Source organism: Bubalus kerabau, chromosome 17 (genome assembly GCF_029407905.1).
Source record: "Bubalus kerabau isolate K-KA32 ecotype Philippines breed swamp buffalo chromosome 17, PCC_UOA_SB_1v2, whole genome shotgun sequence".
NCBI classification, from domain to species: domain Eukaryota; kingdom Metazoa; phylum Chordata; class Mammalia; order Artiodactyla; family Bovidae; genus Bubalus; species Bubalus kerabau.
The window spans coordinates 7,696,999-7,985,356 of NC_073640.1; the positions used below are offsets into that span (position 1 = coordinate 7,696,999).

Below are 288,358 nucleotides of genomic sequence, written 5' to 3' on the forward strand. Positions count from 1 at the left end.
GTTTTTTATTTCTCTCTGGTCTGAAGATGTGAAATTTAGAAAATTTGAATAACTTGCTTTTTAATTTATTACTTAGGTTTTTTTTTCCCTTTCCTTGCTCCTTTCCCTCCCCCTTTCTTTCTGCAAGGATTTTCAAGTAGGGGGAAAAAAAAGATAGAAAACCCACTACATTTATGGTTTATCTAACTTGGATGATTTCCATAAATAAATGATTACATGACTAGTAAGAGTAGAAAAAAAATAATTTAGTATTTGCATGAGATGGTAAATGTCGGTTTCTAATTTCCTCAAGCACAAACAAGAAAATGATTAATGTCTTCCCTCCAACCTTTTCTCAGCTTTTCAAGAAATTACTGAGATTCTTAATCAACATTTATACACTTAGATCACCTTGGTAATGACCAGCTTCTTGCTAACTTATTCAAGAACTTAACAAGTTTCAAAGGCAAAGAAACAGAACACTTTATTATAAAACTTATAAAATAATTAAATATTACACATATATTTTGACTTTTCTCTATAACCCATGTTTATTTATTCAACACTTTTCCTCAGAATTAATTCACTTCCTCAAAGAAGCAAGTGAGAACACATAAGAATAGGCTATTAATAAATTAATTTTCCGTAAAATAATAAAAATGATAATTATATAAAGAAACAAGTTGAAATTTTTTTCAGAGGGTAAGAGGGTAGTGATATGGAGGCCTATATTTATTTTTATGATAAAATGGCCACTATTCTAGGCCAAGTCCAGGAGACAGAATATTCTAATCATTATTTCTCTGAGATTTGAGAATGTATGATTTTAATTAGAATGGAATAAAGGAGGCTCTAAATTTAACAAACCACTGTCTGGTTGGTTATGCTGAGCGGGCAAATCCCTGTTTGAATTGGGACTTTTAAAAGCAGTAAAATTGGGTTACATTCATCAAAGACATTGAGGAACAGAGTAGAATTATATAAATATGCCCTTTATAACCACATCTCAAAAAACTGCAGAAGGACACCGGCTTGTAAGTTACTTTGGTTTTGGCAAAATGATGTGGTGTTTTTCCCATGGAGAACAGTTTTAAGCTCATTAGTGCCTACCAACAGCTGGCTTCTGAAGACTGAAAATATCATCTGAAAGATTACGAAACACTCTTGTTTGTTGAAGTGTCCTGGCATATTACAATTTATTAATATTCACATAGCGAGAAGATGGATGGATTTCTCAATTGCCACTGTGACTTTCCCCTTGTTAACCAAATCCTAGGGCAAATTTAAATATGCCAGTTGCTAAGGAAAAACCCACAAGTGGCCTCTAATTTTCTAAGCATCTTTGATAATACACGGGGAGCACCATGAGTGACGTTTTCCTGTCCTTCCAAACAGGACTGTTTTGCTCTTTGTCTCCTCTTAGGTTTCTACCAGAAATGCACATGCTGATTCCCCAAGAGCAGACCTGAGGCTCCCGAGGACTTGTTCGGCTAGCACCAAAAATGACAAGGTTGACAGAGTGTGTAGGGAAACAAGGTTTTGTGGTTATTTTTTTTTCTTTTTTTTTTTTCAGAGTGTGAAGTCCAATTAAGTGGAAATCTTAACTTGTCCACGTTGCCCTGTTTTCAGAATATTCCTCAGAATACTTTTCAAGTTGTGAATTTTAGTCTTGGAGACTCTCTATATAAGCAGAATATACTTTAAACGAAATAAGAAACAACACCACACACACACACACACACACCCACACACACCAGAGAAACAGGACATGAAGCTTGCTAGTCCAGCAGCAAGCACCATCGTGAGCACCATTCGGCGTCTGTACAACTCCTGGTCCAGGGCGTCCACAGTTCCGGTCAAACTCTGAGCTCTGAGCAACAGTTAGGCAGCATGTTCCACCCACATCGGATTACTCCAAGTCTCAGTCTGTGACTTGAAGTCCGAAAGGACATTTCCAAAATCCACCTTCTGAGGTTCCCTGGGGTGGGGTCTGTCCCCAAAGTTCACAAGCATCTCTCTTGGTCAAAATTCAAACCTGTTCTCTCTCATGGCAAGCCATCACCTCCTTCCTGTAACAGTGCAAAGCAAAGCCGGTCTGTTTTTGTTCTATGCTTCTGTGAGTCCGATTTGTCATTGCTTCCCATTTTCAAGTGCTTCTGAGTACCATGTGTGTTAGGGAAATGAACAAGAAGGCTGTTCTTGAGAGCAACCCCTCCAACACGGTGGTCAGCTCACACGGGGTTTGCAGTGTTCAGCTTTCGATGGAAAGGGGGCAGGTCTCTCCGGAGGTTGCGAGGTAAGACCCTGGCCCTGCCAGGAGGGGAAGGCGTTGAGATCAGCTCTTTCTGCTGCATGACTTGCAGCACTGCTTGCCGTAGAATTTGTGGTTGCAGACGCCGTGCTGAGGAACAAGATGACACCAGCCGAAAAAGTCTACACAGGATGGATCCTCTAAGGTGAGAAGAGATTTTGGCACGTTAGGACAGGTTCTTAGCCTTTTCCTTAAGGTGAGGGCCTACAGACAGAGACTTGGGGTCGACTTGCCTATGGCCCCCCGGGGTTCTTACATGAGACATGAGGACTTTGTGGGGGGAAAAGCAGGATGAAGGCACCCAGAGGCACTGTGAAAGTCAAAGTGTTATTCGCTCAGCAGGATCTGACTCTTTGCGAGCCCATGGACTGTGGCCTGCCGGGCTCCTAAGGCACTGTAACCACTAACGAAATATAAACAGGTTAGGGTTACTGGCTTGCAAGTGGATGTTTAAAAAAAAAAGTCATCTCCAGCCTGAGCTTAATGTCTGATCCCCCTAAATAAGCTGGAGACTACCGTTGTGCCTCCAAGGCATGTCCCCTAAAAACAACATCCCCGAGGATATTGTTAAAACACTGGTTCTGTTTCAGAAGGCCTGGGGTAAGGACCCAGATGTTTTTTTTATTTCTAACAAACACCCCAGGGTTGCTGCCACTACTCCAGGCTCATTACTTTGGGGACCAACGAACCTCATATACTGGGGGTTCAAAACCTAGATTGAAGGCCCAACTGTGACATTCTGTGCAGGTTTAAATCAAATCTCATGGCCAATTTGTGAAGACATGAATTGAAGTCAGCACCAGTCTTTTTAAACTTCCTTCCTTGTGTAGGATAACAGGTGTGATTATCTACTGGAAGCAGAACAGGGGCATCAGAGGCTTTTACCCCAGAGGCCCTCAGGAGTTACAGAACACACGTGGAGGTGTACATCCATTTTTCCTTCTGTAAGCATAAATGTGTGTTTTAGGAGTTAGGGCTCAGTCCTTTGACTGGATTTGCAAGGAAATTTTTTTTTAACTTTAGAGCTATTTAGGGTCTACCCCTATACGTGAGTAAATGCTGTCATTCAGAGCTGGAATTTCTTCCTCTATGCAAGTCTTAAAGTCACCCTCAAGTCCCTGCAAACTGCACACCACTCACGGGTACCCAGTCACATCCCCCCTGAGTCCACCCTCACCACTCGCCTCTGAGCCCCGGGACACGGCTCACAAGGCTCTTTTTTTCTGTTGCTTTGCCTGTTGCCCTCAATTTGTATCTGGTCTTCCTATGAACTGCTGACAGCTCCCTCCTTAAGCCTTGGTTCTTCCGCCTAAAGCTCCCTTTCACGCAGACACTTCACTCCTCCCACCCCCAAAAGGATTAGCCTCGTAATCCTTTTGAAACGGGTGCACATCCCTGGCACATCCCTGCCCCTAACCCTCCCCCTGGATCCCGTTCTCCTGGAGTCAGAGGTATAGTCCCTACAGTGACTCACAGGATCTGGTCCCCAGGACGGCAGAGCCACCTCATCCTTTCGTTTCCCTGAAGCCTCTGCTCAGAGGTGCCCGCTTGGTTCTGCCTTCTCTGACATCCCTATGAGAACGGCACGCCCCGTGGCCCCCAGGAAGGACCACCTCTCCCAGCTTTGTTTCCCTACGTCCGATTTACTGGCATTTATCACATCACGCGTGTTTACCTACGGCCGCCTCCTCTCCAGAGCGCAGCAGCCTCGAGCAGACATCTGACTTTCTCTCACTGCTCTGCTCCCAACACCTGCCACAGCGAGGCTGCTCAAGAAGCACTTGTTGAAAAAAATAAATTCCCTCCACCTGACAGCCAAAACAACCAGTTCAAGCCATACTGACTCTCCGCTTGGGTAGAAGGATGAGATGGAGTTGTTCTTTTCTTTCCTACTAGTAAGTCCTGGTTATATCCTGAAGGTGGAGTCTAGAGGATTAGCTGACAGGTGGGTAAAGAGTGTGAGAGAAAAAGAAGAATCAAGAATGACTATGGGATTTTGACCTGGGCATCTAGAAGAATGGGGTCATGTTTACTGAGATGGGGGCAGGGTGGAGGCAGGCCCCAGGAGACTAGTTTAGGATATATCAACAGAGATACAAGCGTGACATGAGAGGAAGACTTTGCCTATGTGTCTATATGTATATAATCTTCAAGTTCAGTTATTTTTTAATACAGTGTCTTATACCCCAGTGCATTAGCATGTACCCTAATCAATCAGAATGTACGTCTGGATCAGCTTCTATTTAGACTGTAGAGATGATCCTGTTGATGCAGTGGAAATACTGGAGGACAAAAAGCACTATCACCACTTGCCCCTCCTGAGATAAGCATGGAATTTCAACATCTAGCTTCTGCTGGAAGCTAGATGCAAGTCAGGAATCAGACGTGAGGTGTCTCACGATGCTGTCAAAGTATTGCATTGGGTTATAGTTGTAATAATGATTACTAATAGCTGATTACTGAGTGTAATAGAGGATGAGGCGGTTGGATGGCATCACCGACTCAATGGACATGAGTCTGAGTAAACTCCGGGAGTTGGTGATGGACAGAGAGGCTGGTGTGCTGCAGTCCGTGGGGTCGCAAAGAGTCGGACACGACTGAGCGACTGAACTGAGCTGATTATTTGCGCCTTTGTTATGAGTCTGGTATTTTGTTTACACTATTAAGGACAACCCCAGAGCGAGCTTCACATCCTACATGCAAACAATTGACAAGTATCATTGGCTGGATCTCACAACACACATCCAGCAACTCCCACCGCTACTATCCTTGTGGGACCTCGTTCCCTCACTGGACGTGGGACCTGCCTCCTGCAGAGAGGAGACAAGTCCTCGTTCTGTTCTAGGCCCCCTCCTCAGTGTAACTTCCAGGGATCCTCCTGTGTGATGGGGATGGGAGAACTGGGAGGAATCCCCACCTGAGGAAAACTAGAGGCCCCGTGTTTGGCCAGGAAGAAATGCCTGGGCTTGTGTCCTGCGTGTCTGCCTTCTCATTTTACTCCTCTTGATACAAGGAGACCTGCCTCAGGCAGGAGGCCTGAGACAAGGCCCTCTCCTGGAAAGCCTTCCCGGGTCTCCCTTGCACCATCCCTGGCACCAGCTAGAGCTCACCACCATCAGGGACTGCCCTGGATGTATGTGCCTTGCACAACTCTCAGGAGGGCTCCTCTAATGTCGACTGTGATGTGAATGGCACCCCCGAGGGTTTGGGCAGGAGCTGCATAACTGAATACAGCAGGTGTTGGACAAATACTGCAGACGGGAGGAAAATCGACTTGTGCGTGGTGGGGTCCTTTACCTCTCTTGGCAGGAGCTGGACAGAAGTTGGTGTTACAGGCCCGCAGGACTGGAGGCTTCTGCCGCAGCAGACAGCTCGAGGAAGGCCGGCCCTGCTGGACGCAGTGGACCGAGCGCGTCTGCACCCCTCCGCCACAGGTAACGGTGCACTGCAGGAGAGGGAGGAAGCGGTCAGGAACGGGCCCTTCCCGATGCCACTCACAGCAGGGAAAGAAACCTCCGTGGCTCGTGACATTGCCAAGGCGCCTGTCGATGAAACAGGGACTGTCCAGAGCTGGGCACATGAATCCACTCTCCTAACACGTTTTGGGAGCCGTTTGATCTGATTAGAAGGCTCTGAAGCAAATGCCATCTGCTTCCCCCGAGACTCTGTGTCTCCCAGTCAAGTAACTCAGGCAGAAGAGAGGTTCCAGGCATACAGAAGCTGCCACAGGAATGCAGAAGCAAATACAGACACATCCAGCCAGTTCATCACAGTATTTAAAGAATTCCAGGCAACCTCTGCAGATACAATAGTGGAGGGGATGGTTCAGAACTTGGACAGCCAAAGAAATATAACGCTCTGAGACAGCTTAGAAATTATGTCCTCCCTGCCCAGCCAAATTCTGAGATAGCGTGGTGGATATTGTGTTTTGAATTCAATTATCTCACTGTCCAACTGAAGGTTAAAAAAAAAAAAAAGACTAAAAAGGACTGTCCAGTAATTTTTTTCCAGGTACACACATAAATATATTTCCTAACAAAAGAACAAATAAGAAAATATTATCAGAGAAAAGATAGCCCTTTAAATTAATGTTTACATGTATTTTGCTTTAAAAAAAGTTCGCTACCAGTTCATTATCCTTATTATTTTTTCCTATTTTATTGTGGACAGGTGAGGACGTCCACTTGGGACAAGCATCACTATGCAGAATGGCTTTTGAGAGGGAAAAATATGTTGTGGTAAAAAGAGTATGAGTTTTGGAATTAGCCCTAAATTCAAAGATAGCTGTATCCCTGTTACCAAATCATCTCAGTCAGAAGATGGCTAACTATTTTTGTGAAGAACAAGACAGTAACTATTTTAATTTGTTAATTGAGGTATAGTTGATGTACAGTATTATGTTAGTCTCAGGTATACAACAGAGTGATTCAAAATTTGTATAGATAATATTCCATTTATGGTTATTATAAAATATTGGCTAATCCCTTGCCTTTGTAGATTATACACACATATACAGATACACACATATATATATCTTATATAGTAGTTTGTACCTCTTAATGCCTCTCTCCCTCCAGTAATCACTGGTTTGTTCGCTACATTTTTTCTATTCCACATAAGTGATAAACAGTATTTGATTTTCTCTATCTGACTAATTTCACTAGGCATAAAACCCTCCTGGTCCATTGATGTTGTTGCAAATGACAACATTTCATTCTTTCTTATGGCTGAGTTCTTCATCCACTCACCTGCTGATGGGCACTTAGTCTGCTTTCGTATCTTGGTTATCGTAAACAATGCTGCTATGAACGCTGGGGTGCGTGTGTCTTTTTTAATTAGTGCTTCCATTTTCTCTGGATACATATGACATAGGAGTTGAACTGCTGGGTCATAAGGCAGTTCTAGTTTTTTGAGGAACGTCCATACAGTTTTCCCCAGTGTACCAGTTCACACTCTCACCAGCAGTACACAGAGGTTGGCTTTCCTCCACATCCTCACCAACATGTGTTGTGTTCTTTGCGATGATAACCATACTGAGCAGTGTCCAGTGATGTTTCCCTGTGGTTGTGATTTCTCTGATGATTAGCAAGGCTGAGCATCTTTTTGTGTACTTTTTGGCCATCTGCATCTCATTGGGAAAAATGTTTATTCAATTCTTCTGCCCGCCTCCTTTTTGATTGGGTTGTTTTGTTTTTTGACACTGAGTTGTTTATATGTTTTGGATATTATCCCTTTATTTTTCACAAACATTTGCAAATATTTTCTCCCAGTCAGTAGGTTGTCATTTCATTTTGTCCATGGATTTCTTTGCTGTGAACAAGACTTTAAGTTTAGTTAGACACCCTTTATTTAGTTTTGCTCTAGTTGCTCTTGCCAGAGGAGGCAGATCCAAAGAAAATATTGCTCCACTTTATATCCACGGATGTTCTATGTTTTCTTCTAGGAGTTTTATGGTTTCTGGTCTGACAGTTCAGTCTTTAATCCATTTCGAGTTTATGTCGTATATGGTATGAGAAAATGCACTCATTTCTTTCCTTTACGGGCTGTGGTAGTTTCCCCAGTGCCACTAACCGCCGATACTATTTTCTCCACTGTATACAACAGCCTCCTCTGTTGTAGATTAATCACCCCTAAGTGCATGGGTTTAATTGCGGTAGGGTCAGGGTCAGGGAGATGCCGCCTCCTGAAGCACTCAGCCAGGTCCTGGAGTGAGTGCCAGCCCGGGATAGGCAAGGCCGGGTCCTGGGGTCCGGCGGCAGAGCCCAGAGAGGGTGGCCGGCCCTGGAGGTGGCGGCCAGGGGGCTGTTTTCTGACACAGCTGCTGCGGGGTCCAGCATGTCTCGGAGCTTGTGTGGGGCTGGATCCCTGGGCGGCAGGAAGCCAAGCTGCCTCCTGGGCCGCTGGTGGGGCCACGGTTGTCCTGAGGCTGGGGTCCGTCTACTGGTGGGCAGGCTGGGTCCCACCGCGGAAGGCTGGGGTCCCTCTGCTGGTGGGAGAGGCTGGGTCTGCAGCTACAGCCGCTCACTGGGAGGCTGGGCTTGGCCTGGGGACTCTGGGCTAATGAGCTGGAGCAGGGATTACAGAATGGTGCTTGCGGCAGGACGGGCCCCCAGAGGGTCTGATGCCACTGTCTCGCCCCAGGGTGTGTTCCAGCTGACATCTTCTCCAGAAGACTCTGCAGGATCGGCGGTAGGTCTGTGCCTTTCTCAGCGTTGCTTTGCCCGAGAGCTCAAAGTACATCCTGTAAGAGCAGTGTGTCTGTTTCCCACAGCGCTCTGGGACGCCTGAACGTGGGCTCCACTGGCCTGCAAGCCCAAACCTTCTGAGGGCTCGTCTTCCTCGTGCAGACCCCCTGCTCCTGGGGGACAAGCTCTGCAACTGTGATTTTGCTATGAAATGTGCCCTGCGGCTTTGTCTCTCCCACCCATTTCATCGTGGTTCCTTCTTACATCTTTAGTTGTAGAAGCTCTTTTCTGGTGAATGTGTTAGTCACTACTCAGTCATGTCTGACTCTTTGCAACCCCACAGACTGTAGCCCACCAGGCTTCTCTGTCCATGGGATTCTCCAGGCAAGAGTACTGGAGTAGGTTGCCATGCCCTCCCCCAGGGGACTTGTGTCTCCTGCATGGCAGGCAGATTCTTTACCATCTGAGCCACCAGGGTAGGTTCTGGTCTTGGTCCTCAATTGCTGTTCTGTAAATAGCCATTATTTCGGCGTGCCCGCGAACCCCTACTCTGCCATGTGGGCAACTCTCGTCTCACAGCGCTAAGTCTTTTATGCTTTATGGGCCGTACGACCTTTGTTGTAGTCACTCACCTCTGCACCAAAGCAGCCACGGACCACACACACAAATGAGGACGGCTGTTGTCTAATGAAAGTTTATCCACAAAAACAGGCTGCAGCGGGTGGGGTTGGGGGGGGGTGGGCGGGTAGACTTGCCACTGGTAATCATTTGCTTATATCTGATCTAAATAATTCTGCACAAATCAATTTCCAAGTCTGTTAAATGAGTAAAATAATGGTAGAAAATTTTTAAAGAAATCCAATTTCATGGTGAGGCTGGCAGCACCTCTCAAGCCAGAGTTGTTTTTTCTGAAGAGCTAGGTAACACCTGTTAGCTATAACAATGCAAGGGCCAACCAAACCATAGCTTTGGATTCCTGAGGACACGCTGTTCTCTCAGACTCAGCATCACAAACCAGTCCCAGCTCATAAGCATCAAACCAACGCATCTCAAGTTTCTTCCAAGTCTTCTGAGGAAAAGGACACCTGTAACATCTGAATTTAGAAGTTGTGTGTCCTTGGCTGATCAACTGCCTAACTCTGAGCTTTACCAGCCTCATCCACAAAACAGGGACAATAATACCCACAAATAAGACCACTTTCCCAATGTCTCAGCTGGTAAAGAATCCACCTGCAGTGAATGAGATACAAGACATGTGTGTTCCATCCCTGGGCCAAAAAGATCCCCTGGAGGAGGAAATGGCAAACACACTCCAGTATTCCTGCCTGAAAAATCTCTTGAACAGAGGAGCCTGGTGGGTTCATGGGGTCACAAAGCACAACTGAGCGACTAAGCTCACAACATCACCTCCAGGATGAAGGGAGGAGATAGATATGTGTACAGGATGTAACACAGTGCATAGAAATGGCTGGACAAATGCTAGCCATCATTGATATTACTCAGAAACACGAGAATCAAGTGAGTCAAGACTCATGAGCAGCATTTCTAAAACACAGAAGACTCTAGTGGTGGTTTTAATAGCAGCAACAACTATGAACATTAGCAGTACCTTGGGACTAACTGCTTTGTATTACTTATTCACTGAAACAAAAAAGAAAAGAAAAAACCTAACTCTGCACAATATTATCATCTCAGTTTTATAGATGTGAAAATGGAGGCTCACCGATGCTGGAACCTGCCCAGGGACTCAGGTTGTTCGGACAGGTCCCTAACAGCAGTTGTAAACGGAATCTTGCTTAACTTTAACCCCCCTCAATCTCTGTGTGCTCACCTGTTGCCATGGCGATGAATACCACCCAGCAGCCAGACTGTACACTGGATGGGCTGGACACGCCCCCCGGTTGCAGGTTTCCTCCAAGTCCAGGTTTGGTTTCTTAATATTGCGGCACCTTCGCTCGGGGAAAGTTATCAGCTTGCCTTGGAAGGCCTTCTCGCTGCATTTCATCTCCCTCTTCCTCACTCCCAGACCACAGCTCACAGAACACTGTGGGGCAAGAAAGGAGGCGTCAGGGTGCGGGCTCCACCATCCACGTGTAATCAGAGGGATGGGACTAGGGCAGGTCAGCCACAGCCCACCAGGCTCCTGAAGGCAGGCCCTCAAGTCCCGCAGGATACAGAAGCCAGAGGACTGGAGTTACTTTCCCAAGGTCACAGCATGGCTCAGCACCACAAAATAAAGGCAGGCGCTGCCATGACACGGCACACAAGGCGAGTGAGACAGAGCCTGAGAGAAAGACGAGACCAGCAGAGGATGAGGTCAGGGTCACTGTGTAGTGGCCGGATGTCCAGGGCAGGAGGCAGGGCGCAGGGACTGGGCTTACAGGCAGTTCAGGGGAAGAACCACAGATAACAAGCAACTGTCCTTCATCTTTACCTGCCTCTCTCTTCAGCGGGGATATACACTGAGGCTGTGTTATGGCAGGAAAAAAACAAAAAGAGGATGGAGGCTGATGAAATAAGTCTGAGAAAACCTGTTTTGTTTTGTTTTTTTTAATGTGACTGACTGCTATTTTATTTAAATATTTCCTTACTTCCACTATACAAATTTTCTTTTTCAAAAACTTTAAATTTTGTATTGGGGTACAGCTGATAAGCAACGTTGTGATAGTTTCAGGTGAATAGCAAAGGGACTCAGCCATATAAATACATGTATCCATATGTATACATGTATCCCAAACTCCCCTCCCACCCAGGCTGCCACGTAACACCGAGCAGAGTTCCCTGTGCTCTACAGTAGGTTCTTGTTGGTCATCCGTTCTCAATATAGCAGCGTGTACAGGTAGGTCCCCAACCCCCTAACTATCACTTCTCCCTAGGCACCCATAAGCTCCTTCTCTAAGTCTGTGAGTCTGTTTCGTAAGTTCATTTGTCTTTAGAGTCCACATAGAAGGGATGTCACAGGATATTCTTCTCTGACTTACTCAGCACTACAGTCTCTAGGTTCATCCATGTGGCTGCAAATGGCATTAGAGAAAACCCGTTTTTAAGTATTTTAAACAGTATTATGGGATACTGTACAGGGCCTTGATGAACTGCATAAAGCAGTAAGAAATGACATCAGCGTAACCATCATCAATCATGAAGGCTAGGCATCAGATCAAGACGGCACAGAGGCAGAATGTGATGCTCCCCTTCTCCCCCGAGACATCAAAACTAGAGTTACGTGGAGAACGAGTCTCACGGAGCATCTAGCAAACGCTGGCAGAAGACCTCAGGCCTCCGAAAGGGTAAGAAAATCTGCACAAAACTAGGTGGGACAAAAGGGGGGAAAAAGAGGAATTGGGCCAGGACCTGCACCTGGGGAGGGCGCTGTGAAAGGGGAAAGCTTTCTGTACCCCGGGACGCCCCCCACCGGCAGGGAGGTCAACCAGGACCCAGGGGAGCTCTGAAGGGGGCCCAGCAAACAGGGTGTAGAGGGCAGAGCGTAGAGAGACCTCCGGTTGCTGCCGGCCTCAGACGCTCCCCCGCGGGGCTGGGCAGGCGCTGAGGCTCGGCTCCCGAGGGCAGACCCGGGGGAGGACCAGGGCTGGTGACGGGCAGCCGGTAAGGGGACCGCGGCCAAGGGAGGATGGAAGAAGTGTGGCTCACCGCCGCCTTACACCAGAGAGCGAGGCACCACCGAGGGCAAGCGCTGAAGGGGGCGGGCTGCCGTCGGAGAGTCCTTCTCCGCCCCTGTGTTCTCAGGCCGCAAAGTCCTAGGATCCTCTACCCCGCAAGGCTACTATTTCAAGTGGAAGGAGATAAAGAATTTCTCAGACAAGCAAAAGCTAAAAGGATACTGCAATACTAACCCTCTCATAAAGGAAATTCTGAAAGGTCGCCTCTAAACAGAAAAGCAGTAAGAAGATACTGGAAGAAAGAAATCACAAACGGAAAGTAAATCCGCCTAAATTAGCCAGTACGCAGATCAAAAGGAAAAACTATCTGTGAGAGCAGCAACACACGCACGGGCAACAAAGGACACACAAGAAAATGGAAACAAAGGAACATCAAAATCATAACATGTGGGGAAGGAGAGAAGAAGATGATTTTTTTTTTGGAATGTGTTGGAGCCTATATGACTACCTGTCTAAAGCAAGCAGATATAGGGAGGGGTTAACATACTTGAAAAACAGGGCAACCACAAATCAAAACCATAGTATAATTCACAGAAACCAAAAAGAACACAAGCATAAACTAAAAGGAAATCATTAAACCACCAGATGGAAAGGAAAGGAACAAAGAATGGATAAAGCAGGTGTGGTCCATCTATATAATGGAATACCACCCAGCCATAAAAAAGAATGAAATCATGCCATTGGTGGCAACATGGATGAACATAGAGATCACCCTACTAAGTGAAGTCAGTCAGAAAGACAGAAGCAACCACCATACAACTTCATTCATGTGTGAAATCTAAAATGTGGCACAAAAGAATATCTACAAACCAGAAACAGACTCATAGACACAGACCTGTGGTTGCAAAAGGAAGGGGGGGAGGAAGAGGGATGGACTGAGAGTTTGGGGTTCACAGATGCAACCTATTACATTTAGAATGGATAAACAAGGGCCTACTGTATACAGCACAGAAAACTAGACCAAATTCCTGGGATAAACATAATGGAAAAGAACATAGAAAAGAGTGTGTGTACGCGTTTATAGCTGAGTCAGTTTGCTGTACAGCAGAACTTAGCGCAACACTGTAAATCAACTATACTTCAATAAGAATAAATAAAGGAGGATAACACTGAGCTTCGCACTTGCAGCAGCTCTGTGAGGGAGTTGCACGTGTGTGCTCCACTGTGCAGACGAGGAAAGGGAGGTTTAGCTCGAGGTCGGATCTGTAGTCATCACTGAAGGCTGCCTGTGAGTGGGCTGCCTCTGACTCAAGCCCAGGCCTTTAGCCATTTGGTTATAACGTCTCTTAAAGAAACTGAGAGAGGAGGGGAGAGACAGGCGCCCTGCTCTGCACTTAGCCACACAGAAGGGAAGGGCACTGATGGGAGAAACCCAAACCTGCCGGGACAGCGGCCCCTCCTCCCTGGACCCCTGCCCCCAGGCCCCACCAGTGACCTTTTCCTTCCTTGGCCACTGTCTTGCTCACTAGGCTGTGGACTCCGTCAGAGCAGAGACCTCGCCTTAGGGGTTACTGATGTGTACTTCTGGTTTGATCTCTGCTCAGGTTTCCTCTGCCTGAGAACTCAAATTAGTATCCCAAGCTGGGAGTCTAGGAGGCATCTTCAAGACTTCCTTCTCCCTGCCCAACAGATGCCTGAAGGTGCCCGCAGGCCTCTTTAAGAACTCTCAGAAAAGACAAACACTGTATATTAACGCATATATACGGAATAGAAAGGTGGCACTGACCATCCTACGTGCAGGGCAGCAGAGGAGACACAGACGTAAAGAACAGACTTCTGGACTCGGTGGGAGGAGGAGAGGGTGGATGATTTGAGAGAACAGCACTGAAACATGAATATTACCATACGTAAAAGATAACCAGTGAGAGTTTGATGGATGACGCAGGGCACCCAAAGCTGGTGCCGTGACAACCTGGAGGGGTTGGGTGGGCAGGGAGGTGGAAAGGGGTTTCAGGATGGAAGTGACACATGTAACCAATGGCAGATTCATATTGATGTATGGCAAAAACCATCACAATACAGTAATTATCCTCCAAAGAAGGAAAGAAAGAAAGAAAGCACTCTCCAGACCCTGCTTTCCTCCATCCCTGAAACATTTCATCTTTCGTTTGCATCCCTGCAGTATCCATGTGGGCACCTTTCCCGGCTCTGGGCTTGAGATCCTCTCTCTCTGAAATGAAACCCTGATTGTTCCACTGCTTTATTTAAACTTTTAATTAGCTCCCCCAACGTTAACAGGATATATTTCTAGTCTGCCACCTCACACTATCATGATCTGTGCTTGATGAAGCTTCCACCTTCTACCCATCCCCATTCATTCCTCCTGTGTCATACTCTCCCAGCTCTGCCCATACAGGGCGTACCCTCTCTCTGAACAGCCCCGACTCCATCTTTGCCGGATTCCTGCTCATCCCTCAGGCTCAGTCTCTCTGGGAAATCTCTTCTGCCAAGCTTAAGCTCTCTGAGGCAATCACAGACCCCATCACAGCACTCCACTCGCCTTACCTGTATTTTTATACACACGCTTTCTGCAGTTTGGTACCTCCACCGTCCATGCATTGCCTCATCACTGAGATGGATGTTTTACAATCGGGATTTCATGGAGAAATCAGTGGGGAAGGATGAACAGTAAGTAGCTACCTGGTGTATATGTGCAAGCCTCCAGATGCTGGTGGATGAGCTGAGCATTTCAGAAACCCCCAGGAGTGCATCTGACCGCCTACCTCACTCCACGAAGAGATGAGCCACTGGAGCCGGCTGTTCTTGGGACAGCGTCCGAGCACGCAGCCCTCCTGCGAGTCCGGTCTCGGGGCGCCGGTGCATGAGCTCTCGGGCACGGCCTCTGCCACGGCAGCGCGTCTACACGTGACTTCACGCTTCCGCACTCCTCGCCCACAGGTCTTCGAACACTCGAGATTAAAAAGGAAAAAGCCATTAAATGCCAGTCTCCAGTGACCGTGTTGCAGGTAAATGCTTGGAAAAGCACTGATGCAGGGTTTACAAAGCTATTTTTAAGCACCAGGAGCAAATGCCCAGTAAAATTCCTTGTAGTCAGCAGGAGAAATCTTTCCTCCATCCAGAGACTCTGAGTCCAGATTAGATCTCCTTCAACAATCTGAACACTCAGGGGCTGCTGTGTTGTCCCAGGTCTGAAGACAGGTTTTAGTCTTCATGGAGAAGAAGAGAGGGTTTCTGTGCATAGCACACATAACAACCTGGAAAACGGTGCAAGGTCTATAACACAGTTGGTTGCTGTAACTGTGTCTCTCTCTGGCACAAAGCAGAGTCAGTTTGGGCATTTGGCTAAAGAGGATTTTCAGTGATTTGGAGGAGAATCATAGAAGTATATGTCTGACAGCAACTGCCACAGACTATGGCACTCATCAAAATGGGTTGGGGGTGTCCAACTCTTGCCCTTCTGTCTGTCTTGTCTATCTGTCTTGTCCTCTGCTATCTCTAGGCTGGGCACTGTGCTAACTCTCAGGGAAAATTAAGTCAACACTCATCAAATGTTTGGGAATAACTTTGCATGGCCAGCTAACGCTCTTCTATTCCTACCATCTTGACCTTCATAAGACCTGTGAAATAAGGAAGGCAGCAAATTATTCCCTGGTTTTCAGATTTGTGGTTCAAAAGTCTTCTAAGTGATCCCAACAGCTTTTGAACCACAGCTCTGAAAGCCAGGACAGAAATTATCTCATGGGGTGGTTAGAGGGTCATGTGATACAGGCTCTGGTATATACTTATGTGTAGCATCACACAGAAGGCATTAAATGACTGTTCTCTGTTGTGGTTGGCTAAGTCTGATAATATCAGTGTCCTGTCTCCATCTCCCTTACAAATACAAAGGATGAGACTTCCCAGTGGTCCTCTTGCTATTACCCCATTTTTAAAGGGGAAGCATCTGAGGGTCACGTGATGAGTCAGCCACCTGTCAAGTTGCGGAGAGGAGCAAATATGTCTGATGTCAGACCATGGCTCTGCACCACGGAACATCATTCATTCATGGTGCTAACATCTAGGTGGTTAATTCTTATTCAATAGAATTCTTATTTATATTTGTGACTTTCTTTTTCCAGAATGGTAAAAATTTTCATCTGCTTGTGAAATGCGTTTCCAGGGCCATGGTCTCTAATGGCAGGTGGGTCCTTTACCACTAGCGCCGCCTATCCGGCTGCATGACCATCACCAAAAAGGCTAAAAATCACAAAAGATGCTAATTAAAATGCCCATTCACATGACTGTGTGATTCCCATGAAGGTATAAACAGCTGAGATCCTCTGGGGGGAAGCAGAGACACCACCTGTATTTTTGTCTCCCTCCTTTTTCCCGGGGACTGGACTCACGACTCCAGTAATTCCCACTTACCTGAGACCAGGGCCCAGGGCTCCATTCCGGAGGGCAGGCATGGCTGTTGCAGGCTTGAACCTGACTGGGTGTGCTCACCGGGCAGAGAGAGTGCAGGACCGCCTCCTCCTTCTGGAAGGGCTTCTTCTGGACGCACTGCACCTTCCGGCTCTGCTGGCCTCCCGCACACGACCTGCTGCAGGCGCTCCACTCGCCCGGCTTCCAGCTTTCAAGGAGAGACGGGATTACTTCCGGGGAAGCTAAGACTCTGCATCATCAATGCCAAAGCAGTTACTGTGAAAGATTAGCCACCTGCTGGAAGCCTTTGCTCCACCGCAGAACCAACAACCAATAACTGATTCTTCTTCTATAGATTTGCAAGCCTACACTGTCTATTACCCCATAGTTCTGGGGAAAAATACATTCCCACCATCAGGCGAAGAAATGTATGCTGTTTGGAACTCTGAGCAATTCAGTCTAATTTACTGGGATCTTAAACCCTGTGCCAGAGACTCTCCCAGGCATTAGGGTTGGAAAAAATGAATGAAGCCAGGCTCTTCCCATGAAGGTACCTGTGGAAGTAGTGGCTGTGTGAACACATCAAGGCAATACTTTCTGATCATTTCTACAACAGAAGTTAATACAAAGTAAAATAATGAGACTATTGACACAAGATCAATGAAGAAGGGAGAGGGGTGTGTGTGCGTTCACACATGCAAAAGAGAGACACATTGAGAGAGGGTCTCAAGAAGAATGTTTCTAAATAGGCCGTTCCCCCAACCTCTTTTTCTGGTTAGCCTTAAACTCTACGGTTGTGTTGGAGGAATAACCTCAAGTTCCTTATTTCAAGATTTTGAGCTCACTTTTTTCACAGCTGTTGTACCTGAGACTTGGTGTACACTAAAGAGTGATCATCTGAAACTGTGAATCCTTTTCAACAACCACCTTGGATTAATTGAAATTGTCTGATTCGAAGGCCTAGCATTAAAAAGATCCACCAGATAAGATGGTGACGCATTTCAAAGCAGCAGAGTCCAAACCCTGCTCACAAATGTTCAAGTTTTATTTGAAAACATAAAACATCACGAAGACCAAATATGTTTTTGATATACCTCTGCGTTACTGCATTTGCCTAGTCCTGCGATTTTTGCTCTGGCTCCCCCACCCTCAAGCCCAAGTTGTGAGGTTAAACACCTTTCTGTTGGTCTAGAGAACTTGCCTGGAGAAGGCAATGGCACCCCACTCCAGTACTCTCGCCTGGAAAATCCCATAGATGGAGGAGCCTGGTGGGCTGCAGTCCATGGGGCCGCTAAGAGTCAGACATGACTGAACGACTTCACTTTCACTTTTCACTTTCATGCATTGGAGAAGGAAAGGGCAACCCACTCCAGTGTTCTTGCCTGGAGAATCCCAGGGACGGGGGAGCCTGGTGGGCTGCCATCTATGGGGTCACACAGAGTCGGACACGACTGAAGTGACTTAGCAGCAGCAGCAGCAGCAGAGAACTTGCCATACAAGTTCTAGGATTACAAGTATTCTAAAACATTGCATAATCCATGTTATCTAATTCAGTGAAAGAAAGGTGATAGCAAATGGTTCCTTATATTTGTACAGCACTTTATCTTCCAGTAAGAGGCAAAGAAAAGATATCTATTATCATGAGAGTATTGGTTTTAACATTTACCTATACGGGTGGCATTTTTGTCTGCCAAATTCAAGTTTCTTTCCTTACGTGGTAAATATGATGAATTTGTAAAAGTACTAGAAAGAGCATAACACACTTTTTTGTGACATGCTTGGTTCTCCACACGCAGGCCCCAGGCTCACTCTCCATTTCAGGATCTTAGTTTCCCCAACCAGGGATCAAACTGTGATGCCTCCTGCCATGGAAGCATGGAGTCCTGACTGCTGGACCACCAGGGGAGCCCCCTTACTGCTTTTTTCATGTGTTGTTCTTACAGCATGTGTCTCACGGCATCTCAGTTATTTGTTTGCACATCTACCTCTTCCCTTAGATGGCAGGTTCACTGATGGCAGCAACTACTAATTACTCATGTCCATCTTCCAGTCCTGAGCTGAGGACTGGCATGCTCTCAGGGCATAGCACATGGTTGTTACAGGGAAAATAATGGGGTTAGATCAGATGAACGCCTCTGTCCTTAGAATTCTAATGGTCTAAGCCCTGATATATCCCTGCTGAAGAACAGTCCCTAAAAGATCCCATTACTTGACAGGAAATACTGCAATAAGTAAGAGGTGGCAAAAAGGGAAACACAGCGAAAGAGCCCATCCACTCCACCACTCCAGCTCTGTAGTCATTGCAGGGGAAGCTTTGCTTTCAAATAGCCAGAGAACTTTGTCACTGCACAGAATACTGTTTTCTGTTAATACATGGGGTCATCACGAAAGTTCTAGGAGTTAAACATTATCAATACTCTCTCTCTCTTCATGGATGTACATACGAACGGGGTCCCTGTCTTTGCTTGGGCTTCCCTTGTGGCTCAACTGATAAAGAATCTGCCTGCAATGCGGGAGACCTGGGTTCGATCCCTGGGTTGGGAAGATCCCCTGGAGAAGGGAACAGCTACCCACTCCAGTATCCTGGCCGGAGAATTCCATGGACTGTATAGTCCATGGGGTTGGTCAACAATGGTGGAAAGGAGGCTTTAAATAGGAAGACAGCAGCTTGCCATTCAAGTGTTTTGACAATCCCTACATGTACATAAACATATACAAACCCATCTAAAGGACAGATTATTCCACAAGGGTCGATAACACTGGTTATTAGGGCCACTGGATATGTTTAAAGCCAGACGTTTCTTGGCAAAAGAGATAAATCCACAGAAGCCCCTCAAATTTCTTTCTTCTTTTTGTGTTCAGGATAGAGTTAGTTCCAAATTCTAAGAGAAAACCCAAGTTGACAGTTGGGCGTAGGGGATCGGTGGGTAGCTGAAGCCCCAAACAATTATGACATACACTCTTTACAAGGAAAAATAGATTACACAATATAATTTCATCACCACAAAGCAAACACTGCTTATTAAGATGATCAGGGAGATCAGGGAGTGCAGCACTGCTTCAGAAGAAACTCTGTCAACTCTATATAAATACATTTGGCAGAAGATAACTCAAACCAGAAGAGACTCCATTTGCCTTGGGAACATTACTTAAAATTAGTGTTCAAACAATAGCGTGGCTAAAATCAATCCTGTCGCAAACCCACTGAGATCCCCACAGAGTGTCCTCATCAAAAACGGGGTTACCACTCGGCTGCAGTCCTGCCTTTTGACTGTATGTCTTGCTACTGTGTAATTTGCATGTGAGGTTTCACGGGTTGCACAGTAATACGATTTTTAAATTCTTGGATGACTCTATAAAAGTTGAGTGCACAACCGCAGGGAAATTTAGCTAATATAGGTTTCTGTGTTATTTAAATATCTGTTTGATTTAGTTCAGAGAAGAGGGGTCTCTAAAGGTTAAAAAAAGATGCCTTTATGCCTTTTTTTTTTTAACCCCAGGATTACACTGGCATAGACAGGGTCTGAACGTCTAAAGTACATTTGTGTTTTTCAAGTTACATATTTTAATGCCAACTACTGTCTCTTTTTTCTATTGACTTTTTAGAGGGTGAGGGTTATTCTTTCTATCTTTGAATCACTTTTGATCAGAGGCATTGACAGTGGCTTCAGTCATCTCATATCAGCAATAAAGCACACAAGTACAAGTGCAACCGGAGAGACAGTCCCAGATGACTTACTAGGCAGGGCAGGAGAAGGCATTGCACATTTTGGGTTCAGTTGCTGGCCTGGCTCTTGCATTGCAGAATGAGGAATTGACTTGAGTGTTCTGATCTCGTAAGCAAACGGCCTTGACACTTATGTAACCTAATAAGACATCAAAAGTTACCAAGTGAAAACTACAGATAACCAATGCCATTTAGTTTCCAAGTTTAGCTTCCCATGTACCAGGGTTCTGATATTTTACTGAAGACAGAATCCAAATAGTGTGTGAAAACACTTTATTTAAAAACATCTACAACACATGTGAATCCCACTTCTATCTCCACCTGCCCCGAGATAACTGCTTTCATAGTTTAATATTTTTAACACGCAGCTTCTTGGTTTTCGAGACCACCATGGATTCTAGAATCATACAGTGATAAAAACGACCTTTTGAAAACAGGGCTGCTGTAAAGAGAAATGTCTCACAAGCTTTAATTTACATTGCACATATCTAATGAAAAATGGTCTTCAAAGAACAGTCACGGGTGAATTTATTGTGGAAACTCTAAGATTCTGCGTTTTCATGAAGCAACTTTTACTTCCATAAGACTGTGGGGCACATATAAACGGAAACTTGCACTCACCGACCATGTATTCAAACCTGTTCATATGACTCTGTTTTTTGTTTCTGTCTGTTCACCCTACTGCCTGGCTTTCATTTTCGGACCTCTCATCGGAGATGTACGGTTTTCTGTGAATAACTGTATTTGATAGCTCCCCATATAGGAAGCCTGCCTCCTTTTTTAATCGTTTTTATTCACATGGACTTTTCCTTAAAATGGAATCTGAACAACAATGAAAAGTCACCCCTGCTAGAATGATTAGGTTGAAGTGGGTTTATATTCAGGAAAAGGAAAGTGAAGTCGCTCATTCATGTCCAACTCTTTGCAATGCTATGGACTGTAACCTACCAGGCTCCTCTGTCCAAGGGATTTTCCAGGCAAGAGCACTGAAGTGGGTTGCCATTTCCTTCTCCATTATGTTCAGGAGGAACTGATCAAAACATCAGGACTCTCTACAGTTAAGAGTTTGCTTCTGGAGAATGTATTCATTTGGATTCCTCTTATGCCTCAGACCCACCATGCTCTGTGAGTCACATGAAGGGGATGCTAATTCAAGGCAAGGCAGAATCCCACAGTGCATCTGTCCAACGTCATCCCTTTGATTGTCTTTACTCCCTGTAAGTGGAAAATGGACTCTCTCTCCTTTCCAAGAAAGTCTGCATTCCCTGGATACCAAAAAATTACTGAAAATGATCTTAAAGACCATTCAATGTATGAACAACTGATTATACTCAAACACTACATGAAAAACAGCATAAAGATATGGCTATAGCATGGTTTCTGTTCCTTATAAAAAGATCAAATGCTATGTGTGGCGTGTGTCTGAGTATGTTAAAACACATGCATTTTTTATGTTTGCTTGAGAAAAAGAATAGAATGATATAGACCAAAGTATTAACGTTGGCTACTGCTGATTAAAGGATTATGGGAGATTATTCTCTTCTTTATAGCATACTGCTTTTAAAATGTGTATTAGTAAAAATATATAATAATTATCAAAATATTAATCATCTGTATTAAACATATTTATATAATATGCATGTGAGATATATATTTATATTAAAATTATTCTATCTTTTTAAAAAAAGAAGTAATCCTACTTTGTTAACTAGCATGGGCAGCCAAAGCCCAGGCCTCAGAGACATAAGGATTTCTTCATTTTCTCTATTTCTGCTGCCTCTGGTCCCAAGATGCCCCGTTTTGCCCAGTGGAAGGACACAGTCAGAAGCCTGCTGTCGCCAGGCACTCTGAGCACGAGGAAGTGAGAGACCGATCTTCACGCTTTGGTTTCATGTCATGGACGTATTTACGGACTTTCAGCCTTCTTCCCAAAGGGGCAAGTGTGACAAAGACTGACTTACCAACAAATATGTGATATTCTTCAGATCAGATCAGATCAGATCAGTCGCTCAGTCGTGTCCAACTCTTTGCAACCCCATGAATCGCAGCACGCCAGGCCTCCCTGTCCATCACCAACTCCCGGAGTTCACCCAGACTCACGTCCATCGAGTCAGTGATGCCATCCAGCCATCTCATCCTCTGTCGTCCCCTTCTCCTCTTGCCCCCAGTCCCTCCCAACATCAGAGTCTTTCCCAATGAGTCAACTCTTCGCATGAGGTGGCCAAAGTACTGGAGTTTCAGCTTTAGCATCATTCTTTCCAAAGAAATCCCAGGGCTGATCTCCTTGCAGTCCAAGGGACTCTCAAGAGTCTTCTCCAACACCACAGTTCAAAAGCATCAATTCTTCATGATATTCTTAGGTCTAAATAAAATGCCTCCCTTCTACTCACTGAGGGGATGGCTGTGACTCTTCCTTCCTTACGAGGGTTATTTCTCAGATTGAATCCACTTGCCTGCAGAGATTCTGCTGACATCACCCCTGGGGGGATAGACTACCCCTCCTCCATGTGTTAGCTCGCGGCCTTAAGCCCGTCTGGTGTGTGTTTTCACTGTCTATCGCCTACCTTCTCTAACTCCCCCTGGAAACTTGACAACAACAGAAAAGCCAGGACAGAAAGAAAGAAAACTCTCGGCAGACATATCAACCCATCAATCCTCATATTTATAATAAAGGGACACGTGTTTTATATTTTTCCCCCCTGGAAGTTTCAGATGCATCACTTTCGAGTCCTGGTTGTAGTTGACTTGAGATTTGCTTGAGTTGGTTCCTTTCTATTAATACATAGGAAAATCCCCAAAGAGTACAAATAATATTTAATTTTTTTCCTCTAAATAGTGACAGTCATAAAGATAGTTCTTTGGTTGCTTATTTCAACCAGACAATTGAAAGAGGTCTGGAGTGGGAGAACCTGTTTTAAGAGAAGATGTGGAAGACAGAATTGGGAAACCTACCTCCCCCACAGGAGACGGAACAATCTGTCTGCACTGTGCTCCAGGCGTAGCTGTGTCTTTTTGAGGCTGGCAGAGTTCCATTCGTGACCTTGGGAAGTGCATACTTCCAAGCTATTCCTGGGTTTTTGCCTTGCATGAGAATCTGGACAGTATAAGATACAAATCAGAGATCAAGATGCAGGTCAGACCCTGGAATTCCAGAAACCTCACTGAACATTTTAAAGCTATTTATACAACATTTTGGAATCAAGATTGCTGGGAGAAATATCAATAATGTCAGACATGCCGATGACACCACCCATAGGGCAGAAAGCGAAGAACTAAAGAGCCTCTTCATGAAAGTGAAATAGGAGAGTGAAAAAGTTGGCTTAAAACTCAACATTCAGAAAACCAAGATCATGACATCTTGTCCCATCACTTCATGGCAAATAGATGGGGAAACAATGGAAACAGTGAGAGACTATTTTCTTGGGCTCCAAAATCACTGCAGATGGTGACTGCAGCCATGAAATTAAAAGATGCTTGCTCCTTGGAAGAAAAGTTATGACCAACCTAGACAGCATATTAAAAAGCAGAGACATTACTTTGCCAACAAAGGTCTGTCTAGTCAAAGCCATGGTTTTTCCAGTAGTCATGTATGGATGTGAGAGTTGGACAATAAAGAAAGCTGAATGCCGAATAATTGATGGTTTTGAACTGTGGTGTTGGAGAAGACTCTTGAGAGTCTCTTGGACTGCAAGGAGATCCAACCAGTCCATCCTATGGGAAATCAGTCCTGAATAGTCATTGGAAGGACTGATGCTGAAGCTGAAACTCTGATGCTTTGACTACCTGATGCAAAGAACTGACGCACTGGAAAAGACCCTGATGCTGGGAATGATTGAAGGTGGGAGGAGAAGGGACGACAGAGGATGAGATGGTTGGATGGCATCACCGCCTTGAATGGACATGAGTTTGAGTAAGCTCCGGGAGTTGGTGATGGACAGGGAGGCCTGGAGTGCTGCAGTCCATGGGGTCACAGAGTTGGACATGACTGAGAGACTAAACTGAATGACATTTTGATCCCAGAGCTGGTTCATGTCATTGTTCCCAAGTACATTTAATGTTGACTGGAAGTCTGCCCATGACACTTTAAATGTGTAGCTCTAGTCAGTCAGAGCTGTGATGTGGAAAGCTAGTAGGGGACCAGGACATTTGCTATAAGCCCATGACTCTCAACTCTGGGTAAAACCAATTAAGAAAGCAAGAAAATAGATCTTTACATTATGTTGAAGGGAGGCCAAACTATAAAGTGTTAACCTTCACATTAAACTTGAAAGCCTAGGGTGGTTCTCACACACACTGGTGCCCCACAGATAATGAAAGTGTTTTTCGTTCAGTCACGTCTGACTCTTTGCAACCCCATGGACTGTAAGCCCACCAGGCTCCTTTGTCCATGGGGTTTTCCAGGCAAGAATACTAGAGTGGGTAACCAACCCTTTCTCCAGGGTATCTTCCCGGCCCAGGGATCAAACCTGGGTTTCCTGCACTGCAGGTAGATTATCATCTGAGCCACCAGGGGTTGAAACTCAATCTACATATATAAGTTTTTAGGATTGATTCTGGCCCATAACTTATAACCCATCTCCAGGATGCCAGCAGGTGTTAGGCACAAAAGAAGCACACATAAAACCTAAGAATAAACACCCACTTAGAATCACCTATCACCAACTCCAGAATCCAGGCAGATGTCCAATAGAACTTCCAAAGAGAATTTGCCCAAGAGTCTATGTCTGTTAACTGTACTGGGATGAGCAGATAAGACAAAAAGAAACATGATCAGAAGTAGGGGTTGGTACTGGAATGGATTTGACCTCAAAGGGGCAAGGACCCTGGATAAATCTGACCCTAACAGGTGTGGCCACTAAAAGAGCCATCATTTATAGGCACTTTGTGGATGTCAGATACTCTGTTGGGCTTTTGCGCTGCATTATTTTAAAAGAGTCCTCTAACAACTCTGCTGCTGCTAAGTCGCTTCAGTCGTGTCCAACTCTGTGTGACCCCATAGACGGCAGCCCACCAGGCTCCCCCATCCCTGGGATTCTCCAGGCAAGAACACTGGAGAGGGTTGCCATTTCCTTCTCCAGTGCATGACTCTTAGCGACCCCATAAGACTGCACCCTACCAGGCTCCTCTGTCCATGGGATTTTCCAGGCAAGAGTACTAGAATGGGGTGCCATTGCCTTCTCCAACTCTAGAATGTAGCTAATTTTTCACAGTGAAAAAAATAAAACCTGAGAAGAAAGAAGTTGTGCAAGATCACACAGGTGACTGGTAAATGAGTTTAAAATAGAACTTAGACACTCCAACAAACTGTGCCTAAAGACTGCAAGATATCATCTTGTTTTGTATTTACTTTTCATTGAAGTATAGTTGAGTTACAATGTTGTATTCATTTCAGATGTACAGCAAAGTGATTTAGCCATACACACACAATACACATACACATATAAATATCTATAACTCTCTCTCTCTTTTTTTCAGATTCTTTTCCATTATAGGTTATTATAAGATAATACAGTTTCTGGTGCCATAAGTAGGTCCTTGTTGTTTATTTTATATATAGTAGTGTGTATGTATTAATCCCAAACTCCCAACTTATCCCTCCCCCCTTTCCCCTTTGGTAACCATAAATTTGTTCTCTGTGTCTGGAGATCACTTTCTTTTTGGTGTGGGCAAACACATTATTGGCCTCCTTTGCTGATCCTCTCTTTTCCTAACTATGTCTCTTTTTTCCTTCAAATTCAAAGCATGGGTAAAAATAGCTGGTTCTCTCCCATCCCATGAGTCTTGCGGAAAATCTGTTACCACCAGAGCTGGGCATTCATGCCCCCAAAGCAAAGCAGATTTCCAGTTAAAAATAGGAACCCCTGGCTCTATCTCTGTCTGGTGGGATCCCACCTCAATTAAAGCTGGGTGGGTGGCAGCGGTTCAGGGACCTCCACTGTGCCAGACCACTCCCTGGGCTGCTACGAAATTGCTTCCACTTTACTATCAGCTTAAATGTCTCCAGAAGTATCATGGCTTACTCTGAAGATTCCATGGTGTAGTCATCCTTTGTCAGCCAACAAAACAAAATCTTGGTGCCTCCCAGAAAAAAACCAAGCTGTTAATAGACGGGTCTTTGTTTCCCTCACCCCCATCCAAAGCAGAAACCAAATAAAACACAACAGGTAGAACCATGAAAATTGACAAATGCCAAATTCCCATTAGTCACCAAGGAAAACCTTCTCAGAATCAAGGTCTTAAGAGGATGCCAGCAGGTGTTAGGCATAAAAGAAGCACACATAAAACCTTAGAATAAATACCCCACTTAGAATCACCTATTACTAACACCAGAATCCAGTACAGTGGAGTTGTGTCACACACGCATCTCACACAGACATTTCAAGTCCAGGTGCTCTGGGTCAAGAAATCCGCTCACTTATGTCCACTTTCTAGGACCACCCATTCCCTGCTGCATTCAAACTGGTTCCTGGCTTCCACTCCCATAGGGAAAAGGATCCCCAATAGAAATGCAAAGAAAATGAAAAATAACAAATGTATCACTATTACAGTTTTACAGCCAATGGCCTATAGGACGTACACTTTATATTTTGTTGGTGGGATGTGTTAATGCATTCATTGAATGCACAAGTGAATATGACTCTCAACTTTAAAAAAAAATCAGGGACTTCCCTGGTGGTCCAGTGGTTAAGAATCTGCCTTGCAATACCAGGAGCACAGGTTCGATTCCTGGTTGGGGAACTAAAATCCCGCATGCCTTGGAGCAACTGGTCCTGGCGCTACAGCTACTAAAGCCCGCACATCACAACTAGAGTCCATGTGCCGCATGAAAGGTTCCGGGTGCCACAGCCAAGACCCGAGGCAGCCAAAAAAACCCGAATCCAGTGGCTCACGGCATCATTATAATGTCTGTGCATCTGGAAGGTCGGGCTTCCCAGGCGTAGTGGTAAAGAATCTGCCTGCCAAGCAGGAGACTCGGGTTCCATCTCTTATTTGGGAAGATCCTCCCCTAGAAAAGGAAATGGCAATCCACTCCATCCCACGGACAGAAGAGCCTGGCGGGCTACAGTCCATAGGGTTGCAAAGTCAGACATGACTGAGCGACTAAACAACAATAATCTGGAAGGTCACAGGAGAATTGTGTGTGTAATCACGTAGGCTAAAAGACAATATTTGTATAAACCAGCAGAAAGCTGACTGTAGAATTTATTTTAACATCAGCTCATAAAGGCTTCTTAAAGTAATTATTTAAACAAATAAATGCCAAGATTAAATACATAAAAGATGAGTATTTGCCAATCACATTATTTGCTTCTCAACGATAGTTAAAGCATTCTCCGCCCTTTTCTTTATCCTGTATGAGGATCAAAGTAACCAAGAACGAAATACACAGCAGTCATCTTATCTTTTACCGTCTTATGCCTGTGCTAGCCAATCCTTTAGAAACAGACTGTCTGGCTAAAACAATCTCTGTGAGTCTGTCCTTCACCCCACTCTAAAAAAAGACTAGACTTTGTTTTTAAAAAGTCAATTCTACCCTCAGGAATGGCTACATAATTTGTGTGTGTGTATGGTGGGGGGCGTGTGCCCAGGGCAAAATGGAAATGAAAGGCCCCTTGTTTAAAAAAGTGATTAAGGATTTCAAGTTGTTGACAACAGAGCATTAAACCAATCACAGGGCACTTCTGAGCCCAAGGTCCCAGTGACTCTGCGGGGTCCACATCCATGAAGCCACCTCAGCCCGACCTTAAGGCCGAGGTTTTCTCACCTGCATCAGTTTAACACACTATTAAAAAGGTTCCAAGTTCTAAATGGCCCCGTGGTCTAATGCCGGCTTTGACCACTCTTCTCCGATAGAGAATGAATTTGGCAGGTCTGTCTACACCTGAGTGACCACGACCATTGCCTTGACCGCAGACAGCCTGTCCCACCCGAAGCTCTGCAGCAAGGGGACCTCAGGACGACGTGCAATAACCACACAGCCCAGATTCTAGGCGCCTCTGAAACAACACGTCATCTGGAATTGCTCATCCGCGTCACTGACATCTATTTTAAAATATTTTCAGCAGTCCTGTCAAGCGCCGTCAGTAACTTTCTTCAGCAGTAGTGGAGAACACGGAGAGCCCCCCAGGTCCTGCGGACGCCACTCCCCAGCACCGCCGCCCGCCCCCCACTGGCGGCCTCACAGCACACCATCCCAACGTGGCCCAGAGAACTGTGTGGCCCGGCTGTGAAGTGCACACATTCGGAAAGATCGCCAGCAATTCAGTCTACTTAACTGGACTCAGGCCACAGAATTTTCCAGCCAACTGGCATTGAGTCTCTTAATTTATAGCTGGCAAGCAACCTCCTTAAATGCTTCCAGGTCCACAGTAGAACTGTTTAATGTCTACCTTGAACACACAAACCACCTGACTTCAGACACAACACTCCAGCAGCTCTGACCACGGGGTGCGGAGTGATAAAATTTACAGCTTAAGCTGAAAAACCACAGATGGGGCTGGACTCGACCAGTTCCCCTCCGAAGGAGGGCATGCAGGTTCTGCTTGGGGTGCACACGGGTTAAACTAAAGGACACACTGAGTAATCACGGGTAAATAGCTTGCTTTCACTCCCACTTTTATTTTTTAACATGCAAACTATAAAATGCCGTCAACCAGCTTCATCTTTGTTTCATAATTGAAGGCCTATGTTTTTCTTTTAAAGAAGTTGTCCTAATCCCATGAAATTAAAAGATGCTTGCTCCTTGGAAGAAAAGTTGTGACAAACCTAGACAGCATATTAAAAAGCAGAGACATCACTTTGCTGACAAAGGTCCATCTAGTCAAAGCTATAGTTTTTCCAGTAGTCATGTATGGATGTGAGAGTTGGACCATAAAGAAGGCTGAGTGCCAAAGAATTGATGCTTTCAAACCATGGTGCTGGAGAAGACTCTTGAGAGTCCCTTGGACTGCAAGGAGATCCAACCAGTCAATTCTAAAGGAGATCAGTGCTGAATATTCATTGCAAGGACTGATGCTGAAGCTGAAGCTCCATTACTTTGGCCACCTGATGGAAAGAGCCGACTCACTGGAAAAGACCCCGACGCTGGGAAAGATCAAGGGCAGGAGGAGAAGGGGACAACAGAGGATGAGATGGTTGGATGGCATCACCAACTTGATGGACATGAGTTTGAGAAAACTCCAGGAGATAGTGAAACTCCTGGTGTGCTACAGTCCATGGGGTCGCAAAGAGTTGGACATGACTTAGTGACTGAACAACAAACCCTCCCGTGGAAACTAAAGAGTTATAATTAGGTTCTAAAGACCAGCTTTTTATTTAGTGCAGGCTTGGAAGCTTCTTTCTCATCTTCAATAATGTAATAATGCACCTGATAGCTTTAAAAAATAATAATAGCCATACTATGGTGTTTATGCCAGGCAAAGCATTGTACAGCATTATCTCTTTTACAGTTAATAATGACACCATGAGGAAGGCACAGTGCTATTTATACCCTAGTCTTGTAGATGAACACAGCTGGTAAGTAGAAACTGGAAAAGGCAATGGCACCCCACTCCAGTACTCTTGCCTGGAAAATCCCATGGATGGAGGAGCCTGGTGGGCTGCAGTCCATGGGGTCACTAGAGGTTGGACGCGACTGAAGCGACTTAGCAGCGTAGCAGCAAGTAGCAACATGAGGAACTCAAGTTTCTGATACTGCATGATTCGCAAACTTGACCTCTTAACTCTCAAGACACTGCACCTCCAGCTCTGAAATGTCATGTCTAGGATTCTAATTTAAAATTCTCAAGACTGGAGGAACACTGAAAAGATATTGTCACTGGGATCCAATAACATGCTCTAACATATACATTGTGCTATCAGGTTCCAACCTGAAAATGTCCCTTCTTGCACATGCTGCTGCTGCTAAGTTGCTTCAGTCGTGTCCGACTCTATGTGACCCCATGACGGCAGCCCATCAGGCTCCCCCGTCCCTGGGATTCTCCAGGCAAGAACACTGGAGTGGGTTGCCATTTCCTTCTCCAACGCATGAAAGTGAAAAGTGAGAGTGAAGTCGCTCTGTCGTGTCTGACTCTTAGCGACCCCATGGACTGCAGCCTACCAGGCTCCTCTTGATTTAAGGATTTGTGATTTTTAATATCCTCAATCCATTTCCCCCTTCATTTACAGAAATGTTTGTTTTAAATACCATTTTAACGGCTGAAATTCAACCCACTTTACAGATGGACCCCTTCTGATAAAGGATGGATTTTACAGTACGTTACATGTTGACTAAGTCAGAGGAGGAATCGTTTTTGTGGTGTGAGTTCATGATTCTGTATGATCCTGTGATTTTCTGGGAAGCCTCCTGATGTGAAAAATCAGCCAGTTGTCCCCAGCTTCTTGTTTGCTTCAAAGCCCGAAGAACATGAGCAGGTATCATCTCTGGGATTAGGTGTGAGTGAGTCGGATTTGACAGGACGCAGCACCACAAAGACCCCGACTGGGGCCTTGGAAGTCCATCTACGAGGCGGCTTAAAAAGTGTGGGCTGACACATTGAACCGAGACTACAACTCTAATTCAACTCATCCACATTCCTAGGAGTTTAGGGGAGAGAAAGAGCGCGCTCCAACCTGTCACAGAAGTATTTGCCGCGAATTAACTGGAGGCCCACACTTCAAACAGCGAATGGCAACCTGGGGAGAAGTGATGCAGCACCTCGGGAGCATGTCTGACTCTTCCTCCAGAGCCTGGGGTTCCCCGTCATCTGGTCTCAATTAGTCGTCCACCGCTTCTCGGCCTCTTTCGTGAGCCATGTCTTCACTCCGTCCCCGCTCCTTGGCTAATCTCTCCCCCCGACACTGATTCTATCCTGAGGCACATCTTTGCTCATCTCGGCCCCTGCCCCGTGGGGGAAGGGGTACAGACAGCAGGGTCATGAGGAAGGAGCTTTATGAAAAGGGACGTCCCTGACCATGACACTCCCACACCGTCAACTCGGTGATCAATGTGTCCGTCCACCTGGTCTCCCCCTCAACCCACCCATCATCGCCTCTGGCCAAAGAGTGGAGGAAGTTGTTTATGATAGTAATTTTCTTGAGATGTCTTTTTCTGCCTTAAATCTGGCCTGTGGCTAACCTATTTCTCACTTGCTGTCGTTACAAACGCTGCTGTAGGGGTCAGCGGCACTCTCCCTTGGTACATGATTAATTGGGAATGGGCTTTCAAAGAGTTAAACACTCCCTTCTGGCCTCTTAACAGAGAGGGGAATAAAAAACCTTTAACGTGAAGGAGAGCTGTTATTTTTAAGACTTTTTTTTCCTCAAAAAAAAAAGGAATGCTGTAAAAACACAGATGATCATATTTCAGTCTTAGACTAGCAACCTGTGTTATCATGTCAGCCTAAATCACTGTTTATCAGACAGGGATGAAGTTACTTTATAATGAAACACTCATGATGAATTTCCTCACCTACCCTCCAACTTCACGACAGTTTGATGGAGAATGTGACTCATTCGTTGTTGTGTGTGCTTGTGTGTGACTGCGTGTGAGAGAGAAGCAGAGACAGAGAAACAGAATAAAGGAGAGGAAGAGGAGAAGGGAGAGGCAGCTGGGAGGGGAGAGAGGGGGCAGAGGAGACGCAGGGGCAGGGTTTGGGGAGAGAGCTAGCATGCAACAGCTAACGAAACAGCTGATCTTCAGTCACTTCTACAGAGCGTTATTATCTCTAAGTAGACACCTTCATTAATCATGAAAACAAAGAGAATTTCTGTTTTAATTCTCATTGCCAAGGCCCTTTAAAATTATGTACTAAATGGGCCTTTTGCATTGTACTTAAACAAAGGACAAAATTACTGACTTTATGTTACCTATATCTCAATCTCGAAGTGGAAAAACATTAAGTTTTCAGCCATACTCCAAATGCCCAGCACACACATATATATATATATATATAAAATATATACATATACACACATATATATATAATATATACATACATACATATACACAGATATATATATATACACACACACACACACACACACACACACACACACATGCTGCTACTGCTGCTGCTAAGTCGCTTCAGTCGTGTCTGACTCTGTGTGACCCCAGAGACGGCAGCCCACCAGGCTCCCCGTCCCTGGGATTCTCCAGGCAAGAACACTGGAGTGGGTTGCCATTGCCTTCTTCAATGCATGAAAGTGAAAACTGAAAGTGAAGTTGCTCAGTTGTCTCCGACTCTTAGTGACCCCATGGACTGCAGCCTACCAGGCTCCTCCATCCATGGGATTTTCTGGGCAAGAGTACTGGAGTGGGGTGCCATTGCCTTCTCCAATATATATATATAATATATACATACATACATATACACACACATACATACAAACATATAAAAATATATATAATTTGTGTACATATGTATATATGGGCTTCCCTAGTGGCTCAGATGGCAAAGAGTCTGCCTGCAATGCAGGAGATCTGGGTTCAATCCCTGAGTCAAGAAGATCCCCTGGAGAAGGGAATGGCAATCCACTCCACTATTCTTGCCTAGAGAATCCCATGGACAGAAGACCCTGGTGGGCTACAGTCTGAGGGGTTGCAAAGAGTCAGACATGGCTGAGCAACTAACATTTTCACTTTTCACTATATATGTATACTATATATTCACTATATATTCACTATATATGTATACACACACACACACACACACACTTCAGATTAAATGATTATTTTTCAACAAAGGGGGGAGTAAATTTCAACTCTGAACTTCGGTTTTCACATTTCTACCATGTCAGAAGTGGTAAGGACCTAATAGAAGCAGAAGATATTAACAAGAGGTGGCAAGAATACACAGAAGAACTATACAAAAAAGATCTTCCTGACCCAGATAATCACAATGGTGTGATCACTCATCTAGAGCCAGACATCCTGGAATGTGAAGTCAAGTGGGCCTTAGGAAGCATCACTACGAACAAAGCTAGTGGAGGTGATGGAATTCCAGTTGAGCTAGCTCAAATCCTAAAAGATGATGCTGTGAAAGTGCTGCACTCAATATGCCAGCAAATTTGGAAACTCAGCTGTGGCCACAGGACTGGAAAAGGTCAGTTTTCCTTCTAATCCCAAAGAAAGGCAATGCCAAAGAATGCTCAAACTACCGCACAATTGCACTCATCTCACATGCTAGCAAAGTAATGCTCAAAATTCTCCAAGCCAGGCTTCAACAGTATGTGAACGGAGAACTCCAGATGTTTAACCTGGATTTAGAAAAGGCAGAGGAGCCTTTGCCAACATCTGTTGGATCATCAAAAAAGCAAGAGACTGTGTGGATCACAACAAATTGTGGAAAATTCTTAAAGAGATGGGAATAGCAGACCATCTGACATGCCTGCTCAGATTACTCCTTTCTCAGATTACTCCTGAGAAATCTGTATACAGGTCAGGAAGCAACAGTTAGAACTGGACATGAACAACAGACTGGTTTCAAATTGAGAAAGGAGTACATCAAGGCTGTATATTGTCACCCTGTTTATTTAACTTATATGTACAGTACATGATGAGAAATGCTGGGCTGGATGAAGCACAAGCTGGAATCAAGATTGCCGGGAGAAATATCAATAACCTCAGATATGCAAATGACACCACCCTTATGGCAGAAGGCAAAATAGCCTCTTCATGAAAGTGAAATAGGAGAGTGAAAAAGTTGGCTTAAAACTCAACATTCAGAAAACGAAGATCATGGCATCTGGTCCTATCACTTCATGGTAAATAGATGGGGAAACAGTGACAGAGTTTATTTTTGGGGGCTCCAAAATCACTGTAGATGGTGACTGCAGCCATGAAATTAAAAGATGCTTGCTCCTTGGAAGAAAAGTTATGACCAACCTAGACAGCATATTAGAAAGCAGAAACATTACTTTGCCAACAAAAGTCCGTCTAGTCAAAGCCATGGTTTTCCCAGTAGTCATGTGGATGTGAAAGTTGGACCATAAAGAAAGCTGAGTGCTGAAGAATTGATGCTTTTGAACTGTGGTGTTGGAGAAGACTCTTGAGAGTCCCTTGGACTGAAAGGAGATCCAACCAGTCCATGCTAAAGGAAATCAGTCCTGAATATTCATTGGAAGGACTCATGCTGAAACTGAAACTCCAATACTTTGGCCACCTGATGTGAAGAACTGACTCACTGGAAAAAACCCTGATGCTGGAAAAGATTGAAGGTGGGAGAAGAAGGGGACGACAGAGGATGAGATGGTTGGATGGTGTCACCGACTCAATGGACATGAGTTTGAGTAAACTCTGGGAGTTTATGAAGGACAGGGAGGCCTGGTGTGCTGCAGTCCATGGGGTCGCAAAGAGTGGGACATGACTGAGCGACTGAACTGAACTGAACCACTTCAAAATTTCATTCCTTATACAAGACACACACACACACAGAATTTAAGATCCAGTTTTCCTTGTGTTCTCAAACCCAGTCAAAAAAATATGGTAGGTCCATATATAATATACTGAAAACTACTGAAATATAAGCTGACTTTTCTATCTTTGAGATGACTAATGAGTGCACTGGTTCAATAAGAAATTCCTTAGACTCTCTGCCAGACTCATGCTGTGGGGGATAAGCCGACATACAGAAAGACGTGGAAATTATCTCGTTTATAATAGCTGTGTCTGTAGTGATCTCAGAAAGTGTGCAGTTGCCAAATCAATATTGATTTCTTTCTGATCTGGGGTGTGCATGTGTATGAGCTGTTTCCCCCTGGCTGAGGCAGAAATAGGATACAGGATCATGAAAATGAACTCCGTTTCTCCAAGTCATTTACATGTAATACATGTATATTTGCACTTTGAAATAAAAATTTGATTGATGGACTTAAATAATGCCTAAAATATTTAAGAACTCAATCATATAAATCCTTAAGTTCCCTTAGGAATTTCCTCTTGGCCACTGAGGAAATCAAGAAGGCCAGCACAGTCTAAACTGACATCCACCTGTTGCAAATGGTGGACCCTGTGGGATCCAGGTTCCAAGGAGAATGAAGATCTTTCCAAGAGACCATCTGAAAACGGGGCAGGCACTTGATTCAATGATAAAAGTGAAAGTCTGTTTTCCATTTAAACTGAGCTTCCCTATGAAAGCATTCCATAAAGTTCTGACATATAAAGATAACCAGAAGCAGAGGACACTTCTATTTGATGTCAGGCCATGCACTTATTTCTTGGGGTTCACTCTTTCCCAGGACTATATTACTCCTGCTGTGTACCAGGTAACACCCAGAAATAAGTAAAAAGATGTGGTTAATCCCCTACCCTGAACGGGCAAGTTGCTGTTCCCCCAGATCAAGGTGAGTCAACTGTGAGCTAACTGGTCAGCAAGTTCTTATGCGTAAATTATTCACTTTGGGAAAGGCAAGCCTTTTAGAAAGCAGATTGATACCTCAAATGCAACTGAGGGGATCACATTTCAATACTTTGAATGCCTTTCACTGTATTTAACTTTTAACGGTACAGTTCTAAGACTAGTCCTAAAAGATAAGGAAATCCAGTGGTTTTAAAATGTGTACTGCAGAAGCATTTCAGAGAACTTCAGATTATGATGGTGGTTTGGGACAGGAATAGGGAAGAGAGGCTGGCCCTGTCACTCTTGACTTGGGTCAGAGAAAGTCACTTGTCACTTGATTTATTTGTTGTCTCCATGGATGGTTTTTCAACTTGGAAAGAAGATTCTACTCTTTAAATGAATGAATGAATTTTCTCATCAGATGTCATTCATTCACTATATTTTTTTTTTTTTTGAGTGCCTATGATGTTCTAGATACTATGCTGACTATGGAAGCTACAACGATCTCTCAGCAATAGAGGGTTTCAGGTGCTTAGAAGTGCTTCAGGATAATGCTACAGGACACAGCAAAGGATATTAGTTTAGCCTGGGGAAGTTATTTCCCGAATTATCATAAACTATCATCAGACAGTTTAAGTGCCTCATGCCGAGTGACACAGTAGTTTTAGAGGGACCTGTATCACCAACAGTTTAAAGAGGTGCTTCCTGTTCAAACTCATGTTGCTTCAAAAAGAATGGGATCCACATACCAAAACTCACTCTACATTCCTTAAAGACCTGCAACTATAATGATTTGGCGACATGTTCCGTTCAGTTTAGTTGCTCGGTCGTGTCCAACTCTTTGCGACCCCATGGACTGCAGCACGCCAGGCCTCCCTGTCCATGACCAACTCCCAGAGTTTACTCAAAGTCATGTCCATTGAGTCGGTGATGTCATCCAACCATCTCATCCTCTGCTGTCCCCTTCTCCTCCTGCCTTCAATCTTTCCCAGCATCAGGGTCTTTTCCAATGAGTCAGCTCTTTGCATCATGTGGCCAAAGTATTGGAGTTTCAGCTTCAGCATCAGTCCTTCCAATGAATATTCAGGACTGATTTCCTTTAGGATGGACTGGTTGGATCTCCTTGCAGTCCAAGGGACTCCTAAGAGTCTTTGTCAACACCACAGTTCAAAAGCATCAATTCTTCAGCGCTCAGCTTTCTTTATGGTCCAACTCTCACATCCACACATGACTACTGGAAAAACCACAGCTTTGACTAGACATGATTTATGTCTTAACCATTTATGTATCTCCAATGTCTATATAGGGCTGGGCAGTGAACGGGCACTCAACAGAAAGTTTAGTGTTTTTTTTTGTTTGTTTGTTTTTAAGTCAGACATTGAGAGGAAATAAACAGAGGAATATTGCTTTGAAGGTAGCTACCTAAATCAATACATGTCAAGGTAGTTGAAGACAGGAGTTAGCTAAGATATTGGGAGGATCTAACATAAATGAATGAGCTATAAAGAGGAACCTTATCCTTATACTGTCATCTTGTTTTTTGGCAAACACACCCTTCTGCTGAATTTTACACTATAGTAAGAGCTTAGTGAACATGCAGTCATTTTAAGAGGCCAAGAGAGAAAGTGCTTTCTTTCACAGACATGTACTTTCTGTGGGTAGAACAGCATTTTCCATTTTGTTAGGTTCCCACACTTCGATTTCAGCATCCCATGGGATTGTAAAACACATTCAACATTTCATATTGGAGTGAACATATTTTTGGCTCCAGAAGTATTCATTTTGATTCAATTCGTAGTTGCATGGAAAGGCATATGAACTTTAACTTCCTTTCTTTAAAGGAGATGGCCGTGGATGGATGACTTGGATACTGATACATAGTCTAGTTTTAGAAAATGTAATTTATCGCTTATTGTGATTTTTCAGTTTTTAGAATCACTATGTTCTATCAATTTTGGAAAGGCATGAGCATGTGATAAAAACTGACCTGAAATTTGACCATATTCTTCTGAGAGCAATAATGTACAATTTAAATATTAAAGTCATTAACCCAAATTCTTTTAAAAGATAAAATAGATATAATACTAGGTTACTGAGTTGGATTTTTAAAAATAGTTGCTAGTTTTGAATGAAACCATGCCCCCTTTAAAAAATACAAGCAAAGCATGACCAATTAATCATACAAGTTTCTCTGTGGATTATTTTCAGACAAGCCACATTCCAAGGACATCAACTGGATCTTTCATTGAATCTATAAGCAGAATGTGTACATAAAGCTGTTGTAAAAACAACAGCTAAGCAAATATGACCTTACTGCATTGTGGTGAAACTACAATTTTGTATTAATAGAGATCTGTAGTTTTAATCACATTTATATAGTAATGAAATTTTAGAAAACCATACATACCCAGTTGAGTCTGGGAAAAGCTTTATGTTTTTATAATTGTATTAGATCTACCCAATTTTTCCCCTTACATTTTGATTTCTGCCCACACCCAAGGATCTGTCTGTATTTGCGAGGACAATCTAGCTGTTTTTGTTGGTTTGTTTTTTAGCCATGCCCTGAGGCTTCTAGGATCTCAGTTCCCCAACCAGGGATTGAACATGGGCTCTCAGCAGTGAGAACATGGAATTCTAACCCCTGGATGACCTGGAATTCTATGTATTTGCAAGGAGATAGATGATTACCTGACTGATTTTGTAGAACTCTATCACCAATGAAGACCATTCTTTTCATTTCTCAAAAATAGCCAGTAATCATTAGGAAAATGTTTAGACCCGGTGAACAGTCCAAAGATTTAGTTTTCATCAGAATTAAATAACATAGATAAATGAGATAAGAAGGGATGCTTAAATTAAGCAAAGCACAAATAAAAATTCTCAGCTTGAGGCTGGCATAGTGTTCAGTGACAATGTGTCCATTATCTGTTTAATTTGATCAAGACAGACAATGACAGGGGACATTCAGGTTCTAAAGATGAAAGTCAGAAGGAGCTCTGTGATTCTGCTTTGCACTTTCCATCACTTCTTGTCTCATTCTTTGTTGTGGTTTTCCTGAAGGTAACTTATGTTTAACAGCAAACCTTAAATTACAGACAGAACTGTGAAAACCTACCGGAAGGGCTTTGTAATTATGAAGAAAATTGGACAGAGAAACAACAACAAAAAATGGTTGCTTGTCATTAAGCAGGAAAACACGTGTTTCTCATGAGGAATCATCTGGACTCGGTTCCGGTCGCCGGTGGCAGAAGCTGTGAGAGGTACCCACCTTCTGATTCAGTAACTTTCTAGCCACAGAACTTGGTTTGTATACATTTGTTTAGAGATGGATCAAAGGCCTCATGGTAAAACTTAGGAAGCCATGTTGCTCCAAAACTGATTCCTTGCAAGCTAAATATATCTTTAAAGAAAATACACCTTTTCTAAAGAAAAGACATTTGCTGCTCAGATGCTTGATAGAAAAGAAAACAAACATATCCATCTAAAAAATTAGGACTGAAAAACAAGTCTCAAATTCTTTAACCAGAAAGTTCAATTCCTATGCCTTCCATGTAATTACAGGCTGATTTCAGGGGCTGGATTCATTGTTGAGCTCCAAACTACCCTAAGATAAAACCAGTTTGATTTGGGGTTCCTAATTTCATCTTCTGAAATAAAAGACCTGAAAGCTCTAAGTCAAAAACACCAAAAAACTCTATCAAAAAATGGAGAGATCTAAAGCGACGTTTCTCCATAGAAAACATACAGATCGTCAAAAGCACAAGAAAAAATGCTCAACATTTAATCATCAGAGAAATGCAAACCAGAAGTACAATGAGGTATCACATTATGCCAGTCAGAAAGGCCATCACCAAAAAAATCTACAAAAAATAAATGCTGGAGAGTGTGTGGAGAAATGAGACTGCCCCTACACTGTTGGTGGGCATGTAAATTGGTACAACCACTATGGAGAACAGCACGGAGTTCACTTTAAACACTAAAAACAGAGCTACCATCTGACGCAGCAGTCCCACCTCTGGGCATTTATCTGGAGAAAACCATTACTTCAAAAAAACACACGCACCCCAGCCTTCTCTAAAGCACTATTTACAATAGCCAAGGCACGAAACAATCTCAATGTCCACTGACAGAGGAATGGTACATATAAACAATGGAACACTAGTCATAAAAAAAGAATGAAATAAAGCCACTCGCAGCAACAGCAACATGGGTTGACCAAGAGATGATCATGTAAGTGAGGTAGGTCAGGCTGAGAAAGGCAAATATCGTATGATATCACTTACATGTGGAACCTTTAAAAAACGATGTGAGTGAACTTATTTACATAACAGGAACAGATTTACAGATTTACAGAATGAACCTACAGTCATCAGGGGGGAATGTGGTGGGGAAGGTTGGTCTGTATGTTTGGGATTAACACGTACATACTGCTATATTTAAAATATTCATAGATAACCAATAAGGACCTACTGTGTAGCACAGGAGCTTCCCTGATAGCTCAGCTGGTAAAGAATCTGCCTGCACTGCAGGAGATCCCAGTTTGATTCCTGGGTCGGGAGGATCCCCTGGAGAAGGGATAGGCTACCCACTTCAGTATTCTTGGGCTTCCCTTGTGGCTCAGCTGGTCAAGAAAATTATAGCACAGGGAACTCTACTCAATACTCTGTAATAACCTAAATGGGAACAGAATCCAAGAAAAACAATAATAGATACATGTATATGTATAACTGAATCACTTTGCTGTACACCTCAAATTAACACATTGATAATCAACTATACTCCAATATAAAGTAAAGAAATTAAAAATGCATCACATAGCAAAAGCAATAAAAATAAGATAAAATAGGTCCTTCGGGGGCTGGGGGGGAGTTACATGTAGTCATACTTTTAAATTCTTTTTTAATTCATCTTTCTTAGTAAATGTTTGATTAGTACCTTAAATAATAATAATAATAATAGTAATAGTTGAATTAGACATGTTTCTTTGATTTGAAAAGAGCAGAGCAATATGACTAGCCTGAGAGCAGATATCATACTCATAGATGGAAAAGATTTGGACTCCAATTCAACTCTGTTTTTTTCCTAGCTTCGTGAGCTAGGCAAATCTTTTAACATTTCTTCATCACACTTCATTGCTTATTTTTCTGGCAAGTCAGTGAGGCACGGTTTCTGTCCCAGTTTTGCAAGTGAGAGACTGAAGCTGAATGTGACTAACGGGAGTGCTTGGTTACCTAAGTCCTCGGTACGCGGTGGCCACAGGGACTTCTAACACCTTAGACATACCACACGCCTCTGAAAGCACATGATTGGCCCCGTTTTATAAACTGGAGGAAGCAAACCCCAAGATGTGACGAGGACCAAAGACAAAGTCTCCGTGACAATTCTGTTACAGAGTCATTCGCAGCTATGGTGGCTGTTTTCACTCTCCTCACCGTTATCCATTTATTTATTTTTTTCTCTTCTCGCCTCTAAAGAAAACGGCAGCCAAAAAAGTGAGTTGGCTTGCTCTAAAACTGTCTTGCTGCAGCTAAGTCGCTTCAGTTGTGTCCAACTGTGTGTGACCCCATAGATGGCAGCCCACCAGGCTCCTCTGTCCACAGGGTTCTCCAGGCAAGAACACTGGAGTGGGTTGCCATTTCCTTCTCCAAAACTGTCTAGCCATTAAGCAAGTGTTCTTTCCACTATGTTGCTCTGCCTCCAAGGCTGGCAGATCTATGTAATGAATAACTATGAACAGACTATCCAAACAGCAGACGCAGACAAACTGGAATCATGTTAAAAATGATCCCTGGGATATTCCTCAGCAAATTGAACAGCCAGGTGGACTGGTGGAAGGCTGGCATCTAAATGTGAAAGTCGGCACATTCTCCTGGGGACCCACTGGATCACTCTTCCCCCAAATCAAGGGGCTGTTTTTGCCCTTCAACCTTTAGCCTGTTAGGACACCGCTGTGAACTAGTGGCTCTTTAAGCTAGCTTAAATGGGGGTCGTCACTAGACACGCAGCAAGAGGCAGTGAGAGCCGAATAAAGAGAAGGGGCTTACTTCAAAGACCAGCGTCTCATTGATGGGGCCCGGGGCAGACAGGTATTCGGGGTGGTTGAAGGCACGCTGGTACTCAAACACGGTCCCCGCAAAGGCAAACTCCCCCGGCCAGTCGACGCTCCAGCCCCCTGTGAGGTAATACTGGTGACTGAGGCTTCGGACCGCGAGGTAGCTGGAGGACATCTGCAGCTCCTGGACCTCGATGCTGCGGGCGCCCGCCGGGACGGTGACCACCGGATAATACTCTAAGTGGAGAGAGCAGAACATTTTTGTCACCCATGTCACACATGGGAGACCCCGTCAGAGAGACGCAGTGGCCCTCCTTACAGAGTGGGGCTCATTTCTACTCTTACACAGTGAAAACACTCAGTTATTCCATTTTTCAAGTGGTAGGAACAGCCGAGAGAGAAAATGATGTACTTTCCCCAAGTACATGCATGTGGACAGAAAACATGCTTCTCTTTTCCTGAACGACAAAGGCCATGAAACTCAAAGATGCTTTTTATTTTTAATCAATCTGGAAAAAAACTTGGAGCCACCTAGTCTCAACTGTGGTGTGCAGAAGACAGGGCTCAAAGCTCAATTCTACTCAAGACAGTGAGATAACTGCTTCAAGTATGCGTCTTACATTTTAAGTGTGGACCATCTAAGTTCCATAATACAGGGACTTCCCTGGTAGTCCAGCGGCTAAGACTCTGCACTCCCAATGCAGGGGGCCCAAGTTTGATCCCTGGTCAGGGAACTAGATCTCATATGCCACAACTAAGACTGGTACAACCAAATAAATAAATACATATATTTTTAAAAAGTTCCATAATACGTACTTTGTTTAACAAATACAGGTGGCATAGCATATTGAAATTGCTCAGCAGAAAGGCGTTTGTTGAACACACCTCTGGATGTTTGTGTTGCTAAAACTACTCATCCTCCTCTGCTCTTGCATAAGTAACAGTAAGTGAACCAACAACTTCCATATGTTCAAGATGGATTTAGAAAAGGCAGAGGAACCAGAGATCAAATTGCCAACATCTACTGGATCATAGAAAAAGCAAGAGAATTCCAGAAAAACATCTGCTTCATTGACTATGCTAAAGCCTCTGACTGTGTGGATCACAACAAACTGTGGAAAATTCTTAGAGAGATGGGAATAGCAGACCACCTGACCTGCCTCCTGAGAAATCTATATGCAGGTCAAGAAGCAACAGTTAGAACTGGACATGGAACAATGGACTGGTTCAAAATTGGGAAAGGAGTACATCAAGGCTGTATATTTCACCCTGCTTATTTAATTTATATGCAGAGTACATAATGTGAAATGCTGGGCTGGATGAAGCACAAGCTGGAATCAAGACTGCTGGGAGAAATATCAATAACCTCAGGTATGCAGATGACACCACCCTTATGGTAGAAAGTGAAGAGGTACTAAAGAGCTTCTTAATGAAGGTGAAAGAGGAGAGTGAAAAAGCTGGCTTAAAACTCAATATTCAAAAAACAAAGATCATGGCATCCGGTCCCATCACTTCATGGCAAATACATGGGAAAAAATGGGAACAGTGACAGACTTTATTTTCTTGGGTTCCAAAATCACTGCAGATGGTGACTGAAGACATGAAATTAAAAGACACTTGCTCCTTGGAAGAAATGTTATGACCAACCTAGACAGCATATTAAAAAGCAGAGACATTGCCAGCAAAGGTCCATCTAGTTAAAGCAATGGTTTTTCCAGTAGTCATGTATGGATGTGAGAGTTGGACTATAAAGAAAGCTGGGAGCTAAAGAATTGATTCTTTTAAACTGTGGTGTTGAAGAAGACTCTTGAGAGTCCCTTGGACTGCAAGGAGATCCAACCAGTCCATCCTAAAGGAAATCAGTCCTGAATATTCATTGGAAGAACTGATGCTGAAGCTGAAGCTCCAATACTTTGGCCACCTGATGTGAAGAACTGACTCATTAGAAAAGACCCTGATGCTGGGAAAGATCAAAGGCCGGAGGAGAAGGGGACGACAGAAGATGAGATGGTTGGATGGCATCATTTACTCAATGGATATGAGTTTGAGCAATTTCCAGGAGATGGTGAAGGGCAGGGAAGATTTCAAGAGTCGGACATGACTGAGTGACTGAACAATAACAAAGTATCAAAAGCCATCATCTTCCACGCCTCATATGAGCTAGTGAAAAGCTGGATCATATTTAGCAAGTCTCAAATTCATTCGGCAGCAAAGGACATGTCCCACCACTCATAGCACCGAATCTGCAGCATTTCTTACCATTTGCTTTGTGCTGGTTGAGGTACAGGCCTTTATAAAACTTGCAAGTTGAGTTATCACCTTTGCAAACACCACAGGCATCTGAAACTGCTTTAGAGCCAAGTTCATGATCACATCCCACTGGCTGTGACCAAAAAAAAAAAAAAAAAAAGAGTGAGAAAACCAAACATTTAAGAAGCCACTGGCTTAGAATAACCAAAAGGTATACATGGTTTTCTGTATTTACTGAATATTAGGAAGGTGGTGCAGCTTTAGGATTAAAAGCAGAGTCTCAAGTTTGACTAGGGATTCAAATCCTTCCTCTGCCATTACTGGACATATGATTAGGGAAGTCACAAAACTTCTCTAAGGCTTACAGCCTTCATCTGTAAAACTGGAATGAAAAGCCACTACTGGTGTTAATGGGAGGGGAATTTATTCAGGCCAGTTCTACCAGTGAAACATAAAAATGCTGGGACCCCCCCACCCCGACACCAACCCAAGGTCACTCACACTCCCTTAAAAGATCACGGAGCTCACAATCAAATTGAAAAGAGAAAGTAGATACCGGAAGAAAAAGAAAAACTAACCCAAAATAAACAGAAATGCTATTTCCAATCACATTTACGAGGTTCTAAGCATGTACTGCATGTACTTGGTGAACACGCAAGAAAAGTCTCCCGCTACTGTTATCTCCATTCTTATTTAATTTTTACAACTTTCATGTAAAGTAGGATACACCAGCACCTCCGTATGTGGAAAGGGAGTGAAAGAGAAACTCAAAACACAGGACAGGGGTCATGAAAGAAAGGGGTCAAGAAAGTGAGCAGGGACTTGGAGATAAAAACTCACGTCCAACTTGAAAATGTTACCCTTTTCCCTTCACCAGCTGCTCTTATCCAGACATAAGAATCTCCCGCAACACTTCTCCTGCTATGCATTTAATAGGAGGCAGCACAAGCATGACCACATGTTCCAAAGCAGAAATGTTCTCTTACTTCACAGATCCCATCAATGCAAACGTCGTTCTTGTTTGGGGAACAAGGAGTCCCGTCTTTCACCTTGCTGGACATGGCGAAAAAGAATTCAAAGTTCTCAGCCTTGCAGTACAGTTTACATCGGTCTTCCTCTAGAAGCAAAGAGATCAAACGAGGTCATGGTCAAGAGGAAATCCTAGGACAATGACGTGATTACTGAAAAGATGAGTTAAATTTATTTAGAAAGCTACTATGATCAAGGTGGAAAATGTTACAGTTTTCCATGTGGGTGTGTGCGCGCATGGATGCCTGAGAGCAGATGGGTGTGGCTTTTAAAAACATGAACTCCTTTTAGTAATCCATATAATACTTTAACATTAATACATGAGAACTTTATTTTCCTAGTCCTAAGAGCCACAATACAAGTGATTGGTGGCTTGTGTCCCTACCCTCCTTGGATAGTAAATATTTAAGACTTCACAGACCCTGAGGTCAGCTATTAATAGCATGTAAATGAAAGAGCATTGCTGTGTCACAATAAAACAACATTTAAAAAGACGGGTCAGGGACTTCCCTGGTGGTCCAGTGGTTGAGACTTTGCCTTCCAGCGCAGGGGCTATGGGTTCCTTCCCTGGTCGGGGAGCTAAGATCACATGTGCCTTGGAGCCAAAACAATCAAGTCATAAAGCAGAAGCAGTAATGTAACAAACTCAGTAAAGACTTTAAAAGTGGTCCACTTGAAAAAAAAATGCTTTAAAAAAGGGTCACATTTGGCCCATAGGTCATAATTTTCTGATTGCGATTTAGGACAGGCACAATGATTTTAGATATTTATTCAGTCTCTTAAGAGGGAATGTTTTAGGCACTTTGGAAAAAAGGCATATGGCCAATAACGTTTACAAAACATATAGAAAAGAGTCAAATCGTGAAAAGGCAGAGGAAGTAAACAAACTAAGCATTAAGACTAAAGCAATGTTAGGTCTCTGAGAAGTTTTTGGTATCACACGCAAAAATAAAGTATTATCTTTATAGAGCTCTTGTTATCAGAAAGGCATTATCGTGCCAATTTCTCCCATAGAAAGAGTCCTTTCCAGCCAGGAATTCCACATGACGCTGCTCACATGAGACTTGATGTGGGTGACGTTGTGTGAAATCCTTGACAACAGTCTCACAACAAACGTGTGAGCAGTTCGCAACTGGACACATTTCCCAAATGACTCCATAAAAGACAGAGTCAAAAACAGGAGCGAAGGGAAGTTACTATGGCCCAAATGTGCAGCCATATGGATGGATTCCATTTTTTTTCCTCACCTAGGAATTTTTTCTAATAACATTTTTATTTCATGAGTCCTACTCAGTACATGTGAGATTAGGGAGTTAGAAAACATATATACCCTCTCTTTTCTCCATCATTCCCAAGAATTAACAAGTTCTAGAAAGTTCAGTGTTTCCACACAGGTTCCTGAGAAAGTTTAGGAACTAGTCTATTAGAAACACAGAAATTAGGGTGGGGGATAAATTAAGATAAATTAATTTAATAAATTAAATTTGGGATTAACAGATATGCACTGCTATATATAAAATAAACAGCAAGGTCCTACTGTATAGCATAGACAGCTATACTCAATATCTTGCAATAACCTATAAGGGGAAACAATCTGAAAAAGAATATATACATATATATAACTGAATCATTTTCCTATACACTTAAAACTAACAGACATTGCAAATCAACTATACTTCAATTTAAAAAAAGGAATACAGAAGAAAAAGCTAATCAGTGTAAGACAAAGACTGTCCAGATTCATGAAAAGTCTTTCCCTGATTCTTCCCAAGCAGCATGAATGTCACAGACCTTCAAACCATGGTCTGTCTTCTATGATTTTAAGTAAGTATTAAAGAGAGAAGAGGAAAGGATGCGAAAGCCTTAACTTTTGTGTCTCCCGCGGTAGGATGTGAGACCCTATACCTGGGGTCTCTGTTTTATTCAATGTACTCGCCTCTGCACGGAGCAGACAGTCTCCCAGGAGGAGGTCCTCAGTCAGTATCTGTTGAATGAATGAATGAAATGGCAAGTTCCCTACCTAGTAAAGCTGCAATAATATTAGTGACAGAAATTTGAAGCCAGAAAATATTTTGTAACATTTGCTGATGTTGAGCAAAGTTGTAGTATCACCTCTGATTTGTAGAAGCTATTTAATACTTATTATAATGAGGTCTGATTACATCAGTTCTTTTTGGTTATTGATAATATAGGTTCATTTTGAGCTTTTGTACAGAAGCAGCCCTCTGTCTTATTTCCAATGAATTATCATTAAATCTGGTCTCTTCCCATTCTGCATATGTCTGACTGGGATTCACATTTATCCTTTTCCAAGGGAGGGTAGATGAGTTTTGATAAAGCGAGTGAATGGAAAAAAATTGATAGGAAACAGAATGGTCTCAGCTTATTTTGCACAGAATTATTCTGTTTCTGTAACAGAAAGTACATTAAATCTGGTACTTATACACATGGTAACTAAATTTTGATGTTGAGCCAAAATCAAAACAAATCAATGTAAAAGTTCAAATACAAGTTATTACTTCGCTATAGTACCAAGAATTTAATATAGAGATATTTCTTATTCATGATGTGTGCATGTGTGTGCATACACTCTGAAAATAGGTCTTCCCATGTCTGTTATCATCTACCATGTCAGTTACTGAGAATGGTGTCTCCATGGGGCAGATATGGTTTCATGAGTTTTTGGTCTGGACAGTTCATACCAATTGCAATTAACATCCCTGGGAGACTTAATCGCTGAAATGTCAAAAGTAAGTTTAGAAACATAAGTACATTCCAAACACATGACCTCTTCAACTTATACATGTGGGAGGCAAGGGATGTCTTGTGAAAAAAAAAAAATGTGGAAAAATAAACAAACGCACAGAACTGAATGAAAACCTGGGCCAGGACGGGCCCGGGGAATGAAAGGTAAACGCTGAAACTCTTTTATTCAGGCAGCAATTTTTTCTGTGCTGTTCATTCACATTACTGTTCACATGGAGATATATTTGTTTGAGGTTCATAGAGACCAAATTACCTTCCACTTTCATATAGGGTTTCCACTGGTAGAACCACCCACGGAAAGGCTTGCTATTATACTCTGCACACTGCTGGGCTCGGAAATCCAAGCTGTTTTTATCACAAGGGTTAATATTGCACAGCTGATAAACACGGCTAGAGCCAGGACAGAACTTGCCGCCATACTGAGGCCTGAAAAGAAAATTAAAGCTCTTTAAATACCAGCAAGCAAAGAGCTCACTATTAGTCACAGGCAATATTATAGGGAGGGGCCATCATTATGGTCATGGTCACAGTGATGGCAGTGGGAACAGTCTATTACAACAGTGGAAATATGTGGCCCACAACCCTTCTTGTACCCATGGCAGACATAACTAATCAACCAACGATTTTTCTTTTTCTCTGATTTCTTTTCTCTACATGGCCCTAGGGTAGATACAACCACTGTTCATCAATTGCCATGTTAGATGAAATGTATTTGCCACCTCTGAATCCAATCTGTACATTCTGGCAACTTCCATAAAGACTGACAGAGGCATATTCTTGACGCTCATCCTATTACCTCGTGTGTTAGGGAAATCTGCAAGCACACCTATATGTTTGTGTTCAGTGTGCGACACATGCAAACACACACGCCCCATTTGTTGGCACCAAAGCCCTTCCAGTGCAGATCCGGCCTCCTCCCCAGCTTGGCTCCCATCTTCAACCCCTCTCCTCTCCCTACAGTTTGCAGAGCACCTCCTGGGATGTACAAGGTCACTGAGCTCCTTTGTAGAAGGTCACCAAAGCTCGTCCAGTGCAGATCCAGCCTCCTCCCAGCTTGGCTCCCATCTCTGACCCCTCTCCTCTCCCTACAGTTTGCAGAGCACCTCCTGGGATGTAGAAGGTCCATTAGGACACTGAGCGTATGACTTGCCATATCTTCCAGTCTAGCTTTGTCAGACTCATATGTGCTTTATTCCCAGGATTCTAAACTCGGGGGTGGGGGGAACATGCCCTTGTTTGTATCTGCATAATTACTTTTTAACATTGCAGGTGGCCTGCTCCTTTCCTGCCAAGCACAATGGGAAATGGGTTTCCAGAGTAGGGAATCCCATTAAAACATAAATAATTATGACCTAATGGCAAGTTCTTTAAGATCTTGCTAGGTAGACTGCAAAAACCAGAAAGCAAAATAAAAAAGGAGTGTCAACCCCACTGAAAAAAGTTACCAATAATGTCTTCTCCGGCATACTCCAGGCACAAAGAAATTACCTCTTTTCATTTCCATGAAATGGACTAAAAACCATCTATAGATCATCTCTTACAAAAGCTCAATGCAAACATGTAACACAGAAGAAGGATCCAAGTTAATAAATATATGTGATTAAAATTCCTTGTCTCTTTAGGAAGCACAGGAATGCTATAAAACACCTCTGGATTTGCTTCAGCACATTTGATCAAATCCTCCTATGCGAAAATGGATTCAACAGAATGGGGAAGTGTCACATCGCCAGAATGAGATTTTTAAGCTATTTCAAAACACTCTGGAACAGCTACTAAAGCATTTAGCAGTTATTGTGCTAGATCGAATCCCCCAAGAATTCTTAAACCATTATCCAAAAAAGCATTTAGAAAAATCTTAAAGTGCCACATGAGAGCCTTCCTCTATTCCTGGTCATCTTTACAAGTCGTGCATAATTAAAATTGCCTCAGTGTAAGCCTTTCTAGTCTGAGATTTTACAAATAAGCTTCATTTAGACTATTCAAATTTAACAAAGTGAAAGAGGACCACCTGTGAATTCTTCAATTCAGAAAGTGGAAAAGACCTCATAACTCATACAGGGACTTCCCTGGTGGTCCAGTGGTTAAGAATCTGCCTGCCAATGCAGGGGTGTGGGTTGGATCCCTGGTCAGGGAACGAAGATCCCACATGCATGGGGCAACCAAGCCCATGTACCACAACTACGACCTCGCGTGCCGCAACTAAGGCCCAGGGCAGTCAAATAAAAAACCAGCAAAAAAACCTCACATAGCCATCCCCTCAGTGTACAGATGAAGTGAAAGATGGCCAACAGCGCTTCTCAGATGTGCTGAGTGGAGGTCACATGGCTAGAAAGAGCCAGAGCAGAGCTCCACCTCATGCCTTTGGGCTCCCCAGGATGCGGGTCCTGCTCAGCTGTGCCTGCACGGAACTGAGGTCAGCAGGCGGGGCCGGGCACAGGAAGACAAAGAGGAAGACGGGGACGCCCAGCGCTTTGGGGGCGGGCTGCGGGCAGCGGAGCAGATCTGAAGGGAAGCACACTCTGCTCCTTGCCAGCTTTTCTGCAGGCAATTTCAGTCAGCCTCCCGATGTGTCGAGTGAGGACGGCTGTGATGATTACCTGAGAGACCGCCGGTAGAGTTTTGGGCAGAGGATAAATCAATTGTAACTGTTTTAAAGTGCTTTCTACTTTTAATGACTGGCAAGAATTTGGACTTTGCCATCAAATCTTCAAATATGTTTTTTTCCTGCAACTTGGAATATGAGTATTAGGATACATTAACAGAAAATTCTACCATGATGTCCCTTGGTACAATGAGTTCTGTATGATTAAAAACAAAAACCCCCCAAATATCTAGGTGCATGATTTTGTCTTTATATGAGACTACTATGAAGTATATCCATATTTGCTTCTGCATAATTTAGTCAGTCCTGACTACAAATGGTTATACTGTTGGTTGATCATTATATTTTGCAATGGCTGAGCATTACAAGCAGTTGGGAAGCTGTTTTTAAGAAGTATTTATATATGTAACTCTCCCTCCATATATACACATACACACATATATATTTATATAACATATATTTACATATGTGTATATATATACACATATACAGAGAAGGCAATGGCACCCCACTCCAGTACTCTTTTGCCTGGAAAATCCCATGGACGGAGGAGCCTTGTAGGCTGCAGTCCATGGGGTCACTAAGAGTCTGGCACAACTGAGTGATTTCACTCTCACTTTTCACTTTCATGCATTGGAGAAGGAAATGGCAACCCACTCCAGTGTTCTTGCCTGGAGAATCCCAGGGACGGGGAAGCCTGGTGGGCTGTCGTCTATGGGATCGCGCAGAGTCGGACACGACTGAAGCGATTTAGCAGCAGCAGCAGCATACACTATATATGTACAAATACATGTTTACATATGTATTATGTGGTTATATATGTATATATAAATATAAAATACATACTTAGTGACTGAACAACAATGTGTGTGTACATATATATGTAAACATATGTATCTATACAATATATTACATGTATATATGTGTATGAGAAGGCAATGGCACCCCACTCCAGTACTCTTTTGCCTGGAAAATCCATGGACGGAGGAGCCTGGTAGGCTGCAGTCCATGGGGTCGCTAAGAGTCAGACACAACTGAGCAACTTCACTTTCACTTTTTACTTTCATGCATTGGAGAAGGAAATGGCAACCCACTCCAGTGTTCTTGCCTGGAGAATCCCAGGGACGGGGGAGCCTGGTGGGCTGCCGCCCATGGGGTCGCAGAGTCAGACATGACTGAAGCGACTTAGCAGCAGCAGCATATGTATATTTATATACAATCAATCACACATGTGTAAATATACACAGACACAGATACACACACACATACATATAAATATTCCTGGACTTCTTCAAAGGCTTTCTCAATAAAAATACATGATGAGGAGTATGAAGAAATCAGTGTTTTTTAAAAGCACAGTTGGTGATTCCGATAATCAGCTGAGTCTGGAATTTACTGGTTGGGAAATGGGCCAGAGATATGATTCAATGATTCTTCTGTTAGTCTTTCTCAAATGGACTCATATTTTAGGAGAGTTCAAGCATGTTCTAGAGAGTTCTAGAATGCCTTCCCTGGTAGCTCAGCTGGTAAAGAATCTGCCTGCAATGCAGGAGACCCAGGTTCGATTCCTGGGTCAGGAAAAGCCCTTGGAGAAGAGATAGGCTACTCACTTCAGTATTCATGGGCTTCCCTGGTGGCTCAGATGGTAAAGAATACACCTGCTATGTAGGATACCTGGATTGGATCCCTGGGTTGGAGAGATCCCCTGGAACAGGGCATGGCAAGCCCCCTCCAGTATTCTGGCATGGAGAACCCCATGGACAGAGGAGCCTGCGGGGCTACAGTCCATGGGGTGCAGTCAGACACAACTGAGCGACTAAGCACACACAGAATGCTTTAGCAAGTTTACTTATCAGGATTTGAATTGTTCCATTTGAATTTTCATTATTCATTTTCTTGAACAGAGTGTATAGGAATTTCACTAGGCTCTCTTTCAGGGAACCAGAAAAAAATGTTCCCAGCAAGGATGAAGACAGTGGGATCTTGGTTCGACTCCCCCACATCCAGCCTGGTGACCTGAGCAAGGGCTGCCATTCTGAATGGGAGCCTCCGTCTCCTCTGGCTACCCATTTGCAAAATCATCAGATGAAACAACAGGTTTCAGCTCATGCATCTGTTCTACCCTGATTGACAGCAAATGCCTGGAAAAGTCTTTTAAGAAGGTTCCCTTGGCAGAGTAGAGATCAGCAAAACACAGGGGCTTTGGTGAATGGGTCTGTCACAGACTTGGGACAAAGACGAAGGGCCACATGTGCTGGGTCTGGCCGTTCCAGAACCAGATAACCTTTCAGTCTTTTTGAAGCTGAAAAGTTTGATAAATCCATGAATCAACCAGAAATAATTCATTTTTTTAATGAAACAAAATATGCTCTGGGAAAACCATCATTATGTGAAATAAAAAGCTCACATTGCTTTTCACATGAAGAAATGAAAGTGCTCATGCTGAGTGAGCTGAACAGACCAAATGTTTCAACTGAATCAAGAAAGAAATCAGTCACTTGAAAGAGGAAAAAACCAGCCTTACGACGACAACATGAACTAAGAATGAAGAACTGATTCAATTGTTTTGAAACAGCCAATCATTTACTTGCTTTATTGGTGACTTTGTGCATAATTAACCAAAATCCTGATTAGCCTCAATCTTGTTTGAGATGATAAAATTGCACCAAACTGAACCACTCGAATGATTAATTCTTGTATTAGGTGTTTCTAAAATTACAGTATGCTATTTCCAAGAACAATGTCTTGTTATAATAAGAGCTCTCAATCCCACAGATATGAGAGAGGCTTTAATTTAAATCTCAGGGGCGTCATTCATGCACTTCACCAGCAGAGCTATTGAATTAGGTAATCTCTTTCGTTCTTGGGAAAATATCGAGATTGTAAAATGTTGCAATGTATGAAAACCAGATCCATGAAATACGCTGCAAAAATGAAAAGTAATAGAATGATTCTAACAATTCTATCCAAGACACGGGCTATACTCAGTGTATGTGGAGGGTGGTTTTAATGATCTGGTCTAAACTGTAAATGCATCACAAGTCTTCCTTTTATTATAGTGAGTTACTGGGTCTGATTAGAGCAGAACGACTTAACAAGGGAATGACTGTGCCCCCTCAGGATGCTGGGCCACGTCTGGAGATATTTTCATTGCCATGACTTGGAAGTTGAATGGGGAGGGGGAGTCATCTTACTGGCATGGAGTGGGTAGAGCTCAGGACTGTTACTAAACACCTTGCCACGTACAGGACAAACCTTCACAACAGAAAAATTTTCAACCTAAAATGTTAAGAGTGCTGAAGCTTAGAGATCCTACATCAGCCGCTGAGATATTCCAAATGCCACCTAACAAACCCTGGTCAAAGAATCTCCAAACCCTCCCTTATATTAGGGAACAACTGGCCTCTTGATCCAGCTCAGATGATGACTCAGGTGACTATTTGTCTTTTCAAAAATTTCCCTTTGCTGTAGTTTCATTATTTATTTACATTCTCAACCTACCAAACATCAGTGCTTACAATGTGCCAGGCATTTTATAAATACCAGCACTTATAAACACCAGCTCATATGAGGTAGATCCTGTCATTATCTCATTTTTTACAAACGAGGGACGTAGGGCAGGGCAGGGAGAGTCAGTTATCCAAGGCCACCCAGCTAGGCGGGGGCGGACTAGGAGGCAAACTCAGGTACTGGGCCCAAGAGCCTCTGATCTCAACATCCATACCAAGTCATGCTGGAAAATTAAATCCACGGTTTTCCAAGGTCCCATCACTTTCTTCTCACTCCATCGCCTTCTCTCATGTCTGATTTCATCAGGAAGCCCTCTCCCCATTGCTTCTGAGGACTGACCCTCTGTTACCCGTATTCCTGGTGAGTTTAGAACATGTGAGTGTTTGTGCCTAATCATGTCCAACTCTTTGCGACCCCATGGACTGTAGCCCACCAGGTTCCTCTGTCCATAGGATTCTCAAGGCAAGAATACTGGAGTGGGTTGCCATTTCCTCCTCCAGGGGATCTTCCCAACCAAGGGATCGAACCCAGGTTTCTCATGTCTCCTGCACGGGCATGTAGATTCTTTTCCACTAGTGCCACCTGGAAAGCCTACAAGTTTAGGATGAAGATAATTAAAAACCACATGGACCTCAGAACTTTTGCTGAATGTCCCCTGGATGCTCCCCAGTGTGCCAGAAACTCTACAGACACAATTTCTAATCTCCTCAAACCATCTGAAGTGGGTGTTCTCATCTCCATCTTATATGTCAACCCAACCTCCAAGTTCAAGTGACCTTCCCAGAGAGACATCATTATTACGTGGCGGACCCAGAATTTTGAGTCACATCTTTCTGTTTCCAAGTCCTGAGCTCTTTTGACATCACGCCGCCCATCAGGAAACATACATCTCACACACGCTGCATGGGGGAATTAGGGCTGATGAAAGTAACATGAAACCACCTTCACTGCACAGAGACAGCTCAAAATCTCAAGGCCACCAGATCAGAGGGTGCCCATGAGCTAGTTTCACCCCAGAGGTATTTGATGAGTCCTCCCAGCCTTTTACTTTTCTAAAGAAAATTGAATGTGTGGTCGATATTTTACAAATTGGGAAATTTCACAACATTTTTTTCAGATTTCTGGTTTCTCTTTAAAAGTCAGGCATATCTGTCAACACGTGCTGATGTACATTCCTGCAGGGCAAAAATCCACATGCTTTCTCCAGGTCATCAGTTTCTCACACACACACGCATGCACTCACACACCGTCCACCAGCCAAGCTTCTATGTTCTACAGTATCCCAGGCACGCAGCTCTAATTTAGATGCCGAAAGTAATCCACCCCATTACTGGAATCTGTGATCAGCAGTCACACAAAGAATAAACTCCTTTGCTCTTTTCAGGTTTCTGCCCAGCACACCTCCCCCAGCACATTTGTTGCCGTTTAGTCGATAAGCTGTGTCCGACTCTTTTACGGCCCCATGGACTATAGCCCCCAGGTGGCTCAGTGGGTAAAGAATCTGCCTACAATGCAGGAGACACAAGAGACATGGGTTCGATCCCTGGGTTGGGATGATCCCCTGGAATAGGAAATGGCAAGCCACTCCAGTATTCTTGCCTGGAGAATCCCATGGACAGGGAAGCCTGGCAGGCTGCAGTCCATGGGGCTGCAAAGAGTTGGACACGACTGAGCGACTAAGCAGCAGGGACTGTAGCCCAGCAGGCTCCTCTGTCCATGGGATTCTCCAGGCAGGAATACTGGAGAGGGTTGCCATTTCCTCCTCTAGGGGATCTCCCCAACCCAGGGATCGAACTTGAGTCTCCTGCATGGGCAGGTGGGTTCTTTACCACTGAGCCACCAGGGAAGTGCATACAGTGTTTATATACAAACAGTAAAACCCTTGTTGATTGCTATTAACCAGACAAAAGAAAACCACCCTTAAAAACAGGCATAAGCAAGATAAACAAATAGGCAAGATGGAGCAGGCTGAAAGTTCGCGTCTTACAAACACGGACTTTCTGTCGGAGCCTTACTTGGGGTTGTTGCAATGTCTCTCCTGATACCTGACGCCTCCGCCACACGTTCGGGAACACTCTGACCACTTCGACCAGGCGGACCACTGGCCGTGGACGGGCCGGGGCCCCAGCTCCCCCAGCTTGACACACTGGCCTTGCCGACACCACTGTGAAAACAATGTGTGACATTCAGAGACCAGCTGGGAAAGCGGGCAGAGGTTAGACACCTGCGGGACAACGGGAAAAACCCATCTGGTGGCAAACAGGAGGCTGCAGATGCTCTCAAGGCATTGCTAGCCACACCTGCCGGTACCCCGTGTTCAGCGCGTGCATTCTGAATGGCTGACATCTACGGGAAAGGGCATCTGTCACCAGCGGTCTGAGTATGGCAGGCTTTGTGAGCCGTCCGGGTGACATGTGCAGATAAGGGTCCACCCAAGAGCCCAGGGAGGCAGCGCAGATGTGACCACGGAGCCTACCTTGACATTTGCAAACAATGGGGTGCAGAGAACCCCAGGCTCATGCCTTCCAAGGGAACCCGTTTTTCAGAAAGGAACACAGAATTTATCATGATGATTATCACATGAGATAGACAGGTATAATTATGCATACATTTTTATTTCAAACCATCCCCATAAGAGCATTTCTGATGAAACCGAGTAGCCTTCAGGCCACACAAACTGTGCCTCTAGGTAACCCTTTGCCCCCGTCTGTATGAAACGTCCGGCTGATGACTTTGGGCAGAGTGTCCCTTCCAAACTAGCTCTGGGTCTCTCCTGGGCTGGTGATCTGCTCAAGTTCAAGAGCTGTTTTCTGTGCCGATCTTTCCATCTGCATTCTCTTTTGTCCTTCAGTCCAGTTATGCGGGTTCCCTCTGTCCCTGGGAGCCCCCAAGGAGTGGTTTTCTTCCCCCTGCGGTGCTTTTATTATGAGCAAGTTCTGCATGACTTAGCATGACTGCACACTTGCCTAAAAGCCGCTGCAATGAGATCCAAAGAGCTGGGGTTTGGATCGTGCCAGGTTCTACCGAGGAGTGGGGGTTCAGTTACAGAATTAAGGGGAGGAGGTTTTCACTTTCAAATCTCCACTTTTCCCCCGTGACACCCTTGGCTTTGTGGCTGTTTGCTGTTTGCAAGGTTTGGTTGTGAGTGTATTGGGACGAGGTCAAAAGAGGACTTCCTCTCAATTCCTTGCCACGTGCTGATGAGCTCCCCCAGTTTTCTTTCCCCAGATTCCTTGCCACTTCAGAGTTTGCACGAAATCATACCGCATGCCTCAGAACTTTGAAGGGGGGACGATGGGTCATTTGAGGATTTTGTCAACCATAAGCATGAATCTGAACCTTCCCCACCAGGAATATGATTTTCCTGGGCTAAGCTCAGTGGTTATGACAAAGTAACAACAGCCAGCAACAATAACAGAAGCAGCTACAGTTTATGAAGTTGCTTATAGGTCCACAAGGATGCCACAGAAGGGTGGGGGAAACGTGATACAGTAACTAATGCAACTCGCACAAAGCATGAAGCAGTGAATAACTGAGTGAGAGAAATTTAGCAAAGAAATACTAACTTGCTCAAACTACCCAACTAGCAACACAATTAGCAGAGACTGGGATTAAACTTAGTCACCTAAGCTCTAATGGCAGAAAGTAAAGAGGAACTAAAGAGCCTCTTGATGAGCGTGAAGGAAGTAAGTGAAAAAGCTGGTTTAAAACTCAACATTCAAAAAACTAAGATCATGGCATCCAGTCCCATCACTTCATGGCAAATAAATACATGGGGAAAAAGTGGAAGCAGTGACAGATTTTATTTTCTTGGGCTCCAAAATCACTGTAGACAGTGACTACAGCCATGAAATTAAAAGACCACTTGCTCCTTGGAAGGAGTTATGACAAACCTAGACAGCATATTAAAAAGCTGAGACATCACCCTGCTGACAAAGGCCCATATAGTGAAAGCTACGGTTTTTCCAGTAGTCATGTACTGATGTGAGAGTTGGACCATTAAGAGGCTGAGTGCCAAAGAATTGATGCTTTTGAATTGTGGTGCTGGAAGAGTCCCTTGGACAGCAAGGAGCTCAAACCAGCCAATCCTAAAGGAAATAAACTCTGAATATTCACCGGAAGGACTGATGCTGAAGCTCCAATACTTTGGTCACTTGATGGAAAGAGCCAGCTCAATGGAAAAGACCCTGATACAGGAAAAGATTGAAGACAGGAAGAGAAGGGGATGACAGAGGATGAGATGGTTGGATGGCATCAACGACTCAATGGACGTGAGTTTGAGCAAGCTCTGGGAGATGGTGAAGGGCAGGAAGGCCTGATGTGCTGCAGTCCATGTGGTCACAAAGAGTTGGACACAACTTAGTGACTGAACAACAACTATTAGAACATTTAGGTATTTCTAATCTAAGAGAATTTACTATAAGGGACAGAATGCTGCTATCGGGCATGTCAGAAGCTCATTGATGGCCCTGGGAGGGGAGTCTCAGATGTGTTGTATGGAGGGACAGTCCTTTCTTTGTTACTAAAGGAAATACCTGCTTCCTGAGACTTGTGTATACTGAATCAAGTTTAAAAAGCAAACAGTCGAGGGACTCCCCCAGTGGTCCAGTGGTTAAGAATCCACCTTGCAATGCAGGGGGGCATGGGTTCAATCCTTGACTGGGGAACTAAGATCCTACACGCTGTGGAGCAACTAAGCCCATGTGTTTCAACTGCGGAGTCTGAGCACCGCCACTAGAGAGTCCACGTGCTGCGAGGAAGAGCCCGCACGGCCCAGAGGTGGTTCTGTGGGCCACAGCGAAGAGCTGACGTAGCCAAATAAATCAATATAAATCGTCAAAACAGCAGACAGACAATGAAACCCTCCAGCTCACTGAAAGAGAAACACTCGAGCCCACGCCTCCATCTAAAAATGGAAAACAAAGGCAGAAAGAAAAAAACCCTTCTTAAAAAAAATGGAGCCAACTCAGTTATATTAGCATTGAGTTTAAGAAGAGCTGCTAAAGAATAGCTAGTTAATTTAAAGCGAAGTCAGAAAATAGATGCAGCCATAGCATTCCATTCTGAGGTCACGGTACACATAGTTTGGGTCCACTGTGTTATTAAGTCTCTAGAACTAAAAACTAGCAAGTATGCAGTTTACCATACTTAAGCCACAAACGGTCCCTTCCGCGGCAGGCATGAACTTGGTCTCACACCTGTGGCCCACTCGGTGGCACCAAAGGGATTTGCAAATGTCCTGAAAGGAAAGAAGGAGCTGGTAAGTGTGAGGATACAATAAAAATGAAAATACCCAAAGCTGTTGTACACCATGTTCTGCTTTGAGGTGGCTGAAATGGGATGTTATCTGGAAAGGAGAGGCAAGTGAAGTTAGTATGGCAAAGTAAGTGGTAAAACGTCCTAGCAAACGTAGAAGCAGGAAATGTCTACATTATCTGTATATTCGTATGTGTTTAGTAATGACTAGGAGGTAACAACAGTTAACTTAGACACTTTTAACTAAGAGATTCAGCATACCACCATCATCACCACTATCGTCGTCAAAGTAGCATAGATCAAGACTGGATTAATGCAACTCTGATTCAAAGCCTTGTCCTGCATTTCCCAGGTTGCATGACCTATGGACAAGCTATAGAAGCCCTTTAAATGGCAGTTTCCTCATCTATGAATAAGTGATAAAATCAGTGCTTGCCTCAGAAGGGTTATTCCCAAGGATAAAAGTGTAATCACCATTGCCTTCTTGACCTTTATAACTTTCAAGCATCTGGACAACTTCATTCTTACACCAGACCAATGACATAAATTAACTCTCAAGCTAATTTATTTGCTTGAGAAGGAAATGGCAGAAGATGGGAGAAGGACATGGCAACCCACTCCAGTATTCTTGGCTGGGAAATCCCATGGACCGAGGAGCCTGGCGGGCTACAGTTCATGGGGTCGCAGAGTTGGACACAACTGAGTGACTAAATAACAACAAGCTGGATTGTACTAGGCAGAATGATGCCCTCCCCCCATGCAAAAACCACATTCTAGCTCTAGGAACCTGTGACTGTCCTAGGTGATATAGCAAAGGAGAATTAAAGTTGCAAATAAAATTGATGGTGTTAATCCATTGCCTTTGAGATGGAGACGGTCTTAGATTTTCCAGATGGACCCCAGGTAATCACAAGGGTCCTTAAACAGAGATGAGGGTGCCAGAAGAGAACCAGAGAGATGGCACTGTGGGGAGGACTCAGGGAGGTGTTGCTGGCTTTTGAAGAGGGAGGAGGAGGCCATGAATCAAGGGATACAAGCAGCTTTGGGAGGCTGGAGAAGGCAAGAAAATGCCTGCTCTTCTAGAGTTTCCAGAAGGAGCACAACCTCACCAACTCTTGACTGTAGACTAGTGTGATGCATTTCAGAGGTCTACCTCCAGAACTGCAAGAAAATACATTTGAGCTGTTTTAACTCAATCAGTTCATGGAAACTGATTCCAGCAGCCACAGGTAATGAATACTGTCATTAACATCATTTAGTGGTGGACACTAGTCCTTTACATTGGGATCCCCAAGCCCCAGGGCATGGACCAGTACAGGCCTGTTAGGAACTGGGATGCACAGCAGGAGGTGAGCTGCGGGTGAGTGAGCGAAGCCTCATCTGTGTTTACAGCTGCTCCCATCGTGCTCATTACAGCTTGATCTCTGCCTCCCGTCAGGTCAGTGGTGACATTAGATTCTCATAGGAGCACAATAAGTGCAATGCGCTTGAAGTATCCTGAAACCACTCCCTTGCCACTGCTCTGCTCCATGGAAAGATTGTCTTCCAAGAAACCAGTCCCTGGTGCCTGAAAGCCTGGGGGCCATTGCCTTATATCAACTCTTTTAGATGAGGGAACTGAGTAAGATGCTGGCACTCTCAAGCTGTCAAGTCACCAAGCTGGTAAGTGGCAAAGGGGCTGGATTCCAGAGTCTGGGTCCTTGACCACCGCACTGGATCTGCTTTTATTACCAACGGTTGTCAAAAAGCTCTCAACTTCTCTAACCCTTGAATGTCTATTTATAAAGTAAAGTGACTGAACCAGATTCCTTCCAGTTCAAAAGGTAAACTTGCTTTTCAGAATGACATCATAAATGGAAGGTCAAAATCACGAATCATCAGTCATTCTGTTTCATTTGCCACATTCTAGTGACCAAGGTCCATTTTGGGGAAAACATTAACAACGAGGGAGGAAACAACATGATTTTTATGGTCACTTGTTGGGGCCCTGAAAATTCAATGAACCAGGCACCCAATTCTCCAAGCATTCCAGTTAACAGAGATTCCATGGTTAGAAACACATGGCAGGAACATACTTAGAAATCTTTCGCAACAAAAGTGTTCCATTAGACAGAAAACATAGGGAAACAGGAGGTGCAGGCAGTGAGTCTTGTCTTGTGGGTTGTATAATGTGTCTCTTAAAAAGAGAAGGGAAGGACCTCTTGATCCCCGGGTTGAGAAGATCTCCTGGAGGAGGACATGGCAAACCATTCCAGTACTCTTGCCTGAAGAATCTCATGGACAGAGGAGCCTGGCGGGCTACAGTCTGTGGGGTCACAAAGAGTCAGACACGACTGAAGTGACTTAGCACGCTTGCACAAAGTATTTCCAAATCTCAACACAGCTCATAGGACACTACATGGAAACATTTCCCATGGAAATGGACCTGTCACTGACATCAGTAGAAAGCATGAGGCAGCCTTCCAACTAGATGAATGAAGTTTACCATCTCTGTGCGTTCCCATCTGGGTCACCCTGGATCCAAGAGGGACCAGTTAAGGTGGAAAAAACCCATCTCTATCAAAACGAAACAGAGGGATGGGAGGTCACCATGGAAACAAAGCTGCAGCGAGAAAGGCTTTCAGAATTAAACTGCTTTCTCTCTTACGGCCCATAACGCACACCCAGAGCCCATGTGGCAGCCACCAAAATGGCCCCAGAGCGGACCAAAGCGACGGAGGCCCCATTCCGTGGCCAACGCCAAGCCACAGGGCCAAAGAAAAGGGGCAGCTGGAGGAGACCAGGAAAATCAAGCAAAACGCAGAAACACAGGGATTCCAGAGTGAAATATGACTGGCTGTGCGAACATGTTATTTCTTTTGTGGTGGAGCACAGAAGTCAAGTGTAATTATAGCCAACGACGTGTTCTGATGACCCCAGAGCCTTCGGAGCAAGCTTTCTTTCCAAAGAAACAGAAATCAGAGTTTGCACTTTTTTCTTTCTTGTTCTTACCTCTTTTTATTTTTCAGCCTATTCATCTAACTTTTCCTTATCTATAATTCCTTAGTCTTAAGTCATAATTTAAGGGAAAAAGAAAATAAGCACGGAGACCCCAAAGGCCTCGTGTTGCCTGGATGTGATTTTTAAGGAGTCTCAGCGCTGTCCGTTGTTCCATCTGGTCCCTGGGTGCCCACCTTCTCCTACTGTTTCTAATGATTGGATGCCCCTTTAAGGGAAGTATGAGATGCACAAAGGTTAAAGGTCTCTGCCAATCCAACTTTATCAAGCATCTCAAATTTAATACAACCAAAACACAATTCCCCAGCTGTCCCCCCAGATCTGTTCCATGTTCCACAGCTCACTTATGACACCCCCATCCTATTAGCTGCACAAGCCCCAAGCCCCAGAGTCATCTTTGGCTCCTCTCTTTCTCCAAGAGAAGCTACTCCTGCTTCCTTTAGGAGTGATGAGAAAGAGATGGAGGCAGAATCGTCCATGTTCTGAAAATGGGAGTGCTAACAATACGTGGGCTTTGATCAGACGTCCTTGGTAGTCCAGGGGTTAAGACTTAGTGCTCCCAATACAGAGGACACAGGTTCGATGCCTGTTCAGGGAACGAAGATCCCACACGCTATGTGGAACAACCACAAGAAATGTGTGGCCTTTGATTATCATTGTAAATCCAATAAGCAGTTACTGAGTATCTGTTAATACATCAGGTACACGCCAGGCATTGCAGACACTCTATCTACTGAGGCAAGAGACATACACAGACAGTTAAAATATTAGTATTACAAGTCTGTGAAGGTGGCATAAAGGGTGAAAATAGAGCTCAGGGAAAGTGGAGTTTAAGTTTCCTTGGGGGAAAAATGGAGGTAATATTTGAGCTGAATCTTTAACAATAGTAATAATAAAAAAGAGAAATACTTGTCCTCATGGCCACGCAGCATTTCAGGATGGAAAGCACACAAAGACCTGTGGACATGGAACCAGGAAATGCCTGAAAAACTTACAAGCTCATCAACACAGCTGGACTCTAAGTCCCTGCGAGAGTTGCTAGAAGTTGAAATGTGATGTAGTAAATTTAGCAGATTACAAAGTAGCTGTTATTTAGATACTAGAAAGTTTCTCTTATTCCTCCCAATGTCAAATTCTTTTTAAAATAATTTTTACTGGGGGTATAACTGACATACCACTTCATGGCAAATAGATGGGGAAACAATGTAAACAGTGACAGATTTTATTTTCTTGGGTCCCCAAATCACTGCAGATGGTGACTGCAGCCATGAAATTAAAAGACACTTGCTTCTTGGAAGAAAAGCTATGATAAACCCAGACTAGCATATTAAAAAGCAGAGACATTACTTTGCCAACAAAGGTCTGCCTAGTCAAATCTATGGCTTTTCCAGTAGTCATGTATGGATGTGAGAGTTGGACTGTGAAGAAGGCTGAGCGCCAAAGAATTGATGCTTTTGAACTGTGGTGTTGGAGAAGACTCTTGAGAGTCCCTTGGACTGCAAGGAGATCAACCCAGTCAATCCTAAGGGAAGTAAATCCTGAATATTCATTAGAAGGACTGATGCTGAAGCTGAAGCTCCAGTACTTTGGCCACCTGATGTGAAGAGTGAACTCACCAGAAAAGACCCTGATGGTAGGAAAGACTGAAAGCAGGAGGAAAAGGGGACGACAGAGGATGAGATGGTTAGATGGCATCACCAACTCAATGGACATGAGTTTGAGCAAACTCCAGGAGATGGTGAAGGACAGGGATGCCTGGCGTGCTGCAGTTCATGAGGTCACAAAGAGTCGGACAGGACTGAGTGACTGAACAACAACAACAAAACAACAGACATATGGGGTTCCCAGGTAGAGCTAGTGATAAGGAATCTGCCTGCCAATGCAGGAGACACAAGAGACGTGGTATTTGATCCCTGGGTTGAGAAGATCCCCTGGAGAAGGCAATGGCACCCCACTCCAGTACTCTTGCCTGGAAAATTCCATGGATGGAGGAGCCTGGTAGGCTGCAGTCCATGGGGTCGTGAAGAGTCGGACATGACTGAGTGACTTCACTTTGACTTTTCACTTTCATGCATTGGAGAAGGAAATGGCAACCCACTCCAGTGTTCTTGCCTAGAGAATCCCAGGGATGGGGGAGCCTGGTGGGCTGCCATCTCTGGGGTCGCACAGAGTCGGACACAACTGAAGCGACTTAGCAGCAGTAGCAGCAATAAAAGTAGTTTTTAAGGACTGAGTGTGAATGCTGAAGTTTAGGAAACACTGGTATTACCTAACGAGGAGGAAGCACCCATGCTCATCAGTATGGGTGAGGAAATTTGTTTAACCTCTACTATTTAGAAGTTGGGTGGCTTTGGGCAAATGGAATTCTCTGAGCCCCAGTTAAAAAGCAGGTGATGATTCTCCCTTCAAAAGGCTTTTGTGAAGGTTGAGGAACAGTGAAATATGTCTCTAAGTGGAACGCCGTCTGTGGAGCAGAGGCTTGCTTAGCAGTTACTACAGGGTGATGGGCGGTGGTGGTGCTGCGATGGTGGGAATGGTGGTAGAGAAAAGGAAGAGAGAGGAGAGAGGAGGGGAGGGAACAGACACAGAGATGGGAAGAGCAGCTACCAATCTCCATAATTTCCAGGTCTCCAGACACCCAGGATTCCCACATTTCTCTTTGGATACCAGGAAGCAACCAGCTTAAAAATGATTCTACTTTTTAGTGACATTGAGATGATCAGTGGCATGGTTGTTGACCAATTAGAAGAATGTTTCTCCCATTTCTACCTCCTGGACTTTTGCTTTTTCCCATGTATCTTTTTCATAAAAATATACGTCTTCCTTTTTTTAAATTTAAATTTTATATTGGTGTATAGTTGATTAACACCCTGATTCAATTCCTGGGTCAGGAAGGGCCCCTGGAGAAGGGATAGGTGACCCACTTAGTATTCTTGGGCTTCCCTGGTGGCTCAGCTGGTAAAGAATCCGCCTGCAACATGGGAGACCTGGGTTCGATCCCTGGGTTGGGAAGATCCCCTGGAGGAGGGAACAGCTACCCACTCCAGTATTCTGGCCTGGAGAACTGAATGGACAGAGGTGCATCCCATGGACTGTATAGTCCATGGGGATGCAAAGAGTCAGACATGACTGAGCGACTTTCACTTTCACAGTTGATTCACAATGTTGTGTTAGTTTCAGGTGTGCAGCAAAGATGAATGGATAAAGAAGATGTGGTATATGGATACATAATGGAATATTACTTATCCATAAAAAAGAATGAAACAGTGCCATTTGCAACAACACAGACTGACCTAGAGATTATCATGTACTGTGCTGTGCTTAGCCACTAAGTCGTGTCTGGCCCTTTGTGATCCCATGGACTGTAGCCTACCAGGCTCCTCTGTCCGTGGGGATTCTCCAGGCAAGAATACTAGAGTGGATTGCCATTTCCTATGCCAGGGGATCTTTCCGACCCAGGGATTGAACGCATGTCTCTTGGGTCTCCTGCATTTGGTAGGCAGATTCTTTAACACTGTACCACCTGGGAAGTTTATCATACTAAGTGAAGTAAGGCAGAGAAAGACAAATATCATATCATATCACTTATATGCAGAATCTAAAAAAAAAGATACAAGCTTATTTACAAAACAGGTAAGTGTTCCTTGAAAGAAAGACTTCACACAAAAATCTTGTTAAAATTACTCAAGAGACACCTTGAAGTTTTACATACCAAAAGAAGTTAGCTGCCAAAGATTGTGTTCATATTACTGTAAAAGGTATATGTATGCATTTTGAAGGGGTGATGGTCTTATATGAATTACATTAAAGGCGAGGGTAGGATGATTTAAGAGAATAACACTGAAACACGTACTTTACCATATGTAAAATACATGACCAGAGCAAGTTCTGTGCATGAAGCAAGGCAGCTAAAGCTGGTGCTCTGGGACACCCCAGAGGGATAGGGTAGGGAGGGAGATGGGAGGAGAGGTTCAGGATGGGGGGACACATATATACCTGTGGCTGATTCATGATGATGTATGGTAAAAACCATCACAATATTGTAAAGTAATTATCCTCCAATTAAATTAATTAATTAAAACAATAAGAGTATGAAACACAATGACATGAACAAAAACAGTTATGAGCATTAGGTGAAAGCCATTGTATCTAGATTTACTACTTGTGATAAAATTGTTGTCTACAGAGGAGGAATTTGGTATTTAAACCAGGCATGGTCTACAGGGGATAAGTCTGGATAATTCATTGACAGTAAAATTGCCACTTAATTATCAGGCCAAACAAATGACATTTCAGAGGCAACCCAGACTCTAACCCTTGGCCTTAGCAAACCAAATGTTTATACTTCTGTTAGGTACACGGACACACGATAGACTCTTAATGTAAGTTTGAAATCGCAAGCAAACATACCTTCACAAAGCCAAGGCTGCATAACTTGGCTTTGGCTCCAAACTGCCACTTGCACTGTGTATCAGCATTGTAAATCTGTCCTGGGAGTTTGTCTGGATATTTATACTGTCCTGTTTGCTTGGGCTCATCCACCAGACACCCAGCCTGAGGTGTGCTGCAAGAACACATCCTTATTAGTCACCATGTTTCTCTGTGATCTCGCCACACAGAACGCTGTACTTCTGAACGCATTCACGCAAAGGAAAATGTAACATGGCAAAGCAATAGGCACGTGCTTAAAATTAAGAGTGAGTCCTGTCCTGTCTAAGAAAATGAAATTTACAGGACCACACAGTGTTTACGTGGGACTGGAAGTTACAGTTATCTGATTGGTTAAGCTTGACCTGTGAGGAGATGGGAAACGTCAGCTTTCCCCAACAGTCTCATTCAACAATATTCAACAAATTTTTACTGCGTGCTGCTCTGTGGTGAGTACTAAAGTCATAAAATAAACTAGAGACAATTACCTGTCTCCACAAAGTTGAAAGTCATGCTGTGTTTGTTTGTTTGTTTTAAACAGATAATGGGGTGTGGTCAAAGATATATTTTACCTCCAGTAATCTCTATGAGCAACAAATGAATAAGGTTTTTGAAAGAAATCAGGAGAAAGGATACAATGGGAACAAAGCAGAACAATCTCCCCGAAGTATACCGAACTGGGATGTGTTGGAAAAAAGCACAGTCCAAATGGGGTGGATTTTCATGCACCTTATCTCCACTTACTTAAATTAATTAAACTAGGGTATCAGTGAGAGATAAAACAGCATGGTCGTTACACATAACTTTGGAGTCAGACAGATGGGGGTCCTAGTCAACCAAGCCAATACAACCAGCTCCTACGTATCTGATTACTAACAGAATCTGACTTCTGTAAGAGTTGTTCACAGATCAAGCAAGACAAAGCAACATGCTCAACACAGCACAGGAAGCATTCAAAGTTAGCTTTTGTTTTTCTTATTGTCATCATCAGCCAAAAGAATTTAACTATATCATATTCAACTTATAGTAAGAAATTCAATTTATTCTAAGTTGACCTTGATTTATCATATTTATTGATTTTATTCTCACATGAGATAGGAAAGGTAATTTTAGGCCCTAGACCGTAAATTGAAAACTAGTAAGAAAATCTCCTATGTGACAAAGTCACATAGCAAAAGCATTGTTACTATTTCACTGTCCTTTGGGGCATCATTTGGTTTGACATCCTTCCACTGAATCATCCTTGCCTGTGTGTATGGCTAATTCTGTAAACATCTGCAAATAATACGCAAAGGTACAGGTTAAAGAAAAAGTATTAAGAGTATTAATTCCCAAAGAAACTTGGTTAGTTTCCCTAATACCCGGTCAAGAGGAGATGCCTTTAGAACCTGAGTGTTCTTGTGTGTCAACATAGATTAACAAGGTATATCTGCACACATATAAAAAATGAGATACATGCATACATGTCTAATGCCTCTAGTGCTGCATAATGTCCAAATGGTTAAATATGTATTATATTTAATAAAATCAAAGGAAACTTCAAAGAGTGTCAAACTGGTGTTCATTATTTAATACAAATCAAACAGTGCTACCTTCCTAACTCCCATTTTACTAATGAAATAAATCTAGGAGTTCTGAGTTACTGAAGGAATTTTACATAGCTATCATGCCCTTTGGATGTCTTTTGGGCACCGAGTTAGCTCCTGGCTATTTCAAACAAAATAGCCAATCGCCACAATGCTCCATTCATTGTAAAACAAACACTCTATTTTAGTACTTTTAATACTCTTATGACTGAGTTGATTGACTAGATTAAAATAATCACAGGCAAGAATACTGGAGCGGGTTGCCATTTCCTTCTCCAGGGGATCTTCCCACTATATATATAAAGAAAAAAAAAAAGTAAAATAATCAATCACAATAGAAAGATAATATACCCAGCAACCTCTGGATGTCTTAGAGGAGACAGTTCTAAGCACAGCTTTCAGAGTCATAACAGATCTAAGTGTGTCTTTTGTCCTCAACTGATCAGCTGTAGAACCTTCAGTAACACTATTAACCACCCGAAGACTCAATTTCCTCAACTCTAAAACGAGGATAATAACAGGATTGACGTGAGGACCGACTGAGGCATTACGTGGAGAACATGTAACACAGTATTAGGCCTTCCGTGTATTTTTTTCAGCCACAGTCATGACAGTATCATCATCATCATCAACCCACCAAGTATTTGTTTTCAGTCTACTGAGCACCATTCACGGTCACTCCTCCAAACCTGGGAATGCCCTTGGCCCCGGCCTGTCTTCTTACCTAAGGAATTTCTTGAGGTACTGCCGGCTGCATGAAGACCATGAAAACACACCATTGTTTCCGGTCAGCGTGGGTGACATGATATTGCCTTCCGTTTTCCTGCAGGGGTTGCCTTCTCCATCATGAACCATGCCAAAACTAAAACAGAAAGGAAACAGAAAGGCTTCTGTGAACCCATTTTCCAAACTATAAGCAGAGGACGAAAAAGATGTACTGAGAATCAGGGAACCCAAGGGAGGGACAGAGTTACTGAATTGTAAGAAAAGAGAAGTGAAGTGAAGTGAAGTTGCTCAGTCGTGTCCGACTCTTTGCAACCCCATGGACTGTAGCCTACCAGGCTCCTCTGTCCATGGAATTTTCCAGGCAATAGTACTGGAGTGGATTGCCATTTCCTTCTCCAAAGAAAAGAGAGCTGGACCATAAAGACTGAGTGCTGAAGAAGTGATGCTTTTAAACTGTGGTGCTGGAGAAGACTCTTGAGAGTCCCTTGGACTGCAAGGAGATCCAATCAGTCCATCCTAAAGGAAATGAACCCTGAATATTCATTGGAAGGACTGATGCTGAAGCTGAAGCTCAAATACTTTTGGCTACCTGAAGCAAAGAGCCTACTCATTGAAAAAGACCCTGATGCTGGGAAAGATTGAAGGCAGGAGGAGAAGCAGGTGACAGAGGATGAGATGGTTGGATGGCATTACTGACTCAATGGACATGGGTTTGAGTAAACTCCAAGAGAGTAGTGAGGGACAGGGAAGCCTGATGTGCTGCAGTCCATGGGGTTGCAAAGAGTTGGATATGACTGAACAACAACAACAACAACGATTCTGTTGTGACTCTCGTCTACAAACCAGCCACTTTCCCATCATTCCTCTCAATTTATCAGGTTAGTAATGGCCGGATGGCTGTATACTGTGAGCTGATCAGTGAGGGCCCCAGGGATTTAAAAAAAAATTTTAATTAATTTTTACTGGTTGCTTCACAATACTGTGTTAGTATTTACTGTATAGCAAAGTGAAACAGCTATATGTATACACATGTCCCTTCTTTTTTAGATTTCCTTCCCTTTTAGGTCACCATAGAGGACTGAGTAGAGGTCCCCTAGTTATCTATTTTATCCACAGTGGTGTGTAAACATCAATTCAGTCTCCCAATTCATCCCACTGCCTCTTCCCCCTTGGTGTCCATACATTTGTTCTCTACATCATCTATGTCTCTATTTCGGCTTTGTAAAAAATAAGATCTATGCTACTTTTCTAGATTCAACATACACGTGTGAATACACGGTATTAGAGGTGATGGATCCACACATAGGTATTTATTAACCTCAACATACACTCAGGGAAAGCATTTTCCCAAGCTCCACTTTGCCCAGTTCAGTTCTTCTTTGTACCTAACCAAGAAGCTAAGGGGTTTGTTTGGGAGACAGTCTTTCTAAATATATTTGTGAAAGTCCAAAGCAGAGGGAAATTTACGTTTAAAGCAATTTATATAAATTTATGTATAAAGAAAGAGTAAGAGTCACAGAAATGGGAATAAGGTGGGGAGAGATCAAAGCCATTCCTCTAAGAGGAAAAGGTCATTAAGCCAGCACCTTAGTGTAGATTTCCGGATATAAAAAATCCAATTGAATTGAATTTTGAACTTAAAATTTTTTTAATATTCTAACTTTGATTTGACAGCCTATCAGAACATAATATGCATTTTCTTTGGTACATGTTAAAGCTTTATTAAAATCTTATGACTTGTCTCCTTTATAATTTAACTATTAGGCCATGTTACTTACAGTCTGAACAACAACAGCAAAGTCCATTTACACACACAATGGAAGAAAAAGGAGCTACCACATGTTGTTCACAAGAGCCTTGACAATGACTGGCCTCTGTTTGGGCCCTTCTTTCAGTCAAGTGTGATCTTCCCTGGTAGCTCAGCGGATAAAGAATCTGCCTGCATTGCAGGAGACCCTGGTTTGATTCCTGGCTTGGCAAGATCCCCTGGAGAAGAGATAGGCTACTCACTCCAGTATTCATGGGCTTCCCTTGTGGCTCAGACGGTAAAGAATCCGCCTGCAAAGTGGGAGACCTGGGTCTGGAAGATCCCAAGGAGAAGGGAATGGCTAGCCACTCCAGTATTCTGGCCTGGAGAACTGCATGGACAGAGGAGCCTGATGGGCTACAGTCCAAGGGGTCTCAAACAGTCAGACACGACTGAGCAACTTCCACAAATGAAAAAAACAGTCAAGTACTATTGTAAACCTTATATAAGATGTGTCCTATTTATTCCACCCAGATCGATAATAATCATTAGAGCAAAGCCAATGAACCACCCAACTGGCTTTCCTATAAAGCGGTGCATGGAGGGGTCACTTACTTGTGGCCTGACTCGTGAGCGATGGTGAAGGCCAGGCCAAGCCCTGTGTCCTCATTGATGGTACAGCTTCGGTACTTGCTGCACATCCCACTGATGGGGGCGAACCCTGTTGAGACAGGAATTTCAAATCCAAAGGAAACACCCCTGATCATTTCTGATGCCCAAATGCTGTGCACACTTTTAGTTTAAAAGATGATTGTATTTTTTTTTTTTTTTTGCAGAAAAACGCTAAAGGTATATGTCTCTCTGTCCCCTCTAAATAGATAAGAGTAGAACTTAACAGTTTCTTTTTAAAGATACTTTCAGCTGAGTCCTTCAAAGTTCAAGTAACTTAAAAAATAAAAATCATGCTTACTTAGGGGCACAGTTGAGTGCCACAGAGACTAGGCAGGCTCTTTTCAGCTATCCAGATCTGCACTCAAGATGCTTAGGGAATAACCTACAACTTGCGTAGTTAAACGATAATTGATCTCATGCCTGCAGGATCATTACAAAGTTTAATAAAGAAACACACAATAGGAATAAAGTAAAGGGGCCCCCATTCCACACTGTTCAGTTCAACAGAACAATATACAATGAGGCTACTCCACAATTTAAAGATTATCTCCTTAATAAGAATCCCAAGAGCCAGTCACCCAACAGAAAGTTTCCAGCCTGTGTTTTTAGCTGACGTGGGTGTGCATGAAGCATGTGTTCATATCATACCTAGAGTGTCACATGGTTCATTCTTCCAGGAACAGATATCAAATCCCGTGAGTAAGATAGCATGGTCATGCCTCTTGCCGTTCTTTCCAACGAGGGCAGACTGCCACTGACAGAAACTATTCAGAGACTGGTCCGCATGATGGTTGATCAGTAATCCTCCCTACGGGAAACCCGCACAAATCAAAGTGTGAATGCGTGACAGACGTGAGAATGTTGCATCACTCCATTTGTACAGCCAAACACAGAAGCATCACATTTCTGGAGGAAGGGTTAACAGGGGAAAACACTTGAGCTAAGGTTGGACATAACTGGTGTTTAAAGCTGTTGCAGGGAAATGTTCACAGTATTGGAAGTAACCACTGAGTTCTGGTAGTGTGCTTTGTGACCAGTTGTATTTCTATAACAAATCAATTGGCGTCAGTTAGAAACACCTTTGTCTGTCTCACACTGGTACCATCTTTATAGAACTGTTACTACTTTTACAATATAATTATTACTTAGTGGGGTAAAGTTCAGTGGATCCTTCAGTTGAGCATGAGGACAGAACTGATCATGGCTTGCCTACTCCTATGTCCAAATTTCCAGGAAAGGGCTCAGCACATCATAGTTACAGTCCATCAATCAATAAACTGAAAGCTCGCTGAATGGATGAAGAAACAAATAATTACAATATTCTAAATGGTAAAGCAAGGACCTACTCTTAAAATAATTTTTTAATCTAATTTTTCCTAAGAACTATTAACTTGGGTCAAGTTGAGAGTTTTTAGACAAAACCCTTAATCATCAGTGAATTAGGATGCTGCTGACTTGGAGTCCTTGGGAACAGTATAAGCGGTAAATTAGAAGTATCTCCCAAACAACATACACCTTTACTTCTTTTCTAAAATTCTAAGAATAATCTGATACATTGTTAACCTCTGGAGCACTAGAGACCTGGCAATTATACTCATTTTTGCCTCATCTCTGAATCTCTGCTTTGTCCATTCATTACTGGGTTTACAGATGAAGAGGAAAAGCCTTAGGGGACTTAAAAAATGGTCAGATTGGTAATTCCCAGCTCAGAAAATACAGTTGTAACATCAAAACACCACAAAGCAGGAGGTGCTGTACAAGTTAACCCTTGATGATATGTTCTGCTTGCATCTCCCTGTAACTAAGTCAAGGCCAGTTAAATATCCCTTGTTTATTTTCTGTAGTGCCTAAGGTGGTGCTGGGAGACAGTAAGCTTTTTACCGGAATTTTCAGATGATATTTTCAGTATATTTTCAAAATAGCCTTTTGTAATAACCCAGAATCTCCGACTTGCCAAATCCAGCTAACATTTAAATCTCCTACCAAATGTACTTTCCTTGTGAAGCCTGCATAATATTTTATAATATCTATATTCTACTTTTTGTATTCATTTTACATTTTTGTAGTCATGTTACATACGTACTTTTAATCATATTTTATATCATTGTGTATCTACACATATATTGTATGTTTATATATAAATTATCATTTTGTGAGGTTTTAGTATTTAAATAGACAACCCTATTGGATTGTACTTTCCTTGAGGGTAATTTGAAATTTTCAAAGTTGAATTTTTAATGACAGTTCCATGGGGTGGCCACACAGCAGGTGTTCGCTAAGTGTCTCCTGAATGGCAGAATGAATGAAGAAAAAAGAAACGCAGTGTGGCACCTACAGGTTCTTGTTCCAGAAGAATGAGGCTAACCACGACAATGTTTATATCGCTTCCAATGGTCCCATCTTTAAAGAGGCTGGAAACCTGTTGAAACAAATTGAAATCAGAGAAAAGCAAAAAAAAAAAAAAAAATTTTTTTTTAATTTCCAAAACTGCAAGGGAAGATCAATAAGACATATTTATGAGCAAGTATGTATTGATTTGGCCAAATATATTTATGTAGGAAGCCAATTTCCTTCCAACTTAATTTTTTTCCATACAGTCACGTGGCTGCATCTGCTGTTTAACTCACGCACGGGAACTCCATGACTCTGAGCTGTCTCAGGGAGGCAGAGGGCTGGGGTCCTGACTGTCTCCGTACCATGTTCATGACCGTGAGAATGTACGTGGTGACATTGGCCTTGCCGTGCTTCTCCACCATCTTCTTGTCTGCTACCACAAGGGTTTCCACATTGAGGCCCTTCTGTGACTTGCCAGCTGACCTTCTGGGCCGTCCCGAGCTCCCATATTCATCAAACCTGAGATAGGTGTCCTCTGTGGGAGGCTTAGGGGCATCTACAGGGAACAGAAGAGCATTTGGAAGGGCCGTCAGCAGAGCTCAGCGGGGAGACAGACACACATCTCAACAAGGGGAGGAGGGAGACCACACAACGAGCACTTCACTCATCTCCTGACAGATGATGCCACTGCACCTGTTCTGGGACTTTGGACCTAATCTGTGGTCAAGAGAGACTCTTTCAGTAGAAGGTACAATGGATGGACAGACAAATGGATTGAATAACTCAAAAGTGCTCTCCAAAGAGTCAAAGAAAAGAAGCTACAATTCTAGCTGGAAGAGTGGGTCAAGAAAAATCAGTATTGTGGGAAGAATCTTTAAAAACATAAAATGCTCATTTTATTTTATTGCTTAGAAACTGCAGACACAGACATTTTCCTTTGCTTCTGAATTCATTATCACACTTTGTATTGCTGTTCTTGTTCAGTCGCTAAGTCTTGTCTGACTCTTGGCAACTCCATAGGTTACAGCAGGCTAGGCTTCCCTGTCCTTCACTATCTCCCAGAATTTGCTCAGTGTCATGCCCATTGAGTTGGTGACGCTATCCAACCATCTCATCCTCTGCTGCCCCCTTCTCCTTTTTTTCTATATACAGGTTGTATATTATTTTCTAACTAAAGTTTACAAATATGTATCCTGTAGAATGCTGCCCACGTTCTTGTTTCATCAACACCAACTTTAATATAGTACAAAATAAGTGGTCAATAGGACTCTTTGACCCAATATTAATTTAGTTGCTGTGGAAACAGAATAGTCAGAAATGATATTTAAAATTATATTAAATGCTTTGTAATAGATAAGGTGCTGGCATGGATATTGGCCAGTGTCTGAGCAGAGACCTCAAAGTACCTGTTAGATTAGGCACCATCCTTTTAGTTAATGGACAGTGACAGATTCAAGGGAAGGAAAAACGCATTTGGAAAGCTCAGGACTGTATGTACTATAGATCCATTTAATACTATAACAACTGGTACAGTCATTATAGTGAAGTCAGCACTCCACAGAGAAAAATGAAATGATCAAATCATTTAGAGCTCAATTTAAAACCTCAACTGGCCATTTTGATAAATGACTCTGAGTTTCAGTTTCCTTATCCATGAAATGAGTATCGTATCTAATCATAAAGCTGCTTTAAAGATTAGCTTTTATATTTCATATCACGTATGTGTCATGGCCACTACGGATATCATCACTATCCTTAATACCACTAGTATTACAAATTCACGCCAAATAGATGTTCCTTAAAAAGGATATTTCAGTAATGCCAAATCCCCGAAACCAATTAAAGTGCTAGACACTGTCTTTCACGACCGCCAGTGATCACCCACTTCCTCTGCTCCTGGGTACCACCCAGCCACCCTGCCCAACTACGTAGTCACACGCTGCTCATGGCTCCGGAGACTGTGAAATGCGGCTGGTGCCACGGAAGGAATGGGATTTTTAATTTTGTTTCATTTTTATTCATTTTATTTTATATTTAAAAGACAGTATTTGATTCAGCTATTTAAAAAACTTCATATAGGGAACAATTTGACTGTGTAAGTCTACTTCTCACCTTTAAGTTTTATAAAATCTAGATACAGATTAAGCATTTCTGGTGTGAATTTACTGTCTGATTTGGAATTGCTCTAAGTGTAAAATAAATGGATTTCTAAAATTTAAAATGAAAAAAGAATATAAAATACATCATTTAAATTGGTACTTCATTGGTTATATTGATGACATACTGAGATGATATTTTGTATATATTGGGTTAAATAAAATATATCATTCATGCTAATTTACCTATTTAAGCATTTTTTAATGTGGCTATTAGAAAATTTTAAATTACATATGCGGCTGATGTTATATTTCTGTCAAACACTGCTGGTATGGAAAATGCAGTATGCCCAGGTCACAAGCCAAGTCCAAGGCTTCCTATGTTCCATCGCCACCTCCAATCAGGTGCCAATATTCTCGTTAACTGGGACGTCTGTTGAGTTAGTTCCTCAGTCATGCCTCACTCTCTGCAACCCCATGGACTGTAGCCCGCCAGGCTCTTCTGTCCATGGAATTCTCCAGGCAAGAATCCTGGAGTGGGTTGCCAATCCCTTCTCCAGGGCATCTTCCCGACCCAGGGATTGAACCTGTGTGTCTTGCATTGCAGGCAGATTCTTCACCATCTGAGCCACCAGGGAAGATTCAAATCTTCAAAAGGAATACCTAACCATACCTGGGAATTCGCCTCTGATCTCTCTCATCATTTGGAAGACTAGGTCCTTTTCTCATACAGAAAAGATACAGAAACTAAAATAATATTGGGACATACAATTAAAAAGATATTAAAAGAGGGGAAAAAATCTTTCCAGTTTAACTGAAAAAAAAAAAAAAAAAAAGGATCACCTAGTTTTTGTCTGACGGGGGTGATTTCTGGCTCATCTCCAAGATTAACTTCAGTGGGGCTGAGCATAGCCCAGTTTTAACCTGCAAAGTCAGCACACCCAGTGATGCTTGGGAAAACCCATTGAGGGCCCAGAGAGGAAGAGAACAAGAAAAGGTTTCCTTACATACATTTCTTGCGTCGTCCACAAAAATGCTGCTTTTGCAACCTTCCATGATGCTGTTCTCTCTCTGGACTCCAAGAGGTGTGGGGAGTGTGACTTGGGGGGTGACCCGCAGGGTTCCGGCCGGAGCTCAGGTAACCGTGGCAACGCTGGACCTTCTCCTCCACCGTCCTTTTGTACAGCACGTGAGGATGGTGGCCTGCGGGGGAGCTGTAGTTGTGTTCCTGGGCCAGGAGTTGAGGTAATGGCGAGATGAGGAATTCATTTTTTTGTGTCCTTATGAGGCCTGACTAAAAAGCCAAACACAAAGGAAACATTAGGGATTCCTTGCACCCCTGTTTTGCGTGTGGAGATTTTCAGCAACTCCTGTGTGCAGGCACCGCCCTAAGTACTGGGCACGGGCAGTATCATTTTATCTGCACCATGAGCAGCTGCCACTGTTATTACCCCCATTTCACAGGTGAGAAAACTGAGGCTAAGGCAGCAAGTAGGAAAGCTAGTATTGGTACCTAGAATTCTCTACTTAGTGGGGCAGCGCTGTTAACTTCTATTCTAGGCGTCTAATCTCGATGTTTGGGACTGAAGGGCTGAGTCATGTGACATTCTGGGATTCTCCATACTTAGGACAGGGCAGATACCATAGTCAACACTGGACATGGTGGTGTATTTAAAAACAGCCCCACCCTCCAAGAGCTTATGGTATAGACAGTAAAAACAAAGACATTCCATCTTGACTTCATAAGTGCTCAATAAAAGAACTAGCAAGGATGGGAGAGAGAGGAGTGAGTGACTCTTGGTTATCTTCAAGTGAAGGTCTGGGGAATCCGAAGGGTTACACCAACATGAGCAGACAGATGAGCTAAATCAGGAAGAAAGAGGAGACCGGGACAAGCCCATCCAATCACAATGTCACGTTCAAGTTCACAGCACAATATGTCTTTGTACCTGAAATTTCCGACACAATACACCCCTGCCTTTCCCCCCACATGCATTGTACTTTCTCTTCTCTGCATTTGTTCAGAATTTCCCTGATCCCCAGGCTCTGCTGCAAAAAGTGTGGTCTATGGACCAGCAGCCTCAGCCTCACCAGCACGCTGGTTAGAAATGTGGACTCTCAGGTCTCTCCCCAGACCTGCTGACTCAGAATGTATGTAGATCCCTGGGTGATTTGTCTGCCCATTAACACTTGAGAAGCACTGACACAGGCCAGCAGGGCTTCCCAGGGGGCACTAGCGGTAAAGAACCCACCTGCCGACGCAGGAGACATAAGAGACGTGGGTTTGATCCCTGGGTCAGGAAGATCCCCTGGAGGAGGGCATGGCAACCCACTCCAGTATTCTTGCCTGGAGAATCCCATGGACAGAGGAGCCTGGCGGGCTGCAGTTCATGGGATTGCAAAGAGTCAGACACGCCTGAAGCGACTTAGCACATATGAACACACGCATAACACAGGCCAGGAACTCTTAAACTCTGTTGAACATAGGAATGCCTGCAGATCTTAAATATGTGCACACACACACACACACAGGCTCACTCACTCCCAGGCGGAATTCCATCCTATCCAAGAGGGACTCTCTTGTGATTCATGCATCAGAATTTTTTAAACTGCCTCAATGGTTATCCCAACGTACAAATGAGTTTATGACCTAGATCCTATCTTCCTCAGGTGCAAAACAGAAATTTTCCTGCCCAGACCACCAAATAAGGGTAGATAAAGTAACCACTGCAGAAACCCTTTACACACTTTCAGTCTCAGTTTAGATGACTGACGATGACGCGTGATTGAATTAACCCACATTCACTGAGTGCCAGCGAGGTGCTACGCACTTGGGTAAGGGCTAACACACACCTGGGCAGGAAACACACACACACACACACGCAGAGCATGCGGCCTACTGGGGAGCCAGACGTAAATACTGAAGAATGGAAGGGGGTGCTGGGGTGAGGGCAGGTTACCAAGGGAATAGAGAGAGGTGTGGGGGCATCACCAGGGGTGTCCCCAGGCCTTACTATAACCCTCTGTTAGGATTCAGCTTCTCCCTCCTAAAAGGAGCCCTGGGATGTATGTGTGATCCTGATTTTCCTTTCAGTTTAGGAGTCTGCTGCCTTCTAAAAGACTGTCTCATGGGGACTTCCCTGGTGGTCCAGTGGCTAAGAGTCTGTACTTCCACTGCAGGGGCACAGGCTCGATCCCCGGTCAGAGACTAAGATCCCACCTGCCATGCAGTGCTGCCAGAAAGAAAAAAACAAATCCCCAAACACAACAAAACAAAAAGCCCCACCAACGAACAAAGAACAAAGACCGCCTTGTGGTCTGTAGTGCCAGCATGACGCTTTCCTTTGTTCAGCAGATACACACTGACTATCTAACTCATAGCCCAGATTCAGGCCTTGGCACAAAGAGAAGAGGCAGAAAGTCAGGAGACAGTCCACATTCACGCTCTCATGGAGATGATGGGACAAGTAATTGGCAACAAAAATTTGAGGAGGTAAAATCTCACGACCCCAGAAATCCTGCCCACCCGCTGTACCCTTCACTCGGGCTGGATCTCAGCGCAGTTCGCCCTCTCTGCCCAGCCCAGTGCCAAGCTGCAGACACGCTCATCCCTCATTTGGGCAAGCTATCACGTCTTCCAAATCCCCCTCGTCTTCTCCACTACAGTCCCCCGACACCGGCCAGCATCCTTGGCCAAGAGCATCAGCTCACACGTGCTGACATCCCTCTCAGACCTGATTCCCTTTCCCCGGGTCACAAACCCCTCCATTATCTGCCCCCTCTGGAGCCTGGCAGCTGGGTCTGCCCTCCTCTACTTCCTACCATTCTGAACAGGACACTTCTGTGACTTCTTGAATCAACAAATTATTTCACCTGAAGGGGTGAAAGCAGCATTTGCCACCCCCAAATGCACCTCCTGGGCAGAAGGATTAGCCTGAGCTGGTTAAACAGCAGACACCAGAGGAGCTCTGGGCAGCCAACAGATGGGAGCCTTTTCTGAAAGCATTTCCCCTCAAAGGGAAATCTCCATGTGTCAGGCCAGGGGTGGGGGCTCCCTGTTCTACCAGGAAGGAGAGTTTGAGTGTGACTCCAGAAACTTTTATCTACTGAGAAGGTTCCACTTTAAATGTGTGTGACAACCATACCCTTACTTACTGGGCTTTGCCTGACAGGCTCACGTAACTGCCACCTACTCAGTTCTTTCTTTGGTTTTTAGGTGTTTAAGGGGGGTGGCTTCGGTCTTCTGGGGGAATTATTCAGCTTTCCTGGGTCTCTCTCATGTACACAGGAGGTAGGTGAAGTGTTGGTCGCTCAGTCGTGTCTGATGCTTTACGACCCCATGGACTGTAGCCCATCAGACTCCTCTGTCCAAGGAATTCTCCAGGCAAATACTGGAGTGGGTTGCCATGCCCTTCTCCAAGGGATCTTCCCAACCCAGGGATTGAACCTGCGTCTCCTGCATTGCACGCAGATTCTTTACTGTCTGAGCCACCAGGGAAGCCTATATACATGTTATTAAACTTCTATCTGCCTGTTTCCTGTTACTCTGTCCTTTATTACAATGAGGGCAGGGTGAGGGTGTTGTTGGTCACAGCCAAGAACCTAGAGGGGTAAAGGGAAAATTCTTTTCATTGTCTACACACTCTTAATCAATTTTGCACATCCTTTTCCTATGCCCGGCCACCTTCTTCCCCCAGAGACTCACTGGTGTGGCCTTCTGGTGCTTTTTGCTTTTGTCTCAGATTAAACAACATCTTCCCAGAGAGACAGGAGTCAGCACCCTATTGAAAACTACCCTTCCCTACTTCCAGCTACGGTTCATGTGCTGTGCATCCATCTTCAATGAAGGAAACAAAGAAGATGCAACCTTCCTACCACCTTTGACAGAGTTTTAACAACCACACTGTATATGGGCATCCCTGGTGTACGCCACATATCATCAGTCAATAAATAAATGGCTATCAGCCCACAGACATGTGTGGAATAAGCAAACAAGTGACCTGAAAAATTTCAGAATGGAGCGGATGCTGAAGCTGAGCATGCCAACATCCTCCTCCCTTTCCAGTCAGGGAAACCAGAGCTAGAAAGTGACATGCTCAAATTCATAAACACCATGAACTCTTTCTCTATTACAGATGTTGTAAGCAGACTGATTATGGGTTTCCCAGAGAAAGAGAAACAGGCGTGGCTTTCTTGACATAAGAGAAGCCATTTTGGCCTAAGGCATTTTGTGATCTAAGCCCAGTCACCCTGCTTGCCCTTGAACAGGTCTTGGGAGTCAATGATCTTACAGGAATAAAGAAATGCAGGCAGTCAAACCATAGTGCAGTGACAACGCAGGGTCTTAGTTCCTCCTCAAGGGGTATGTGTAATTTTTATCTTTAAGGTCTACAGGATTGAAGGCCCCCACCCAGGTGCAGGATGGAATGATGACGTTGACCCTCTTGACTTCAATCATCTAAAGCATGGACCTTGGCCTCAGTTCTATACTGAATTCTTCTCTGCCCAAGCTCCCTCATGAATATGCATGTATTATTAGCTTCAAATTCTCCAGTTTTTGCTGTTCAGGGAAAGATCCCTGCAGAGAAGGCAATGGCACCCCACTCCAGTATTCTTGCCTGGAAAATCCCATGGACAGAGGAGCCTGGTAGGCTGCAGTCCATGGGGTCGCACAGAGTCGGACACAACTGAAGTGACTTAGCAGCAGCAGCAGCAGAAAAATCCCTGATGCTTTGGGAAAGATCCCTAGTGTGCTCCTTACTTGCTGCAAGTAATAATAAATCCTTCCTTCTCCCCATCTTCTCCCAGCGTGGCTGGGACTATTGGCTCGATAGCCACCAAGAGGCAAACCCAGTATTGGGGGAACAGTGTGAAGCCAGGAGCCCCCCTGTAACCCCTATTTAAACCTCAACGCCGCCTATGGGGCTCTCAGCTGGAAGTCCAGGTAGAATTCAGGCCCCCCCCTTCCCGAGCAGGGCCCTCACACCTAAGCCCCGGGGCCCAGTGCCCTCACCTCTCCAAGCTGCGTGAAGACAAAAGACCCCATTTACAGAGTGAACAGTTAAAGAGGAAAAAAAATATAGTGAACTATCCATGAAGGCCCTCCAGCCTTACTAACTTCCTGACTTGGTTCAACTCATATCAAAGGCTTAAGCCACTCAACTGCCTTAACTGGAGGAACCGGTTTGGAAGCTTTCTCTTTACTCCTTATTTCTTGAGAACTGTAGGCATCTCAAATGCAGAGTGACTTCTGTACTAAGAAAGCAATTTTTAAAAATGGCCTCTTATATTGGGACCAACACATGAGGCCCAAACAGCCCTCCATATTTAATCCAGCTTTGGGCAACAAGGACAAAACTCCAGAACGATTCTTTTTAACAAAACGAGGATTTTACAGAGCTGCATGTTAAGGAAGAAAAATGTTCCTTTTTGGGAGTTCAGTCTGATGGAAAATAATGGAGTCTAACCCAAAATACTTTTTATGGTTTAAAACATAAACCTAGCACCTCTAAGAGGAGCCAGCTATTTAACTACAGAATGTGTGAAGCATTTTGAGTGACTGAACACATGCGATGTTTTAGACAAAATGTGGCCTGGAAGACAAGACCCCTGGTCCCAACAGGCTTCCAATTAAATGGGCAGCGCAGGGGTAAAACAAGGGAAGATCATGAGCAAACATTCCGTTGTGTCAAGTGTGGAAGGAAAAAAGCCGGATTCTATGAGTGAAAGTGAAAGTCACTCAGTCGTGTCCGACTCTTTGCAACCACATGGACTCTACAGTCCATGGGATTCTCCAGGCCAGAATACTGGAGTGGGGAGCCTTTCCCTTCTCCAGGGGATCTTCCCAACCCAGGGATCGAGCTCGGGTCTCCTGCATTGCAGGCGGATTCTTTACCAGCTGAGTGACAAGGGAAGCCCATGATTCTATGAGAGAGATAAGATCAAAGAGTGAGAGGAGAGGAGAGACTGATTTTGGAAGTTTTAAAATATTTTTTAAAATTGAAATACAGTTGATGTACAATGCTTTGGGTGCATAGCAAAGTGATTCAGTAATATACATATGCATACACATGTACACACACACATATATATGCACATATGTATGTGTGTGTGTTCAGTTGCTCAGTCATGTCCAACACTTTGTGACCCTATGGACTGTAGCCTGCCAGACTCCTCTGTCTATGGAATTCCCCAGGCAAGAATACTGCAGTGGGTGGGTGTTCAGTCCTTGGACGAGGCATGGCAACCCACTCCAGTACTTTTGCCTGGAGAATCCTGTGGACAGAGGAGCCCGGCGGACTACAGTCCTTGGGTCGCAAAGAGTCGGATAGGACTGAAGTGAAAGCATGCACCCACAGTAAATATAAACATAAAATAATAGAGTCATGGCTTTTAAAAAAGAAAATTAGAGACTTGAGCGCATCTGAGGAATAGAGAGACAGACTCCAGGTGAAAAGCCGTGGAACTATTTCTGGTCCCGTGGCCAGAGATGAGTCGAAGTCTGATGACACTATGCTGAGAGCATATGGGCCCTAATAACTTCCTCAGTTCTCTGTAAAGTGCATCATTCTAAGAAACCGAAATAGAATTTTCTGCCATCTGCATCTACACACGCAGAGCTGGTTTAACAGACAACTGGGACAGGCCCTTACATGTGGACACATTTTGAAAAAAGAATGTGTGTTCAGGATTCCACATTACTGTCAAAGGGGAAAAAAATCTCCTATACTTTGGGACAAAAAAACCCCCAAGATAGTTATGTCAACAATAGTTATCTCATCCATTCATTGATATTAATATAAACATCAGCAGGACTCCAATACAAATACAATGTGGAAGGGGATTTATGCTTTCCAGATTCATATACACAGCAATCTTTCCTCAAAATCTGTGAAGCCCAGTCCACCAACATTTAATCAGATGCCATCAATGCGCTCACACTGCTCACAGCCTGGTGACAGGGGGCATGAAGCTAACAAGAGCCATGACACACAGTATTTTCAACCCGGTGAAGCGCCCTTTCCAGCTTTTATCTCCTGAGGAAGTTTACATACCTCTCAAGAACAAACCTCTCATTTCCCAAGTCCCAGATTTACAGAAGGAGAGTAATAGCATCTCCCTGGGCAGGTTTTTAGAGAATTAAGTGAGTTAACACTTTTAAAGTGCTAAAAGCAGTGCCTGGCACAGAAAACACTCAAAGTGTGTTTACTGTTACGATTATATTTGATCAGATGAGGGACGAGAGCCTTTTTCTAAGTGTGTATTGTAACTGTCCCCTTCAATGGGACCTGCAATCCTGGGAAGTGGTATCAGTGTTCCGTTATTGATAAAAACAACGAAAGGATTAAATGCACACATGCTCAAAAACGCGCTCAGTTTGAGTAAGTAGCCACGATCTGTGTTTCAGCATTTATAAATTAATCCAAGTGGTTTAATCACGATCAGTAGATACTCTCCCCGCCACCCTGTCTTCCTTTCCAGCCCCATCTGGAGGACTGTTTCACCGTTTCCTGCGTACCAGACACTCTGCAGAGCATTCTACCTGCAACAACTCATCAGACTCTCACAACAGTTCTGTCTGATGGGTGCTTTACCTCTCATATTCCAGGGCCCTCTGAGCACTCAACCTTTCCTCAGTCTTAAACACTCTTCCTATTTGTTGTTCTTTAGTCGCTTCCGTCGTGTCCGACTCTTTGCAACTCTATGGACTGTAGGCTGCCAGGCTGCTCTGTTCATGGGGTTTTCCAGGCAAGGGTACTGGACTGGGTTGCCGTGTGCTCCTCCAGGGGATCTTTAGGACCCAGGGATTGAAGCCATGTCTCCTGCATTGGCAGGGGGTTTTATTTACGACAGAGCCACCAAGGAAGCACACACATCCTATTAGGAGTCAGGAAAAGTTCCAGAAACACTGAATTGAAATGTACTAAGAGAGTACAACTTAAATGTTCACACACACACACACACACAGAGGTAAACAGGTAAAGTGACGGACATATAAACTTAATGGGGGGAACAACTACGGCACAGCTGTGGATGTCAGGGTATGTAGTGCTCAACTCTTTGGGAGAGGTAGACACAGATTAATAAGGAAAAGAAACCATATCTTCCCAGCCCTCAGACAGCTAATTATGCTCAGTCGTGTCTGACTCTTTGTGACCCTTTGGACTGTAGCCTGCCAGGCTCCTCCATCGATGGGATTTTCAGGCAAGAATACTGGACTGGGTTGCCACTTCCTCCTCCAGAGGATCTTCCTGACCCAGGAATCAAGCCCACGTCTCCTTCACCTCCTGCACTGCAGGCAGATTCTCTACCCCGAGCCATCGGGCAAGCCTATACGTTGACAACCGACAGGAAGGACGGATGACGAAGCCGCAAAGCCCTTACAAGCAGTGCGATCATGAAGATCAAGGCAGGAGCCATCTGATAGCCTCGCATCATGGGATCCTCTGTTCTGGCCCGCCCTCAAGAATCAGATCATTTCAAAGGAAGCGTAAGGAAGGATGCCATGTGGCAAGCACGTGACTGCTGCAACGGCTGTTGGGTAACTGTGAGGGTCCAAGTGGAGAGAGCTGGCACGTCTCGGTTTCATAGAAACCAGACTTGCAGCAAACTTCACATGGGACCATGCGGCCAGCCTTCCCCCACATCACCAGGGGCTTTGCTGCCGAGTCTGTTAGTAACAGTCCTCCTCCTTCACACATCACGTCCGCATCCTCTGGAAGACGAGGGAGGAGCATAGGCTAAATGTCTGGGAGGAGATGCTCAGAACTAACATCCAAGTTGTGTTTTTAATGGTAATTTCAGAATCCAAATCTGTGTTCCCAAGCTCAATACTCCATCTTCTTCGAACTGCACCCTACTGGCATTCACATTTCGGTTGCATTCACAATTCTCACAACATTGACCTCAGAGCTCCAGCTCAGTCGTGTTTCATCCCAGGTGGAGAGTTAAAGGAGTGGTCTCCTATTTCACCGCTCCGTTGGCAATCCCTATCCTCTGCTGCTCTGAAAACACTTTTCTCAAGCATCAGTTTGAAGAGGTTCACATTCAAGCTGTGTTATCACAAGATAAGTGCTGGAACAAGGAATGTGGGATTCACACCACTTTAGTCCAGCCCACTCTAAAGACCAAAGATGGACGGGTCATGGTGGAAAGCTCTGACAAAGCGTGGTCCACTGGAGAAGGGAACGGCAAACCACTTCAGTATTCTTGCCTGGAGAACCCCATGAACAGGATGAAAAGGCCAAAAGATAGGACACTGAAAGATGAACTCCCCAGGTTGGTAGGTGCCCAATATGCTGCTGGAGATCAGTGGAGAAATAAATCCAGAAAGAATGAAGGGATGGAGCTAAAGCAAAGCAACACCCAGTTATGGATGTGACTGGTGATGGAAGTAAAGTCCAATGCTGTAAAGAGCAATATTGCATAAGAACCTGGAATGTTAGGTCCATGAATCAAGGCAAATTGGAAGTGGTCAAACAGGAGATGGCAAGAGTGAACATTGACATTTTAGGAATCAGCAAACTAAAATGGACTGGAACGGGTGAATTTAACTCAGATGACCATTATATCTACTACTGTGGGCAGGAATCCCTTAGAAGAAATGGAGTAGTCATCATGGTCAACAAAAGAGTTCAAAATGCAGTACTTGGATGCAAACTCAAAAATGACAGAATGATCTCTGTTCATTTCTAAGGCAAACCATTCAATATCATGGTAATCCAAGTCTATGCCCCGACCAGTAATTCTGAAGAAGCTGAAGTTGAACAGTTCTATGAAGACCTAAAGACCTTCTAGAACTAACACCCAAAATATATGTCCTTTTCACTATAGGGGCCTGGAATGCAAAAGTGGGAAGTCAAGAGATACCTGGAGTAACAGGCAAATTTGGCCTTGGAATACGGAACGAAGCAGGGCAAAGGCTAATAGAGTTTTGCAAAGAGAACGGACTGGTCAGAGCAAACATCATCTTCAAACAACACAAGAGAAGACTCTACACATGGACATTACCAGATGGTCAATACCAAAATCAGATTGATTATATTCTTTGCAGCCAAAGATGGAGAAGCTCTATACAGTCAGCAAAAACAAGGCTGGGAGCTGACTGTGGCTCAAATCATGAATTCCTTATTGCCAAATTCAGACTTAAAGAAAAAAGGGAAAAGCACTAGACCATTCAGATATGACCTAAATCAAACAAACACCTTACAATTATACAATGGAAGTGAGAAACAGATTCAAGGGATTAGATCTGATAGACAGAGTGCCTGAAGAACTATGGATGGAGGTTCATGACATTGTACAGGAGACAGGGATTAAGACCATCCCCAAGAAAAAGAAATGCAAAAAGGCAAAATGGCTGTCTGAGGAGGCCTTACAAATAGCTGAGAAAAGAGGAGGAGTGAAAGGCAAAGAAGAAAGGAAAGATATACCCATTTGAATGCAGAGTTCCAAAGAATAGCAAGAAGAGACAAGAAAGCCTTTCTCAGTGATCAGTGCAAAGAAATAGAGGAAAACAATAGAATGGGAAAGACAAGAGATCTCTTCAAGAAAATTAGAGATACCAAGGGAACATTTCATGCAAAGATGTGCACAATAGAGGACAGAAGTGGTATAGAACTAACAGAAGCAGAAGATATTAAGAAGAGGTGGCAAGAATACACAGAAGAACTGTACAAAAAAGATCTTCATGACCCAGATAACCACAATGGTGTGATCACTCATGTAGAGCCAGACATCCTGGAATGGAAAGTCAAGTGGGCCTTATGAACAAAGCTAGTAGAGGTGATGGAATTCCAGTTAAGCTGTTTCAAATAAAAGATGATGCTGTGAAAGTGCTGCACTCAAGATGCCAACAAATTTGGAAAACTCAGCAGTGGCCACAGGACTGGAAAAGGTCCATTTTCATCCCAATCCCAAAGAAAGACAATGCCAGACAATGTTCAAACAATTGCACTCATCTCAAACACTAGAAAGGTAATGCTCAAAATTCTCCAAGCCGGGCTTCAACAGTATGTGAACCAAGAGCTTCCAGATGTTCAAGCTGGATTTAGAAAAGGCAGAGGAACCAGAGATTAAATTGCCAACATCCACTGGATCATCGAAAAAGCGAGAGTTCCAGAAAAACATCTACTTCTGCTTAACTGACTACGCCAAAGCCTTTGACTGTGTGGATCACAAAAAACTGGGGAAAATTCTTGAAGAGATGGGAATACCAGACCACCTGACTTGCCTCCTGAGAAATCTGTATGCAGGTCAAGAAGCAACAGTTAGAACTGGACATGGAACAAAAGACTGGTTCCAAATCAGGAAAGGAGTACGTCAAGGCTGTATATTGTTACCCTGCTTATTTAACTTATATGCACAGTACATCATGAGCAATGCTGGGCTGGATGAAGCACAAGGTGGAATCAAGATTGCCTGGAGAAATATCAATAACCTCAGACACCACACTTATGGCAGAAAGCAAAGAAGAACTAAAGAGCCTCTTGATAAAAGTGAAAGAGGAGAGTGAAAAAGTTGGCTTAAAACTCAACATTCAGAAAACTAAGATGATGGCATCTGGTCCATCACTTCATGGCAAATAGATGGGGAAACAGTGAGAGACTTTATTTTCTTGGGCTCCAAAATCACTGCAGATGGTGACTGAAGACATGAAATTAAAAGAGTGTGCTCCCTGGAAGAAAAATTATGACCAACCTAGACAGAATATTAAACAGCAGAGACATTACTTTGCCAACAAAGGTCCATCTAGTCAAAGCTATGGTTTTTCCAGCAGTCACGTATGGATGTGAGAGTTGGACCATAAAGAAAACTGAGCACTGAAGAATTAATGCTTTTCAACTGTGGTGTCTGAGAGTCCCTTGAACTGCAAGGAGATCCAACCAGTCAATCCTAAAGGAAATCAGTCCTGAATATTCATTGGAAGGACTGATGCTGAAGCTGAAACTCCAATACTTTGGCTACCTGATGCAAAGAACTGACTCATTGGAAAAGACCCTGATGCTGGGAAAGATTGAAGGTGGGAGGAGAAGGGGACGACAGAGGATGAGATGGTTGGATGGCATCACCTACTCAATGGACATGAGTTTGAGTAAGGTCCAGGAGTTGGTGATGGACAGGGAAGCCTGGAGCGCTGCAGTTTACGGGGTTGTGAAGCTCAGTCCATGAGTGAGCAACTAAACTGAACTGAACTCTAAAGCCATCCCTCGGTAGCCTGTCTTTTCATCTGCCACCCTCTTCTACTGAACTGCAGGTATGATTGCTCCGATGCTCGTCCATCAACAAGACAGCCAAGCCTTCCCAGGGCTGCGGTGAGCACTGTCTGGTTTGTTTCAAATGATCTCTTCTCAGTTACTTCACTTTATTTAGTGTTTTTTGCCTAAGGGTGATCTCTTCAAACTATTCCATAAAAACAAAGCCGACCTTGTCATTCATTTAGTTTCATTTTTTTGTACAGTCCTGATCCCTACTTGATGGTCTATCGTGTAGCTGTTTGGGTATCTGTTTATTGTCTGTTATTCTTATTAGCTTCCTAAAGCCTAAGTCTTGTCTCTCTTGCTAATTTTCATGTGACCAGTGTTTACCACACAATTGTAAAAGTGAAAGTGTTAGTCACTCAGTCGTGTCTGACTCTTTGTGACCCCATGAACTGTAGCCCACCAGGCCCCTCTGTCCGTAGGATTCTCCAGGCAAGAACACTGGAGTGGGTTGCCATTTCCTTCTCCCACCTGCCAATGCAGGAGACGTAGAAGACACAGCTTCTACTCCTCGGTCAGGAAAATCCTTGGAGGAGGAAATGGCAACCTGCTCCTCTATTATTGCCTGGAGAATTTCATTGACAGAGGAGCCTGGTGGGCTACAGTCCATGAGACAGCAAAAAGTGGGACAAGACTGAGTACACACACAATATGGAATTGTGGAATTGTGGAATTAAGTAATGAGCTAGAAACAAGGCAACATGCTTGGTACTATGAGAGACAAAAAACAACAAACCAAGCAAGACACTGATGCCTGCACGTCAGGATGCTTCTGTAATAGGAGACAAACATGTCACCAATTAACTAGATGTATCCTTTTCCTTATTTACCTTCTGGCTTGCCTCTCAAGTAGGCTTCTCACCATCCTGCAATGAATGAGATAACATAAAAAATTCTGTGGGAATAGAAAGTCTGGGGACACCACCTCTGAGGATAATATTCCAACTCTTGTATTGGACAGTGAGGGATGGTTGAAGATTCAGAAGGAAAAAGCTCTAAGGACTGATCTGTGGAATAGAAAACTGGTTGGACCCAAGATGTCAGGACTCTTGGCCTCCTGTAACAGTGGATAAACTGACTTGACCCTTTGTATGGCATTATTGTGAAATATCCCAAAAATTTAGACAAGAAAAGAAAATGACATAATGAGCCTACATTAGCTGACATCTATCTAGTTCGTCAATTCTTGTTATACACCATCTTTAGCTTTGGATTTCTTTTTCATTTTTTAAAGAGCCTAAATATTATAGCTAGAGGTATTCCGGTATTGAAACCTAAACTCTCAGGATCAATTAAGATGAATATTTTCATATAAGGTTAGTATCCCAGGCTATCAAAAATCTAATTCCTCACTATTTGAAAATAACAAATATATTATTGGTATCTTTTGCTATTTAAATTATTACTATCCAAATTTATTTGGTTTCTGAGTTTGGAGAGTAATGCATTTATGTGGTGGTGGAGGTGGTTTAGTCACTAAGTCGTGGCCAACTCTTGCGACCCCATGGATTGTAGCTTGCCAGGCTCCTCTGTCCATGGGATTCTCCAGGCAAGAATACTGGAGTGGGTTGCCATTTCCTTTCCCAGGGGATCATCCCGACCCAGGAATCAAACCCAGGTCTCCTGCATGGCAGGCAGATTCTTTACCAACTGGGCTATGAGGCAAGCCCAGTGTATTTATGTAGCTGGTGCTTAATACATGTTTGCTGTAAAACAGTGATTTTCCTACAAGGAACACTTGACAGGGGTCTCATGACTCAGCTGGAGCTGTATAAATAATGTCCACTGTATTGCAAGACAGCAGAGCAATCATTTCTGGAATAAGTGATGCTCCTCCATTCCCAAGGCTGCTGCCTGTTGATGCACAGCATCAGGAAGACACATGTTTTTACTTGTTTCTATAGAGGTGATCGTTACTGTCAAGCTCTCTGCCCCACCTTTCCTTGCCTCCCTTGGAACTGACAGCATCCATTTGTTACAAAGACAGCTGGAGCTGGAAGCCATGCCAGTAACCAGCTGTTAGCCACAGTGATGAAGTCTGCCACGTGGCAGCATCCCATTGGACAGCTGCACGGAGGAACCGGATGATTGACAGGGCTTCCCAAGTTCTCCTGGCGGTGGGGTGTAAGAGCCAGGGATGGACACCATATTGGAAATGCCTGGTCCCAATTTTCCTCCACTATTTATTTTCTCCTTTCCCTCCTCACCCCGTAGCTTAAGGTAAAACCAAGGAAAATAATCACAGGATTACGGGATGTTAGCGATCATGTACTTCATCCCCCTGGATTTACAGGGAAAGGAAATGAGATCGAGGGAGAACAAAGGGAGTACCCCAAATCTCACCACTTAGGAGAAGCATTTTGTTCTGCTTCTCATCACCTTCACGAAGAGATGAGACTTAAGGGCCCTTCCACATCTGAAAGTCTATTCTTTTGATCAGTTGGTATGACACGCAGGGGGCTTCCCTGGTGGCTCAGCAGTAAAGGATGAGCCTGCCAATGCAGGAGATGTGTGTTTGAAACCTGAGTCGGGAAGATCCCCTGGAGAAGGAAATGGCAACCCACTCCAGTACTCTTCCCTGGGAAATCCCATGGACAGAGAAGCCTGGCAGGATACTGTCCACAAGGTCACAAAAGTGTCAGACGTGACTGAGCAACTAAACAACATGAATGGCATGCAGGTAGCTTACGGTCATGCTGAAAACAATTTCTGCGTAAGATCGCATAAGCTGGCTTGAGAGCCTGGCACACACGTGACAATAAACGTGTTTACTGATGGTAGTAATAGTTCAGTCACTAAGTCATGTCCAACTCTTGTGACCCCATGGACTGTAGCCCACCAGGCTCCTCTGTCCATGGGATTCTCCAGGCAAGCATACTGGAGTGGATTGCCATTTCCTTCTCCAGGGGGCCTTCCTGACCCAGGAAGCGAACCCGGGTCTCCTGCACTACAGGCAGATTCTTTACCAGCTGAGCTACGAGGGAAGCCCGTTTACTGATGGTGTTGCCTAATATCAGAGCCCATTCACAGCCCTGAGATCTGATCTTCAACCTGGTTGAACACTCAGCTTAAAGATGCAGACACCTGTACCCAACTTAGCCCTTCTAGAGTATAAATTTCTCGAGTTTGAAAAGCAATCTTCTAGAACACTTTTCCAGTTTATTACAGTCTCCATCATCCCCACTGTCCCATGTCTCTCATGACACCAACAGTCTGGCTCCTGCAGGCATCTGGCTTTGTGACCTCTGCTCTAATTCAATTTACACTCAACGTGCAGCTTATGTAAAGAGTTGTGCCTTGTTTTCCAAGGCGCTTCTTTTTCCTTCTTTCATATCTGCCCAATCCCCTAGGACAATGCTAACTCCCCATACAAGCCTATTAAGGAAAACACCTGCTTATAAAGAGTCTGTGAGTGAAAGTCGGTCAGTCGTGTCCAACTCTTTGAGACCTCATGGTCTATACAGTCCATGGAATTCTCCAGGCCAGAATACTGGAGTGGGTAGCCTTTCCCTTCTCCAGGGGATCTTCCCAACCCAGGGATCGAACCCAGGTCTCCTGCATTTCAGGCGGATTCTTTACCAGCTGAGCCACAAGGGAAACCCGAGACAGAGTCTATATCGAGGAGAAAAGAAAAAGACCTGGGATTCTGAGTCTGGTCTGGTTACAGAGTTCTGAATCTTATCTGGTTACAGATATTTCATCTGTGACCTTGGACCACTTGCATGACTTACCTTAGTCTTAGTCTCCTCATCTGTAAAATGTGAACCACAGAATTCTATTTTTCAGCATTATGAGGGGTGCTGCTAGGAAACGCCTGGAGAGCACACTGCGTGGTGACAGACCTCCGTGAAGAGACCAACGCACAGTCCCTGTTCATTCAAGGCCGGTAGGCAAACACAGCCTTCTTAGAAAACTGGAATAGAAGCCTCGTTTATTTACCCTGTGAGGTCTGGGAGTTTGCAAATACTTGGTGCCTTCATGCAGAAACAAACTACAGAAGCCAGCAACTGGGTAAACATTTCTGCTCTGTGAACCTAACTTGCCTTCCGTAGCATCCAAATTCCTACTCTAAACACATGCTGGGGAATGGAGGATGGACCCTGGGGCAAAAATAGCAAAGGACTGTTTGCCTTCAATTAAACGAATACCCTCCATCCAGATTGAGCTTCAGAGAGACATAAACAAGACAGAATGGAAGGCAAACACATACGCTGTTAGCTCATTAATATAGCCCGGGGATTAACTGAGTGTGTGCCGTGACTCCCAAGCTTTCCTCACACTCTTGCAGATCCCCTTGGCTCATCCAACCATTATGCAACTTCTCTTCCTGTTACAAGCACAAGAGTGGCAGGAAGACAGGAAGTGGTTTTCTTGCCAAAGGTGGGTCACTTCCATCTACTGTCAGGAGTCACAGATTAGTCTGTCATGGGGCAAGGATCAGTTTACAAAGTTATTCAAATTGTCAGGTGGCACAGGCCACCCTTGAACTAAGATAAGCTGTATTTCAATAAACCAAGTATGTACGGGCTTCCAGATACCTGATCAAAACAGGTAACTAGGTTAGCCGATGCAAACTATTATGTATAGAATGGATAACAATGCTATACAGTCCTACTGTATAGCACAGGGAACTATATTCAATATCCTGTGATTAAACCATAGTGGAAAAGAACATGAAAAACAATGTACATGTATGTCTAACTGAATCTCTTCATTGCATGGCAGAAATGAACGCAACAATGTCATTCAACCACGTGTGCGTGCTAAGTCACTTTAGTCGTGTCTGACTCTGTGTGACCCTATGGACTGTAGCCTGCCAGGCTCCTTTGTCTCAGTTTCCCGAGGACAAATGAAGGACACAGACTCGCTCTGAGCATCAAAGATGACAAAATAGGGAAACCATTTAGGACAGTGGCTGACACAGGGAGTGCCTGGCTGGCTCATTTCAGGTGCCGCTTCACTGCCTCAAAGTCCTGGCCTTCCCAATGGCTGGTTGGTTGTCTTTCCCACTAGCATAGGGGGTAGCAAAGTTGAGGGGCCTTGTATGTTCTTGTCCTGGTTTTCATTCCCTAGGCTTCCCAGCACCAAGAGTATCTGATGTATAAAGGCAAGCTAGGTGTCCACCAACAGATGAATGGATTGAGACAATTTGGTGCACATGGATACTCAACAAACCCGTGACTATAACAAAAGAGCAGACTCACAGATATCAAGAACAAATTAGTGCTTACCCGTAGGGAGAGGGCTTCCCTAGTGGCTCGGATAGTAAAGAATCCGCCTGCAATGTGGGAGACCTGGGTTCGATCCCTGGGTTGGGAAGATCCCCTGAAGGGAATGGCTGCCCACTCCAGTATTCTGGCCTGGAGAATTCCAAGGACTGTATAGTCCGTGGGGTTGCAAAGAGTTGGACACAATTGAGCAACTTGCACTTTCACTTTCAGTAGGAGAAGAAAGGAGAGGGGAAATATAGGGATTTAGAGGTACAAACTATGAGGTACAAAATAAGCTACAAGGATATATTGTATAATACAGAGAATATAGCCAACATTTTATAATAACCATAAACAAAATATAACCTTTATACTGTATATCTATAACATAGAATACTGTACAGCAACCATACTTCAATAAACCAAGAGCAGCGTTGGACACATGGCAGATTATAAGTACAAGAGTGGCAGGAATGAATGAATAATGTCCAAACGATGCTTCTGCAGAGTCCACTAATGCAGCTGGCAGCAGTCAGCTGAGCAGGCGCTAGGTGGGGAGCCAGGGCTGTGACGCGGTGATAAATAAAAACAAGCGTATCCCAAACTTTGTATTAGCTAGTTCCACAAAACATATATGAGATTATAGCCTGTATGAGGAGCTGGGCTTTACTGTGCTACTTTTGTTGAGAGGTCGCCGGGTGGGGTCTGGATAACTCCCCACAGGACAGCATGTGACGGTCAGATGAAGTCATTCAACAAATACTGAGTATTTTACAATGGGTGCGATGCTGACCGAGGCCCTGGGGATAAGGAATGAAACAGTTCTGGCCTCTGACTCAGGTGCTCTTCACCAGGGAGACCAACAGCTAAAAAGACATCCCAAGACAGTCTCCTTCTCTTCACCCGCTTTGTCCCCAAGGAGCTTGGAAACCACTGGAGGGGCACCAACAAATTCTTAAGAGAGGCTTCTAAGAAGGGATTTCTTAAGCTTAGCCTTTAATCTTGTCGGAGACCAGATGAACAAGGTGGGGGTGGGGGTGGGGTGGATATCCAGGTGAGGGAGCAAAGGTGAAGAGAGAGAGAGGGGAGAGAGACATTCGTTTGCCTGCAGCTATTTGACAGGTCATGCATAAAATGGTCCTGTGCTTCGGCATGCCTATGCTTTTGGAAGTGGAAAGGGGCAGACTGTTTCAAGTCCCCAAATAGGAAAAAGCTGGCGTATACACACGTGTGATTCCAAACAAAAATAACACGATCAAGAAAACTTACATTCAGCTGACACAGAAAAAGCCAGAACTTTACAACTTTCAAAGGGAAAAATGTCATTCGGCTCATTAAAGCTAAGGTCTGTGAGCTTTATCCTGAGGAAAAAAATGGAGATTAATCGGGGACTTAATCCTGGGGGGAGTTAATGTGGCTGCGATGCGGAGGGTGGATGGAACGAAGATAGGAATGGAGACAAAGAAACCCAGTGGAGAGTACTGTCTGGGGTTCTGCAAGAGAAAATGGCAACAGAAATGAAGTCATGGTGGTAAAGACTGCATAGAGCAGACAAGTTAACAAGAACAAAAAAGAACGTGGACTTGCCAAGGTTTAATAATTGGGAATGGGTAGTTAAGGAAAGTACTGGTATCTCTTTTGCAGGCAACTGGGTATATCAGCGGTATAAGGAGCCTTTGGTCTTGAGTTTTTAAGAGTCATTCAGCCCTGCTAACTTCCTACAGACCACCCCTAAAACCTGTCAAATCTATACTGTTCAATATGGGGACCACAGGCCACATGTGGCTATTTACAAGGTGGCCACCCTTAAAGTCTTTACTGAATTTGTTACAGTATTGTTTCTGCTTTATGTTTTTGGTTTTTTGGCCTCAAGGCATGTGGGATCCTAGCTCCCCAACCAGGGATCGAACCCGCATGCCCCGTGTTAGAAGGGGAAGTCCTAGCCACTGGCCCACCAGGGAAGCCCGAGCTACTTAAATTGAATTCATTAACATGAAATAGAAGCGCAGCTCCTCAGTCCCGCCAGCCACACTCTAAGTGCTCACTGATCACACGCAGAAGCGGCTACCGTCTTGGACAGCACAGGAAGATGTTGGACACACCACGCCACCATCCTCACATTAACATTATCCAGTAAATTTTCCTTAATCCCACACATTGATATTTTGTTTTCCTTTTTAATCTAAAAGATATCAAGCTACTTCTAAAGACAAGAATCTCTATCTACCTACCTGCATAAATTAAATGCCACCGCATAAGTGCATTTGGAAGAGAATGGTGGCAGGATTAGACACCAACCCACAGAGAAGACTAGTACAGGCTTGCCCCAAACAAGCTGGGACCTGTAACATCAAATAGCAAGTCATTCTTTGGGTTTTCCTGATAAAGTCCCAACAGCCAAGGGAAGGGAGAAGAGCAGGATCCAGCAAGAAGATTCTGTCAATATCCCTTTTTATACCTGCAAAGAGCCTTATGGACAACCTACAACCTGCTGGAGTTAGAAATAACATGAGTTACAGCATCTGAAAACAGTAATAAAAACTACGACAACTCTATCTGATTTCAAGTTCAACAGAAAGTAAAGGTACTGTTTTCCCCATGCAGAGGGACAGCCACAGGGACTCAGGACTTCATTTCAGATCAGCTGACAGCTCAACCCTCTTGGGCTTCCTAAGAGCCTCATGAAGAGATCAGTCCACATCGCTGGAGAAAGTGGCTTGGGGAACTGGACAAAGGGGGCTTCACTTTGAAAAATGTAAATTCACACTGCTGTTAACTAAGAAAATAGTTCCATTGACTGCCTACGTTCATAGAGACTTTACTACCAGGAAAGCAGTCCCTTCTCCATGAAGGATACTCAATCATGCTACAGTGCATGCACACGTGCTAAATCACTTGAGTCGTGTCCGACTTTTTGTGACCCTACGGACCATGGCCTGCCATGGGATTCTCCAGGCAAGAATACTGGAGTGGGTTGCATGCCATCCTCCAGGGAATCTTCCTGACCCAGGGATCGAACCCACATCTCTTGCATCTCCTGCACTGGCAGGCAGGCTCTTTACCACTAGAGGTACCTGGGAAGCCCATTGTGGAACAGCAAATCAAACAAAACTAATGAGAAGCATTTAGTCGAATTGCTGATCATATAACAAATGCCAGGAACAACTGGTAATGTTATGGGAAAGGAGACAATCCAGGTCAAAACTCAAACATTTTCTACTCGGAACACTTGGGTGGTTCCTGTTCGGCTCAGGGCAAAGGTCAGGGTACCCATCACAGCCTACATGGGGGTGTCATGTTAATTTCATGATTTTCGTGATCTGAACTCACCCATTCTTCTTTGACTTCATTTCCTAATGCTTGTCCTTCACTAACTGACCACCTGCCACTATACTGGCCTGATGGCTGACCCTGAAATATACAAAGTATAATGTTCCTGTCTAGGGCCTTTGTAAATCCTGTTTATTCTGCCAAAAACACTCTTCCCAACTTGGCGTACACCCTCATTTCCTTCCTGCTCACCTCAATGTCAGCAAGACCTTCCCTGACCCCATGAATGAACTTCCTGCCCCACCTCATCCCTCACCTTTACTTTCCTTCCTAACACTTGACCTGCTGCTCGATTATCAGTGCATTTACTTAGGGTCCATTTCCTCCCACTAGAGTTTAGGCTCCAGCAGCGAGAAATCAGCACTGGGAAAGCCCTTAGGCATATTTAGAACCATTCTAGAGAAATGTCATGGACAGCATTATGATTCCTACCACTGTTACTACAAGTACCAAGGCCAGCAGAAGTTCTTTTTATATGGATGAAGCACTTATCACAATGCGCTAGGCAGGGTGCCAAGCTGTTTAATCTCATTTACTTCTCCTAATAGCACTCTTGGGTGGGAAGAATACCATTAATATTTTGTAGATGAGAAAGCCGAGCCTCAGAAAAAGTTTAGCCACTTGCCCAGGGCCACCCAGCTGGTAGAGGAAGGCAGGCTTTCACTAGCCATTGGACGCCCAAGCTTGAGCACTAAACCACAATAATCTAGAACTTTCCACCACACTCCGTTCAAGTTTTACATGGAATCAATGAGTTTTTAATCTCTAGACATCCCCATCGGGTAAATAAAGCTCCTGCCACTTGACAGCAAGAGAAGCCAAGAGGTTAATCGACATACTGTGTTTGCCATAAAGAGAAATTTGAAATATCAGCAGAAAAAAACCCCCGTATCAATATGGCTTCAAACTGCGGCAAATTAAAAGCAGATCACCGTCTTTCTACAAAAATATGACTGCACTTCAGCATAAAGTCATTTAAAAATAACTATTTCCAGACGCCATATGGATTATGGACCAGTTTCACATTATTAGTGTAATTTTTGAAGGAAGTTGTTATCAGAACCACAGGGTTGAAAAATCATTTTCAACTAAAACCGCAGGAACTCTTCAAAGGGAAAAGTCTTAATGGGAAAACAAATGCTGAAGGTAAGGCAGCAGGTAGAGAGAAAGCCTGCAAAGTGCAAGTTCTAAATTCCAGTGCACAGGGGAAAGCTGGATTCCGAGAAAGCGTGTCAGAAGCGGGGACTGGTTTATTTTGTAAACCAAAGTCAAAGACCAGGTGAATTCCAAAACCATTATTGTGTTCAGAGAGTTCATATTAAAGGACACCCCGGTTTGCTCGCTAAGCCTGTGCTGATCTGCACTGCTTTTAAAATGCTCACATTATGCCAAATCTAATACTACTATTTCCATCAGCAGAGAAAAGAAGAGAAAGCCATTTCAAATCTGTTGGGTGCTTGGGAAAGAAGAAAAGTTATCTGTGTGGAAAGGAGGAACTCGGTGCGCTTATCTATTCTGATACACTGTTGCTGCTTCGTCGCCAAGTCGAGTCCGACTCTTTGTGACCCCGTGGACTGTAGCCCACCAGGCTCCTCCGTCCATGGGATTTCCCAGGCAAGAATACTGGAGCGGGTTGCCATTTCCTTCCCCAGGGAATCTTCCCGACCCAGGGATTGAACACAATTCTCCTGCATTGGCAGGAGGATCCTTTACTGCCGAGTCCCCAGGGAAGACCTATTCCTGCATAAGTGAAATATAAATATATAGATAGATAAAGAGAAAGAGATATAAAGATATATGAAGGATGACAGGATCCACATTTTTCCAACTTACCCTACCTAAGTACAATAATAAAAACACGTCCGAGTTCCCAAATGCTGTAGCTAAAATATTACTGTATCATAGGGTCTCTTCTTCTTTGTCATCATGTTCATCAACACCATCACCCAGCAGATTACATTCACAGAAATGCACAAGTATCTCTATTCCAAAGAGCACCCTTTTGTTTGACAAGCTGAATGAAATCATCATTATGAGACATACAGGCCTTGAAGAATTTGGAGTCATTAGTTTATCGATGCTAACTGAGTCCAAGAAACTCAGTAAGTTTGTGACTGCACAGAATACAAGAAGAAAACAGAGCTCATTTATTTATTTGGCCACACGGTAGGATCTCAGTTCCTCGAACAGGGATTGAACCCATGTCCCCTGCAGAGGAAGCCCAGAGTCCTAACCAGCAGACTGCCAGTGAAGTCCCAACAGAGTTATTAAAAAAAAAAAAAAATCCCCAGGAAATTCTGATATTGAAGGCAGAGGAAGTTACATACTGATAATAGAGAATAAGTCGCCCACACTAAACACAGAAAGATTTCACACTATCCAGATGCATGGGTTGTTTGGGAAACCCAAGGAAGCTAGCAACACTGGGCCACCTTCCTGAGAAGCTAGAGATGACAAGGAGCTGCCTCTTTAACTGAGACCCCAGCCCCCTGTGCCTCAGTCTCCTGTGTGACTCCTCCGTGCACTGGTGCACCGAGCTTGCTTTATTTGTGCCTCCTGCCTGGGTCAGGATTTGCATGGGGGACACCTGATCTACAGAATGATAAGGGTGGGAAACTGGGGAGAAAGGGTCGAAAGAAGAGCAGGGAATCCAGGGGAGGGGTGTTACTAGCATTCAGTGGGAGGAGGCCAGGGATGCAGCTTAATGTCCCACAGCAGCGGCCCCACCCCCCACGACAACATCTCGCCTGGACTAAGATCACGTAGAGGCTGAGAACCCCAGCTCCAATCAGTGCCTTAGAACTATGTCAGAAAAAACCACTATGTCTAAAACACATTTCCCATGTCTCAAGCGGATTTGAAAACTCTTTTTTTCCTTCTTTACTGGTGGAAATAATAGTATTAGATTTGGAATAAAGTACCTTAAAAAGCAACGTATATTGGCACACGTTGAGTCGACAGTCACATACTCCAAGGCAATGGAGGGTTTCCAGATGGTCATGGTCAAAACTGCCAAACATTTTGGAAAGGCTGGATAATCTCAGGGCTGAGAGGGAATGGGCCGGCTTTAGCAACAGGGAGGATGTGATCGCTTTGGTCATAAGTTTTTTGTGTTTTTTTTTTAAAATTTTACTTTAATATAGTTGATTTACAACGTTGTGCCAATTTCCTCTGTACAGCAAGGTGACTCAGTTTTATATACATATATAAATGATAAGTATTTAGTAGTATCATATATATATACACACACGTATATATTCCTTTTCATATCTTTCCCATTATGGTTTGTGGCAGGATATTGAACGTAGTTCCCTATAGCAGGACTTTGCTGTTTCTCCATTCATATGTAATAGTTTGCCTCTGCTAATCCCAAGCCCCCACTCCTTCCCTTCCCTGCCCCTCACCTCCTTGGCAACCACAGGTCTGTTCTCTGTCAGTCTGTCTGTCTTTGTCTTATAGATATGGTGATGTGCATCATATTTTATATTCCACATAGAAATGATATCATTTGGTATTTGTCTTTCTCTCTCTGATCTACTTCACTTAGTAAGATCATCTCTAGTTCTGTCCTTGTTGCCGTAACTGGCATTACGTCACTCTTTGCTACGACTGAGCAGTATTCCATTGTCTATACACACCACGCCTTCTTTACCCGTTCATCTGTCGATGCGCATTTAGGTTGCTTCCGTGTCTTGGCTACTGTAAACAGTGCTGCAATGAACATTGTGCTGCATGTATCTTCAAATTACAGTTTTGCCTGGGTGTTTTTATAAAAATTTAATTTTAGCTCATTTACAATGCTGAGTACAGCCAAGTGAATCACTTATATGTGTACGTATTATATATGTATTATATGTATTATATATGTATTATATACATATTCCTTTTCCTATTCTTTCCCATCATGTGTTTATTACAGGATACTGCACAGAGTTCCCTGTGCTATACAGTAGATCCTTGTTGTTTATCTATTTAATATATAGCAGTGTCACGACAGTTTTAAGGCACTGGCCTAGATCTTAGGTTCTCAGCCCCTGCCTTATTGGTATTTTGGACCAGGTGAAACTTGTTGGGGACTGTGCTGTGCTCTAAGATGCTGAGCCCCACCTAGCCTCAGCCCACTAGATACTAATGGTAACCCCTTCCCCAGATGGGACAACCCAGAATGTCTGGGTGTGTGTGTTAGTTGCTCAGTTGTGTCTGACTTTGCAGCCCCACGGAGTGTAGCCTGCCAGGCTCCTCTGTCCATGAAATCCTCCAGGCAAGAATATTGGAGTGGGTGGCCATTTCCTTCTCCAGAGAAGGTTCCTGACTCAGGGATCGAACTGGGGTCTCCTGCATCTGCAGGCAGATTCTGTACCATCTGAGCCACCAGGGAAGCCCCAAATGTCTCTAGATACTGTCAAATGTCTCCTGGGGGACAATTTTGCCCATGGTTGAAAACAGATGGAAGTGAGTTAAGGAGTAGAAATTCAAGCCTGAAGAGAGGGATGATTGAAAATATGTACCTAGAAGTTTGGATTTGATAAAGAAAAAGCAGGCATAGAGTGACAGCCACAGGGAGACAAGGGGTGCACAGAATGATCGCTTATTCATGTACGGATGCAAAGACAGCAGCGACAGATCCTGAGCACCAGCCGTCAGTGCTCTGACCTGCCTGGTGTCCCTCCATCTGGGCCAGAAGCCACACCTCTTGGGGGGCAAATGCCTTCCAAACCCTGCTATTCCATGTGATTCAGGTGCTAGGTGGCCCCACCACTCTCTTTGGGAGCTGCCACTTTACCTGGGTCCTGAGATGAACCCATCTTGATCCTGGCTGTGGTCAGCCCGGGGTATGGAGCTGGATCTTGCGGGAAAGAGGCTGTCTCTAGTCGGAGATCATTAAACTGGTAGGAAGTGAGACCAGGACTGTTCTGGCCAGACTGAGGGGGGTCCAAGCAAGAAGGCAACGTGGAAGGAAGGAAGTGGAAGGAAGTGGACTCAAGAGATGGAGAGAGACCAAGTCCTGATGACATTCTCTAGCACATGAATCCAGCAGAACCCCAAACCAGACGCTCCTTTGTTCACTCAAATCAGGGCAGTCAAGCTTCTCACTCTTGGAAGCTGCAGGAGAGTTAAGAGTTTTAAATTTTTCAACTTTTTGTTTTCTCTTAAAAAAAAAACACAAACAAACTAAGTGGTATCTGTTGTTTCTTCTCACTCTAAATAAGGTGTTACGACCCTGGAAAGTTAGTTAATTTCTCTGACCTTCGGTTGCTTCATTTATCAAATGGGAAAGCTGACACTGCAGCTTTTTTTTTTACAGAGTTATCCTGGGCTGTAAGTAAGTTAATGCTGCCAGACACCACGCATAGTGCCCAGGTGATACCAATGCTCAGTACGGAATACATGCCGATAGGTACTATGCAGCATTCAACCATGACTTAACTACTACTAACCCTGGATGGGCTTCCCTGATTGCTCAGTTGGTAGAGAATCAGCCTGCAATGCAGAGGACCCCGGTTCGATTCCTGGGTTGGGAAGATCTGCTGGAGAAGGGATAGGCTACCCATTCCAGTATTCTTGGGCTTCCCTCGTGGCTCAGTTGGTAAAGAATTCACCTGAATGTGGGAGACCTGGATTTGATCCCTGGGTTGGGAAGATGCCCTGGAGAAGGGAAAGGCTACCCAATCCAGTATTCTGACCTGGAGAATTCCATGGACTGTATAGTCCATGGGGTTGCAAAGAGATGGACACAACTGAACAACTTTCACTTTCACTTCAACCCTGAATATTCACTGGAAGGACTGATGCTGAAGCACCAATACTTTGGCCACCTGATGCCAAGAGCCTACTCACCAGAAAAGACTCAAAAGCTGAGAAAGATAGGAGGCAGGAGGAGAAGGGGTGACAGACGCTGAGATGGTTGGATGGCATCACCAACTCGATGGACATGAGTTTGAGCAAACTCTGGGAGTTGGTGAAGGACGGGAAGCCTGGCATGCTGCAGTGCATGGGGCCATGAGGAATTGGACACGACTTGGGGATGAACAACAACAAAGGCACAACGATGCAAGATAGTCAGAGCTGCTGTGTTTACTATGTTTCAGGGGCCAATGGCAGGGGCTGAACTTAAATCAATCCACCAGTCCTTCAAAGCAGGTGATAATATTAACTCTGCTTTAGAGACGTGGACACTGAGGCCCACGGCATTTAGGTCATTTGCCAGCACATAGTGGAACTGGAGTTTGTACCTGGTGTGACTCCAGACCCTTAATAACTGTGTTACACTGTTCCCCTCAGACTTTAGAATTCACAAGCTCTGTCTCCTTCCAGAACAGTCAGAAAAAAACAGGTAGAAAAGAACTTTAGTTATTTAATGAGATGTTCAGTTTCTTAAGTTTCCTGTTATAGCACAAAGTATGACCCAACACTTGCTTCCCATCCAAAGAGAAGGCTATTGCATGGGAAGGAGCCTGCCCCTCCTCGTCTGATCACACTGGTCCTTTTCCTGGAGGCAGCCATAGGGACCAGCAGGGTTCATTACTCCGACAGTCCAGAGAAACCCTTTCTAAAGACATATTCTAGCAGAAAGGAGGCCCTTCTAGGTCCTGCAAACCCCTGGGTGTAGCTTGAAGCACTCAAGCATGGGGAGCAGAGAACAGAGCCCACTTTTGAGTGCTGGCTGAGGTTCCTAATGGGGCTTTAAATTCTGAGAGTAAATTTTAAGTTTCAGATTTAAGCAGAATGTAAACAATGTTAAAAAGCAACCTTAAGTGGGAGAGTGCTTACATGCCTTCTTATCTTCTTGATATACGAACCTGCATTTGAGCAACATGGATAATTAAACTAAAGACTGGATAGAAGATAAATTTTTATGAAACAAAAAAATGAAGGCTGGATTAGCACTCTTGGCTCCCCCAAAACAGAGTTTGAGCTTTCCAGTTCATATTCTTACAAAATCATCCCAACTCTCTGTAGTTTTAAGAGATGCCTGGCTCAAGACCAAGGGCTCCAGCCATGGATGAATGCCCCGAATTCTTTACCTCTGCAGCTGGCTTCCTCCTCGGAAATGTCCCAGGATATCATAAAAACATAGTCTCTATCAAAGCACATGAAGCAATCATTGGGCAGGAGTCACATGGTGATATATTATTAGTAATTATTTTTTATCATAATTACTATAAATTATAACAAAGAAATCTAATACCTTAACTGCTTCTTATGTGCCAAGCACTGTTTAAAACTCTCTACAAGCATTAACTCCATCTCACATTCAATATGACTCTGAGATAGATAATAATAATCATCAGCTTTATAGTTAAGACAAATGATGCACAAAGAAGCTAAGCGATTTGGACAAAATCACAGTGCTAAAGAGAGGAAAAGTAGAGGAATTTATCATTAAGAGGTGTTGATACCATTAAGAGGTAGAATGGTAGATACAAGTCTGCTGCTGCTGCTAAGTCGCTTCAGTTGTGTCTGACTCTGTGTGACCCCATGGACTGTAGCCTACCAGGCTTCTCCGTCCATGGGATTCTCCAGGCAAGAACACTGGAGTGGGTTGCCATTTCCTTCTCCAAGATACAAGTCTAGAGAGATTTTATCCCTGGGCTAAAATTTGACATTATTGGGGATAATAATGCAAGCACTTATTGAGTATGCTTTCTTTGACTCAGTTCATTTAACCCACATAATATCTAGATGGAAGGAATATGTTATCCATATTTGAAGGTGGGCTGTGAGGAATTAAAGATTTAAGCCATTCTTCCAATGTCACAATTCTGTTAATGTGCAGAGACAAGATTTGAACTTAAGATTATCTAAAGTCAGAGTCTGTGCTTTAAACCCACTACAGAACACTATGTATGACATATGAGGAAATAGATTGGAGGTCTTGGGGACCCATAGGTGTTAGAAGTCAACATTTCTTTTGCTTCTGGGCATCTGGATACCTCTGCCTGGAACACAGCCTTTTGCCTGTGTTCCAAGCAGGTCCTCTGAACAATGTCTAAATGGTCTTCATGTCTCAGCCAGTTTATTTTCTATTACAGGACACAGTCATTGTTTCATTCAAAATATATGTGTGGGTACTTGTATATGCCAGGTAATATGAGCAAACCAGACAGAGTCCTGCCTCACAGTTCTTGAGGTCAAGTAGAACAGAGAAACAATAACCAAAGGATCACACAAAGAAGAATCTACTAATTACAAATGGAGATCAGAATTTTGGAAGGAAGAGACATGGAGGTGTGAAGGTATAAAACAAAGGGACTTGAACAAATCTAGTTTGGAAAGAAGGCTTTCCTAAGAGTATGTCCTGGAAAAGAGGAGGTCTGGAGGAGAACTGGAGTTAGATTTGCAGCCAGTTCTTCAGATGTTGGTTCTTGTGCCTTGAAAGTCTTGGCCTCTAAGAAGACTGTGCCTTCTTGTGGGACAGAGGAGGAAGTAGTGGACCAAAGAGCTAGGCAGGAATGAATCAAGAGCTTGAATTGAGTTCTGCATCACTGCAAAAGCCATCATAAAGCTCTGTAAGACAACGGATACCTGTGACCAGGGAGAAGGAAGTGCTTCTGAGGGACAAGAAGAGAAATTTGGAGGTTAACATTACCTCCATTAACATCAGGGTCACAAAATATCAGGTTTGAGAGAAAACAGATTTTGAGCGCAAACCTCAATTTCACCTGACTATATTATCAAATGGATCCAGGGCTTCATTAATAACAGAACCAGTTAATAACAGAACCAGTAACAGCAACATAATTATAAGAAGATAAGAAACAAAGCCACAGAAAATGTACAGTAAACTCCAAGGCTAATGATTGTTTAAAAATCAATTTGGGAAACAATAGTAATCATGCTTTGACTCTCAAATACATGTAGATGGGGCAGTTAAGAATGCTGAAGTTTCCTGTTGGTTCTGTTTGTGTAATGAAAAGCTATAAACCCTCAAAGTTCAATTCAGGTCATTCTGTCCACCTACTTTTCTCTATATTTCTTACCCAGTTCATTCTGTGATCCTTTGCAGCTAATGTGACTGATTCTATGCAAAGATTATAATCTGGCCTTTTTCCTCAAAGGGTTACCTATCAGGGAGTAAACAGGTAATTGCCATGCAGCATGGTGACCAAGGTAAGCCCTAAAAGCACAAAGCTTGAGTCCTTAACTCAGCACAGGAGCATCAGAGATTTCGGGATGAAAAGGATGTTTGAACAAAACCTTAATGAAAGACAACACCAGAGCCTCCAGAAAAACAGTTTTAAACACAGCTGTTAATTGCCTGAGCCATGGGTGAGGACAAAATTCCAACTGATTTTGGGCAGATCTGACTAAAACTGACGTTGAAATCCAGACATGGGGAATGCAAAAGAGAGACTTAATATAAGACTTTGTCTTGAAGCAGCATTTGGCCACCCCCATGCTGAGACTGGGAGAGAGAATCTGGGCATTCCAACAGTGTGTTGACAGCTAAGTGGACCAAAATTCATGTCCAGACAAGCAGCTCTTGGAAAAACGTATCCAAAAATTTTCAGTCCTGAATGAAAATCAAACTGAAATAATGGAATTGTTTTCAATATCTTGAGCACCTCTCCAGTCCACTTGGGAGAACATCTTGCAATGCCCAATCCATCATCCAACGCAGCCCCAGTTCCAATCATCAATAGAACAGATTCATTTATTTCAATGCTCTCAATGAGCAGACAGGCTATAATCAGGTTTCAAATTCACTTAACATTGACGTATGAATGAGTGAAGTGACTCAGTCGTGTCCGACTCTTTGCGACCCCATGGACTGTAGCCTATCAGGCTCCTCCATCCATGGAATTTTCCAGGCAAGAGTGCTGGAGTGGATTGCCATTTCCTTCTCCAGGGGATCTTCCCGACCCAGGAATCAAACCCGGGTCTCCTGCATTGCAGATTCTTTACCGTCTGAGCCACTAGGGAAGCCCTAACATTGACATATACTGCTTAGGAAATGAACTCTTCCAGTGTGTTATTAACAAGAAGCCAGTATTATTCCTAGTATGGCTATTCCTCTGCCTCAATAGTTGAGAGGCTTTAAGTGGTTAAGTCCTTAAATTAGGCAACTAATGCTGCCATAACAAAATAACCAACTGAGTTGCTTCGACAACAGAAATTCATCTTTTCACAATTTTGGAGGCTGGAAGTTTCCAGTCAAGATGTCAGCCAGTTCAGGTCCTGGTGAGAGCTCTCCCACTGGCTTGAAGACAACCACTTTCTGCTTGGTCCTCATATGGTAGAGAAAGAGCTCTGATGTCTCTTCCTCTTATAAACGCAACATTTCTATCAGATTAGGGTCCCACTCTTATGACTTCATTCAATTTTCATTACTTCCTTTCTCCAAACATAATCGTTTATAGGGTTAGACCTCCAACATATGGATCCTGGGATGCAGGGAGACACAAACATTCAGTTTCTAATGTCTAATGCTTCATTTCTTCTTCTGTAAGAAACTTAGACCAAGAAAAACACTCTTTAAATTACTAGCTATATATAGAAGTAATTTGGATAAGGAAATGAAATGTCCCACTGTCTTAAGTATAACTCTTCATTAAAAAAAAAAAAACAGCATTACATACCAAATAATTATACCTCTTTACAGTACTTGTGTGGCTTCTTTGTCTCTCAGTTCCTCATAAAACCAGCCACAAAATAGGTATTAGGTAGAAATTTATGTTGGCTAGTCCCATCATACCCAAATTCTACTTCTCTTTCTTTTCTACAGTGTCTTCAATAATTCAATAGAAAAGTAATAAAGACATAAATTGAGTTAATCTTGTAGTAGACCATCCTTTCCATTAAGAACAACTAGAAAAGCATTTTAAGATGTCTTCAGTTCAGTCGCTCAGTTGTGTCCAACTCTTTGCAACCCCATGACTGCAGCACGCCAGGCCTCCCTGTCCATCACCAACTCCCGGAGTTCACTCAAACCCATGTCTATTGAGTCAGTGATGCCATCCAACCATCTCATTCTCTGTTGACCCTTCTCCTCCCACCTTCAATCTTCCCCAGCATCAGGGTCTTTTCAAATGAGTCAGTTCCTCACATCAGCTGGCCAAAGTACTGGGGTTTCAGCTTCAGTATCAGTCCTTCCAATGAACACCCAGGACTGATTTCCTTTGGGATGGACTGGTTGGATCTCCTTGCAGTCCAAGGGACTCTCAAGAGTCTTCTTTTGAACACCACAGTTCAAAAGTATCAATTCTTCAGCACTCAGCTTTCTTTATAGTCCAACTCTCACATCCATCCATGACCACTGAAAAAACCACAGCTTTAACTAGACCGACCTTTGTTGGCAAGGTGATGTCTCTGCTTTTTAATATGCTGTCTAGGTTGGTCATAACTTTTCTTCCAAGGAGCAAGCATCTTAATTTCATGGCTGCAGTCACCATCTGCAGTAATTTTGGAGCCCAAGAAAATAAAGTCTGCCATTGTTTCCATTGTTTTCCCACCTATTTGCCATGAAGTGATATGACCAGATGTCATGATCTTAGTTTCCTGAATGTTGAGTTTTAAGCCAACTTTTTCACTCTCCTCTTTCAATTTCATCAAGAGGCTCTTTAGTTCTTCTGTGCTTTTTGCCATAAGTGTGGTGGCATCTGCATATCTGAGGTTGTTGATATTTCTCCCGGCAATCTTGATTCCAGCTTGTGCTTTACCCAGTCCAGAATTTCTCATGATGTACTCTGCATATAAGTTAAATAAGCAGGGGGACAATATACAACCTTGATGTATTCATTTCCTGATTTAGAACTAGTCTGTTGTTCCATTTCCAGTTCTAACTGTTGCTTCTTGACCTGCATACAGATTTCTCAGGAGGCAAGTCAGGTGGTCTGGTATTCCCATCTCTTTCAGAACTTTCCAGTTTGTTGTGATCCACACAGTCAAAGGCTTTGGCATAGTCAATAAAGCAGAAGTAGATGTTTATCTGGAACTTTCACTTTTTCGATGATCCAATGGATGTTGGCAATTTGATCTCTGGTTCCTCTGCCTTTTCTAAATCCAGCTTGAACATCTGGAAGTTCACAGTTCATGTACTGTTGAACATGAAGTCTGGCTTGCAGAATTTTGAGCATTACTCTGCTAGCGTATGAGATGAATGAAATTGTGTGGTAGTTTGAGCATTCCTTGGCATTGCCTTTCCTTGGGATTGAAATGAAAACTGACCTTTTCCAGTCCTGTGTTTTCCAAATTTGCTAGCATGTTGAATGCAAGCACTTTCACAGCATCATCTTTTAGGATTTGAAAGAGCTCAACTGGAATTCCATCACCTCCACCAGCTTTGTTTGTAGTGATGCTTCCTAAGGCCCACTTGACTTCTCATTCCAGGATGTATGGCTCTAGGTGAGTGATCACACCATTGTGGTTATCTGGGTCATGAAGACCTTTTTTGTACAGTTTTTCTGTGTATTCTTGACACCTCTTCTTAATATCTTCTGCTTCTGTTAGGTCCATGCCACTTCTGTACTTTATTGTGCCCATCTTTGCATGAAATGTTCCCTTGGTATCTCTAATTTTCTTGAAGATATCTCTTGTCTTTCCCATTCTATTGTTTTCCTCTATTTCTTTGCACTGATCATAGAGGAAGGCTTTCTTATCTCTCCTTGCTATTCTTTGTAACTCTGCATTCAAATGGGTATATCTTTCCTTTTCTCCTTTGCCTTTCACTTCTCTTTTTTTCTCAGCTATTTGTAAGGCCTCCTCAGACAATCATTTTGCCTTTTTGCACTTCTTTTTCTTTGGGATGGTCTTGATCCCTGTCTCCTGAACAACGTCATGAACCTCCATCCATAGTTCATCAGGCACTTTGTGTATCAGATATAATTCCTTGAATCTATTTGTCACTTCCACTGTACAATCATAAGGGATTTGACTTAGGTCATACCTGAATAGTCTAGTGGTTTTCCCTACCTTCTTCAATTTAACTCTGAATTTGGCAATAAGTTCATGATCTGAGCCACAGTCAGCTCCCAGTCTTATTCTTGCCAACTGTATAGAGCTTCTCCATCTTTGGCTGCAAAGAATATAATCAGTCTGATTTCGGTGTTGACCATCTGGTAATGTCCATGTGTAGTCTTTTATTGTGTTGTTGGAAGAGGGAGTTTGCTATGACCAGTGTATTCTCTTCACAAAAATCTATTAGCCTTTGCCCTGCTTCATTCTGTACTTCAAGGCCAAATTTGCCTGTTACTCCAGGTGTTTCTTGACTTTCTACTTTTGCATTTCAGTCCACTATAATGAAAAGGACATCTTTTTTGGGTGTTAGTTCTAGAAGGTCTTTTAGGTCTTCATAGAACTGTTCAACTTCAGCTTCTTCAGCATTACTGGTCAGGGTATATACTTGGATTACAGTGATATTGCCTTGGAAATGAACAGAGATCATTCTGTTGTTTTTGAGATTGCATCCAAGTACTGCATTTCAGACTCTTTTGTTGACCACGATGGCCACTCCATTTCTTCTGAGGGATTCCTGCCCGCAGTAGTAGGTGTAATGGTCATCTGAGTTAAATTCACCCGTTCCAGTCCATTTTAGTTCACTGATTCTTAAAATGTCAGTGTTCACTCTTGACATCTCCTGTTTGACCACTTCCAATTTGCCTTGATTCATGGGCCTAACGTTGCAGGTTCCTATGCAATATTGCTCTTTACAGCATCAGACTTTACTTCCATCACCTGTCATATCCACAACTGGTTGTTGTTTTTGCGTTGGCTCTGTCTCTACATTCTTCCTGGAGTTATTTCCCCACTGATCTCCAGTAGCATAGCAGGCACCTACCGACCTGGGGAGTTCATCTTTCTGTGTCCTATCTTTTGGCCTTTTCATACTGTTCATGGGGTTCTCAAAGCAAGAATACTGAAGTGGTTTGCCATTCCCTTCTCCAGTGGACCATGTTTTGTCAGACCTCTCCACCATGACCCATCTGTCTTGGGTGGCCCTACACAGCATGGATCATAGTTTCACTGAGTTAGACGAGGCTGTGGTCCATGTGATCAGATTGGTTAGTTTTCTGTGACTGTGGTTTTCAGTCTGTCTGCCCTCTGATGGAGAAGGATAAGAGGCTTACAGAAGCTTCCTCATGGGAGAGAATGACTGAGGGGGAAACTGGCTACCTCCCCTTAAAATCTATTTGAAGATATTACATAACTATAAAGATACTCAGAATCATAAGGACAAAGATTCCAGAGGAAGGAAAAGGCTGTTAAATGATCTCAGCATACTACATTATTTTCCCCTCTAAACATTCAATGAATAGGCTAAAAACACAAAAGCAACTGGTAAGAGACAAAAACCATAGCCCAGTTTTCTGCTGCTTCAAGAAAGTAGGAGGACTAAAACTTGTGTTTGGAGCTTATAAACATATCTAGGACCTGAAGAGCCAAATCCCATACAGAAGAAGAGCACAAAGAAGAGAGTGCAATGGTCTGAAATGCTTATCTCTTTGAGGGATTCGCTACGTCATAAATGGTGATGATTTAGAGAAACCAAAGAGAAAGTTAACAACTCAAAGTTTGAAGGAGCTAAACCAAGGTCTTGGTAGTTTCATGGGGAGATAAAAAGAAGGCTGAGCTGATTAATCACCGAAGAAGATGAAAACTAGTGAAAATGTCCAGTCTTCAGTGGAGCACCTGGAGGTTTGCCTCCTAGGTATAGAGGAAAACTGGAAGCACAGCTGACTCTAAAAGACCGCAGTTCAGCCTCAAAACAGTTCATTGGATCAAATTAGTATACCCTCACCTAACTGTTTCATGACGTTAAAGGTTCATCTAGCATCATTGCTCATGTATAACATTCACTATTTACTTAAAATCATAAGGCATAAGAAGCAGGACTAAAGAGGGGGAAAACCCCAGAAACTTAGAAAGAGATCCACAAGTGAGGTAAATAGTGCTGTTTTTAGCCACAGACTTTAAAGAACTACGGATAACATGTTCAAAAAAATATGCATCAAGTGAGAAAATTTCACTGGAAAACAAAAATTTATTTTAAAAATCAAATTTGAGAAGTTATGATTCAAATTAAGAACTCAGATGTGTTTTAAAAAGATTCAGACACAGCTGAAAGGAGGATTAACATTTTGGAAAACAGGCAAATGGAAAATGTTTAATATACATGTTATTGGTATATTTTAATGAAAATATATATGTAATATATATGCAACTGAAGCCTCAGAAGAGGAGGTGAGACAATAAGTCAGATGAAACATGTGAAAAGATAATGATCAGAAACTTTTCAAAGCTGAACATGACTTCAAACCACATATCAAGATGCATTATAAGTCCCAAGAGTTTAAACAAAAAAAAGTATCCAGGCACATCACAGTAATACTGCTGCACACTGAAGGTGTAAAAAATATTTTAAACAGCTAAAATTAAGACAGTAAGACATATTACCTTAAAAAAGTAACAGTAAGAAGGACAGTAGTTGATAGGAACAATAGAAGTCAGGAGATAATGGTTTAACATCTTTAAAGAGCTGAAGGAAAATACTGGCCACCCTAGAGTTCTAAATTCACTGGAAACAAACAAAAATCAAACACATTTCCAGACAAATCAACACTGAGAGAATTATTTGTCACCATCAGATGTATACTAAAATAAATATTAATGCAATTTCTTCAAGCATACTATAGAGGAATGAATACACACACTTAGAACACAAATGCACACACACACACATTTATTCCCAGATGGAAGAATGGAAATAAGAGAGAATGAATAATGAAGTGAAATAAGTACACGTGGGTAAATCTAAATGAATATTAATGTTGCAAGCAATAATGATAATACCTTATTGGGTATAAAGTACATATAAAATTAAAATACTTTATAATAACCTAGCAGAGGGCAGATGGATTTCAAGCACTCTAAGTTTACTATAATATAACAGAAGTGCTAAAGGTGTTCATTTATGTTAGGCTCTAACAAATCAAAGATATATGTTGAAATCTCTAGGATAATACTATAAGAATTAAAAATAATCACAACTAATAAGCTGAAAAAGGGAAAATAGAACAGTAGAGATAAAAATAATGATTAATCCAAAATAAGGTGAGAAAGAAGAAAAACCAAAGCAGAGAGAGTGGGACAATCTGAAAACAAATAACTAGTAACAAAATATCAGAATGAATTTTAAAAACTTTACTATGAAATGTTTATAAATGATTCATCTTAGAATAAAAGATACACATTTCTAGTTATAAAATAAATGTCATGTGCAATGAAATGTACAGCATAGAGAATATATTAAAGAACAGTATGGTGACCCATGGTAACTAGATTTATCATAGTGGTCATTTTGTAAAGTATAAAAGTATCAAGTCACTATGTTATATACCTGAAGGCAATATAATATTGTAATCCAATTATACTTCAATTAAAAATTAATTAATAAATTAATACCTCACCTCAAAACTAAGGACAAAAATATGTAGAAAGTGAAAGGATGGGACAAAGTTATACCACAAAAACATCAAACAAAATAAAACTGCTGCTGTACTAATCAAAAATAGACTAAGGCAAGAAGCATTACTTATAGATAAAAAGAGACATTTTATATTTTAAAACAGCTTATCAGGAAAAGATAAAAAATTTACACCTGTATTAGCCCATATCAGAAATTCAAAATAAAGCAAATTTTGTGAAACTAACAAAAAACAGATAACTTCACAGCCACAATGAGAGACTTTAATATACATCTCTCAAAAGCTGACAGGTCAAGTAACCAGGAAAATCAGTAATGACAGAAACGATCTGACCAGCAGGTTACTATGAAAGTGAAAGTGATAGCCACTCAGTCGCGTCCGACTCTTTGCAGCCCCACGGTCTATACAGCCCATGGAATTCTCAGGCCAGAATACTGGAGTGGATACCCTTCCCCTCCTGCAGGGGATCTTCCCAACCCAGGGATAGAGCCCAGGTCTCCCATACTGCAGGCAGATTCTTTACCAGTTGAGCTACAAGGGAAGCCCAAGAATACTAGAGTGGGTAGCCTATCCCTTCTCCAGCAGATCTTCCTGACCCAAGAATCGAACCAGGGTCTCCTGCATTGCAGGTAATTCTTTACCAACTGAGCTATGAGGGAAGCCATGGTTAATACACTTGACAGAATTGGTGTACACATAATAAGTGTACACATAAGTGAACACATAAGTGTACACATAAAAAGTGAATTCACATTCATTCCAAATATAAAGGGATCAGTTATCTTGAACCCAAAAAGTGACCACATCCTAGACCATAAAGCAAGATTCAATAAATTTCAAAGAGTGGACAAGTGGATGGATGTTCTAAAAATCACAGTGAAACTAAACTAGCAATCAAAAGCAAAAAGGACTCAAATACCTTGAAATGTCTGCAATTAATCAATTCATTTCTAAATTATCTTTGAGTTAAAAATGATATACAAAGGGGATTATAAAATATTTTTAATAAATGACAATAAAGATTTAATATATTAAAATTTGTGATGTATAGATAAATTAATATTTATGTTAAATGTGTAGTTTTAAAAGCATATATTAGATTAGTTGTAAAAGCATATATTAGAAAAGGAAAAGGTTACAAAGCAATGACCTAAGATTCCCCATTACAAAAAAAATAGCAAATTAAACCTAAGGAAGGTAGTAGCAAAGTTTTTTTCAATTTGTTTTATGAAAACAGCCTAACTTCATTACCCAAGGATGTAATAGGAAAAGTTACAGACTAATTTTGCTCACAAACATCCATAAGAAAATTAAATACTTCGAGATCCTAGTCAGCAATGATTGAAAGTGATAGTACATCATGGCCAAATATAAGTTTATTTCAGGAAAGCAAGGTTGAAATAATACTTGAAGAAATCAGTATGTTTAATTAAAAAAAGATTCATATGATCTCAACAGATGCTAACATTTTTAAAAAATAAAATTAGCAAACTACAAATAAAAGGGACATTATCAATCTACTGAAGTATATGGACAAAGACACCTACAGTTAACATCATGCTAATGAAAAAGTAGAAATATTACCCCCTCAAGATCAGGACTGAATCACTTATATTCTACATCATTCATAAGGTCCTTGACTTTGCAAAAGGCAAAATAATAATAAAATAATAACAATAATAATAAATTCAAAAAGATAGGGAGAAACTGTCAAAGACATGATTTCATATAAAGAAGTAAAAAAATTATAAGTAAATTTCTAAAATTGAGACGTGAAGGATTTCCAGACAAAACTCTGTAGGCAAAAATCAATTTCACTTCTACTTATCAACAGCAAAAGTTTAGAAAATGAAATAAGTGCAAATATTCCATCTTAGGCAGCATCGAAAACATCAGACAGGAAAAATAATCTAACAACCTCTATAATGAAAATTACAAACCATTACTGAAAGAACTTAAAGAGTTAAACAAAGGAGATACACCATATTTATGCATTGAAAAACAGCATTGTCAAGATTAACCTATAAACTCAACATAATCCAAGTAAATATCCCAGTGGCATTCTAATGGGAATTGGCAAACTGATCCTAAAATGCATATAAAGGTGCAAACAGTCCAAGCCAGTCTTGAAGGATCAAGATGTAGGACTTACACTGCTATCGATAGATATCAAGACAAGTTAGAGAGCTGTAATAACTAACGAAGTGTGGAGAAAAGGGAACCCTCTTACACTGTTGGTGAGAATGCAAACTAGTACAGCCCCTATGGAGAACAGTGTGGAGATTCCTTAAAAAACTGGAAATAGAACTGCCTGATGATCCAGCAATCCCATTGCTGGGCATACACACTGAGGAAACCAGAAGGGAAAGAGACACATGTACCCCAATGTTCATCGCAGCACTGTTTATAATAGCCAGGACATGGAAGCAACCTAGATGTCCATCAGCAGATGAATGGATAAGAAAGCTGTGGTACATATACACAATGGAGTATTACTCAGCCATTAAAAAGAATACATTTGAATCAGTTCTAATGAGGTGGATGAAACTGGAGCCTATTATACAGAGTGAAGTAAGCCAGAAAGAAAAAGACCAATATAGTATACTAACGCATATATATGGATTTTAGAAAGATGGTAACAATAACCCTGTATACGAGACAGCAAAAGAGACACTGATGTATAGAACAGTCTTTTGGACTCTGTGGGAGAGGGAGAGGGTGGGATGATTTGGGAGAACGGCATTGAAATATGTATAATATCTTATACGAAACGAGTCGCCAGTCCAGGTTCGACACACGATACTGGATGCTTGGGGCTGGTGCACTGGGACAACCCAGAGGGATGGTATGGGGAGGGAGGAGGGAGGAGGGTCCAGGATGGGGAACACATGTATACCTGTGGCAGATTCATTTCGATATTTGGCAAAACCAATACAATATTGTAAAGTTTAAAAATAAAATAAAATTTAAAAAAATAGAATAAAATAGAGAAGGAACAGAACAACACGTACACTATCACATTATTCATAAGAAAGATCCCCCTTCCACACAGTACACTTAGAAGAATCATCTTTGAAAGGAATAGTGCTTGCTGATATCTCCAACTGGGAAGAAAAGGTATCTTGTCCCACCCCTCATACCATTCACAAAACAAATTCCAAGTAGAGTAGAGACTAAGTGTGAAGGTAAGTAAAGCTTCTAGAATTTTACATTGGAAAACATCTTGATGATCTTGGGTGTAGGAAAGGGGTCTAATATAGCATGCCAAAGAACAATCAATTGGGAGACATTAAGAATGTTATTTGTCAAAAGAAACCATTAATGGGATGAAAAGATGACCCAGAAAAGGTGGAGGAAATACATTTATCCAAGAGATCCCATCTCCAGATAAACCAATAGAAAAATGGCAAAAAGAAAAAAACCAACCCCAATGGAGATATTTGATAAAAGGATATCTAAAGGTCTAAGGGAAATGCAGAATTGCAGTACGATATACTCCCCACACTCCAGATTTGTTCAAATGAAAAAAGACAGGAAAACAAAAACAAACGCCAAGTGCTGGCAAAGATGAGGATCAAGGGACACATACACAGCTCGCGGGAATAACGTCAATCGGTAGGCTCACTGCAAAAACGGACAGTTCCTAACGACGCTGAATTTGCACCTGCTCTATATTATGACCCAGAAATTCCATTTTTCTAGATGTCCAGCAGAAATGACTACATGTTTAAACCATAACACCTACAAAAGAATTCTGACAGCAGCATTACTTGTATAGCCCCAAACCAGAAACAACCCAAATGTCCATCAACAATAAAGTGCGGCAATTAATATAATGGCATCACATATTGGAGCAAAGCAAGTGAATAATTGACAGCTGTGTACAACCAGATGGGTGGCAATCACAACAGACTGCTGAACAAAAGGCAGCTAGTCAACGAAGAACATTCCATGGAGTGTGTTTAAACAAGGTTCAAAATCAGGCAAAAGGAATCTTCTGTGATAGAAATCATGATAATGATAGTGTTTGAGGAGTGAGGCAATTAGGTACCCAGGGGACAGATAAGGGCTTCAGGGGTGCTGGTGACCCTCTAAATTCCATTTATTTAATAGCTGACAGCTACATGAGTGTCCACTTTGCAAAATTTAACTAAACTACAAATTCATGATTCCTACATCTTTCTAATTTATGCTGTTTCCCGCCACCCCTCCTTTTTTTGTTTTCCATAAAGCAAAAAATGGAAACATTCTCTCAAGGAGAGAAGAGGCATGCAGGATTTCAGAATCACCTTGTAAACTGAATGGCAATATTTTAGTAAAAAGCTACATGGCCTGAAGCCCTGTTGCTACTGACACAGACAACAGCAGAAAGCAGAGATAAGAACCACATTAGAGTCAAAAGGAGCATTTAACGGGGGGCTGGCTTAACTCTGCCGAGAGTAACACAAAACTGTTCACCTAAGCTGATATGACAGGATAAACAGCCCCACAGACACTCTGCCCTCAGTAGCTGACTCAACAGCCGAGGCTGACAGATTTACAATAGACCTGAATCCTCAGATCAAAAACTGTGTGCTCTGTTTGGGGCTTGATGACCTACAGTATGCACTGAAACCCTTAAATCAACACGTTTATGGCATTTACGGCAAGGCACTCCGACGGGTCTTGCTTGGTCAAACAAGCCTTGTCTTGAATCTGAGTTCAGCTAAAAGCTGGGCTATGAAAGGCAAGCTTTTGCTAACAGGAGAAGACGAGTGCTCTATTTCTGTTCAACTGCTTAATGGAAATCTTGCTTGCATGATGGGAGTAAAGAAAAAAAAATTGGCATAAATGTATAGAGATGTACTTAATTTTTCAGACCTATCATATCAGTGCTAGAAAAGACATTTACCCAATGACCCCATAGCTGCTGCTTCTGTGGTGGTGGTGGTGCTTAGTCGTGTCTGACTCTCTTGGAACCCCATGGACTGTAGCCCGCCAAGTTCCTCTATTTATGGGATTTCCCAGGCAAGAATACTAGAGTGGGCTGCCATTTCCTTCTCCAGGGATCTCCCCGACCCAGGGATCGAACCGGCACCTCGTGTGTCTATTGCTTGCCAGGCAGACTTTTACCACCGTGCCACCTGGGCAGCACCTCTGTGAATGTTACCAGAGCACAATTCAGTGTCTGTCTGGGTTGGATCTAAGTGGCACCCACAATACTGCTTTCTTGAGGGACAATGACATACTATATCATAGCCATTAAATATGAATGTTCTGTAACAGTGTTTTTTAAACCATTTTGACTAAAAGCCATGTCTAAAAAATTAGCATACACACCCCATGCATTTTATAACCTGCCTCAGTGTATGCACACGTACATATCCACACTGCAAAATTTTATGAACCACACTTCCTAGATATCAGCAATCTGGTATTGTCTCTTTATGCTAGTTTTATGCTACTCTAATATTTCCTTTCTCACTAGTGTTTGTTATAATAATTAAATTGATTCATGACCCACTAATTGATCACAACTCGGAAGTCTGAAAAAGGTATTTTCTCTAGGAAACCAGAATTTTTTTTCTCAAATTGGTGACCCAGGCAATGTTTTTCTAAACTAACATATATAACTGACATATAACATGATGTTAGTTTCAGGTACACAACATAATGATGTGATATATATGTATATATTGCAAAATGCTCAGCACAATACATCTGGTTAATGTCCATCGCCACACACAGCTACGTTTTCTCTCTTGTGATGAGATCTTTTAAGATTTACTCTGGGATTTCCCTGGTGGTCCAGTGGCTAAGACACTGCGCTCCCAATGCGTGGGGCCTGGGTTTGATCCCTGGTCAGGGAACTGGATCCCACGTACAGCAACTAAGAATACATACGCTGCAAGTGAAGATCCTGCAGCTGCAACCAAATGATCCTACATGCTGCAACTAAGACCTGGCACAGCCAAATAAATGAGTTTTTTTAAAAAAAGATTTACTCTGTTAGCAACATTCAAAGACATGATATATATCATTAACTACAGTCAGCCATGCTGTACAATCCTATCCCAGGCTATCTTTTTTTCTTTTTTTTCCATTTCACTGATTCTGCAAATGTGGTGAGCACGAGAATACTGAAACTGTAGATGTCAAGGATTCCAGTCTCAGAGGTTCTAATTCAGTAGATCTAAAGTGGGGAATTTGGAGTTTTAGCCAACCAGTCAATAAAAAAGGAATCCTTTGGTTTGCTCTCATTGTTAGGAAGCTTCAAGATAGGAGACGAATAGACCTGTCTTGTTCAATACAATAGCTGTTACCGGCACTTGTAAAAGTAGCCGGTCTGAACTGAACATGCAGTAACTGTAAAATGCAAACTTGATTTTGAAGGCTTGTGCATAAAATAAAAATAAAGTATCTCATTAATCATTTTGGTATTGGTTATATTTTGCAATAACATTTTTGATATACTGGATTAAATAAAATAGAATACCAACATAAATCTCACCCATTTCTTTTGCTTTCTTTGCAACATGAGTACTAGAAAATTTGAAATGACACATGTTGACTTGCATTATATTCTACCAAACAGCACTGTGCCAGAGCAGAGATGGAATTCCATGCATCAAAAAAAGAAAGAAACAGAAGATTTCATGGGGGAGAAAAACCCACTTCTGCTGTCATCAACTCAAAATAAAAAATTCACTGCAGACTAAAATTAGATTCATCAAAATAAATATCTTCAAAGACACAAATGAACGGCATATGAACGCGGAACCATATAATCCATCAATAAGCAGGCCTGGTTTACAACATCGTCCCACATGTCATCGTCCCAACAAATCACTGAGAAGTGGTTTCACAGCGTGAAGTCATCCTCTAAGCCAGCTGTGGAGGCTCTGTCTCCCTCCCACTGCTCACTGACAGGCATTTGATGCGCTCATTTGTACTGGCTGCTTGAAAGCCATGCAGTCACGGTTGGCAGACACAGAGAGGTGTGTAGCAACAAGACAGCTGACAGATAAAGTAGTGAGTCAACAAGCTAGATGATGCGCCCAACACGCACTGTAAGGAACACATATTGGCAGCTCCAGAGATAGTCAGACTCTGTGCAGCGGGCACTGCACACAATGAACGCTGACCACGAAGGGTGTAGGGCAAGCTGCCCAGTACCCTGGCCTGTCAGCTACCGCACGCTGAATGCCTGGTTGCCTTACTCTTGTTTTCTCCGGGAGTCTATGAGCTCTTCATAGAAAGTGTCCAGAATTTGTTCATCCCTATCGTAGTTAAGACTTTCAGTTCAAAGTGAGAAGAGTTAAATTAGATTAACTGAAAAAAAGGAAAAAAAGGGGGTGGGGAGTTATGGCTCATGGAAAGGCCAAGATACTTTCATTTCAGGCAAAACTGGACGTCAAGGCTGTGATGACCTTATTCTAGGTGTCAAGACGGCTGCCACTCCAGAGCTAGAGGGCATCTTCTTTTCGCTTTCCCCAGGTGTCCCAGAATTAATTTTATTGGCTCTGATGCTGTTAGATGCCCCTGAGCCAATCATTGCAGTCAAGGACAGCTGATGTTCTGATTGGAAAACAAAGTCACCTCCATCCAGTTCCAAGGTACAGGTAAGGAAGGTTCGTCCCCAAGGAAAACTCCAGTGTTCTTACCAAAAGACTGGGGAAAGGGATGCTGGGCAGACAAAAAGTATAGGTGGCCAGCGCTGTTATCTATATCTCTAATCTGATATATAAAGGATAAAAGATATATGAGTGTTATCAATGAATGCACACATGCATAATATCAAATTCATGATGTATGTCAAACATGGAAATGATGTATGTATTTCTAAATCACCAGGATATTAAGTACACACATTCATGTAATGAGTGGTCATCGAGGGTCTACTATTAGCCAGAGACTATTCCAGCCACTGGAGACACAGCTGTGCAGCAGCAGAGATGAAGCTACAGGCTTATGGAACCCAAATTTAAGAGGGGAAGGCAGAAATGCAAGGTAATAAACAAGTCAGTCGGGTAGTGATAACGAGGAGGAATGAAAATAAAGCAAGGTCACGGGATGGCGCGTGATGGGGTGTCAGGGAGGAGCTTTCTGCAGTAATGGCCTCTGCACAGAGAACCGATGTGCCAGGAAGTGGTAAAAGCAACTGGGTGAGTGTCTGGGCGAAGAACATACAAAGCGCAGGCACAGGAGAGGGGTCCTCTGGGAATGCTGAAAGGGCCTGGACATCAGAAGGGCTGGGGAACAGACAATGGGAGGAGAGACTGGACCTCAGGGCAAGGGTGCCAGACTACACAGGGCCTTGCAGATCATGGTAAGACATTTGGATTACATCCCATGGGTCACGGAAAGCCACTCGCTGGTGGGGAAAAGGAAGGCGAAATCACCTGGCTACTTGAGAAAAACAGCTTCTAGGAATAGCGTTAAAAGAGCATCAGCAGGATGCTGATGACAGCGGCTGAGGTCACAGTGGAGACGACGACGGTGATGAGTGGCTGGAATTGGGCACTGAACTGACCTGTGGGCAATGACGCTTACACGGACATATGTGTAAGATCACTGTTGTGTACATGTCCTCACAAACTAGTGTGTGTGGTAGTCTCTCAGTCGTGTCTGACTCTTTGTGACCCCATGGACTGTTAAATAGCCTGCCCATCACACTAAAAATGAGTCTTATCCCACTCCTGCGAATACACCCGGAGAAAACCATAATTCAAAAAGACACCCCCCCCCCACTTAATGTTCACTGCAGCACTATTTACAATGGCCAGAAACGGAAGCAACCTAAATGGCCATCAACAGAGGAATGGATAAAAAAGATGTGGTACATATATACAATGATATATTACCCAGCCATACAACAGAACAACATTTGGTAGACAAGAATGGACCTAGGGACTGTCATACAGAATGAAGTAAGTCAGGAAGAGAAAAATATGGTATATTAACACATATATGTGGAATCTAGAAAAATGGTATAGATTATCTTATTTGGGAAAGACCCTGATGCTGGGAAAGACTGAGGGCAGGAGGAGAAGGGGACGACGGACGATGACATGGCTGGATGGCATCACTGACTTGAGGGATATGAGTATGAGTAAGCTCCAGAAGTTGGTGATGGATGGGGAAGCCTGGTATGCTGCAGTCCATGGGGTCACAAAGAGTCAGACACAACTGAGTGACTGAACTAAACTGATCTTATTTGCAAAGTGGAAACAGAGACACAGACATAAAAATAACAAATGTATGGTTACCAACGGGGAGAGGGAAAGGGGTGAGATGAATTGGGAGATTGGCACTGATATATATACACTATGATCAGTTCTGTTCAGTTCAGTTGCTCAGTCACACCTGACTCTTTGTGACCCCATGGACTGCAGCACACCAGGCCTCCCTGCCCATCACCAACTCCTGGACTTTACTCAAACTCATGCCCATTGAGTCGGTGATGCCATCCAACCATCTCATCCTCTGTTGCCCCCTTCTCCTCCTGCCATCAATCTTTCCCAGCATCAGGGTCTTTTCAAATGAGTCAGTTCTTCACATCAGGTGGCCAAACTATTAGAATTTCAGCTTCAGCATCAGTCCTTCCAATGAGTATATCAGGATTGATTTCCTTTAGGATGGACTAGTTGGATCTCCTTGCAGTCCAAGGGACTCTCAAGAGTCTTCTCCAATACCACAGTTCAAAAGCATCAATTCTTTGGCACTCAGCCACAGGGCTTCCCTTGTGGCTCAGACGGTAAAGCATCTGCCTACAATGCGAGAGACCTGGGTTCAATCCCTGGGTCAGGAAGATCCTCTGGAGAAGGAAATGGCAACCCACTCCAGTACTCTTGCCTGGAAAATCCCATGGACTGAGGAGCCTGATAGGCTAAAGTCCATGGGGTCACCAAGAGTCAGACATGACTGAGCGACTTCACTTCACTTCACTTTCTTTATATTTCAACTCTCACATCCATAATGTGACTACTGGAAAAATAGCTTTGACTAGACGGACCTTCGTTGGCAAAGTAATGTCTCTGCTTTTTAATATGCTGCCTAGGTTGACATAACTTTTCTTCCAAGGAGCAAGTGTCTTTTAATTTCATGGCTGCAGTCACCATCTGCAGTGATTTTGGAGCCCCCCAAAATAAAGTCAGCCACTGTTTCCCCATGTATTTGCCATGAAGTGATGGGACCGGATGCCATGATCTTCGTTTTCTGAATGTTCAGCTTTAAACCAACTTTTTCACTCTCCTCTCTAACTTTCATCAAGAGGCTCTTTACATTTTCTTTGCTTTCTGCCATAAGGGTGGTATCATCTGCATATCCAAGGTTATTGATATTTCTCCCGGCAATCTTGATTCCAGCTTGTGCTTCTTCCAGTCCAGCGTTTCTCATGATGTACTCTGCATATAAGTTAAATAAGCAGGGTGACAATATACAAACTTGATGTACTCCTTTCCCTATTTGGAACCAGTCTGTTGTTCCATGTCCAGTTCTAACTGTTGCTTCTTGACCTGCATACAGATTTCTCAGGAGGCAGGTCAGGTGGTCTGGTATTCCCATCTCTTTCAGAATTTTCCACAGTTTGTAGTGATCCACACAGTCAAAGGCTTGGTGTAGTCAAGAAAGCAGATATTCTTCTGGAACTCTCGTGCTTTTTCAAAGATCCAGTGGATGTTGGCAATTTGATCTCTGGTTCCTCTGCCTTTTCTAAATCTAGCTTGAACATCTGGAAATTTATGGTTCACAAACTGTTGAAGCCTGGCTTGGAGAATTTTGAGCATTACTTTGCTAGCGTGTGAGATGAATGCAATTGTGGAGTAGTTTGAGCATTCTTTGGCATTGCTTTTCTTTGGGATTGGAATAAAAATTGACCTTTTCCAGTTCTGTGGCCACTGCTGAGTTTTCCAAATTTGCTGGCATATTGAGTGCAGCACTTTCACAGCATCATCTTTTAGGATTTGAAATAGCTCAACTGGAATTCCATCACCTCCACTAGCTTTGTTCGTAGTGATGCTTCCTAAGGCCTACTTGACTTCACATTCCAGGATGTCTGGCTCTAGGTGAGTGATCATACCATCGTGATTGTCTGGGTCATGAAGATCTTTTTTGTACAGTTCTGGGTATTCTTGCCACCTCTTCTTAATATCTTCTGCTTCTATTAGGTCCATACCACTTCTGTCCTTTATTGTGCCCATTTTTGCATGAAATGTTCCCTTGGTATCTCTAATTTTCTTGAAGAGATCTCTAGTCTTTCCCATTCTATTGTTTTCCTCTATTTCTTTGCATTCATCACTGAGGAAGGCTTTCTTATCTCTCCTTGCTATTCTTTGGAACTCTGCATTCAAATGGGTATATCTTTCCTTTTCTCCTTTGCTTTTCACTTCTCTTTTCTCAGCTATTTGTAAGGCTACTCAGACAACCATTTTGCCTTTTTGCATTTCTTTTTCTTGGGGATGGTCTTGATCCCTGCCTCCTGTACAATGTCAGGAACCTCCATCGATAGTTCATCAGGCATTGTGTCTATCAGATCTAATCCCTTGAATCTATTTCTCACTTCCACTGTACAATCATAAGGGATTTGATTTAGGTCATACCTGAATAGTCTAGTGGTTTTCCCTACTTTCTTCATTTAAGTCTGAATTTGGCAATAAGAAGTTCATGATCTGAGCCACAGTCAGCTCCCTGTCTTGTTTTTGCTGACTCTATAGAGCTTCTCCATCTTTGGCTGCAAAGAATATAATCAATCTGATTTCGGTATTGACCATCTGGTGATGTCCATGTGTGGAGTCTTCTCTTGTGGTGTTGGAAGAGGGTGTTTGCTATGACCAGCGCTTTCTCTTGGCAAAACTCTGTTAGCCTTTGCCCTGCTTCATTTTGTACTCCAAAGCCAAATTTGCCTGTTACTCCAGGTATTTCTTGACTTCCTAAGAAGACCTACAAGACCTTCTAGAGCAAACATCCAAAAAAGATGTCCTTTTCATTACAGCAATGAAATTCTAGAATGCAAAAGGGGGAAGTCAAGAGATACACTATGCTACTGTGTATAAAACAGATAAGCAATGAGAACCTAGTGTATGGCAGAGGGAACTCCACTCAATGTTCTGTGCTGATCTAAATGGGAAGGAAATCCAAGGAAGAGGAAATATATGCATATGTGTGGCTCATTCACTTTGCTGTACAGCTGAAACACAGCATTGTAAAGCAACTATTCCCAAATTTTAAAGAAAAATGTCTTACCTTATTTGCACTCTCATGGTTCTTTAAACACACCTTAGCAATTACATTAACTTTGTTACCCTGTCCTTATATGTCTATATATCCCTGCCACCAATCCTCCCCACAAGGACAACAGAATATCCTAGGATTAAAGATCCACATTATCATTTTTGTATTTCTAAAATCTAGGATAGGACTTAGGCACACAAAACATTTATTTGGAATAAATGTTTTGGGTCAGAAGGATGGGTTGATGGGTGGAAAAGAGGAAGGAAGAGAGAGAAAGAAGAAATACTAGAATAGAAAGAGAGAAGAAATACTAGCAATTCATTACTGAGAGCTAAGAATATAGGCCCTGAAGTGACCTTGGCTTTGCTTACCTGGTATATTTATAAAGAGACTGAGTAATTTAAAGAATGTTGCAAATTATATAAGACCATTGTACTATTCACTCTTGGATGAAGGGTCTATTCAAAGAAGGGATGACAGAAATAGATTCAACGATCAGGTAAGCTGGTAAATCTATGTGTATGAGAAACTTAGGGTCCTCACCTAGCATTCCAATTAAAATAAGAGTTCCAGAGCACTGCTTTGAGTGCCCTGCTTCATGCATCAAACTTGCACTGGTCACCTATTTTACATATGGTGATATAGATGTTTCAATGCTCTTCTCTCAAATCATCCCACCCTCACCTTCTCCCACACAGTCCAAAAGTCTGTTCTTTACATCTGTGTCTCTTTCAATATATGGCAATATGGCAAAAATCACCACAACATTGTAAAGCTCTTATCCTCCAATTAAAGTAAATTAAAAAAAAAAAAAACAGAGCTCCAAAGTTCCCTGAGTACCTTGCCTCTCCAAGTACTAAGAAATTAATGCATAATAAATCACCCAATTCCATGCAAGTGATAGAGAGATCTAATATATCTTTACAAGGTTCCTAGGTTGAATGTTATTGCTCAGTCACAAACTCACATTCGGCTCTTTGAACTGCAGCACGCCAGGCTTCCCTATCCTTCACTATCTCCTGGAGCCTGCTCAAACTCCGGTCCACTGAATCAGTGATGCCATCCAACCATCTCATCCTCTGTCGCCCCCTTCTCCTTCTGCCCTCAATCTTTCTCAGCGTAACGGCTGAACACACAATCACCAAACACAGAGAACATTCTCACTTCATCCCCAGAATTGCCCACTGCCCCCAACCTTATAGATCAAGAGAACAGGCAGGATATTTAACTTCTATCCAAGCTCAGCTGCAAATTCAGAAACAGAATTCATATTTCTAACCTACATCCTCCATGGTTAGCTTCCCTCCTGCATAAGAATGCAAGAGTCAATTTTCTTATAAAGATATCTTTGTGCCAACAGAGATCCAGCTATTTTCAGCAGGGTAGGCTAGCATTCTGTGAAATTCAAAACAAATACACATTTTTAAATGTATTTCCAGACAGTTTTTCTGCCTCCAGTCAATTCACTCTCCAGCCCCCATATATCATTCATCTTGGTCTCCCTAGCTAAATTCCTCCAAAGTAGGTGAAGTACTTAACATCGTTATTCTTTATGGCATTGAGATCAACAAGTATATCCTGAAAAATGTTAGACTTACACAAATCCATTCTGTTAAAGAGGCCAGTTCGTGATAGTTTTGTATCACTGGTTCTTCCTGGTTGTCCCCAGGGAATACCTGGCCATGTCTGGAAACAGTTTTGGACACAGCCAGGGGGGTACTACCGACATCTCATGGGTAGAGGCCTGGGATGCTTCTGAGAACCCTACAATGCCCCGGACGGCCCCCTCCCCACCCCTGCAGGGAGCCCCAGGAGTCCATCCACACCGTCAAAGGTGCGCCGAGAAGCCCTGGGCTAAATATCACAATTACTGCACAACTGTGAACAGTGAATATCAAGGACGCTTGCTTCTTCTCCTCAACCCCCTATCCCACCTGCTCCATGAGGAGCTGATGGATAATCTCAGACACCCAGATTCTGCAATGGGAAGGGACACATCAGTTCTTCACACCAGCTGCAGAGGAAGCCCTCTAGACGTTTTCTGCCTTTGTTTTTCTTTCTTTCTTTTTTTACTGCTCTAGAAGAAATTACCACATATTTAGCAGGTTAAAAATAATCCCAATTTATTAGCTCACAGTTCTGCAAGTCAGAAGTCTGGGCACAGTGTGACTGGGTTCTAGGCTAGGGCTTCTGCCTGAGCCAGGCTGCGTTCCTTTCTCTGGGAAAAAGTCCACTTTCAAGTTCATTCAGGTGGTTGGCAGCATTCAGTCCCTTCTATTTGTACAACTGAGGCCTCATTTCCTGGCTGGTCATCAGCTAGACGCCACGTGGTCCCCTCCGCCTCCAAAACCAGCCATGGAGAATTTTTCACATGTCAAATCCCTCTAGCTATGATGCTTTCTGACTTTCCTGACTCTGTGTGATCATAGGATAGCTCACACCTACCTGGACAATATCCCCATTGTAAGGTCAAGTGATTTGATGCCTTCATTACACCTGCAAAATCCCCTCCCAGCAGCACCTAAATTAGCACCAGTGAGCAAATCACTGGAGGGTGTGCACACAGCAGGGGCTGGGAAGCTCGGGAGCCCACTTAGAACTCTCTCTCCCACAGGTTTTACACTTTATCATTATCTCATTTAATTCTGACAGTAACCCTTTTCAAAGGGGAGTAAAGGGGGCAGGGAACAATCTCTACAAGAATGACACAGCCGTTGAGGATACAACATAACCGGTTAGAACCAGTGAGGGCCAAGACGGCGGAAGATTCGACTTCCAGTGGAGCCTGAGCCTCATCCTGGGCTCATTGTAATATACTAGCACGAGCTAAGTAACACACCTACCAGCGCCATGACGGCTCGCAGGCCACCATAAAAGACCAAAAAATGGGCACTGGTCCAGCTGCTTAACGGAAATCTCTGCCCCTTTCTCCAGACAGTTGGAACAGTCCTCCCACTCATTAGCCCATGAACTTACCCAACTCATAAATACTAACCGCTCTGTATCTGGGGCCTCTCGCCTTCTGCGATGGCCCACACGCTGTCTGTGGAGTGTGTCTCCCAGGGCCGCTGGCGCCTTTTGAGATGGTCTACATTTTGTCTATGAGGTATCTCTCTAAATGAATCCACTTCTTACCTATCACTTTGTCTCTCACTGAATTCCTTCTGCGATGAGAGAAAGAACTCAAGCTTCATCAAGTCCTAAGGCCAGGTGCATGACCTCAATGAAAAGACAGTGGGTTCAAGTCCCAGCCCCTGGGTTCAAGTCTGAACCTGAGGTGTACAGTTTCACTTTGAAGCTGCTGTTGTTTTTTTCATCTCTGCTTTACAGACAAAGAAACTAGATTCTCCGATAATTTGATGATGTCCCAAAGCTGGGGGAAGGATACATGGGAACTCTCTATTATCTCTGCAACTGCTTGTGAATCTGAAACTATTTCAAAATAAAGTGTATTTACAAAGGATAATTTCACCAAGATCACATTAACTCTTAAGTGAAAGAGAGAAACTTCTCAAATCCCATGCATTTTAACATACCATCCTGCCTTCTTAAACTACTGCACAAAGCATTTCTAAGGTGATAGCATCTCTAAAGCCTCTGGGGACATTTATCTAGAGCAGGGGTCCTCAAACTTGACTGCACATTAGAATCCACTGGAGAGTCTTTGAAAAACTGGGGAGTATTTTAAAAACATAGGTATCTGGCCCCCATTCACAGCCATTCTGCTTTCAGTTGGATCTAGGCATTTGTATTTTTTAAAGCTCTATATGCTAAGACTCATTGATCTTGATATTATTTTAACACAAATGACGGTGTTAAATATATACCATTAAACAGAAATTAGCATTTGCTTCACACAGGAGTAAAGGGTCTTTTAAAGGGATTGGAATTCGTCTTACTTCAATGCCTTTTACTGGAAAACAATGACTGTAAAACCCCGAGATAAGACTAAGCCTTAGGGAAATACATTAGTGTATTTAAAGAGTGAGAATGCATTTCAGCAATATTTTCTTTTGGCTGCATCTCTGCGCTGCCTAAAATAGACCTAAACTCGACAATCGAGGGGGAAATAAAAACTGTGTGCCTTATTCATCCACGGAGAAATTCATCTGGGGTAACTCTTCATTCTCCTCCCGCAAGTGACAGAGTAAAATACGAAAGGGGGTTGAACTGTGAAGTCGCAGAATGAACCCACAGACGCTGCAGCAGCACGGGCTGTGGGAGAACTCAGTAAATCGTCAGAGATAATCTCCTTTGACGAGCTTATCTCAATCCCTTTCAAGTGCTGGTTCTAAAGAAGGGTGTGCGCATAGCTGACTTCTAGTAAATTAGTGATGTGCACTTTATAATTTATACTGGAAAGCATGCCCCCTTGACTTGCAGTGGTAATAAGGGCAGATAAGATATTCCAAAGCTCAGTGGCATGAATAAGCAATCAAAAGAATTCAGCTGAACTTGAAATCCTCCCATACATCAAAGGCATCCCTTCAGGAGAGGTGAGCATATAGTCCAGACAGAACATGCTCACCAGACTTGCATTATGGTATTTGAGTGAACGCGGCCCTGTAATTGGATAGGAAAACCGTGGGAACTGACGTCCACGGGAACAACTTGATCTAATCGAGGAGGAGCTCCCGGGTTTGTGGACAAAGATGTGTAGGAAGTCCAGGCAAATATTTTGGGTCCTGAAAGCCTTCATGTGCACTGTTAACATTAGTCCTGTTTATACTTGGACTTCAGGAATTAATCAGTACCATTTTCTCTTAAATTGTTTACTGTTGACGGTGGGAAACCATGCAGTTTTACCAGCACACATGCTCTGCTGGAGAGAATTGGTTTCCTAAGTGACTGTCTTAGGCTCGTGGAAGACAAAATGAAATGAGTTCTCAGTAACACTGCATGTTATACAACCAAGGTGAGCGTGGTACTGGGTGGATAATGTCAGTATCAGTAAGTCCATCTCTGGCCATAGCTAATATCCCGCCTGTGTTTGGCATCCCAGCTTTTCACAAGGTGGGTCTTTCTGTCTCTCTCATAAAATATAGAATTGGATATAACTAAGAAGACCCATACACATGCATACTTTTTCAGCAACAGCAAACAAACTAGAAACAAGCATATTAATTATAAGGGTGTGATTAAATATACAGGAATTAAAAGAATAACAAGGAACTTCAAGACACACATTATTTTTAGGCACTCCTCCATCATCATCAAAAAAAAAAAAAAAAGCAATGTCAAAAAAGTATGGACTAACACAATGTATGTGTATTTTAAGGCCACATACAACAGAAAGAATCAACTCTGGTTTCACAAAGAGCTTCAAACTGACACGTAACTGTGAAGCCCTTGGCTTGCTGTGCATCCCAGACCGCCTTCTATCCACTAATTCACATGCCAATATACAATCCAAAATCTGATTTAGTCTTGCTTGGGCACAGAGGGTTTGAGTGGGGCCCTCTGAGGCTTACGGACAGGTGAGAGAGCAAATAAAGCCCAGAGCCCCACGCGATTGTTCCCACGTATGACGTCGGTTCAACCACAGAGTCACTGCAAGTCATGTGTGACACCAGACACCCAGGGCAGCATCTGAATCACATCTGGAATTCGGGGCTCCTGCACGTGGAGGTGCAACCAGCAGGAGGAGAGAGAGCCGAAAGGCTGACAGAAAGAGGACGGTGATGATGGGATTTGGTAGCTTGGGTCCAGCCTTGGTGGAAGCTAGTCATCCCAGTACAGGTGGGGAGGGGAAGAGGCGGGCGGAGGAAGCGGGTCGGCGGTGGGCGGAAGGGGTGAGGGGGGAGAAACAGGGAGGCAGAGAAACAGAGAGACAGACAGGAGGAGGAATGAGAAAGACTGCTCCAGAGCCAAAAATACACATTTTCTTATGCCTAACCGAGTTCAAGATGGAGTTTTTATACTTGCCACTGAAGAGTTCTATGATACAGAAACAAGAACCCTCTGTACATCTGGATTTACCCCAGCGACCCCCGCCTGCCCCCTCGAGAGCACACACACAGGCTCACGCTAGACAGAGCACTTATGAACACACTTGGAAGGTGTGATGTGTTCCAAGAGCAAAAACAATTCCCAGAGGATGTCCCACTAGTTTTCCATTTCCTGCAGGCAAGCTTCTTTGCAGACTCCTTTAGGACAACGATTCACAGCCTCCGGTGCCCCCCCGAACAATCTGTGAAGCTTTTCTTGCCTTTATTTAAGTTGACACCCAGGCTCCACCCAGGACCTACTGAATTTTCAGAGGTGGGGCATAAATATATGTAGGGCTTTTTTTTCTTCCCCCTCCTGAAGTGCCCAGGTCTTTCTGAAGTACATGAAGTAAACTGCTACTTCAGACTTTGAATAGCAATATGCCAACTGATAGTTAAATATCATAAAATGTCTCGGTCTGTGTCTTAGCTGAATCTTCTACTCCATGGCTCCAGTTTTTAAAAATTCGATATGTGCTCAATCAATATAAACTTTTTATTATCTAGGCTAAAACTTACTTTCCTGTGGGTGGTCAGGAGGATTGGCACTAGCCAATTCTGCTGCTAATAATACCAATTACTGCTTGATATGTTATCGCCACTATGTGCCCGCCACTGTTTCTAGCATTGCACACAGAGCATTTTTTCTTTTGATTAAGCATCCATAACCCCCTGAGGAAGGAACTACCATTATCCTCATTTGCCAGTGAAAAATCAAGCCCAGAGAGGGTAAATAGTTTGACCTGGGTCACATAGAAAAGGCCAGCACTGGGGTTTCAAAGTCGGAGCTCAAAGCCATTCCGCACTGCCCTGATTTATCATATGTGCCTTGATCCCAATCTTTATTGATTTCTTGGCTCCTTCCTCTTTGATTCTTTATCTTCCTCTCATTTTCTGATTTTATGTCTTCATCACTGATCAAGTGGTGGCTACCTTCCCCCATAAAATCCCCAGGATTCTCACCAGTATGACTGCCAATATCCAAGGGCTCATTTCCTGTTCTCAGGAGCCTGAAAAGGCCTCAGGCCAGGAGTTTCAATGACCATTTCCTTCCTAGATCCTCTCCTAGACCAAAGTCAAGAATCTTCAAGGAACTACCATGTGACCCAGCAATTCTACTCCTGGGTCTATATCCGAGAGAAACAAAAACACTAGTGGAAAAAGATACATGCACCCCAGTGTTCACAGCAGCAGTATTTACAGCTGCCAAGACGTGGAAGCAACCTAGGTGTCCGTCAGCAGATGACTGGATAAAGAAGATGCGTGTGTATGTACGTGTGTGTATATACATACATATAAACACACAATGGAATGCTTTCCAAAAAGAACGGAAGTCTGCTCCTTGTAGCAACATGGATGAACTTAGAGGGTTTTATGCTTAGTGAAGTAAGACAAAGACAGACAAATGCTATGTGATATCACACAGGGAATCTGAAAAATATAAGAAACTAGTGAATATCAAAAAAGCAGCAGGCTCCCAGACATAGGGAACAAGCTAGTGGTTATCAGTGGTGGGGGGCAATAATAGGGAAGGGGTGCGAGAGGTACAAGTGCTTATGTATAAAAGTAGCTGCAAGGACATACTGCACGACATAGGGGATGGAGCCTAGAGCCTTTTAAAATTGTGAGTCACTGTCTTATACACCTGTAAGTTCATAATACTGTTCACCAGTGTGTGTGTGTCAGTCGCTCCGTTGTGTCTGACTCTTCGAGATCCCACGGACTGTAGCTTGCCAGGCTCCCATGAAGACAAAGGGAGAAGACAGCCATCAACAAGTCAAGGACAGAGGCCTCAAGAAAAATCAACCTTGTTGACACCTTGATCTCAGATTTCCGCCGTCCAAACTTTATTAAGCCCCTCAGTCCTGTGGTTGTTTGTTATGCTAGCCCGTGTTGTTTAGGCTCTAAGTCATGTCTGACTCTTTTGCAGCCCCATGGACTGTAGCCCACCAGGCTCCTCTGTCCATGGGATTCTCAAGCCCAGAATACTGGAGTGGGTTGCCTCTCCCTTCTCCAGGGGATCTTCCCGATCCAGGGATTGAACCCAGATCTCTCACATTGCAGGCATATTCTTCACCATCTGAGCCACAGGGAAGCCCCACTGTATACCAACTACAACTCAATTAAAAAAGCAAGCTACAACTAACAGAAGAGTAACTGAGGAAGGAATTCATCATAGATCACCACAATCCTGAGAGAGAGAGAGAGAGAGAGAGAGAGAGAGAGAGAGAGAGAGAGAGGGAGGGAGGGAGGGAGGGAGACAGACAGACCACTGCCCACTTTACAGATGAGAAAACTGAGGCGCAGCACCCAAGATTCACAGTTCTGGTGCTTGGGAGACTGATCTCAGCAGCCATGCTTTAACAGGCTGAGCACACAGGGAGGAAGGATCAGCATTTTGCCTTCCCATGAGAGCACCCTTCAGATCAGCCTGGGGATCCTGCTCTCTGGCAAGAAGCTTGGCAGTTAAAAAAAAAGGAGACTGGCTGGCATTTTGCAAAAAGTGTTGTTCTGAGCAAATTATCATCTTCACAAACCATGTCTGAAGAGGGCCTATAGAAAAAAGGCCAAAAAAAAAAATCTTTTCGCCATTGATGAAACAAGTCAAAATCTAAGAAAACATCTCTGACTTGGGTCAGCCTGTGTTCAAAAACGTGTAAATAGAATCCAGTCTAATCCTTAATTTCACATGATGCTCTCAAGTGACTGAAAAGTTGCAAGGGGGTGTGTGTCAGGCAGCAAACCTCTGCTGGTTAACGAGGCCTCCCAAAGCAGAAGAGGCTCTGCTTTCTTTCTGCCTGTCTGGACTAAGGTCATTTAACTTCAGCCCTTTGATGAATGGAAATCAGCTTTCTAAAGACTACTGGGCAGCCAGCAACAGCAACTCAATGGCGGAACTTTCTGAGTCATAAAACACTTCTGAAAAAGAGCGAGATCAAAGCGTCCCTACTGAAATCCAACTGCTTCCAAAGCTCCTTGCAGGGACCCAGGCTCTCCAAAGAATGGTCCCTTCAGTCATAGTCCCAAAAGACCACCACCAGGAAGGAGACAATGGGGACAAGAGGGCAGCCAGCCATGGAGGAGAAATGCCACTTATGGTTTAATGGCTGGGGACAAAGCAACAAGAAACGAAAACCAAGTGATGAAATCGCAACAAAGGCTGGAGGGACCTTGTGGTACCCACTCCACTCTGAGCCCCTGATGTGATGCTGAGGCTAGAGCTTAATCCAAGACTGGATAGAAGACGCCAGAGGAACAACACAGCTCTCTACCATTCTTGCCAGCCAGATCTGCTGCGGAGGTGACTAATTAGAGGTAAAGAATAGATCTGGGTGGAAATGCAACACAGGGAGCATCTTTGCATGCCTCTTCCCTGGATCTTCATGTTGTGAATGGAGCTGAGTCTCCAGACTCCTCAATCAAGAGGTACATTTTCCCAACTGGTGGACATAGTAACTGGATTCATCAGGTCTATTAAAGTGCAAATCATCTTAGACCTAACAATTACTCTTCCATGATGAATCCTGGAACCCTGGCAATTTGTTGATGGAAGTGTGGCTTAAAAGGGAGGCAGGCGGGGAAGTCATCAAGTTTGTCAAAATTCGACCTCTTGGAGCAGCACCATGCATGTGAGCATTAAAAGGTGAGAAATGTATGAGAGCAAGGACATTTGCTTAAAGTTTCCCAAACCTTATAGGAATATATGGCCATGAAACCACCCTTTGATGCCTCAACACCTCTTAAGAGTCAGACATCAATACATAATATTACAGTACCTCTTTTAGGAATCATTGCTTTGGTGATTGTCTTGCCTCTGAGTGTTAGTTGTTTAGTCCTGCCCGACTTTTTGTGACCCCATGGACTGTAACCAGCCAGGCTCCTCCATCCATGGACTTCTCCAGGCACGAATACTGGAGTGGGTTGCCATTCCCTTCTCCAGGGGATCTACCTGACCCAGTGTCTCCTGCATTACAGGCACATTCTTTACCATCTGAGTTACCAGAGAAGTCTACTAGACTATGAAGAGAGGTTCCCTGAAAAACAGGTTCCATGATCAAATTAGTTAGGGAAACTTTTAAACAGAGTTAGGCAAAACCTATAACATAGGGCGTTTCTGACTTGTTAACATGCTAATCTAAAACCACCCTCCATGAACCGTTTGTTCCAGGGCTCTGTTGAATAACAGTTTAATTCAAAATCAAATAGTAATTTCTGGGTCTCACATCTCCACTCCATTTCTCCCTTGGAAAGAAATGCTATAAAGCAGAATACAGCATCCACCTTTTCTCCCTCCATGGCATGCAGGATCTTAGTTCCCTGACCAGGGATCAAACCCATGACCCCTGCAGGGGAAGCATGGAGTCTTAACCACTGGACCATCAGGGAAGTTCCTACAGCATTCCTTTTGCTTGCAGCTTTCTCCACCCTGTGCTCCAAACAGTGCCTGACATAACAGAACTTCATCAATATTGAATGACATAATCTTTCCAGTCAGTTCTCCAAATATGACATTTCTACAAAGTTTCAGAAACAGGCTCACTCTGTAAGACCAACAGCAAATTAATTTGCCTACATATTCAATGTCCTAATCCAGTGGTTCTCTCATGTTAGTATGTATTAGAATCATTTGGAAAATTAAAAAACACATATTCCTGGGCCCAGTCTTGTTGACCTTCTGTTGTACATAAAGACATTGAAAATGTCAATACTTCAAGTGAAGCTGGGGCTTCCCTGATGGCTTAATGGTAAAGAATCTGCCTGCAATGCAAGAGAGGCAGAAGACATGAGTTTGAGTCCTGGGTTGGGAAGATCCCCTGGAGGAGGAAATAGCAACTCACTCCAGTATTCTTGCCTGGGAAATTCCATGGACAGAAGAGCCTGGTGGGCTGCAGTCCACGGGGTTGCAAAGAGTCAGACACGACTGAGGACACAGGCATGCAAGTGAAGCCAATGTGGCTGATCACACTCTGAAAATTATTGTCTTCCTGAGAAAAGAGCACGAAAGTTCCACTCTTGGGGACAGATGCATATCTTAGATCTCCTCATATGCAGGAAGAAAGACACAGGTTTCTCCTACCATCCCAGAAAACAAAACTGAGAAATACAGATGAAAGGCATAAGAAGATAGGTTGTATGTAGTTCAACATTAAGATGAAGGGTCTCCTGACAACTCATGGGCTTCCTGAATGTGATAAGCATTTCATCTAAGTGGTACCCAGGGGAAGCTGGGTATAGTGTAAAGTATGCGCATGGCAGAGAGTGATGAGATCCAGTTCATCTGCAACCCTGAGATTCTGGGACACAGTTTTGCAAACTCAGATAATGTTCACAGGCTGTAGGGCCACCAGGTGTAGGGGGTGGTGGTGGGCTGGAGAGAGTTAGATCCTGCTGAAATTCAAAATTTAAAAAACCACCACCTCCAGAAATAATGGTAGGCAGGATTCACAAATAGAAGTTTGCAACTCCTGTTTGATGGGTTATTCCAAATAAATAAGAATTGATACTTCTTGAATTGTGGTGCTGGAAAAGACTCTTGAGAGTCCCTTGGACTGCAAGGAGATTAAATCAGTCAATCCTAAAGGAAGTCAACCCTGAATATTCATTGGAAGGACTGATGCTGAAGCTCCAATACTTTGGCCACTTGATGCGAAGAGCCAACTCATTGGAAAAGACCTTGATGCTGGGAAAGATTGAAGGTGGGAGGGGAAGGGGGCAACAGAGGATGAGATGTTTAGATGGCATCATGGACTCAATGGACATGAGTTTGAGCAAACTCTGGGAGATAGTGAATGACAGGGAGATCTGGTGTGCTGCAGTTCATGAGGTCACAAAGAGTTGGACATGACAGCAACTGAGCAACAACAACAAACCACCTATTTAACTTATGAATAAAATGAGATCTATCATGGGGGGAAATGGCAACCCATTCCAGTAACCTTGCCTGGAAAATTCCATGGATGGAGGAACCTCGTAGGCTGCAATCCATGGGGTCTCAAAGAGTCTGACACAACTGAGTGACCTCACTCACTATCATGGGGGGTAGGTACATTTTAAGAGAATATTTTGAACAGAATTTAATTGTAAATTATTAAATTCCCTGCTTGAGAAATCCTAACTTGAATAGGTGCACATGCATATATATTCATATATATTTCACTGTTAAAACCCTTGGGCTTCCCTGGTGGCTCAGTAGTAAAGAATCCGTCTGCCAATGCAGGCTCAATCCTTGGGTTGGGAAGATCCCCTGGAGGAAATGGCAATCCACTCCAGTATTCTTGCTGGGAAAATTCCATGGACAGAGGAGCCTCGTGGGCTACAGTCCATGGGGTTGCACAAGAGTTGGACAGGACTGAGCGAGTGTGTGTACACGCATGCATGCATGCACACGCACACACACTTTAACCCTTCCACCCTTTCTAAGCCTCTCCCGGGATTCCCTAGCCATCAAGAGAATGGTTAGCTTTCCTGTCGGTATTCTGTTCTCTAAAGGCGACTTCTTACTTTTTAAATACACACTGATGCAGACTAGAAGTTGCCAGCACCTTGAAAGTCATCCTGTTGCCAGTTGTCCAGCCCCACTCTCGGTGAAACTCTGATGTAGACACTTCAGGGGGAAGAGTCATCTCTCTGTCTCCTTAGTGAAGTGATTCCTCAGTTGGAGCCTCAAGTCATCTCCCAGTGCTCACTGTTGCCCCTCAACAGTGTTTCATATGCAGATCAGCACTGTTAGAGGTGTATAGCCATGCTATCAAAGATAAGTTGGCAAAGGTATTTTTGCTCAGAATTCTTGCTTCTATTCACAAAGAAAGGGAAAAGCACCACAATTTGGGCTGAAGACACTTGCAGAAATGCCCCACTTTCAAAAGCTTGCTTTACACCACTTTGCTTTTACAAAAGACGTTAAAAAACAAAAACAAAAACCCCAAAGCAAAAATGGCGATGAGCGTTCATCTATTGGTTTTCCAGTGAGCCCTTACAGAGGCAGCACTCACCCCCAGCAGGGGAAGTGGCACCACCAAGCCCTCTCCAGGAACCGCACTCAGCACCTGTGCATCAAGCTCCTGCAGCTCTGACCTGCGCGTGTGAGCCGCTGTGCTCCAGGCCAGTTTATTCTGTGCACTCACTGCCAAGACGTGTCCTGAGGGAACTGCTTCTTTGCTGTTGTCATTTTGGCTCACAGAAGGCTTCAAAGAAGACTCTACTTTCCGATAACAGAGAAAACGTATATACTATTGCCTGTCCATATATGATCTATTAACAGAGCATAAAAGAGGGTATAGAAGTGGCCAGGAGGCATAAGAAAGGATTCGACTTCATTAACCACCAGAACAATTCAAACGAAACCCATAATGTGGTACTGCTTCACATCCATCAATAGGAGTGTCTAAAATGGAAAAGAGATAATAGCAAGTGTTGATAGGGATCTGAAGCAACTGGAACTCTCACACACTGCTGAAGGCAGTGTCAACTAGTTCAACCTCTGAAAAGCTGTTTGGCAGACTCTAGCAAAGGAGAGCATATATATTTTACCCTATGACCCAGAAACTTCAGTCTTCGGTATGTTTCCAACAGAATGTGTCTGTAAGTTTACCAAAAGGCAGAGACAAGAGTGTTTGGTAGTACTTCTCACAACAGCACCAAACTGGAAACAATTTCAACAGCCATTAACAGTGAGAAACAACATATATCATTCATACAGAGGAATATTGTATGACCCTCCCTCAAGTAAAATTGTTTTAAATAGATGAAATCAAGCTATGTTATAAATTAGGTTAGCGGTTACTTCTGGTGGGCAGTGACTGGAAGGGGATGAGGGATGGGGAGTGGGCTTTCCAGGCACTGGTAATGTCCTACTTGATCTGGCTGTTGGTTACAGGGATGTGAACGTTGTGAAAATTCATTAGGCTGTACACCATGATTTTTGCCCCTTTCTGTATATACACTATACTTCAATAGAAGTTACAAAACTTAATACAGAGCAATATCTCAGCTTTTTCATTTGGGGTTTGATCCTCTTCCCTGTTTTATTTTTCTTTTTGTTTGATTAAGGATGGCTGTATGGGTTTATATTTTGCAGTTCTTGGCAGGACATGGGGAAGTGTGTGATGCAAGAGCTTGATACCTTCCCCACCCCATACCTAGTGGGCCCTGATGGCGTAAACTGACTGATAATTAGACTCAGATGCCTAGAGATGGCAGTAGTCTTAGAAATCATTTCACATGGTTCAGGAGAGGAAACCGAGGCCTAGAGAAATAGTTAATTAAGTATATGTGGCTGGTTTGTTGAAAGAAACAATGTGAATTCCGTGGTTTCAACTTATATTGGCATTATAAAAAAAGAACGAACTAATACCACTTGCAGCAACATGGTTGGACCTAGAGATGATCATATTAAGTGAAGTGAGTTGGAAGGAAAAAGGCAAATATCATATGATATCACTTATATGTGGAATCTAAAATGATACAAACTTATTTCCAAGACTCACAGACTTGGAAAACAACTTTATGATTACCACAGTGGAAAGGTGTGGAGGGGGGCGGGGGTAAATTAGGAGTTGGGATTAACATGTATATACTACTATGTATAAGACAGATAATCAAAAGGACCTACTGTATAACACAGGCAACTCTACTCAATATTCTGTGATAATCTATATGGGAAGAAATCTGAAAAAGAATGGATTATACATATACATATAACCCAATCACTTTTCTGTACACCTGAAATACAACATCGTAAATCAAATTATAGTCCAAGGGGACAACAGAGGATGAGATGGTTGGATGGCATCACTGACTCGATGAACATGAGTCTGAGTAAGCTCAGGGAGTTGATGATGGACAGGGAAGCCTGGCGTGCTGCAGTCCATGGGGTCACAAAGAGTTGGAGATGACTTAGTGACTGAACTGAACACATAAAAATTGAATTACAAAATAAAAACAAACAAAAATCAGATTGGTATGCAAAGGAAAAAATGTATGTGCTTCCCAGCTAGTGCAGTGGTAAAGATTAGGAGTTTGTGATTAACATAAATGCACTTCTATGCATAAAATAGATAATCAAAAAGGACCTACTGTATAGCATAGGCAACTCTACTCAATATTCTGTGATAACCTATATGGGAAAAAATATGAAAAAGAATGTGTGTGTATATGTATATGTGTGTGTGTGTGTGTGTATAAACTCAATCACTTTGCTATATACCTGAAACTGACACAACATTGGTAAATCAGACTATTGTCCAATATAAAATAAAAATCAAATTGAAAACATAAAAACAAAATCAGACTGGCATGAAAAGAAAAAAAATGTATATTGGCCTTATGCACAGGCAGATGTGGTTGCCGACGACTTCTTTCACTTCCATCCCAAAGATGAAACTGTGTAGCCTGCCTCATTTTACATATGAAGTAGCTCTTTGTTCCCTGTTCTAAAGTGAATTTCCTTCTTAGGAGAAACAACCCAACATCTTTGCACATGGGATCAGATGATCAGGGTCCGACTTCCTATCACTCACAGAGAGTGGAATCCTGAGCTCATCCCACGTGAGGCGCCTAAGTGCCTTCCTAGAACTGCTGTGGCTCTTTGCATGTAGGAAGTCACGTCACCCCCACAGCCTGCAGTGGAAACCCTCTTGCTATTCCCACTGCAGAGATGAAGACGCTAAGGGAGGTTCATAGCTTGCTCAAGGCCCTTCTAGTAAGGGCTAGTGTGAAAATGACCTTGGACAGACTGCTCCTAACCACTGGGTTATGTGGAATGGGGTGGTGTAAGCCACTGTGATGGAGGGCCTAACCTTCTTCTGAAGATGTCAGGATACTGAAATAGAAGAGAGGAGGATGCTCCCAAAAGGTCAGGAGACTCATCACCACCCACCCAACCAACACAAGATATATTCACAGGTGTGGGTGCTGCCTGTATGTGTGTAATCAGCTTAGAATATGTAGTCACCAGTAAGCCATATAGTTCATTTAAACAGATGCAGCTTAGTTGAGAACTGTTAAATCTTTGCTTCACTCTATAAAGACCATACCAAAACACTGTAACTCTGATTTGATGAACCATTTTAGTTATGTGTCAAGCCACAACATGGGGGGAAAAAAAAGTTAACGTAATAAAGTTTCACCTAGTCAAGAATAGGGAAGTCGTCATTAACCAGCGCCTAAGCCCCGCCCTCTTGTTCGGTAAGAGTGTATCATGTATATTATTAACTACATGCTCAATTGAGCTTTCCTCCCGTTTTCCTTCTTTTAGCCACACCAGAGCGAGACCACTGTGTGTCTCAACACACACACATACACACACACTGTTCTGTCAGTTACAGACACTTCCCAACTGTAACACAAGATGGCATCAACCCAGATCGCCATTTACTGATGCACAGATGCCTGAATCCTGAGACAAGTATCATTTATACTATATTACGGGTCTCGAGCTCAACAGTGAGGATCACACAGGAGGCAATAAAGCTTGTCCCAAATGCTTTTAAATGCCCTACCTTCCTGGATGTCACACTTCACCCCACCAGCCCCCAAACACACCACATCACATTCTAAAAGGATGTCTCACTTGCAGGACAACACTAACGGATTAGTGGAAAGAAAACAAGAGGCCTCCCTTCCACAGGGAAGGTCAGGCTTCTCAGGGCTGTGAATGTACTCCTGCATTAAATAACAGTTTCCCCGGTGTCAGAGCACTGTAGAGGCACGCAGCTTGCTAGATTTATATAAAGCCTGGTCTCTCAAGACTTTCCAAAGCGAATGGCATCCATCAAATTAATTTCCTCAGGGATTGTCTCAAACATGGAGAATGAAGAGGCCCAGACCAATAAACATCAAAAGAACGTTCTTAAATGGTAACTGAAGTTCTATTAGATTTTCTTTTTCTGGGAGCAGCTTAGATTAATTCAGCTGAAAAGATTCTACATATCAGAGCTGGCAGTGTGAATATGTAGAGCTGGCTGCGAGAGCGCTCGGTATTATAGACATCTGTTCATTCCGGTTACACAAAACGCAGGCGAGAGGGAGTCGGGGTGCTTACCAAGCCGGCGCACGTAGACACAGCGACGGAGGACGAGCTGTCGTTTCTGATAAATCCCTGATAGAAACATCTCGGCACCGCGGGTTCCCGAGTCTCTGAGGCACCATCTTTCCCAAGTACCTGGACAATAAAGTGACTGCTCAAGATCGCCGAGGGCTTAAGTTCTAAGTGTAGTTCCTGTCCAAATGCTGAAAATCGGTAATGCAGGGAGCTGCTGGCACTCTGCGCAGACCGCTTTTTCCTGCCGTTGTGCAAAATGTCGTGGGAAATATATGACCCGCCCGAGTCCACTTCTACTGGCGTGACAAAGACGTAATCTGCAATGGGAAAGGTTTGGCTGTCAGCACCCGAGCCCAGGATGCCCCAGGGGCCCCTTTCCCACAGGCTGGCAGTGAGCAATGCACAGCTGAAAGATATTTGTCTCCACTGCCATGCACCTAGACGATATATCACTCAGAGCAGCTCATGACAGAGAGAATTTTGTGATCTTGACAATTAGCTCCACCACAGTCATTCCTCCAGAAACTAAAAGTCAAGCACCGTCTTGCTGAATGTAAAGAATGTTCGTGGAAAATACCACGACGTTCACGGTCTGCGGAGAGGTGGACTTTTTATATATCCATCATGGAGTCATTCACACATCAAAGTCGACTTGGAGGAGACAATATTATAACCATGGAGCCATAAAGTCAAAGAAAGGAACTTTCCCCCAAGATGATACCTCTGTTTAAACTACATTGGGAGCATTTGTGGGGGGTGGGGGGGAGGGGAGGAAGATGGACAGAGCTTAAATTTCAAATATAACTCATGGCGCTGAGTAACTTGAGATGAAATCTCAGGTAATTAACAAGTAACTGCCGTTTTATGCTTCCAATATTAATTATACGTGATAATAAAAACTCCAGCACTCATATCACCGAATGTTTTACAGCAAGCTTTCCCTGGGACTATTCCATTTAATTGTAAGCATAAAATAAAGTGGATACATAAAAATGCCTCAGAATTGTCAGGACTTCCTTCTACAGTCTGATGTTGAAAACTGCTCAGACATGTTGGTGGGGGCGTGTCAGATCAGGGGACACCTGGAAAGACGTGTTTAAAAATACCTTCCCCATTGCTCCCTAGAGCAGCACTAATTGCTGCTTGTCCTGGAGAGCAGAAGTTAAACAACAATTTGCTGCTTGAAAAAACACGAGGCTAGCACACTGTTTCTATCACAGGACATTGAAACTGAAAAGTATCGTCCACAAAATGACTTGGAATATGCCCTCCGCGCATTAAAAAACACTCTGGGTTTCCACTTTCTAGGCACAGAATGGGAAACTAATTTGGATAGTGTTTAGAAAGATTCCAAATAACTAAGAGGCATGTTTGAGTCACTTGGGTCCTTGGTTACTGGAGGAGGAAAAGCAAGAGGAATTTCCCTTTTCCCAAAATAGTCAACAACTGAAAAAGAAAGAAAGAAAGAAAGAAAGCTAAAGAATGAACAGAAGCCCTGTAGCTAGCAGGAATCAATGAGTGATATTCTATTTGGTCCTACATTTGAATTAAAAAAAAAAATCCCAATACGGCAATTTTCAATGGTGTTCTTCTGTATATGAATCATCTGAGACGCAAACTGCTTGAGAAACTCATTCTTACAATGTTCTTGCCATCCTTCCCATTTTTTCTTCACTTCTTTAACTGGAAATACTATCTAATTGACATGCGTATTAAAAAGCAATTGAAAAAAATGTTTTTCTCTTAACCTTAAAAAGTTGAGCAGCACACATACCACTTCCCTTCAAAACCTCTACTATGGTGTTTTCCGTGTACAAGGCTTTTTGATGAAACACAGCAAGAAAACACCTCCTCCCTCCCCCAGGCTAAAACCTAATTGTCAAAATCACACATGCTCCTGACAGTCTCTATGCTACGTTGATTCTTACCTCCTTGTGCAAAGCCACCTGAAGCTCTGCCTGCTCTTAGCTGGGAGAACACACAGGAGCCTTATCCAGCCAGCCTTCCTCGGATCAGCCTGCAAAGCCCCCTACCAGCAGAGACACCTGCTGCTGGTTTGTTTGCAAAGGGAGGGTGAACCAGTGGGCTGATGGTAATATTCAGTGCCTCGTGGGAAGAGGGGTACTCAGAGCCCCTGCAGTGAGTGATCTGATTAATCAGTCCAGGGGCTACCTAACATGAGGTGCTTACAGGTGGAGACTGGAATGGAGGGGATCTCAAGCCATTTGGCCCTGATGAAACAATGAGGGGTTGTTTTAGAAACTGCAGCCAGCTTTTCTGGTTGGACAAACGGTGAATTTCTCAAGGGCAAATTCTTGGCTCTCCTGGGTCCCCTCACTCACCCACTCCTGGGTGGCATGGCCTTTTCCATGACTCTGCCATCCTCTCCTCCCCAAAAGGATCCCTGATTCCCCGAGAGGAGGAGATAAGGCCGCGGAAGGCTGAAAAAGTGATAGAACCCCAGCTGGACATCAAGGTCTTGCTGTAGAAACCTTGGGTCAGGAATTAGCTGTTCCCCAGCAGCTGATGGGAACAATGGAAACAAGGATTTTCCTTCCAGGTGCCAGGGAGAAGTTAATAAATAACAGAAGTAAAGCGTGTTCTGGATGTTTGCAGCCAGGAAACCTCAGAAGAGGCACCCCCCTCCCCCACCCCTCGCCCCCCAGAGAAGCTACCTGCTTTCCTCTGGTGATCTTTGGGAATCAATGATACAAGAGAAGAGAAAAGGGAGTAAGAAGATGGGAAAAGGATAAAAGGAACAGGAGTGGAGAGGTGAGGGAGGGAAGGTGGGGGAGAGGGGAGTTGGGGGGGATGGTGAAGATGGAGGAAGAAGGGGACGTGTTCTTTCTCGAAAGAAGAAGGAAATGGAGAAAGTGCCTTTTGATATCAGCCACCTGGTCAATGTCCATTCACTTTCTAATTTCTCACCGCAGCACAGATTTTTTTTTTTTTTAAACCACCCGTCTGTGAACGAGGGAAAGGGGGAAAGGACTGTTTTCTCCTTTACGCGACTTGCAGCTTGAGGCCCTGATTCCCATGATAAATTCAAAGTCCTGGCCACATTCCCCCTCTCCAAACAGGACCCGTGTATCCAGGACACGCGCACACCTGCCACGTGGGGGAGAGAAAGGGAGTTGTTCTACCTTGTCTTTCTTTGGAAGGAAAGAAGGGACAAAGTGCCTGGAAAAGCTCTTCTCGGGGCGGGGAGGGGGCGAATACGAACCGTGGTTTAATCCGCTGCCGTCCCCGCCGCGGCTGTCACTGGCTAAGGCTGCGGCGACCGACGCGCAGCAGAGGCAGCACAGCTGGAGCGCCTGCAAAGGAAAAGGTGACCCGGCGCGTGAGGGCGCGGCGGGGCCGGCGTCCCGGGCCCCCCCGCCGGCGGCGCGCCCCTCGCCCGGCACCTGCCTTAGCCACGCGCCCGCGCGCCGCCGGCCCCCACGGCGGGCCCGAGCGGGCGGCGGGGAGGGCGCACGCGAGCAAGAGGGCGCACTCCATGGTCAGGGGCGGGCGCGGCGGCTGCGGGCGGCGCGCATTCTCCCCGCCGCCCCGGAGCGCGGCGCTCCAGGTGCGGCGCCAGGTGGGAGCCGCCGTCGCCGCTCACATCGCGGGCCGGGCGCCTAGGGACTCCCCAGCTCAGGCTCCCGGCGCCCGCCCGCCCGCCGATGCCGGCTAGCGCCGAGCCGCCTGCTCCTCCCTGGGGCGCCCCGGGGCCGGGGCGGGCGCGCGCCTCGAAGCGCAGACGGTTGAGGCGCTGTGTCCGCGCCCGCCCTGCGGTCCGCGCGTCGCTCTGTGTCGGGGTGAGCGTCTGAGGCTCCCGGGTCCAGCAGCGCCAGCTGGCTCCCCCGGCGCGCCGGAGCCGAGCGCCCGCCTCTCCACCGCACGGTGATTGGCGACCAGCGGCTCCCGGGCCCGTCCGAGCCCCCGGGCTGGTGCGAGGGCGTGGGATTCCCCGCTCCCGCTCCGAGGGAGGGGGCGCAGGGGGAGGAGAGGTTGTGGGGCAGGGAGGGGAAGGAGGGACCGGCCGCCCAGGGAGGGAGGGGAGCGCCCTGGGCCAAGCTGGGAAAGCGTCACCGGAGCGCGAGGACTGAAGAGCCGAGCGCGGGGAGGGGGCCGTTCAGGTGAGGGGCGCCACTCCTCCGGCTGCCTGTGCAGACGTTACTTTTGCAAGTCTCCTGGCTAGACAGCGTAGGTACGGAGCGTTCTCAGAGCCTCCAAAGGGCCAGGGACTCTCCCCTGCTTCAACTCGCTTCCCGCGGGCCCTCTCCTTGCACAGGTGAGACTTACTAACCCCTTAATGGGGACGAGGAACTGCCCGGCTAGGGGCACAATGGCCTCGCTCACCCAACGAGTAGTCCCGGTAACTCGCACATCTCCGGCGGCCTGGGGGGCTGCAAGCAAGAGCGTGTGAAAACCCAGGCTGGCCGGCGGTGGCCTCGCCTATACCAGTGACCGCGTTTCCAGCTCCTCAACCTGGCCCCGGACCCCACAGCCTACAAAGTGAGCCGCCGCCTTCACCATGGACGTGAAGCCCGTCTGCGCTGTGCCTGTCGCGTACTCACCACACTTATCTGATCTTTTGATCCCTACTGTTGGCAGGGATAACAAAGTATATCCTCCTCACAGGCTAATGGAAAAAACCCTCAAGGGGTAACTCTCCCATCTGAGAACAAAAATTATCACAGAGACCCTACAGGAAAAGAATGGACCCCTCAATTAGAAAGAAGACTAGCAGAATCTAATGTAGTTAGGGGATGGAAGAGAGCTCAAACTATGTGTGTGACTGTAAGATGTCTGTGAGGAGCTGATATTTCAAGTAAGACCGAAGATCAGTTTTATAAAGAAAGAGACGAGTGCTGTCTTGCGTGTCAACTTAAGAGAAGGTCCCCAAGTAGGAAATGTACCTGCCATGGCTTGCCAGGTGGCGCTAGTGGTAAAGAACTCGCCTGCCAAAGCTGGAGACATAAGAGACCAGGGTTCCATCCCGGGGTCTGGAAGAACCCCTGGAGGCAGAAATGGCAACCCACTCCAGTATTCTTGCCTGGAGAAGCCCCATGGACAGAGGAGACTGGTGTCCTACAGTCCATGGCGTTGCAAAGACTCAGCACGGGAGCAGCTTAGCACATAGCACCTGCCTTGATGGAAGGCTTACAGGCCAGATGCAGGAAAGTAGACTGTCAGATCAATAGGACCTTGTTGGCCTGTGGGTGGCAGGGTGATGCACAGAGGAAACTTAGATTTAAGAGCAGTGTGTGTGTATCTTCGTGTGTGTGTTTTCAGAGTCCTGAAATGCGTCAGTAAAAATCTAAACTTGGGGCTAGAAAAGCAGAGAAAGTGATACACCTTCTGCAGGGGGTGGGGTGGGGACACTTTGGAAAGGGTTTCCTACCTTCCCACCACTGGCTCAGTGGTTAAAAAAAAAAAAAATCCACCTGCCAATGCAGGAGACACAGGTTCGATTCCTGGGTTGGAAAGATCTCCCGGAGGAGGAAATGGCAACCCATTCCAGTATTCTTGCCTGGGAAATCCCATGGACAGAGGAGCCTGGTGGCATACAGTCCATGGGGTTGCAAAGAATCAAACATGACTGAGCACAGTGAGACAAATCCAGGTTAAACAAATCACTTGTGTTTCACAACAATCTGTTAAAGATCTTGGGACCTACATTTTATAATCTGCAAAACAGGAGTAAACATTAATACAGCCAAAGGCTCTCCCAAGGATTCAGTTCAGTTCAGTCCAGTGGCTCAGTCGTATCCAACTCTTTGCGACCCCATGGACTGCAAGACGCCAGGCTTCCCTGTCCATCACCAACTCCTGGAGCTTGCTCAGACTCATGTCCATCGAGTCGGTGATGCCATCCAACCATTTCATCCTCTGTCATCCCCTTCTCCTCCTGCCTTCAATCTTTCCCAGCATCAGGGGTCTTTTCCAGTGAGTCAGTTCTTCACATCAGGTGGCCAAAGTGTGGCCGCATTGGGTGGCCAATGCCAAGGATTAAGTGAATGTTTTTTCCTGAGCCCTTTCTAAGTGAGCTTTAAAAATATGATCAGGGAATTCCCTGGCTGTTCACTGGTTATGGCAACCCACTCCAGTATTCTTGCCTGGAGAATTCCATGGACAGAGGAGCTTGGCAAGCTACAGTCCATGAACTCGCAAAGTGTCGAACATGACTGAGTGACTACACTTTCACTTTCTTTCGTTTCCAGTGATCAAGACTCCACGCTACCCAATCTAAATGTCCATGGACAGAGGAATGGATAGAGAGGATGTGGCACATATACTATGGAATATTACTCAGCCATTTAAAAGAAGGAAATAATACCATTTGCAGCAAAATGGGTGGACCCAGAGAGTGTTATACTGAGTGAAGTTAAGTCAGACCGAGAAGGAGAAATAGTGTATGACATCCCTTATGTGTGGAATCTAAAAAGAAGTGACATAAATGAACTTACCTACCAAACAGAAACAGACTTCAAGAATGAGCTTACGGTTGCTGGGCGAAGGATGGGAGGAAGGGATAGTTAGGGAGCTTGGGATGGACATGTACACCATGTTATATTTAAAATGGATAACCAACAAGGTCCTCCTGTATCGCACACGGAACTGTGCTCAGAGTTATGTGACAGCCTGGATGGGAGGGGAATTTGGGGGAGAATGGATACATGTGCGGCTGAGTCCCTTTGCTGTTCACCTATCACAACGTTGTTTGTTAATCAACTATACCCCCATACAAAATAGAAAGTTCTAAAAAAGACTCCGTGCTTTAACTGCAGGGGGTGCAGCTTCGATCCCTGCTCAGGAAACGAACATCCTACAGCCTGCATAGCACAACTAAAAAAATAAAAATAACAGTTAAAAAAAAATAGATGATACTCTGTATCCCTGTTACTTCATCCATCCTGTGTCAAACTGGAACATGCATGAAATCACCCCTGATGTTGGCTGGAAACACAGATGCCCGGGGCAACCGGCCATGGGCATTCTGATTGGGTAGACTTGGCCTTGGGCATTCTGATTGGGTAGACTTGGCCTTGGGCATTCTGATTGGGTAGACTTGGCCTTGGGCCCACATATGTATTTGCAGCCAGCAGGTGCACGTGATTCTGACAGAGGTGACTTCAGTGCTTCTAAAAGTTGGAGGGGTATGTGGCTTGTCCACACTCGGCCCAATAAAACCGTGTCTCTCATCAGCATTTCTCCAGTGAGACATCTTTGTGCGAAGTCATACACACCCCCATTGGTCTTGCTTCTTTGCAGCCAAGAATATAAGTTCTTTTCCATGGTCAGGGCTTGAGTCTCAGAGAACACTTTTTACCTGTGCTTCTCACCCGTAGCACCTTTGACCCTGGGGGCTGGATAATCTTCTGGGGTGGGGGCTGTCCCACACACTGTAGGACACTGAGCAGCACCTGTGGCCTCTACTCACTGGATGCCAGTAGCACTCCCACACTTACGACAAAGTGTCTGTGCGTTTGCAGAAGACTGGGCCCACTTTCTTCTGCAGGGCCAATACACAGACTGCAAAGCCACCACTTCTGGGATGATTTTCCATGTTCTGGGAACTAGCCCTGCAATATGTATAAATTGCCTCTAGATGGTGACAGAGAGTCAGAAGCGCATGGTCCTTTAGGTTCTGAATAGCAAAGGAGCATTTAACTTCTATGCAGAGTACATCATGGGAAATGCTGGGCTGGATGAAGCTCAAGCTGCAATCAAGATTGCTGGGAGAAATATCAATAACCTCAGATATGCAGATGACTCCACCCTTATGGCAGAAAGTGAAGGGGAACTAAAGAACCTCTTGATGAAGGTGAAAGAGAAGAGTGAAAAAGCTGGCTTATAACCCAATATTCTAAAAACTAATATCCTGGCATCCAGTCCCATAACTTCATGGCAAATAGATGGGAAAAAATGGAAACAGTGAGTGACTTTATTTCCTTGGGCTCCAAAATCACTTAGACAATGATTGCAGCCACGAAATGAAAAGACACTTGCTTCTTAGAAGAAAAGCTATGACCAACCTAGACAGCGTATTAAAAAAGAAAGACATCACTTTGCCAACAAAGGTCCATCTAGTCAAAGCTATGGTTTTTCCAGTAGTGATGTGTGGATGTGAGAGTTGGACCATAAAGAAGGCTGAGTGTCAAAGAATTGATGCTTTTGAACTCTGGTGCTGGAGAAGACTCTTGAGAGTCCCTTGGGCTGCAAGGAGATCTAACCAGTCCATCCTAAAGGAAATCAACCCTGAATATTCCTTGGAAGGACTGATGCTGAAGCTCCAATACTTTGGCCACCTGATGCGAAGAGCCAACTCATTGAAAAAGACCCTGATGCTGGGAAAGATTGAGGGCAGGAGGAGGAGGGTCGACAGAGGATGAGATGGTTGGATGGCATCATTGGCATCATTGGACATGAGTTTAAGCAAGGTCTGGGAGATAGTGAAGGACAGGGAAGCCTGGTGTGTTGTAGTCCATGGAGTCACAAGGAGTCGGACACCACCGAGTGATTGAAAAACAACAATCAGCTTCTGAAATATTCAGATTTATCTGAATTGACTTTAAAACTATAAGAGACCATAAAGAGTGTCTAAAGTTCATACTAATCCATCTCAGTCCATCTGAGCTGTTGTAACAGAATACCACGGCCGCAGTGGCTTAGAAACAACAAAATGTATTTCTTACAGTTCTGGAGTTTAGGGAGTTCAAGATCAAGGTTCCAGCAGGTTTGTTTGGTGTCTGGTGAGATCCTGCTTCATAGACTGCCATTGTTTTGCTGTGTCCTCATGTGGTTGCAGGGGCCAGGGAGCTCTCTGCAGTCTCTTTTCTAAGGGCACTAATCCCTTTCATGGGGGCTCAGCCCTCAAGGCCCAGTCAGCTCCCAAAGTTCTCACTTCCCAGTGCCTTCACGCTGGGTGTTAGATTTCACTATGTGAGTGTGGGGCAGGGGCACAAATGTTGCAGGAACCAATGGGGAAAAGAGAAAGTAATTGCTGTCTTGGTGTATTCTGTCAAACTAAGCCCAGAGCCATGCACATAGCGGGCATTCAGTAAATATTTGTAAGAAGGAGGGGAAGACATGGCAGGGAAGTGGACGTGAAGAGGCACACCTAAGAACATCCCCCCCCTCTTCCATCCTTTAAAATCAACAGCACACTTCTAGGCATTGATTTCTCATCTTTTTACACGGACATCAGTTTAACCTTTTTTCCCCAAAATATGCTTCAATCAAGTACCTCCTTCTGGCCAGAGCAAGAAATAAACAGTGATCCCTGTTGTTGATTCACTTTTCCCTTGATCTCTGCTGTAGAAGGAGGCAAGGGTCTCCCCCACAGAAAGAAAGAAACATGTAGTCTCCAGCACTCCGGCCCCCATCAGCTGACTTCCAAGGAGGAATGCTGTCTCTCCTCCGGAGTTTTACAGCTGCCCTGAATGGCCTGTCAGGTTTTACTGAACAGATTTCTGACAGTTTCCTGTAGAAAGTAAGTTGTCCAAAGCCATGTGTCCAAACCTAGAGCAGGAGAAACTAGAAACAGAGGACAGGACTTTACTTATTTCAACACAGTAGCCAAAAAGAAAAATAAAGAGATGGACGTGGATTTCAAGCCTTGAACCGTGTGAGGCAAGGGGGCCGCCTTCTGGCCAGTGGCCCGGAAAACAAGGTGCAGTTAACCACACTGCCCTCAGAAGCGGGGAGACGGGGAGAAGCCCAGAAAGACGGGCTTCCCTGGGGGCTCAGACGGTAAAGAATCCGCCTGGGTTCAATCCCTGGGTTGGGAAGATCCCCTGGAGAAGGGAATACCCACTCCAGTATTCTTGCCTGAGAAATCCATGGACAAAAGAGCCTGGAGAGCTACGGGTTGCAAAGAGTTGGACACGACTGAGCAAGTAACACACACATCCAGATAGGTAATGTGTTTCCTTTACTGCACGAAATAAAAAGTGAAATTCCAACAAATGACATGCATAAGCTGATTTTTGTTGGCGACAGGAGATTATCCACAACCACAATTTAGGAATTACCAACTGCTCCCTCAGCTCGAATTATGTTCAGTCTTTCATGGCGCTTTCCTGGGACATCAGCACTGATTTCTTCTCTTTGCCATGTGTGCCTGTCCCTCTGATGAGGGTTCCTTTATTCACCTCAGCTTCCCTTGCTCTGCCTACATGAGTTGCTCCCCGGCTCTATTTTCAGCCTTTTCCCAAGCCCTACAATTAAAAGTAGCTTGTCTGCCCCAGGCTGAAGAGGTAGCATTACAACTAGACTCCCTGTTCCCACAGGCGAACTCCAGGCCAAGTTCTGCACTCTCTGCACAGTGAAGGGCGGAACATGTACTTTGCAAAAGCTCTGGAAAAGCTCAGGCTGCATGAGAAAGGGAAATGACTTTGGTCAACATGAAGTATTCGCTCCCATCCGCCATCAGATCTCATCACATGCAGGCTTAGACACCTGCCCCCGTGACTCCCGAACTCATGTCTTTAACACCAGCCCATCTGCCCGAAGCCTGGGACGGCCAAGATGGGGAACGACCCCTGCTAATCAGAATCATCTGGGCAGCTGTTAGAACAGACATTCCCGGGCATTGCCATGCATATTCCAATTACGCGGGTCTGGGACACAGCCCAGACGTCTGTTGTTGAACTAACACCTGGGTGTTTCTGATGTAACTAAATAGATTACAAGCCCGTAGCTGCGGCCCACTGTACTTACACCTCCATGTGGATGCCAGCGCCGCTGCCTAGCCGACAGCACTGAAAGCTTCTGGAATGCCTGTGACTCATTTCTTATTCACGGAGGAAGTAAAGAGTAACAGAAAGAATCAAGGACAGGCTTGAGATTGGATCCTCGACAGAGTGATGAGCCGGAAGGATTTGCTGTTTGATTTGATTTTTGAATTTTGGAGACAGTGCTTTGCCTTCTAAACATCTCCATCTCTTTTCTTCTGGTTTAATCCATGATTTGTTGTTCAGTGGCTGAGTCATGCCTGACACTTTTGCGACTCCAGGGACTATCGCCCGTCAGGCTTCTCTGTCCATGATATTTTCCAGGCAAGAAGACTGGGGTGGGTTGCCATTTCCTTCTCCAGGAGATCTTCCTGACCCTGGGATTGAACTCGTGTCTCTCACACTGGCCGGCAGGTTTTTTACCACCAAATGACCAGGGAACCCCTGATTCATGATTTAGACAGGCCTGAACACTGTAACACTTTCTTTTAGGCAAAAAATCATTGGCCAAAAAGGTAGAGTCTGGACTCATGTGACCTGCTATCACTGCTGCTGATCCCCACAGTGTGGGAGAATGAACCCATCTTCCAGCTGGGGTTGTCACAATATGTGATTAAGCCTGGGTTTGTCAACAACCATCCTCCTGAGCTGTAAAAATGAAATCCATCAAGTAAGAAGAGGAAAATAAACATGCTCCAGTTTAAGATCAGGATTCTTGTACCTGCTCCTTTCATCCCTGAGTTCAGTTCACTTCAGTCTCTCAGCTGTGTCTGACTCTGTGCAACCCCATGGCCCGCAGCACGCCAGGCCTCCCTGTCCATCACCAACTCCCAGAGCTTGCTCAAACTCATGTCCATCGAGTCGGTGATGCCATCCAACCATCTCGTCCTCTGTCATACTCTTTTACTCCCACCTTCAATCTTTCCCATCATCAGGGTCTTTTCTAATGAGTCAGTTCTTCTCATCAGGTAATCAGAATATTGGAGTTTCAGCTTCAGCATCAGTCCTTCCAATGAATATTCAGGACTGATCTCCTTTAGGATGGACTTGAATCTCCTTGCTGTCCAAAGGACTCTCAAGAGTCTTCTCCAACACCACAGTTCAAAAGCATCAATTCTTCGGCACTCAGCTTTCTTTATGGTCCAACTCTCACATCCACACATGACCACTGGAAAAACCAAAGCTTTCACTAGACCAACCTTTGTTGGCAAGGCGATGTCTCTGCTTTTTAATATGCTGTCTAGGTTGGTCAACTTTCCTTCCAAGCAGCAAGCATCTTTTAATTTCATGGCTGCAGTCACCAACTGCAGTGATTTTGGAGCCCAAAAAAATAAAGTCTGTCACTCTTTCTTTTGTTTCTCCATCTATTTGCCATGAAGTGATGGGACCAGATGCCACGATCTTAGTTTTCTCAATGTTGAGTTTTAAGCCAACTTTTTCACTCTCCTCTTGCACTTTCATCAAGAGGCTCTTTAGCTCTTCTTCACTTTCTGCCATAAGGGTGGTGTCATCTGCATATCTGAGGTTATTGATATGTCTCCGGCAATCTTGATTCCAGCTTGTGCTTCATCCAGCCCAGCGTTTCTCATGATATACTCTGCATATAAGTGAAATAAACAGAGTGACAATATACAGCTTTGATGTATTCCTTTCCCAATTTGGAAACAGTCTGTTGTTCCATGTCCAATTCTAAATGTTGCTTCTTGACCTGCATACAGATTTCTTAGGAGGCAGGGTCAGGTGGTCTGATATTCCCATCTCTTGAAGAGTTTTCCACAGTTTGTTGTGATCCATACAATCAAAGTCTTTGGCGTAGTCAAGAAAGCAGAAATAGATGTTTTTCTGGAACTCTCTTGCTTTTTTGATGATCCAATGGATGTGGCAATTTGATCTCTGGTTCCTCTGCCTTTTCCAAATCCAGTTTGAACATCTGGAGTTCTCCATTCACATACTGTTGAAGCCTGGTTTGGAGAATTTTGAGCATTACTTTGCTAGCGTGTGAGATGAATGCAATTGTGCAGTAGTTTGAACATTCTTTGGTATTACCTCTCTTTGGGATTGGAATGAAAACTGACCTTTTCCAGTCCTGTGGCCACTGCTGAGTTTTCCAAGTTTGCTGGCATATTGAGTGCAGCACTTTTGCAGCATCATCTTTTAGGATTTGAAATATCTCACCTGGAATTCCCATCACCTCTACTAGCTTTGTTTGTAGTGATGCTTCCTAAGGCCCACTTGACTTTCCATTCCAGGATGTCTGGCTCTAGGTGAGTAATCACACCATCATGATTATCTGGGACATGAAGATCTTTTCGTACAGTTTTTCTGTGTATTCTTACCACCTCTTCTTAATATCTTCTGCTTCTGTTAGGTCAGTACCACTTCTGTCCTTTATTGAGCCCATCTTTGCATGAAATGTTCCCTTGGTATCTCTAATTTTCTTGAAGAGCTCTCTAGCCTTTCCCATTCTATTGTTTTTCTCTATTTCTTTGCACTGATCACTGAGGAAGGCTTTCTTATCTCTCCTCGCTATTCTTTGGAACTCTGCATTCAAATGGGTATATCTTTCCTTTTCTCCTTTGCTTTTCACTTCTCTTCTTTTCTCAGCTATTTTTAAGGCCTTTTCATTTTGCCTTTTTGCATTTCTTTTTCTTGGGGATGGTCTTTTTTTCAATTAATTATTTTAATCGGAGGCTATTTACTTTACAATATTGTGGTGGTTTTGCCATACATTGACATGAATCAGCCATGGGTGTACATGTGCCCCCATCCTGAACCCCCCTCCCACCTCCCTCCACATCCCATCCCCATGGGTTGTCCCAGAGCACCGGCTTTGAGTGCCTGTTTCATGCATCGAACCTGGACTGGGAATCTATTTCGCATCCATATGTGAAATACATGTTTCAATACTATTCTCTCAAATCATTTCACCCTCACCTTCTCCCACAGAGTCCAAAAGTCTGTTCTATACATCTGTGTCTCTTGTGCTGTCTCGCATATAGAGTCATTGTTATCATTTCTAAATTCCATATATATGTGTTCATATACTGTATTGGTGTTTTTCTTTCTAGGCTCCAGTTTCATCCACCTCATTCATTAGAACTGATTCAAATCCTTTCTTTTTAATAGCTGAGTAATATTCCACTGTGTATATATAGCACAACTTTCTTATCTGTTCGTCTACCGATGGACATCTAGGTTTTTGGGTATGATCTTGATCACTGCCTCCTGTACGTCACAAACCTCCATCCATAGTTCATCAGGCACTCTCTCAGTTCTAATCCCTTGAATCTATTTGTCATGCATGCTCTATAATTGTAAGGGATTTGATTTAGGTCATACCTGAATGGTCTAGTGGTTTTCCCTACTTTCTTCAATTTCAGTCTGAATTTGGCAATAAGGAGTTCATGATCTGAGCCACAGTCAGCTCCTGGTCTTGTTTTTGCTGACTGTATAGAGCTTCTCCATCTTTGGCTACAAAGAATATAATCAATCTGATTTTGGTATTGACCATCTGGTGATGTCCATGTGTAGAGTCTTCTCTTGTGCTGTTGGAAGAGGGTATTTGCTATAATTGTGCATTCTCTTAGCAAAACTCTGTTAGAATTTGCCCTGCTTCATTTTGTACTCCAAGGCCAAATTTGCTTGTTACTCCAAGTATCTCTTGTCTTCCTACTTTTGTATTCCAGGCCGCTATAATGAAAAGGACATCTTTTTGGGGTATTAGTTCTAGAAGGTCTTGTATATCTTCATAGAACTGTTCAACTTCAGCTTCTTCAGTATTACTGGTTGGGGCATAGACTTGGATTACCGAGATATTGAATGGTTTGCCTTGGAAACGAACAGAGATCATTCTGTCGTTTTTGAGATTGCATCCAAGTACTGCATTTTGTACTCTTGTTGACTATGAGGGCTACTCCATTTCTTCTAAGGGATTCTTGCCCACAGTAGTAGATATAATGGTCATCTGAGTTAAACCACCACCATTTCAGCCAAGAAAAGACTTTACAACTTCTTTCCCCTTTACGTTGGTCTGTATTGGGTTTCAAAGTAGTCCTGTATTTTTGTTATGTGACCTTGAATGCAAAGTCTTTACATGCTCTTCTCTCACAAAAGCTGAACTATCCTTATTTTACATCTTTTTTTCTTCATCATGGTCAAAATAAAATGTATAAAATGCCTGAGACAGAACCCCAAACCTCCTGTGCTTGATAAACGATAGCTGTTCTCCCCCACCCCCTTTTTTTTAACTTCTCTGAACTTTATTGCTGTAGCCACTTCACTTCCTGGGCTTCCCTTGTGGCTCAGCTGGTAAAGAATCCACCTGCAATGCGGGAAACCTGGGTTTGATCCCTGGGTTGGGAAGATCCCCTGGAGAAAGGAAAGGCTACCCACTCCAGTATTATGGCCTAGAGAAATCCATGGGCTGTATAGTTCATGGGGTTGCAAAGAGTCGGACACAACTGAGTAACTTTCACTCACTCACATGCCACTTTCTGAGGCTGTGAACTGTGGCTCAGAGACGGATGCCATCTGAATATTCTTTCATCCAAACTCCAGGCTGGATCCCAATATCTTCCATTCAATTTCAGGACTGCAGCTCCCAGACACAGTGCCTGGGTGTGCATTCAAAAAGAGTGCATCCATAGGTTTGTTTTCAAAGTCTGTGTGTCTGTCTCGGTTTTGTAAATTCATTTGTACCATCTTTTCAGATTCTACCATGTAAGCGATATTATATGATCTGTCTTTCTCTGCATATGTACCCTTCTGCACCAGTGTTCAAAGCAGCCAAAAATTGGAAGCTATGCAAATTAGGGCAAGAGTACCCCTCTGGGCTATTGAATCCTTTGGGGACAGGATTAAGAAGTCTATAAGCTACTGGATTTCATTTCAACTCAAGCCCAGACAGGACATGACCATCCACACTGCCAGGCTGGGTTGCAATCTTTTCCTAGGTCTTTTCTTCTCTCAGCTTGGGAAAGTGACTGGGAACAGAAATTGATTCATTCATTCATTCCACTGCTGTGTACTGCATTTCAATTTCTCAATGACTGATTTCATCATCCCCCCGACCCCATCCATTTCCTCAGCATCCTTCCCATGTGTTCCCATCTCTCAAGGTGCTCTGTCAAAAGGCTGGAGCCTGCAGGTGAAGGTACTCGTATTACATCCTTGGTCATTCACCCTTCACTGCTTCTGCCTCCAGTCTCCTGAAACTGTCCCCACCAAGGCCAGCCTCCAAGGGGTCGTCTCAAAATCATGAGATGACAAAAGCTGTTTAAGAATACAGAGACATGAAATGTGTGGGCCCGTTCCTTTCACTCGAAGAGAAAGAGAACCCAGACCCTTGGCAGTGTGTCTTCTTTAAACTGTTGTAGCATCTGAAATTGACGATCACCATCTCCTTCTCAAAAAACTCTCTCACCTGCTCAGCTTCGAGGTTGTTACCTTGTCCTGTTTTTCCCTTTCTTACTTAATTTCCATCAAATAATCCCCCTGCCCTTTTTATGTCCCTTCAGTGTTGACAGCTCAGTTGGTGAAGAATCCTCCTGCAATGCAGGAGACCCTAGTTCGATTCCTGGGTCAGGAAGATCCCCTGGAGAAGGGATAGGCTACCCACTCCAGTATTCTTGGGTTTCCCTGGTAGCTCAGTTGGTAAAGAATCCACCTGCAATGTGGGAGAACTGGGTTCAATCCCTGGGTTGGGAAGATCCCCTGGAGGAGGGCATGGCAACCCACTATACTATTCTTGCCTGGAGAATCCCCATGGACAGAGGAGCCTGGTGGGCTACAGTCTATGGGGTCGCAAAGAGTCTGACACGACTGAGCGACTTTCACTTTTTCACTTTCTCTTCAATGTTGGTGTCCACAGACTTTCATTCCTCCCCTTGTCTTTTCTCTCAAGAGAACCACCTCCATTCCTGGATGTACAAATCCCGCCTGATGTGCTGGTGGCTCCCAGATCTCATTTTCCAGCCCAAATCTCTATTCCTAGCTCTAAATATATGCTCTCAGCCACTTACTGGACATTTTAAAGTGTATGTATCAGAGGCACCTAAACTCAGCAATGTGCCAGGCATAAACCATCAGTCACTCTCCGTGTGAGACCATCTGCCCAGAATCCCAAGTTGGGGAGTTTGGGTGCCTCCCTCAGATGTGGGAGGCAAACTGAGAAGGGGGAGATTTTTTTTTCCCACTGATCAACTTTTTAAACTTTTTAAATACAGTTTTAGAAGCTCACTTTTCATTTATGCTAAGTTGCTTCAGTCGTGTCCGACTCTGTGCGACCCCATAGATGGCAGCCCACCAGGCTCCCCATCCCTGGGATTCTCCAGGCAAGAACACTGGAGTGGGTTGCCATTTCCTTTTCCAATGCATGAAAGTGAAAAGTGAAAGGGAAGTCGCTCAGTCGTGTCTGACTCTTAGCGACCCCATGGACTGTAGCCCGCCAGGCTCCTCCATCCAAAGGATTTTCCAGGCAAGAGCACTGGAGCGGGGTGCCATTGCCTTCTCCGCTTTTCATTTATAGTTATGACAAAATATTGGCTCTGTTCTCCACGTTGTACAATCCACCCTCATAGCCTGCCTCACACCCAGTAGTTTGTGCCTCCCTCTCTCCAACCCCTATACCGCCCTCCTCCCCACTGGAGACCACTAGCTTGTTCTCTGTATCTGTGATTCTGCTTCTGTTTCGTTATGTCCACAGATTTGTCGGGTTTTTCAGATGGGAATGGGGACATACTGGTCACCAAACCTGCTTTAGAAACACCTCTTGGTCAGTCCTTCCTCCTCATCACGACTGCCTTAACTAGGGCCTCAGCGTGTCACCCCAAGACTTGGAGAAGGAGGTGTCTCATCCAGGACACACTCCCCTGATCATCCCAGCTGGGCTGGGCTGGGCTGGGCTGGGCGAGACCCACCTCCCTGTGTTCCCTCAGCCTCTGATTGGTCAGTGAGACAAGTGTGGAGGCTGTGACCCCACCCCGACCCCCACCACCTCTTCTGCTGCTTAGAGCAGAGATGATACTCCTGTAATCTTTGTTTCCAGTACCAAGAACAGGGTAAACTCATGCGGGGTGTGTGTGTGTGTGTGTGTGTTAGTCAACCAGTTGTGTCCAACTCTTTGTGACCCTGTGGACTATAGCCCACCAGGCTCCTCTGTCCAAGGAAATCTCCAGGCAAGAATACTGGAGGTACCAATCGCTTCTCCAGGGGATCTTTCCAACTCAGGGATCTAACCCAGTTCTCCTGCACTGCAGGTGGAATCTATACTGTCCGAGCCACCAGGGAAGCCCAAAACTCACAACAACATTGTTGAATTGAAATCTCCTCTCCTGGAAGGAAAACGACCTGGCCTGCTGAGGCAGGCTCTCTATCCCACCTCCTGGGCCAGCCTGGACCAGGGAACCTTATCAACCCTGCCTCCTGCGAGGAACAAAATCCACCACCCAATAGGTGCCATACCTGCCTGCCAACCAGTGCCAGCTGTTTTGACTGATTTCACCCCCTCCCTTACTCCCCAGCTTGGCCTCATTTTTATTCCTTTCCTCACCCTCCAACACACAGTGGTCTTTCTTTTATCTCCCTCCCTTCCTAATCAGACCTGACGTTTTTGTTGCTGTTTGAGTAAGTCTAAAGGCCTTGAGGCTCACCCTAATCATTTTAACTGTGCTCAACCTGGGTGCACCCTGGCTGCCCCCTGCCCCCCAACCCCTGCCAGAGATTCTGGGTCTGAATGTACATTGGGAGTATTTTTAAAGGTCCCTGGCTCCAGGTGAATCTAAAATGCAGCCAGTTAAGACTGTTGTCTGTTCCCTGCATACTCAGAGTGCAGTCCCCAGACCAGCGGCATCTCAGACCCAGCCTCGGACCTGAATCTCATCCTGAACCAGTCGATAACCTGCATGAGATCAAGGTCCCCAGGTGGCTGTACGCACATGAACTTTTCACAAGAGTCAAATGGATACGACACTGACACCTACTGGGTGAACTTAGGTAGTCCCCTGCCTCTGTTTCCCCATTTACATGATGGCACTAAAAACAGCGCTGTCTCCCAAGGATGGAGGAGGGAGTAAAAGGGGTCACCGTGATCATCAGGGGAGGGGCTGGATGAAGCACTTGATAAGTGGCAGCCTCGTTATCATTCATTTCTCCCGTCTCACTCCATGTCTTTCCCTGCTTCGTGGTTGGAGGAGGCCAAAGCACGTCCACTCTATTTCTAGGATCCTTCTCTGTTATGCCGGGAAGCAGAGCTAACAGAAGGCTGACAGATGACGTAATCACATCCAAATTAAACATTTCCCATCTGAAGCCCACAAAGAGGTCGCGGCCCCCTTGGTTCACCTGCATCACCCAAAACCACCATGACCTGGGCTTCCTGAGGCCCTGCTGCCCGATGACACACTCACCCACCTGCCGAGGGCGCTCCGTGACGCCTGCACCCCGTTACACAGGCGTTCTGTTTCCAGAAGCTGTGTGGTGACTGGGCCCCACCACGCCTGAGGCTGGCGTGTCCACAAGGCTGCCAGGCACCATTTCAAGAGGCAGATCATTTAAAACCAGCAATTGGAACTCCACTGGCTTTTGCAAGGAATTAATTGAACGAATCCAAGATGCCAGAGGGATCGTTGTAAAAAGGATGGGGAGGGGGAGATTTTGAATGTTTAAAGCCGCCTGGGATCTATTTAGGGAGGTTCCAAACATCGGGGTTGTGTCCAGTCTGCAGCCCAGTATTTTCTAGTGCTCTCTTTGGGAGAGGTCAGGCCTCCCCCACGATTGGATGGAGTCTCTTTGAAAAGCTGACATTGAACTGGGACATAATAACAGCCTCGGGACATCAGAGCCCTGGTGCCTGGCCTGCAGTCCTGGACGTTTTTATGTGCATCACATTAAGAGCCTCCATCTCCCTGGACAAAGCAGGGAAGCTCCTCCATGGTGGGTGGCCCCAATTAAACCCTGTGCCTAGTGAGTTTCCGCCGAGGCTGACTGGAAGGCAGCCAGGGCTGATTAGAAAGCAGGCACCTCAAATGGCCCAGCGCGGCCGTAATGAAAAGCCCTGGAAAACTGATAAATGACACAGAGGAAAATCATTACAGTTGAGCCTCCCCCACCCCACCCCCATGCTCCCTCATGCCTTAAAAAAAAAAACAAAAAAACCCCTTCTTCAGAATTGCCTAAATATTGCTTTGCCCAATGAGTTAGCTGTACAGTAAATGAAAGATCTCTCACAAACATACAGCTTTGAACACACTGCTCTCATTAGCAAACAGTTCTCTGGTCTAAAAAGCACAGAAAGGGAATGCAGACAAAAACAAAACAAAAACAAACCCCCTCTTAAAAAAAAAAAAAAGGAGATAAATTGCCACATACACCATAGAGCTGACAAGCAGACTTAGCATGGAATGTTTGCAAATCTTGATTTAATTTAAGAACAGTAATAAGTGTTTTTTTTTGAATAGTGACAAAACCAATACGAACTCTTTTTGAAAACCTTGGAAAAGAAAGTATGATGAGAGAATGAAAGTAATTTATCACCCGCCCCTCAAAGATGACTACAGATAACACAGTATCTTCCTTCTGAAAGCGCATTTTGCGTAGCTGAGATTGCATCCGGTATAGTGAACGGCTTTGTGTAACTACTGTTATATGCGGCATACGCTGCAGGTATTAAAATGCTCTGGACCATCACTGTCAATAGCTGGGACATAATCCATCGGAGGAGTGTGACACAGCACACTTAGCACACTTTGGAAGCTCTCTTGCTGTGGGGCAGCTGAGCTGTAATAATCGTAGCAGTGGTGGGAATACTGACACCATCACGCCCAGAATGGGGAAGGGAGGCAGGGACTCATATTCCTGAGTTACACTGGGCCAAACATTATGCCAGGGAATGTTCTGTAGGGTTCCTCATTTAATCCTCCAACAACACTCCAAGGGGTTATTCCAATCTCCTCTAACATAGAAGGAAACTGGTGTTCATCGATAGGTGAGGTCACTGGCCAAAGTTCCCGAGCTAGTGAGACAGCTAGGAAGACAACGTAAATGCATCGGGTTCTCCCTTCGTCCTCCCCCTTCGTCCACTGGCAGATGAAAAGCAGTATCTCCTCAGAAGAGCATGCGTTTGGAGTCTACTCCTTGCTTGTGAGTACCGTGCAAAAGATAAGCACCCACTGAACACATGTCCCATAGATAGCCTTCATCCTACTTTGAATCTCGTTCACAAGCCTAGTGATTCAACCCACAAAACATGACATTCACGAGGCCATCTCTTTTCCCAATGAAAACTGTAATTTTACAGACGAAAGGTATCATACGCTGTTAATAATGTACAACTAGGAAAACAGAAGAACAAAGGCAGACGTGTGTCTCAGAAAGTTCCACTGCAGTATACAGAGGCTCGAGTTTGGTTGATAAAGAAATAGCAGAGATGACAATGGTAATCAAAGTTACTCTCACTAACTGGTTGCTTACAGTAGGGCAAGCACCATGAACATTTCAAGAACAGAAACATCAGAGTGTTCTGTAGCATAGTTGCCTAATCTAGAAAATGAAAGTGAGAATGTCTAATGCACAAAGAAATAAGTAATTCCCTACTGGTAAGACGGCAACCCACTCCAGTATTCGTGCCTGGGAAATCCCATGGCCAGAGGAGCCTGGCGGGCTACAGTCCATGGGGTCTCAAGAGAGTCAGACAACCACTGCCCCCAGCACTGACAAAATCTGGGCAAATGGCAGTGGCAGAATTTGAAAGTGGGTCTGTTTTCCAGAAACATATATAAGGTCCATCTCAGCATCTTTTACTGGGTAGCATGAAACATGAAGGGCTTCCCTGGGGCCCAAACAGTCAAGAATCTGCCTGCAATGCAGAAGACCTGGGTTTAACCCCTGGGTTGGGAAGATCCTAGAGAAGGAAATGGCAACCCACCCCAGTGTTCTTGCCTGGTGAATTCTGTGAACAGGGGAGTCTGGCAGGCTACAGCCCATGGGGTCGAAAAGAGTCAGACATGACTAAGTGACTAGAAAGGAAGCCTTGGACCAGCGGTACAATATCCCCCCATCCCCATCATGCCAGTAAGAGTTTCAGGTTCCAAGGGGGCCTCATTGGAGGAAAGAACTATATTCCTGGGGTCTAGCAGTAGATGTCTATAGACCCATCCCTGAAGGCTTAGCCAGACAATATCGCAGCTGGGAATGGACAGCATTTCAAATTCATCTTGAACTTTCAGCAGCACATTGTAATACACACTCATAATTCACCCGGATTATCTCTGGGTGCCAGAATACTCACCCAGGCAAGTCATGGGCCCGAGGCAAGATAGCATAGCTATGCTCAAATGAACGGGGATAGCCGTTGAGAGAAGCAAAACTTTGAGGCCTGCTAGAGGATGGAGGAAACTAAGGACAAAAACACAGAGAGCAAAACTGAAGACAATATCTGTTGAATGCACTGTTGGATGCAGTGTAATGTAAAGACAAGGAAACCTGAACAGGTGCAAAGAGAGGAAACGGTTTGTGAAAAGGTAACCTCAGATATTAAAATTAGTAGGTATTAGATTTTTACAGCTCTTTAACTTTGACCCTTACAACAGTTCTGTGAGGATGGTAATATAAATAGCAATTGATAAGCTCTAAGCTAGCACATAGATTATAGTCTTTGTGAATCTTTGTGTTTTTTTGGCTGCACTGCTTAGCATGTGGGATCTTAGTTCCCCGACCAGGGATTGAACCTGTGGCCCCGGATTTGGAATGCAGAGTCTTAACCACCGGACCACCAGGGAATTTTTTAACTCCATCTTTATGTTAAGCCAGATGATTAGACTTACCCTGTCCCCAAGAACGTGACCGCAGTGATGTGACCCGTGAACCCTCTGTATCGAATGCTATTGGAAGTTGAGTGGTCTTGCCAGAACAGGAGAGACGTCTGGACATGTGCTCCGCACGTGTCTTCTGACTGCTCCTGAACTCTCCACACACTCTCCCCTCATCCGCTGTCCTCTCCCCTGCCCTGCATCAACCCAGACGTGGAAGCCAGCGCCTCTGGTTTGCCCAAAACCGCTCAGGGAAGGCATCTGTGTTTGCTGCAGTTGCCCCTGAAGCTTGGAGACCCAGATGCTTTTTGTTTTTGATTGTGGAAGAATGCTGTCTTGGTCAGGGTTCTCCAGAGAAACAGAAGCAATAGGACACAAACAGAAACACAGAAGGAGAGTTAGTTTGAGGGATTGGCTCGCCCAGTTATAGAGGCTGAGAAGCCCCACCGTCTGCCATCTGCAAGCTGGAGGCTCAGGAAACCCGTTGCCACAGTTACAGTTCAAGCCTGAAGGCCTGGGAACCTGCCGGGGGTGGGTGGGCTGGCAGGTCTAAGCCTGGCCCAAAGGCCTGAGAACCAGGAGCGCTGATGTCCAAGTGCAGGGCAAGGTGCGTGTCCCAGCTCAATCACAGAGAAGGAATTTACCCTTCCTCCCACTTGGGGGACTTTTTCTTCTTTTTAGGCCCTTGGTGGCTTGGACAATGGAGAAGGCAATGGCACCCCACTCCAGTACTCTTGCCTGGAAAATCCCATGGACGGAGGAGCCTGGTGGGCTGCAGTCCATGGGGTCGCTAAGAGTTGGACACAACTGAGCAACTTGACTTTTACTTTTCACTTTCATGCATTGGAGAAGGAAGTGGCAACCCACTCCAGTGTTCTTGCCTGGAGAATCCCAGAGACGGGAGAGCCTGGTGGGCTGCCGTCTATGGGGTCGCACAGAGTCGGACACGACTGAAGCGACTTAGCAGCAGCAGCAGCAGCAGGCTTGGACAATGCCTACATGTATTGGTGGGAGCTGATCTCTGAACCCAGGCTACCCAGGCAAATGATAATCACTTCCAGAAACAGCATCACAGACACACCCAGAAATAATGCTTTATGGCTTATCAGGGCATCCTTAGCCCAGTCAAGCTGACACATAAAATTAAGCATCATGAGTCCACACAACATACAATTTGCATTTCAGCCACTTGAAATTGTGCAGTTCAGTGGCATGCAGTGCATCTACAATGTGGTTCAGCTGTCGCCAGCATCACAGGGGTTTATATCATGGAGGCCTAAGCTGATTTAAAGCAGATATTGTTTTCTTACAGTCACCAGGTCACCCACCCGGTGGTATGAGATCTCCCTAAGTCCAAAGACTTCTCTCCTGGCCTCTCCTTTTCTCCCGTCTCTTGTTTGAAATAATTCAGCCTCCACCACAGGCCTGACCTACCCCAGCAGATCAAATAATTCATGAATGGATCCTGTAGAAACAGAAGGTCCTTCATTCCCTGCTTCACTCTTCAGTAGAACAGAATAACCAAAGTGCTGATGATTCAGACACCTTCTCTGCTCAAAAAGAAGCTGGAAAGAGGTGGATTTCCTTGGGGCTCTGAAGGGCGTCATCTCGCTCAGAAGGAAGAAAGATCAATCATCGGTTTGAGCTTAAGATTAAAAAATTATTGTTGTTGTAAACTTTTAAAATATAAAAGCTGGAATCCATTCTCTCAGCCACGGAGCTAGGAGTGAAACCAAGCCATATCTTCTCATTTTTAGTTCAGACTGACCGAAAGGGTCCATTTATAAAGGTTGACCCAAGAGACCATGATTGACAGGAGCCCGAGCTCTCATTTCTCAATGAGCCTGAGCCCATTTCTCAATGGGAAGCCTTCCACGCTATTCCCCACCCTCCACAATGGACTGATGACCCTGCTCATTGATCTTTAAACACTCAAGATTGTTATCAAACCAAACTTGGGTCCACTTGCCCATACACAATGAAGCCAACCTACTGATATTGGATTGTGGCGAAGGAAAGTGCAGAGTTTATTGCAAGGAGAGTTGGACCATAAAGAAAACTGAGCACCAAAGAATTGATGCTTTCAAACTGTGGTGCTGGAGAAGACTCTTGACAGTCCCTTGGACAGTAAGGAGATCAAACCAGTCAATCCTGAATATTCATTGGAAGGGCTGATGCTGAAGCTCCAATACTTTGGCCACCTGATGCAAAGAACTGACTCATTGAAAAAGACCCTAATGCTGGGAAAGACTGAAAGCAGGAGAAGGGGACGACAGAGGATGAGATGGTTGGATGGCATCACCAACTCGATGGACATGAGTTTGCATAAACTCCAGGAGTGGTGATGGACAGGGAGGCCTGGCGTGCTGCAGTCCACGGGGTCACAAAGAGCTGGACATGACTTAGCGACTGAACAACAACAAACAAGGAGAATGGGTAGCCTGTGCTCTAAAGCCCTGAACTCTCTGATGGATTTCAGCAAAAGTGTCTTTAAAGGCCAGGTGAGGGAGGGGTATCCCAAGGTATCTGATCAGCTTGTGCACAATTCTCTGATTGGTTGATGGTGAGAAAACAGGGTGGTGTCCCTGGGGTTAATCTTTAGGTGCCAGTAGGTTTGGGGGCTACTGATCTGATCAGTCTCAGATCGTGATCTGGGTGTTCATGATTATCAAGTACCTAAACCTTCCACTTGGTGGTGGTTTTAGTATCTATAAAACAACTTAGGAAGGCAACATCAGATACTATTGTCTTGGTGCTTCAGAGAGGAGCTAAAGTGGAGGACCTGGGAGAGGGGGCTCCCCAAGGAAGGCCCCAGGGGGTCATGCTGGGTTACAGCATTTCACTCTGTCATGGCACGGAAAATTAAACCAAAAGCTAAAAGAAAATGGGACTGTTAACCTACTGGAGTTCAAGCCTCTGAGATCTAGGGGCTATGCTAATTCTATCTTAAATGGTGGTTTTCAACTGAGGACATTCCCTCTACCTAGGGGACATTTGGCAATGTCTAGAGACATCAGGGGTTGTCATCACTGGGCTAGGGGTTGCTACTGGCATTTATTGTTCAGAGGCCAAGGTGTTGCTAAATGTCCCACAGTGCACAGAACAGAACCTCCACAACAAAGACTCATCCAGTCCAAATGTCAATTGTGCCAAAGTTGAGAAACCTTGATTTCAAAGTTTATTCATCCAGCAAATATTTACTAAGCGCTGTCTATATATCACACCTTGTGCTGAGGGTGAGAAAACCCGTGCCTGTTTTCTTACCATAATTATTTTTGTAATAATAGTCAACACCCAGTGAATGTTAAAGGATATAGGGTCCCATGTTAACTCTTCACATATCTAGTCTTATCTCCTACAATCTCCACGATAGCTCTGTAATGTCATCATCTTCTAATGATAGAGTAGAAGACCATAGAGGTTAGGCCACATAATGTTCCTAAGGCAGCACAGTATCTGGCTCAGGTTTTAGGATTCCTAACAATCACATACAATCGCTACCAGAGAAAAAGCAATTAGGAATCACAGTATATACCTCATAGGGTTGTTGTAAAGATTATTTATGTTACCTTTTTTATTTAGTGACTCCACAAATATCGTAGGTTTTCAAGGCTAGAATCTTTAGAATGACTTTTGCTATGGTGGGTGGTTTGAGAGGTGCTAGACTTGAGGGAAGAGAGAAGACAGGGCGTCTAAAAAGGGACTGTGATTACAGGAAATCCTGAATACCAAATGATTCCCCAGGGATGATAAACCTCTGTTGAAGATCCTTTTTAGGAGAATGAGCGTGTGTGTGTGTGTGTGTGTGTGTGCGTGTGTGCGTGTGTGTGTTGAGGAGGGGAGACTTAGTGGACGGCAGAAGACAAAGAATCCCGACAGACACTATTGATGAGGAGAGTGTGGACCAACCGACAAAAGAAGCATCTCTATTTCTCAGAATCTCAATCCACTCCTTTCCAGTAAATGTTTATTCCTCTCCACATGCGTGAAGAGTTCTCTGCACCCTCTCCTTTCACTGGGATCCTCTGAGAAGGAGGAAGTGTGCAAATATATTAACGGTCATTTTGTAAAAAGAAACGGGGAGGAGCCAGGAAGTCTGGAAAACCCCTCAGCCCCTGATGTGGGTCTGACACCCAGGGAAGGACAGAGGGAAGGATGGTCGGGGGGCAGCAGCTTAGACCTCTGTGCAGTCTAAAGAAAGGAAAGTGAAGTCACTCAGTCGTGTCCGACTCTGCGACCCCATGGACTGTAGCCCATCAGGCTCCTCCATCCATGGAATTTTCCAGGCAAGAGTACTGGAGTGGGTTGCCATTTCCTTCTCTAGGAGATCTTGCCAACCCAGGGATCAAACCTGGGCCTCCCACACTGCAGGCAGACTCTTTACCATCTGAACCACCTGGGAAGCCCACTGTGCAGTCTAAGAAAGCTTCTAAGGAAGTCTCCAAAAGACCCTGGAAGAGGCCTTGGGCCAAAGCCAGCCATCAGAGCTGTGTCTTGTGCTTCCTAGGGATGAGCCTGCTTTAGTGTCATGCTGCACTGGCTGCTGGCTAACGGCAGCCCACCAGAAGTGTGGCCTTGGCAGGAAGGCAGCAAAGGGGTTCAGGGCATGGCAGCTGGGCCCTCGGTTAGCTAGTTCTCTTCCCTGCTGTGCAATGTTTGTGAGAGGTATTCCCATGGCCACCACACTGATGTCTAATAAATGTCTCACGAAACACCCATGGGATGTCCCTAGTGGTCCTGTGGTTAAGAGTCTGCTTTCAAATACAGGGAATGCAGGTTCAAGCCCTGGATGGGGAGTGGAGACCCTACAATCTGTGGGGCAGCTGAGCCCCCACACTCTGTGGGGCAGCTGAGCCCCCAGGCTACGGCTAGATAAGCTCGAGTCCCGCAACCACTGAGCCCACGTGCTCTCAAGCCGTGCTCCACAACAAGAGATGCTCCAGCACAGCCTCCCTCTCCCCACAAAACACCCACAAATGCTCTTTCGATTCAACTAGACATGCGTGTCCTCAAACACATGCCCTTCGGGCAAGCAGTGTACCACCTGCCTGTCCTGGGAACTGAATTGGAGCATCTGTTTACCTTCCCGTCTTGGAACCAGTGAGCTCATCTGCTTGCAGGACGCGTGACACCTGCCCCTCTCCATGCACACACCCTCTCACTCCACCCACCTCGCCCCTGAATGGCCTCGTCTGCGGTTTTGTTTCCTATTAAAATCTGTATCTCCACTTCGATTGTCTGGCCCTTCTGTTTCTTTCTGAAGCCACTAGGCCCAGGATAAGAAGCTATAAACACCATAATCATGTGTAAACAACACCTCTCTCAGACGAGCTCTGAGCAAAGGAGGTGGTCCGGTCGTCACTCCTCTCCTGCGGGCCATGCCCACCCTCCTGGGGCATCAGGTATGATGGGAGGGGTGTGTCTGAGCTGCTGGACCCTGGCCAGCCAGCTGAGAGTCCTTTGGTGGGATCTGAAACGGGGATCAAGCGGGGCAGATGGAGGTTAGGGGCTTTCAGGATCCTCCCTGAGTGCTCTGTAGGTGGCCGCAGGGCACTTGACTCAGATCCAGGAGAGGCACCTGGCTCCAGGCTGGCAGGGAGCCAGAGGCAGAGGGTATAAGCTTGCTGTGAACGATGGTGTCTGGACTCAGAGCATGCTTTATTGTTGTGTGTCTCTTTAAAACTAATTCCTCAGTGAAAGATGTTTGAAACCTAAGCCTTCCCAACCTCCCTCTCCATTTTATTGTCAGTTGCAGACACTTGTCCCTGTTGAGAGTGAGGAGTCCTGCTAACAAGCAAATCCCTGCTGGATGCTGAAGGCCTGAGCAACACCAGGCACAGCTGCTGAAAACTGGGGAAGCTTCTCCCAGGTCTAGGAAAGAGCAAACCTGTGCATCCCCCAGAGCATCCCAGGCTGTGCTGCCTAGAGCAGTAAATGAAGAAAGGGGGTTTGCTCAAAAATGTTTGGACTACGTGCATGTGAAAACTGTCTTCCAAAAATGAATATGGGGTAGCACAGTGGCCCTCAAAGCATGGTCCCCAGACCACCAGCAGCAGCAGCAGAATCACCAGGAAATGCATTAGAAATGCAAGTTCTGGGGCTTCCCTGGTGGTACAGTGGATACGAATCTGCCTCCCAGGGGACACGGCTTCCATCACTGGCCCAGGAAGGTCCTACATGCTGTGGGACAACTAAGCCCATGGGCCACAGCTACTGAGTCCACATGCTGTTAAGTACTGAAGCCCACGGTCTAGAGCCCATGGGCCACAGCTACTGAGTCCACATGCTGTAAGTACCAAAGCCCACGGTCTAGAGCCCGTGAGACACAGCTACTGAGTCCACATGCTTTAACTACCGAGGCCCACGGTCTAGAGCCCGTGAGACACAGCTACTGAGTCCACATGCTTTAACTACTGAAGCCCCCGATCTAGAGCCCGTGAGACACAGCTACTGAGTCCAAATGCTGTACCTACTGAAGCCCACGGTCTAGAGCCCGTGAGACACAGCTACTGAGTCCACATGCTGTAATTACCAAAGCCCCCGATCTAGAGCCCGTGAGACACAGCTACTGAGCCATGTGCCACAGGCACTGGAGACAGGAGCCTTGGAGCCCGTGCTCCACACAAGAGAAGTTACTGCAATGAGAAGCCCGCACTCTGCAATGAAGAGTAGCCCTGCTTGCCGCAGCTAGAGAAAGCCCATGTGCAGCAATGAAGGCCCAGCACAGCCAAAAATAAATAAATAAAACAAATCTTAAAAACAAAAAAGAGAAATGCAAAGTTTGGACACACCCCCACCTACTGAATCCGAAACTCTGGGGATAGGACCCGGCACTCTGTTTTATCAAGATTTGCAGGTGATCCTGATCATTGCTCAAGCGTGAGCATCCCTGCTCTGGAAACGGTGACTGTGTTTTCACCAATAACTAAGACACCAGACAGTTTCGTCTGTAAGAATTGCTTCATCACAGCGTGCTGGTTCAAATATTTATTGAGCTACTACTATGTTCTAGGCTCTGGACTTGCCATGGGAAGATGTCATGGTAATTCAAGACACACAGTCTTGTTCTCACATGTTCATATTCTAGCCAAGAGAGTGGATATCAATCAAATACACAAGTGAGTATATAAGAACCAGTTACTTTATTTCCTATAAATAAAGCTGACACACCTGATTGAGCATGTGAGATGAAGAAAAGCTTCAGGAGGGAGCTCTGCTTAGAAATAAAAAGGAAACACAGATATTAGGCTGGTAAACTTCGAAATGCAGGTGACTTTATGGGCAAAGGAAGCAGCATGAAGGCATTGGGATGAAGGAGGGTCATTTAAGGCACTGACAGAATATCAGGGCAACTGACATGCAGAGGTCAAAGGGCAGAGGATGAGAACACGGGATGCACAGAAGAGGCTTGAAGCTGTGCTGAGAGGCTGGTCTTTATTAGGAGATCCATGGCATCCACCAAAAAGTTTGAAGACGGGCGGCGCAACGTGAGAAGAGCAGCAGTGATCAAGACGCGGAGGATGGGTGGGGAGGGGCTGGGGCGGGGGTCCACTTAGGATGGCAGCGCAGTTGTCAAGGCCCCAGATGAGGTTGGGAGGCCAGGGGGTGACGGTGGAGATTTAGAGACAGGGAAGGAGCTGGAAGGCATTGGGAAGAGCCGATCCCAGGGGCACGGGAGACAAAGGTGTTTACAAAGAGTCCCAGCAATCCCACTACCGGGCATATAGCCAGAGGAAACTGTAATTCCAAAAGACACATGCAGCCCGGTGTTGATCGCAGCACTGTTCACAATAGCCAGGACATGGAAGCAACTTGAATGCCCATCAACAGGCGAATGGATAAAGACGACGTGGTGGAGATTTAAAATAGAATATTACTCAGTCATAGAAAGGAATGAAATTGGGTCCTTTGTAGAGATGTGGATGGACCTAAAGACTGTCACACAGAGTGAAGTAAGTCAGAAAGAGAAAACCAAGTATCGTATATTAATGCACATATGTGGAACCTAGCAAAATGATACAGATGATTATTTGCAAAGCAAATAGACGAAGAGAACAAACTATGGACACCAGGGGAAAGAGGGGAGGTGGGATGAATTGGGAGACTGGAACTGACACATACTCAGTACTGTGTATAAAATAGATAACTGATGAGCGCCCACTGTGTAACACAGGGAACTGTTCCGTGCTCTGTGGTGACCTAAACAGGAACGAAATCCAACACAGAGGGGGCTGGCTCCCTTTGCCGTATAGCAGAAACTAACACAACATTGTAAACAACTCTACTTCAATAAAAATTGATTTAAAAAATAAAGTTTAAAAAAATCCATCAGTGATATGGGTGGGGGTGGGGGAACAGTTCTGTTTCTGGCCTCACAGCTAGAGGAACGGGGATGTCATTCAATGAGGTGACGACCCTGAGGAGCATCGGGTTTCAGACAAGGTGAGCTGAGAGGTGAGACACAAAGAAGGGGGTTTTTCGCATGTTGAGTCTGGGCTGTCCTTGAGACTGACAGGTACGTGCCTGGAGTAGAGTCTCAGAGGAAAGATCCGGGCTGGAGATATCAAAATGTGAAGTGACTCACACGTGTGTGTCCTGGGGGGGAAGCCACGGAGTCTACAGTGAGAAGACAGTAGGTCTTGGGACCCATCATGCAGGAACTCCAAAGGTTTGTATGACAACATGAAGAAGAAAGAAGAGGAGGGGGACTTGGGGGAAGGATGCAGGTAGGGCAGATTGCACCGCTAATAAAGCTCGGGTTCTGCCGTCTGAACCAGCTACTGTTTCCTTTCAAGCCTTAGTTCCTCTATCTGTAAAACGTTGGGGAAAGCAGTCTAAAAATCAGGCACTCTATCACGAGAATTACTGATATAAAGTTTCATACATAGCAAGGAGCAGCAACCACAGTGACCCTTGCCCTGAGCAATGTACAGAAGACTCTTAATATTATTTTTGGAATTATTAACAGGAGTCAATCCATCCCTTTTCTCCAAGGATTATTTTGCTGAGATCCACTTTATAGTCATAGAATCAGGGGTGGGGGCAGGGGATGTGTTTTGAGTTTTTCATTCCGACCAGTAACCTTGGGCATTCATTTTGAGCCTCTAATCCTCTTTGAAGAAATTGGGAGGAAAAAAAAAACAACCACCACCAAGGCTTGATTTCAACATAGCAAGTATTTTTTTAAAGAGAGATTAGACTATCTTCTATGAAACTATTCTCTTAAGGAAGTATTGCTCTGCAATTCGTATGTCAGAAGGGATTATGCCAAGTTCTGTGCACAAGCTCATCACTTGAAAAATCTGTACAGAGAAAGAAATTGAGGCACAGAAAGGTCAAAGAACTACTCAAGGCCACTTGACCAGTGAATGATGAGGCTGGGGTTCAGAAAAAGGCTTATCAGACTCCAGACTAAGCTCTTTTTTTGACATGAACCAGGAGTCAGTTTTGTAGGTCTCTCTCTCTCTCTCCCTCCAGTCAACAAATAATAATTCTTCATCCTTGTTGAAAAAAAAAAAGTCAAGCACGATCATGCGATTACACAGATAGATACTGATAGATATGAAACTTTTTGTGAATTTGAAGGACAATAAAGTGTTAGTTATCATCATGGTTAAGGACTAAGAAAAATGAGCTATTACAATGATCCACTTTAAAGTGATTTCATCTAGTGTGAATATCTTACTAGTTTAAAGCACAAAGCTGTACAATTAAGAAATAATTCTGTGTGTCCCTCAGAACCTTCTGGGGCATGAGTGATGGGGTGCATTCCCCACAATACACTCAGGTAGAATGACGGCGGGTTCGGGGAGAAAGACAAAAGGAAGCAAATAATGGCTTCGAGATGGGGTGGCTCCAGACCCCTCATCTCCAACTTCTTTTTTCAGCTTCCCAAGGAATCCCCATGGGGCTTGACTTGGTTGCCTGGGAAACCCTTGTCTGCATAACCTGATCACATGGCATCCCGTGACATATGGAAGAGCCTGCCAGCCACACCAAGGACCCATCATAGACATGTCATCACAGACATGTCATCCTAAGTCTGAACATTTCATGTGCTGTGAGCTCGGAATTTAAAATTCAACAAGTTATCCATCAGGAAGAGAAGGTATCATAAATAAAACCCACAGTGCTCTCAATTCAACAGTGGATTTAGGAACATGTAACACTGTGGTCTCATGTACACAGGCAAAAAAATGCAGCAAAGCCAAATGTTTAGTTTCAAAAAAAAGGAAACTTCTAGTCAGTTCTGCTCCAGTGTCTTCTCTGTGGTCCAATTAATCAAATCAGAATGGATCTAAATTTGGTAGCCACTTGCCAAGCCCGCAAAATAAAGTCTGATTCTGATTATTAAATAAACAACTCCCAAAAAAGGAGGTGTTATGGAGAAAGACAAATATTTTCTTCCCCTGAATTGCAGTGTTTTGAACCCCTCCCATGAGTTGGTGGTAGGAAAAGACTGAACTAGCTAGAAATTGAGAATCTATCACATCACATTTTATTCCAAACATAGCATATCCAAATATCTAAATCACCCCTTTAAAAACTTTGTGTTATTCTTTGTCTTACACTTTAAAGAAAATAGTTATGACACATTCTTGGATAATATAGCCTTTGGCTATACACTTCTTTACGGAGCTCTATAAATTAGTTGTCTCTTCAATGTAAAAGCTTCAAAGCAAATACTAATGAATTCAATTTTGCTAACAATCTTTTTGATGATTCTTTATGCTATAAGCCAGAAGTCTTGTTTCAACAACCTTAAGGCTGCCTTTGTTGGGATAAGAATCAGCCAATTTAGAGCAGAGTTCCAACCCTAATGGCTACTAACTGTCTTTGGGAGAATAGCCTGCTCTGGTCTTTATAGTCATCATATGTAAAGGGGCAATGCTTTATGACTATTGAACATATAAATGAAATAGGAAATGGGGAACCTTGTGGTTGAACAGGGAAAAAAATTTGGATGGATAACACATCACATTCTCCACCAAACTCTCCTGCTGGAGATGTGCACATGTGTGGAGGTGGGCATTGGGGAATGGGGTGGGTCAGTACACGGAGGACGGGGGGCTCCCACTCTGTATGTTACACACTTCCAAACCAGCTGAGTATGTTAGGATGAACATGCTTCACACGTAAATGTCAGTGATCAAAAAGACACAAGAGCAAAGATAGCAAGAAGATACAAAGTGCCTGTGGAGGGAGATGCTGGTTCTTGACTTCTGTTCTGAAACACAGTGGAATTAAATGTCTGGGTTCATGTCCAGAACTGTTGACCCTCTGCCGGCTGGAGGCTGGCTCGATTCTAAGATAAACTGTGCAGTGGAGTAAGGAAAGCAGGGTCTCAGATATTCTGGCCCATCTGAGCCTCAAACTGCCTCCCTGAGCAGTTTGATATCCTCGCTGGATGAAAGAAAAGATGAAAAAGAGAAAGAAAAGAACAAGAAAATGTAAGCTCTGTTGATCACAGCTACGGTCACCAAGCTGTTACTATCTATCATTAACATTGACTGAGATTTTGCTAGGATCTGGGGGTGGTGGCTTAGCAATTTTTAAAAATAAATGTCTCGCTTGATGGTTGCACAACTGTTTGAAGAAGGCAGTATGCTCCTTCCCAGTTGCATGTGGGGAAAATGATCCTGAAAAGGTTAGGTAACTTGATCTGTAGTCACAGGGCTAGCGAGTTGTAGGGCTGGAAATAAAATGCCAGCAATCTGGAATGTTACATGGGATTAAACAGCAGGAGCTCAAAAGTACTAAAGCAGAGAAGTTGGCAAATTGGTCCTTTCTGAGTATAGCTGCATTTCTTGTGGGCTTGGCTTATTCACTCATTGAATTTTTCGTGCTGGAAAGGATGGTGCAAGACTTTGAGCTCAGAAAGAGAGTCAGGAATCTTTTCCACATATCCATGACAGATGACCTTCTGTTCTTTGCTTCAAGAGCTCCAGTGAAAGGAAATTCAAGTTTTATGTGGATGGGTCTTCGCATGGTGGGATAACTCTTGGTCATACTTCCTTAAAGACAGCAGAAATTAGGGACTTCCCTACTGGTCCAGTGGCTAAGACTCTGAGTCCTCGGTTCGATCCCTAATCAGGGAATTAGATCCCACATGTCACAAGCAAAATATCCCACATGCTGTGACTATGACTCAGCACAGCCAAATAAATAAATATTAAAAAAAAATTATGCAGGAATTAGTGGCTCCACAAAATTGCATCAAATACCTTAGTTCTTATAACTGGAAACCCACATCATTCAGTCTGTTTCCTCTTCCATATGCTGAGGCTTAAAATATAAGTAGACAATGCTGTGTCCTCAATGAATTTGGATGGCTTCTCTGGAGCAGAAAATAGTTTATGGTTAGGCAACTTATTAGCCCTAGATTCAAATCTCAGTTTGGCCCTTTGCTACTCTTTAATCTCTAAATAACTTCCTTAAATTGACCCTCAGTCTCCTCATCTGTAAATTGATGAACACAGAACACTGTAGGGCTTTGGGGGAATAAAATATATAAAGTTTCCAGCATATTACAGAATAGCAAGCTAGTGCTGTCGGCTTCCTGCTCCCTTTCACCTTCCTCTGATTTCTCTCTAGTTTCTTTAATGAACCCCTTGAAATGAGAGGCGCCCAGGGATGATTCTGACACAGAGGTAGAACCATCGGACCCCACAACATAAACATCCCTGACTGTTTTCAATTTAAACTCTCATGTCTCCCATGGTAAACTTACTGATTTGACGAATGGCCCCCAAAGCAAGATGCCCTTTTCTCCCAATCTGCATTCCGTTTTTGAACAGTGTTCCCGCCTGTTGATTTCACCGTGCCTTGCTTCTGTCATCTGTGCTATTAGCAATCCCTCCCTGTTTTGTGGCAGCTGAAAATGTGATAAGCATACTTTCGACCCAAGTAACTGATAAAAAATGACAAACAAGACGGAGCCAAGGGAGTGATCCCGCGTCGCCCTGCTGCAGACCTCCTACCAAGTTGACAAGAAGTCGTTAATCAACCTCCTCAATCATCTGTGATTCTATTCAGAGGTCCCACCATCTAGTTCCCATGTCATAATCCTGCACACACAACCATTAGGGCAACTTTATCAAGTCCTTCTCTGACACCAAGATGCATTTGTCCCCTGAGCCACCAGCCTCATAGGAAAACCACCGATATGTATGTAGAGTTATTTTGGTACAAAAACAGGCTGCTGTAGAATCAACATATATTTGTAAATACTCATCAGTCTAAAGACAGGCACCTGGCTCTTTAGAGATTACTTTCCTTTAAAAAGATTGAGCCACTTCTTCACTTTCAGGACGTGACTTCAATAGATAGAACATATGGATATTTCTAATCTAGTGGCATCTTTCCTAGTTTCTACAAAAATTCAAAGGTTGTAGAAAAGTACACTAATGAATTTTCAGATCTCAGTATTGTTTTCACAAGCCCTGAAGGAAGATACCTGCTTTTTTCTATGTGATCATGATCTTCTTCCCTATCAAGGGAAGTTTCCACTTTTCAAAAATATGTTTGATCTTTTCTTTGCTGTGAGAAGACAGATCCATGAAGCTTCATTTCAGACTAGCATATTTTGTAATCACTGATAGACTTTTACATTTTGCATTTTTAAACTAGTATCAGAATATATCCCTGTTTGTGCTGTTTCATGCCCTAGTGGTAGAATTAAGCAAAGTTGGCTACATCAGCAATTATAATGTTTAAATTCAATTTTTGTATAACTATGAAAAAATCTTATCTGTACTAGTGAAGAATTACCTTATATCTACTTGAATTAATTATTTCCTTGATTTTAATTCCCTTGAGACAGAGAATTGGGTCTAATTCATGAGTATCTTCATTCCTCTTAATGTACTGATGTATTACTGCATGCATGCATGCTAAGTCACTTCAATTATGTCTGATTCTGCGACTCTATTGACCATAGCACTCCAGGCTCCTCTGTCCATGGGATTCTCCAGGCAAGAATACTGGAGTGGGTTGCCATGCCCTTCTCCAGGGAATCCTCCCAATCCAATCAAACCTATGTCTCCTGTGTCTCCTGCACTGGCAGGCAGGTTCCTCACCACTAGCACTACCTGGGAAGCCCTGATGTATTACTATTTATATTTAAAATAACGTATAGTGCTCATGCACAAATATATTTTTGAAAACTACTCTTGCATTATACATACTGTTCATTTTTCAAATGCTTAATTCTAATAGAGACCCTTCTCTTTGTATAATATTTGTCCCATCAAGCCTTAGATTTGTGGCTTGTAGATGGCTAGACAGTAGACATTTCTTACATCAATTCCCCCAGTGGGTAAATTAAAAAAAATTGTTTCACTTAGCTTTGTTCCTCTCATTTTGATATAGGGCAATTAGATTTTCTGATATGGCAACCTTACATCATTTTTTCTATAGTATCCACTTTATACATTTATCAGACAGTTGGTTTATGAGAGTTATGCAGAAACCCACAAAGGCAGCTCTCAATTTTTTAAATGCAAACTGTGAAACAGCTTTAAAATTCACTGAATTTGTCTGCCACTAAAAAAAAACAAAAAACAAAAAAAAAACCCAAAGACAAATTATGGAGAATGCATTTGTTCCTAGCATGATAGATGCAGTGGTAGAGGCAAAGATGAGTAAGACATGGCCCTGATGTTCGGAGACATGTAATTGCAGAGGACAAGGGGGGAAAAACCCACAGAAAAAGGAGGCAGAATATGGAAAAATGTCCTGAGTGTACAAAATGCTATGTGCAAAAGCTGGAGGAATGAATTTGGGATTAAAACACTCTGCATGGGGCAGGAAGGCAAGGTGGTGGAGTTCATGGTGATCAAGATTTAGCAAAAATCCCAAAGAGACATTGTCTCTCCTGCTCAAGTTAGAAAATGGTGCAAATAAGACGGATTGCTAGGGAATCAAAAATAAACTCTCTCTCCCTCCCTCCCTCTCTCTCTTGAAGGATCTACCCCTACTCTTTGTTATTTGCTGATTTTTTAAATCTTTTTAAATTTGATGTTGGAGTGTACTTGATCTAGTGTTGTGTTAGTTTCAGGTGGACAGAAATGTGACTCAGTTATACACATACATAAATGTATTCATTTTCAGATTTTTTTTTTCCCATGTAGGTTATCAGAGAGTACTGAGCAGAGTTCCCTGTGCTCTGCAGTAGGTCCTTGCTGTTTGTCTGTTTTATACACAGCAGTGTGCTGAGACTGTGCTGGGAAGTGCAGTGACTTGGGAGTTGAGCTGTGGGAGAAGGCAGCATGTTGCACAGATCTGCTTTGGGTGGTGCTTTCCCAAGGAGGAGAGTGTGGTCTGGTCTCAGAAGGATGCTGAGAACTGGGCTGGGGTTCTTGCAATCCTGCAAGAGTGCAGTGTGATTTCTACCCTGAGCTGCCGCCATGTTTTGCTGTCAGGCACTGGGGACTAGAAGAGTCCACTTGTCCTTTTGGTATTCATCAGGCGAGTTCACCAAGGACCATGCGTTTGCATCTTCTTGTTTCTCCTCGGCCACCCAGAAATCCCACTGTGGCCAGCCCTCGGTCTGGAGCGTGGAATGTATGCATTGCTTTCCTTTCCAGGATAGCTGATCAGCATGCCTGCCACCTTCCCCAGCAAGGAATGTTGTTTATTGATTTTAAGTCATTCTGGGAACCTACATTCCACGGCAGCTTGTCAAAATACTGTTCAAGTTAATATGTCATTTGATTACCCCCTCATGGCTGCCAAAGATTCCTTAAATTTGATCCATAAATAAATAGAAATCACATCCCTTTTTACCCTTTACCTTTTCTCCTTCTATTGATAAACTACCCAATCGTTCAAACTTGAGTGATTAATCTTGAAATGCATAATACAAGGAAGTTGGGAGATGTGAGTACAAATCTTGCTTCTGCTACTATGGGCAAGTGGCATGGATATGAGTGTGGTTTTCAAGGGAGTAAGACTGAATTTTCTCCTAGGGCTTGCAATCAAGGGTCCTGTCTAATCATTCAGGTGTGTGTGTATGTGTGTGTTTGTGTGTGTGTGTGCATGTGCACTAAGTCACTTCAGTTGCGTCCAACTCTTTTGCGACCCCATGGACCACAGCCCGCCAGGCTCCTCCATCCATGGGATTCTCCAGGCCAGAATACTGGAGTGGGTTGCCATGCAGGTGCCAGAGGCAATATCAACTCCTCAGAGTTGACACCTGATCATTCAGTTTAACTAGCTTCTCTCTTCTCCAGTCACTCTCCATCCTCTTATATTCTGGCATTTAATTTTTTAAAATGTGTGTTTATTTTATTTTCATCATACAACTTGTTGCTGTCTACTGTTATTTATTTCCTGTTTCCTTTAACAGATAAGTAAGCTTCATGTGGGCAGGAGCCTTTCTGTGTATCTAGTATCCGGCACATTATTTCCCATAAGCTAAGCAGCCAATAAATGTCTGTTGAAAGTAAAATTCAACGAATGGGATTCGGCAATGGATTCTTAGTGACGGCTCTGTCATGGGATGGCTTGTATCTACCTCAAATTAAACACTGATGCTCTAACTTCCGATACCTCAAAATCTGACTCGGTTTAGAGACAGAATCTGTAAAGTGGTAACAGAGGCTAAATGAGGTTGTACAGATGGGCCCTCATTCAATATGACTGGCATCTCTCCAAGAGAAGGAAATTTGGGCACACAGAGACATCAGGATGTGTGTGTGCAGAGAAAAGCCAGGTAAAGAGGGTGCAAGTGGGCAGCCATCTGAAAGCCAAAGAGAGAGATCTCAGAGGAAACCAAATGTGTTTTTGCTATGGCAAAACAAAAAGCCAGAGGTGCTTTGTTGCGGCTGCCCTAGCAAACTAATACAGACTCTAAAAGCATGGGCAACACCCACAAATAGATAAATAGGACTTCCTCAGAATTAAGAACTTCTGGGTGCCAAGGATATTGTTAAGAAAGGGAGAAGACAATCTAAAAAATGGGGACTGGGGGACTGCAAATCATATATCTGGTAAAGATTTAACATACAAAATATATAATACATACAATATATTAAATATATATTAAAATAAATATATAAAAATTCCTGGAGGAGGGCATGGCAACCCATTCCAGAATTCTTGCCTGGAGAATCCCATGGATGGAGGAGCCCAGAGGGCTACAGTCTATAGGGTCGCAAAGAGTCAGACATGACTGAAGCGACTCAGCACTCACCATAAAGAATTTCCAAAACTCAGCAACAAGAAGACTGGCCAGGTCATGCTTAGTCACATGTCCAACTCTGCAATCCTATGGACTACAACCCATCACACTCCTCTGTCTGTGGGATTTCCCAGGCAAGAATACTGGGGTGGGTTGCCATTTCCTTCTTCAGGGGATCCCTTCCCGACTCAGGGATTGAACCCGTGTCTCCTGTGTCTCCTGCATTCCAGGCAGATTCTTTACCTGCTGAGCCATCAGGGAAAGGCAAGAAGACTAACAGCCTAATTAAACAGTTGGTGAAATACCTGAGTAGAGGTTTCTCAAAAGAAGATATATACATGGCTAATAAACACATGGAGAGAAGTTCAACAGAGTCACTAGGGAAAAGCACATCAAAAACAAAGATATGACTTCATGTCTACTAGAATGGCTATAATCAAAAAATGGAAAATAGTAAGTGTTGGTGAGGGAATAGAGAAATTAGAACCTGCATACATCATTTATGGGATCATAAAATACTGAGGCTATGTGAAGAACAGTGGTGCTTCCCCAAAAAGCTGAACATAGAATTAAGATTCAGAGGTTCCAGGGAATATATTCAGGGATATATTATGGCTTTGGGACTCACACACACACATACACACACACACGCACACTATATATATATATATATAAAATAATCAACAAAGACCCACTGCACGGCACAGGGAACTCTACTCAATAATCTGTAATAGCCTATATGGGAAAAGAATATGAAAAAGGATGGATGTATGTTTAGAATAACTGAATCACTTTGCTTGTACACTTGAAACTTAACAACATTATGAATCGACTATTCTCAGTCGCTCAGTCATGTTCGACCCTTTGTGACCCCATGGATGTAACCCGCAAAGCTGCTCTGTCCATGGAATTTTCCAAGCAAGAACACTGGAGTGGCTTGCCACTCTAGAGGATCTTCTTGACCCAGGGATCCAACCAGCGTCTCTTGCATCTCCTTCATTGGTAGGCAGATTCTTTACCAATATGCCACCTGGGAAGCCCCAACTCAACTCTAATATAAAATAAAAATTAAATTTAAAGAAGCAACATACCTACAAGAATTGAAAACAAGTTTGTTTCATGGTCTGTGGTTTGGTCTATTTTCATATATGTTCCATAGACACTTGAAAAGAATGTGTATTTTTCTGTTGTTGGGTAAAATACTCTAAAAATGTTGATTAGACTAGGAAAAAAAAGAAAGATCCAGAGATTCCAAAAAGAATTGAAAAGATAGCAGCCACAGTCCTGAAGACCCACATCCTTGCATTCCTGTTCACTTGAAGTTCATTACCCATCAGCAGTATTTCCTGCCGTTATCAACAAAACATTTCACAGTATCATCCTCCTCAAGGGCCCACCAACACACTCTGATATTAAAGCGCACTATTTAGAAAGAATAACAGGGATTTTTCTATCAAACCTCTCTGCCTCTAAGTTTCACAGCTGTGTATAGTATTTTGACAATTTGTGGACCTTCTCACGTATGTTTTGTGTGACTAGGAAGGGCCTGACTTCAGAAGGTATGTAGGAATATAAGCTCTGCCAGTTCCCAAGAAGCTTGAGTTTCCAAAATGACTCAGAGGGATGGCGCGTCCAAAGCTTGGTCCTAGCGACTGAGGCTTCTGTTCTGTCACCCTCCAGGAAGTATTGGACAAGACCAGAATTGTTTGAGAGTAATTAATTTCTATGGAAGACCTGTACAAAAACCAAAGCAAATGGTGATGAGTACAGCATCTGCCCTTTGCAAGGAAATCCTTCTAATGGCCAGGACTGATTTCACCCGGCAAGGCTTAAACTGTTGAACTGGACTTCTGGTTAGGCACGGGGGAACCTGCAGTCTCCATTCCCTAATGTGGAGAATGCTTACCAGCCACCACTGGTAGTGATTTTCAGAATCAGATGATTTTCAGAAGTAGGTGAAGAAAACAACAGTGAAATCTCAAGGACTGCACAGAGCTGAAGAGGGACTCCTTTTCTCTCTTGCTGGTTACATCAATGGGAAGTGTTTTGGCTCAGAACTAGTAGAGTTTAATACCTCTCCATTAAAAAGAGAGATTAGCAAGCATTAAAGAAAGAACAAGCCTGGGGCTAGAGCCCTTGGCAGGCAACACTATCTCATCAGAAGGTAATGGTGGGGGTGGAAAAAAAATACAATGAAAATAATCCAATGTTTAAAATTTTATTATAGCAAATGATATAAGTATTACTTTGTAAGTACTTCTATTGTGGGAAAAAAAAGTGAATTGGCTTACAGACAAATAGTAAGTAAATATTAGGACACAGGGTCTTCTGGACATATCGTGAGGGACTCTCTTGTTTCCCTCACATCTACTTTTTGCTCCTGTACTTCCAACCCGAGGGCAGAGAACAAATGTGGGGAATTTTGAATCTTCAGAACATTCTACACACAATATAACAATGGTGTCTGGCAATTCCTTTCTTTCTTTCTTTCTTTCTTTTTTAGAATCATGGCTTGTTTTAATTAGAGGATCTCAAAGGTTTTTCTTCAGGAGGTACCTGCTCATTTTTCAGATGAGATTCCTGGGGCTCAGAGAGGTCATCAAATTTGTCCAGATTCACATAGTCAGCAGTGGAGCCAAGACAAGGGCTCATGGCTCCCTGTTCACCGTCCGCCCAGTAAAGCTGCCCAAGCAGGTTTGGGGCACTCTGCCACTCTGCTCAGCTCCAAGTGCACTCTCTTCCTGCGAACTCTAGCCTGTAGGTACTGGCCAACTGGGAGAGGAGGAGCCCCAGCTTGCCAGCTCCGAGGCAGAGACCATCTGGTGTGTGAGAAAGACGCGTGATGATGCACTCAGGGAGGAGGGGCACCCGAAGCCACAGGAGACCCTGCAGTTCCGTTCTTCCCAAGTGCCTGGTGATGGGCTCTTCCTCCCTAGGACACGGGAGTCTCCGCTGTGTTTACTGTTCCCACAGCCCAGACCCAGGGTGGGCCTTCTGTGACTGTTCCCAGCCCCACCCCGTCTAAACTCGCAGCCCCTACTGAGTTCTCAGCTGGCCCAGCAAGACTCTTCGGAACCCTAATGCTGATAAAAGCCAAAGCCATTACAAAAAATGCTGGAGGGGTCTGTGTCCTTTTGTTTATTAGATTTGGTCCTACTGACTGTTAAAAGTCCACTTACATTTTCACCTCCCCCCAGTTCCAATTTTTTTTTTTTCAGATGAGAAATGACCCTAAGGAAAATTGCTTCCCAGTCTCACTTGTCCAAACAGGCATCGTTCCACTGAGAGTGACATGTATATGACTGACTCATGGATACTGCGTATGTATTCAGATACGGAACACTGCAAAGATTGCCCTGACCTCAGTGTTTTCCCTCTGGGCTTTTCTTTTCTCAGACGGTAATCAGGGCAACTGAGGATTTTGTAAAAATAAGTGCTTTGGTGTCATTGAAGAAAAAGCACATTGATTTGTTTCCAATTCATTAGATCAGCAGGAATCGCATGTAAAGTCTGCCAGAATGACACCTGAGATGGGATAATGCATCTTTCTGGAAGGGTATGTTATGAATATTCCCTTGTGTACCAGAGCTCGCTCTCAGCCATCTTGACCAGCACTCTCTTACATGTAGCCAACATCAAATGAGGAATCATTTGGCTGAAGAGCTATGAAAAGAGGGGAGCAATCCTGTGTCTCTCTCCTCTTCTGCTCTGATGTGAGACTTCCTCTTTCATTCTTCAAGGAGGCAATCTGGATGAAAGTGCCTGATATGGAAAGAATATTCCTACTAGACTGTTGGCGATGGGCCAGAGATCACTTCCTGACGTCACCTGGTACTCCAGCAGAAGGCTGCGGATACACAGGCTCAGGAACAAGAGAGCGCAGCTCCCAAGAGCAGGGCTGGGAAGTCAGGCTGCCCTCACTCAAGAATCCTGGCTCTGACACCGACCGGCTCTGGACTTGAGGCCCTTCACCTCCTCAAGCCTCTGCTTCTTCATCTTCAAAGGGAGACTATAACAAGATCTTCCCCACAGGTTGTGCAAGGAATCTTCCATGCCCTTAGTATGAGCTGGTACTAAGCTGTTATGGTTCTGACATACACATGCCAACAACAATAAAAACCATCAGTTTGTTTGCATGGGACAGCCTTTGCTCACCCTGTCATTAAAAAAAAGAGGTCCTAAAGTCTCTCTCTTGCCTAGTGTATTTGAAACAGCAGCATTCTCGTCCCAGCTCCCCTACTAATTCACGGTCTTTGAATGGAGTAAATTCTCCTTTGTATGCACAAAGACTCTCTTGGTCATAAGTGAATCCTAGGGATGGGGGAGCCTGGTGGGCTGCCGTCTATGGGGTCGCACAGAGTTGGACACGACTGAAGTGACTTAGCAGCAGCAGCAGCAGCACAAACCAATTTAAAAAGAATAGGATTTATCAGATCATGCAACTGGGAGGTCCAAGTACTGGCTGCAGGCACTGTGGGGCCTGGAGCTGATGAGTGGTTACACTCTGAGGACCTACATTTTCTGATGTCTTGCCCCCAGCCCCGCTGTACTCCAATCCTTGGCAGTGCTTCTCTCGTGTGTCATCAGATCCTCTCTCCTGCACACAAGTTTTCTTCGCATGGTTTAAGAGACGGCTCCCAGATAACTCAGATTCATGTCTTCTAATTCTGTATCCCCAAAGATAAAACCCTTTTCTTCCAGCCCTAGATGAACAAAGTCCTAGGGAGGAACTTGGAATGTCTCAGCTTGGGGCATGGAACTAAAAGCCAGTTGCCACAGTTGGAGAAAGGCGGTTCTCATGCTCAGCTGGGTCTGAAGGATATGCCTGATCATGTCTCAGCTGACCTACAGTGAGGGAAGGGAGCACATCCAAGGAAGAAAAGAGAGTGTTGAAAGTAAAATTAATCGTACACTTTTACTCGTACTCAAGTGTGTTTAGTCGCTCAGTCGTGTCTGACTCTTTGTGACCCTTTGGGCTGTAGTCCACCAGACTTCTCTGTCCATGGGACTGTCCAGGCAAAAATACTGGAGTGGGTTGCCATTTGTTCCCCCAGGAGATCTTTCTGACTCAGAAATCAAACTTGCATCTCTTGTGTCTCCTGCATTGCAGGCGGATTCTTTACCTGCTGAGCCATTCATTGGATAATTTCACTCAAAGTATGAAATTCTCCACTTTGAAGAATTAATTTCTAAATGCTGGTGGTTCTTATTGAGGGCACATGCCAGAATCAAGTATTTTAATTTTCAGTCTTTTCTTTATTTTCTCAATTTTTTCTTTGTAACTCAAGATTTTGCATATTTTCTCCAGTCAAGAGTTCATTTGTTTGTTTGCAACTTTGAGACCCACTGAGCTAGAAGACTTCTCCGAGAAAGGAAGAGATGACAGTCAGTGGTATGGTGCCTGTGTCTGGACCATGTGTTCAAATTTCCATCCTGACTTAATGTCCAGGTCCTAAAGGAGCAGGGAACTGGCCTCTGGGGTTCCAAAGAGTACCCTGGAGCCTATTTTCAAGCCCAATTCCTCTCCTTTCACCCCAGAGCATTTTAAGTGATGGGAATGCACAGCACATGGACTTGTATAAACAACTCTTTCCGAGAGACAAATGGGATGAAATCTGGGCCGTATTGCTTACAAACGGTGTAAGACAGGTTATGCTACCTGTCTGAACCTCGTATTCTTCTGTAAATGGGGGTGGGGTTAGCACTTTCAAACGCTCATTGATAAGATTAAATAAGATCTTGGGAAGCATATCTTTTATTTCCAGACAAGATGGATGAACAAGATTTACCCACCCACCTGGAAAAAAAAAAAAAACACTGACAAACAAAAAGACAAAATACACAGAAAAACTATTTTCAAGGCATTATACACCAAATGACCAAAGAGAGTGATCCCTGAGAAGTGGGAGATAGATGAAGCTCATGCTATTATTGCCCCAGTTTGCTTCTGATGAGGGGGAACCCTGGAGAAACCTTCAACTCTTTAGTTGACCACTGAGCTGAGAGTCCAGGGAGACCAAGGCAGCTGGAGCATGCAGACCACCAGGACTAGTATATGCAGGGCAGAGTTTTGGAGAGGGAAGAGCTGCACTTAGAGAGAACCCCCAAAGAGACAGTCATTCCTGTGTGTTCCGTAGAGTAGAACTCAGTACAAGCCTGTAAGGAAACTGGCAAAGAACAAGGCAAAGAACCACTGAAAGAACTAAAGGGAACATTGCCTGGTACTTACACAGAGCCAGGAATAATGACCTTTTCCCCAGTGAGAACTTGTATTTCATGGGGCGTGGGGGAGAGGAAGATCTTGCTTTAATAGTGGGAAATAATTAGCTCTAGACTGAGCACTGCTCCAGACCTGCCTAGGAAACCATCCACGCCAAGTTCCAAAGTGATCGAGTTGTTCCCAAGTAACTTCACAGCATCCTATAAAACTCTCAAAAACACTTAGAGAAGGACAAAAATATCCATCACCGAAGAAGGTGAAATTCACAATGGCTAGCTTCCAAACATTCCCAGGCCCACAATGAAACCAGAAAATAGGGCCGGAATTGAGACTAATCAATATGCTGAAATGGATCAAGAACCAACATAGATGTTTAACACTGGCAGACACGGACACTAAAGCAGTTATAACTATATTCCAGATGTTCAGAAGTTAGGTTTTAATTGATGATGACTCTGACTGACAAAGACATTTTATATACATAGATAAATGACCCACAGTGAACTTGTAGAGATGCAATCTATAGTATATAAGATGAAATAAACCCTGGATGAGATTGATTTCAGTAATCTGAAATTAGACATAACAGGAGAAAAGATTAGTGATCATGGAACTCTAGCAATACAAACTCTTCAAAATAAAACTCAGAGGGAAAGAAAAGAGAAAAAGAAGAAAAAAAAAAAAAAAAAAAAAAAGAAAAAGAAAAGATTATCAATGAACTGAAGGACAATTTCAAGCAGCCTATTTGATATGTGACTGTATTCTGTAAAATTAACAGGATAGGTGGGAGAAGAAGATATTTGAAGCGATCATGGCCACTTGTGTTTTTATCCCAACTTAATGAAAACTATGTTCCACAGATCTGAGAAACTCAGTGTTGCCCTGGCACAAGAGGGATGAGAATTATACAAGGGCACATCTCAATCAAAACTTGCTTAAACTCATCAAAATCATAAACAAAGTGTGCTTATATCAGAGATAAACAGAAACTCTTAAAAGCAGCCACAGAGGAAATGAGCTCTGTATGGACAGAAAAACTAAGATAAGGATGTAAGCAGATTTCTCATCAGAAATAATACAAGACAATGAGGCTTCCCAGACTGGTAAGTAAGTCATGCTACCATCCTGATGTTCTGCCATCTACAAAGTTCACAAGGTTGGAGATGTTTTCCCATCCACGGGGAGAGTAGAAAAGGAAGCAGAGCTTGCTCTAAGGGGCATGACGTGAAAACGTGTCCACATGACCTCTGTTCACACATCATTGGCCAGAACTGAGTCCCAGGGCCAAAATTGGCTGATGATGAAGCCTGTAAGCCTCTAGCCTCAGGAAGGACCACTGCTCAAAGGAGAGGTACATGTTTATTGTGGGGTGATTTCCAGTAGCTACAGTAGAATCATGGCCCTATTCCCATTTTTTCTTTTAAAAAAATGTATTCTATTGAAGCATAGTTGATTTACACTCATTTATTCTCTATCCAGCCCCCTCTTTATGTGGCCAGTTAGGAAATGTGTGGCTGTTCCTTAAGACGTGATGCTCCATAGGGATAGGAACCAAGCCAATTCGGTATATTCCTGCCCAAAGCTTGTTTTTGGTTGTTTGTTTTGTTCTTGTTTCTTTTAGCTTTATCCTGTTTCTCTACATTGCTTTTGAACATTGTTATTGAGATATGCTCCACATACCATCCTGTGCACCCACTCAAAGTGGTGTACATTTCAGTGTATTTAATTATATTTGGAGGATTATGCAACCCATACCATCACCTAATTTTAGACTTTTTTTGCTACCCTCAAAGAAACCTCCCACCCATTAGTAGTCACCCTCTATTTCCCCCTCCACTGTTTCAACCTAGGAAACAAGTAATTTGCTTCTTATGCTTTATGATGCATGAAATAGCAAGAAATCTTAGTCCCCAGGACCTTATATCTAGTGGAAACTCATTAACTATGTACTTGGTTTATACTTATAATCTTTTTACTGTTATTATACCTTCTAAGGATACCATATGTAAAATAGATAGCCAATGGGAATTTGCTGTATGACTCAGGGAACTCAAACAGGGGCTCTGTGGCAATCGAGAAGGGTGGGATGGGGAGGGGATGGGAGGGAGATTCAGCAGGGAGGGGACATGGGTGTGCCCATGGCTTATTCTTGATGATGTATGACAGAAAACCACAGCATTCTGTAAAGCAATTATTCTTCAATTAAAAAATAAGGAGGCAAAAAAAAGGCCAAATAATAAAAAAAAAGATTCCTTCCAAAGATTTTTTCAAACACATAATGTTACCTAGTGGACTTTATCACTTTTTCTAGAAGCCCTGAATAAACAAAATCCCACTGCCATGTGGCCCAGCAACCCCACTACTAGGCATATACTCAGAGAAAACCATGATTCAAAAAGATGCATGCACCTAATGTTCATAGCAGCACTGTTTACAATAGCCAGAGCGTGGAAGCAGCCTGAATGTCCATCAACAGAGACATGGATAAAGATGCGGTACGTGAATATACAATAGAATATTACTCAGCCACAGAAAGGAACGAACTTGGTTCATTTGCAGAGACATCGATGGGCCTAGAGACTGTCAGATGGAGTGAAGTAAAAAGAGAAAGAGAAAAACAAATGGCGTATGCTAGCACATATATGTGGAATCTAGAGAAATGGTGTAGATGATCTTATGAACAAAGCAGAAATAGAGATACAGATGTAGAGAAAAAACGTATGGATACCAAGGGGGGCGGGGGGAGGGGTAAGAGGAATTGGGAGATCAGGACTGACACGCATACACTATTGGTACTGTGTATAAACAGAAGATACTGCACAGCCACTCTGTTTAGCGCTCCGTGGTGACCTGGATGGGAAGGAAGCCCCAAAGGGAGGGGATACATGTGCACAGAGGGCTGGTTCATTTCATGGCACAGTAGAAACTGATACAACACTGTAAAGCAACTGTGCTCCAATACATTTTTTTAAATCCCACTATTGGGCACAGCTATTTGTAAGGCCTCCCCAGACAGCCATTTTGCTTTTTTGCATTTCTTTTCCATGGGGATGGTCTTGATCCCTGTCTCCTATACAATGTCACAAACCTCATTCCATAGTTCATCAGGCACTCTATCTATCAGATCTAGGCCCTTAAATCTATTTCTCACTTCCACTGTATAATCATAAGGGATTTGATTTAGGTCATACCTGAATGGTCTAGTGGTTTTCCCTACTTTCTTCAATTTCAGTCTGAATTTGGCAATAAGGAGTTCATGGTCTGAGCCACAGTCAGCTCCTGGTCTTGTTTTTGCAGACTGTATAGAGCGTCTCTATCTTTGGCTGCAAAGAATATAATCAATCTGATTTCAGTGTTGACCATCTGGTGATGTCCATGTATAGAGTCTTCTCTTGTGTTGTTGGAAGAGGATGTTTGTTATGACCAGTGCATTTTCTTGGCAAAACTCTATTATATTAGTCTTTGACGTGCTTCATTCCATATTCCAAGGCCAAATTTGCCTGTTACTCCAGGTGTTTCTTGACTTCCTACTTTTGCATTCCAGTGGTTTTTCCTGTGGTCATGTATGGATGTGAGAGTTGGACTGTGAAGAAGGCTGAGCACTGAAAAATTGATGCTTTTGAACTGTGGTGTTGGAGAAGACTCTTGAGAGTCCCTTGGACTGCAAGGAGATCCAACCAGTCCATTCTCAAGGAGATCAGCCCTGGGTGTTCTTTGGAAGGAATGATGCTAAAGCTGAAACTCCAGTACTTTGGCCACCTCATGCGAAGAGTTGACTCATTGGAAAAGACTCTGATGCTGGGAGGGATGGGGGCAGGAGGAGAAGGGGACGACAGAGGATGAGATGGCTGGATCGCATCACTGACTCGATGGACGTGAGTGTGAGTGAACTCCGGTAGTTGGTGATGGACAAGGGAGGCCTGGTGTGCTGCGATTCATGGGGTCACAAAGAGTCGGACACGACTGAGCGACTGATCTGATCTGATCTGATTGGGCAGCTGGTAATTATCTCATTTTGCCTCCACCCCACACCTCTGTGAAGGGAAAAAGGATAGCTCCCATTTGACAGATGAAAACACTTGAGTCTGGCTTTTCTCTAGAGCTGGCTGATTTTGAGAATCATTAACCCAACTCGCTCAACACAGGTCTGTCTGAATCCTCAGCCTGAAAGTGAAAGTCACTCAGTCATGTCTGACTCTTTGCGACCCCATGGGCTATACAGTCCATGGAATTTTCCAGGCCAGAATACTGGAGTGGGTAGCCTTCCCTTCTCCAGGGGATCTTCCCAACCCAGGGATTGAACCCAGGTCTCCCGCATTGCAGGCGTATTCTTTACCAGCTGAGCCCCAAGGGAAGCCCAAGAATACTAGCGAAAAATGCAAAAACTGTTAAAATGTACATCTTAGCAAATGTTGTCCTAACAAGGCTCTTTTGGCCTGGGTGCACGACCTGTTACATAAACAGTGTTTGTTTTTCAATTGAACCATTACAACCTGCTGTCTGATCCACCCGCCAACCACCCTCCTATCAGGGCTTCGATCTGTGCCATCATTTTCCCCAAAGTGACATAAATATCCACACCAACACTCAGAAAAACTGGACATCGTCACAGACAAGAATTTTTCTGTTCCTTAAGCGGTTTCCCAGCTTGCTCTCACAGCTGGCAAGCTGCCTCTGTTCAGTCACTTGATATTCTTCGACTTTTCTTACAGTAAACTCCGCAAACAACCAGAAGCACAGACGCCCTGCCCTTCCTAACTGTGTCCGGCTCTGGGCACATGCAAGCGGGAGGGCATTCAAGGTTCTGCTTCCTCACAGGTCTTCACAGTTCGGACCTATTTGCATTGTTGTACTATAGCCACTTAACATACCAAAATGAAAAGAAAACTTGTTTTCAAGTATCTATTTCGTAGCTTCTGGTTCTCTCCCTGAGCCACAGAATTGCCAAATGCTGATGTCTGCACCTCGTCTCCTTTCCAGCTCCTCCCTTTTCCGGGGGGAACAATGGTCTTTCTTTCCAGACACCTTGTGGAAAGGATGGGTGAAGCGAAGCTGTGGCTGGTGACGGCAGAAGCTGCCTCAGAGGTTTGGGATGAGTGACAGACAGGATGGTGAGAAGGTCTGGGAGGAGGGCCCTGCAGACCTGCTCCTGGAGACTTTGAAGTTTGGAAGGCACGTGGAAGGCAGCCAGGGAAAACTCAGATCCACTCACCCAGTAATTGATTATTCAGCTGCATCTCAGAAACACACAGCTTGGTGGGGCTGACAGCTATTGTTTCCTTTTGCTGCCTTTGGGGGCGGGGTGGTGGAAGTGAAGGAAATTCGGGGCAAAGATGCGGTCTCAGGGGACTGGAGGTAAGAAGCCATCCAGCTCACAAAGCCTGTTGTTTAGGTATTTGCAAGCCTCCTTTTTTTTTTTTTTTAATCCAGTCTGAGATGGGCAGTGGTGTAAAGTAGATCCTGATAAGAAGGAAAAGATGCAGCCATTGATGAATGGGTGGAGAAGAAGGAAAAATGAGTGCAGACATTACGGACAAATGGAATTTTTGTGGGCTAATGATTTTTCAATTCTGTGTGGGGTGGATGATATGAATACACCATAATATGGTGTGTGCACAGGCTCTGTAAGATAATGAGTATTGATCGTGACCCACCATGCTTTTATTCCACTGTTAGCTGACTTTCACTTATTTGTAAATATACTACAAAAACAGCTTATGAAATTTTGCACCACTGTTCCCACCAATGTAATTGTCTTGTAATTTTTTTAAACAGAGGAACACATGTCCACAATAATTTTTGAATAACAACTTCCATTGGTTGTTTTTCATGAGCATAATGGGGTGAACCTTTCTAGCCTGGAAAAGAAAATTCAGAGCTTCTAGGACAGTGATTTTTTATTTTAACTGGAGGATAAGAGGTATTACTTTGCCAACAAAGGTCTGTCTAGTCAAGGCTATGGTTTTTCCAGTAGTCATGTATGGATGTGAGAGTTGGACTATAAAGAAAACTGAGGGCCAAAGAACTGATGCTTTTGAACTGTGGTGTTGGAGAAGACTCTTGAGGTCCCTTGGACTGCAAGGAGATCCAACCAGTCCATCCTAAAGGAGACCAGTCCTGGGTGTTCATTGGAAGGACTGATGCTGAAGCTGAAACTCCAGTACTTTGGCCACCTCATGTGAACAGCTGACTCATTGGAAAAGACCCTGATGCTGGGAAAGATGGAAGGTGGGAGGAGACGGGGACGAGAGAGGATGAGATGGTTGGATGGCATCACCGACCTGATGCACATGAGTCTGAGAAAGCTCCGGGAGTTGGTCAAGGACACGGAAGCCTGGTGTGCTGTACGGGTCACAAAGATTCAGACATGACTGAGCGACTGAACTGATAAGTGCTCTACAATGGTGTGCTGAGTCATGCCATACAACAACATGAATCAGCCAGAAGTATATGTACAGCCCCTGTACGTATACTTTTGAACCTCCCTCCCACCCCTATGGGTTGTCACAGGGCACTGGGCTGGGTTCCCTGTATCATACAGCAACCTCTCCCTCGCTATCTGCTTCCCATACAGTAAGGTATACGTTTCAGTGCTGCTCTCCCAATTCCTCCCAGTCTCTCCTTCTCTCGCTGTGTGTACAAGTCTGTCCTCTGTTTTGATACCTCTATTCGTGCCCTGCAGATTGGTTCCTCAGTACCATTTTTCTAGATTCCACATGTATGCATCAATACATAAGCTTTGTTCTTCTCTTCCTGACGTACTTCACTCTGTATAACAGGCTCTAGGTTCATCTTCCTCGCTGGCACTGACTCTCAGGACAGTGACTTTAGCTTGTGGTACATGAGTATTGTGGGGAGGGTGGAAAATGGGAATGTGTAGACCAGATTTTCTCAGGGGAAATGCACACACACACTTGGAATGATTTTTAAACCATCTTACTGCTTAGATTTAATGTTGTTCAAACAACGTATTCTATATGGAAAGTTCAAGGTTCAAGCTGTTCAAGTCTGTTACAAAATGGGTAACATTGACCCAGGAACAAGTTCAGTTCAATAACTAGAAGCTCTGAGTTTTCTTTTCCAGCCTAGAAAGTTTCACCCATTATGATCGTGGAAAACAACCAATGGAAGTTATTATTCAAAAATTATCATAGACATGCGTTCATCTGTTTAAAAAATTTTTAAGAAAATTACATTTACAGGTAGACTGATACCCAGAATGACTGATGAAGGGCAACCAGACACTGGGAGAGCTGAGACTTGGAACCAATTACTCAGATTCCAAATGCAATCCCCATTTCACAATCTTTATGCATTTGATGGCTACATATTTTGGTGTTTGTCCTAATCGGCTGAAAAAAGAAACATGAAGAGCCTCTGGATGGCAGTTGATGTGCTACAGAAGTATATGTCTTCACTGAACGTCACTGGTTTATGCTAATCATTGCCTATGCCCTTTGTATGTATCATCTCATTTAAACCTCATATCTGTACTACAAATCACCCCCACCTTGCAGGTGAGAAAACTGAGGTCAAGCGAAGTTTAGCATCGTGCACAAAGCCACACAGTTGGCATGTGGCTCGCTCAGCATAAGTGCTCATGGCAATTAGCTGCAGAACACACACTTGTAACTGCTGGAGCATATGAGTATCTAAGATCACAGTTGTTTTCTCTCTCCAACAATGTGGGCTCCAGCTTCGGGAGAACTGGAGTAAAATTTGACCATCATTCCTTTCCAGTGTTTCAACAACTGCATGGACTGCCTCAGTGTATAATGAGCTGAACATCGCAGAGGGGAGCCAGGTAGGTACACAGTGTCCATGAGGGAAAGATGTCCGTTCCAGGGTGAAGCCATCGACCTTAGGTCTTTTCCAATATTGGATGTATATGAGTCTCAAGACTTGCTTTCCATGCCTTGCCTCTTGGCTTTTGATGCACTCATTTTGGCTTTCCCACTTGTGTTTCTCAGATTTTGGTGTCTGTTGGTATCACCAAGGTATATATGGTGCTGACCATACTGCTGAGCCGCCCTCACAAGATATGTGAATTCTAAGGAGAAGGATTTCTGAGGGTTTAATACTTCTTTTTCTCATCCCAGTGAATCAGGCAATAAACATACATCATTGAAAGAGCCAGGTATTTTCTTGGGTGCTTGTTGAAGGATGCTAAGCCCATACGAAAGTGAGGAATCTTTGTTTGGAAGCTACCTGACTCATAGAAATTTAGTAGCATGCTGAAAATACAGATTATTTGAACTGGAAAGAACTTGCCTATCAACTAAAAGTCACCTTCATTTTGACATATGAGAAAAACCAGAGAAAGCAAGAAAATTGCTCAGTGTCACACAGCAAGTTGGTGATAAAGTCAGCCTTAGAACTTTGACTGGCTGAGATCATCACAGCTCCTTCCTTCCAGACATCTGTCCATTCAACAAACTTTTGTGAAAGATCTTGCTGTTGTCTGTGCTAGATGATGGTGATTCAAAGATGAAGACTCCCCATTGCCTCTTTGCAGCGTGTATAGTGTAGAAGGGAAAGAAACACAAACCTGATAATTACACTCATCTGCAAAGAACTATAATAGAGGCATATGTAGATTCTATGGAAACACAGAGAAGACAGTGGCTGGATTTCTAGGGAAGGCATCCTGGCAGGAGTTACACTTTGTGGGATGAGTAAGAGTTTGTTAGGCAGCCTTGTAGGAAAGACAGAGGCAATTTAGGAAAATGGCCCAGACATGTGAGAGGCCGTGTGCAGATGAGAGAGAAAATCTTCCCTTGTTCACATGTGTGCTGAAAAGAGATGGAAATAGCTGAAAAGGTAGGAACACTGGCTACACCAGAAGAACATTTGGGATGTGGGATCTGTGGGAAACCTCCCACACAGTGGAATATATGGAAATGTGGTCAATCTGGAATAACTGTCTTACAGCAACCAAAACTATCGAAAGACCTGTCTATCCAACTTGTCCTGTCTCATTCCATATCAGTCACATCTTCCAAGATGGTTGTTGGCATCAAGAAGAGCCTGAAAATCCCTAAGAAGGGGGAGGGCCAGGGAAGAACAGCATTTCCTTCAACATATCTCTTTATGGAAGCAGATCAAGGGTGTGGTCAAAGACATAATTTAGTGACACCAAGAGACACCATAATCTGAGACAGACAAGTGAGGAAGCCAAGACGAATGTCTCAAAAGCCAAGAGGCACGTTATAGAGGTTAAGACCCACAATACACAATGGCTTTTCTATGTTTGCGACTCTATCAGAAGGTGTGAGAATCTTGACTGAGCCTATTGTTATATATGTAAAAGGCTCATTTCAAGGGGGTCTAAAGACCACCATGATAGGAAAACACACTCCACGTGGTCAGGGTGGTTGATAATAGAGTGGACAGCTCACCATCCACTCTGAGAAGTCCCATAGACCTCAAGGAACCAGCAAGCCACTTGGTCTCTCCATCAAAGCCATGGCCCCATGCCAACAAAGCCAAAATGAGGAGTTTATAGTTCCAGAACAATCACATGTCCCTTTGAGGAAAGAGTGGCTGGGTTTACTTTCTCTTCAGCATCTATCTCTGCCTAGACATGCTTAATTTTTCTGTTTTTCCTCCAAAAAAATTTGCTTCAGGTCAGCAGCAGAGAGGAGATTTTGCTTAACTCAAGATTTGGCATGGACAAACCAGACAACCAGAGTGGAATAAATTTTGAAAGATCCAAAATGTGGGGTCAAATGACCGGCCAGAGTTACTGAAAACAATTTTTTTTTTCCCACACGAAGTCAGTGACTACTCTAAAGCTATTAGGAAGTCTAATAGCTGCCTATAAGTATCTGATTTGATGCATTTAAGGAGCCCTACATGTCCTAATTTTAAATACATGTGCATTGTGATGGTTAACTTTGTTAATGTGGCTGTGCTATGGGGCCTAGATATTTGATCAAACGTTATTCAGGATGTTTTTGCAAAGGCGTTTATTGGGTGAAATTAACAATTTAAAGTGATGGACTTTAAAGCAGATGACTTTCCATGATATGATTGGGTGCTGAAGGCCCATCAGTTGAAGGCCTTCATAGAACAAAGGCTGTCTTCCCCCAAGTAAGAAGGAACTCTGCCAGAAGGTCTGTGTTTGGACCCAAAGTGCAGCTCTTCCTGGGTTTTCAGCCTGCCAGCTTATGCTGCGGGTTTTTTATTTACCAAGCCTCCACAATTTCATAAGCCATCTCCTTTAAAAAATACCTTGATAGATAGATGATAGTTTAGACTGACAGAGGATAGATTAGGTAATTAGGTGACAGATTGGATAGACGATGAAAGGAAAAGAAAGAAGGAAAGAAATGTCAACTACAAATTGGCACTTGCCATCCACCTCTGCAAGGATTAAAAATTAAATCATGTGCTACTGCAGCTGTTGACCTTCAACTACCCCTGAAAGGAGTTCAGGATGGAAAGCAGAAACGAGACAATCAGTGGATGTGGAAAAAGCTGGCAGGACAGGTCTTCAGATAGATATTTTCAGGAGCTGATTTTATGAGCCCAATTCTCATATCTCCCTGTATCTAGAAAAGCACTGAAATCCTCTGTGGTAACACCTGTTCCTCTTGCCTAGCAAAAGCCTTACAAGACTAGTAGAAACTGTCTAGAAAAATATATGCTTGATTGTATGTATTCCCCCTTCACCAAAATCACATGTACACTGACCTTTCCCCCCTGCCTCTTTGGGACAGTTTCTCAGAGATATCTGAGGTGCTATCTCTCGGGCTGCAGTCCTTATTTTGCCCCAAATAAAACTTAACTCTCCGCTTTAATGCGCATTTTTTTTTTTTCAGTTGACAGAAGGAAGATACTCACAGCCCATTGGTTCTGTTTTTCTGGAGAACCCTGACTGATGCACACACACACTGAGTCATATTACATACCTACTGAATGTTGGGCCGCACATCAGATTGTTTATATCTGCTGAATTCTCATAAGTACATTACAAACTAGCTATTATGATCTCCATTTTACAGGTGAGAGAATTGAGACTCGGAAATATTAGCTAACGTGATCATAGCTCCCATGAGACAGAGCTAGGACTTGAACTCATCTGACCAAGACATTCTGCTCAGCTTCTGAAGTGATGACAAGTAACCAGGCAAAATGAAACAAATTAAGAGGCAGAATATGTGAAGGGAGAAGACCCACAAGTGTGGAGTCATCTCCCAATAACCATCACCAGCGAAATCATTCACAATTGGAAACGACAGGCTGCTGGAAGAGACGGGGCTGCCCTGGCAAAGGCAAGTGCACCCAGATGCCTCCCTCTCGGTGCCTCTGCCCATCTCCTGAGCTACTTTGATGGGTTTTGGTGGGTGCTGGACGTGCCCTGGAGGGAGGGAAAATTCATGGCAACACAAAAGGAGGACAGTTAGGTTTCCCATTAGCTCCCTTCATGACTTCATCATTGACTGTTTCTCTTTGTTGCAGTATTTTAGAAAATTACCCAAGACAGATTTCTGGAATAGATGAGACTTGGAGATTTTATTTTAATGAAGTACATTCCACTGGAGAGCAAGCCTCAAGACTGACTCATCAGAGGAAATGGGTTCTTGGGGCAATGCTGATGGATGCTGGAAGCTGAATCCCAGCTCTGCAATTTTAATCTGGGTGGACATGGATATGGGGCAATTCTCCCAGTTCATCCTCAGCTCTCCAGGCCTAGCTTAGAAAAGGGTGGAGGAGGACTATTGGTCAGCTTCACTTCCTCTAGCCCACTTCCTTCCTCTTAGCTTTCTCCCAACAAGCTTTGCCGCCAAAGGGAAGCCTTCACCCAGTGTTGATTGGGAGCTAATCTTGACTGTTCCCTGGCTTAGAAAGGGCTAACGCAGAGTGCCCCAGGACGAAGTCATGGGGGACATCTTGCACCTAGAGATGAGCATTCGATTATCTCAGCACTGGTGTGAACCCCTTCATTCTCCATTAGCTTAGATAACCCAGTGTTGACCAAAGGATTGCCCTCCTTGCTCTCTGCAATGTGCATATTTATTTCCAGCCTCCCCCAGATTTTCCACTCCTGTGTTTTTGCATCCCATACTTGTCTCAGAGCTCTCCAACTTTGACTGGGTTTTGTTTTTAGTTCTCCCTCTGTATAGTGTTTAAGTGGTCCCTGATGGTGTTCGTATGTGATTTCATATCATGAGAATGGTGTGGCCATATCAATGAAGCATTAGGGTGTATCATAAATCAACTAGAGTTTGGGGAAACGATGACAAGTGTGATTTATAGGCTGTTTCAGCTCTGATTTCCATATAGTTATTCTCTGATTCACAATTATTCCTTGGAGGAATAGAAAGTAAAAGAAAGTACAGCGTGGGTGGTAGATTCCCACCCCAAAAATCCATGATAGTCATGATCTCCATATAGGAAAGCAGATATTCATGCTTTTCAAAGGATGAATGCTGTCCACGGCAACTGGGAAAGAGTCCGAGTTGGAAGAAGTGAGCCAACTAAATAACAGTTTTCCTTGACCTAGGTAAACCAAGACTAATTTTACATATTGGTCAAGAGTTAGAAAATTGTCAACAATAGATGGCATGGTAAAACCCTCTAGAATTTTAACGTAAGCTATCAATATGTAAAGTATATAAATGCTGATGATCAAATTTTGTTTACATTAAATGGAAGCAGAAAACATGACTGATTTTACTAAAAGCCACTTGCTCAGATGGCAAAGAATCCACCTGTAGTGCAGGAGATCCAGGTTTGATCCTTGGGTCTCAAAGATCCCCTGGAGAAGGGAATGACTACTCACTCCAGTATTCTGGCCTGGAGAATTCCATGGACAGAGGCGCCTGGTGGGCTACAGTCCATGGGGTTGCAAAGAGTCAGACGCAACTGAGCTACTAACAGTACACAGTAAGCACTCAATAAATTACATTAATAAGTATACTTTAAATATTAAGTTAAGTATACTCCAGCATGGTATAAAGGACCCGCACCTTTTGCAGATGCTCAAAATCAGTGGTTTGGGGAGCACTTTAAATTTTATTATTATTCTTGTCTCACTATAAGTCTTTTTGCGTTTTTCAAATGTTATCTTACCTGGAACCCTAATATATAAAAGCGATCAAAGCAATTACGTATATGCTATTTGGGGAAAAGCTCCCCAGCACGTGCTCCCAAACACAGCTTCAGAGCCAAATACTTCACTTGGACCGAAATTCAAACTCTACGACTCTAAATAAACTCCAACTAAAATGTTAAGGTATCAACTAGACATGATTTGGATAGAGAAACTCAGCCTTTTAGGCAAGTTCAGAAGTGCATTAAGGGCAAATCAGGAAGAAATACTTGGCATCCACCAGGTTTTTTATTTTCTTTCAAGTTCAGGTCATACTATACAGTAAGTTGAGTCCTGAGTGATCCTTCCACTGAACTTTAGAGACAGAACAGAAGAGACAGAGGAAAAGACCTCTGCTATTTGCATTTACCTTCAGACTCTTTCAGACCCAAGAAAAAAGTCACTGGAAAACCGAGTTTCTGTGTGAGCTCTATGATATTTTTCTTAAACTTCTTCTGTACGGTCTTGCCAAGTTCTTGCTTCAACCCTCTAGGCTGGGTTGACGGCAGTTGCTCTTTCGTCATGGTGCCTAAATGGAAGCAGGTGCTTCCAACCCAGGGTGATGCTAAGAGATCCCACAAGACGTCCTTATTAGAGATCGTGAGAGTTGGAGCAAAGATTTGGAGTGGTTGACTCATTCTAGGAGAAGCTTCTTTCCCAAGTTCCACAAAGCCAGAGCTGTCTGCAGTGGGTCTATGCTAATATCACAACAGGGTCACACCCAGAAACTTGCCAGGCCCAGAGCTCCTGGAAGCAGCTGATGAATGGCTAGGCCACCCTGAAGCTTGTATCTCATCCCATAAACTTCCTTCTGTCTCAGTGGACCTTGAAACATCACTGTGTGAAAGTCATCTATTGCTACATAACAAATGACCACAAACTTAGTGACTTAAAACAACAGTTTGTATAGATCAAGAATCCAGGCACAGCATAGCTGGGCCTTCTGTCTTATAAGCCTGCAGTCAAGGAACCAGCCAGGGCTGGGATCTCATCTGAACGCTCAACTGGAGAAGGACTGGCTTTCAAGCTCATGTGGTTGTTGACAGAATTTAGTTCTGGAGGATGGTGGATTGATGGCCATTAGTTCCTATCTGGCTGTTGGCAAGAGGTCATCCTCAGGACCTTGCCATAAGGCCTCACCATGAGGGCAACTCACAATAGAGCAGTCTGCTTCACAAAAGCAAGGAAGCAGGTCAGAGAATGTGAGAAAGCAATCACAATCTACTTGTAACATCACCTTGGTAGTGACCTACCACCTCCTCTGCCATATTCTGTTGGTTGGAATAAAGTCACTAGTCCTGCCCACAGTCAGTGGAAGAATATCATCCAAGGATGTGAGTACCAGGAACTGGGGACCCGAAGGGGCCATCTACAAGGCCACCTGCCACAATCACTATTTGCTGTAGGAATGCATTCGAAGCAAAGGAAGAATTTGAGATCAATGCGTTTCCATATAAGGCATTCAAGCCTCATATCTCCAGCCTTCCCATAGGCCACTCGCCTTCTATAAGCCTTCTCTGTCTTCAAACACATTATGTCTACAAGCTTGATGGCCATGATGCCTGCTTGTCTCACTGCCTCCAAAGCCCTCCTCTCAGCTCTATCCAGGACCTTGTCAAGATGTCACGTCTCCTCCAAGTCCTGACATGAATATCTATTGGATACTTATTTATTGAACTCCTACCACGCAGCACTAGTATCAAAGAATCTGCCTGCCAATGCAGGAGACATAGAGATGCGAGATCGATCCCTGGGTCAGGACGATCCCCTGGAGGAGGCATGGCAACCCATTCCAGTATACTTGCCTAGAAAAATCCCATGGACAGAGGAGCCTGGTGGGCTACAGTCCACGGGGTCACAAAGAGTCGAACACAACTGAACATGCATGCAGAACAACAGTACTAGATGTTAGGCTTTGCCTGGAACCCCACCCCCCACAAGGAAAAGAAAAATAGAGTCCATGATCTCAAGAGTTCTCTGTTTAGTGGAAGAGACAGATGAATAAGCTGTCCTCAGCTCACCCTGTCGCAATTGCTATGCGAAAGGTAGGCGCAGGTGCAGAAGAGTAAACTAGGGGTGTGACATGGTTGGATGAAACCCACTAATCTGCCTGTAAGTCAAAGTCACATTCCTTGGGTCGGCACAGAAACTCTCCACAATTGGTACCATTTCACCCCTCTTTTCTTTTTCTCACCACATCATCCAGTCACAAAGAGGATAAAGAGTTAGATGTGATGTCCATGCTGTGCTTGTCCACACTCCCTTACATGTGTTCTCCTCTCTGTTAAAAATATTCCTTCTTGCTTGTTAAACTTGTCTGCATCTTTAAAAGACTGAAATCAAAGGCTAAGCCTGCTTTGGTCTGCTGAGGGGCTACAGCACAGTACCGTAGACTGGCTGGCCTAATCAAGACATTTATTCCTCATGGTTCCGCAGGCTGGCAAGTCCAAGCTCAAGGTGCAGTGGATTTGATCTTGGTGGGGCTCCTTTTCCTGGCTTGCAGACAGCAATATTCTTGCTGTACTTCCTCTGGCAGAGAGAGGGAATTCTGGTGTCTATTCCTCTTCTCGCTGCTGCTGTTTTGCTGCTAAGTCCTGTACCGACTCTTTACAACCCCATGGACTGTAGCCTGCCAGGCTCCTGTGTCCATGGGATTTCCCAGGCAAGAATACTGGAGTGGGTTGCCATTTCCTTTTCCACTTTCTCTTCTTAGAAGGACACTAATCTCATCATGAGGACTCCACCCTCATGACCTCATCTAAGCCTAATTACCTCCCAAAGTCCCTATCATCGAATATCATCGCACTGGGAGTGGAGGTGGGGCTTCAACATATGTTTGGTGGGGGAACACAGGCATTCAGTCCATAACAACCCTTCCTTTTAAGAGCCTTCTCTGAATCCTTAGAAACTTAAGCAGCTACGTGCACTGTGCTTCTGTAGCCCTTGGTGCTTAGCTGTGTTTTCCTCTTCTGTGGGCACAGGGCAACGGGGCCCTCCAGCAGTACTCAGTGAACACTCGGGAAGAGCACAGGAAAGGGCAGAGAAGCCCTTCCCCAGAGCTCAAGCTATTCCCGATTCACCTTGACCTTTCTTTTCAGCTCATGTAAATGCCAACTGAACTTCCGGCTGCCTGAATCTTAGCAGGAATGTTTGCAGTACCCAGCCATCCTGTAGTTGGTGAGAAGTTCCAACATATTCACCCAGAAATTAGAAACCTGAACACCCTTGACTCTTCAGAGTGTTCCATGTGTTAGAGTCTTTGAATCCCAGTCTGAACTGGATACATCTGTCTTCAAAAGAACTTCAATTCCAACATGCGAAGCAAAGAGAAAAACGGCATCCTTGCAATCGGAAGGTGGGTTCCCAGAGTGTGAACTTCTCTGTCTGGTTAGGATGGCTTCCCGGAAGCTAACAGTTCCCTAAGCTAAACACTCAAGCCAGTGGTGTTTCGATCCATTATCAGTGTGCTTTCTTGTCAAGTTTCTCTGTAATCGTTAAAGTACAAACTTACAGTACAATGAATCACCTTGGAATCTCCAATGTATTTCAGTGTATATTTCACCTCATCCACTATTAGAAAATGACCCAGACAACTAAGCTTTATTAGACTGAAGATGAAAGCGAATCAATAACTGGGAACTTCTCCTATAGTCTGGGCCTGTTATGCATTCCTTCAGCAAGTACTGCTGTGACTGTCCATTGTACAGCATTAGATAAAACGCCTAACATAAAAAAAAAAAAAAAAATCCACCCCTGGACATCTCATATGGATGTTTCCCAGAAATGAAGTGTTTCAATAAGTCACCAGCAACCTATTCTGTTTCTACACTCACAGCTTAAAATCTGTCTTGATATTATTCAAAAAACAACAATGAACCCATGTAAACAATTCTTAATTTTACAATGCCCAAGGGCAGATCCTCAGCCTCACACCTCTAAACCTCGTACCCCTTCTCTTTGTGTGACTGGGTCGCTTGAGCTACCTGGGTTCTTGTGCTGCTCAAGAACCACTGAAACCAGGATTTCAGGCAGCTTTAGTTCAGCACTAGAGATCTGACTCTGCTCAGAATGTGAGCCTTCTGCCCTGTCCTGCCCCGTGACCCAGCACTCCTCCCTAGGACTGTCCTGATAAAGGCACGGCCCCTTCGAGACGGCTGTCATTCCCTTTGCTTTTCCTATTCTGCTCTGCAGTGGCTTCTCCCACTTGTTGCTACCCACTCCTAGCATGTCTTGATTCTGCCTCTTCTCACAAGAACTGCGTTGATGCCAGATCCTTCACCCCACCTCTTGCTTTCACTGACAAAAGAATGGAGAAAAATACCCTGACCTAAGAACTGCTTTGTACCTTTCTCCGTAAGCAAAAACAAAACTTTCTTCTTGAAGTGGAAAAGAAAAGCTTCCAGTTAATAGAAGGTTCTGAATGAGACACCTAAGATTCTAATACCAAAACTCTCCTAAGATTCTAATACCAAAACCCTGAATGGCCAATGACTATTTGTTAGTGTTGATCTGAAACCCACAGAATAGATATTCCATGTTTGGCAAAATAGCAAATGTCATGAATGCCAGGAATTTCTAGAAGCTGGAAACTAATGAATGTCTATAAAACTTTGAACCATACACATCTCACCAGAAATAAAAGAACAGAGTATACAGACATTCATCCTCAATGCCATTGTTTCAATCGGTAATATTTAGGTCATCTGAAATAGAATGTCCAATACAGAGATACAATAAAGGCACAAAAAGGGCAGAAATGGTATGGACCTAACAGAAGCAGAAGAGATTAATAAAAGGTGGCAAGAATACACAGAAGAACTATACAAAAAATATTTCCATGACCCAGATAAACACGATGGTGTGATCACTCACCTAGAGCCAGAAACCCCAGAGTCTGAAGTCAAGTGGGCCTTAGGAAGCATCACTATGAACAAAGTTAGTGGAGGTGATGGAATTCCAACTGAGCTATTTCAAATCCTAAAAGATGACGCTGTGAAAGTGCTGCACTCAATATGCCAGCAAATTTGGAAAACTCAGCAGTGGCCACAGGACTGGAAAATGTCAGTTTTCATTTCAGCCCCAAAGAGTGTTCAAACTACTGCACAGTTGCACTCATCTCACATGCTAGCAAAGTAATACTCAAAATTCTGCAAGCCAGGCTTCAAGAGAACATGAACTGAGAACTTCCAGATGTTCAAGCTGGATTTAGGAAAGGCAGAGGAACCAGAGGTCAAATTGCCAATATCCGTTGGATCATTGAAAGAGCAAGAGTTCCAGAAAAACATCTACTTCTGCTTTATTGACTACACCAAAACCTTTGACTATGTGGATCACAACAAATTGTGGAAAATTCTTAAAGAGATGGGAATATCAGACCAGTTGACCTGCCTCCTGAGAAATCTGTATGCAGGTCAAGAAGCAACAGTTAGAACTGGACATGTAACAATGACATGTAGCAATGGTTCCAAATTGGGAAAGGAGTACGTCAAGGCTGTATATTGTCACCCTGCTTATTTAATTTATATGCAGAGTACATCATGAGAAATGCTAGGCTGGATGAAGCACAAGCTGGAATCAAGATTGCTGGGAGAAAGATCAATAACTTCAGATATGCAGATGACACCACCCTTATGGCAGAAAGTGAAGAACTATAGAGCCTCTTGATGAAAGTGAAAGAGGAGAGTGAAAAAGTTGGCTTAAAACTCAACATTCAGAAAACTAAGATCAAGGCATCTGGTCCCATCACTTCAAGGCAAACAGAAGGGGAAACAATGGAAACAGTGACAGACTTTCTTTTCTTGGGCTCCAAAATCACTGCAGATGGTGATTGCAGCCATGAAATTAAAAGATGCTTGCTCCTTGGAATAAAAGCTATGACCAACCTAGACAGCACATTAAAAAGCAGAGAAATTATTTTGCCAACAAAGGTCCATCTAGTCAAAGCTATGGTTTTTCCAGTAGTCATGTATGGATGTGAGAGTTGGACCATAAAGAAGGTTGAGTGCTGAAGAATTGATGCTTTTGAACTGTGTAATGTTGGAGAAGACTCTTGAGAGTCCCTTGGACTGCAAGCAGATCCAACCAGTCCATCCTAAAGGAAATCAGTCCTGAGTATTCATTGGAAGGACTGATGCTGAAGCTGAAGCACCAGTACTTTGGTATCTGATGTGAAGAACTGATTCATTGGAAAAGACCCTGATGCTGGTAAAGATTGAAGGCAGGAGGAGAAGGTGATGACAGAGGATGAGATGGTTGGATGATATAACTGACTTGATGGACATGAATTTGAGCAAGCTCCAGGAGTTGGTGATGGACAGGGAGGCCTGGCGTGCTGCAGTCCATGGGGTCACAAAGAGTCAGATATGACTAAGTGACTGAACTGAACTGAATACAGAGACAGACAAATAGATTGATAGACAAATAGGTAGATAAATATATAAAATGATAGATGGATGGATAGATAGAGATGATGGACGAATGGATGGGCAAGTAGATAAATAGGTAGTGAGATATATAAATTGAAAGATGGAGAGATAGATAAACTGGCTATTAGTTTTGTTGAATAAACTAACACTTTCCTTTTCCATCACTACCAATACTTTTAAGTTATCAGAAAAAGGGATCTGACATGACTGACCAGCTAAACATCAAAAAGGAGATTTCAGGCTGAGAAGCTGTGTCATTGTGCAGTCACCAGCCAGAATGGTAACATGGAACCTGAGGAAACAGATGCTAAACTCATGGGGCAGGTCCTCTTCTCATCAAGGTGAGGGTAGGGCCAGAGCCCTGGCCAACAGCAGCCCTCTAAGTCTTCTTGATTCTGGACCCTTCAAAGGAGCCCAATGTTCAATCTGCTTGCCCTGCCTGAGAAATCAAAGACAATAGGGATCGGCAAAGCAGAAACAGGCCAGTGGAGGAGAGTTCAGCAATCTCCATTCTGAGAGCCAAGCATGGAGCAGAATGTCCGATTTCTCCACCTCCTGCTCTGCCCAGCCCTCCAAAGGCTGGCCTCAGCCCATCGGGAGTGAAGAAAGACAAGGCGTCTCTGGGAAGGAAGGCGGGGGAGGTGCTGACAGTGACTGATAAGTTGCAGATACAGTAAAGGTGGCAGCAAGTGGGAGCCATCTGAGGGGCAGGCCCCGGCGAGGCGCAGACGAAAGGGAAAGTGAGCAAGGAGGAGTAGGCTGGGAGTGTGGAGTGCGTTCTGCATGAGATTAATCGAGGCCCAGTGCAAAAGAGAAAGGAGTACCCAGGTCAGAGGATATGAGCTCCACATAAAAATCAAAGAAATTACTTGACTTCAGGAAGAGGAGAGGTTGGCCAGCTATGAGCCTCTCACCAAGATGACATGTAAGCTTTCTTCCTTAAGGAGCCCAGAGGGAAGCTTGGGGAAAGCCAGCTTCTGTTTGTGCAACTTTGCTCAAAATATTACATGTCACTCATTCTCAGGCCAGCCTTTACCCTGATGCTCTCTGAAGAGACACGGGCCACACGATAAAACGTCTGGTCCTCTTTTGACTGACCCAGGGCCAGAGTGCAATCACATGCTAAGGCAGGTGATAAATACAGGCAGGATTCTCTCAGCACCTATTAGATGCCAGACATCTATACCTTGTGAGGTAGGCACTCTTAACCCCATTTCACAGATGAAAACATTGAGTCTCAGGGATAATAAGCCAGTTGCTCTTGGGACTTGCCTGGCGGTCTGTGCTCCAAATGCAGGGGGTCCAGGTTTGATCTTGGACAGGGAACCAGATCCCACATGCCGGAAATGAAAGTCCTCATGCCACCACTAAAGATCCTGTGTGCCACAACTAAGACCCAGCACAGCTGAATAAACAAATAAAATAAATAAATATGAAAAAATAAGTCCCTCGCCTGAGTTTGCATCATGAATCAGAGGCAGATCAAAGTGTGAACACCAGCAATCTCAGCTGCACTAAGTTCCAAGGACTGTGTTCTTTCCACCATACTCTTGTCTCTGAATTAAAAGCAGGACAGGGGCTGGGCAAAAGGGAGGAGAGCAGAGTAGTTTAGTGGTCTCTAAACTACGTCCATAGTGCTTTATGGCTTCCCTGGTGGCTCAGACTGTAAAGCGTCTGCCTACAATGCGGAAGACCTGGGTTTGATCCATGGGTCGGGAAGGTCCCCTTAAGAAGGAAATGGCAGCCCACTCCAGTACTCTTGCCTGGAAAATCCCATGGACAGAGGAGCTTGGTAGGCTACAGTCCATGGGGTCACAGAGAGTCAGACACGACTGAGCAACTTCACTTTCACTTTCATAGTGCTTTATAACTTGAACACAGAACAGGAGTAGGCAGTCTGTTACGAGACAGTTTTCTACGAGTCTTACATCTTGTGAGCAAAGGCATTGACTGCCTTTGTTATGCGGCATCTCCTAAAGGATGTCCAGCACACAGATTCAGAAGACACAGATAATACCTCCCGTATTAGCAAGGGGCAGCTTGCTTACTATCCAGCAGAAAAGATCAGCTTCCGCTTCTGTGACAAGCCCTACAACTGGTGTACGTGTCGCCTGGCCCTCTCGCACTGCCCTGTGAGTGCCAGGGCGAGGGAAGTGGACACAAACACAGAGCTCAGACAGCTTGCTACACCGGGAGTCGTGAAGTCCTGGGTCCAGGAACACCACGTTTGCCGCCAACATCCATGAAACCTTGACAGACTAACTGGCAAGTAGGGTAACATCTCAGCCCTGACAACACTGAATAGGGGAGTCTAGATGAACATCTTCCTTCTTGTCTCCCAGCACCAAAGCGAAGTCTAGATGCTCCCATGTCGTACATCAGAAAGCGTTCTGGTACCTCGTGCATCCTCAGGCAATGCAACCCAGGAAACATCTTGAATGCTAATAAGCCATTCCCACCAGGTCCCAGTTACCGAGGCAACACCTTCAACTCCCTGAGTGAGTGAAAGTCGCTCAGTCGTGTCCGACTGTCCGACTCTTTGCAACCCCATGGACTATACAGTCCATGGAATTCTCCAGGCCAGAATACTGGAGTGGGTAGCCTTTCCCTTCTCCAGGGGATCTTCCCAAGCCAGGGATCGAACCCAGGTCTCCTGCCTTGTAGGCGGATACTTTACCACCTGAGCCAAAAGGGAAACCTAGGCTGCCATATATCTATAATACAGTGACGTACTCGACCAAGTGCTTAAGGATGGCAGACACTTCTGAGAGACTTAGGAACGTCACTTCACTGAATCTTGAAAAGGCCTCTATGAATTAGGAGTTATGGCTCTCAGCAAGGACACTAACTCATCCGGATCACATAGCTGGTGCCCACATCTGCCAGAGCCCATGCCTGCATCCAGGATGACTCTCTTCTTCTGCTAACAGTGAATTCACCATTATTCTTGAAACATATTCCCTTTCAATTCTTTAAAACCCTTCTTTAGATGAGGAACTCTGGGCTAGTATGAAGAGGCAGTTGCCATTCAGGGTGAAAAAAGATTACTTAGTTAACGAGGAACACTTGTTCAAGCAGAGAAGAAAACCGGGGCAAATGAAACTTTATTTTTTCTCCTTAATTATCTGAAGTCCATGTTAGGGTAATCCAAACCTCCCCACAGAGAGGATGCAGTCTGCATAACCACCCCTCCTTTTTTTTACCCTTTTGGAGGGAAAGAAGTGGTGAGGCCAACAATCTTAGGCAGTGAGAAGGCCTTTTGCTGGGCCAAGAGATATAACCACCTCCTCGAGCTCATGCTGGAGTCAGGACCGAGGCCAGGCTGCAAAGACAAGCCTTCCTGCTGCTTACGTGGCCGAGAGGATAGGTGTCTGACAAAGAAGAAGTGTTGGGACGAAGCAGGGGGGTGTTCACTGGGGGGGACATGGAACCCCTACGATGTGCCTGCCGTGTTCTGGGGTAACCCTTCTGTCGCCTATGCCACACCATCCGCATGTCCGCTCTTGGGGTTGGGCATCAACACCCCCACTTTGCAGATACAGAAAAAGGATGCTGTGAGATCAGCGAGAATTCCCAAGGATGATCAGCCACTAAAGTAGAGCAGGGGGTGGAGCTAACCTCTGTCCGGATTCCTTCTTCTTCCAACACTCCACAGCTCTCCTATATCCAAGATTCCTGGGTGGGGAGCTTTACAACCAGAAACAGGCCAAAGTTCTCATCGGGTTGTTCAGTGTGTAAATGTCTACATGGCCAGTTTTTATTCCGTCCCGTCATAGAGGGCACAAGAGTCATTTGAGTTTGTTGGTACAGAGGACTTTCTGAAATGGTGCTGCCCTCTTACATGACTGCACACGGTCCGAGTCACGCTAATGAAATGTCATTTTATCTCTGGGGGCCAAGAAGGAAAGCTTTAATGCAGTGAAACCAGACCGGGGTTTCTGGAGCTTGGGGCTGGACAATTCTGTGGGTGGGGAAGGGCTGTCACACGCATTGCAGGATGTCTAGCTGCATCCCCAGCGGCGCCCCCTCCCCCAGTCTGTGATAATGAAAAGTGCCTGCCGGGGTTGCCGCAGCTCCCTTCGGAGGGGCTGCTGAAAACCACTGGATTGTAAAACAGTAAACTAGACAGACACGGGTCCAGATGCTGAAGTCTACAACTTTCGTAGCTTTGGGAAAGTTGCATACTCTCCTTGAGACACTTTCTCATGTATAGGATGGAGATATTAATTCCTAACGTGCAAAGTGATTGTGCCAAGATAATGCATATGAGGGGCTTCCCTGGTGGCTCAGCGGTAAAGAACCCACCTGCCAATGCAGGAGACACAGGTTCGATCCCTGGGTCAGGAGGATCCCCTGGAGGAGGAAATGGCAACCCACTCCAGTGTTCTTGCCTGGAGAATCCCATGGACAGAGGAGCCTGGTGGGCTACAGTCCATGGGGCTGCAAAAGGGTCAGACGCAACTAAAAAACACGGGCTACCCTAACAAACAACCACAGACTGAGGGGCTTAATACAGTTTGGATGGCAGAAATCTGAGAGCGAGGTGTCAACAGGGTTGATTTTTCTTGAGGCCTCTGTCCTTGGCTTGTTGATGGCTGTCTTCTCCCTTTGTCTTCATGGGAGCCTGGCAGGCTACAGTCCGTGGGGTCCCCAAAGAGTCATATACAACGTAGGGGCTAAACAACAGTAACAAATGCATTTCGAAGCACATTGTATATGGGTCCTCAGAAGATGCTCAGTAAATACTTATAAAAATAATTACTTATTTTGAAGACTTCTGATTAACTTTTATAATGCCTGCCTTTGAGGATCTTGTTTCCTTTATCCCTGTAGAAGATGGGGTACAGTCTTTAAAATTGTTTCTGCCCATTCCATACAAATGGACCTTTAATATTTATGAATAATATCTATCCATTATATTATGTCCGCTATCTCCTTTTGCTATTTTAAAACCACTTTATTGAGGTATGATTGACATACAAAAAGCTGTTCGTGTTGAATGTGTGCAATTGGATGAGTTTGGAGATAAGTTTACACCCAAGAAAACAATTATGAATAATATCTATCCATTATATTATGTCCGCTATCTCCTTTTGCTATTTTAAAACCACTTTATTGAGGTATGATTGACATACAAAAAGCTGTTCGTGTTGAATGTGTGCAATTGGATGAGTTTGGAGATAAGTTTACACCCAAGAAAACAATCACTGCAATCTATGCCATTAACATATCCATTGCGTCTTAAAGTTTTCCTTTAATCTTGACAATAGTCCTACAAGGACGGTGGTGCCATCACCATTTTAAAAACAGGGAAGCAGTTTTAGAGACATGAGGTAATATACCCAAGCTCACACAGCAAGAAAACAGGGTTCAAATACTGACTCTACATCACAACATATCTTCCAGTATCTTATCTTACTTCCATACATACCCAAGAGGCACTTATTGAACTCTGCACTAAAACCTGCTGAGTTTACAAGGAAAAATAAGCAATTGCCTTAAGTGGGATGAAGACATTTTCTATCAGGGGAAGAACAAAGGGTTACAAGAGCACAGAAGAAGCATATTTATCTCATCTGAAGGGTTCAAGAAGGTCTGCAGAAAACATACAAAGAGAATCACGAGTTAGCCAAATAGGAAGAGGACAACGGAGCAGATGAAGCTGATACATGTGCAAAGTCCTAGCGCTGAGAACAAACAAGATGGGCGTACATTCGGCCCTCCAACCTGCGTTCTGCACAAGGGGTTCAACCGACTGCGGATCAAAAAATATATTAAGATAAATTCCAGGGCAATCCAAAAAAACAAAACTTGAATTTTCCATGTGCCAGCAACTATCTGCATTGTAGTTACAAGTACTTATATAAGTACTTATATATAATGTATTAGGTATTATAGGTAATCTAAAGATGATTTATAGTATACAAGAGGATGTGTATAAGTTATATGAAAATACTATACCATTCACACAAGGGACCTAAGTGTCTGTGGATTTTGGTATCCATGGGTGGAGGGGGAAGGACTCCTGGAACAAATCCCCTAGGGATACCAAGGTTCAATGCTAGTTCAGAATGGAAATTTGGAGAACAAGGAGAGGAGAAGTTAGGGGTGAGATGGGAGGCAGGCAGCAGCTAGACAACCAAGGGGTGTGCCTGGCTGGCGTGTTTAGAGCTCTACTTCTGAGGCAAGGAGCTTCTTGCCAACTCTCTCCTACATCCTATTTCTCCCATCAAACGCCTCCAATCTCTCTTCAGGAGCTTAATGGGCTATACAGGACTCCATTCCTTTGTGAAGGCGGCAGGTGTGACGTTGACCTTCCACACTTTGGCAAGTGGAAGTGCTCTCCTGGTAAAGTTGATCTCAGTTACCAGGTCCTTTGGCCAAAAGACCTAATGGAGAAAAATGAACAAGGCTGCTGGACTTTCTCCAGGACCTGCGACAAGCCACACACCACCAGCCTTTTCCCAGAAGCCTACATGAAAACAGACGCCTAGCTCAGCAGACAGAGGCGGTGTTCCCGGCAAGCTGATGGTAGGGAAGAAACACAGACCTGCCAATTTGGGGGGCCAGGGTGATGCTGGGAGGGTGACTCAGCACAGATTTATGAGATCCGATCTTGCCAATCTTGGCAGACACTCAGAGGCCAAGGCTCCTTGAAGAGGAAGGCTCCTCAGCAGGACCTCCAGCTTGTAAGGGATTTTCATCATGACCAGCCGACAGGCCACCCTGCTCCTCACACGTTAAACCTTTCAAATAAGAAACGCTAATTACATTTCAGACTTGAGAAACTTAAACTATCCAAGTCACCTGTTTTGTAACATACATATGCAGAATATGGTGGCTGGGTTGAAGGCAAGGCTAGTGGAGTTTGTTTTTTTTTCTCATATCCCCAGCACCTAGAGCATACCCGGTGCTTGGTGAATGGTGGGGGACAGGAAATGAACTTGTAATCCTTATGGCAGCCAAAAAACATATCTGGTCCATCTTTAAGTTTCACAGCTCCAGTCACTACCAATAAAAATATGAGGTATCCAAAATTATTGTTGTTGTTCTGTTACTCAGTTGTGTCTGACTCTTTGTGACCCCATGGACTGTAGCTCCTCTGTCTGTGGGATTTTCTAAGCAAGAATACTGGCCTAGGTTGCCATTTTCTTCTCCAGAGAATCTTCCTGATCCAGGAATCGAACCCCTGTCTCCTGCTTTGGCAGGTGGGTTCTTTACTGCTAAGCCACCAGGGAAGCCCCCAGTATCCAAAATATCCATGGATTAATCATTCCCAAAGTATATCAGGTGGCATTGGTTCTTGTGTTGAAAAGAACAGGGCAAGTTGGATAAAGACTGCCCTAGGGGAGAAGACAGGAATAAGACAGAACATCAGAGTCGTCTGGAAGGTAAACACACAACACACACACTGAAGTCACATATTGTTTAAGTGTAGAATTTTTAAATCACCATGTAAATAAATCATTTGTGATATAAAAATGCCCTTGGAAAACTTCCTAAAGGAGGAAGAAAAGAAAAGGCTGAGTAAAAGTGGAAGTAATGTCATGCAGCCAGAAGTGATGTGTTGCTGACGACTATGGACAAGGGCGGAGAAGGCCATGGCACCCCACTCCAGTACTCTTGCCTGGAAAATCCAATGGATGGAGGAGCCTGGTAGGCTGTAGTCCATGGGGTCGCTAAGAGTCGGACACGACTGAGTGACTTCCCTTTCACTTTTCACTTTCATGCATTGGAGAAGGAAATGGCAACCCACTCCAGTGTTCTTGCCTGGAGAATCCCAGGGACAGGGGAGCCTGGTGGGCTTCCATCTATGGGGTCGCACAGAGTCGGACACGACTGAAGCGACTTAGCAGCAGCAGCATGGACAAGGGTCCTGGGATGGACCCTTGGTCCAACGTGAGGGGCAAGGTTCTACTAGATTCTTCTTTTCTGCCTGGTCAAATTTTAGGAGAGGAGATGAGTTACTGGAGGTTCCACTGCACATTTCCCAGTTCCCACTGATGACCACACACAGTGAATTCATTTTAAGCTTGTCTAACAAAAAAATGTCCAGAAGTTTCTCTAATTAAAAACCAAAGATATTCAAGAAATTGTCCCTCTGTTATCCTGTAGAACAGACTTTGAAGGAAGGTTATGTTTGGCTGAATCTGGGGGCTCTAGAATCTACCTGACCCTCTCATCAGGAAAAACACAGAAAGTTCTACAGAGGTTTACAGTTCCCTAGAAGTGCGTCCATGGGCCTTCCTCTAGAAAGAAAAGGTTTGCAAAGTAAATTAACTGTGCTTAGCAATCACTCTTAGAAGTAAGTAAAAGTCCTGACTCTAAATTTCTTCTAAATAGCTTTGTTTCCTCTGGATATGTTCCCATTTTGATAAAGTGATTAAAAAGCCTTATTAGATGATGTCAAAGAATCACCTCCGGGATTTTTATTCTTCATTATTTTTCCTCAAGTTTCAAGGGAACCAAAAGGTTGCATGAGTTTCTCCCCGGGTGAACTCGGACAAGACATTTCCCCTTCTCCAAGTGTAGTTTCTTTATCTGTGAAATAAAAGGACTGTGCCTTCTAATCTCTCAAACTACTTCCAGCTCACGAGAGAAGGAACGCTTCCAACCCAGACCCTCCAGAAATTCTGATAAGTCTTCCCTGGAGAGAAATCAGTGGTTAAATTTTGATCTTTACGTGAACAGAAGAGCAAAATTCTTCTGCAGACAAAGCAAGAAGGAGCAGAGGTGCTGTTTCAACGGAGAACTGAAAACAAACCAGCTGTCTCATTTTTCCCCTCAGCCTCTCCTTTGAGAATTAAAAGCTATTCTTGAATCTTAGAAAACTCCTCAAAATTATCAGCATTGGCAGAAAACAACCGTAATAAACTGCAAAGATCTCTCAAAGCGCCCGAGGAGGAGGCAGAAGCAGGTTCCCTCTTGACCCTGTTCCTCTCTCTCTTGGCGATTACTTTTCTTGTAGGATGAAGCCTGGCCAGGAATGCGTAGGAAGGGAGAAAGAAAAGGTGACTCATCATTTGTCGGCGATTATTCCAGGCCAGGAGTTGTGCATATGTTATTTCATTTCTCAATGGAATTTGTTTGAACGATGAGGAAATGGAGATTCGGTGGTGATAAGAAATTTGCATAAAATTATCCAAATAGAGAAGCTGACTCATTTGAAAAGACCCCGATGCTGGGAAAGATTGAAGGCAGGAGGAGAAGCGGATGACAGAGGCTGAGATGGTTGGGTGGCATCACTGACTCAATGGACATGACTTTGAGTAAGCTCTAAGAGTTGGTGATGTACAGGGAAGCCTGAAGTCCATGGGGTTGCAAAGAGTCAGACACGACTGAGCCACCGAACAGCAACAATCCAAATAGAGAACATGAGGACAGGGAGGTCGACCTGAGTCTGTCTGCTATAGCCAAGCCCCAAGTACTTTTCACTAAACCAGGAAGATCTGGTGTGTGAGCACCACAAAGACGCTTCTGCATCTGAATGCAAAGATGTCCTAGTGTGTAACATGTGACTCAGACCTGTAATGTCCAACACGGCCCAAAGAGTCCTGGCTGATGACCACAAAGACCACAGCAAGGGATGACACTGGAAATCCATGGTTGGCGGGACAGAGAGCATTATTCAATGACAAAGTGCTCAGTGAAGATGAGGAAACTGGGCCAGCCTTCTCCATGAACCAGTTATGAACCTTGAATAACTGCTTAACATACCGAGGCTCCTGTTACTTCCTTTAAAATAGAGATGAGTGGTATCATTAGACCCCTTCCTCGATGGGCCTTTGTGATTATCAGAATAGTATACATCAAGACACTTTTGGAAGAACAAAGTAGTGCTTCATGACTGTCAGTTTTGAGAAGTGTTAACATACATTCTGGATCTTTAGTTCCAGCCCAACGCAACTAATCAGACAATTACCTAACCTAACTATAATTCACTTTTGGTTGTGTCTGTATTACCTTAATGAAGAATATAATAGGAGGGGAGTCCCTGGTGGCCCAGTGGTAAAAAAAAAAAAAAATTCACCTGCCAAGGCAGGAGACAAGGGTTCAATCCCTGATCTGGGAAGATCCACACACCGCGGAGCAACTAAGCCCGTGAGCCACAGCTACTGAGCCTGTCCTCTGGGACCCAGGAGCTGCAACCACTGAAGCCCACGTGCCCTAGAAGCCTGTGCATCACAACTAGAGAACAGATCCTGCTTGCCGCAATGAGAGAAGAGCCCACACAGCAATGAAGACCCAGCACAGCCAAAATTAAATACATAAAATTTTTAAAGATATAATAAAAATACCAACAGATTCAGATACTATTCCTTTAGAATAGTTGAATGTCCCCGGACTAGTTAGCACCATAATCACGAGTTTCTAGTTTCACCCAGGAGACTGAAACTTTTCTTTATTTCACAGTGAACTTCTTGAGCCGAGCTCACATCTCTCTCTCAGGCTTGGTTTCCAAATGTCAAGTTGTGGTAAGAATGCAAAGTTCAGAGCTCCCTGTCACTTAGCTAACAAGCAGTGTTATGACTCAAACTGAGGTCTGCTTGACTTAAAAGGTGATGTTCTTTCCACAAACGCTACCCTCCCTCCTATAGCAACAAAGAGCCAGCATGGGAAATAAAGCCCGAAATTCCACTTGTCTGATTAATACAGAGTGCCTATCTGGAGATTTATGTTTGTTTTTCTACTAAATAAATGGTTACATTTCCCCAGCCAAGAATACATTGGGCTAATTAATAACAGCCCTCTTTCAAAGTCTACGACATAGAAAAAAATTCTATCCCCAGGGACCAATCCCTCACAAAGGCCACAGAGAGACCATCTCAAGAGTTCCTCCTTAAAAGACCCTTGAGAGCAGCCACGCACTGACACCCTGTTGGCCATTCATACCTTAGCGAAGCTTAGCACTGGTGAATTGTCAAGCAGAAAACAGCGTGCGGTGGATGGGTGGATGCAGAAGGGAAGAGGGAGGAAGAACACCGAGGGGGACGGGGGTGGGAGGCTGGTGGGACCATGAAGGAGAGGGAAGACAAGCTGAGAACCTGCAATTTTCCAGGTCCTTTCTGGGTAACGTGTACACAGCCTCCCTGAACAAAATATACTATTAAAATTTTTGTGCATTGAATACTGTTTGTGCCAATATTCTAGATCAGCTTTATGAGCTGTCACTTACAGGCCATAAAAAGCAGAGTCTGATTAGTCTTCTTCCCTCCTTCTCCATTCACAGTTAGCTTTCCTAACCCCAGGTTCTGGCAATCACTGGTCTCCATAGGAGTTTACCTTTTCTGGACACTTCACATAAATGAAATTATACTGCAGGTAGCCATTTGCATCCAACTTTCGCTTAAAATACTGCTGTTGACCTTCATTCATGTTGCAGCATGTCTCTGTTTCACTCTTCTTTTCTTTCTGAGTAGTATTCCATTACGTAGACATTCCACATTTTGTTGATCCACTCATCTCTTGATGAATTATTTCCATTGGAGAGGGGGTGTTTACTAGTAAAGTTTCTATGAACCATTATGCACCAGTCTTTGCATGAAGGTATGCTTGTGTTTCTCTTGGGTGAGTATCTAGGAGTAGCATTGTTGGGTTGTACTGTATGTGACTGTTTAACTTTTCAATTAACTGCGAAACAGCTCTCAAAAGTGGTTGCACCATTTTACACTCATAGTCTTCCTTTTCAACCCACTAGCCAAAGAAAATATTTTGATTATCAGCTCAGTATCCTCTTCCCTTTTTTCTTGCTCACCAGAGGTAAATTTGAGGTAAGCAACAAAGTGCTGAAAGAGCTAGAAAGAAAAAAAAACTGCTTAACATTTTGGGGCTAGAAAAGTGTACTTTCCCTATAGTACTTGCCTTCCCTCATGTACACACACATAGACCTCCAACCAGGGGAGTTAAGAGAAGGATCCTAAGGCGGACAAGAAACGTGACTGGAAGAGGAGGCAGGATCAGTAAGTGTAATTGTAAGCTGTGCATTTGGGTTATGTTCAGCGTCCTTCCGGAGAAGGCAATGACACCCCACTCCAGTACTCTTGCCTGGAAAATCCCATGGATGGAGAAGCCTGGTGGGCTGCAGTCCACGGGATCGCACAGAGTCGGACACGACTGAGCGACTTCACTTTCACTTTTCCCTTTCCTGCATTGGAGAAGGAAATGGCAACCCACTCCAGTGTTCTTGCTTGGAGAATCCCAGGGACGGGGGAACCTGGTGGGCTGCCGTCTATGGGGTCACACAGAGTCAGACACGACTGAAGAGACTTAGCAGTAGCAGCGTCCTTCATGGCTTCCCAAGGGGCTCAGTGGTAAAAATCCGCCTGCAATGCAGGAGACCCAGGTTCAATCCCTGGGTTGGGAAGATCCCCTGGTGAAGAAAATGAAAACCCGTTCCAGTATTCTTGCCTGGGAAATCTCACGGACAGAGGAGTCTGGTGGGCTACAGCCCATGGGGTCTCAAAGAGTTGGACACAGCTTAGCAACTGAGCACACAATGTCCTCAGGTTGATGCCGGTCACACCTGGGCACGATGAACTGCGATCGTGAAGGTGGTGCTGCCACAGGATGGAACCACAGGAGCTTCTGGATTCCAAAGGGCCCCATGAAGATACGGGAATTAGAAGTTAGTAGCCGTCTGACTTAAGCAAAACATAGCAGAGTCAGGTCTGAGTCCCAGGCTTGTCCCATTATAAGCAGAAGTTGGGAGTCTGGTCCCTGCCCTTCACAAGTCGCCCCTCCCCCCACACCAGCCTTGCGTGGACTTAAGCTCATAGTGTGTAACACAGCACATGTGACAGGACTCTGACAGCACCTGGGTGGCAGTGTTTTCATGATTAGTTCCTGTACAGACAAGGCTGATAGCCAATCTGTTCAGTTCAGTTCAGTTCAGTCGCTCAGTCGTGTCCGACTCTTTGTGACCCCATGAATCACAGCACGCCAGGCCTCCCTGTCCATCACCAACTCCTGGAGTTCACTCAAACTCACATCCATTGAGTCAGTGATGCCATCCAGCCATCTCATCCTCTGTCATCCCCTTCTCCTCCTGCCCCCAATCCCTCCCAGCATCAGAGTCCTCCAAAAAGTCAACTCTTCACATGAGGTGGCCAAAGTACTGGAGATTCAGCTTTAGCATCATTCCTTCCAAAGAAACCCCAGGGCTGATCTCCTTCAGAATGGACCAGTTGGATCTCCTTGCAGTCCAAGGGACTCTCAAGAGTCTTCTCCAACACCACAGTTCAGAAGCATCAATTCTTCGGCGCTCAGCCTTCTTCACAGCCAATAGGCACTGATAAGTCTGTACTGGTTACTTAAGGATTGAAATGCTTCTATATGTGATAGAAACCAAGTAGTTTGATGAAGAGTCATTTCCTCCAAGGCTTTTGCCCTCTCTCTAGAGCCCCTAGATGCCCCTGGTGCCCCAAACAACATCTCCAGGTGATCCAGAAACCGAAGGGTTAAAGCCTGGCATGGATGGCCCCCGTTTCCCATCCCCCAGAGATGTGAGTGGCATCCGCTCTGAGTGGTGCCCATGTTCTACCCATTGTTAAATAGTTTACCATCAGCTCTTTCTACAGAAAAGCTAGAGAAGACACTTGAGTTCACACAACCCACTTCCTTGACATCTCTGGCCCATGCATTCTTATCTATTCTTGCAGACACTACCTTTTACCTAGAATACACGTGAGCTGCTCATGGTTATAACAAAACATAACAGCCACTATCACTTAGGAAGTGTCTACTGTGTTCTGACCCTTTATGAGTACAATACCATTTGATCCCCAAAGAAAGCTACAGAGTGGGCTTTTTGCCCTGATTCTTTAAGCGCCTGAGACCCTTTTAAAGTATAAATATAAATAACATCCTTAAAGCTAACATCTGGGCTTCTTCATGGTGAGTCTTTCTACCAAGTCTCACTGTCTTTGCTGATCTAAGGTAATGGAAGCTATTTAAAAATAACCTCTTGGGACTTCTCTGGCAGTCTAGTGGTTAAAATTCTGTGCCTCCAGTACAAAGGGTACGGGTTCAATCCCTGGGCAGGGAACTAAGATTCTGCATGCCATGTGGTGTGGCCAAAATAAAATAAAAATGACTTAACTAAAAATTTGAGAACCTTTCTCAAGCGTTCTGATTCACTAAAATATGCTAACTTTAAGATGTCATCTTTAATGGATTTACCAACTCATTATAAGACTGCGAAAGCATTCCAACACAATCCTGGCGAGGGCCTGATGGCTTCTCCCTACGGCAGGGACTGTAGTCGTACGCGCTGGGAATGTGGAGCCAGCCTCTTTGAGCACGTGAATAAAATCATTCACTTTTACAGTCCTACTCTTACATTTGTGTTTTTTATTTGTATTCCCAGCCATCATTTTTTCATGCTTTTACACTCTCTTGTTATAAAATAATACATAGATTTAATGGAGACAGGCTTTGTCACACAGTAAGAGGCCTGGATTTAGTGGTTTCTAGGGGGGAATTATTTGGGATAACTAATTGAAACCAAAGTGCATTACCATTCCTTGCCTGCAACAATAAACACTAGGTCTTCAAAGGCTGACCAAGTTTCCAGTGATTCCTAACAATAGCAGTTGGCATTTTCAAATGATGGTCCTTTTGAAACGCCAAGTGGAGTGAAGAAAAAGTGTGTGCTATTGCTGATTAGACAGGAATATGACTTGCAGAGGCCTATGTTACTCTCTTGTCTGCAAATTTTCTGCCCTGATTAATTACAAAGAGTGCCAGAGTGTGTTGACGTTAGTTAAAAGCATTTGCTCTTTCCAGCCTGTCGTTATACCCGAATTAAGGATTTCTGTGTCGAGGTGAGGTCAGGAGGGTTCAGATCTGTTTTCCACTGATAAATCTTTCTGTCCCGTAAGGATTAAAGGAACCCAAGGCTTTCATATGTAAAACTAATACATGATCGCCTGTGTGTATGTGTCTCCATGATCAAAGAGCGCTTAGCCAAGTGGGAATGCCTCAAAGAGATAATAAGTGATTTGTTCACTACAAACATTACAATTATCTATCCCTCTACAAAGTACTGAGAATAAATTCTCTAATCAGAGTTAATTAGCATCCTTGTTGCTCTGGGTTTAGCTGGCTAGCTCTCTTAAAGGTATATGAACGTAAAAAATTAGGTGCCTTTTCCGAGCCAACTTCTTAAACTCTTCCACAGTTAGTTGGAGGAACTGCCCGTTCCTTAGCTTCAACCCATTTCCTGCCATTTGATGAAATCAACTGAACAGAACTGACTGGGACCGTCCTCCATACTTACTCTTCCATGCTTTTATTGATGGACTGCTTGCTCTGTGCCAATCACCTTTTAGAGAGCTTCATACCCTCAAATCCATGGTCCAACAGAGGCTCCATAAAGAGCAATGAGCCCTGGGTCCGCTGGGAGACAAAGGAGAGGGGGGTGCAGACAGAAATGACCTCTCTAAGGAGGTGAGAGTCAAGCGCAGTTTGGAAGAATGATAGGAATTTGGTAGGTTTCTGGGAGGAAGGAGGACATTTCAGGAACATGAACAACAAAGCCATGTGAAATAATCACAACAACAAACACTTATTAAAGGCTCTGTGCCATATATTGTGCATATTTGATTCATTGAATCTTCACCCAAAGTGCTATAATGTAGGTTCTATTAGTGGAGCTTTAGAAAGAAGAGGAAATAGAGGGTGAGGAGGATGAAGTGACTAAAACAAGACATGGAGTTAATAAGATGCAAAGTCGAACCCTGGCCATCTGACTCCCGGGTCTGTGTGTTATACCAACCAGATGTGAGTGCGTGCGCACACATACACATACACACACACACAGAAAATATTTGTCCTCAAAGGACTCTATTGGGATAGGTGAGGATGCTGCTGCTGCTGCTGCTAAGTCGCTTCAGTCGTGTCCAACTCTGTGAGACCCCATAGACGGCAGCCCACCAGGCTCCCCTGTCCCTGGGATTCTCCAGGCAAGAATACTGGAGTGGGTTGCCATTTCCTTCTCCAATGCATGAAAGTGAAAAGCAAAAGTGAAGTCACTCAGTCGAGTCCGACTCCTAGCGACCCCATGGACTGCAGCCTACCAGGCTCCTCTGTCCTTGGGATTTTCCAGGCAGGAGTACTGAAGTGGGGTGCCATTGCCTTCTCCATAGGTGAGGATAGGTACTGAATTTTTCCTGCACTTCCTACGTTTTCTGCATCAAAGAGCTCTACAAATAAAATGCAACCACCACCCAGAAGATGAAGAGCTGAATGTAGCTGACCACCCAATGACTCATTTTTGTCTTAAAAACAAGAAACAACACACAGAAATGCTTCCTGACACACCTGATGCCTGGGTAGTGTTTGACTCAGGGCCCTGCCTCCCCTCACCGCCCACCACCCCTGGAAGTCTCTTCCTCCAGATTTTCCAAAGCCCTCCCATCGCAGAGGCTCCTTCTCATCCTCGGTACAACATGGGACATGGATTGTCAAGAGGCGGGTGGGTTGTGATTATTTTTCCACACAAGTGCAGTTAATAGTGACAAATAACCAAAATGGATTGTTCTCTGCTCTCTTGGTCAGATGAAAAAAGTTTGGGGTTAAGAATAAAATGCTCGCTCATATTTGGCTTTACAATTGTGTCAAGTTCAGAACCATGCACTCATAGAAACAGTCCAGGGCCTGAGGAGTACCTATCATTGTATTTGTCATCTGCTTTTTAATGCTCTTTTCTTCTCTCATCCTCCCAACAGCTCCCCCAAATATGCATTTTATCTCCATGTAATGAATGAGAAAACTCACGGCTATACAGTTTCTGTGACTTGTTCGTGTTGACATCCTCCTGGTAGCAACAGAGAAACAGGATTTGAACCCAGATTTGTCTTTTTAAACTGTGAATGCACAGTGGTAACCATTCGTTCTCGAGAAGCTCTCCCTCAGCTTTAAACAGATGGGAGATGGCAAAATCCAGGCCATTTCCCCTTCAGTTAATTTGGAAGACAGCAGTAGAGACTACATTTGGAGTAAAAAGTCTTTAAAACAAAAAATCCCTCATGGCATGGGGGAGTTTAGTTCCCCAACCAGGGATGGAACCCAGGCCTCCTGCAGTGGAAGCACAGAGTCTTAACCACTGGACCACCAGGGAAGTCCAAAGACATCTTTTTTTAAAAAATTATACAATGCTGTGTTAGTTTCAGGTGTATAGCAAAGCGACTCAGGTGTGTGTGTGTGTGTGTGTGTGTGTGTGTGTATACATATATATAATTTGTCAGATTCTTTACCATTATAGGTTATTACAAGATACTGAATATTGTTCCATGTGCTATACAGTAAATCCTTACTGCTTATTTTATATATAGTGGTGTATGTCTATTAATCCCATATTCCTAACTTATCCTTCCCTCTTCTCTTTTCCCTTTGGAAACCACAAATTTGTTTTCTATGCCTCTTGTAAATAAGTTTATTTGTACCCTTTTTAAAAAAATAGATTCCACGTATAAGTGATGTCATATGATATTTGTCTTTGTCTGACTTACTTCACTTAGTATGGTAATATCTGGGTGCATCTGTGTTACTGTAAATGGCATTATTTCGTTCTTTATGGCTGAGTAATATTCCACCATATATACGTACCACATTTTCTTTATTCATCCATCTGCTGATGGACATTTAGGTTGCTTCCGTGTCTTGGCTGCTGTGAATATTGGGATGCACATATCTTTTCAGATTAGACTCTTCTCTGGATATTTGCCCAGGAGTGGGATCGCTGGGGCATATGGTAACTCTTAGTTCTCTGAGGGACGTAATCTGTTTTGCACAGTGCGCTAGGGGTTCATTCTGATGTGGAACAAGCCCGATTTCTTTACTTCTGGACATATAAACACCCTGTGTGGGATTTCTGAAGCATTGCTAGAAATGGTCAAATTCAGGCTTTACCATTCTTCCCCAGTTTTCTAAATAGTTGTCCAAGTTATACGATCAGCAAATTATATGCACTCATATGTGCCCATTTGTTCTGGAGCTCAGCAAAACTGTCATTTGGGCGTGTGAGTAATTTCTACACAGCTTTGCCAGAACAGAAGAGACAGTGTTGGACTTAATGAATGCATTGTCATGACCTTTTTTGCCTTAACAACCTGACAGTATATTGCTGGACAAGTGACCCATTTATGCGACCCCTCAGGGTCTGCCAAGGCCTTTCGTATGCCTCATTTTATCTCATACTTACAGTGGACTTTGAGTCAGGCATATCAATGCAGTGATGCTCATCTCCAGGTTACAGAAAAGGAAACTTGGTCTCAGAAAGGTCAGGAAAACTGTTAGAGACTTTGCAATTAAAAGACAGGGACACGAGGTGTAAAATATACAACTACTGAGAACATCCCATATAGCACAGAGAACTCTACTTAACGCACCGTGGTGATCTAAATGGGAAGGGAATCTGAAAGGGGGGAGGGATATATGTATACATATGGCTGGCTCATTTTGCTATGCAGTAGAAACACATAACACCGTAAAGAAACTATACTCCAATAAAAATTAACTTAAAAGAAAAGAAGGGGGTACCTATTCCAAGGACAGTATTATTTCCACTATACCATACTGTCTTCTCTATCAACCACTGCCCAAGAGAAATCATTGACACACAGACCCTTACCACACAAGTTCAGCTTACCAGCAACCCACAGGGTTCTTAATGCTGCCCTTGCTAACTCCAAATGCTGAAGGAAACAGGAGCTTAAACCAGTGGTTCTTGACCAAAGGTTAGTCAGTCATTGTTAGTTGCTCAGTCACATCCAGCTTGTTGCAACCCCATGGGCTATAGCCCACCAGGCTCCTCTGTCCATGGAATTCTTCAGGCAAGAATCTCGGAGTAGGTTGCCAATCCCTTCTCCAGGGGAATCTTCCCAACCCAGGGATTGAACCCAGGTCTCCCCAACTGCAGGCAGATTCTTTACCATCTGAGACACCAGAGAAGCCCCTGACCAAAGGTGATTTTGGCAATGTCGGGGGGATATTTTGTTGTCATAGCTGGAGAGGATGTTGGTACTGGCGTTCAGTGGGGAGAGGTCAGGGAGGCTACCGAATATCTTACAACACACAGAACAGTACCCTGCAGCAAAGAAGTGTTTGGTCCCAAATGTCAACAGTGTTGAGGCCGAGAAATTCTGGCTTAGATGAACTGTCCTTAGGATGATATGAGAAAGGAAGGAATAAAGGAAAGGAAAATATTTTCCCCATTGATACAAGATAATTCTGCACTGTGTAGGGTGAGCTATTTCCAGTCTTATGAGCTGCTCTGCCTTCAAGGATTGGGTGGTAGGTGGGGGAGAAGGATCTCTTAGTATTTTCCTAGGAGAGAGTCCCTGCTCTAAGCTGAGAATAAATAAGAAAATGAACTTCAACATACAGAAATCCACTTTGCAGCTCACTTTGCCCCCAAGAATGCATTTACTCAATATTGTTTGAGTGCTGAATGATAAAGTATCCACGGTGTGTATATCCATGATATACTAAAGAACATATGGGCTGATCTCAAGATGAACACAGAAAAATAAACATGTCAATTAATGACAGGAAACATTAAAGGGGAAAAATCATTTAAAATGATGTCTATACTGGATTTTTAAACTTTAAGACCAAAGTGCATTTCTTGGGAATTTTTTTAAATCATGAAATTCTATGAAAAGAGAATCTGCAGTAGAGTCTTCCTGTTTGAACAATTTCTCTTTACCATTATCAAGGAGTTATCAAAATATTTAAAGTATTAACAATTTGTTAATCCAATATTTTAACTGTAAGCATAAACAGTTTGTAATTTGTTAAACTCAAAGCTAGGTTGAAAAATAAGCTTAATGTAATTTTAAATACATGTCTTTTTCCAAAAGTGTAATTGCCAAGCAGTTGGTAGCTGGGATGAGGGCTTCATTTTCACCACGAAACTGTAAATCCATCATCAGTGAGAAGACTGTAAATTATGCATTCAGGGGAAATTCCTGTCGCTTAGCCTGCTGGGGGAATCCAAGAAAAGCAGTAGGAAAAATGACTTATTACCTCTGCACGCTGACCTGAGACTTGCACAGATAGTTCATTGCTAGAGAGAGGGACTGGCAGAATATAATTCAGCAGCAAAGTCCAAAATGGACTTCTAGGACCCATGAAGAGGGGACAGGGGAAAATAGATTTTGGTGTTTCATTTTTTATCTCCCAACTGAGCGAATGAACTGAACTGAACTGAACTGAACTGAATTGAAGACACCTCTAGAAAACTAGTGTGTATTCCTTGAAATACAACAATTTCACACATCAGGATCTGCCAAACCATAGCTGAGAAAGGAATCAGGTGTTGCCTGAATCTTCCACATATGTTCTTGGCAAAAGCATATCTCTGTATATTAAGTGCCAAGTGAATAACACCCAAAGTACACGAAAAATTAATCAACTCTCAGGCGATTAGCCAAGATTTTATCATAGGCTGTCCAGACAATAAATTCAATATTTAACAAATGAAGAGATGGGAATGAATCTTTTCTCGTGGACCAAGGATAGTCCTTCCCTTTGATTAACTCAGGCTTGAGTCCAAGGGTTTGTTGGTCATCTCTGGACAGAACTGGGACCACAGTTCTGTTCAGAGATGTAAGATGTAACTTACACAAAGTACTGTAAGTTATTTTTCTGAAATATGAAAGTATTAGCAACTTTCTCATAGGTTAGCCATATTGGTTAAACTAGATGACGTATGTCGGAGAAGGCGATGGCACCCCACTCCAGTACTCTTGCCTGGAAAATCCCATGGATGGAGGAGCCTGGTGGGCTGCAGTCCATAGGTAGTCCAAAGAGTAGGACACGACTGAGCGACTTCACTTTCACTTCTCACTTTCCTGCATTGGAGAAGGCAATGGCAACCCACTCCAGTGTTCTTGCTTGGAGAATCCCAGGGACGGGGGAGCCTGGTGGGCTGCCGTCTATGGGGTCGCACAGAGTCGGACATGACTGAAGCAACTTAGCAGCCCAGCAGCAGATGATGTATGTAAAGCCACTGGTCCATAGATGTGTCCTGTAAATAGGTTTAGGGTGAAGGTAAGTAAGAGAAGAGGTTTATGTGCTGGTTCCGCATAGGCCCAGAAAACAGACACAGAAGGGATGGGAGCGGATGAAAAGGAGAAATTTGGCTCATTTGGAAAAATGAGTAGGAATTTGGGCCATATGTGTGACCAGTTTAGAGACTAGGTTTAAGAAATTTGAACTTGTGTGACATTGGGTGAATAACTTGACATCTTTGAGCTTCAGTTACCTTGTCTGTAAACTAGAAATAGCATTAGTACCTTTCCCGGTGCATAAATAATACAAACAGAAAGTTTAGGATGGGTCTGACACATTAAAAATGCTCTCAATAAATGTCAGCTATTATGCTTTTTATTATAACAGTTATGACAAGAGAGCATGATCCTCATTCAAGAGGTTGGGAGAAAGAATGAACTCTCACCATCGATCATATTTAAGCAGAACCTGGAAACCCACAATTTAATAAAGCCATAAAGAAGATGTGGTATATAGAGACAATGGAATATTGAAGTGAAAGTGAGAGTCACTCAGTCATGTCCAACTCTTTGCGACCCCATGGGCTATACAGTGCATGGAATTCTCCAGGCCAGAATACTGGAGTGGGTAGCCTTTCCCTTCTCCAAGGTATCTTTCCAACCCAGGGATCAGATCCAGGTCTCCCGCATTGCAGGCAGATTCTTTACCAGCTGAGCCACCAGGGAAACCCAAGAATACTGGAGTGTGTAGCCTATCCCTTCTCCAGGGGATCTTTCCAACCCAGGGATCAGACCCAGGTCTCCCGCATTGCAGGCAGATTCTTTACCAGCTGAGCTATCAGGGAATTACTCAGCCATTAAAAAAAAGAACAGAATAATTCCATCTGCAGTAACGTGGATGGACCTAGAGACTGTCATACCAGGTGAAGTCAGTCTGACAGAGAAAGACAAGTATCACATCAATTGTATGTGAAATCTTAACAAAGAGTACAAATGAATATGTCTACAAAGCAGAAACAGAGTTATAGAAAATAAACTTATGGTTACCAGCGGGTAAGGGGGGAGAGGGATAAATTGCGAGACTGGGATTGACATATACACACTACTATATACAAAAAGATAACTAATAAGGACCCATTCATAGCACAGGGAACTCTACACGTGTGGCCTATATGGGAACAGAATCTAAAAAAGAGTGGATACATGTATATGTGTAACAGAGTCGCTTTACTGTACAGCAGAAACTAACACATCATTGTAAATAAAATATACTGCAATAAAAAAAAAAAAAAAAAAAAGAAAGCCATGCCTTGGCAAGAAGGTTGCTAAGACCCCAAGCATCTCTTGATCCTAGTCATAACTGGAAGCCGAATTCTTACCTGCTGAAATGTGCAGGAGTTTCAGAAAGCCCTCCCACTTTAAAATCTCAGCAGAGCAAAGTCATAAAATTGCACTTATTTTTCTCGTCCCTTTTTGGCAGCCAGACCTTTTAGCCTCCTGCAACTCACTCCCCCAGACCTCGGCAACATCTTAGAGGATTTCCCATCACAGTACCTTCTAATAAAGAGCAAGACAAATTGGTAGCTGGGGGAGAGAAGTGTCGTGTGTTACATTTTGTGCTCATTTAACGAGTCCATCTGTGATTTACAGCCCAACAGAGGGGTAGGGTTCTAACTCAGGAGGAAGGCAGCTGGGTGAGCATAGGCTGTGAATGAAACCAGCAGCACCACAAAGCAGCTGAGACGCTTGCTATTTTGTTTGCTGGAAGTGGAAGCTAAGAAAACAACGGAGATGCCACAGAGGAGATCACTGAAGACATGACGAAACATACATAAGTAGACTGGGACAAACTGCAAAAGTGCACAATCAGTTTTGCTTGTTAGTCCTAAAAGTCATGCTGGACACTGTCTGGACCTCACACAAAATTTTGTCTGTGAAACTTCATCTGTAAAAGTGATTCTGATGGGGGAAAAAAAACTTCAATAGATTTGTAGTTTTTATATGCTTCCGCTCTGTTGTCAAGCTTATATACTTCTTTTCAAAACCGGACTGTCCCAAATCTCAAAATGTGGGAGTACGGTAGCAATTTTGAGGCAAAAACCATCCCAATATTGTAAAGTAATTATCCTCCAATTAAATTATTTTTTAAAATGAAACATTTTGTTAAACCTTTTGGTCATTATTGTTCTAAAGGTGCTCATGTATCTTCTCAGCTTTCTCTATAAAAAGATGTAATTTTTTTTTAAACTAGAAGATCTTGGGACATAATTACATCTTAACTAAGAAGATGATATATTTTTTAACCAAGTTATAAATTGTTTATCTAAATAATGGAAGCAAAAAAAAAATGCTTTCTTTAATATTACCTGATTTTTTTCCCCATTACACAGAGATGGGTTGCATTTCAGATTAAAATAAAATAGTTAAAGACTAGAAATTAATTTTTAAATTATATGCAAATTGTAGCCTGCCAGGTTCTTCTCTCCATGGGATTCTCCAGGCAAGAATACTGGAGTGGATTGCCATTCCCTTCTCCAGAGGATCTTCCCAACCCAGAGATTGAACACAGGTCTCCCTCATTGCAGTAGATTCTTTACCATCTGAGCCACCAGGAAAGCCCCAAACCAAAACTGCAATGAGGTACCACCTCACACCAGTCAGAATGGTCATCATTAAAAACTGTACAAATAATACATGCCGGAAAGGGTGAGGAGAAAAGGGAACTGTCCTACACTGTTGGTATGTTGGTGTGGCCACTATAGAGAACGGTATGGAGGCTCCTCAAAAAACTAAAAATAGAGATACCATATGAACCAGCAATCCCACTGCTGGGCATATAACGGGACAAAACTAGAATTCAAAAAGATACATGCACCCCTATGTTCATAGCAGCACTATTCACAACAGCCAAGACACGCTGCTGCTGCTGCGGAGTCGCTTCAGTCGTGTCTGACTCTGTGCGACCCCAGAGACGGCAGCCCACCAGGCTCCCCCGTCCCTGGGATTCTCCAGGCAAGAACACTGGAGTGGGTTGCCATTGCCTTCTCTGAGCCAAGACACAGAAAGAACCTAAATGTCCATTGACACATGAATGACTAAAGACGCAGTGCGTATATACAATGGAATACTACTCAACCATAAAAAGGATGAAATAATTCACTGGTAGCAGCATGGATGCAACTAGAGATTATCCTACTAAGTGAAGTAAGTCACAGAGAGAAAAACAAATTTAAGTATGACATCACTTACATGTGGAATCTGAAAAACAATACAATCAACTTATTTACCAGACAGAACCAGACTCACAGACATAAAAAACAAGCTTATGGTTACTAAAAGGGAAGGAAGGAGGTAAGAAAGAAATTAGGAGTATGGGATTAATAGATAATACATCATTTCTGTGAAATAAACAACAAGGGTTTCCTGTGTAGCACATGGAACTATATTCGCTGTCTTGTAATAACCTATAATGGAAAGGAATCTGAACGTGTATACCTGAAACTAACATAATATTGCAAATCAACTATAGTTTAATAAATAAAAGAAGAAAAGAAAGTTTATTTGGCCCCATCTGCTTTCAGAATTATTGGAGAAGGAAATGGCAACCCACTCCAGTGTTCTTGCCTGGAGAATCCCAGGGACGGAGGAGCCTGGTGGGCTGCCGTCTATGGGGTCGCACAGAGTCGGACATGACTGAAGCGACTTAGCGGCAGCACCAGCAGCAGCTTTCAGAATTGGTTGAGAGAAAACTAAAGGAGAACATGGAATTTGAAACAAGTTTTCAGCATTTAGTATTTATAGACTTTTTGATGATGGCCAGTGTGAGGTGATACCTCATTGCAGTTTTGATTTGCATTTCTCTAATAATTAGCCATATGGGGCATCATTTCATGTGCTTGATGGCAAAAAAAACCTTTCTTTACTGGGAAGAAAATAAAAAATAAATGACAACTTCTCGAGTGCCTACGAAGTGTCTCACCCCACACCAGGTATGGTACCTGTGCATGACATTGGCTATGAGCTCAGAAGACAGAAGGGAGCCAGAGCCCCACGAAGTCAAGCAATGTGGCCGTCACGAGAAAGCTGGAAACAAGTCCATTTGGCTTTCAATCCTGGTCTTTCTCACTAACCATGGCTGCTCCCTGAACGTCTGTCTTCCAAAGCTATCAGCCATTTGCAATAAGACAATCTGATCACGTCACTTCTGACTCAAATTTATGTTCGGCATTGGAGCAATTGGTTTCCAACTCTACACCCTGACCCTTGCCACATTAGTACTGGCTTCTGCTACCCTCGGGAGCATCTATTAACCAATGACTTCAGGAAATCAGAGAATAGGTGCTCCAGGTGCTTCCATCTCAGGAGAGCTACGTGGAGGTATTTGTTCTACACTGGCTTCTACTGAGATTAAGACCCAGCGGTCACAAGACTTCTTGATGGTGATTGTGTGTTATTAGCTGTCTTCCATTTCCTGTCTCAGCTTCCCTGATAGCTCAGCTGGTAAAGAATCTGCCTGCAATGCAGGAGACCCTGGTTTGATTCCTGGGTCAGGAGGATCTGCTGGAGAAAGAATAGGTTACCCACTCCAGTATTCTTTGGCTTCCCTGGTGGCTCAGCTGGTAAAGAATCACCTGCAATGTGGGAGACCTGGGTTCAATCCCTGGGTTGGAAAGAGCCCCTGGAGAAGGGAAAGGCTACCTACTCCAGTATGCTGGCCTGAAGAATTCCATGAACTGTATAGTCCATGGGGTCCCAAAGAGCTGGACATGAGTGAGTGACTTTCACTTTCACATTTCCTATCTCAACTATCCTGTCCCACATGGAATGCTTACACTCAAATCCTTTCTCAGAATCTGGTTCTGGTGCAACCCCAAAAGCACCAGAGCAAATCTGGTGTTACGTGCACACACTGTTCGTAAATTCAGTCACATGATTGTAGGATCACACCCATTTTTCTAAACGCTTCTGTACTTTTTTTAATTAGCTAAACTTATGCCCCTGAAGGTGATGCTCAAAGTTAAATACAACACATTATTGTCACAAGTACATTATTTTGAGAAAATACTTCAGATTGTGTTTGGGTTTTTGCAGCTTCTAAAGAGTCTATCAGTTTTTCCATTGTTGCAAATACAGCAGGATTAATTATAACCAGCCTTCTAAAGCAAAACAAAAAATAAAGATTCAAAACATTTCACATGTAATACAAATCTGAGCTGGGGATAAAAAATTCTCAGCTTTCCAACCATATGTCAGAGTGAAAAGCAACCCAACAAGCAGGACTAAGAGGAAGATGGTGGTGATGATGGAGGAAAGGTGGAATGGAAGTTTGTGGGGAGGGGTGTTTTCATAGCTATTCAAGGGCAGGTGGGTCTATTATGAACAATAATTTTTCAAGAGAATGTTCTTATCAAAGCTGGGAAAAGAAAGGATGGGAAGAGAACATATATAGGGAATGTGTCTATTGGGGATCCATCTTCCAGAAGCTTTACTATTCTATTCTATCGATGACTGCCTTATACAAGATTTCCATGAGGACCATTATCACCATTTATATGGGATGAAACAGTCTGATAGTTTAATAGAATTAAGACACAGTTAGCAAATGGAAAAACCAGAGTCCAAACTTTGAGTGTAATAGACTCTAACACCTGCTGACATCAATAATATAGTAATACTACTGCTCTCGCAAACTTGCATGGAAATTACATCACATCAGAATTTGCAAAGAACTTTCATTAAGACTGAGAAAGAGAAAGGCAGGTCCTGACACCTGGGGACTGGGCTGGTACTGTCAGCCACGTCTTGGTGTCGCTAAGAGCCTCCTGGTACTGGCAGAAGGTTGTGATATATTCTTCTTGAGAAAAAACAATTTCACAGAACCCCAGCATTGGGGAAATGATCGTGATGGAGCAAAACGAACACGATCACTCCATATGGATCACTCCATATGGATCACTCCATTATGGATCACTCCATAATCAGGGCTGAGCAAAGACAAAAACAACCATACTCTTCAAAAAAAAAGTGGTAATGATAGTAATATTCATTCATGCGTTAAGAAGACCAAATATCACTCCTTCTGACAAATATAAGTGACTTCTACTTCTTTACAATTTTAGTTTGAGCTTTTCTTTGTTCCACTTGTCTGCTATCAGTAGTTAGAAATCATTAAGATATATAATCAGAGAGTTATCTTTACATCCTGATAGCATCCATCCAGGGCTTTGCCCTAGATACAAAGAGAGTTCTAGCTTCCTAGAACTTTCCCACCATCAAATAACACAAGCCTTCTAACCCTTTCTTACAGAGAAAATCCACAATTCCTAATGCATTCTACCTCATCATATTAATAGCTAGTTAATAAACTCTATTTGGTTAAACTTTAGGTTTATTTCTGGTGACTTTTGACCAAAGGACATTGAGAGTATGTTTGTTTGTTCAACAAACATTTTCTGAATCAGTCAGACTGGATATAAATCAGGCAGAAACTGATATAAATCCGACCCTCAAAAGGAGTACAGCAGCAGGCACTCTAAACTCAGACGCAATTTTTAAAATGCATTGATAGAAAATATCAATAATTTAATAGCATACTTAAAACTCTCCTTCCTGAGCTCACACCAACATGATAGCAAACACTGTCTCTAAGGGTATTTCCATAATATGAAAGAGAACAGAAGAGCCGTCTTCAGAAAAGATAAAAAAACAAAGAAAGAAAGGGATGGAAGAGAAATTACCGAGGACTCCTGGGTTCTCCTGAAAATAAAGCCTGAGATAAGAACTTGAGACAGATTGAAATCCAGGGATCAGCAGTGAGGGGGCCAGGGAGAGGGAGAGAAAGAGGGAAAAGCAACCGAAGAGCCTGTTATTGATGCCTCTGGTGGCCCAAATGTGAAGCCCACCTATGCACAAACCCCACCTTGATACACAGAGCCCTAGTTTAATATTAAATACCAATCATGAGATAGCTGACAGAAGTATCTAATATAGAAATTAGAGAAGACAAGATAAAGAGAAAAAGAAAAATGACCCTAGAGGAAAGAGAGATAATGCAGAGAACAGATGATAACTAAAAAGCGAAGTTTTATTAAGGTTTTGAAGACATTTTAAAAACTTATAATATCCATAAAACATGTACAAAGAAAGAACACCCCAGAAAAACCTGAAGATTGAGGAAATCTCCAAGAAAACAAACTTAGAAGACAGGGAGACAGACAATACGAGATGTATGTATTTTCTAAGAAATATGGGAACACCAACAGAGAAGCCCCAATATCCAATTTATAGTGTTTGAAGAAGATTAGAAAGAAAGTATCTGTTTCTAAATTTCACTAAGATGTGCCCAGGCATAACCATTTTTTAAAGTCACCATGGAAGACTAAGGTAATGGCTTCCCTGGTGGCTCAGAGGGTAAAGCATCTGTCTGCAATGCAGGAGACCTGGGTTCGATCCCTAGGTCAGGAAGATCCCCTGGAGAAGGAAATGGCAACCCACTCCAGTACTCTTGCCTGGAAAATCCCATGGACAGAGAAGCCTGGTAGACTACAGTCCATGGGATCGCAAAGAGTCGGACACAACTGAGCGACTTCACTTTCACTTTTCATGGAAGACTAGTGACAGAACATTCCATCCAAAAACATGTGTTAAAAAATCCAGCAATCCCACTGCTGGGCATACACACTGAGGAAACCAGAAGGGAAAGAGACACGTGTACCCCAATGTTCATCACAGCACTGTTTATAATAGCCAGGACATGGAAGCAACCTAGATGTCCATCAGCAGATGAATGGATAAGAAAGCTGTGGTACATATACACAATGGAGTATTACTCAGCCATTAAAAAGAATACATTTGACTCAGTTCTAATGAGGTGGATGAAACTGGAGCCTATTATACCGAGTGAAGTAAGCCAGAAAGAAAAACACCAATACAGTATACTAACTCATATATATGGAATTTAGAAAGATGGTAACAATAACCCTGTATACGAGACAGCAAAAGAGACACTGATGTATAGAACAGTCTTATGGACTCTGTGGGAGAGGGAGAGGGTGGGAAGATTTGGGAGAATGGCATTGAAGCATGTATAATATCATGTATGAAACGAGTTGCCAGTCCAGGTTCGATGCACGATACTGGATGCTTGGGGCTAGTGCACTGGGACGACCCAGAGGGAGGGTATGGGGAGGGAGGAGGGAGGAGGGTTCAGGATGGGGAACACATGTATACCTGTGGCAGATTCATTTCGATATTTGACAAAACTAACACAATACTGTAAAGTTTAAAAATAAAATAAAATTTAAAAAAAAAAGCAAAAAAAAAATCAGTCAATAAATTTAAAAGGCAAGTAAACTAGCAAATATGCTCATTAAAATGTACAAGAAAAGCCTCAAAATTCCATTGGGAAAATTTGATCTAAAATGCGGACACTTCAGACAAGACCTACATAGGAAATAAAACTTTAACTAATACCTAAAATATAAATAAAAAATGACTAATGACAGGAATGTGTTTAGCTTAACCAGGAATTTTTAGAAAATGCAAATTGAAATGAGATTTTCTTCTTTATCAAATCAACTAAAGTTAAAAGTCAAACATTTTTTGGCAAAAGAGAACTGGAACAGATACTCTTGATTTCCTTCTCATGGAGGGCAAATTGGTATAAATTATCTGGAAAATAATTTTATAATGTGCATAAAATCCTTTAAAAGATGTCTTTTGTTTTCCCCAGTGATTTCCCCAAATCTATCCTAAGAAAATTAAACTTACATCTCTCTCTGTACTTTGTAACAAAAATATTCACACAGACAAAAAAAAAAAAAACGGGAAAACTCAGACAGCGACATATATAGAAAAATGTTTATTATTTTGGCATAAACACTGGAAATAAGCTAGACATGGAACAAGCAGAGCAATCATGTAAAAACTGTGGCTCATCCACTCAGGTAGTTAACTAAGAGGATGTTTTAAGAGACTATTTAATCAAATGAAATAGTGTTATTGATACTTTAAGCACTTCATTATGTAAAATTTTAAAAGTTTGTTCATTTTATGGGGTTTTCAACAAAATAAGTAAAAACATAACCAGAAGATTTTAAAAGGTGTTTTTAATAAGCTGGATGAAAAAAAGCAGGTTTCAAACTAGTTTATACAATGGGATAGCAATAAAATTATATAAATATATGATACACACATGGTGTGTGGCAAAGGGAGGTAGAGAGATAGAAAGATAGATGGATGGATATACTGCATCCTGGAAGGTAGGGAGACAAGACACCCATATATTAATAGTGAAAATTCCTGGGTGGTTGAATCATGATTAATTTGTGTTCTCTTCTTTAGATCCTTTGATTTTTTTCCCCCCAACATACAATGAACCTATATCACTTTTAAATTAAAATCCAAATTGTTGCTTTATAATTTATATTTAACTCCTTAATTCTTATGCAATTTATTCGGGAGTTTTATTTTGAGATTTTGTTAAATGAACAACAAATGAAAATCAACAGACAAAACCCCTGGATCTGTTTTGCCAGGTCTGTGGAGGACGAAGCGTTAGGGGAATAGAGGAGAGGTGTGTGTGTGTGTGTGTGGCGGGGGGTATTTCTGATGTGTATGGTCGGGGGAGGTGCAGAGGACTGAGCCTGCAGTCCCCTGCTTCCACTTCCAGCCTGACGAAAAGAAAAGCATCAAGACAGGAAGCACTCAGTGAGCTCCCTGAGTCCCTCCCCCAGACACGTGGTGCTGAAGCCACTTCAGCGGTGGTCTGCAGGTTCTAATTGCTCCCCCGGTAGAAGCTCTTGGGGCTGGCTCACACACATTAAAAAGTACACTTTTTTTTAAGAAATAGAATAAGAACAGTCAGGTCTCAATTTCATGCAATTGTATCCTTCGTAATAGGCAGCTAAGTCACCATCTTACATCTGGTAATAAATTAACGGATTTTCTATCCTGCTTAAGACTTTTCACACAGGGGTCTTCACAAGGGTTGAACGTGGAGGCTTAGATCACAGCCTTACTAGTCAGGGTGACCACTTCTAGCTGTGTGGCCTCTCAGACAAGGTATTTCACTCTCTGGTGCCCATCTCCTCATCTACAAAATGGAGATAATAAAAGAACCTGCCTCCTTGGCTTTCTTTATGAGAAGTATATGACTGAAAATGTGTCAGGTGCTTAGAACAGTGCCTGGAAAAAGAATATGCCCTGTGGAAATGTTTTCTAGATTAGACAAATATAAGTTGGAAACATTTCTTGGTCAGACCATGCCTACTTATGCTTGCATTAGGAGCCAGCTGTCTGCAGTTATTACAAAACAAAGTCTTTGTTTATTCAAATACGAATAAATTTTAAAAAATGGTGATCGGCATCCCTGTTGCCCATCCCAAGTCCCAAGAAAGACAAAACAACATGGTAACTTTTGGAACCCACCCAACAGAGGGGATGGGAGTGTTTCAGACAGGAAGCAGATGGAAAGAGAGAGCTCGGGGAGAGAAAGCGTCCCCTAAACTTAGAAGGGACAAAGTTTGGGATGACCAGTGGGTGCTGGGAGAACAGCCCTGCTTCTTGGGAGCATCCCTAGAAATTGGCAGGGTCTCAGCTGGTACTGTACAGCGAGCTGGTACTATGCTGCTGGTACATGCGGCATCACTGGCCTTCAGCACTGAGGTTCCAGGCCAAAGATGTGGAGAGGTGGGTGAAGACACCCATAGTGATGCCTGATAGATAACAAGAACGAGGAGGAGCAGAAAGAGACAAGGACCCATTTATGGAGCACTTCCTTTCTCCCAGGTACTCTCCTTGCCCATGAATTATGATCATCGTTCCCATTTCAAAGAAGAGAAAATCAAGAGATAACTTGTCCAGGGTCAAACAGACCTGAATTTGAATCCCAGTTCCTTGATTTTCCAACCACCTCTGCACTTTCCATAGCCGCCCATTATTGGTGAATCCTGGGGCAGAGTATATGGCATGTGTGTCAAGACGAGGCTTTCTGCAGCTCAGCCAAACTCACTGCCTGGTCCTTCCTGCCAGATCCTGCAAAGGAGTCTATTCAGGATTTAAGGCTCTGATGGCATTAATAGTCAGGGAAAGGAAGGGTATGAGCACAGTGGGTATAACGCGAACACTAGCCCCTGTCTGCCTGGAGGTCATGTTGAGTGCCGGAATGGATAGAGCTTATGGCATGAGAAAGCCTGGGGTTGGATCCCTGGGTGGGATTATAAGCTATATGATACAGGGTCAGTGATACAGGACACTTACCTGAGCCCCATTCACTTTTTCTGTAGTATAATTACTATGATTCCCATTTCACACAATACCTTCATGAGGGCTGAGTAAGACAATGGCGTGAGATGCTTACTTGGTGTTTAATTAACACCCTGCCCTGCAGCTATTCCAAATATATACCCAAGTTTTCTTCTCCCCACCAAGACTAAGATCCAGGAACCTAGACCGTAAGGGACACATCTGACTCCCCAGGAGCTAGACCAAACTCAGAACATCCATACAGACAGATCTAAACCAGGTGACCCCTTGAAGACCTCCCTCAGCCCTCCCTGAAATTCCCAGTGATTATTTAAAGTGACATAGGAGGAGAACGACAGGAGAGGGAGACAAAGAAAGTTTTCCTAACAGCTGGAAAAGAAAACAAAATGAAGAAAAATAATCCCCACGAAATTCTTACAGTTAAAGAACATAAACCACATTGTCTTTCACTGGGGTCACAGAGTAAGTTCAAATAGTACCCAGGACATATCTACCTTGCGATTGTTCCATAGCACAGACAGACAGTGTTAATCATTCTCTGATGGCTGCTCTGAGCTATGGCTTTGGCGAGTGAGAAAAAGACAAATTCCCAGAGCTGAAAACTGAAAAGAAACACTGCACAATCATGGGAATTAAGGGGAGGGGGGAGACAGTCTTGGACTGAGTTATTACATATCTCCGGTGAAGTCGTTCAAGGACTTTCCAGCTGTGAGCCGCTGCAGGAAAGTCTGCACCAAGATTCTCCCAGGACAGCCCCGTGCGTCACCGCAGAGTGAGCCCAGGCTATGACTAGACTGGCGGCTCTCGACCGGGGTCGGCTTTGTTCCCCAGAGGACATCTCGGTGTCTAGTGAGATATTTTTGATTGCCACAGTTGCGACCAACCGGTAGAGGCCAGTGATGCTGCTAAATTTCCTGTAAATGCACATAACATCCCCCAGTTCTGTACTCCTCTCCCCAAGAAAGAACTTATCAAGCCCCAAGGGTCAACAGGGGCTTCCCTGGTGGATCAGATGGTAAAGAATGTGCCTGCAATGCAGGAGACCCAGGTTCAGTCCCTGGGTCAGGAAGATCTCCTGGAGGAGGAAATGGCAACCTAATCTAGTATTCTTGCCTGGAGAATTTCATGGACAAAGGAGCCTCATGGGCTACAGAGTCACCCAAGAGTTGGACATGACTGAGCAACTAACACTTCAACACACTCAAGGATCAACAGTGTTGAGACTAGGAAACCCTGAGCAAAACACACAGAAATGCAAGTTCATTGCTGTGAGCAACAGACAAGATTTGACACTCAGACCCTGGCCCCCCATCTAATCCTGACTCCTCTGTTTCTTATGATGGCACTTTCCCATCTTTAAAGTCACACGTCTTCTCAGTCTCCAGCCTATGCTTCTTCCCTCTGACACTGAAAACACTTTTCGAGGTATTTCACAACACTGTCTAGCAACTCTGCTTTAATTCTCATGATAACTTCATGTGCGATCTCTGGTTATGATCCCCATTTTCCACACCAGCAAACTGAGGCTCAGTGGGGTTACATAAATTGTGCAGTGGTACAGTGGCAGAGCCAGTTAGTCAAACCCTGGCCAGTGTGATTTCAAAGCATTCTACTTGCAAAGCTTAACTTAACTGCCTGGGTAGACATGCAGGTCACTGAATACTGAGCTTTGTCCTTCTTGGAAATGGAAATAAGCATGGTTTTATAAAGTTGCATGTGTTGAAGACAGAATGAGGAAGCATCCTTGAAAACTCAAGCAGATAATCCCTGGGGCAATTACACCCAGGGATTTCCTCCAGTTGAGTAGAAGTTGAACTGAAAGTGCCCAGACTTTCTTCTAAGACCCTAGAGTCTAGCTAGTTCTTCAGGGCTTGAATCAAATCCTCTTCCCATTCTATACCTTCCTTGCCTTCTAACCCATAGGTGAACTCTTGCCATGCAACCCTACAGTCCTCTTTGGTATCAAATTCCAGGTAACCTTTTTTGTTGAATTCAACCTAACAGCAATTTCACCATAAGTTTTCTGAAATAGGAGTTCTAGAGTCAGTTTTTAGGGTGACTCTAAACAGATGATGCAAGAGTCATAAATGCTTAATAAATATGTATTGGACGCACTTACTCAACAGGTAAGCGACAGAGGTAATAAAGCTTGTCTTTGTACAAAAAGACTTCATACACTTGATCTCGTTCAATCCCGTGATAACCTGTGAGGAGTCAAGGCAATGTTATCTGATCTTCCCATGTAACTCCTCCTCCCATCTCTTGGCGTTATTATTATTTTTTGGCTTAAAGTAGCAATTTTAATCTCTCTCAGGATACTCCAGGTTGACCGGGCTCAGCTGGGTCATTCTTCTAACTCAAGACCCAACTGGCTCATTCACATATATGGTGTCTTAGTGGCAATGATTGGAAAGGTTGCTTAAGCAGGTTTGTATTCCCTTCTCCTACTCTATGGGTGGGGATTAACTTTCTCGGTCACATTCTCTGCCTCTGATGAATACGGAGGTTGAACTTAATCAATGGTTCACCAACTGTGATTTTTTTAAGAGGATCCCTTCACACAAAACCTTATACAGCACCTTAAGATAATAAACAGAATCAGGGTCAGCAATGAGGAAGGGCAGCGGGGTAAGCGTGGTTCTAGGAAGATGGACTGGGGGCCTGATTTTGATCCATTGTGATGGTTTCCATTATTACTGCTGCCCCTTTGTCTAGGTCACCCATGCCGTCACTGGGTGCCAGATATCTGTAGGCAGCCTAACATGGCAGTATCCCACAGAAAAAGACGTCCTTCTCAGTGGACTTCTCCACTGACCATGTGTTCAACTGCAGGGAACCTTAACTCCTCTCAAAGTTAGTAGGTATCTCTAACCTACTAACTAGTAGGTATCTCTGTATATACCTACTCTGTAGGTATCACTGAGTCATCACGTACTATGCCAGGTTCATCCTCACCCAGAAGGCAGCCTTGAAAAGAGATCCAAGCCAACCTCACTTGCTCCTCTTATCTTGCTTCACCCCATCACTTCCTCGCCGTGCCCCCATTCCTACCCCTTCTTGAGGAACCCTCACATGCTGCCTTGTATATTACCATTCTCCTGTCTCCCAACCCCTGGATAACCTCCCTCCTTGGAAAACCCAACTCTTTAACATTTATAAGCACAGGCTTTCAAAAGAAAAATCCTGTTCAGTTTCCCCATCAACTTTTCCAGATATGATCGTATGGTTCATGAGTAAGAACAGAAACATTATTCCCTCTTCACCTTCCCTGAGTGTAGGAAGGAAAAAACCCACTCATCTCTTCATTCCATTATTGCTTTGGTGATTAATCAGAAAAAGTTCAGTTTTCCTGAAATTCATTTTTTATCTTACTGGTTTCTCCATCTGTGCCCCCACCCCCACCCCACTCTGCATTTCCAAGCTATCCACCAGGAAAACAAGAAAAAACACGTAGTTGCACACAAAAGCAGTTCTCCCTAAAGTGCATGATTGGGTCACGTGGAGGGGGGAGATGAATGTGATTCTGAGCTTGGAAATGTGCTTCTTTATGATTATTAATGCGGATGGCCTGGGCGTGAAAGGATTTTGCAAACACAGCAGTTTAAAAAATGTATTTTCTGCCTTGTTTATGAAGCATCCATCTATACATAATTCAGTTCAAGGGTTGAGATTTTCTGTTATTACGTGCCAGGGATTATTTATCACAGTGGTGAATAATTTCCCAGGACAAATTATCCTCCTCTTATCATCCAAATGGACTTCCCTTCTGCATCACTCATGTCATGTTGAAATCGAAGGCCATAAAGTTGAAACCATGACATAAGTCTTCCTTCGGATGGCAGCATATGGTACGTGTTGGTTGGGGTTTTTTTCAAAACACCATCAAATTTCCCACTGTCAAAGATTAGCCTCCCAACTTGGTCTTAGCTGGTGACTCTGGTGTCTGAAGCTGATAGGAAATTATGCACTCAATAAAATATGAGATTGCAAGAGAGAGACAAAGCCAAAGTAAGCAGTAGTCCACCAGAGGAGAACCCACTTTCAACAGCCAGCACTTCACGTCTATCATATTGATTGAAGCCATCCAGAGGTAAAAACACAAGCTTTGAGATACGTTGAAATTTAAGGACGCCGGCTGAGGTATCTGCCTCAAAATATAAGATGAATGTCCACAAGTCAGTGCCGGACTGCTCTAAATAGGTTGAAAATCTGGCCAGTTGGAATATTTATGTGAAAGGAATACAAACTCTAATTCGTGAACTTCTGCAAGGGCATCAGCACATTTTTCTTAATGACATAAGGAACTGTTTATTAACGTCCATGAAGAAGCGAAAGATAGATTTAAAAAAATCAAAATAGGGACTTTTGTGCTTTTATTGGGAAAATAAAACCAGATTTCAGGAAACCTCAATTTTCCAAAAAAAAAAACAAACAAAAAAAAAACTGTTCTTTCGCGAAGCCAACACAAAAAGAGGTCCAAGTGGAGTCCCATGATACGATGCAACCTGAGAAAAATATTGGGTTGGCCAGAAAGTTCATTCGGGTTTTTCCATACGATCATACGGAAAACCCCAGATGAACTTTCTGGCCAACCCAATAGTAAGAAAATCAAAAGATACAAAAGCAAACAAAAATCACCCCAATTCCTAAAACTTTCTCAGATCAAAGAATGCTATGCATTCATCTTTATAAGGATTCTCTTTCGACGTGATCTGTCAAATCTTCTGAGGTATGTGCCTGTTGTTTTTGCAAAGGAGTGTGTGGAATGTTCATTTTCCCTTCAATGGAACATGTTTTTCTGATCCCTCAAACTTGTTTTTCTGCTCCTCTTCCACAAACAGGCTGTGGTTGCTAGGATGCATCACTGAACTCCATCAGGGTCACAACCACACATTTTAGAATCAAGTACCATATTCCTGCTCAGAGAGTTCCGTGGACTTGCCCAATGTCACACATCCAATGACTGAAACAGAAGCACTGGTCTAGAAGCCAAGAACCTTGGATGCCAGCCCTGGAGCTGATACCTGATAAGCGCTACCCCTTAAGATAAAAATCTCATGAGGTTTGTACACATTTCTATCTTCAGAAGCAAACGTTTCGTATGACCCTTGTTGCTTTATGAGTCTTCCGCACCCATGGAATCCCAGAGCCAGTTTCCCCATGAACTGGGACCACTCTTGTAGTATCCTGACATCTGAAAGCCCTTTACCTCCCATCAACCACCAAGCCCCTTGTGTCTTTAAAGAACCCTGCAAAATCTCTTCTCCTCCCTCTTTCCCTCTGTGATGAGGTGTGAGCCAGGACTCTGCCTTCCCATTTCGAGGATTAGCATAGGGGCTGTTAAGCAGAAGAACAGAGAGCGGTGTTCATTGGGGACCTGACTGGGTGTGCTAGAGAGAGTTCCAGCTGCTTAGCATCTGCGCCACTGTGTCATCCTCCATCCTCAAGGTCCCTGCCTCTGTGTTTGGGACTCATTAGGATCTCCCTGCAGTCATCAGCTGCTGACGTGGGAGACCTCTCTGTGATTGAATATCCCTCAGCTCTAGTTTAACTATAGAAATGGGAGCAGCCAAGAGCCCAACCTGGTGGGCTCTGAGTGTGTCAGAAAGCCTCCCCCATCCAAGATTAGACCCTCAGCAATGACCTAAGGTTTCTACCACCACACACATCACCCCTAAGGAACCTCTGAGACAAGCACATTGAAACAGTATTCTGTTACCTGCTGAGGATAACTTGGTCTAAGCCTTAGAGCTCTGGACAAAGAAGAGCTGGGTTTCTATCTCAGCCACAACCTGTGTGGCAGATGTGAGTTTCTTGAAAGCATGTACTCTCCAAGGGTCCTTTTCTCCTTGAAAATGCTATGAAACATACTTGTTAGTTTCACAGAGTCGAGGTAAATTGAGAAATTAGATCATGGATGGAAAAGCAATTCACTAAGTTTTACTGACATAAAATATACACCTAGAGGAGTGTGCCTTTCAAAAGTGAACCCCTTGATGATTCCCCCACCATGAGGACACCTGTGTAACCAACACCTAAATCAAGAAACAGAGCCTGAGTTAGAAGCATCCTCACCACCCCCATCCAATACCTTCCCATCAAGGGAAATCACTACCCCATTCCAATGCTAAAATGAATTGAGCCTCGCTTTACACTTTAGCCAAAGGAGAGCATGCAACATGTACTGCCTGGTGTCCCTCTCTTGCATTCAACTTCATGTTTGTTACATTCAACCACGTGGTCCTGAGCAGCTTTAACTGTTGGTTCTCATTGTCATATGATATCCCATTACAGTTCTGCCTCAGTGTCCATGCCGAGGGGACTGGTGCCAGGACCCTACTCCCAACACTGATACCCAAATCCCCGGAGGCTCAAGTCCCTTATATAACGTGGCACAGCATTTGCATATAATCTACCCACATCCTCCTGTATACTTTAAATCATCTCCAGATTACTTATAATACCTAATACAATGTGTATGCTATGTCAATAGTTGCTGGCATGCAAGAAATCAAAGTTTTTCTTTTTTTAGAACTTCCTGGAATTAAAAAATATATATTTTTTTCTGCAGTTGATTGAATCTGCAGATGCAGAACTTGCGGTTGTGGAGAGTCACTGTATGTGAACATATGGATTTTTTTCAGTTCACTCCTACTGATGGGAATGAATGACTAGTGCTGCTAAGCACTTCATTAACTTATATGAAATATACAAGTGTAAGATCCTATTATCATTACTGTAAAGCCACACCTAGCAGACACAGAGGCCTTGAGAGAAAAGCATCAAGCAGCGAAATTGTCAAGGGAAAAAGAAGATCCAGGAGGAGATGCTTTCTGGGTGAAGAGAAAATATAAGACATAAGGCACATCACCAGTGTGAGATGTTGCCAAGTGTTTTAAGTGTAGCCATTTATTTCAGCAAGTATTTTAGTCCCTACAATATACCAAATGCTATGTGGTAGTACATACAATGCTGGTACAAACCCTCTAAGGGAGGAAGTATAGGTGTTCTTACCTCGACAATAAAACTGAAGCCCAGAGAGGTGTGTACTAACCAGCTGATGGCAGCAACTAGAGTGAATTCATTCATTCATTCATTCAACAAAGATTGCTTGAGCTTTCAATACAGGCTAAACACTATGCAACATGGTAGAGATAAACTATGCAAAGAGATAGAAACTCTCCTGTCAATTACTTTTTGTTGAGGACCACTGAACAGTCACCACCCAGGGGAATGGAGAATTAGAACATCACTAAGTGCTTAAAAAGCAGAGATACACAGTGATTCCAGGCCACAGCGAGTGTATATGAATGGGAGTAGGGGGAGAGACCCTCCCAAGGAACTGAAAGTAGCTGGTATCTGAAGAATGTACTGGAGTTGACCAGGTGAGGGGAGAAAGCAGCATATTTCCAGGGAGAAGGAACAGGGCAGGCATGAGAGGTTCAAAGAAGCATTGAAGAGACCTCGACTCAGAAGCCACATTAAGGAGACTGTCTTCCTGCTGGGAACAGTAAGAAGTCATCTTCGAGGAGACGCCATGAAATTCAAAAAGGAAATGTGAGCCAATGTGTAATAGTAGGTATACAACTCAGCTATGGAAAGGACACTGAAGTCTGCACAACTGAAATTTTAAGAAAAAAAGAAAATATGCTTTGGATATGTTTGATGGGTCTTATTTGGAGAGGTAAACAGTGGAGTCATTACTCACTTCACAAAACCATTCATCGCTTGCAAAAGGATTGGGCAGGTGGGTTCTCTGTCTTCCAAATATCTGCCAAGATCTCCTGAATAGGGGACGCTGGTTTGGCTGCCCATATGCACACTGACTGGACTTCCCTGGTGGCTCAGTGGTAAAGAAACAGCCTGCCATTGCAGAAGACGCAGGTTTGATCCCTGGGTTGGGAAGATCCCTTGGAGGAGGAAATGGTAACCCACTCCAGTATTCTTGCCTGGAGAACTCCATGGACAAAGGAGCCTGGAGGGTTACAGTCCATAGGGTCACAGAGAGTCGGACACGACTGAGCAGCTGAGCACACACGAATGCACGCCCCCTGGGGCAGCAGATGGGGAGGAAGTGGCCACCAGACAAGGAGAAGGAAGAGGAGGTTCTTGACTCCACGGCCTCCGCTGGCCCTCAGGACTGTGCTTCTGTGGCCACCTGCATGACCTTGGAGTCACCTTAGGGATGTGATGTGAGGTTTCAGGTTTTCAAAAGGGTTTGAGGTTTCTCTGGCTGCCAAAAGACACTAAATTTGAGAGGCAAACTTTGCATGGAGCTCCCAGAAGAAGGGGCAGTGCCTGGATTACACCCAGATCTTCACCATGCTGTGAAGGGTCTTCTCATTTGATAATAAATGAAATTTTTTAAGTCATCGCTAAGTATTGCAAGGGCCTTTCTCCAAGAGTATGAGACAACCCTTATGTTTCCTATCAGAAGGGAGAACAAAAATAAGGCTCTACGATTTCTCACATTAAAGCTGGTGTCATAGACTTCTCTTTTGCAGTGTTTGGCAACCTTGGTGTATTTTGCCTTTTTATTAGTTACATTCTCAAGCCCAGCAAATGTTTGCCTTCACAATGTGTTTTGAATTAGATTCATGAAACCTATAAAAAAAATAACTGGCTGGAATTAAGCTAATAAAGTCCTAAAAGACTGAAGAACTGCTGTGGTTATGAGCATCAAGTTGTTTTTTTTTTCTTTCTTGAATTCTGGTACCTGAATTGAATATATATTTTTGTAGAATCATAAACTCTTAGGAATGAAGAGAAGAATTAAAAAAGTTAATTGGTCCAGTATTCCATCTGATGTTCTCGTCCCTTCTACAATGGCCCAATTGAGGGCATTTATGATCGCTCTGTTGATCAGACACCTAGTTACTCGTGGTCCATCCACCTCATTTTGGATACCAACTCTGTCGCTCAATATATCATAATCTGGCCTTATTTTTCTGATTTTTCTCAATGATCATTATATGCCTTGCTGAAAGTTGGAGGTAGTATAGCCTTAGATAGCTCTCTCTAATATTCTGAAACAAGGAAGGCAGAATTCACTTAACATGACTGATTCTACTGACTCTCAGATATTATGACTTCATTTTCCAAGTTTCTTTTAATTGGAGTACAGTTGATTTGAAATGTTGTGCTAGTTTCCAGTGATTGAGTTACACATATATACATGCATTCATTCTTTTTCAGATCCCTTACCCACATAGGTTATTACAGGATTGAGTAGAGTTCCCTGTGCTATACAGCAGTCCTTGTTGGTTATCTATGTTATATATAGCAGTGTGTGTTATGTTAATCCCAACTCCTAATTTATCCCTTGCCCCATGTTTCTCCCAAGTTTCTTTTAAAGAGTCTATTTACAGATCTCTGAACAAGAAGACAGTCAGCTGAATTTAAACTGCTACCTAAATAGAGGATAAGCATCTTCACATTCAAATCTTTTGACCTTCATTATTCATTCAGCAAACATTTACTGAGCCCTGCTGTGTGGGAACCATGTTGGACCCATGGAAGCAGAAATGGGGGCCATTTTTAGCCCTTCAAGGACTCGCAGGTGAGTATGTCACATGAGTAAGTACTGGCAAGTTGACAATGCAGGGATTAGCTCAGAGAGGATTGACTGGGCGTGGAGGACCAAGAGAGGGCACGCAGGCTGGCTGGTGGGCAGGAGGGAGACTCAGAAGAAGCTTGGATAATAAGAGGGACTTGTTCAGAAGAGGTGAGAGGATGAGAGAAGGGAATTCCCTCCAAGGGTAACGGTTTTCACAAGGCACAACGCCATACACATACACACAACAGAATATTACTCAGCCACTAAAAAGAATGAAATAACACCATTTTTAGCAACAAGGATGGACCTAGAGATTATCACACTAAGGAAGACAAAGACAAATATTATATGATACCACTTACATGTGGAATTAAAAAAAAATGATACAAATGAACTTATTTACAAAGCAGAAACAGATTCACAAATAGAAACCAAATTGATGGTTACCAAACAGAAAAGAGAAAGAGGGATAAATTAAGAACTTGTGATTAGCAGATACAAAATATTATATATAAAACAGAAAAACACGGTCCTACAGATTCATCTTTTCATAAACTATAATGGAAAAGAATCTGAAAAGAATATATATTATACCTCAATCACTTCGCTGTACACCAGAAACTAACACAACATCGTAAAACATTGTAAACATTGTAAACCAATGTAAATATTACATGTCGTTGCTCAGTCGCTAAGTCACATCCCACTCTTTGCAGCCCCATGGACCGCAGCACGCCAGGCTTCCCTGTCCTCCCCTGTCACTTGGAGTTTGCTCAAGTTCACGTCCATTAGTTGGTGATGCTATCTAGAGCATCTGTAGATGCGTCCATTGGGCTTCCCTGATAGTTCAGTTGGTAAAGAATCTGCCTGCAATGCGGGGGATACTGGGGTTCAATCCCAGGGTTGGGAAGACATCGTGCAGAAGGGAAAGGCTACCCACTTCACTATCTAGCCTGGAGAATCCCATGGACCGTACATAGGCCATGTGCTTGTGAAGAGTTGGACACAACTGAGCGACTTTCACTTTCACTTTTCATAGCAACCAACTATCTTTCGATTAAAAAAAATGTTTTTAAAGAAATAAGCCTGCCCCTGTTTGAAGATAATAAGATTATCTACATAGAAAATTCAAAGAATTTATAAAAACCACAACTAATAACAGTTTAGTAAGGCTGCAAGATAAATGTAAAAAGTCAACTGTATTTATCATTAAAATTGAAATGTATTTTCAGTTATAATTTTCATATATTTATAACTAGTAATCACAAAATAATTTTGAAGAATAAAATAAACGGAAGGAATTACTGCTCCCCAAAAAAGAAAAAGGAGCTTTGTGATCGCGAACACATCTGGATGATCTAGGATCATTCCCCATCTCAAGGTCAGTCACATCTTCAAAGTCCCTTTAACCATATAAGCAAACGTATTCCCAGGGCCAAGGGATTGGAGGTCAACATTTTGGGGGGCTGTTATTCATCCTGCGATGGTGAGAGTTTCCTGGTTGGAGCACAGGTGGGAGATGGAGAGCTCTAATATCTAGAAACATTGCAATCTGCACAGACCACAGTTTTAAAGCAAATGATCTGAGCCCTTCCTCAGGTCATGGACAAGGAAACAAAAGTTCAGAGGCAGAAGTGACTTATTTTAGGACCCACACAATTTTACATGGAGTAGGAAATGGCAGCCCACTCCAGTATTCTTGACTGGGAAATCCCTTGGACAGAGAAGCCTGGTGGGCTATATAGTCCACGGGATTGCAAAAGAGTCAGGCATGACTTGATGACTTAAACAACGAACAAATGCCAATTTTATGGAAGATCTAGGATTTGCATTGACTCCTGCTCCCATGTCCTTTCCCTAAACCTACTACTTTAAAAGGTCTTCCCAAGGACAACACCAACAACCATAAAAGGCAGCCTAGTATTTAGTATGGTACAAGTCACGGTCAAGACCGCCATGGACTCTTGCAAAGTGAAGGAGTATATGAGGTTGCCTTGGGTCTCAGAGAGCTGACATTCTGTTATGAATTGGCAGTCTTCCACTCTGGAAATGTCTTCGTGAAGAAAACCCTGGTTGCTCAATAGCTAACCGCACATCATGATGCAGAAGTCTGTGCTGTCCTAGTAACGCCTGAAGACCCCCGGCAGCATTCACAGAGACCAGAAGGCTGGTACACGGTCCAGACCGCTTGCTCTCACATTCTTGGCCTCGTGAGCAACCCAAGGGCTCCCTCCACACCTCCTCCCTCTTTATTTCACGTCATTTACTGCTTTTTCCCCTTAGTTTCAGATACGAGCCACAAGTTAAAGACTTTGCAAAAGACTAGAATCTCTGACATTTGGGGGATCTGGTGTTTATTAAATTGGGAGATTTAAACTGACTGTGATTTGTTCTTAATTTAGAGCTGCTGCTGCTAAATCGCTTCAGTCGTGTCCAACTCTGTGCGACCCCATAGACAGCAGCCCACCAGGCTCCCCCGTCCCTGGGATTCTCCAGGCAAGAACACTGGAGTGGGTTGCCATTTTCTTCTCCAATGCATGAAAGTGAAAAGTGAAAGTGAAGTCACTCAGTCGTGTCCGACTCTTCGTGACCCCATGGACTGCAGCCTACCAGGCGCCTCCGTCCATGGGATTTTCCAGTCAAGAGTACTGGAGTGGGGTGCCATCGTAATTTAGAGCAGTGACAGACAAATGCCTGAAGTGTGTGTGTGTGTTTGTAGAGCATCCAGGATCCAGGCACACTTGGGGGAGTAAACAGCTTAAAAATCCAGGGAGCCATGCAGCTGATTCATGTCAATGTATGGCAAAACCACTATAATATTATAAAGTAATTAGCCTTCAATTAAAATAAATACATTAATTAAAAAGAAATCCAGGGAGCCATAAGTTGGAGGAGAAGGAACATCAACGCACATTTGAACTCTATGGGTGGCTGGCCACAGCACGGGGGCCCCATGGTCCTGATGCGCCCACAGCTGTGGGCTCTCGTCTGGAGACTCCTGCTGGACTAAAATGTCTTTCAAGAGTAAGTGAGTGGATTGTTTCAATCTGCTGATCTCTGGAAAGACCCTGAGTCTGCCTCAGGGGAGACAGACGGCTGGGCCACACCCCCTCCCCCTGGGCCCTGGGCCTCTCCCGACCATGCTGGTAATAATCACCTGGCCTTCTCAACATGCTTCAGATCACTTACACCCACTGTGTGCCAGGCACTGCTAAATACTTTATAAAAATCTCTTAATCTTCACAACCTCTGAGCTGGGCGATATCCTAGAGTAAAACGAATTTCACAGATGGAAGGAATCACAGCTCAGAAATGTTAATTGCCTGAGACCCTGGCAGGTGGCGTAAGGTGGGCTTTTAACATAGGCTTATCTGACTCCCAAATCTGTATTCTCCCCCTACCCCAGTCATCACATTTACTCGGTCTTTACCCTCAGGCTAAACGCTGGGGGCAAGCTATGAATATAGACGTAAAGTCTGCCCACCAGGATATCTGTCTGTCTCAAAACAGTACACTATTTACTTATCTTTTGAGTCAGCTAGTATTCAAGGAAGAACATCCGAGGATTCAAACATGCATCGGATCAAGGAGCTGCCTGTATGCATGTGGAGCTTTACATAGCCCACGGAGTCAACGAAGCAACAAGGAAATACATTAAATAGCTGCAGATGCTAATAAGTGTTGCTGCTGCTGCTAAGTCGCTTCAGTCGTGTCAGACTCTGCGACCCCCTAGACGGCAGCCCACCAGACTTCCCCGCCCCTGGGATTCTCCAGGCAAGAACACTGGAGTGGGTTGCCACTTCCTTCTCCAATGCATGAAAGTGAAAAGTGAAAGTGAAGTCACTCAGTCGTGCCCGACTCTTAGCAACCCCATGGACTGCAGCCTACCAGACTCCTCTGTCCATGGATTTTCCAAGCAAGAGTACTGGAGTGGGGTGCCAATAAGTGTTAGGAAGGACCTAATCAGGCTGCCACAGTGGAGACCAGCCGCTGACACTGTCCCACAAGGAAACACATCACTTTATAAGGTAACAAGCTTCACACCTCTGGAAGTATTTAATCAGAGGCTGGGGGACCCACAAATGATCCTGCCACTGAGGGAAGCCACTGAAGGTTGGGGGAAAGAGAGACACATCAACTCGATTCCTGGTGATGCTCATTTCAACCAGGGGCAAGACGGGACCCTCCACAGGGTTAGAGGAGGGATTCTAGAAGAAAGGAGTTACACTGTTGATTATTATTCATGAAAACTGGGTTGGTGCCATGCAGTGGTCACGTGTGAGTGACGGTGATGGAGCGGGACACAATAGAGGAGAAACCCTTCCAGTGAATGCAAGGGGGAGGGAGGGGGACACTCTGAGGTCGTCACAGCAATGGCAGGAAAGGTGGAGAACTCTGGGTTCAGGCTCCACCGAGATTGTTATCAGATCCTAATCACTCAGCTCTGCAGAGCAGGGCCCCCAGGAGAAGGTGGCTGGCCATCGACACACGTTGGGTCCCAGTGCCCCTTCAGACCAGATGAATGTCCGGTCTGGGCAGGAAATGGTATAGGCACTTAAGGAGCACTTCATCTTAAGAGGGGGAACTGTTTTGCTTTTGTCAAGCTGGTTAATTTGTCCCAAATGTTAAAACCCTCTCTTTCTCTTGAAAGATCAGAGTTCAAACAGCCAGGCCAGGGAGAGTTAAACCAATCACCTCCTGGGTCTCCCCTCTGCCCCTGGGTCCCACCAGCACGTTCCCACTGAGGAGACATGAAGGATTTTCACTCGCAGAAGGACATAAAGTTTTGGCATGAGCTGGGTCTAAATGGCAGTATTCTATTAAACATTTGGTGCAGCAGTTAATCTGAGTCCAGGGGAAAGGAACGTCTATGGTTCAGCTCAGACCGCTCAGCTTCCCCACCCCAGCGATAACGTCCCCGGCTCATGGTTTCAGACCTGAAATTAAGAGTTCTCAGATTTTTGAAAACCCCTTTCTGCAAAGAGGAGGAAGAGGAGGCGTGTGTATTTCAAATTTTTAGAGTCTGGCAAAATTCCAAGACTTACTAAAACACACACACATACACACATGCATACATGCACACAGGCAGCGCCGAGCCAGGAATTCTGCTCCACTCTTGATATGCTTTTTCTCATGTAATCCTTACAACAAGCCAGAAGGGGTAGGGACTTAAGAGTATTATCCCCCTTCCATGTTATAACTAAGAGAACCGAGGTTTCAGGAGATTGAACACACTGCCCTAAGTTCACTCAGATGGTGTGGGGCCAGGACTCGGACCAGTTCTGTCTCCCTCTAGGGGGCTGGTTCTCAACCAACGGGGCCAAGTCTGCCCCACCTCCCCAGGGGACTCTTGGCAACGACTGGAGATATCCTGAGGGGCAGATACCACTTTCGTCTAGTGGGTTAAGGCCAAGAATGCTGTTCAATATCAGCAAGAGGCTTGAGATGGTCCCAATGAAGAATCATCTGGCCCTACATGTCAACAATGCTGAGGCTGAGAAACCCTGGTCTAGAGGCTGTGCTGTGAAACATTACCTTCCACCTGTTTTTTCTGTGTTCCTATTAATCCTTTCCTCTCAGCTCGCGTCCCTCTAGGATTTATTTCAACCGCACTGGACCACATGTGGCTGCATGAAGCCACCTCTGAGCCTTCCTGCCATCAGATGAGAAACATCACAGCATCACGTAACTGGCGTAGTCTTCTCTCTCGTATATTTTGAACTGGGAGACACCTCCAGTCTCAGGGACAGCAGTCTCAGATCCATGTTGTCTCTTAGGATCCTGACAGTAACCATGCGAAGTCAGAATGACCCATTTAACAGCCAAGGCTCTGAGCTGCCCAAGGTCAATCTGCTAGGAAGTCCCAGAGCTGAAATTGCACAAGTGCCTCGACTCCCCAGCCTGCATCCTTCCCTACGGTGGAAGCTCTCAGGTTGTGGTAAGTTTTGTATTAATTGCAAGGCTGGCCTTTGAAGCTCCAGCCCCACCCCCAGTGTTCTGGTCCAGAAAGTCCGACTGGGGTCCAGGAACAGGCATTTCTGACAAGCTCCCCGTGAGGCCTTGATGTAACTGTCACTGGGGCCAAAATTACAGGAACGCCACACTCTCTTAATGCTGGATGTGAAGTGCATTTAATTCCAAAAATAAGAGCTAAGATACCAATTTTGTTTATTTCATAGTAAAAATGACAAGTGGGATGCAGACGAACACACGTATGCATATATACCTGGAGAGGAGACAAGGCAGCCTCTAGGGTCTCAAGAGGAATGATATAAATGTTTCCTTGAACACCATAAGGATTTGAGTTTTCCACCCCAGTTTTGCCATTGAGAGCTTTCTGATCTTGAGGATTCTCCTTGGCCTCCTAAGCCTCTATTGTGTCGTCATTTACTATTTGCTAATGAAGCAGATGGATGAGATGGTTGGCCAGCATCACCAATTCAATGGACATGAACTTGGGCAAATTGAGCGAGAGAGTGAGGCACAGGGAGGCCTGGAGTGCTGCAGTCCATGGGGTCTCAAAGAGTCAGACACGACATAGTGACTGAACGACAACAATGAAGCCGACTGATGCTGAAGCTCCAATCCTTTGGGCACCTGATGCAAAGAGCCGACTCACTGGAAAACAGCCTGATGCCGGGGAAGATTGAGGGCAGCAGGAGAAGGGTCGACAGAGGACGAGATGGTTGGATGGCATCACCAACTCAACGGACATGTGTTTGAGCAAACTCTGGGAGACAGTGAAGGAAAGGGAAGCCTGGCGTGCTGCAGTCCATGGGGTCGCAAAGAGTTAGACACAACTTAGCAACTCAACAACAACAAAAGGAAACAGAACTAAAATTAAGTATCTGCTTTTGAGAATGGTATCAGCATTGGACATTTATGTATGGAAAGCACTTAACACAGTACCAAGATCCACTAAGCTCTACTCGATAACTGCTTTCAGTTCTCATTGTTTCCAGGAAGTGCGTGAATTGAGTCTGTTCAGCTGAAGGCTCTGCAATGCCGAGCACACCGAACTTCCCCTCTGGCAGAGCAAAGAGGACCGTATTCCAGCAGCAGCTGCCTGACGAGATGGAGCACCGTGCCCCCACCACGCATCCCCCACCACGCATTCCCCCTGGCCACTGAACCAGAATAAGCAGCATCGCCAAAGCATCTGAAATATTTTTAAATTTATAAACATGCCTAGAGCAAGAACCCATCTTCCCGGCTCTGATGAGAGAGCGCCAGCCGCCCCCTTCCCTTTCTTTCTTTTTATCTGATTGGACTGAGAGCAACACTTTCATGAATGAACTGAGAGACGTCAAAATCTGGCCAGATGATCACGATTAAGCGTTTTCCTCTGGAATGACGTGATTATATCTATCTGAAACCTCCACCTGAGTCAAAGGCGTTCAGCTCCATCGGACAGTGGGAGCTCCTCTGAGTTCCATCACAAATGGTGTGGGGGTCAAGCGGGCCACAGAGGTGCAGGGATGGGCGAGGTCTGGTTCCTGACCCGGGGCAGCGCAGGGCAGGGCGGCCAGACAGGCGGCCAACTTCATTTCCATCAACACCTATTCACTGAGCTCTCGCCCCTGACTAGGCACTCACAGAACAAGCAGGACGTAACAGCAACGGTGCAGACGTGAGCCTGGTCCTCGAGATGCTCAGAGCCTGCATCAGTGTCAGAATCATTAGGAGGGGACATTCAACAAGATACCCAGCCAGTGCAACTCGCCACTGCCAAGGTCATGAACAAGGAAGGGCTGAGGAACAGTCAGAGACCAAAGGAGATCAGAGAGATAGGAGGACTTCATGCAATATGGTGTGCTGGACTGCATCCAAACACAGGACATTTGTGGAAAAACTGATGAAATTCAGTCTGGAACTTAGTGAACAGCAAGGTCAATGTCAGCTTCTTAGTTGTGATGAATGTGCTGTAGTGGGTGTTTTAACTTGCAGGAACTAATGGAAAAGCGAAATGTTAATGGTGGGGATGGTGTGGTGTATAAGGGAAACCTCTTATTACCTTCACAACTATGCTGAAAATCTAAAATTATACCAAAATAAAATGTATGTTTTTTTAAATCACAGGGGATCTTCTGATACAAAGGCATACTTCTCGGTTCTCATTCTGAAAACTGTGATTCAGTGGGTCTTTTATTTCTTAGGTTGGAAGCAATAAAACCTGACCCCAGTAGCTGTCCTTTCTGAGACTGGGATGTTCAGTTGTCCTCATTAGATGAGATAATGTAGGTTGTCCTGACATGAGATATCATAAGTTCTTTCAATTTATTTTCCTTTTAAAATTTAATTTAGACAGAAAAGCACTGGGTGTTTTAGGTTGGTGGAACGAACGGGCAAAATCTTTGGAGTTTTTTCTATCATTTCCTTGTGTAATGATCAGAATGCCAGCGAGAGAATGCGACGTGTCACTTTCTAGCCCTCGATGAGACAGAGCCAAGCCTCTTCCATGATTACGCAGAATGCAAACAGGGGAGGAGAAACGTCCCCTGGGAAATGAGGATGCTGTTTCTAGAGAGACCAGGAATAAATACTGGGCAGCCCAAAGAACAGGTGACCTCTCCTGCAGGGAGGCTGAGGAATCATGCATTTTAACAGGAACCGTCTCCTGCCCCGAGTGATTCTCTGGCAAGGGACTGAAGGCTCTCACTCGAGAGCTGCTGGCTGAGTGGGGTAGACAGACCCCAGACATGATACAAAGCAGATGCTATTTGTCTTCTAGGGAAAGCAGAAAATGTAATAGGAACCCAAAGAGAGAGATGGATCTTGACCACAGAGATGAGGATAGGCACTATGGAAAAAGTGGTGATGAACTGGGTCTTGAAATATGGCTAAGATTTCAGAGGGTGGGGAGGAACAGTGTGAAGAGTTCCTTATTCATATTTTTCTTCCAAAATTAAAAATAAAGATCAGAGCAGGGGAAAAGAGGAGCTGTTGTGGTCCAGGGTGGCTGGATGCTGGGGGTGGGTGGGTGGGGCATGTGGCTAGAAATGGGAGTAAAGAACAGCCCATCCCAGCAGGAGGAGGGCCCCACAAATGTCCTGGAAGGTACTGCCCTGTTCCTAAGGCCTCCACAGAGCAGTTCACTTGGGCCTTGCTACGTTCAGGCCTTCTGGTTCCCACTTGTGCCTGGGGAGGTTACCAACTCCCCTCCTGAGACTCTAAGAGGATCAGACTGGAAGCAAGGAGATAGGAAGGAGGGTGGCAGGATAGGACTCAGGACAGGTGATGGGGCCTGAGCTACAATTAGTCGCCCTGGGAACTAAGGAAGGTGGGAGACCTGGCAGAATTAGGATGGCATGAGTGGGAGATTGGGTGGACATGAGAAATGAGGGCGGGGACACTTCTGACTTCCCCTTGGGGGATTAGCGGTAAGCAGGTGTGCTTTGCTATGGAGATGCCGCAGGTGTGGGGTCTCGGAGCTTGGCCTCCACGCTCTGGGCAATGTCAGCAGGGTGGGATACCAGAAGAGCCGTCCAGAAGAACCCAAAGAGCCAAGGTCCTTGCTGGGACAATGAAGGTGAGTTTCAAGGAAATGCAGAATTCAAGGGCTGGTCAGTGAGGTCTCCTGTCAAGACCCTCACACTCTGTTGTCAGAATCAAGCTGAGGAAAGAGGGTGAGAAATGAGATATGAGTGGTGAGTGAGTCCACAGCTCTGTGATACATGACTATATTCCCAACAGGAGTTTCAATCCATTTTACAGATAGGAAAACTGAGGTCCACATAAGAGACACTGGTGTGGGGTCAAGAAATATCTATCAAGTGCCTCTATTAAGAACCAAAGGTACAAAACTGCTCTTGAAGGGCATAGAGTCAAGTAGGGAACCAGACATGAAATAAATGAATATATAACATAATGCCAGGCTGTTTCTAGAAAAACAGTGTGGTAAGTTCTGGGCAGAAGAGTAAGGAAATGGGCAGGCATGCAGACAGACATGCTATCACACTGAGTTTCTCCCTTCTGATTCAGGATATCAATGGTAACATTTAAGAGAAAGATAATCAGATTACTTAGATCACACATTGTGAGTTAACCAAGCAGAGTTTGGATCATGAAGGGAATATCTGCTGATGAGTGAGAACCATCAAGTCAACTCGAATCCGAGACCCAGGGTTGAATCTCAGCGCTCTGCTGTGTCACTCTGTGCAAGCTCCTTAAGCTTTCTGAACATCAGGGGCTTTATCTATAGAGTAGATATACGGATGCTTTGAATGTTTATGCTGAGGATTAGGAAAAACACACATAAAGTGTTGGTAAAGATCTTCTTGTAGGTAGTCACATAAGTTGTAAAAAAAAAAAGTAGAAACTTCCATTTCCTCTCCTTGGAAATGAGTCTGAAAACCCAGCCAGCACTGTCTACTCTTTCTCTTGACAATTTAAATTGAATTAAGTGGATGGGGATGATTTCATGTGAACACTGTAACTCAGAAGAAGCCGAGTATTACATCCTGCTATTTCATCCTGTAACAAGCCTTGGTTTCTGCAGTTGCTAAGATCTGACTGTCTCATTAGTCCTTCAATCCAATGAGCTAGTCCTCAGGCTTCCAGTAAATTCATTTTGCTCATTACCCAGAGAGGCCGCTTCTAAAAAACCCTAACTGATTCAGCTAATATTACTAATATAATGAGGAGTGTTTGTACCCCCAGTATGGAATAAAATTACCACAAATCATTATTACACTAAGTATTAGTGTTATCTTTATCCAAAGTAGAAACTTGGGTCTGACGTCTTAGACCACTCGGCCATTCCCTGGTGACTCAGACGGTAAAGCATCTGCCCACAATGCAGGAGACCTGGGTTCAATCTCTGGGTTGGGAAGATCCCCTGGAGAAGGAAATGGCAACCCACTCCAGCACTCTTGCCTAGAAAATTCTATGGATAGAGAAGCCTGGTGGGCGACAGTCCATGGGATCACAAAGAGTCGGATATGACTGGGCAACTTCTCTTTCTTGTTTTTTCTTTTATCCAAAGTATCAATAAAAATCTTAACTGGACCCTAGATTTGGGGATGATGGAAAGAGGTTGGGTCTCTACATAGATTAATAGATACTAGATTTTACTTCTCCCACCCAGTCCCATCTCCCATCATTGATAGCTGAGGAAACACCAAATGCTTTGCCTAAAATGCAAAAGACACTTTATCAAGATCTTGACCTTGAGAGGAAAGACTAAAGCTTAAATAACTTTCCTGCATGCCACAATGGACACTGAAAAAAATCCTGGATTTGAATGCTCATCCCAGAAGCGCAGATCTCAGAGGGAGAGAAGTGGGAACCTCAGAGATGCAAGGGTGCTAAGACTGGAAGGGCCTTTGTAGATCCGTCAAATATCCCGTGTTTCTTGGACATGCATGTCTATCCCACGCCAAAGTCTGATTATATTGCCTTCTACTGCTGTGCAATGAGACTCAGAGATTGTTATGTTAGACGAGAATACACACAAACATCCAAAGATGTTTGCGGTCTCTTGCTTATCCTTAAGAATTTTTGCTCTTCAGTTCAGTTGGCTCTAGCTCTGTCTGCAGCTGTTCAGAGTTGACACCAACCCATATTACAGATAGGAAAACTGAGACCCAGATGGAGACCCTGGTCTAGGGTCACAGTAAGCAAGGATCAGGGCCAATATTAGAGCCAGATCTCCTATTCTTCTAGCCCAATTAGGGAGATAAGCATTCAGGGGAGAAGAAAATATTGTGGTGGCTTTTGTTTGCTTTTGCTTTAAACCAAACATGAATATTTTTTGCAGATACACTCTTTGGTTTTTGTTCTGTAATTTGGAGAAGGAATTACAGAAGGAATGCAAGCCGTGCTTTTCTGCGCTGTGTGGCTTTCATCATTCCCCAAGTCTCTGCCCGTGGCTGACGCAGGGCACACAGTGTGGTCTAACGATGCAAACTAAAATGACTGTTGTTTGTTTGTTTTATCAAGGGCTGCTGGGTTGCTGGGCAAAGTTGAAATTTCTTGAATGGGCTTTGGTAGAAGAAATCTGAATCATCAAATATAATTCTAAATAAGATCTGTATCTCCTGGAGGCCTGGGATGAGAGCTCCATGAATACCCTACAAACATATCTTTTACCAGCTTCCTTCCACTTGAGTCACCAGTCAATTAAAATCTTTGCCATTCTTTTTTTTTTTTTTCCATTATTAATATTGAAGATAACCCTTGAGGCATATGGGTGTGTTTTCTTTATGCTTTATTATGTCCCTCTTAAATAATTTTTAAAGAATCCACCTGCAATGCAGGAGACCCCAGTTCGATTCCTGGGTTGGGAAGATACCCCAGAGAAGAGATAGGCTACCCACTCCAGTATTCTTGGGCTGCTTTCCTCGTGGCTCAGACAGTAAAGAATCTGCCTGCAATGTGGGTGACTTGGGTTGATCCCTGGGTCAGGAAGATACCCTGGAGAAGGGCATGGCAACCCACTCCAGTACTCTTGCCTGGAAAATTCCATGGACTACATGGAATTGCATGGGGTTGCAAACAGTCGGACCTGACTAAGTGCCTAACACACTCATAAATAATTCTGATTATATCTATATATAAATGTTTCCTCCTACATTTTCCTTTTACTCTTTCCTATGAAATTAGTTACATTATTGTGAACTCTTCCCAGATGTCATTTAAGAGAGCTGCATAATTTTTATCCTTTAACAGTTTCATAATCATACTTCAGTTGTGGGTACTCTAGATCATTTTTGTTTTTTTGGCTAATAATTTAATTAATAAATATGAGCATTTTTTTTCTTACTCCTTCCAATAGATTATAAAAATGGAATAGCTGACGTGCCATTTTCCCTGTAAGGTGTGAATGTGGCCATTTTAGCTTCTTCTTGCCAGCCTTGAATTCCATGGACTGGATAGTCCATGGGGTCACAAAGAGTCAGACACGACTGAGCGACTTTCACTTTCACCATTCACATTGCCAGCCTTGGTGAATTTCATTGGAGAAAAAAAATGATGATTAATCTATTGAGAGTTCACCTGTCTTCTGTTTACTCCCTGAGCTGACCTTTTATCCAACCAGTTACATTCCTTCTTTGGTGAATACTTCTCTGTGCATGTGTGTTTAATTATCAAAGACTGTAACTGTACAATATTGAGAAGTATACAGCAAAATACAATTACTGGAGGACAATTACTCTACAATATTGTGTTGGCCGTGGGCACACATCAACACAAATCAGCTACAGGTGTACACGCGCCCCCTCCCTCCTGAAACCCCCCTCCCACCCCACCCCTCTAGGTGGTCACAGAGCCCTGGTTTGAGCTCCCTGAGTCACACAGCAAATTCTCCCTGGCTCTCTATTTCACCTGTGGTCCTGTGTAGGTTCCCAGCTCTTCTCTCAGCTCGTCTCACTCCCTGCTTGCCCCTCTGTGTCCGCTGCTGCCCTGTGAGTAGGTCCAGCAGCATCATCTTTCTATGGTGAACACTTTTCTCTTCTGCTGTCCTTCCATCTTCCAAGGCCCCCTCCTGACATCCTATGCCTCTCATTAAGGGTTCTGACTGTCCCCTAAGCACAAAGGAGTTTTCCTCCTACACTACAGTTCTGAGAGCTGAGAGTACAGTCGAATCACAGGAATTACATGTGGCTGTAATGAAAGCACTCGGGTAGAAGTATGATCTTTCCAAAGAGAGGATGAGCACAGCTTTGCTGCTCGTCCATGGGGACACAGTGCACGCGCGGTCAGTGAAAGAAAGAAGGAGAAGGGCAGAAGGCAAGGCAGGCTCACCTCCTTCTGTCATCGCCTCGCCTTCAGGAAGCTGGGGACCACAGCAAAGGAGAGACACCAAGACATCCGGGTCTGTGATCTGAGTAAGCACCTGCACTCCACTTTCACCAAACTCACAGGCTACCCTCGAGGCATCGACACTGCCTCCTTGAGAAGTACAGCTGTGACCTGGCCAACCTCTGAACACCTTGAAGGTTTTGCAGACCCAGGGCTAAGTCATTGAAAGAAACCTACAAGGTACTCTTAGGATGAGCCAACTGCTGAATAAGCCAGATTTGCAACATAAAAGCCAATCCCATGGTAAACCACAGTGCAGAAAATGCCACACTTGTAACAAAACTGAAAGCTCATGAATGAATTCTTCTAGCTGATCGTGGTTTTCAGGGACCCTTGTCATTTTCAGTCACATAAGAAGTTTTCTTTTCCATCTTCTTTTCATATCTCACCCATAAGCAGAGGGTAATCATGCTTCCAGATTATGTTAACTACACTGAGCTCTTCCTAGACCTAGATGTGGGAAGAGAAATCATTCCAGCCTGTTGTTTTTAATTAACCTCTTGTCCTCTAGGCTTATCCCATCCCAGAAAATGAAAGCCATATATTTTAGCACGTGTGCCAAATTCTATGTGTAATACAGTGGAAAATCCCTGGCAATAAAGAGAGAAGTTCTAAAATGACCCACAGTTCCCTGGGTCCCCAGAATGCTCTAGTTAACATTTTGCAAACATGCAAACTTTCTTTAAACCTTACTTGACTCTCAGACCTCACAGTGTATCTCAAGGCTGCCTGAAACAATCCCACAGATCCAGTTTGTCGATTATCACAGGACCAGGGTTGAAGGCCAGGAGGAGACTGTTGCTTCAGGAACAGTGATGTAAGGAATCTGAAACTTATATCCATTAGGGAACTTGAACCGTCATTCCAAAGACCAATGGATCCAGAAGTCTGATAGAGTGAGCGAGTGAGTGATCGCATGTGTGTGCTGGGAGAGAGGCAGATTGAAGACGGCAGCTCTGAGTTAGTTGGTCTAACGCCAAACCCAGCAGGAGAGACCATTAAGAGTCCACCATCTACTTTAATGCTATGACATAATTTGCTATGACTTGCCCACCCCCAAGTGAGGTGTTCTGTTTTGTTTTTTTAAGATGTAGATATGGGGACTTCCCTGGTGGTCCAAAGGCTAAGACTCCACGCTCCCAACACAGCGGGCCTGGGTTTGAGCCCAGGTCAGGGAACTAGACCCCACGTGCATGCTGCAACTAAGATCCTGCCTGGTGTAGCCAAATAAATAAGTAATTCTTGTTTTTAATGTAGGTATGTGTTTTGTCCTTACATAAGGAAAGTAGGTTGGAACATATATTTGGGGTGGGGGGCAGTCAGTGTCCTAAAATCACACATTCTAAACACTATGGAGCTCTTCTTTGGAACCATTTCTATGGAATGGAAATAATGACAGCCATATCTAAAAGCTAAGCAGCTTTCCCAAGCAGTGAGTGGGAAAGCTAGGATGTGAACTCAGCTTTTCCCAGTGCATCAGGATCTGTGAGACCATACTCTCCATCCAATATTGATAATGACCCCTCTCGTGTGTAGACTGCTTTAAGGGCTTATGTTTTCCTACACATTGTCTCCGACAGTCTTGTCAGGAAAATTGTGACCTTTTCACCCTATTTTAGAAAGGAGGAGAGGGAGGCTTGGAATTGTGATGCTTTATTTGGGAAGATAACTATGGGCAACACAGAAATACAGTGAGCGAAACAGCAATCCGTCAGCGTGGAAATCGCATCCAGTCGTCTTCTGCTTCACACCTGGGGACACCATCCCAGCATCTGAGGGTGTGGCCAAGGCTCTGATGGCCCCGCCTCAGTCCTCCACGGCCCCTCTCCACCCCTGCAGCCTCCAGTCTCTACAGCCTCCAGTCTCTACAGCCAGCCTCAGGGAACTCTCCTCAGCCCCTCTGTGTCACATCAGATCTGTAAGCACTGGACTCCCCCATCCACGCTCTTTTCCCTCTCTGGAACTTTCCGATTCCTACCACACCTCCTCCCATTTCCATCTGGGGAATCTCCACACCCTTCCTCTCTGTTTACACCTCTTCCTTGAGCAGGACTTCCCTGAAACCCACAAGTGCAGACAAGAAGCCTCTCCTTTCTCCAACGCTACTCTTCCCTGACACAGCACTATGTGGGCAATACTGTGATAGACTCTTTATTTCTCCATATCCCAACCGTAAGCTTAGAATCTTCAGGAAGATGAGGGCTGACTCACAATGAATGGGTCCCAGTGATATGACTTTTAGAGTGTCTAGTGCTTTCTCTGATAAGGGGATGTAAAGAAGCCCTGGGAAAGTTAACGGGGACTGTTTGGTTGAGGTAAGGCTCGAGTCTGATCTTAAATGGTGGACTGGAATTGCAGAAGGAAGGGGAGAGGAAAAGACATCCCCAATTTGAGAAACAGCATCTGGTCTCTGGAGCATAGCATTTCCGTGGAACAGGTAGGAGCTTGGTCAAGCTCAGGAGGCAGCTCAGGACTTTGTGTTAGAGCCCATGCTCTTTCCAAAGAGAGTCCTGCATAACACGCACCCTGCTACCATGCTGATTTATCTATCAGTTTGAGTAGCTCTTGTGTGGAGTCTTCAGGGTTTTCTGTGTATAGTATTAATACCATATGATCTGCATATGGTGGCAGTTTTACCTCTTCCCTCCCGATTGTGGACCTTTTTTAAAAACCACATTTTTTATATGGACCACTTTTAGCCTTTATTGAATTTGTTATAACATTGCTTATGTTCTGGGTGTTTGGCCACGAGGCAGGTGGGATGTTAGCTCCCTGATCAGGGATTGAACCGGCACCCCCTGCATTGGGGAGGCATAGGAAGAGCAAGGCTAATCAGTAATTCGGTTGTTTTTCTCTGAACGACAGCCCTGAGAAGAGACAGGCTGTTAAATCTTTAATAACTGGTTCCTGATGGAGGAGCTCTGGCTCATCGAGAAATGGTGTAAACACTCCCCCGGTGTCCACTTGCCGTGATGTACATATGTGGTGTGGCTGAGTTGACGCCATCAGCGTAACACCTGTGAGCTCAGGGTCAGGAGGAGTCAAGCACAGCTGCTCCTGTGACGGGGCAGGAGCCAGCGGCAGCACATGGCTGGCCCCGAGACCCCGAGGTGGGGCCCAAGACGAGAGCAAAGGGAACCGGCCCCGGGCCCCTGGGAGCCCTTCTCTACTCAGATGCTCAGCAAGCACTACAGGTCCTCAGGAAGTGACTGACGACGCTAGTGTGCAGGATGGATGTAAACGGCAACTTCCCCTTCTCAAGTGACATCCAGGCTATCTCATTTCATCCTCAGGGATACTCAGGGGAGTAGCTATTACTTTTTCAGATGAGAAAACAGAGGCATAGAGAGGTTAATTTATTTGTTCAAAATCACAGTGCAAGTAGGTAATAAAAGGAGAAGAGACTGAAACATACGTGTGTCTAAGACCAAAACCCTAGTTCTGCTTCTCCTCGATGTCTCTGCCTACAGAATTGGAGTGAGGGGGGAGCGGTGCTGGAAGGGGCTGACCTTAATGAGAGAAGTGGGGAGGAAATTAAAGACTGATACCCATGAGTATAAACCTAACCCATATACACCACGCAGGCTGAAAAGCCATAATTCACACCAAACAGCAATGTTATAGAGCCCACCCCCACACCAGATTTCTAATACAATTTTCTTCTAACCTTTGCCCTAGATTCCTGAAAGAGAAGAAAATGATAAAGCAATAGGAAAATGAGTTATATCTATTTCACAATAAACTCTGTACACTGGACATGTATCTAAAACAGAAATACAGCTCTTGGCCCAAATCTCCCACTTCTCAATCCTGCATGACTGTTCCCCCAGTCACTTAAGATTGCCCAAACCAAACGTCCCTGATCACAGCAGCCCAAAGGGAGAATAAGGTTTCACATTTAATATGGACTGCACCACCATTCTCAACAAGCACACACCGTGATGAGATGACGTTCAGAGGGATGATGTATTTGCAGAGCTATCAAAACACAATATCTTGTTCACACCGTTGCTTCTTTTTCCCAGTGAAGATGGACAGCAATGAGATCAAACCAGTCAATTCTAAAGGAAATCAACCGTGAGTACTCATTGGAAGGACTGATGCTGAAGCTGAAGCTCCAATACTTTGGCCACCTGATGCAAACAGCCGACTCACTGGATCTTTCATGATGCTGGGAAAGATTGAAGGCAGAAGGAGAAAAGGGTGACAGAGGATGAGATGGTTGGATGGCATCACTGATTCAATGGACATGAACTGAGCAAACTCCAAGAGATGGTGAGGGACAGGGAAGCCTGGCGTGCTGCAGTCCATGGGATCGCAAAGAGTCAGACACGACTTGATGACTGAACAACACCAACAACAAAAGATGGAGAAATCAATTAATCAGTTACCTGTTGATGTCAAGGGTTTCAGAGACATCCAGACTAGGATCTGAGATCTCCATTTCAGAGGGAAAAGCTTGCTGCTGGAAGGTGCCATAAGGGTGACAGAAGGAGAGGTGGGACTTCCCTGGTGTGCGGGGGACAGGAATCTGCCTGCCAGTGCAGAGGGCACAGGCGTGATCCCTGGTCCAGGAAGATCCACATGTCACGGAGCAACTAAGCTGGTGCGCCACAACTACCGAGCCACGTGCTGCAACTCCTAGAGCCTGTGCTCCACAACGAGAGAAGCAACTGCAACGAGAAGCCCACACACCGCAGTGAAGAGCAGCCCACGCTCGCCCCAATGAGAGAAAGCCTGCGCACAGCAACGATGACCCACTGTCAAAAATAAATACATAAGAGTTTAAAAAACAACAACAGAAGAAAGGGCAAATAGCCTAAGATCACGGGGATTCATCATCATAATGCAGAGTCCACCTTGGGTGGGGTGGAGGCCAGACCAGGAGATGGCTACCAAGAGCCTCAGTCCCTGGCTGGTGTTCATGCCTCTGTGTAGCTCCTTCCTATCATGGACAGGGCTGCTCTGTGCAATCAACACATGCTTAGTTGCTTCAATCATGTCCAACTCTTTTGTGACCCCATGGACTCTCGCCCACCAGGCTCCTCTGTCTATGGGATTTCCTAGGCAAGAATACTGGAGTGGGTTGCCATTTCCTTCCAGGGGATCTTCCCAACCCAGGAATTGAACCCATGTCTCCTGTGTCTCCTGCATTGCAGGTAGATTCTTTACCACTGAGCCACTGGGGAAGCCCCCACTTTGGTATAACCAGTAGGATACTGTAGAAATGATGGCATATGCCTTCAGAGTGAGGTTATAAAAAACACGGCAGTTTCTCCTCTGGCCTCTCTTAGACCACTCCTTCTGGAGGAAGCAACTACCATCCCATGAAAACACAGCAGCCCAGCAGAGAGGTCCACACAGGGCGAGGAACGGAATGCCCTGGTCAACGGTGAGCACCAGCTTGCTAGGGATGAGTAAACAATCTGGAAACAGACGGGCCCCAGCCGCACCTTCAGATAATAGCACTCCCGCGGGCGTCCTGAATGTAACCTCACAAGAGGCTTCTATAATAAGTTGCTCCCAAACTCCTGACTCACAAAAACCGTGGGAGACGACACAGGTCTATTTTTTAATCTGCTAAGTTTGGGGGTAACTTGTTACCCAGAATATGTAACTAGTACAGATGGCGATGCTACATAAGCCCAGACTCTGAGGCTGGGATTCAAGTGCACACAATTTATTGAGGAAGAAACCTGTACAGAACAGATAAGACAGAAAAGGAATAAGAAAGGACTGAATAAGGAGGTAGACTTGGGTATGTTTCAGCCCTGCTCTGGTCTGGGAAGGCCCTGGGGCAAAAAAGGCACCACTGGTTTGACTTCCTTGAAACGAGGGGATTGGGCAGTGGTACCCATGCCTCCAACAGCCGATGGTGGGTTTTTCCCCCTGGAGATGACTTCCTGAGTAAGGCAGCTCTTACCAGTGGGAGGAAATTCTCCATCCACTGCAAGGGGGCAGATGAGAGCCAGCTCTCCCCAAGCAGGGAGAAGGGTCTCCCTGTTTGTTAAGAGGGCTTTGGGTGGGGCTCCACAGCCCTGTAGCCAGTGGGAACCCTCAGGTGACTTCACCGTCCTGTGGGTCTCCCCATTTTACTTCCCAGCAGGCTGGCCCTGCAGGACTTCATCTCCCAGGCAGCTGTCCCTTTGCAATGCATACTCTTAAAAAAAAAAAAATTTTTTTTTATTTTGTATTGGAGCAGAGACAATTAACAATGTTGTGAGAGTTTCAGGTGAACAGCAAAGGGACTCAGCCAATCACATGCATATGTCCATTCTCCCCCAAACTCCCCTCCCATCCAGGCTGCCACATAACATTAAACAGAGTTCCCTGCACTCTCCAGTAGGTCCTTGTTGGTCATCCATTCTAAATACAGCAGCATGGACATGTCCATCCCAAACTCCCTAACCACACCTTTCCCCTGCCCCTTGCCCCCACCAACCCCGTCAACCGTAAGTTTTGTTGTCTGTGAGTCTGTTTCCATTACATAGATAAGATCATTTGTAGCATTTCTTTTTGGATTCCTCATATAAGGGATGTCATTCGATATTTCTCCTTCTCTGACTTACTTCACTCTGTATGACACTCTCTAGGCTCATCCATGTATTCAGTGCTTATTCTTTTTTTTCTTTTATTTGAAAAAAAAAACTATTTAATTGGAGGATAATTACTTTACAATACTCTGATGGTTTTTGCCACACATCAATATGAATCGGCCCCAAGTATACACATGTCCCCTCCATCCCGAACCCCCCTCCCACCTCCCTCCTCACCCCAGCCTTCCGGGGTGTCCCAGAGCATCAGCTTTGCGTACCCAGCGATGTCCATCAGACTTGCACTGGTCGTCTATTTTACATATGGTGACGAATATGTTTCAGTGCTGTTCTCTCAAACCATCCCACCTTCTCCTCCTCCCACCGAGTCCAAAAGTCTGTTCTTTACATCTGTGTCTCCTTTGCTGCCCTGCACGTAGGATCACTGGCACCATCTTTCTAGATTCCATATATATGTATTAATATATGGTATTTGTCTTTCTCTTTCTGACTTATACACCCCGAGGAAATCAGAATTAAAAAGACACATGCACCTCAGTGTTCACTGCAGCGCTGTTTACAATAGCCAGGACATGGAGGCAACCTAGGCGTCCATCTGCACATGAATGGACAAGGAAGTCGTGGTACATAAACACAATGGGATATTAATCAGCTATAAAAGGGAACGCATTTGAATCAGTTCTAATGAGGTGGATGAACCCAGAGCCTATTATATAGTGATTATTCTTATAGACACTTGCTCCTTGGTAGAAAAGCTATGACCAACCTAGACAGCATATTAAAAAGCAGAGATATTACTTTGTCAACAAAGGTCCATCTAGTCAAGGCTATGGTTTTTCCAGTAGTCATGTATGGATGTGAGAGTTGGACCATAAAGAAAGCTGAGCACTGAAGAATTGATGCTTTTGAACTGTGGTGCTGGAGAAGACTCTTGAGAGTCTATTGGACTGTAAAGAGATCCAACCAGTCCATTCTAAAGGAGATCAGTCCTGTGTGTTCATTGTAAGGACTGATGCTGAAGCTGAAACTCCAATACTTTGGCCACCTGATGTGAAGAACTGACTCATTGGAAAAGACCCTGGTGCTGGGAAAGACTGAAGGCAGGAGGAGAAGGGGATGACAAAGGATGAGATGGTTGGATGGCATCACCAACTCAATGGAGATGAGTTTGGGTGGACTCCAGGAGTTTGTCATGGACAGGGAGGCCTGGAATGCTGCAGTCCATGGGGTCGCAAAGAGTCAGACATGACTGAGTGAGTGAACTGAACTGAATTCTTATTTAGTAGGTTCTTTTACCCACTTGGAACCAGGGATGGGTTAAGATTCCTGTGGGTTTCAGAAGCATGAGTATATGGTTATGTCCCAGGAAGAAAATAAAGGAGTAGAAAGAACAGGCGATGTGAATCTGTGCAGAGATACCCTACAGATTAACAATGAGAAGTCCGATATCCTTGATACTCTGCATGTTGAGAAACCGCCACCCTCAGAACGGCTCTAAGGCTTTGCGTCCCCCACACCCCACAGTGAGACCACCATGTCCAAAACTGCGACAACATTCCTCAGCTCCCTTCTCTGCTCCCTTCTCCTTAGCACTTAGAAACATCAGGTGCATGAACTAGTGAATGAGTCATCTTGTGTATTGTTCATCTTCCCCACAAAGCTCCGTGGAGGTGGGAATTTTGTCTTTCTTGTTTCCTGTTCTATTCCTAGCCCTTGAAATAGGTTGGCACATAGTATATGCTTCCTCGGTATAACACATGAACAAAGGGTTGCTTCACACTTGTGTTCAAATACAGGTCCTGCTACTTACCAGCAGCCGGCGTCTTGAACCATGAGCTCTCTTGGTAGAATCTGGCATGTCTTCAGACCTCTGGGGCCTCAGGGACTCTGGTGTTAATGGGCTACCTTTCTATTTCCCCTACTTTGTCCCTCTTCAGTAGCAACATCTCCTGTCTTCCTTAGAAAGAAAGTATATCTACTCAAAAGATGACTTCAAGAGCAGATTTGTGGTGGCAGAGTGGGAGGGAGAGGGAAGGACTGGGAGTCTGGGGTTAGTAGGTGCAAACAACTACATTTGGGCAGATAAACCAGGTCCTACTGCATAGCACAGGGAACTACATCCAATTTCCTGGGATCAACCATAGTGCAAAAGAATATTGAAAAAGAATGTAAATAAGTGTATAACTGAGTCACACTGCTGTACAGCAGAAATTAGCACAACACTGTAAATCAACTGTACTTCCATTTAAGAGAAGAAAGAGATGATTTGCAATCAGGGAGCCTGCAAAAACAGCCGTGCTGAGTCTTTCTGGGGGAGCCCAGTGGAATGTGCAATGCCCCAGCTGCCTCAGCTGTCCCCAGCGCTAATGAATTATTTCCATCTTTACCATCAGCTGGGGTCACAAGTGAGTGTATTGTTCTTGGACAAGAACACGCGTCCTCGAGAAACTCGCACTTGGGGTGACCTCACCCTCAGGTCAGACTGTCTGTGTCTCTCTGGGGCAGACAGAAGGCGAGTTTGAATTACAGCCTCAGGAAGCTCCCTCCTCTGCGAGCTTAGAATCAGACTTCCCCCAAGTCCCCAAAGGAAAAGTGGGCAAAGTAAGGTGTCAGTGAAAGAACTCAGGTCCAGAGAATGTTAACAGGAGTTAACACCCACCAGGGTTTAAATTAAAAAGTGTGTGTGTGTGTGTGTGTGTGTGTGTGTGTGTGTATGTGTATGTAGGGAGGGAAGGCAGCAGGAACCATGAGAAAAGAGACAGCAACCTCCTTAAATAAGACTTGAGTCACTAACTCACAAGGTCTTTTTTTTCAAACTTTAAACTTTTAATTTTGTGTTGGGGTATAGCAGATTAACAATATTGTTATCATTTCAGGTGAACAGCAAAGGGACTCAGCCATACATATTCATGTATCCATTCTCCCCCAAACTCCCCTCCCACCTAGGCTGCCACACAATGTTGAGCAGAGTTCCTTGTGCTATACAGGTTTTTATTGGTTATCCATTTTAAATATAGCAGTGTGTCCATACCCATCCTAAATTCCCTAGCTATCCCTTCCCCTAGCAGCAACCGTAAGTTCTTTTTTCCAAGTCCGTGAGTCTGCTTTGTAAGTAAGTTCATTTGTATCATTTCTTTTTAGATTCCACATATAAGGGATGTCATATGATATTTCTCCTTCTCTGTCTGACTGACTTCACTCAGTACGACAGTCTCTAGGTCCGTTCATGTTGCTGCAAATGGCATCACTTTGTTCTTTTTAATGGCTGAGTAATATTTCATTGTATATATATACCACTCTGCTTGCCTATAGAGCACGAGAATGGACTACATCATTCCTTGCTGAGTGCTTGTAATACACTGTAACTCCCAGCCTCCCAAAAACACTGCCAACAAATCTGATTTTCCAGATTTTTTTAAAAAATGCAATGAATTTTCTATATATGATAATTCTACAGTTTTATAAACAGCTACCCTATCCAATTCTTTTGAATTTGTCATAGTTTCTTATCTATGTTCTGGATTTCCCTACAAAATAATTTGTATGTGTGTACATGCAAATAATAATGATTTTATATCCACTTATTTTAAAAAATGCAGTGAAAATGGTTTCTATTTGTTGAGGACTCATTTTATGTTAGACTCTGAGCTCTTTATTCCTTTCTCACCTTGACAACAATGCTATGATATTTATGAGTAAAAGCCATTCAAGCTCAGACAGTTCAAGTGCCGTCAAGGTTCAGGTTGAAGCCTCTTGGACTCCAGGGACTGCAGCGTTTGCCTCTAATCCACTGAGGAATGAGAGGAAAGCTTAGCCCTTCCTGCCTACTTGTTTGTCTCTTTTCCTTATATCCATTCCTGCCCCCTCCTGCCTCCACACTTGAGGAATCAACATGTCCCATGTCCCACTGCCTTCTGACTCTTGGATGGGTTCGACCAACCAGAGGCGCTGGCAGAAACTCTTAGGCATAAAATGAGCTACAAGGATCTATTGTACAGCATGAGGGATACAGCCAACAGTTTACAGTAACTATAAATGAAATACAACCTTCAAAAATTATGCATCAGTAATGCACCCCAGTGCTCTTTGCAGCACAATTTACAACAGCCAAGATGTGGAAACAACCTAGATGCCCAGCCAACTGATGAGCCAGGAAGATGCGGTGCATATATTGAGTGGAATACTACTCAGGCATAAAAAGGATGAAATCATGCTGTTTGCAGCAACATGCATGAAACTAGAGATTATTACACTAAGTAAGAGATACAGAGAAAGACACACATATGATATGGCTTATATGCAGAATCTAAAAGAAAAAAGAAAGATACAAATGAACTTACGCACAAAACAGAAACAGACCCACAGACAGACAACAAACTTATGGTTACCAAATGGGAAAGGGTGGAGAGGGATAAATTAGAAGTTTTGGATTAACATAACACTACTATATACAAAATAGATCACCAACAAAGACATACTGTATAGCCTAGGGAACTATACTCAGTATTTCGTAATAACCTATAAGGGAAAAAAATATGAAAAAGAATTTATGTATGTGTGTGTACATATGGGCTTCCCTGGTGGCTGAGTGTGTATATATATATTTAGATATAACTGACAACTTAGCTGTATACCTGAAACTAATATAACGTTGTAAATCAACGATACCTCAATTTAAAAGTTAGAAATTAAAAAAAAGTTGTGAATCACTATATTATACACCTGCTTAGTTTATGTAATACTGTACCGTATAGCAACTACCCACAGAAAGACGGCACAAGCTATAAAGAGGGAAGGCTGGGATGTTTACCCTCACCCCCCTTCGTTTTAGACACCGCCCCCAACCTCTGCTTTCAGCAGAATCTCCACTGCAGCTCCAGCTCCTGGTGGATCCCCCTGGCTTCTGAACTCTGGTGACAACACCTGACCCTGCTACCTCTCCAGCCATCAGGCGGTAGAGGTGTTGCTAACCCCTGGGTCATTTCCCCTCCCGTTTCGTTTCTCAGCTCTTCCATCGCCCGTGTAACCAGTTCCCTGTATTATATCACCTCTGTTTGAAAAACCCAAGGCTGGTTTCCATTCTCCTGCCTGAGCTCCGGCTGACATGCACCTTCTATCAGAAGACAAACAAGCATTATTCAGAGCATGTACCAACATTAAAACCACGGTTGGAATCAAAGTGCAGAATAAAGGGGAGATTGACGGCCATCAGCGTGGTTTAAACCATCCAGATTTCGTGTTACCCCGAAAACCAGTGGGGGAGCCATCACAAGGCTTTGTCGTCAGAACTAGAGCTCCTCCATTGCTTTGCTGGCTGTGTGGCTTCAGTGAGTTATTTTTGCCTCTCTGAATCTCATTCCCATCAACACACAAGACTTCCGTTGCAGTCACCGCACCAGCCAGAACTTCTGTGTGGAGAGTATTATAGAGCAAAGCCCAACTCCTGACATGCAGGAGGCAACCCAGAAACGTTACTCACTTTTCTTTCATTCTCAGGAATCTGAAAGATTTCAAAAGGACTGAAAATCCACATTTTACTAGAAAGGCGAGAGACACGCAATGCTTTAAATGCAGAATGAGCGGGGAAGAATGACGTTTAAAATGATCAGGTATGAGCTAAGGAATACGACCTGAAAGAACGCTAAAACATGCGAGGTTGAGGGTGGGGTTGGGGCCCAGAGAAGACAAATATGACAAAAATGTTTTTGTGTGAAGACCTTTTTTTTTTCCCTTTGGTATCACTCAGCGAGGAAATGTTTATTTAGCTTCTCTTCAAGCCAGGGCTAGGGGAGTGATGTGAGAAAAACTGGCCCTCTACTGGGTATTAAGACCGAGCCTTGGCAATCAGGAAACCTGGGTGCTGGCCCTGCTCACCTCCCCGCTCCAGACCTCGGCTCCGCCTTCTGCTGATAGACTGTTAAGCCAGCGCCTGCACCTCGGGATCACCACCGCAGCTCTTCAAGCACCTGTTTTCCCAGGGCCTGTGGTTACAGTCTGATCCAAGGCCTTCTCGGAAGGCCACCGCTCACACTTACTCCTAAAAGCTCCGGACTGGATATGCACTGCTGCAGAATCCTGTGGCTTTTGGCTACACCGTTCCCCTTGGTTCTTTCTCAAACCCTGAACATACGCTGACTGAAGAGGAACCAAGGAAAGGGGCCGGTTTTGTTCTGGGTTCTGCGTTTGCCTGTTTCAAAATCTTCGCTGCGTCTGCACAAAGCCCTCTCCTTCCCAGGTGTCCCCTCAGTGCGAGTAGGGGAGAGGTGCCTGGATGTCTACATGGATGGTGTCTACATCATCCATTTCGCCCCAGAGGGAGAGTCTCTGGGTGCCCCTCACTAACCCAAAGTGCAGATCTCAGCTGATCACCAGAGGCCTTTTATTTTTTTCCTCCCATCAGTTGCCACGTTGCCGCGGAGATTCCCAGTTTCCCGCCCAGCCCACGCCTGACCTCTTACCTCCACCCGCCAGCTCAGATGGCCCAGGGAAATCCTGGGAGGGCCTGCCAGGAGCGGCGGCCAAGGTAACCCATCTGCCTCCTTATCTACGAGCTGGGCAACTTCCCCCAATTCTTCCCAAGAGGAAGACTGTTCAGGCAGCGGGCTCAGCGCCGCCGGCTGAGGCCAGTTGGGGAAAGGGCCGGGGAGGCGGACCAGCCTGTCCGCCACTTCCCTGACTCCGCGCATCCCTCCCGGCCGGGCCCCCGGCAGCCAGGCCCCCTGCCCCCCTCGCCCCTCGCCCCCTTCATTGCTCGAGCACCCTTGGTCAGTTCCCCCATTTCTGCATCGTGGACTTCAAAGTCAGATGGGCAAAGTCGAGAGGGTTTCCCTGAGTTCAGCATCCATTCAAACACTCCAGGGATGCACTTTAAACAGGGGCGTGCTGATATGAAGTACTGACCCACACTTCTAGAATGGCCCTCCTCATCTGAATTCATCACTGACTGCTTTGTTTCCATCTGAGGCTCTTACCTGTGTGGTTTCCTGTGCGAAAGGCACCATCTATTTACATCTTAAATAAGACAAAAAACAAAAAAAGAGACCGTATGCCTGACTTTTTTTTTTTAAATCCCCAAAAACACATAACTCTGCATCTGATACCTTGCTTGGGTTGGGGGTGGAGATGGGCCTTGGCATGAATTGTTAAATTAGTCAAAGAGATCTGACTGACCGGGAAGACTGTTTCTTAGCTCTGACTTGAGCAGAACATTCACTGGCTCACTGGTCCTCTCCTCCCATCGTCCTGTCCCTCATTTAATCACTGCGTTATTTCCAGAAGACCTGCTGTGTGCCAGACACTACACCAGCTGCTAGGGCTGTGACGGTGGAAGAAACGGACAATATTCTCAAATCCATGCTTCCAAGCCTGTCAGAAGGGCACACATTTATAAGGAAAGCTACTGCCTCTCTTTGATATTCCAAAATCCAGACTTGACTAATTCAAACTGCCCCTGCAAGAACAGCAAGTCACTGGGCTGTATAATGTCTTAAAAAGTCCTGTAGCTCAACTCTCTGCCCCAAAGATAGGAAACTTAACAGGTTTATGTTAAATCACATTCTCCAAATCAGTCTGCTCTCCCCTGTGGTCCATAGCGCCTATGTCTTTAAAAAATTTTTTTCTTCCTTTTATGTGTGATTTCTACTCCCATTCTCTCCCTCATAAACCTTACTGTATTCAATGTATAGCCTTTTATGTGCCCGTGACCTTGTAAATTATGTTTTTCATGTATGTGGATGTGTGTTTACTTTACTTTGAAGGTTTGGTGTTCAAAATCACAACCCATTTCTTACTTTTCTCAGTTGGAATTTGTATGAGATCTGTACAGGTTGCTATAACTTAGATGTCTAATGAGTTCATGTAGAATGCTGCAGAGTCTTTGCATTAGATTCCTATGGCTACTGCAAAAAAAGGAAAAAAAGAAAAATGCCACAAACTTAAACCAGACAAATGTATAACCTGATAGTCCTGGAGGTCAGAAGTCTGGAATGGATCTCACCAGGCCAGGGGCAGAGCTGCAGTCTTTCCAGGAATGAATCTGTTCTCTAGGCTTTCTGGCTCAAGGGCAGAGGCCGTCTCCCTGCCCTTTTCAGCTTCTAGAGGTCACCGCATTCCTGAGTCCGCCGCCCCTTCCTCCAACTTCAAAGCCAGGAACGGCGGTCAAGTCTTTCTCATCTCTATCCCTCTGACATTGGTTCTCTTGTCTCCTGCTCCCATTTTAAAAGGCCCCTGCGATGACACCGGGCTCAGAATAATCTACTGAACACTTGAAGATCAGCTGGTTGGCAAGCTTACTTCCATCCACAACCTACGCATTCCCCTAAGCTGCGTAAGGTAACACAGCTTCCAGGGGTTAGGACGTGGACTTTTGGCAGGAGTGGCAGGGAGGATGGAGGGGGCTTTATTCTGCCTCTTATGGTATCCCATGGTGTATGGCCACCATATTTTAATTAACCCAGGTTTCTATCTCCAGGGGAGTGAAAGACTCCCATTCCTTACTAAAATAATGCTTCTATGTTCATCCTCCCAGGTCTATGAGAACATTTCTCTAGGAGATAGATACACACACACACACACACCCCTCTAGGGATGGTATTACTGAATGTTACACAATATTCGTAGTTATGATACTATGTGATTCAGAAAAAACAACAAATACTCATTTTCTGTCTCTCAAGCAAGCCAGCAGTATTTCTATAGAAAGTATCTGAAGCAGACAGGAGAGGTCTTCCCAAATTTCTTCTCTCTCTCCACTTTCCAGGCACGTGGCAAGTGGCCTTCCTCTGACCTCTTTGAAATCAGACACGGTCACGTGACACTTGGGCCAATGACATTGGAGTGGAAGACAGAATGATCCCACAGACCAAAATTTTAAGAGGACAGCTTCATCTCCTGCCATGGAGATCAGATTCCCATGACGACCCACAGCCTTCACTGAGCTGGGTCTCCGAGTGACTCCAACAGACGGGGACCAGCCCGACCCTTAGCAACCAGCTGGTTGTGGTCAGAAAAAAAATCAAATGTTTGCTTTGTCAACCGACTGGATCGTGCAGTCTTTGTTACTGCACCATCAAATAGCCTATGCTGACCAATACATCTTTAAAACCAGAAAGAATCCAAGTTTCAAGTTTATTCAGATGTAGAGAAGGTTTATAAAGCACTTTTTATCGCTTTCTTCTACTTCATCCTTCAGATTTACAAGCCCACTTTCTCTCCCTCCCATGTACACTGTTAAGGTACACTGAAATCATCTCTCTACTTGATTTTCTTGCCCATAAGTCCCTCTAGGTGACACTGTGGTCCTTGAGTGCTAGGACAGTGTTCCCTTGTCAGGCCCATGTTCAAAGGCAGTCAGGAACTGGCACGTTTGTAGCAGTCATGTAATGTCGACCCAATTTTACAAACACCAGCTGAGACTCATAGAGCACAGGAGACTGGCTAGCATCACATATCCAGGAATAAGAAGGATGAGAATCCAGGTCCCACTGCAATATAATCCCTCCTTGTCCAGCTCAGGGGGAGGCATCCCATGATAACCCAGAACCGACCCCTCTCTGCCTTGCCCACCCCACAGATACAGGCACGGAAGCTTACGCACAAGGACAATTGCATGGATTCCTTAGCGACTGCATAATTCCCTTCCTCATTTTCAAAGAAGGTGGGAATGAGGGCTTTGACGTCTATTTCTGATGAAATTAGCATCTGGGCTAATTGCTTCTCAGCATCTCTGTTACACAGTTGCTAATACTTCCTCTTTGCTCAATTGCAGAAAGAACCTCAAGGAGCCTGCTTCATCAGATGAGAGATCACAGACCTTGATGTAAGCCCAGCCTCTCAGGAGACATAAACAACTCAAACCAGCAAGTGTTCCTGGAAGTAAGCACAGACTGCAAGGTCCAGGGACATACACGGAGGCTCCAGCGGTGAACAGGGCCCATATTTGGTTTAAAATATAAATTAAAGCTTGAATGAGGGAGAAACCAAAATGATCCATTTCCTCTCATATTATCCTAAGTGTGGTTGACGGTGATCCCAAATGGACTCCGAGGCTTGGCGGTTGGCAGATGGTGCAGCTCCCCTTATCGGTCCATCAGCTGGGCTAACGTGACCCCATGGAAATGTTTTTCTCCGTTGCATCTGTGCAAATAAACACTGGCAACGTCTACTATCGAGCTGAATGCCTGTAAAGTCATCTAAGTGATGTCAACTTAATTCACAAATGATGGCTCACCTCCAGTTGGACCTAAAACACTAATTTGCTAATTCCTGTGATTTTCCCTTTTCTTCTTGCTTTTGACCCTGACAGATTATCACCCTGAAAGTGAGTCTATGACTCCAAATCAGAGGGTCCCATTTTGTTTCCAGGACTTGAACTTCTTTTTCTTTGCAAAGGAGTGATAGTGTGGCCCCAGAGGGCGAGAGGTGATTGCTCACTTGCTCTCCCCATGGTGCTGAGAACCCCAAGGTCTGCAGTACGGTGGATAAAGGAGTTGACCAGCCTTTAACGGCCCTGGGGGATGCCGAATGTTTGTGCATGATGTAAGAAAGCTGGAGCCTTGCCACGGATCTTTAGGTGGGACAATAGAACAGAGAGGTCCAGAGCCCAAGATCTGGACCTGGGTTTGAATTCTTCTCTGCCATGCAGTAGCCCTGAAGCGATTGACTCAAACCTTCCCAGCCTTTTCACCGCTCACTTGGAAAAGAGGATCATAGTAGACATGGATGGGGTCATTGCGAGAAATCACCAAATAATCTATGCAAGTATTAACACAGTCCCTGAGTGAACTATAACACAGATAAGAAGAATAGTCATCATAGGGATTCCCGGGTGGCTCAGTGGTGAAGAATCTGCCTGACACTTCAGGAGACATGGGTTCAATCCTTGGTCCGGGAAGATCCCACATGTCATGGAGCAGCTGAGCCCGTGTGCTACAAATACTGAGCCCAAGTTCTGGGGCCCGGGAACCACAAATTCTGAGGCCACATGCCACAGCTACTGAAGCCCAGGCCCCCGAACCCCTGCTTCACAGCAAGAGAAGCGCTGCGAGGAGAAGCCTGTGCCTGGCAGCTGGAGAGTAGCCCCCATTCTCCACGACTAGAGAAAAGCCCGTGTGCCAGTGAAGATCCAGCACAGCCAAACAATAAGCCAGTAAGTAAAATTATGTATAAAAAACGAATAGTCACTGTAGATATGCCATTGGGCGATGGCTCCGCATTCCTGCTGGAAGGACACCAGGCCCGAGGTTAAGACTTTGAGAACTAAGAAGGTGGCCCAGGACACACAGATCTCTGGGATCTTGGGGTGCCGGCAGTTCTAGAGGAGAGGAAAGGGTCTTCCAGGTAGACCAGAGGTGCCACCTTGGGATGTGATGGCAGTGGCAAGGTTCTGAAGATCGCTGGCGATGGAGATGCTCGAGGAGGTGACGGCTACAAGGAACGTTCCCTCCACTGGAGCGAGAGAGAGAAATCAGCTTTGCCGGAAGAGCCTGTTAGGTGTGGCCCCTTAAAAGGCACTAGCTCTCAAAGGAATCTCCAAAGGAGGGGTCACTCTGGGGCTTCTGCTAGCAGGGTAAGATGGTACTACCCAAGGTAGTACCTTCTTTTTCAAAACTCTTTCAATGGCTTCCCATGTCTGCAGGAGGAAATTAAAACTACTTTCCACGGCCAGTAGGGCAGCCCATTCCTAACTCTACAGCATCAAGAGCTCCACGTCCCTCTAAGCACCTCCCTCCAGCCCCACTAGCTTCTTCATGTTCAAACACCTCCCGCTCCTTCCAGGATCATAGCCTTTGCAACATCCGTCTCCCTAGATGCTCGAGCACCTTTCACTCCTTCCGAGAAGCCTCTCTATCATGGCTGCGTCTCTCAATTGTCCTGCCGTTCTAGGGGCGAATGACTTCCACCGTGACTGGTCCCTGAGGGCGTCCAATCCCTGGTTAATTTTCTTAATCTGTCAGTATGTCCTCCTTTAAAACCGCTTCAAAATCCCAAATTACATGAGAATCTTGACTGTCATCTCCTTCCCAAATCAGGAAAACACAATGTCAGAGACCCCAAGCTTACAGAGCACATGGACCCTCCCATCACCCCATACGAAGTTTATGCCTGCCTCCTCCACCGTGGACAGAGAAGCCGGGTGGGCTACAGTTCATGGGGTCGCAGAGAGTCAGACACAATTGAGTGACTAATCATGCGCGCACGCGCACACACACACACACACACACACCCCTCCACCATGGCTGTAGCATCAGCTTACACACACACACACACACACACACACACACACACACACACAAACACCCCTCCACCATGGCTGTAGCATCAGCTCATACACTGTGGACGATCGGCACGATTTAAGAAGCTGAGAGGAAGCTGCCGCGGGGCTGGCCAAGGGAAACAGGCACACAAATGGAGCTGAGGATGCCCGAGCCTCCACACCTGGACTGCACAGTCGTCGTGTGGCCAGAGGCTACTCCAGCTTAAGCAATTTCAGCTGAATGTAAGCCTGCAGCTGGTGGAAATGTGGAAATGAGAACGGGGAGCTGTAATTGCCCTCCCTGAAGCGATTATCTGGAGGATTTCAGTGCCTTTGTGGTATCTCAGGACCTGTGAGAATTTCCAACAGGGGGGACCTGAAGAATGTAGAGCTGATTGGAAAATTGGAAGAACTGCTTTGGCGTGGTGTGTAAAAAGGTGAAGGTCTGCACTTTCTGAATGCTTCTGGAATCCCAACGTGATCCACGGCAAACACCTTAGAAGATTCACTGTGAAAATTCATCAAAAATCATTTACAGCCCTCCCCCTCCCCTATACCACTCAATCCTAAAGGAAATCAACCCAGAATGTTCATTGGAAGGACTGACGCTAAAGCTGAAGCTCCAATACTCTGGCCACCTGATGTGAAGACCCGACTCATTGGAAAAGACCCTGATGCTGGGAAAGATGGAGGGCAGGAGAAGAAGGGGATGACAAAGGATGAGATGGTTGGATGGCCTCACCGACTCAATGGACATGAGTTTGAGCAAGCTCTGGGAGATGGTGATGGACAGGCAGACCTGGCAGGCTGCAATCCATGGGGTTGCAGAGTTGGACACGACTGAGCGACTGAACAACCCTCCCCCACAGCGTTACCGGTGGTTTACTGAAGGTGTGTCATTTTCAACATGGTGATTCTGGTCTGACCCCCTCAGACACTTGCTGTCTGGTCTTAACCATGACCCTAAAATGCAAGCACTCTAAGGAATTCCTAGGAGGTGGAGATTTGAAGCTTCAAATTCTAGAGGCCACTAGTGACTTGGAAAGCAAACATCCATCTATAGCATCTCAGACCCAACTGCCTGACTCATGCATTACCTCACAGTGGGGTCCCGCCTTAGCTCCAAGGGGGGCAAAGATTCTCATGTGCTTCACACCTATGAGCTCGAGTGAGTGTTTGCCATTCTTGGTTGCTCCTCAGCCATCCCCCTTCCTTTTGGGCATCTCGTGATGTGGCAGGCACGGTCTCATGGCAAATCAGACCACTCCAGTCATGGTAACTCGTCTTGGAGACACCCAGAGAGGGAGTGAAATGTGCTAACCTTAGCAAATTGAATAGCATCATCCAAGGTTTTGAATCTTTAGCAGATTGGCTGCTGGTCAGAAAAGAAAGAGGTTGGAATCCATTCATTTTGGAAGTGAGCCAATACCTTGCTCCTCTATTAGCTAGAATATAGCTGCAAAACACTACAAATCACAGGCCCTCATGACAATTTGAAACCATCGACATAAAAAGGTAGATGCGAAGAGTCTACTTAGTAGAGCAGATAATGCTGATACCCCACCTAGACCCCATCGATGTCCGTGGGCTCCGTGTGTGAACCTTGGCTTCTGTGTACTCACAACAGCCAGATGTGGGGTTCTTTGAGGGGCTGACCTTGGCTGATGGAGCTGGCTTTGCTCAGCAGGCCTGGAAGGCTACAGTTCCTTGGATTTCATGTCCGTCCCCTTTGTCCTGGGGGCGGCTCTTAACCAATAACTGACAGGTGCAGTCATAGGGATTCCCCACCTCCCTTGCCCCAGATGCTAAGGCATAGCTTGCTTCTAACGAAGTTCCGCACATGAGATCAGCCTGAAGCTCTCCACGGTGGGACTCAGCCTGAACTTGTCATCTTCCTTGACACCTTCCTCTGCCCTGTCCTGCTCCCCTGTCCCCCATGACCTCCACCCTGGGAGCCTTGCCTTGTACCTGAGACATCTGAAGGTCTGTGCTGGGGTCATCTCAGCTCCATCAGCTCTGATAAACCAGCAGCAGCATTCTGAGATATGAGGACGAGAAAGGGCAGACATATTTTGGAGATGAACCCCTGATCATATATATGCTTTGCAAATATTTTCTCCCGTTCTGCGGGTTGCCTTTTCACTCTGTTGATTGATTCCTTTTTGTGCAGAAGCTGTTTAACTTGCTGTCATTCCCACTGGTCTATTTTTAGTTTGGGTTTTTGTTTTTTTTTTTGCCTGTGTTTTTGGTGTCAGAGCTGTGAAATCATCCCAAGACGAATGTCATGAATCTTTCCTCCTGTATTTTCTTGTAGGAGCTTCATCTACAGTCAGCAATAATGTATGCATACTTAAGACATGTTGAGAGGAGCTCTCTCATACTGTGGTCTTGTCACAATAAAATTAAAAGGAGAGACAGATTTGCATGAGAAACAATTAAAAGAGTTACCATTGACATAGAAAGGCCTGAAGTGGCAAGTGGCTGTGTAGTATATAAAGCACATTCAAGACCCTTCCCTCCGTTAAGCTGACAGTCCAGTGAGAATGAGGCCCAGATCCATATTTATATAATACAGTCCATCTATCTATGTACTACATTATATGTGCATACACACATATTTATATATTCACAAGTATATACTACATCATATATTCTATATATTATAGTATTTATATGCATGTGTGTGTGTTTAGATGCTTAGTCGTGTCCAACTCTTTGTGACCCCATGGTCTGCAACCTGCCAGGCTCCTTCGTCCATGGGATTTTTCCAGGCAAGAATAGTGGAGTGGGTTGCCATTTCCTCCTCCAAGGGATCTTCCCAACCCAGGGATTGAATCCGCATCTCCTACGTCTCCTGCTTTGGCAGGCAGATTCTTTACCACTGAGCCACCTGGGAAGCTATAGTATATATGGCATACGATATATGTATATATTATACATTATTACTGTAATAATCTAGCATATAGACAACATTAACCGGGAAGAATTAAATGTCTACATGCTAAACTTGCAGCCAACCTATGGCTGAAGCATAGATGGGTATCTTACGATTCCTTCTCTCAAAGAAAAGTTTGTGGGAAAAACAGTATGGTTCCCTTGGCATCATCCTGAAAGGGCTGAGTGAGGCACGACTCAAAACAATCAGTCTTTCTTTAAAACCAGCTTCTAGGGATGTAACATCCAAGAAAACATCTAAAGGCGTCCATGGCTCCATCTATTTCAGGACCACTTCTTGGGAGAGTGTGTTCCATATGTTTCCTGCAGGGGGACGGGGTGAGGAGTGGAACGACGGGAGCAGCAGATAACGTGGGCTTGGATGTGGCCTCTGCCTCTGACCAGTCCTGTGGCACTGCAGTTCCAAATACTAACATGAGCGTCAGTTTCCCTTCCTGTGAAATGGGACAGCCACCACTCCCCTCACTGCTGCTGCTGCTGCTAAGTCGCTTCAGTCGTGTCCGACTCTGTGTGACCCCATAGATGGCAGCCCACCAGGCTCCACCGTCCCTGGGATTCTCCAGGCAAGAACACTGGAGTGGATTGCCATTTCCTTCTCCAATGCAGGAAAGTGAAAAGTGAAAGGGAAGTCGCTCAGTCATGTCCGACTCTTCGCGACCCCATGGACTGCAGCCCACCAGGCTTCTCCATCCATGGGATTTTCCAGGCAAGAGTGCTAGAGTGGGGTGCCATTGCCTCCTCTGACTCCCCTCACTAGTCCATAGCATAGGATTCTTTTTTAAAGTTAACTTCTTCATAAAATTTTTACTTACATATTTATTTTATTGGAGTATAGTTGCTTTACACAGCCGCGTCAGTTTCTGATGTACAGCCAAGTGAATCAGCCATATGTCTACACCTATCCCCTCTTTTTTGGATTTCCTTCCTGTTTAGGTCACCACAGAGCACCGAGCAGAGTTCCTTGTGCTATCCAGTGGGTTCTCATTTGTCACCTATTTTATTCATAGTAGTGGATACACGTCGATCCCAATCTCCCAATTCATCCCAGCTACCCCCTTCCCCGCTTGGTATCCGTGTGTTGGTTCTCTACGTCTAATTTCTGCTTTTCAAATAAGATCATAGATTCCACTTTGTAAAGGGCCTAGCTTGGTACCCAACATACAATAGGACTCAGTAAAGTTTATTTTCTGTCTGTTCTACACCTTACTCTTCTCTTTCCAGGAATCGGACCTAAGGAATACAGAGACAGACTGAATCAAGAGGCTGAAAAGTGGTCTAAATCGAAGGACTTTGGAAAATAGGGCTTGGTAAGCTCCTTGAAGGCAGAGGCTAATTCTTTTAAGTATTCAGTACAGTGCCAAGCCTGCTAGAATTGCCCAATAAACATTAAAATTTTAAGAGTTGCCTAAGAACTAGATTTTGGTATCAGTTTCCTTGGAGAGATCGCCACCTGGTGGACAGACATCAAAACAGCACACCTTTAGAATCGGTGTCTTTCTTCAGCGTTCGTGCTCAGTCACTCAGTGGTGTCTGACACTGTGACCCCATGGACTGTAACCCACCAGGCTCCTCTGTCCGTGGGATTTTCCAAGTAAGAATGCTGGAGTGGGCTGCCATTTTCTCCTCCAGAGATCTTCCCAACCCAGGGATCGAACCTGCGTCTCCTGCATCTACTGCTTTGGTAGGCAGATTCTTTACCACTGAGCCACCTGGGAAAGCTGACAGTTCTACCTGCTACCATTTAAGGCTCCTGGGAGTCTGCTCAAGTAACAGTGAGTTTGCAAAGAAGCAGAAAGGGGAATTTAGAAGGAAAATAGAAACTTCTTCGAGTTCTAGAAAGATCAATGCATTTTCTTGCTTCTAATCCCACAGAGAGAGGAGTCTGGTGGACTATGCAGTCCATGGGATCATAAAAGAGTCGGACACGACTTAGCAACTAAACAACAACAAATCGTTTGCTTAGAGAATCCATCTTGCCCCATTTACTGGCCCTAAGAATTATGAGTCAAAGTGAGCACCCAAAATCCTCAAACTTCAAAGCACGCTGCTGCTGCTGCTAAGTCGCTTCAGTCGTGTCCGACTCTGTGCGACCCCATAGACAGCAGCCCTAACCATCTCCAAAAGTAATCCTAAGCTAGGCCATGTGACAAGAACAAGACAAAAGCCATATTGAGTTGCTCTCAGTAAACCCTATAGAAGTACCTGGTCTCTGCTGCTCTGAGCATTTGGAGATCTAAGAAATAAAGTCGTCTTTCATGAAAACACACTTGCCACACACAATTCATTCTCCAAATGATGGATATATCAATAAATCGGAGCAGAAAGGAAATTCTCAATGGGGATGAAACTCCTAGGCTGCGAGTCAATGAATCTGTGATAAACTGGAAACAGCATGGCTTTAGAAGCCAGATGAGTGTGGGTTAAAATTCCAGAG

At 44.1% G+C, this 288,358-nt stretch overlaps 1 protein-coding gene across 1 annotated transcript; it reads right to left on the reverse strand.

The window, feature by feature from the left end:
• Positions 1-437: 437 nt before the first annotated feature.
• ADAMTS18 (ADAM metallopeptidase with thrombospondin type 1 motif 18) lies at positions 438-147,594 on the reverse strand. The gene is made up of 25 exons (XM_055553528.1): positions 147,520-147,594; positions 147,365-147,456; positions 147,148-147,220; positions 146,297-146,387; positions 143,074-143,390; positions 76,624-76,906; positions 73,879-74,072; positions 73,518-73,601; positions 71,831-71,990; positions 71,126-71,231; positions 68,762-68,899; positions 66,434-66,587; positions 58,914-59,009; positions 55,786-55,934; positions 47,912-48,084; positions 44,850-44,980; positions 43,873-43,996; positions 41,606-41,850; positions 23,197-23,338; positions 20,257-20,383; positions 16,521-16,725; positions 14,876-15,061; positions 10,307-10,519; positions 5,588-5,735; positions 438-2,430 (listed from the first exon to the last, which is right to left on the reverse strand). Exons 1-25 carry the CDS (start codon positions 147,592-147,594, stop codon positions 2,315-2,317), a joined length of 3,822 nt encoding a protein of 1,273 aa, XP_055409503.1. The 3' UTR covers positions 438-2,314.
• Positions 147,595-288,358: the final 140,764 nt, after the last annotated feature.

Excerpts from the sequence above, each read along its gene's own strand:
- ADAMTS18 (XM_055553528.1), bottom strand. The coding sequence starts at position 147,594 with ATGGTGAAGGCGGCGGCTCACTTTGTAGGCTGTGGGGTCCGGGGCCAG. Across the intron at positions 147,457-147,519 it reads AGCTGGAAACGCGGTCACTG|GCCGCCGGAGATGTGCGAGT; the intron begins GTATAGGCGAGG and ends GCAGCCCCCCAG. Across the intron at positions 43,997-44,849 it reads GCATTGATGGGATCTGTGAA|CCAGTGGGATGTGATCATGA; the intron begins GTAAGAGAACAT and ends TTTTGGTCACAG.